This window comes from Callospermophilus lateralis, chromosome 15 (assembly GCF_048772815.1).
Source record: "Callospermophilus lateralis isolate mCalLat2 chromosome 15, mCalLat2.hap1, whole genome shotgun sequence".
Taxonomy (NCBI): domain Eukaryota; kingdom Metazoa; phylum Chordata; class Mammalia; order Rodentia; family Sciuridae; genus Callospermophilus; species Callospermophilus lateralis.
Window position 1 is genome coordinate 35,241,372 of NC_135319.1, and position 288,358 is coordinate 35,529,729.

General features: G+C 38.3%; 1 protein-coding gene across 2 annotated transcripts; it reads left to right on the top strand.

Annotated features, from left to right (window-relative positions):
* Positions 1–50,581: 50,581 nt before the first annotated feature.
* Arid5b (AT-rich interaction domain 5B) lies at positions 50,582–226,464 on the top strand. 2 transcript variants are annotated; one of them, XM_076834529.1, is made up of 10 exons: positions 50,582–50,602; positions 51,053–51,307; positions 84,879–85,104; positions 139,559–139,789; positions 186,217–186,329; positions 192,353–192,557; positions 194,544–194,596; positions 204,179–204,276; positions 219,659–219,857; positions 223,640–226,464. In XM_076834529.1, exons 1-10 carry the CDS (start codon positions 50,582–50,584, stop codon positions 225,824–225,826), a joined length of 3,588 nt encoding a protein of 1,195 aa, XP_076690644.1. In that variant the 3' UTR covers positions 225,827–226,464. The 2 variants fall into 2 exon arrangements, with proteins under 2 accessions (XP_076690644.1, XP_076690645.1); XM_076834530.1 differs by lacking the exons at positions 50,582–50,602; positions 51,053–51,307; positions 84,879–85,104; positions 139,559–139,789 and adding an exon at positions 184,509–184,736 and having other exon boundaries at positions 223,640–226,458.
* The last annotated feature ends 61,894 nt before the right edge of the window (positions 226,465–288,358 follow it).

A 288,358-nucleotide genomic window follows, 5' to 3' on the forward strand; every position in this document is an offset into this window, starting at 1 on the left:
TTTTCATACTCCAAGCTGTGAGTTCTTTGTTCTCAACACTCTCCATTTTACAGATCATTTATGTTGGCACCCATACATGTATCTATGACAAGTTTATTTACTGAGATATTAACTTATAGTTTGTCCTTGACTTTATATTAGGCAAGAAGAAAATTACTTTCTCCTCCCTAGATGGAAACTTTGGAGAAGTGTGCCCATCAGAAACCAAGGAGGCCTAGGATGAAGGTGATTATGAGGGGAGAAGCCATGGGTTTATATGGGTGGGCTGGTATACTGGATCCCCAGACAGCTGCCTAGCAAGCCCCAAGCCTAGGTGTTTTAACCAAATATCCTACTGCTTGAGCTTAACACATGGTGACGGAGCCTGCCACCTTTGATATACAAAATGCTAAGCTTTTCAGAACACAACTTGAAAACCTCCCATCTGAAGAATTAAAATAATCAAAAATTTTTCCCCTTTGATCAGTTCAAGTCTCAGACTTAGCAATAAGGACCTTGCTTGACCACAAACACCATTCCCACTTCATCAAGGCCTCTGAAACATTGAAACCACTGAATTTTGGTCCCATGCTAGAAAATTCATCCCAGCTAGCAGAAAAAGAATGAGATGCCAAATGTAGTGAGGACTCCAACAGAACACTGTGGTGCTTCTTTCCAAACGTCTCCTGGGGCAATATGGCTGTCCTTCTGAATGGCAAGAGTTGACCACCAACCAGAAAGAAGCCCAGATTCCACAGAGCAGCATGGCCCATGTCAGATGTTCTCATTCTAACAGGAGCCATTTTTGAGTCCTATCGGGTACCTCTCCTCCAGCTGTGGCCTTTGTCATGGGCGCCACTTCAGTCATCAGCAATAAATAACAGATGCATGAAAGCCCCCCAAAAGTCTCCTTTTCATTTAAAACATTCAGTTTTCATTGCTTGTACTGTGGCTAATATCAAGCCACAAAGTGGCAAGGCAGTTCCCCAAGCCTATTCTGCTTCCAAACTCGTTAAACTTTGGAATGGGGTTTGTCCTTTGTGTGTGCATGTGTTTTAAAGCTGTTTTATGACACATTGTCAGGAACTCAGGTACTGGGTCTCTTTAAAGCCAGCTTTCAGCAGCTGCTTTTGCACTTCCCTTTCACATAATTAAACACCCTATGGTACTTAACAGAGTAATAAGTAGCACATCAATAAAGCAATAAATAATTGTATTCAGGCAAACTCCAGAGCCATCACCCATTAACCAGCAGCTGTGAGCAATAGTTTTGATTAATCAATAAGGTTATATAATAGGAAAGCAAAAGTTGGTGAAGGCCTTGAGAAGAACCAGCCAATCTTCCAAGCCATGAAGGAATCTTATCTCTGAGGTTACTTGCAGGGAGAATATCAATTGGATGCACTAGCCCAGAGAGTAACTGTAGCAGCAGGAAGCCCCACCTTCAGAAACTAGTTTAAAAATGCTAGTTAAAAACAAAGAAATGGGACAATTCAGCTCTGAGGCAAGACGACTGCCTACTGAGAATATGGAGTAAAGACCCCATAAAAGTAAAATGTTTCAACTTCAGAAAATAAATATTCACTGCTGAGCTGAGGAGCAGAGTTGAATCAGGATGAACCTGGATCCCATCTATGTGTCCCAGGTAAACTTCCACATATGGGGTCTAGGAGAAGGTGATTATTGAGCTTCCCCATCAAGAAGACTGTATAGGAATGTTGATGAGGGAGCATAGTTTTGTAGGCCAAGGCCAACACAGGGTGAGGAAATAATTTGGGAACTACTGATAGCCCTCAGAATCACCTATGGAACTTTCTCTTCTTTTTAACAACAGTTGCCTAGATCTTGTAAACCCAAATCTCTGGAGGCAGTACCGAGGAATCTTTAATGCATACCCAGGTGGTTCTGTTGCAAAGACCACATGATCCTCTGCTTTGGAGACCATATGATAGGACCTCTATAGACCTGGGCTTGGCTAGCTTTGCCACATGAGGCCACAATGCTGCTGTCAAGGTCCTCAGCCTGCAGTATGATAAGCCCTGAGTTTGTTTATACCAATAGTCACCAGATTGTGAAGAGGTCTTTGGTACACATAGTCTCAGGGGCTTATATCCAGGTCTCTGTGGAATCACGAGTCCCTGAGTGATTTTGATGAAGCCAACCCAACGCCAATCACATTGAGAAGCATTCATTCATTCTAAACACTGGGCACCCATCAGGGATGAAAATGAATAAAATTCCCTGCTATATAAGAACTTCATTCAGTGGCACCCCAGAGATTTTACTGGGTGTCTTGGGGCATGAGAGGATGAGTCACAGGAGCCTTGTACTCCGCTCCACTTTAACAACACAGACATGGTTTCATTATGGAAAAGCTAAAGCTTACATAATAGTAAAGTGAGAAGTATAACCACCTTGTATCTTTCACCTAGCTTCCACAGTTATCAACTCATGGTCAATATTCTTTCAGACGGGTTTTCATTATTTTGGAGCAAATCCCAACATCATGTCATTTTTACCTGTGAATATTGTCAGCATGTATCTCTAAGTCACAGATAATCTTTTAAATAATAATAACCACAGACTGTTAGCCTACTTAAAATGTTAACTTTAATTTTGTAATATCATTACAAAATTACTTAGTGTTAACATTTCCCCAACTGTCTCATATTTTTTAAGTGTATGTGCTCAAATTAGGATCAAAGTAATGTTCATACATTAAAATTAGCTGATACGTTTCTTCAATGTTCTTTAATCTAAAGGTCTCCTGTCTCTCTTTCTCCCCCATCTCTCCCTTTCCTTTCCCTCTAAATCATGTTCTTCATTCTGTAGATTCTGAATTTTGTGGATTACAACCCTATGGTATAATTTCACATGTTTCTCTCTAACCCATGTATTTCCTGTAATATGGTAGTTACAGTAAGAGGTTTGCTCAGTGTTGGTTTTGATTATTATTATTATTTTTTTTTTGGCAAAAGTATTGAAAAGACCTATGAGGAGGCTTTTAATGTTTAGTGGGTATTGATCTCTCTGTGATGCTGGTAGCCATGTAAGATCATTACCTGGATGCTTTATATCATTAGGGGCTCATAAAATAATTTATGAACCACTAGGATGGTTCATCAGGATCATTGCATGTGATCCCTTATTGTAATTGATATTCTAATTTTAATAACTTTATTGAGTAGAATACTCATATGATGAAAACTTCTCATCATCTGCTCTCTGGTTACCCTGAGGTATAAGACAATCAGGGCCAATGACTTATTTAACTTTTTCAAAATGAGTTATTTTCTTACCATGATACAAAGACTTTTTAGATGTTATTATGGACCCATGAACTTAAATAATTTAAAGTGTTTTAATTATTTGCACTTAATGTCCTTTTGATTCTCTCACATATATCCCAGCTTTGTCTAGTGGGAGGTGATTCTAATTGAATCTTGTGGCCCTTGAGAGAGAGAGAGAGAGAGAGAGAGAGAGAGAGAGAGTGTGTGTTTCTACCAGGGATTGAACTCAGGAGTGCTTAACTACTAAACCACATCCCCAGACCTTTTTATTTATTTATTTATTTATTTTTTAATTTTGAGACAAAGTCTTACTAAGTTGCTGAGGTTGGCTTTTAACTCTTGATCCTCCTGTTTCAGCCTCCGGAGCCACTGGCATTACAGGTGTGCACCACCATGCCTAGCGCATGATCCTTGTGATCTTTGATAGGTTTTTTTTTCTAATCTGTCTGGATGGTCTCAGTGTCTTTGTACATTTCCTGCCCCAGATCTGGAATTAGCCATTTTTCCAAGGAGTCTTGGCTTGTTTTGACTGAGCAATGAAATTTCAACACCACATTCTGCAGCCCCCTTTTTCTCTACTGCATTTATTGTGTTTTGGCATGAGAGTCCCATTGAGTGAAAGGTTTTGTTACTTAAGCATTTCTTAGAAAATAACACATCTTTGAAATAAAAGGTTAATAAATAGTTAATGTTAAATATATAATGAGTTCCTACAAATTTATTTAAAAATACAAATAACTCCATAGAAATGTAGGCAAGATATCTGAATAGGCAATTGAAAGAAAAGAAAATACAAATGTGCAGTAAACATAGAAAAATGTAAAACCTTCTAGCTGTCAGGGAATTACAAATGAAACTACTAATGAGATACCAGCTTTCAGCCTTCATTGTGGCAAAAATTTAAATTTGAGAATTACACTCTAAGTAGTGCCAGAGGTAAAAGAAATAGGCAATCTCATACCCTGATGTTGGGAATGTTAATTGGCCCAACTTTTTGAAAAATAAATATTTTAATGTGTTTACCCTTTGTCCTTATAATCCTACTTCTAGGGATCCAGACTACAGAAATGCAAGCAAAAATATCATATTATTTGAATTTTGCTACAGCATTGTTTATGACAAAATTAGAAAAAAACCAAACATGTAAATGTCCATTAGTAGAGTGTTGATTGAATAAAGTCTGATAAAGGTTAAAGAATGTGATGCAGCTATCTTTTAAATATTGTAAATATATATTCATCATATGTAAAAATACCCACAACATATTCGTAGTTTCAGATTAACATATATAGAGAGTTCCCATCTACATGTGTATTTTCAGGATGGATGGATGGATGACAGATGGATGGACAGAAGGATGGATGGATAGACAGACAGACAATGAACTTATAAATAACCCAGAAAAGTTGCACAGAAAAATGTTCAGAGTGGGTTATCTTAGTAGGTCAGAGAGGATCCTCACATTTAACTTTAATGTTTAATATAATTGTTAATAAAAAGTGACAATAAGTAGTTTCAACACTTTTTTCAATATAACATCACCCCAAAAAGAAATAGAAGGAAACAAGAAACCCTACAACATCAATATGGATTGAGACAGTATCATTTATCAAAGAGCCTGACATGTATCAATCAAATTCCTCCTTCCTAAATTCCTCCTTCCCATCACAAGCACTTAAGAGGGAGCACTGTACTGAAGTAGCAAGTCATTTCAGCCTTGGTGTTGGCCCCACTATTACTTAGCTTCTAGCCCCTCAAAGCCTCTGTGATCACAGTAAGATGTTCCTCTTGCTATGCTATTGCTTCTTTCTGTTCAGGTCTCTTAAACAACGAAAAGCTTCAGAGAGTGTTACACTGAGTACTGTTGCTAAACAGTATATCTGTTAATCATTACTGGCCTCCTGGGACCCTCCCATGACACATAGTCACTGATCCCCATGGACAAGTCAAATGAAGTCTTTACCAAGATGTTGAGGAAATTGTTAAGAAGAATATAAAATGCAATCAGAAGCATTACAATGGCTAGTCAGTGGCATTAAGTTTAATGCTCCCCATTAGTTGCATAATAGCCTATCCTCTAAGGCTTCCCCTTAAAGTTCCATAAATTTTCTGAGGACATGTATATATGTGGCTCATGAACCTCCACGAACATTTACAGAGCCCTCTATCATTGCATATGAGGTTCATCAAGCCTAGCACCCTCGAGACTTGGTTCAGCAAGCTAACCTCAGTTTAGGGACCGTAATTGCAGGCTAAGCCACATCTTTGAGTGCCACAAGACATTTCTAGATGTGGACATTCCTATCAATATTTGATCTTTTCCCTCTTGCCATTCTCAGAACTGTAACTTTTCTGGTATTTTCCTTTTGATTTAGGATTAGCATCACCACTTCATCACCAGATATCTCTCTTTCAAGTCCCAGTGCATCTACAAAAGACAGAATCATTCATTTGGCCTATGCCACTCAGTTCCTTTCTCAAGGCCCCATAAGTTGTTTCCAGCTCTTAAGGAAATGTCCTTGAATTCATTCAGTTGAACTTATGGGGCATCTACTATGTTATAGACCCCATCTCTGTCCAACTTCCTATTTCCAGTCTTGTAAAATATTCAGGAATTTTTAATCTAGAAGGAAATTGTAGATTACAAGTTGATTCAAATCCTTATTAAACACTTATTAAACATGGTGTCCATGAATTACAAATATCCTAGTGTAGTAAGGGCTAGAAACCCACTAGTAGGTGGTTCTTCAGTCATGGTCTTAACACATCTTTTACTCATCCCATAAAGGAAACTCTAGTTTTTGTTCAAATGCTTTTAAGTTTTCTCCACCATTTTTGCTTAGTTCCAGTTTCATGGGCCTCCAGTCCACCTCCAAGTTGCTTCTTACAACTGAGGCAAGTTTCCGACTCACCTCCAATGTTTCCTTCTACCTACCAGCATTCTCAAAATCCTCCACCACCCCAGCTTGTTTTAGGCTCCTCCTCCCGTTTATTATGATGTAAGTGAGGGAATATCTAAAGAATAGGAAAATGGGTGACTTTTAGAATGCCTTTCCTTCAGTTATCTGGAGAATAGCAGAGTCCTGCTTTTCCTTCAGTACCCTTTGCAAGTCTGACATCTCCTCTTGGTTATCCCTCCCACAATTTTATCCTTCATCTACAAGAATTATTTTCCTTCATTTGTCAACAGTTATTTTTAACATGTTGGTCTCTTCTGCTAGAACATGAACTCCCTCAACCAGAGACTTCATCCTTTAGTGCTCCTAATATACAATGTCTGGAATATTATAAGTGCTTGATAATAAGTGCTTTTATAAATTAAATAAAATGAATATGTACTATGTCTCCTAACAAACTCTTACTTTTCCTTAATGTTTATTTTCTATTTTATTTATAATTTCTGCATAGCATCAAATAATTTCTGCTTTAAATTTCACAGGCGACCTCAATGTGGTTGGGATTAAAAACATTGAAAAGTATGAAATATCATCAGTGAATGGGGGTATGCTACATAATGAAATTTTTAGAGTTTTCTTTTCAGCAATATTTCCTAATTTTAATTAATAGCTGATGACCTTTACAAAGAGCATTATAAACTTCCCTGGTTTCTTAAACAGAGTACAATGATTATAATGTATTGTTTTCTTGATGAGTTAGGCAATTTTGTGCACACCAATTATTGTACTCTGATATCATATAATGAAGCCCTTGGGGGCTATTAAGGCAAGTCGAGTTGTTGGCCTCAACACCAAAAGACTCTTAAGATTTCTGTGTTTTTAGTGTTTGGGTCTCATTTTGAAGCTTTATATTTCCTTATTCAAAATTTAATTGTCACTCTGTTAGCATCATAAAGTGAGACCTGCCTCTCCTTATTCATATTGTGCTTTCAATAAGTCATTGTTGAATTTGATGAATTGGTTAAAAAGCAGGGGCTTTTTGACAGCTGCTCAGTGCTTATTCCTGCTCTCCATGTAAGAGGGGCATTATTGATGTGAGAACAGCCAGTCAGCCACAGAACAGGAAAAATATTAAATAAGTATTGGCTGCAGGGCTCATAAGATGAGAAGAATTGGGAGGACTTGAGGGAACAGGCACATTCTCTAGCATCCCAGGGGAAAGTGAGGCAGGACTAGTAAATAACTTCACAGATGGTTTCATTTAGTACCTTTTGCTCTATCTCTTCCCCATTCTTCAATTATTGGAACAGACATCACTGGTCATTTTTTATTTACCTCCACTGGCGAAGGCCTCACAATCTTTCTGAATAAGAGCCTCCAGAAAGCCACCACCAGTTGACTAAAAGTGACATTAGTGAGTACCACTGTATGACCTTCCAGAGCAAGGCCTGAATTTCAGGAAGACAATCTTCAACTGTCGATGGGGGATTTTTCTAATAGTCAACTAATAAGTAGTTCTGCCTTAAAGGCCAAAAGAATGTCCATGTATCGGAAGTTCACTATGTGCTAGGCAATATTACAACCATTTTATATCTTATTTAAGGCTCACAATCACCCTATGGCATTAGCAACTTTATTTTCCCTATTTTATAGATGACAGAACCAAGGCTCAGAGATGTCACATAACTTCCAAAGGGCACAAAGAAAGTAATTAGTGACACTTGGATTTGAACCTACCCACAAGGCTATGGTCTCCAAACTTATGCCATTCCTCTTTTCCAGGGAGGTGTGTTTCACACCACTGAAGTTGCTCAAATACATCCACTTGGCAGGGATATTATAGAAAGGACTGAAGTATCTTATGGAGTTAAAACCAAATGATCATTAAATCCTTTGCAATTCTGAGGGCCTTAGAGTTCCATTTATTCCTTAGGAAATCAAATTACTTATATGAGACAAGTCTCATGAATCTCAAATGTCAGTAGATAATTTGGAAGGTTTTTGTGTGTTTATAGTTTTAGGATAATACACAAGAGGACATTGTTAATGACATTTATGTAAGAGAAGTCATATTTATTGAATTCTTTTACCAGAGATATATGATGAGTTAAAACAGGCAATTAACTGAGAGCTAGAGAGCTAAATATTCTCGAAAGCTGGCAGGTTGGGTGAAAAATGCCTGTTATGATGGGACTTAATGCCAGCCCTAGGGGACGCAGTAGAGGTCCAAATAAACTTGACCCTGACTTAGAAAACTGCAGTCTGCAGCAGGCAGTCTATTCTGTATCAGGACAGCCCATTTGTGTCAGGACCAAAGAGGAGAAAATTCTCCCTCAGGTAAGTAATGAACCTCCCAATTTAAAGAGCCTCAGGGCATATCACCCCATGGCATTAGCAACATTATTTTCCCCACCATCATATCTACATGTCGTCACACATCATCTACTGAAAATCATCTCTTCTAGCTCCTTGAGGTCTTATTTTTCAGTCTAAACACCTCAAACATTCTCTCACGTAACAAGGTATCAGGACTGCTTGCCATTCAAGAAGCCTTACTGTGGACACCTTCATGATCCATGTTAACAAATGGATTTAGGACTACCGTAGTCCACTTGCGTTTTGACCAGTATTGAGTACTCTAGGCCTTCCTTCATGAATCAGCCTTCCTGCTTTTTTATTGACCCACGGGGAGAATAGGTAAGACAGTAGCTACTATCCTTCTCCCCATCAATTAGCACTGACAATGTATCAGGCCCTATTTTAAAAAAAATTTTTACATTAATTCAATCGCTCACAATTTCTTTTTACACTTTAAATATAAAGAACCTGAGGTTCTAAGAGGTGTATGCTTCCTGAAAACACATGACAATGCAGGTAAGCACAGAAACTGGGATTCAAATTATTAAATCAAATTTTTCTATCTCTTGAGTTAAAGAACTTCATTCCTGCCTCACATGCTGTCAGTCAGAGATCACGCCTTCTCACACACAGAGAACAGCACACACCAGAGCCTAAGGGAGAACAAGCAGGGGTCTTTCAGAGTAGCAAAAAGGTCAATGTGGGCAGAGTAGATCAAGCTATGGGGAGGAGGTGGGAGCCACACCATGCAGAACTCTGGAGGCCATGCTAGAAAGATAGGTATTCTGAAGTCATTGGAAGGAAATTTTGGTTGGTTGGTTTGCAAGTTTACTTATCATAGAAAATCTCAGATGTAAAAATCCTCATTCTTTTATCACCCAACTGCAACAATTGTGAACTCAGACAACCTAATTATATCTAAACTCCAATCTTCAAACCCTGGGTTATTTAGAAACAAATCCTAGGCATCATGTCATTTTAAATATAAACACGTCAGCTTATATCTCTAGGAAATAAGAACACTAAAAGAAAAAATTCCTAAGACCTTAATCATATCTAAAAGATAAATAATTTCTTAATATTACCAAACATTCAGTCATTACCCCCACACACTTTTTAAAAAAAATTTAATTAGGATATAAATAAACTCCATATGTCTCTTTAAGGCTCTTTTAATCCATAGAATCCTCCTTTCCATCCCCCAACAGTGAGCAACAATCCCTGTTTAGGTGTAAGTGGGTTGGTTTTCAGGATGCTGAATTTGCAGTGCTAAAACCAGAAATGTCCTGGAAAAACAAGTGCAAGTTGACTCTCCTTCTTTCTCATCTCTTGCTATTTATTGTTTGAAGTATCCAAGTTATTGGTCCTGTAGCATTTCCCACAGTCTGTGCATTTCCATTGTGCCATTTATTATGTACCTCTATCCCTTTCACTTGTTATTAATTGATATCTTGTCCAAAGGCAAGATCACATTCAGGTTTAATATTTTGGCAAACAAAAAAAGAAAGAAAGAAAGAAAAGACAATACCCTCTGTGGATGGTAATATATACATCTGTGCATTATGTCAGGTTGTCTTTGTATGTGTGTGATTTTAGCATCCATTAAGATTGGTGCCTAGATACATTTTCTACCCTAAATGATGGGGGAGGTTTAAATAGTGATTTCATAATTCTGTCACTGATTCTTTATGTATTAACAGAAATACTTTTATAAAGAGAAAGTTTTTCTCATCCACTCTTGTTCACCCTGAAATACAATCCTTGGAAGTCTCAAACTATATCTGTTACCATGAAATACAGTTTGTCAGTCTTTGGAGGGGATAACAATGTCTCTGGATGTTTTTCTAAGCATCGCTTTCTGTAATGTGAACAGTAAGATGTCAGAGAAAATAGAACTGAGAGGGCTGTAAGTAGGATAACCCAGGGTTTTAGGAAAGAGACAATTACAACTTAAACCAGGGTGGGACCAGTGGAAGGGAGAAAAAGTATTCAGAGTAGAAATGGAGAGTACATGCTTATGGGATGAATATGGGTGTTAAAAGAAAAAGAGGTGACAAGAAGTTCTCCATGTTTATGAGTAACTTAGTAAATGATGATAACACCTGCAGAGATGGGGAGAACTTGTGGAGGAACTATTTGGGGCTTAGATAATAACATAGTGAAACAAAATCCCCTAAACTGCATCCATCAGAAGATTTGAAACAGTTGTAAAGGACTTAATAATCTCAAACTCAAAGAAATTACTCAGCCACTAAAAATGAGTCTTTTTTATTTTTAAATTTATATTTCCTAGCCAGACATGGTGGCACACAGTATAATCCCAGAGACTTAGGAGGCTGAGGCAAGAGAATTACAAGTTCAAGGCCAGCCTTAGCAATTGAGTGAGACCCTAAATAATTTAGTGAGAACCTATCTCAAAATAAAAGGGGGGACAGTGTGCTGGGAATGTGGCTTAGCACCCCCTGGGTTCAATCCCCAGTACTCCCTCCCCAGCAAAAAAAAAAAATCACATTTTCTGCATCTAATTAGTTGAGTCTTCTAAATATTTGGGTATAATGAATTTTCAGCCTATTACCAAGTCCACATAACTAACATTTGATGAAATTCAAGAGCAGCCACTCTTCTCCTTATTGATGTGGTCTCCTTTCCAGGGCCCCCTTGGAAGTTTACACAGTGCCATTCACACTATGGTCTATTCTTCCCAGAGAAAACTCATTTCCTCAGAAGAACCCTTTAAGACAAGGGAAAGGCAACCCAGGTGTAGGCATATATGGTGGCTTTAGTCTACACAGCCAAGCAAGCCCACAGCACCTCCTCTTCCTGCAAATGAGTCTCCTGAAACACCTGCCTTAATTGTACTTCTGTGGTATGCTTTGCAAGCATGAAATATCATTACTCATCTATCTGTACCCTTAAGAAATGCCTTTCACCCAGATCATCTGAAGGTGACCTCCTTCCCCCCATATTGTTCAATGTCACATGACCTTTTGATTTTACAATCTCTGGTGCATAGGAACAAATGAGAAATGTGAGCAACAGATATCACTGGGGGAAAGGAGAAAGGGCAAACACACTTCTCCATGCTTCTTAGTCAGAAAATATAATACACTATATTTGGTGTGGGTAGTGAGAGAGTGATGTGGGTAAGGACACTTACAAATCTACTGGTAAACTTATTTGCACTGAACGACCATCATGGGTGAGGCAGTCTTGGGGAGAGGTCCCAAGCTATAAAATATCACAAGAGAAAGGTGATGGAGTTCAGAGGCAGGTGACATGCTATTCACAATGAAGACCTTTTCCTCCTTTCTAGAATTCTGCAGCATCCTTGTGAGTTAGGCCACACAGGTAATATTAACCCCATTTCAGAAATGAGAAAACTGAAATTTGAAGAAAAAAAGGTGACTTCCTCACAATCCTGTGGCTTATAAATCACAAAGTGAAACTTCATATTCATGTCTTCTGACTCCAGGGCTTGGGGTATGAGCGAGTCTCTTGCTCAATGAATGGTAAGTAGTGAACTTCAGGTTTCGATGGGGAAGTTGAAACTTAGCTTTCTTGTGCTGCTGTAACAAAATACTTGAGAACAGATAATTTTTAAAGAACAGAAATTTAGTTCTCACCATTATGGAAGCTGGAAAGTTCAAGGACAAGGCTCTGGCATTTGGTGAGGGCCTTTGTTATTGCATTCTGATTGACAAAAAGCAGAACAACAAAGGGGGATGAACTCTGTGTTCTCACATGACTAAAGAGCAGAAGAAGAAGTTAGTGATCTAGTTTCATGCTGTGTGAAGTCCTTTTTGTAAGCTCTTTAATCCGACTAGAAAGGAAGAAGCCTTCATGGCCCAACCACTGAACCACATCCCCAACCCTATTTTTGTATTTTATTTAGAGAATGGGTCTCACTGAGTTGCTTAGCACTTCACTGTTGCTGAGGCTGGCTTTGAACTCACGATCCTCCCATCTCAGCCTCCCTAGCTGCTGGGATTACAGGGGTGTGCCACTGTGCTCAGCCCTAATGGCCTCTTAAAGACCTTGCCTCTTAATACCATCACGTGGACAACATCTGAATTTTGGAAAGAACATATTCAAACTACAGCATGTAGATACTTCAAACATAATCTATCCAGTACCTTTCTTCAAAAGCCACGATGTGAGCCATGAGTATCACTACCAATACATTAGGCTAAATGTAAGACCACAACCCATGTCTATCTTCCCTCAGAATCTCTCTTGGAAGATTGAAATCTCTCAGAAACGGCCATTTTGGTTTTCTTTACTAAGGTAGGATTTATTTTTTTCTAATTTTTTAGAGGTATTAAAAGTATATTGTTATTAAAAATGGAAATACAGAAATGCTCCCCCATTTCAGTGATAAAAGTTACTAACCCTGTGGCTTAACTCACCTGGAATTACAGAGTACAAATGTTTCTATAACTAATCCCACATACATTGGGATCATTCCATTCTGTTGCCCACTTTTTTTCCACTTTACATACAATGAGTGTATTTTATGTTAAACATTTGATAAAAATATTATTTTTTACTTCTGAAAAGCAATTTTAGCCTACTCTACAAAAGCATATCATGCATCCAAACATTTATTTACTAGTGGACCTATTCAAGTTCAGTTGTTTGTTTTTACATTTTACAAGAAAAGAATGGGTTCATCCATACCCCAATATATGGCATATGCCTGACTTAACTCTTCTCCCTAAATCCACCCACTGACCATCACCAATCCCACTACCTTAAATCCTCCCTTCCTACTACATATCTCTTCCCCTCCATACCTACTACCATTACCTCAGTCCAGCCCTCTCCCGTCTCTCTCCTGGACCAGTGCAATAGCATCTTCCTGGGATCCCAAAGTCCAGCTGGACCCACCCCCATCCATTTGCCAACTCCAGTCAGAATAATCTTCAAAGCCTCCAACTGCACATGTCACTCCCCTGCTTTTAAGCCATTAAGTCTCCCACAACCTACATCCAGCTTAAATAGAGCCGTGGATGATGGAGGGTCTATGAACATGTCTTCAGCCTCTTTCCTTGGCACTCTCAGCCTCCAACTTTGCACAACAAAGATTGTAAATAGTCACCAGCTCTTGTCCCTGCCATCACCTGTCACACCATGGATTCTCTAGCTCTCCCATCTCTACTCAAGCTGTGCTGATACCCAGAAAAGACCTTTCCCCTCCACACTTCTTCAACAGGCTAGCTCTCATTAATTGTTCAGAATTCTGATCAGGAGTTTCACCTGGAAGAAACTTTCCCTTCATGCCTCCCCTACACCCAAGGCCGTGATAAGAGCCAATCCTTGGTGCTACACAGACCCCTGAGCACACATTCATCAACACACTGTGTTGAGATGACACACACACCTGCACACTTTGCTATATTATAAGAGTGCCCAATGCAGAGAGCAACTCTTTATCTTGGTACAAAACATCTGGCACATCATAGATGCTGAAGAAATGTTCAATGAACTTAATTAACTTATTCCAAATAATAAGATTATTTGAGTACTTAATGTCAAAACTTGTCCTAAATTACCTCTCAGTCTCAATTCTTGAGACTTACTTAATCTCATCAATTTGTTATCATTTACTGATCATCTATGTGCTGTGCACTTCCACACAGATGACCTCCTTTCATCTTACCACAACCTGTGATCAATTTTGTTTCTTTCCCTTATCTCATAACCTTGCTCCAATTTTTCCCTGCAGAGTCATCTATGCCCTACTCTATGACCAAGGGATTTAGGTGGAGGGATGGGGACATATTCAGTAGTAGGGTCAGCATATGACCAAGACTAAAGTCAAATAGCTTGTCACAGTCCTTGGTCACAGTCATTGCTTCCAGAAGGAGCATATGACCCAATGAGCCAATGAGAGACAGAAAGACCTGTGGTTAGGCAGTTAAGAAAGAAAATGTACTGCTGGAACTGCTACAGCCATCTTGCCCCACCTGAGCATCAGAATGAGACCAAATCAGGGGTAGACAGACCCAAGAGAGAAAAAGATGGTGAGTGGGGATGACGTTGGATAAGAAGCCATGCATACAGCCACTGCTACAATCTGGATTTGTCATTTATATGAGCAGATCAACTTCTTTTTTTTTTTTTTTAACTCAGTTGGATTTAGGTTTTATATAACTTATAAACCAAGAGTCCTAATCTATATGCCTATAATTGGAAATTTCACTGAAAATAATTATTTTAAATTAAAGCTCCAAAACATTACTTTAGACAAATTATAGCTAATAAATAAGCTTGCAGCTAAGTTTTAAATTTGAGATTTCCTAACTCTGTTATTTTCAATCATGAAATTAAAAACTCGGCACAGTGTGGATAAGGAAAGAAACACACACACATACATATGTACACAATACCTCTGTTATCTTTCTGTGAGGGTTTAAAAGAACTCTGTGGGTCATTCTGCTCTTCTCCCCAGGCAAAATATACTATTATGAGGCGACTCTGAAAGTCTGCCTCACATAGTACAGAAGACTACAGCAGTCTCTTCTTATCTGTGGGGATACCTTCCAAGACACAGATGCCTAACACCGTGAGCAGTACTAAACCCTACCTATAAACACACTATGCTTTTCCTTTGCACACATACCTATGATTAAGTTTAATTTATAAATCAGACACAGTATGAAACTGACAAAAATAACCAACAATAAAATAGAACAATTATAACAACATACTATAAAAATACGACTCGTTTATTTCTGGAAATTTCCATTTTATATTTCAGACTACAGTTGACTGTGGGTAACTGAAACTGTGGGAAACAAAGCCATAAATAAGGGGGGATCATTGTATTCCTAAAAATAAAAATACAGTTCTAATTTCTTTTAATTGGTTAAACTTTATACCGTGGGAATATTCTTTATTTAAAGAGATGCTCTGGTGACCACTCTGCCAAGTGAAGAATCTTAATTCTTAATGTTGAAAAACAAATTGATGCCCTAACTTAAATCTGAACACTCATCAATCAAAATTGCTTAAAATATGTCTGGTTTAAATTTTAAAGGACAGGAATCCTGTCAGACTGTGAGGCAGATGTAAAAGCAGTAGACTTCCTACCCTGTTTCAAATGTTTGGATAAATGATTCATCCAAAATGTCCAAAATACATCTGAAGACCTCACAAAGTGGAAATCCTCAATTTTGTAAGGAAAACTTGTAAAATCTTCTATTGGAACAATTGATTTATCCAGCACCCGTTCATTTAAAAAAAAAAAATTAAGTACTTACTAAATTCCATAGACTGTGCTAGGTACTTGGGATATGACTTTACACAAACAAAAAAAAAATTGTCTTTTCTCTTGGAGTTTTTAGTAGAAAATATGCCTTCTGTGTGCCATGCTAGCAACTGGGCATACAGAAATAAATAAAACTATCATCACTGTCCTCACAAACTTGGACCAAGTACAACATGTCCAAACTTTTTGATTGTTGCACTACATTATTAGAAAAATATTTGAGCACACATCCATGATAAATATTTACTAACTTATTTATAAATGTTATACTTTCACTATTTTCAAACACATATAATATAAAGAGTTCTAATATTTTTTTCCACCTCTGTGGATAACACCAGTCTAGTAGACTGATTTTCCAATGTCCAAGCATTGACCTAATTTAATCCCTTCGGCCATAGTCAAAAATCAACCTAGACTCTGAGGGTAGGGCAGAGCTGATTATCTCATATTCCTGCCCAGGGTTCCATCTATCAATGACTGTCCATCATCATCAATCCTATGATCAGTGGATTTGTGGATACTTAATACCATTCTTGAATTCAGGGTAACCCTGTTCAAACCAGTTATTCAACCTGTTGAGTTTTTACTTTTCAACTGTTTACTTTGGCGCTGGTTAGACAGGCTACTTGAGTGAATATTCTTCACAAAATATATTATTTACACACCAAGAATAGCTGGTTCATTGACCAGTACTGAAAAACCCAGGACTAAGAAAAATCTCCAATGGCTTCTCTCCAGAAACACATTACCTGGACAAGCCTGGCTGCACGCTCCAACCAGGCCCTCAATTAGAAAGCATCAGTATTCTTGTCATTCTCTATTTTCAAGGCTAAATTGTGCAGCCCGCAAACTATAAAAGGATGGTGTTCCCTTAAATCAATTTCCACTCATATTCCTGCAAATTAATGTAACCAACATTTATCAAGTGCCTACTATGAAGAAGACATAACAAATAGAAATTTATTTTGCCAATTTATTTATTTTGCCAATCCTATGATCCAGTTTGACCTGTGTGTGTGTGCGTGTGTGTGTGCGTGTGTGTGTGTGTGTGTGTGTGTGTATGTGTGTGTGTGTTTGGGGGGTCAGTTATATACAGAGCTTCCACTTTAAGAAAATTATTTCCCAGAAAATGATTGCTAAGTGAAGTTTTCATGCCCATACCCTGGCATCCTTGTATGTACATATTAACAAGCAACAGCGTGCTTCATTCCCCCATACACTAATGAAAAATGATTGCTTGTCTTTCAAAAACTAAACCAATTATTCTTGTTTTTGTTGAATGGAAATTTAGCTTGTGTTTAGTGACAGAATAACTAAATCAGTCTTATTTGGAACCCAAGCATCAACGTGGATTCTGTCTCTTTGCTGACAGGAAATGTAACCCAGATAGGTTATTTGATAAAACAGGGCTATTTTGACTTTGAAGGGGGGAAAAAAAAACTTCACTCTTGTGACTTCATAGAGAATGAACCATGTGCCCTCACCTCCATTTCTCTCTCTCCTGGCATCTGTCCTAACGCAGCACATAATGAAGCAACATTTTACATAAGCAGCAGTATCTACTCTGAGCTGGTATACAGACACCTACCTGATTGAATATCGCCATTTCAGAACTGCTGCCTAATCACATTTTTTCAGGCTGTGTGAACAAAATAATGTTTCTTTAATTACGTGAACTCTTTATTTTTGATATTTTAATGACATTTTAGAAGATAGAACGGCTGCTTCTCTTAGATCGGGTGGTATTAATCAGGTGTGACAGCTAGTTATTTGATACATTTTTAAATCCCACTTGTATTTGCACATGAGTAAGCTGGGACTTGATTTCTCAGTCCTGGGTCTGTAATGTCACTTGTGTTTCTGCCCATAATGAGCAAAATAATTGAACCAAATTAGGACTATCTATAATTCAGTGCTAGCTTAAAGGCATTATTTTATTTTTTAAAACAATGAAATAAAAAAACATTCTCCCCTAGGATAAATGTTAATAAACAAAGGTCTGTGAGATCTAAATTCTTTACCATGTGTAGGTCCAACCTGTTTTCCCCTGGGGCTGCACCCTGCTGCCATGCTATAAATAAGGCATGTCCATTTCTTCACTAGAGCCATATTTTGTGTTGGGAAATACCTCAGACACAAGTATGGACTCTTTTACCCGAGTCAGGACACTGGGGATCATTTAGAGCATCTAAGGTGCTATTTGGGGATCATAGAGTGTAAGCACTGCGTACAATCTAGGCACATGTTTGTCATAAATGCATAACTGTTAATTTGTGGGTCTCTCTGGCATATTGAACAGAGAGACCCCAGGGGACTGGTATGAACGGCCTGTACTCAGACTCTGTAGCCTTAGCACTTAGCATAAAGTAGAATATCTTAACTCAGAAGTAACTTGACTATTAAGTGTTTTCGTGGAATGCAAAGTATAACTATTGCTCAGTTCTTTGATTTGACAGAGAAAGATATTAAGGCCCAGAGTAGAATTGACCAAAGACACAAAGTAAATATATTTGAATTTCACTCTCAGTTCCCATGTCAATCTTCCATCTTCTGAGCAGGCCTTTATCTGTATAGCTGAAGGTCCAAATGTCAATTAATAGTAGCAGCTGTAGAGAGGTGCCTCAAATTTTAATGGGCACATGAATCACCTAAGGAGACTTAAAATGCAGATTCTGATTCAGTAAGTCTGGATGGGGACTGAGATTCTGCATGTGTAATAGGCACCAGGAGATGCTGGGGATGCTGGTCTGCAGACCAGACTTTGAGTAGTGAGGCCAGAGAGTAGAGTGATGCATCCTATAACTCTGGAGTCAGACTGAGACAGTTCAAATCCTGATTCTGCTACTTTTCTGCATGTCACCATATGCCAAGGACAGCACTGTGGAGTGTAAAGGACCACATGAAGACAGCAGACAGTAAGGGGACTGGGATAGACTGCAGCACACATGCACTCACTCTCTAAGGCAGTGAATGCTCTTTATCTTTATTTGATTATTATCTTACAGGGACAAGATCCTATGAGAATCTTGCCAGATTTTCTGAATATTCAACAGAAAATCTTCACCTGGTGTATTTTAATTTTGAGAAAGAGAAAAAGATAAGAAGATTGATGATTGATTGTGGTGATCTCATAATCTTTAAAAGTTAGGAACTTCTTAAATATTTTAGAACACCTTGTAGGCAACCCAGAGGCTATATCTTCCCCCAAGTTTTCTGCTTCTTTACAACATATTCTCTTGAAATTCAAAACAACTCCATGAAGTACTTGTTGTTATGATTAGCCTTTTACCATAAAGGAAACCCGCTTAGAACCATTCAATAAATCACCCCTGTAAATAGCTAGATAGAGAGCTAGAATTCAATCAGGAATGATGGATTCCAAAATTCCACTCAGCAGAAGTGGTGGCTACCCAAGTCCTGCCCAACTCTCTTCAGTCCCTCAAGTGTCCCTGGGTCTATGGCTGCCATAGCATGTTTCTATGAAAGGGAGAAAATGCCAGTAACCAATGAAAGGAGTTTCCCTCTAAGGAAAGAACAAACTTATGGCATCTTATGGCATGGGCCTCCTGGGGTCTGGGCCATCTCCTTCTCACTACAGCCTCCACCCTGAGAATGTTGGGAGATGATGGAGGAAAGTGACTAAAAACTCCAGCTTCGGACTCCTAAACATTATTTCCATTTTTCGGGAATTCAATGAGATGATGTAAGTAAAATGCCTGATACACAGTAGACACTCAGTAAATTTAAGTTCCTGAAGACCTGGTTTGATAACAAAACCATGTCTGGCCAATCTGGTCCCAGAATGCCACTGGGTGAAAAGTGAGCAGATGATTCTAAGCCCACAAGCATTCTTGCTCCAAGTTTTTAGGAAGAAAGTAAGAAGTATCACTTTGTAAAGAAGACAAAAATATATCACTGAATGTGGTATAAGAGAAAGCACCCTGTAACTGGAACCAAGAACTTAAACATTTAGAAGCAAACATGAAAAGCACAAACTATCATTAATCCCATGAGGTTTAAAGAGGCTAAATCACTCGTTCACGATCATTCTCAAACAGAACTCCTCTTTCTCCATGGTTTTCACACCACTACAAGTCACTTTACTTCCCAGGATCTTAGTTTCTTCATCCATCAAATAAGGATATCTGAAATATTTTGCCATATGAGAAATTCATATTTCTGTGCTGACCCTTGAGGGTCTTTCTCATCAAAAAATCTTCACTGAGACTAGACCCGGATGCAGCACCATTGAAAAGGATAAAGACAGCAGCTTGCTCTCAAACACGCTTATCTTAGGTAATTGCAATAAAGACGGGCCCTATTTGGTGATGTGCCCCTTTTCTCCTTTCAAGCTGGTCTGTGTGGACAGTTGGGTAGTCTCCCTCTTGGATCTAAACTATTTTCAAGTGGCTCAGATTTCCAGGATGGAAAGGATTCCTTTGATAGAGATCAAGTTCAGCTCTGATCATGAAACCATTCCCCACTCCCCTGTGAATTTTCACCAAAGCAGGGAAACTGAGCCAACGCTTGCCCATCAACTCAGAGGGTGGTTGCTGTGGATCAAGGCAGGAGAGAGGCAGGGGAGGCAGCAGTCTCCTCTACGCCACATGAAGACACCCTGTTAGGACCAAAACCCAGGGTGAAGAGAGGTACTTTAAATAGAAATCAAATGCTGCTCCCCTCTCTCTCCCTCTGCACTCCCTTGCAGATAAACACATAAGGTTTATGATTGGATAAAGGTTTGGTTTCATTCCAAGCATAAAAATGGGTTTAGAAGACTTCAGTTTCCTGTCTCCTAACTTTCCTGACCACAAATATTTTTTTATTGTAAGCCTTGAAAGTAAAGGGTTATTTAATAAATTAACACTTCAAATGCTTTTTGGTTCAACTCTAGGTTTGTTCTACCCACAATTATTAGTCGCCAATTCATTTTGTTCAGACAGTACCAACTCACGTCTGCTCACCTAGAAAGCTATAGTTCCTATCCTTGCTATATTTTATGGCTTTACAATACTTTATTAAATTGCTATATTATAATATTTCTGCCCTACCTCTAGCCCCTAATAATCCTTTATGAGGAAGCATAGACCAAGTTTGGAATGCAGTGAAGTAAGCATAGCAGTCTTTATAGCATTTTACAAATTTCTCCTTGGCCTCAGAAATCACAAAATAATCACACAAAGAAACCAAGCCTTTGCCTGCAGGACAATGCACGGTTTTTTATTAAAAGAGGAATTTAAATTCCTTCTGTGCACAGACTGTTTTAACTATAAAGACTTAGAAAATTAATTTTTGCCTATAATCTCTTATAGATAATACTATAAAAATAGTTCCTTTTTAAGAAGCATATTTCATGCAAATATCAAAAAGCCTTTTATCTGTGTTCAAGATTTCTTGTTCTATTTCTGTCCCTTGTTTCCTTCTCTTAGCTGAGGATCAGACTTTGGGAACCCTGGATCCACAAAGCTTGGTGCTGAAAAGCAGAGCCCTGAGGCAGGTGGCAGGTTGGCCTCTTCTCCATTTTGTAAGCAGAGAAGCTGAGGATCCAGCTAAACTTCCTACTATGTGCTAGGCCCAGCACCAAGTGCTGGGTGAAGAAGTAGTGCATTCAAAGGGCAAGTGAGGCAGGGCTCCAGTCAGAAAGATTATGAACGCATGGGCTGAAGGAAGAGCTCGGGTTGGCAGGAGGAGAGGAAAGAGGAAGAGATACATCTTCAGGATTTTTGCATGTCACAGTACCACCTATATTATTATATACTTAATATTCTTCTTTAGATAATTCATGTGTTTGTGTGTCTGTGAGTGCGTGTGTGTGTATGTGTGTGTGTGTGTGTGTGTGTATGGGTGTGTTACTAGGAATTTAACCCAGGGGCTCTCTCACAGTGAGCTATACCCCTAGCTTCACACCCCCCCTTCTTGCGGGGCACAGGATCTCACTAAATTGCAGATGCTGGTCTTGAACTTGAGATCATTCTGCCTCAGCCTCCTGAGTAGCTGGGATTGTGGGCTGGGCGTGCACCACCACACCTGGCTTCATTCACTTTTTAACTTTGATTTATATTCATCCTAAGCAATGATATGGGTGAAAGTTACTGTTGAATACACCAGCTATGTGTTTTTCTTTAATACATATTAAACTAAGTACATAACTGCTACAATAGGGAAATGTGCACTGGTAGCCCTAAAAATGAGTTCAGGTATCTCCCCACTTGTTCCCACAACACACTTCGAGAAATGCTGCCTTAAGATATAGAAGGAACTAGAAGGCAGAAGGGAACAGAAAAAAAAATATCCAGGAACCAGTACTTGTGGGAAAAGAGTTTCCAATCTCTGTTATTGGTAAGGGAGGAACCATCTGATAATTTTCCTGTTCCCAGAGCAGATGCATCCTCCCTCAGGAGACCTAAGATTCAGACTCTGCAAATTCATACTGTTTGTTAATAGGTTGCTAGGTCTGAGTCCGTCCTTCCTTCCTTCCTTTCCTCCTTTCTTCCTTTCTTTTATCTTACTCCTTCTTTGCTTCTTACTCCCTCCCTCCCTTCCTTCCTTTCATTCTTTCTTGTTCTTTGCAATACTGGGGATCAAACCCAAGGACTAGTGCTTACTAAACAAATGCCATTCACTGAGATACATCCCCATCTCAGATGGCTAGGTCTGAATAAATCTGCCCAAAGTCATCATGATCACTGGACACCCATGCAAACATACATTTTATTCATTTTCCATATGAAAAGCTTCCACTGGAAGGAAAAATCAGTGCTCACTGATACATTCAATTAGTATCTACATAATAAACGTATTGCCTATGTTTTTGGTCCACTTGGGCTGCTGTAACAAAATAGATTAGATTGCATAGCTTGCAAATAACAGAAATTTACCTCTCATAGTTATGAAGGCTGCAAAGTTCAAGGTCAAGGTGCCTTTCAGTGAAAGCCTGCTTTCTGGTTCATCAGTGGTGCCTTCTCCTTGCATCATCTCATGGTAGAAGGGATGTCAATCTCCCATGGGTTTATTTATAAAGGGCCTATTCACACATGGGGGCACACATCTGTAACACCAGCTCCTCGGGAGGCTGAGAAAGGAGGATCACAAGTTTGCAGCCAGCCTAGAAAACTTAGTGAGACCTGTTTCAAAAAAAATAAAGGGGAGGGGCCTGGGGGTATGGCTCAGTAATAGAGTACAGAAAAATAAATAAATAAATACCCTAATTGCACTCCTGGGGCCCTAACACTCTGCTGTCCTCCCCCATATTCTGATATCTCATTGAATTTTGAGCAACACAACATTGAGATCATAATATCCACAAAGTATACAATATTTGTCTGTACCCCAAGTATTACATTTTGGATTGCAAACTTGCAAATTTTCTGAAGATGCTGCATGGCAATATAGCCCATGAAGTATAGTCAAAAAGTCTGTCTTGGCCTAGCTCAGTGGTTCGTGCCTACAATGCCAATGACTTGGGAAAGTGAGGCAGGAAAACCACAAGTTTGAGCCCAGACTTGGAAACTTAGCAGGATCCTGTCTCAAAATAAAACATACAAAGGGTTAGAACGTAGTTTAGTGTGCTTTCTCCCCAGTACCATCCCTAGTACCATATATGTATATATCTTGACATTTCTGTCTACTGATTTTAGGTATTCAATTTTTCATTAAGTTATTGAAGTCCTAAAACTCTCAACTTTTGTATTTTTAAAATGGAAATATCATCTTATAAAATTTTTCTTTTAGTTGGGGGGCGGTAAACAAAATGCTTTCTACAATTTTGAAAGCATAATATCTAGCACATAATTTGAAGCCACACAGTAAATGTATTTTTAATATGAATGATGCAGCCATTAGAAATGACAGTCATTGTAATGAAAACTATGAAAATAATGTCCAAATATCCTTCAGATAATTTTTAAATATTCCAATATCTATTTTCACTTTCTGCTTATGTATATATTTACACTGATCTCAAATAAGAAAAAATAAGCATATTTGTGGATAAACATGAAAAAGTAAACTTTTTAGTGTGTTAGGACTGAGAGGTAGTTTTGGAGTACAAGTTAAGAGCATTAATTCTTGAGTTCTAGCTAGCTTTAATCCTAGCTAGACCACTTCTTAACCATATTACCACAACTAAATTACATCATCTCTCTAAGCCTCAGTTTCCTTTTCAAAAACATGGGAATATTAAAAATGATGTTCTCCTTTGCTGTCTCTGGCATTTCGCAAATTTTCAATAAGTGGTACTAATATTAAGAGGGTCATAGGGGTAGAAGTAATACTTTTACCTTTTAGTATCTTTCCATGTTCACTAAAAGAACTGTGAGGAACAAAATTAAATCTACATTCACTGAATATCTGTTGTTTAACCCCCAAATTATACTGTGGGAAAGAGATTAAAAAGCAAAGGAACCACCACTGCTGGACTGCCCCATCAATGCCCAACCACACCTGGGCAGCTTGTGACCCAAGCCGGACAAAGGTTCACCTCCCATCTGGCACAGTCGAATAGGACCTAATGATCCAAGTGCTTTTTTTCTCACACAGAACAAATGCATCTTAAATATCCCTGGGCTATGTGTCTACTACTGCCACTTCCAATTTTACTTCACAGCTACATTGGAAAATTTTAAACCCTCTTCAATTTAGGCTGCTTTTATTTGTATTCAGACTAAGATAGAGTGTGCGCCAGGGGACAACTTGACCATTAAAAAAAATTCTATTTGACTACATATATTTTTATCAATTTGGGAACGCAATCAAAGCAGGCATTTTCACTTAAAAGCTTGGAAATAAAGCTGATATTATCTGGTTGGGGGAGGGCTGGGGAAATCACTAGAGGAAAAAAAAACCCTTTTGTGTATCCAATTTCACATCGCTGTTGTCATGTACAGGATGTATATTCAAATGTGTTTGCATATTTCTAAACTGATCATACATCAAAATTAGAGCCATATTGTTCCTTTTACAGTGAAACTGTTTATATAGGAAATATTGTACCAAACATTCCCTGCCTCCACCCTGGGTTGTGACTGATTGCAGAGCAAGATAAAAGCACTTATGTCCACAAACACGACAAAAGTCTATATGCATGCAAGAAATCAAAAGAGGTGTGATTTTAACACAAACACTGTTATCAACAGAAAAAGAAGAAGGAGAAAAGAAGAAAGATCACTGGAGTTTATGCAAATTCAGAGAAAGCAAAAAGCATATACTTACATACTGATAGATTGAAAATTAGGGGTTGGGTTAGATAACAGAATTCCGTTTGGTGCTGTTCAAAACAGCCCTTGGATGCTGTTTTATACCCATGTGACCAACTGAATTAGAGTCATTTACAAGAGATAGATATGGCCCACTAAAGGGAATCCATTTCCTAATTCACTATGGGAAACAGTAATTTAAAACTGGCCACTTGGTTCTTTAGTGTATTTCTGGAAGGGTTGAGTTGATTTCAATAAATTCAGTCGAATTTTCCCTCCTCCACACTCAGACTTTTTTTTTTTTTTTTTAACTTCTTGCTCAAAAGCCTGGTCCTAGTACAAAGTGAAGCAGGAAGTTGGCAATTATCTTATAAATCTGGATCATGTTGTTAGATCAACAGAATTGTAGATCTGTTGGAGCTCAAAGGAATTTTAGAGATGATCCTATCCCACAACTTTCAAACTTCAAATATTTTGTTAAGGAAATCATATGTAGAAGTTCACCACGTGAACGAGATTATACCAGGATCTCACTAGTATCAACTGGTCAAAGGAAAGGGAGGGAAGAAACACAAAGGAAAGGCAGGGAAGAGATGGAAGGTAAGAAGCTAAAGCTGAAGAGATGCAAGGTAAGAAGGTGAAGAAATACGGGAATCGAAAAGAGGAAACGATTACTTCTGGCTGAATTAATCCAGAAAAACTTCATGATCCTGCTAGTAAAGGATGAGCATAGTTTAAATATTCTTTCCTGCGTTTCTTCACCCTTTCTCATTAAAACCATGGGTTGGAATCATGATCTTTGATGAACTCCAACTGAGGAGCATGCACCGGGGAACCTTCTCAACCTGAGGAAATTCCCACTTCCCCCAAAAGTCCATTCTGCCCTTGGAAACCGTGGCAGAGACCGCTGACCAGCTGTCAAATCTCTTTCCTCTTCTTCTAAATATAACCCCATTTCCCAGCCTCCTTTATATCAGAGACAACCATGTGACTGAATTCTAACAATGACCAAATGGAAGGAAATTATGTATTCCAGGCCCCACCCCAAAACTAAACTCCTCCTTGTATTTCCCTCATTCTTCTCTCTTTTCCTATACTCTGATGCCCAGCATGGTGAGGACTGAGAAGTGACATGTCTATGGTGACAGAGGCTCCATTAACCTGGATACCTTAATGACTGTATGAATAGCCCCCGACTATTACTAATAAGAAACACCTGTATTGGACTTTATATGAGTAAGAAATAAAAATATATGGTGTTAAGCCTCTGATAATTTAGGATTTGTTAGAGAAGCTGTTAAATTCTAGCTAATATAGATCTCATTCTGTAATAGAGACATCTCACTTTTCCATTTCTTGAAAGACTTTCATTTTTCTTTGTACTTTTTGTACATCTTTAATCTTTGTACATTGCAAATTGTATAATCTCAGGAGAACAGCTGTTAATAAGATATAATCCAAGTCTCTTTGGAGGAAGAGCTCGTACTTCCATGTAGGTGTCTGACTGAAACTCCTCTGGGTCCCGTTTTCTTTACAGATAAAGAAGAGCATGAAATAGATATGGGCCAAGTCCCTTTGTAGCATGAAGAGTGTGTCCTGTGGTGCATGACCAAGGTGTCAGTGCAAGTAGCCATTGGTTATGAAAAGGTTACCAGCTTCAGAGTCAGATGACCTATTGCAGTGCATGACCATGGGGAGAAACACCTAAACTCCCAGTCTTCTCATTTGTAAAATAAGGAACCTATTTATAGATACCTACTTTGCATTTATTTATTCACTCAACCAACATTAATGGGACACCAATTAGGTTGCAATGCTATAATGAAATGAGCATTTATATCTTGAGGTGCTTTGTGAAACAATATGGGTTGATGATGTTTATGTATCTGGCTGGCTGGCTAGGTTCCTGCTAGTGTGTACCTGTGTTTGAAACCACTCAGAGAGGTGTGCACATACAGTATCATTTTATTCAAAGGACTCCACTCTATCTTGGAAACTGCAAGAAATTGCTCCCCTGTCCCATTAGTTCCACGGCCAATTCCTCAACATAGATGCCAAGTTTTATTCCTTACACTCCCCTTCATGTGTACCAACATCACTAACAGTTGGTTAGTGTCTTCTACAGACTCAGCCCACCACAGATACATCAAATAGGCAAGATTCAGAATTTCCAACAATGGTGGGCAGGAAGCAGAGCTTCCAGATTACAGTGCTATAGCAAATCACCTTTGAAGTCAGTGTTTCAGTCACCAAAAAAACTTCATCAGTATTAAGTGGGCAGAGCCTCATCTCTCTAACTCTTTCTAGCTTTCAACATCATTGAGAAACCTGAAGGTAAAGGGCTTCACTCTGTCATGACCACCTGCCAATGCTATCACAGTCATTATCAAAGATAGCCACCACCCTATCCCACCTCAGACTGGGGATCAGTGAGTAGCAGGACAGGATAGGAGGAGGGTGAGGCTGGAAGGCTGTTTTCTGATTCATTCTTTTCTCTTCCAGAAGATATTTCAGTGTCAGGAACAGTTCCACAACTAAATGATAACATACAGATTTGTAAACCTTCGAAATAAGTATCATGAGGAAAATGACAAACCTCAATTTTCTCTACTGTAAAATGTGAATAATAATATGGTTTTTTTCCTGCCATATGGAGATTGAACTTCCACCATGGGTGGATGCAGAAGGTATATTATTATTATTATTGTTATTATTATTATCATCATCATCGTCATCATCATCTTCATAACTTTATTACTGAAGACAATCACCAAAAACTATAAGTCAAAATCATATCATCAATAGAATGTATTCTAGGTCATTCAAATTAGATGTTAAGACTACATTATTTCAGATTTAAAATATTAAGGATCTCTTTGAAATGAAGGCCTTGAATAATAGTAAAGTCTCAGTAACCTAGACCCTGCAAATTCAAAATTTATCACTCCTTAGAGGGAGCTAAACTGAAATGTACCTTTGTATCAATTATGAAAGAAGGACTTGATATATAAACAAAGCTTCAAGGGGAGCATTGACCCTACTTTTGAATAAGTCTTCAAAGCATTTTGCTCAGAACTTTAAAAAAGATTTTCAAAGCAATTCTTCTCCTATAAATAAGTGATAATACAGCAATTCTGAAATATTCTTACCTCTTTGTTATGCAAGTCCCAAAAGGGCCTATTCATGAAGATTTTAACTGAGTTTTCTTAATTAAAAATGCATTTGCTTAAAATACTGTATAACTTTATATTATGAATAAAAAAGACCTTTCATTGAGTGTTCACGGGTATCAGGCCACTGTTTTAAACGTGTTCAAATACATCATATGACAACTCCATGATGTATTATAGAGGCAAGTATTTCTTTGTACCCACAGGAAAGCCAGGTATAGAGACTTTAAGTAACTTATCCAGGGACCTAAAGCTAAAAAGTGATTGGCAAGAATATGGAACAAAAAATATCTAATTTTAAAGCCCTTTCTCCTAATCATTTTTCTACTTCATCTGTTTTAAGATATCCTTTTATCTTGCTAGCACAACTTAGTGGAGATTTTGCTGCCATGAACTACACTAAAAAAAGTGGCTCTCCACACCATCATCTGGCATGTTCCTAAAAGGGCAGTAGCCACCTGTAACTCAACCTTTATCACAAGTCCATTCAGTCTGGCTGGGTACCATCATCTGTAGATGCCACAGGGAGTTTGCTATTCATTATGACTTCCAAGCTCCCTTCAATGTCAGAGAACTATAAGTTTAGTAAATGACCTGTATGACCTGAGTAAGTTCACAAAATCACCTAGCAAATGGGAAGTGGGCTTCAGAAGGTTAACTCAGAGAGCCATTAGGCGTCTACCATCTTCCTTTTGACTCACCATTGACATCATTCCATGCAGCAGCCCTGGTATTTAGAGGAATGATAAAGACAAGAAGCATTAGTCCTTCTTAATCCCTCCCAAGAAAGAAAAGGGAGCCAGCTGGAAAGAGCAGTGCAGTTGTTTCACGGTAATGCAGGCGTTAGACAGAGTTGGCCCCAATGTCAAGAATGTGCAACTCTATCCGTGGCTGATTTTCTCCCTAACAGAGACCCTTCAGAACATAAACTTCAACCAAGAATTGGATTTTTCTTACAACGTCAACAATTACTTTGTTATTAAAGAAAAAAAAAATCTGGGTGGGAGATGGCAGATGGGCGCATCTGACAAGGAGCTGGGAGGAGGGAGGAGTGTTTCAGGTAATGGAGAAATTGTTCAAGACAATTTGTGTGTGAAAATATGAACCCTATAAATCTGCCAGAGCCAACAGGGTTGAAGACGAATCGTTTACAGAAATGTGTCTCTCCCTAGCAAAGCTAACCACGGGCTTAATTTAGGTACATGCCTTGTTTGTGCTGGGTCTCAGATATTTTTTTAAGGAAAGCCTGGGCAACAAAGAAGTAAATTAATATCAGTCCCCCTTTCTTGTCCTGTTAATAGCCTATAAATATACTTTCTGGCATAGAATATTGGAGGAGGAGTAAGAGAGTCAACTTTCTCTTCCCGGTACCACCATCGACTTTCTTGTTCTTATTGGCATGACTGAAAGAAATGGAAGAGCTGACACATTATTTAGTCAATTGAGAATGGCCTAACAAGTTCATGCAAATCACTAAGATATAAGTCACATTAGGGTAGGAATTTTTTTTTTCTTGTTCATACTCAATCCCAAATGCCTGAACTATGACTAGTTTGTAGGAAGAGGTCAATCATTATTTGTGGCATGAATGAATGAATGAACCATCCATCCATCCATTCATTCATCCTGGAAGATTACTGATAATATGCTTGGGTCTTTCTTCCATGGAATTACAAATGGTAATTTCATTATCTCATTCAACTGTATCTCTGGGATCTTGGCTAAATCACTGACATCTTTTCATATTACATTATGTGCTGGTCTTGATCTTGGACCAGGAGTTAATTAATCTCAGAGAATATTTTGCACCAATGAACACTTCCACTCAATTTTCAAACCCTTCCCTACCAATTTAGGATTGCAGTGGTCCACTTTCTTAACTTTTTGTTTTCAGCAACTTGGATAATATAGGTTATAGACAATTAAACAAAGAGCTCTGCTCAGAATTATTGCTCTCTAAATTATCCAGATTCCAGATTTATTCCATCATACTTTTCTAAAAATGAATGATCTCTTAGTTTTTCATAGGAGGTATCAGAAGAGAGACTTCAATATGACCTTGGCTAAGTCATTTCTTTTTTTCTGAGTCTACAATGGATAGAGGCACCAGTATGGTAAAAGAGAGTGGATAGAAACCAATAACATGTTTTATTTAATCTGCATAGAGGATTCTGATTTCCTTTGTGGGTATACAGAGGGTTGATTTGAGGGGCAGGGGCAAAGGAGTTTTCATACCCAACATATAAAGACATCTTCAGCAACAACAACAAAAAAGCCTGTATAGTTCATTTTACTACTATAACAAAATACCTGACATAGGCTAACTTTATAAACAAAAGAAGTTATTTAGTTCATAGTTTGGGAGGCTGAAAGTCAAAAAAGCATGTGATAGGCTCTGGTGAGGGACCATATTGACTGTACTACCTCATGGAGAATGGCCATGGTGAGAGTGTAAAGGGGAAAGTGTCACATCAGTAAATAGAAAGCCAAGGAGATATTGGGGTCCCACAATCCCTTCTGAGGGTTCACCCCCAATGTCTTAAGGACATTCATGAAGTCCCACTTCTTAAAGTTTCTACCCCCTCTCAATACTGCCACCCTGGGGACTAAATTTCCAACACATCAACTTTGGGTGGTAAACCACATCCAAACCATGGTAAATCCGAAAATCCAAATTTCTATTTTTTTTTTTTTTTTTTTTTAGAAGCCAGATCTGTTAACACTGAGTCTAAAGTCATGGATGGGAATAATAAGGGGTGCCAGCTTTCCAGATAGCTTCATCTTCCCTGATTCTGCCAATGCACCCAGACCCACATCACTCCTTACAACTACCTGACCCTGCATTTCCTTCTGAACAGAACATGCTGTTATCCTAAATTTCTATGAAATAGTGCCAATTGATATTGGTTAACTAATAATAAGCATTTAGCGGAGGTGTATACTGGGTAAACCTCTGTGTTGTCACTATACACGATTTTTTCTAATGTCATGGGAATACTTGACACTCTGTGTCTGTTTCCTCCCAGTGAGGAAAGCAATGAGCTGTTAAATGAGGGAAGACTGAGGCCCAGAGGTCCCAGCATTTCACTGGCCTCACTTTGAATTTAAGGCAAAAGAATTAGAACGCTACTTCTGTTACTGCTTCTCAAATATACCCAGATATTAACACTGAATGACTATAAGCTGTGAAAATTTTATCATTGACATTCTTCTAGTCAATGAAGTAGATAATGTAAGTTGTAAGATGGTACATTTTTCCCAAGGGACTCAATAAAGCTGTTTTTACTTTGAATGGCAAATAAATGCAGCCCATAAATGTTGTTTATTTTTTCTGAGCAATGCCTTCTATTTCTTCAAATTCTGTAATGCTATGTTCTGTTATGCCTTTCTCTACCCAAGACAAAAATACACCCAAACTGGAGATATTCTACAAATACCATATTGGTAGAAAAGAATAAAACTGAAATTACCTAAGTATGTCCTAAATGCTTTCCAATACAATTACAGTTTGGCCTCACAGCAGCCCTATGAAGTAGACAGTATCTACCTACTTTTACTGTAAGAGACCAGTTATAACTGGAACTAGAAATCAAAATCAGTATAGTCTGACTGGAAATTCCAAGCTTTTCCTATCACACTTCATTGCCTCTGTGAAAAAGTCTGTTTCCCAAACTATAGACTATGAAATGATTTTAGGTGAAAACAAGCTATGATAAGTTTAAATATCCTGCCATTACTGACTAGGAACATGTGGCTCTATCTCCTATTTTTTTCTCATTTCTCAGGAATTTATTGTGGTTATAGACATTTGTTAAATTATCATGCTTCTTATTAATTGATTCTCACTTTTTATTTTGAAATAAAGTTTAATAATGTTTTGGTTCCATCGTACTTACTTTTGTGATTACCTCTATTTATGGCAAGTGAATACTGATTTTAACTCATTCATAAATACTTTCAAAAATGAGTCATATAAATAAATAATATAAGGAGACAATGCAAATAGCAAATTAATCAGGTGAAAATCAGAAAAAAAAAAAAAAAAAAAAAAAACCATACCAAAGTTTGAGGTCAAGAGATACCAGTCTAAAGGAGAAGGGACTTAGGTTTCGAGGGAGGGGCTTATTCACTTGCATGTTAATTAAATCCCACCCCAGGTAGCAGCCATTTATTGGTTGAATATGGGAAAGGGCCAAAAATTATAAAGGGTCAACAAGGAAATATGGTAATCAAAAGCTCTTCTCTTCATCTTCCCAATGTTTTCTCCTCAATACACCCTATCTTACTCCTATTCCCTATTTTTCTACTATGCAGCTCCTTCATTTTTAAATCCAGCTTAATTGGACAATGTCATATCTGGCTCCGTTCTTTAGCACCAAAGTCACCCAATCAAATAAAAAAAAATGATTGTCTCCTCAGTACTGCAAATGGAAAGTATCTGCATGCAAAATTTAAAATAAATAAGATTTTATTTAAGAAAGAACATCAAAAAGAACACAAGTAGAAAATGCCAAGTGTTTAGAAAGACAAAAATTAGTTTTGTTTTATTTAAATGCTCCAGTGTTTATAGTAAATTCTTAATAGCTTGAAAATATGATTTTTTCCATTACTAATTTTATTCTTGGCTACTTGGCAAAAATTGACTTTTTGTTCTTCTTTTTCTTCTTCTTTTCTGCCTCTGTTAACTCATTGCAAACACTAAAGATTTGGATACACGAGTTCTTAATTATGATCCATTACAATAAAAATATCAGCTCTGTACTGGGAATAGCACCAAAAGGTATAAAGACCTAGACTGTTATGAATTATTTGGGAGCAGACTAACTCTCCACCCTGCTATAGAAGAGAGACTCAGAACACTCAGAAAATAGAGACAGAAAGTCTGTGAGGCTAGTTTGTTTGTACTGAAACCCTTTTATAATTTAGAAGACACAATTGCACTTAACTTTTATACTAATCGCATCTTACTCATTGCATAATTATTGCAAGATTGAAAATGTATGACAAATGTGCCTTAAGCCTCAACCCCCTCACCCATTGAAGACATTACTAATCAACCATGGAACTCTTTTCTACTAAAGGTTCTAGGCAGACACTCCCTTTGGGATGGGAGGGGCAGCAGAAGGGGCCTGAATCTCTTCTATTCCTGATGCTTCCTTCCTGTGGAAGGAACACTCTTGGTGTTTCCTTGTGTCCCTCCTTCTTCTCATTTATTCTTTCTGAGGGAAGGAAAAGAGTAATATAATCTGATTGGTGAGCTTTGAAAGGAATGCTAGCTGTAGGTTGCTGGGCCCTCTCCCTGGGCAAGTGTGCGCTGTCCTGCATGTGCTCTTGATTCTTCTCAAACAGCTGTTCCTTGACCATTTCTCCTTGGCCTACAGGGAGATCTGCAGTAGTCTATTGCTGCCTGAGACTGGCTATGCTTCCTATAATGTCAGGTGACAAATGAGAAAGTTCACTTTGGAGCAGATATAACTCACGTTCTTCAATATTCACTTTTAACAATAAAAAAGAAAGTTATATATTGATCTCTCTGTCTTACTCTCTTGCCTGGTTCTAACTGATTCAGATCTTGGGTTACAAAGGAGGAGATGTTTTGAGGTCTTTAATTCCCCTCCCCATGGCAATTAATAAGAGTTTTCAAAGGAAATTGATGTGCAATGTAATACACTTTGAGAGCCAGTTTCAGTTAAAGAGAGATGTGAGGTCACTGTTGTTTAGGGTGACCTGTGGACCACCTAGACCAGATTCTCCATGGGAGCAGCTCTTTCATCATCAACATTCTGAGCCTTTGCAGTGCAGATCAATAATTTTGTCACCTCTGCAGACATGATCTGTCTCTAGCAACTGGTCAAACTCATAAGCAACTCTCATATATTCCTGTTGGAAGTATAAATTGGTACCATCTTTTCTGGGCTAATTTGGCAGTACATAGCCAAATTGTAAATTTACTTACATGTTGTCATGGCAATTTCACTTCTATGTATCTATCTCACAGAAAGTACTTGCACAAAAATAAATGTCCAAGTTGATTGTAACACCTATTATAAAGATGGAAAATTGAAACTACCTAAATGTCCAGCCATGGAGCACTGGTTAAATACCTACAGATATTACAAACTGGCTTCTTTCAAATGCAGTATGTCTGTGCTATATTCCAGTAAATGGCTTGAGAATAGGTGGAGAAGAAAGACCCACTTTCTTCTACTCTGTATTTCTTCCATTTGAAAGTAAATGTATTGATTTTGGAATTATTTATTTTATCAATTAAATAAAAATGAACACTGCTATAAGCATTTTTAATTTGTAGGGATTTTTTTCCCTGGATGCTATTGCCCATCATTTAGACTCCTCCCCAGGACAGGTAATCAGAAGGGCACTGACTGTACCTAGAATTGGGGCAAAGGTAGCAGTTGTCTGAAGGGGAATTTCTCCCAGACCTAAAAGTACCTGATTAATCTCCTCCCTCATAACAAAGTCCTAATTTCCTAGAACCAAAGTTCCCAAGACTACCCAAATCAAAGTCCCCTTTGTTTTTATAATGCTGGATAAATATCACTCAAATCTCCCTCTTTGGGTTCTCATTTCAGAAACTCCAATCTGATATCATGAGCACCTACTCTATTCAGTCTGATATAATACAGTGGGTTGAGTTTCAGCTTTGGCCTGGCTGCTGCCCCTTGAGATAATTAAGACTTCCTGCCTCTCTCACTTTTGAAGAATCCTGTTAGCATTCTAAAGGCTGGGAGTGAAAAATCCTATTTTATTTTGTCTAACCTAAGTATATTTGACCCATTTTTCTTCCTAAGAAACCTGTTTCAGGTAGCAAACTTCAGGTAGCACTTTAGAAAGAACTACCAGAGTTCCATTAGCCAACAATATGAATATTCTTCCTTGATTAAATATCAGTTGTCTTCATCTCCCTGTGACCCCCTCCGCCCCTCAGGCTTTTCCTTAGTGGATGTCATTTCCACAGACAGTTGGTCTCATCGATCACATGTGAATCCTCAGTATTGACCACCCATCCTTACCATTGCAGTCTCTTCTGCAACACAGGATTGGGTTTGAGTTTTACAACAATGTCACATAATGCCTTGGTTTTGCCTAGAGCCTTTATCTATTAAAGACTTTTTGTATCTCTTAATTAATTTTGTTCTCACAATAGTTTTATCAGATATGAGTGGCTTTGTATCATTTCCTATTGACAGATGAGGCAACTGAGCTCTGAATATAACTTTGTTCCTAGTGATGATTGAACTAAGCCTACAACCAATATCTTTTGCCTTTTGGACTTGAACTAGAAGCCAATTCAACTGCATGAACAGAATAGGTTCTTGATGCACTGGACTTTTCAAACCACTTAAATCATCATGTACTGAAGGTTTTGTAGGTGAAGTCTTGTAAGTGAAGTCTACCTCAAACCACTAGGCTTGAAAGAAAGAGGCTTAAGCAAGGCTAGTGATTACTATTATTTTGTCATTGTCATTATTTAATAGAATTCCTGTCCATCAAAGGAAGAGGAATATAATGATAAATTTATTTCAAATATCACAGCCAAAAAAAAAAAAAAAAAAGACAGACAAGCTTTCTATGAAGTTCCAGGCATATTGAGATCATTCTCAGTTGGTATCACCACAGACTTCTTCATAGAAAAGGGGATCCTTGAGTTGGGTCTCCATAATGGGAGTGGGAAGGAGAAGCAGAAGCATTCCAGGAACATAAAAGTTATGAACAGAAGAGTGACAGTCATAATCCTGATTGCTGCCATCTGTAATAGAGTGATCATCAAGCACAAAAGCAAAGCAGCTCCTTGGTGTCTAGAAGTGTCCTGAGGTTAGGCAGAGATCCAGGTGTTAGGGCACCAGGCACATTTTCTTTGTAGCCTAGTCACTGAATCTTTACTCTGTCCTTGGGGCTAAGTCACTTATCTGGCCCATTCTTTGATTTATACAATTGATGTTTTCTCATTCTTATGTTAAGTGCTATGCAAACATAACTTAAAGAGAGTGCCTAGCCACCTCCCCAAGAAGCAAAATCCCTAAACTACCAAAAGTGAATTGCATAGAATTGACTTACTTTCAGGTTTTTCCTCAGATAGTTAGATAGGATACCTTCTGCAGTCCCACCCAATTTAAAAAAAAAAAAAAAAAAATCTTGCAGTAAAGTTCTTTCTATTTGGCAGAAAAGTTAACTGTCCTGTCAAAAATCAAATAATGTAGTCATTTACCCATCCCAGTTCCCTCAGGGCTCAATCTCTATAATGGATGGTTTTATTTTTAACCAGAAAAACTGATCTTCTGTGTTGAGTTAGCTACTTAATGTTCCTACCCCCAAGAGTAGTACCTTAACACCCAAGGGGCAAGTTTATTCCTTATTTCTGAATCTTACAAATTATTCACATCCTCTTAGAAGTTGCCACCTCAGTGAATGTGGGCAAGTTATTCAATCTCTTTTGTGTTTCAGTTTCTTCAGCTGTGAATGGGGTGACTGAGAGTGCTCACATCATTAAGAGTTGTAAGAATGAAAAGAAATTGTTCAAAATATTTAGCAGTTCTACTAGCACATAATGAGTGTCTCATAAATGTTAACTATTAATTTAATTTTAAACTTGCTTTGGTTAGAGTTGGTGATTATTCATACCATGCATAAATTCTCCAATGGCTAAAGTAAGGAAGTTCTAGCATTTTTCTTCTTCTTTTTATGTAAATCATGAGTAACATATTATAGGAAAATTGGAAACTACCAAAAAGTATGAAGAAATTTGTAACTGCCTCCATTCTACTGTTGACATTAATTTATATTTTAAGTACAAAAATATTTCCTTTTTAATCTTAACACTTTTTTGACCATCTTTTTATGTCAATAAACATGATTCTATTACATTCTTAATATCTGCCTATTTTCCTTATTAGAGTTGTGCCATGATTTATTTATCTAATCCCCCTATAGTCAATTATTTAGGCTGTTTCCAACTTATGATATTTTAAACAATATTCTGGTATAAATTTTATACATCTTGTTTTGTGTGTATATGTAGTGAACCAAAATTTTCCTTAGGATTAATTCATTAAAAAAAATTCTGAGCCTGTCCAGGTCCAATGTATCAAAGGACTTATTATATTCTGTACTGCCAAATTGTCTTTCAGAGGGACTGCACGAATTGGCTCTTTCACCAGCTGGGCAAATTCCATTTTCTCACATCCACCCCAACACTAACTACTATTTAAAATTCTTGCCAAGTTGGTAAGTCAAAATAAAATTTTATTTCTGGTATAATTTTTATCAGAAGTAATCATGAAAATTTATAATACATTCATTCAACAAATATTTAAATTTTTCTTCTGTAACATCCCTGACAAGAGGTCAAAGAGATGGGAAAAGGTGTTAAGAGCTCAGACTCTAAGACTGACTGCCTGTCTGAATCTAGGCTCTGCCTCTGGATTCAGGCTCATCCTTTCTGTGCCTCAGCATCTTCATTAAAATGGGGACAATAGTTATGTTTATTGTTAGATGAGCACTTAGGAGAGTGAACTACTGTTTCTGATTGTCCATTTTTCACTTGGTGCATTAGACATCTTTACATGGATGCAGTGAAAGAACAAGACAGATATCCAGAAAAAAATATTGGCATAAACAAAACACAGAAGGGTATGAAATGTCGTGGAAGCACCCGTATTTGAACCTTTCCAATATTTTCGTGTGTTCTGAAGACTGAGAAACAGGCATGGTCTCATGCTTTGCTTCCATTACATGAAACTCATTTAAACCTTGACAAGGCATCAATGTAATGTTTTCTTGGTCCACTACTGACAATGTTCCCTTGGATCCAGCAGCTCCCATATTCTGCTGTTCTTTCACCTATAATAATCCATGTTGAGCAGGCATGGTAAAGTATGTCTACATTTTCCCCAGAGTTCAGTGGGTCCAAACTCTATTCTTAAATGCAAATTATGCAAGAATACTTCTCCCCTCCATTATGCCACACAGCGGGAAATTATTAGAACCCAATTTTGTGCTCTGATGGTGTCCTTGGGTTTGGATGACACTACCTAGAAATACACCCCTCCCCAGAAGTTTCATAGAGGACCAAAAAGAACTTCAGAGCTGATCTATTTCAACTTCCCCATTTACAAAGAAGATTCTGGATCACAGGTTCAAGACTGTGAAGCACAGAGTTCAGGAGGCTTTCTAGTTTAGTGAATTTGGAAATCTCTATGTAGTCTGTTTAAAGATGTTCAAACCCAGCGCTGTGTTTATTCAATCAGCTAAAGATAGAAAAGCCACCACTATTCTACCCTAGTCTGCCCATATAACCTGTCCAACAATGGCCTGAGGCATTTATTAAGATGAATTCCATAGCATATGTTTAAGAACCATTTATCTAATGACAATCAACATTCTCTTCCTCTACCAACTGGGATCACAAACCTTTCTTCTCAGAACTTTGTCCTATATAATATCTAGCTCCATTTAGGATCAATGGGTCTCAGTTTCCTCGTATATAAGGTGAGGATGCTATTCTAAAAGATGTCTACCAAAATATTTCATGATTCCCTTTGTGGGCCATTGGACAAACCTAACAGGCACGGTCCCTAGCCACATTGCTTGTTGCTTAATTAAACAGAAGGGGGGAGATGCTAAGAGCCACAGTCAAGTAATATGATACATGGCATTTTTGGTTGAAAGGTGACCAACAAGCCATTGAGATGATATGATTATGTTAAGATTTGCATTCATATGGATATTGGACTCCTGCTGTCCACCTCGGCCTGCTGCGGGACTCCTGGAGAGTTCCCATTGGTTGGGGAAGTGAGGTAGGAGGGAATTCCGGAGGAGGAACCGCCTCTTGGGTTCCGGGAGAACGCAGCGTGGGAAGATAACGTGATCGGTTATCTTCCCGGGGCTCCTATGGGGCATTGGCGGGAGTTTCAAAAAATAAAGTTTGTTCCTGCTTGAGTGGCTCGTGATTTTGTGCCCAGCCAGACTGCGGCATGTATTGACTCCAAGAATATACTTTTCTGAAACAAAAGATTTTGTGACTAACGAAAATCCCCACCTCCATGATTACCATTACCCAAAGACAGCAAAAGTCCTCAGCCAGGAACAGACTACAACTCAGGGCTTCTCATCCCCAGACTTTGTCAAGCCAGGCATATCCAAAATGGGCACTGCTTCAAAACATCAAAATACAGCATGGACTTAGATGAGGGGGAATGCTAAAAATAAGCTCGCCCAACTTCACAAGCAAAACTTTTCAACATTTCTACATAAAAATATCAAAGCAACCTTTAATATCAGCTTTTCTGGTTGTAGCCCACCAATCCCCTTGAATGGAGCCACAGTCCTTAGCTAGACTGGTGATGGGTGGAATTCTGGCAAAAGATCTTAAAAACTCCTTAGATGAGCTAATTTTCAGCCCAAATTGTGCACCACTCATCAAGATGAATTTTTTCTAAAGTGGGATTCATAATTCACCAGCATTCTGAAAAAACTTATAATACACACACACACACACACACACACACACACACACACACACGACCTCATTCTATTCAATTCCTTTATAATTATTATCTTTAAGTATATTAAGACACTTGTAACAGTGCAATAGTAAATCTATAACTTGTAAATACATACATATTTGTTTGGTATGCATTCTAAAACAAGGGTTTTCTCAGAGATACATATTCTCCAAAAGTTTAAATCTAAATAATCCCCTGGGTAAGTAGCCATTTCTACTAAGTAGGCACTGCTTTAATTATGATCTTCATAGTCTACTATTAACTAACTTTCATATGTTTACTTGCCTTTTATCTGTACAGTACGTTTTGTCTCCCAAAGTAGATTATAAATGTCTTTAAGACAAAGACTCTGCTTCTTAATTTTTATTGTCTCCTATATTATTAGCATGGTGCATGGTGTTAGACCCATCATGGTCTGTCACATGTTAGTCATTGAACCTTAGGCAAGTCTTAGTTTCTTCATGCAAAAAATATGAAAATAAGCCGGGCACAAGTAGTACATGCCTATAATCCTAGCAATTCAGGAGGCAGAGGCAGGAGGGTTACAAATTTGAGCCTCAGCAATTTAGTGAGACCCTGTCTCAAATAAAAAATAAAAAGGGTTGGGGATGTTGCTCAGTGGTTAACCAACCCTGGTTTTAACCCTCGGTACCAAAAAATATATACATTTTAATTGAAAATAACAGTGCCAACTTCATGGCATTATTTATCACAGGATTAAATTTGAAACAGTTATACACAGTTCCTAACATATTAAGGACTCAACAAATGGGAGTTATGCTTATTACTCATTGAATTGAGTTCTTACTTTCTATACATATAAAATGCCAGGTGCCTTGTTAGGAAATTAGAAAAAAAAAAGGTATAAGAAATAATTCCCCTTTAGAAAACACATAATCTAATAACAGCAGACATTTAAACATACAATCATAATGCCACATAATAGTCTAATTGGCGTATGTATAAAGTACTATAAGAACACAGGTAAGGAAGCAATTAATTCTTCCTAGTGCCTTGAGCATGGATAGGAGTTTTCCTGTAGATGAGGTAAAAACATATGCTTGGAATAATAACATGAGCAATACATCAACACTAGTTCTCAAAGTGTGGTCTGGGGACCTGTGGGAATCCCTGAGATAATTTTAGGTGGTCCTTAGTTTCAAAACAATGATCACAATAATACCAAGACATTATTTGCTTTTCAAATTCTTATTCTCTCACAAAAGTATAGTGGAGTTTCTCAGAAATCTTGTGGCCTGCAATACACAACAGATTGAATTTAGAAGTAGCTATGAGAATTTAGCTATCTTCCATTAAAAAGATTTGTAAAAATGTAAAATTGTATCTCTTCTCGTGAAGTTTGATTATTTTGGAAAAGACAGATTTTTTTTCCATAAAAATTTTCTCAACACGTAATGGGTTTGTTATTGTTATTTTAAAGTGAGTTAATGAAAAAATAATTTTAAATACTTCAATTTTAAATTCTAACATGGAGAGATCTATACCTATGTATTGGTATTCATAGGTACAGGCATCCCCACCATAAACAAAAGCTGAGGTCCTTCGTAATTTTTAAAAGTGAAAAGGGGTTCTGAGACCATTTGTGTAAAGACATTAAATTGCATGGTGTGTTCAAGGAATAAATGAATAAATGAATCCGTGTGGTTTAACTATCTCGAGTTCTTTTTTGGAAGTAGACAGAGTATAAATTATAAATATATACATTACACATTCGTATACAATGAATGTGATTATCGTATTCTCTCAGCCTATGAATAACAGATAAAATACACCAGAATGCTGTGAGGGTTAATTTGAATTTATTGGTGATTTTGAGAAAGGACAAGAGAGTAAATTTAGTTAATCCAGGCAAAGTCATTGCATATAAATTTGCAAACTAAAATACTCCCTGGACTGAGGTCATGTGTTTAATTTTAGCAAGTAGGGTGAATATGTTTGGGTAGGTATTTATACTAAGCAGAGGACTGAGCTGGAGATGGGTTTGACAGTGGAAACAGTGATACAACCTTTATTATTTTCAATGCAAAAAAATGAACTATTAATGTGATGTTCTGGTTGAGAATTTAAACTCTCAAAAAAATCTGAAAATTCAAAGTCGTGGTACCCATAGCAACCATAACTCTGCCCCCTTGCATGCCCAGTGTGGAGTATTTTGTATTGCAGTACATGCTGTGAAATCTATGCCTAAATGTGCTATATAGCAGAGTTACAGTTGCTGTGGGAACTGTAACTTTGAATTGCCTGCCTTTTGTGTCATTAAACTTTCAGCTGAAGTATTGCATTAAAGGAGTTTTTTTTTTTTTTTTCTCCACTGTTTTTCCTCATTTGAAAAATTTTTTGATTGGGCATTTAAAAAAACATAAATGATTTTAGATTCAAATAGCAAGATAATGCAGTCTAGTTTCCTATACCTATGCACAGATAAAGCATTAGTGAATTACCACATTTACATATTTCAACCTGCGATAACAAGTCATAAAATAATCTTCTATTTATATAGCACCTTTAATCCTGAAGGGTCCCATCACACACATAGACATGCAGTAAATGAACCACATTGGACAAGAAAACTCGATAAATATTTAACAACACCCAACAAAATTATACAGTGCTTTAGGACAAGCAGCACGAAAGAAAGGCACTGTTGTCCAGTGGTTGGGACACAAACCAACCTGACGCTTCATTCTGGCTTTTGTGATGGCATGGTCTCTCTCCTTGACATTGAGTAAAAAAATTGAATCCCATATAACTCTGAGTATTGCATTTTCTCTGCTCCAGAAGATCATTTGGTCTAGCCTACTACTACTAGCCAAGGAATGTACCTATGTATTCTTGAACAGGAAGCAGCAAATTTCTATTGAAAAAGGCAAGATAGTAAATATTTTAGGCTTTCAGAGCCATTGTGTTTCTGTCACAACTACTCAACTATTGCCATTTTAGTGCAAAAACAGATATAGAGAATACATAAATGAATGAGCAGGGCTGCATTTCCAATAAAATGTATTTATGGACACTGAAATTAGAATTTCATATAATTTTACATGTCACAAAATAGTATTCTTCTAGTGAATCTTTAACCATTTAAAAATGTGAGACATGTTCCCAGCCTGTGAGTTATATAAAAGCAGGTAGTGGGAAGTAGTTTGCTGATTGCTGCTGTAGAAGTTGGTATTGCAGATCATGCTCAAGGATACCTCTAGCCAGTGATGGACTTCTAAACATTAAATAAGTAGTTCCTCACACCTTAAAAAAATATGAATGTATTTATTTGATTATGTACATAAATCTGGATCTAGATATTTAGAATTATGTGTGTATCTATCTAGATCTAGTTAAATACTTATATATAGTGTGTTCACACAGTTACTATACATTTTATTGTTACACAGGAAGTATAGCATAAATGTACAAATAGTGATAAAATATACAGCACTCTCATTGAGTTCCATATAGCCAATTTGCTCTTATAAAATGCTTTCAATGATATTTGCTGAACTTTTGTATTCATGACTAACCTATGACCACAATTCATAGCTGAGTGTGGTCCCAGCTTGAATGTTGGCTTATATTTTTATTTCTAATAAGGAGTAGGATGAAAGTGAAAAATTGTCCGAGAGTTTCGCTCTTTCATCGATATCATGAGCAACTTCTTCGCTAATATTAGATAACAGCTGTCAAATATTTCCTCAATTTTTTTGTGATCTTCACAAAAAATTTGGCAACAGACTTTGACATACTTTTATGTTTAATCTGTGTATCAGTCAGGATTCTACAGAGAAACAGAACCAGTAAAATAATCATATACATACACATGTCTTTGTGTGTATGTGTGTGCATGGGGAAACTGATCTATTATAAATAATCTACTCACATGATCGATCATGGAGGCTGAGGCATCTCAACATAGTCACTTGCCCATCTGGAGACTGAGGAGAGCTGATGTATGCTTCCAGTACAAATTCAAAGGCCTGAGAATGAGGAAAGCCAAGGTTTCAGTTTGAGTCTAAAGGCCAAAAAGGACCAATGTCCCAGCTCAAGTTGGGACAGAACTTCAACAGTTTGGGTGGGGCCCACCTACATTAGGAAGAAGAATCTGCTTCACTCAGTCTGCTAATTACATGTTAGTCTCATTCAGAAGTACCCTTATAGACACACCCAACATTGCTTAATTAAATACGAATGCCTCCCAAGCCCCGTCAAATCAGGATTTAAAAATCCATGAAGATCTATTATTAACATTTTTCTATCACTTAAGTCTAAACTATCAAAGCCATACATCCCTCATTTAATATCTGTTGATTCCACAGTGAAATGGTGTCACCACGGCCAATTTTAAAGATGCCTATGTGATATCAATGAACACAGAGGAAATATGCAGTAGTGTTAGCATGTTATTTTATGATATTGTGAACACAAAAATACAAAAGATAAAAAATAACCTTAAGATTGTATAATAGTAAAATAATTAGACATTGATGAGTTTTTAGTATGTTACTTTTTCTTTTTAACATAATTTATTTAATTGTGAGTTTATATAATTTAATATTTAATAATGGATGTATTCAATAACTGGCTTAAAAAGTTCTAAAAATATAATAATCAGCTATGGGGAGTCCAAAGAACTAATCCCCACACATCCTTAGAATTGTCTTGTGTAATCCCTGCAGAGATTCGTCTGGTCCCTGACCTTCTTTGTGGAAATCCCACCCAATTTTATTTTGGTCAAAGCTTATAAAAAATGAGTACTGAATTAATCTCATTATTCTTCTTAGTATTATTTTTTTCTGAAGTACACTGATCTCTTTACATCATTAGTGAATTGCCACATGTATATATTTCAACCTGCAATAATAAGTCATAAAATGATCAGTTTGTGGCATGGCAAAATGTAGGTGGAGTCAGCTAAGGGACTGGCTCGTGCTCCCATGTGTTTGGTTGACGAAACAGTATAAGGGACTGCCACAATATAGATGACCAGTCTGGGTAATTTTGCCACAATTATCTGAGAAATTCCAACAAAGCCAGAATTAGGGTTTAAGTCTTGTAGATAATTATAGCTAGGGACACAGAGACATAGAAAATCAGTGAAGAATGGCTCCCTTGACTTTCAGTCTGGTGATTTACCCACCATACCCACTCTGCTCCTAAATAATGAGTTACTTAATGTTTGTCAAGCAATTTTACGTTGTAAATCACCAAATACAAGGCATCATTAACGTCTATTTGAAACTGTACAGAGAAAATTTTAATAGGCAATATACAGTCCCCCAATGCAGCCAAGACTGTATGTCTGTACATTTTCTTGTCTTTTTTTTTTTTTAAATCAGGTATGGCAAGATGTTTTAATAATCTCTGATGGCTGGAACCTCTGTTTTGAGTATGACTTAAGATAGTTGTTACCAGCAATTTCTTTAATACAGAGGCTGGAACCTCTGTTTTGAGTATGACTTAAGATAGTTGTTACCAGCAATTTCTTTAATACCATGCTGGGGGTTAGTTTGATGGAATTATTTATTAATATGAGGATCACAAATGAGTCTGAAGAACAAGGAGACTGTGAGTCACCACTACCCTTTCTGCCAGCACCCTGCCATTTGATATGCAATGGTACAATATTCCAGAAGGAGGGACAAGTTTACAATTTAGCAAAAGTCATATATGTACCCCTGCAGTGTACCCCTGTCGTGCACACAATTTTTTTTAAAAAGAAGCTTAGTTAGTTCTAAACTAAATAACTCATAAATGTCAAGGGCATTCAAAGGCAATGAATTGTTGAAAGTAAGGGGTGTTCAAGTATGTTTGTGATTGAGGTGAGAGAGTGGGACTTGGCTTTAATTTACAAATAAATTAGAAAAAAAAAAACAAACAGACTCAGCATTACTATTGTAACTGGAAATAACTTGGGCAAATTTAATCCAACTTCCCTGAATACTTGATTAATCTCAGACCAAGAGGAAAATCAAGGTAACATAGGAAGTTTCCATCTGTACTGTGGGCAGAGGAAGTTGGGGCTTCCAGGACCCACAAAAGGCCACACATGACCCCTTCCCCTGGGATCCCTTTCTTTAAGTTCCCTGTGACAGTTTTGGGTCTGGCTTCAAGTCCAAGAGAAGTCTGTCGCCATCCTTGTCCTTGTGAAGCTACCAACCTTTACTGTCAGGATCTGAGTTAGAGTCCCACCCCCAAGACAATCCTGGAGCTTGAGGACAAATTTGAGCCCCAAACTTAAGATGTAGCTCAACCTTTGACCACTAGATGTCTCCTGGAAAGCAATGACCCATATAACCTGGTTTATCCTCCTTCAAACCAATAGACTTGTTGCTCTAAGACTTGATGAGCCTGCTCTGCTGGAGGCCACCTTATTAATATCGCCACCCACCCCACTGCTTACGATGGCGCCATGCTTAGAGGGGGATGGGACCAGGTGGTTGACCCTCAGACAGTGCTCGCTGTTTAATCCACGCAACAATCTGCACAATCTAGGGCTATCCCCTCGAACCCCATTTCTTGACCAAGGAAGAGGGGAAAGTGACCCAGAGACCCAAGGTTCCCAGGTATGCAGCCCGGAGACCCTCAGATTTGAACCAGCTACGAACCTCCTAAGGGACCAGTGTTCAGAATCACCTAGCATAAGGTCCCCCAACAGTCCATGTCTCCTATTTCTTCCCACTCATTCCCGCTGCCCCCACCCTGCCCTCCCTTTTGCCTAGGGATCACCAAAAGTGGCTCGTTGGAGGGACATTAGGGAACCATTCAACGTCCCTGTTTTGATCCGCGTGGTGTTTTCTGGAAAAATTAGCGGCTTCTAGCTGGAAGAGGAAAGAAAAAAGGGGGGAGGATGCGGGGAGGGGGAGCAAGAAAGGAAACAGCCAGGTTGAATTCCCAGTCTTTATCAAGCAATTCGCTCACCAATGAAAGAAAGCTGCAGTGGCAGATTCGAGCCACATGCGGTAGTGTGTAGCAATTAGTAGATAAAATGCTGACTAAAGTGCTAAAACATGAAGTATTATTGTAGCCAAGGTCAAAAATGCTTCAGTTGTCTTTTGCAATTTGGGGGAGGGGAGGCCCAGGGGTTCGAAGAGAGATTTGCATTTTCGAAATGGTCGCCTTCTTTCTTCAAACTGTACTTTTTTTTTTTTTTTATGATCCTGTTTATTATAGTCCAAGCTGCCTAATTATGTCACTGCTGGTTTTTGGAACTAACTTAATCCTCCTGATCTTTTATGAAACGATTCACAGACACTGAATAATGTGTCCCTGCTCCCTCACCCCCGTGAGGGCTGAGAATGATTTTTAATTTTTTATCTTTTAAATATATCAGATAACTTAAAACAGAGTTGAATTTCTGGCTAATAAGATAGTAGGAATATAGATGTGTGGCTATGGATAGGCTCCTGTGTTTCAGTACAAGAAAGATCCCAGAAATAGTGAGTCATATAAAATATATACTGTTCCCCTCCCCACCTCCTCTTTTATACACAGCAAGTCCCAGCTACAAGCTTTTTTTATAGATAAATAAAGCAGTTGCTTTCATGATTATAACTGTCCTGAATGGATTGTCTTCTTACAACATTCAATCTGTTTATGAGTATTTACTTTACATTAGCCCAGGGACCCTGCACTGCAGGAGTTTGCCTCTATTCCCCTGGGTGTCGGTGTCTCAAGTCTTACATCTGCTCTGTGATTGATGGAGCCTTGAATCCACGTTATTACTCTCTCACAAGCAGAAATCAAACAGGCTATTAACTACATTACTTCAAAGAACTGTTTCAATACAATCTCCTTATCTTAATTGAAACTTTCTTTGTATGGATATTTGCTACACAGATAATTTACAGGTGCCTATCAAGCATCGAATTAAAGAAGAGGTAAAATAGAGGAGGCATTTTTTGGGGGGAGGGGGGAGGGTTACCACTATTGTGATCTGTAATTTTAAAAACCATTCACAGTATTGGAACCAGGTTTGATTTATTAGATTTTTTATGTTCATGGGAGTGCTCATAGTGCTGTAAAAAACAGGGGAAAGAAAACCCTGTGATTCAGTTTTGAAATTTAGCATTCTTCTGATTACAAGAATGCAGATATTCAAAAACATTCAGACCCAGGTCCCTGCAATTGTTAACATCTCAGAAACCTTATCAGAGAGATTAGGCAGCATGCAGCTAGTTCACTGCCTACCTTGAAGAGATATGGCAACAGGGTTTCTAATTAGACCAAGTTGGTTACAGACACTTAAAGACTTACAGCACTAGTGACAGCAGAAGTTGCTTAGATGCTGTAAAGAGCTGTGTATTTTTTAAGAGAGAGATCTAATATACAATCGAGGGATACCCTCAGGCATTCTGTTGAGGTTTCCTGCATAAATGCTGCTGCATTGGTCATACAGGAAACTGACTCAGAGTCGATCTCAAATAAGATCTTGTCAAAATACTGCAACTCAAGTTTTTTAATATAGTATTTCTTGAACTGGATGTATATATTTATGCTAACAGGACAGAGATTAACAGAAGCCTGAGGCATATGTCATGTATTTAAAAAAAAAAAAAGTAAAATGCCTTTCAGTCATGTCCACTCATAGGTTAAAAATGAACAAAATGGGTTATTCTAATCAAATGTCTGCAGTATGCATCATAAAGTTAAAGAGGGAGAGAGAGAGGGCTAGAGAGCTGTAATTTCTCTTTGTAACCCATGTTTATAAAATAGGAAGATCAGATGGAATTTAAAGGGAGATAATTAAAGAGTGATGTGCAAGTCATAATTTGGCTAATGCAAAAGATGGGAGACTGAATTGTTACATTGTCGTCCTCCATGGTGCAGAGTTGTGATATTACTTTAAATTATTAAAATAGTTTTCAACAGCTTTCAGAATACTGGCTCTTTGGCATGGGCTTTTATTACTTATTGTAATTGGAGGATCTGCCATTTTCTTTCGTTTATCTCTGTGTGTATAGAAACGAGATAGATCTTGCCTTTTATTACTTCCCCATGTTCTGAATCAAAAATGTGGTTTAGATAATGTTAAGTGCCCTAATTCTTACTGCAGAGGACGCAGACATTATGAAAAGGCATAAAATACACACAGAGGGTCTTTCCACCTCAAGTCACTGAATATGAGGCATTTGTGCTCTACTGGGTATATTAACTTCAGCCATGTGAATATAATTTTCATTAAAGTAATCCTGTTTCAACTAGATGCTGTGACTAGAGGTGAAACGTTGCGAAAGCGTTAAAAATAGCTTACTAGTAATTTCAACATCCTGTAATTTTATCACAGATCAAGTTTCAACTGTCATACTATACAGACCTTATTCCCCATATAGTACATGTTTACTTTTTTAGCATGCCAGACCCACTTTGGGAAGATTGGTGCCAATATAATAAAATCGCGGAGGGGGGGTGGTGCTGGAAGAGTGGGAGGAGAGCGGAGAAGGGGTGGGGGAACGTGGGGGAACGTGGGGGAAGCGAGTACACCATTTTACATCAACACTGCGAAAATGCAATCTAGCCTGGCGGAGGACCGGCAGCTGGGTCGGAGCGAGCGAGGGCTTTGCAGTCTCTGCCTGTTCCTTGTTCTGTCGCTCTTAAGTTTCTCTGTGTTTGCATAATAGCCGTGCATGCAAACCTCGCAATGCTCCAGGGCTCCAGAACAATAAATATACACATTTAAAGCCTTTATTGTCTTACGGTTCGTGCCCCCGGTTTTCAACAGCTTAATTTCTGGTTGTATTTAACTAGTTTGCAAATGGATTTTTTCAGTTTCAAACTATTATTGAGGAAGCTCCCCTCCCTTTTTTGGCGGGGGAGGGGATGGGGGTGGGGTAGGAGTCGGTATATTATTCCTGTAGCGCTGGGTTATATAAACACATTATCATTTGAGAGCGCCCTTGGCGTCCATCAGCATTGTAAACACGTACTAGTGTATATACTTCAAAATTAAAGAATGCACACGCAGAACCGGGAGCCTGAATTCATATTCCGAGCAGACTCACTGCTTGCATTTATTGATTTATCATGCATCGTTTATTGTTCCAGTCCCTAAATGCAGTTGCTGTCCGTTCAATATTGTTTGCAAAATCCCGAGATATGTGTGCACTGCTCACTTGTCTTTCTGTTCTTCTTCTGTTTTTTTTTTTTTTTTTGGCTGAGTATTTTTTTTTGCGAAGCGAACAAATGCATTAATATTTATATGTTTATATAATCGATAACCCACTTTTCCCTTCCATGTAAATAGGCATCAAAAGATAATTTAACAGATTAGTTCTCGAAAACATGGCAGTGAGGAAGCGTAATTTAACTATCAAACAAATCTACATGTCTAATAACAGCAAATCTGCTAAGGAGCATTAGAAAGAGGAGCAGCGCCCCGGAATCTCTGCAGGAAATGTTCTTTATATTAGACATATACAAGCAGGTCCTGTCAGATACACAGCAGAGCTCTCGAGCCCTGACCTCCTCCAAAAATTTCATCAGACGATTCACTTAGACAGTGACGGTCAGAAAGAGAAAGATCTCGTCTTCACACAGTTTAAGCGTGGATTTTATTTTTACAAATCTTCCCATCTGGTTTTTTGCCTTGATCACTTCTCTTCCCGCCGAGATCGGACAGAGCCTTTCTCCCGATTATGAATTTGATCAACCCATATTTGGAAGGAAACCCACATAGTTTTGACAGGAGCTGAAAATTGAGTCGTCAGAGAAATATTAGGACATATTTTAAATTATTTTGGTGCTCAAGGGGAGGCAAGAGCTCAATTTTATATTGAGACATTACGCCGGCTGAAGGCAGAGAATGTTTTTCCCTGCCAGGACCTGATGCAATCCATTCACGCCAACAAGTTTGGAGAGAATGTTGAGTTCAATCAATTCAGAACGTCGAGATGGAGCCCAACTCACTCCAGGTATTTCGCTCTCCTCCGCTCCTCCGATCCCGGTACCCCCCGGCACCCCCCAGCCCTCCAGCTCACCCACACCTCTGCACCCACCCACACCCCCCACAAACTTTTCACCAAACTTTTACCCTCTGCATCCCCCCAAATCATTTTTATTGTTTAAAAAAAAAAATCCCTGCACTGATCATACATACATAATGTGATTTTACCGCCTCTGATGGGGAGGTGGGAAGGGGTGGCGGGCGGGAGGGGGGTGGCGGAGGGTTTTTTTTTTTTTTTTTTTTTCTTAAGGGAGGCAGAAAATTTGTGGGCTCTATGATTTTTTTTTCCACCCAGCGTTATATCTGTGGGCTCGTCTGTATTAAGAGTGGGGATGTCTGTGTGTAAATGTGTCTGGGAATAGATGTTTGTGTTCTGATGGCTACATTATTTATTTGGTGCTTTTTTTCCCCCCTGCAGTGGGTCGGCTCACCGTGTGGTTTGCACGGACCTTACATTTTCTACAAGGCTTTTCAATTCCACCTTGAAGGCAAACCAAGAATTTTGTCCCTTGGCGACTTTTTCTTTGTAAGATGTACGCCAAAGGATCCGATTTGCATAGCGGAGCTCCAGCTGTTGTGGGAAGAAAGGACCAGCCGGCAACTTTTATCCAGCTCTAAACTTTATTTCCTCCCCGAAGACACACCCCAGGGCAGAAATAGCGACCACGGCGAGGTGGTAAACCTATCTCTCCCTCTCTTCTTTCTTTATTATTTTTTCCCCTAGTAATGCTTATTACAGGGCAAGCTTGAAAATACTGTATTCACTTCTGCAGGCGAGCAGGATCCACTCCTTTTTTAAAGGGGTAGCGCCACTAGCTGGGGCTCGAGTATTTTGCCATTGTCAGAGTTTGACTGTCAGCTTTACAAAGAGGATCCAACTGCTGATTTTAGTCAAGATCAAATAACTTGTTCGAGAAGGGTTTTGTTCAAGGATGTGTGTGTGTGTGTGTGTGTGTGTGAGAGAGAGAGAGAGAGAGAGAGAGAGAGAGAGAGAGAGAGAGATCGCTCTTCTGCTAACTGCCGCTTGAACATCACATGCTTTTTATATTTTTTGCCTTTTGAAAATTTACCTTCGTGTCTAGCTTGGTCGGGGCTGGGTGGATTTCTTTCGGTGGGTTTCGATATTGTTCACGTTTTTTTTTTTTTTTTAAGTAAGTATTTGATATGTTTAAGAGGGCGGAAATTACGAAATGGAGGCAGAATGAGATCAAAAGCTATTGAGTTGGCAAAGACGTGTTGAATAAAGTGATAAATGACAGGTACTGGAATAATACATTCAAATAACTTGCAGATCTGCCCGGGCGGATTTCAAAGCGGTCGTGTAACCGGCACAAACACGTTAAGCATTAACAACTATCTCTCGCCCACTCCCCCCGCCGCCCCCCCGCCCCGACAAGCCATTTGATGTTCTAGTTTTCAATTACTCCACGCAAAGTGGACGTCTTCCAGCGCGATCTTTGGGGGTGTGTGGAACCGGGCGGGGGACAGGAGGGAGGGCAGAGGGGTGTGAACTCGCCCACTGGCCCTGCGGGTCCAGCGCCCTCCGTGCCCAGACAGCGCTCCCAGGGAGGGACCGAGCCTTCCCGGCACGTTTCTGGGCGGCCGCGGGGGCGCTCGCCGCGCTCCCGGGAGGACGCCGGAGGTGAGCCCGCAGTCACCGGGCGCCGGGGCGGCCGCCTCCCTTCGGCTCTGTCATTTATGTGTGAGCGCAGTTCTGCGGACTCCCCTAGTCAGCTGGCCGACCTTAGCGCCGTAGTACCTACCGGGGAACTATTTTGGGGAGTCTGTGCCCACGGCGCGGCGGGGAGGGAGGGCGCCCGGCCACTTGGCAAGGCTTTGTGTTGCCAAAGCGAGAGGAGGGCAATCAAACTGAGACTTTTGAGGGCAGCTAGCTCTGTGCCAGGCTGTGGAGCTTTCGAGGTAGGTCTAAGGATCTTTTTGTTAAATGAATGATGCCCCGTTTAACTCATCCCGGGTCTCCAAGATGCCAATCCTTCCAGAATTTCTTGATCTGATAGAGTTGATTGTACTTTTGGCGTCGCCAGCTCACACCCTCTCCTCAGGATCGAATTACCCAACAGTGGTCTATGTCGGTTAATTACTTGAGTTAGTCAAAACGTTTGCACTCAAATCTGCTTTTCCGAAGTAAGCCCCTCCCTCCTCCCCCGCATACACTCCTCCCCCGCCCTCCCCCCGCAGCTTTGGGTTTTAACGTTCATATTTCCCTACGTCCGCCTGCAATTTTACAAAGGTGTTGTTTGGAAATACTGTGAAAAATCCTGCAACCTACCAACAGGTTGAGCTCTTTCCCCCTCCCAAGGTCTCGCTCGGCCCCTCCCCCGACCCAACTTTGCTGCGCAGCTGTCTTCCTCCCCCTCCCCCTCCTGATTTCTTATTATTTGCTTTTCAAATTTATTACTTCAACATGGCCTGTGATCTGGAAAAGGGAAGGATTAAATATCCAGAAAAGAGCTGGTGCCTAATAGACTTCTGACTAAACCCAGGAGGAAATTATTCAGTGTTTTATGGGATATTTTGTGGGCACTCTTTTTTGGGGGAGGGGGGCGTGAAATTAGAATATTTTTAAAGACCCCAAATTGACCCCACTTGGTACATTTTAAATTTCTGTTGGTATAATTAGATACGAATTCTGATTTAAGAATAAAAGCCAGAGTGCATCTGCTGGAACTCTTGTCGGTGAATAGATATATTTTTAAATACACGATTTATTTTTAATTGTTTATTATGGGGAATTGAAAGCGAACCATTGTAATGATCTGTGCATTTCGTCTCTGTTATATGAGCCATACCTGAGAAAATTAATCTTACCATTTAAAAGTAAACTCTAGGGGGTTTGTGGAGGGAGATGGCTCTATTTATAATTCTCAGCTGCATATACATCCTCTAATATTATGCATGATTTGTTTTTTTAATGCTAACACGGCTGGTAATTAGCTGTATGATTATACTTGTATATTTCATTAGGACTTTGGCTGATGTCATTGTGAATTATTCAGCCATATTAAAACAATTTTCAATTGAGATAATGACACGCCTCAAAATTATGCAAATGCCGACTGCATTGTGCAAAATAATTATGACAAATGTAAAGCAGGTAGAAAGTTTCCCAATGCAGATTGGTTTTCCACCCTGGTGATGTCATTTCCCCCCTGGCCTAAGTTAGTCATTCATTAGGAGAATAGCAGCAGCAGTCTCCTCTGGAGGAGAGTCAAAGAAACCAGCATTTACTGCTGGCACCTAGAGGGGGCAACAGGGCCCTCTCATTAAGAAATTTGCTTTGTTTTCACTTACTCCATTTACTTGTTTATATACATTGAAGTGATTTTTATTATTGATTTTAAATAGTTTTGAATGATGCATTTGCCATTTGCAGCCTGTAACTAAAAGAAAAAGGTTTCTTGGTGATAGGCACTCTTACTTGGAGAAAATGTTCAGCACATTTAATCAGCTAGTACAGTTTATTTTAAGTAACCAAATGGAGGTTAATAATTTCTTGATTGAGCTGACATCAGCATCCATCTCAAAAGGACGTCCAGAACTCAGCATGCTTTTTTGGTTTAAGAGAATCATTCTGCCTTTATGTGATTTCTTGAAATGTAAAGACGTCAGTTCTAAAAGCAGGAAAATGATCATTGTGCAAGTTTAGAAATAGCGTCCCTGTGTGATTTGCTATGATTTGCAGAGGGCTTTTTTTGGAATATTTTCTCATTGATCCTTGCAATCATTGTATGAGGCTGAGGAAGACAGGACTTTGTATACCCATTTTATAGATGGGGGCTTAAACTTGGAAAGATTATATGGTTTGTCAAAGGTTGCTAGTCTCGAGCCCAACTTTATGGTTGCTTTACCCCAATGAAACCTATGTGTGCAGTTCCTTGTACCTTTTAGAACTATGACAACTCAATTAACTTTGCCAGAGGTCGCCAGATATTTAGATAGTAAAACCATTCTTATTCTATAATGTTTAGCAAATTCTAGCCAGCATTTTATAACAGGAACAGTTATATTTTAATAATTATTATAAGCATTAATAATTGGTTATTTGTTTTAATAATGATAGTGATGATCTGTATGCTTATATACACTGCTGCCTTGATACATTTCCATTGCTAGCAACTGGTCTGGGGGGGGGGGGAAGTGTTCCAAAAAGAAACACTTTGATTCTGCAACTTACTATTTGTTTGACCTTGAATAATCATAAGTACTTTGAGCCTTTATTTTTCAGCTACAAAATGGGAACATATAGTAAGGATGACTGTGGATTATTGTGAGGACCAAGAGGTATTATATGGGTAGAAATACTTTACATATTGAAAAGTGCTTACATAAATAGAAGGGAGTTCTAATTATAGTGGCCTTTGTTCTAGATATTCTTGCCTTTAAAAACAATAGCAAAGCATAATAACTTGAGTCTGTGGAGGTCCTTGGACCTAATCATGATACTGTCTTAAATTACCATGAAAGTGAATAGCAGGGCCATGTGCAAGGAGTTAAGTGTCTTTAGTAATTACCCACAATTGCCACATTCAGCCAGTAGCTCTTCAGAGGAGGAAAATGGCAAAGTAGGCGGGTAATTGGTTCTGTTACTGGGTAACTTCTGATTACATTCATTTTCAAATTGCCAAGTGCTTAATCTATTGGCAATGTACCCTCTTAAAATAGGTGATGTGCAGGCTTGGATTTGAGCCTGACCATCTAAGACATGGGTTTTGCATGCAGGTCTGCTAATCACTTGCAACAGTGAATATGGATGCCTGAAGTCTCTATGTCAAACAGTTAAGATCAAGCAGACCTGGGTGTTTTGAATTCCAACATGCATTCAGGATTTGTAACAGTATTTAGCTGTCATTAGACTCATCATCCAGTTAAAAAATGTCAAAAGTACATATTCTGGGGCCCCTATTGCAATTAATTCAATTAGAATATTTGAAGTTAGGTTCCTATTCAAACTTTTAAACATGTTAAACAGCTCCTCTTAGCTGTATTATCTTGGGCAAGTTCTGAACTCTCTGTGCCTTAGTTTTTTCATCTGTAAAATGGAAATACAGTACTTATTTCTTAGGAATATTTAAAGGATTAAATGAATTAATACATGTGAAGTGTGTACAATTAAAGTTGACCCATGGTAGATACTTTGATAATGATTGACTGCTATCATTACCATTAATATTAGTATTTTTGTTCTCATGGAAGTTTGAGACCACTAAAGTGGATCTTACTGAAGAAATCTTTTCTGTATGAGAGGTTGGTACCTGGGTTAGTTTGCTAGAACATGTAGCCATCCAGGTCCCTTCAGCTCAGATTTTCATCTTTTTATTGCATTTAGTTGTGTCCTCAAAATAAAAGGTTTCTTAAGGATTTACATTTTGCTATTGAAGTATGCTGTCAACTGGATTGGCAAGATTTTTTTTTAAAGATTGCATAATTTGATCATGTATGGGGTTAGGCAGACACATTTTGGAATCCAGAAAGTGATGGCTTGGTCTTGATCTTTTTGGATAGTCCCTAAGCTTTGGTCTATATGTATAAATTTTTTTTTTTTTTTTTTTTAGAGATTTCTGATACTCCTGATGTCACTGGCCTTGGACAATGCTTTTAACTTTTCTGAGCCTCAGTTTCTTTATCTGTACAATGTACTTAATGATCTCTACTTTGCTTTGGAGAATTAGAGATAATAATGAAAAGGGCCTGGAATCTAGCATAGTTCCTATGAGAGCTCAACAAGTGATAGTTGTAGATATAATCATTATTATTTATTTGTGGTAATCATTTAAATTTTGAGAAGGAACATCTTTACTCTCTACCTGGCAGGTCTTGTACAACTGAGATTAGAACTAAAGAATTAGATGGAGAGAATTTACTGGACTGTACTGAGGGTCAGCCAACTAAGGTCTAAAGACTAAATCTGGCCCACTGCCTGTTTTTGTAAATAAAGTTTTATTGGAATGTAGCCACACTCATTTGTTTATGTATTGTTTATAGCTCTTCGGCTACAACAGCAGAATTGAGTAGCTTTGATGGTTACCATATGGCCAACAAAATGGAAATATTTACTATCTGGCTTGGTCCTTTATGGAAAAAGTTTGCTGATCCCTGGCCTGTAGGGTTGATATGAAAGAAAGTACCTGATAACGTAGTCATTTCTTTTTTTTCCCCTCTTTCCTTTCTTCTTCTCCTTCCCTCTTCCCCATCCCCCCCAACCCCTTTTGTGCTTTAGATTTAATCCAGGGTCTTATATATGTTAAGTTTGTGCTTTACAACTGAGCTATATCTCACTTTGTTTTGGAGCAAATCCAGTAGTATAAGAAATAATTTAACATTAATATTTCATCAAAATAACATTTAAACATGCAAACTTCCATCTCATCATTGAGTCAAGCATGTTAAAAATTTAAGAATGAGTAAAATATTAAACTATATTTTGTATCACTAAGATCCAAACTCCAGTCAATATTTCATTACCCACAATGAAACTGATCAAATTATACTGTTATTGTACAAATGCATAACAACAAATCCCACTATTATATATAATCGTAATTATAATGCACCAATAAAAAAAGGAAAAAAATAAACACTCTCTGAAAAAAGAAAACTACCTGTTGAGCGTTAATCATGTGCTCAGCACTCTGCCAGGTGAAGACATGGAGGTAAAACCATTGGTGATTTGGGCCTTTTCTAAAGATGTTTATCAGTCTTAAATAGATAAGATCAGCACATGCTATAGATGCAGTGTAACACAGGAGTAAATGTTGCTTTCAGTACATGTGACATAGGTCAGAGGAAGGCTCATGGGCAGCATGTTTCTGGGGGAAAATCTACCTAATTCCTCAGATATTGATTAAAGACCTACTGTGTGCTGAACACTTGACTATAGAGATGAAGTAGAAGGTCCCTGTTCTAAAGGAGCTCACAAACAAGCCCTATAGCCAGACACCAGTCCTGGAAAAGCCACCAGGCTTTCCATCTGTATCCCTTAAAACTGAGATTAAGATCACTATTTGTAAATTTGCATGATCTTTCTGGAAACTAGAAGTACTGTCTTCAACTCTGAATTCTCATTCACTAGACACACATTTATAGAGCACCTACTGTGTGCCAGAGCCTGCTGTAGGTCCTGGGGATATAGCACGGCCATGATAGACCATAATGCTTGCTCTGAGCAAGGATTGCTCTGAGAGAGCCTATGGTCCAGTGGTTGGTTTTCACTTTTCATGTGCTTAATACATCCTGCTTTATATCCGAGTTCTTTTCCTTTGCCTTTTTCTGTTCACCTCTGGGTCAGGCCCCAGTCCCACTCCACTCCCAGTATTCATTGCTATTCAGTAGGTACCAAATAACTGAATGTCATAATATTAAAATACCTTTTTACCCACAGTCTACCTTCTTTAAGCTTGGCCAAATTTCTTTCCGTCAGAGGGCCAAGGTCAGTCACTCATATGTGGACCAGCTCCCCAACCCCATCTTAAACTTTTTCTTTCCCTTTTAAAAACTCCACATAATCATTTTATACCAGAGGGTGTGAAAAAAAATGTGATTTTTTTCTTTTTTGTGGGGGAGCATTCACCAAATAAATGGGCATATGTTTAGGACTGAATGATGAGGCTGGGGCTAAAGCCTCTTTATCTCTTTGGGTACTTTTCCAATCTTCTGCAATCGGCTCATTAATATTCAGGGCTTTGAGGTGGCAACGGGTGAAACCTAGACTTCTAGAAAGAAGAATCGCCCCTCACCTGAGGGTTGGTTAGCAGTTCACAGGAGCCAATGTGTGTTTTTCAAGTTGATGGTCTTAACTAGGCCATATATTTAAGAGACTCAAAATTGTAAGCAATTAAAACCTCTCTTGACATTTAGACTGTCAGGCACATTCTGAGGATATGTTATTTTTATGAAGTACCAGAGTCCACACATGTAAATACTTTGTTATTAATTATTAATAAAGCATACCATTGTTCCTAGTGGCACTTAGAGATATATGATAGAAATGACTCAAGATCATTTATCAAAGTCTAGTTTTAACCAATATCCAGAATATAATTGCTCAAATCAAATGCATTCACTTGTCATTTTTTATAGCCAGCATGGTTGGATATTTGCCATCTTTTACTCAGAATAATATTGTAGCTAGTGATCACTTGTTGGCTTGGCTTTTAAAGAAATTTAAAATAAATTTATGGATTGTTGGCTTAAGGATTCATTTGCCTCTCAGAATTGTGGTCATGGATTCCCGAGTTTCTTGAAGAGAAAGTGTCCTTGCAGGAAGATGGTTTTTCTGGCCACCTTGTGAGCCTTACTGTCTTGCTGGAGATTAGAACCCAGGCCTTGGCTCTCAAGAGAATGTCACTCACTTCCTGGACTGTGAGCATCAGTATTGACAACACATTCGCAACCTGCAGATGATGATGATTATTGAAAGGGTGCTTTAGAATCATGCTAATGGCATCAGTCTCCGGCACATACTTGCATAAATTAATTCTGCTTTTAAAATCAGATGCACTGTTAGCAGCATGAAAGATGGATATTTGACATTTATCACACAGACTAGGATGGGTGGTTTAATTATGTGAATTTTCTCTAGGATCTTTATGGCTGTGTGTAGACACAGTGGCATGTGTCCTTGTATACATGACCATCAAGTTCATGGTCCCATCTCCGTCCTTGTGCCCTAGTAAGAAAAGCAGGCAGTAGAGGCCACATATTGTTAGTCCATCTAGGGACCCCGTAAACATCCCCCCTCTTCCTTTTTCATGATGCCCTGAACATCCGGGATATGAAACACCTCCTTCTCCCCACAGTTGAGTTCCAGGCCTGATCAGTGGCACTAAACATTAAACTCTTGTCTTTGAGAATAATAGGCTTTGCTTTCTACACCCTCAAGCATGTTGAGCTACTGTGCAAGCTGGAAAATAAAAATGTTCTAATTGTGTCTTTTAAATAAGCATAGGAGTGAATTAATTAGACCATATTTTGTCTTTAGTTGCTTAGTTACACAATAGTATTCCTGAGCACGAGTAAGATAAATTGGCTCTTTTTGTGCTGCTTGTCCCTTAATCATAATTACTGTATTGCTTAGGAGAGTAAAGCATACATAGATTTTGAATTTTTTATTAATAGTCAAAAATATGCATATGATATATAAAGTATATGCTGTTCAACCTGTTTTATATGCTTTTATGTGGGAAGAAGTTTTATTGTGGTGGTAACATTTGCATTAGTTGCTCAAAGATGTAGTTCTGGGAAATACATAATTGAAATGTTTTTGAATTGCTTTTTCTGGCCTTTTCAATCTTATTCAAAATAATAGTGCCTCCAGTCCTGGAGCAGTCATTCTCATTTGATTTAACATCTTTCTTTGCACTGCATGCGCGCGCCCAGTTTTAACCCTGCAGAGCCTAGATGAGGTTCTGTGATTCATTGCCCTCAGACATTGCATCTTATGTTTTTTGGCTTGTGCCGTTGAGGTGTCAGGGTTGGGGAGCAAGGGGTCAGAAGAGTGCCTGTGTCTAGCAGCCATTTCTCCACTGCCTTCACCCTTGACACACTTCCTTATTCCTTAAAGAAGGTTCCAGGGTTAGAGATTATGAGAGTTTGTTCAGCTTGGGCTGCACAGTCCTGTGTACTTGCCTTGGGGGTCTCACAAAACGGATGTTGTCACTGGAACTTGGGTTTCCAGGCCCATACCCCCCAACCTCCACCAAGAAGGGCAGCAAGAATGTGACAGCTTGATATAGTTATTGAACAATGGGAGAGTCTGGCTTAAGATCCAGGATACATGCTTGGTAAATGTATGAAAACTGACCCCATTGTTCTGTTATATTTGAAAAGCAAGTAAATTATTTACAGATATTTGCTAATTAAAGTACATGTTGTTTCACCAGCACAAAAGAACACAGTATAACTGGAGACAAAGAACTCAGTGCAGATAATTTAAACTTACTAATTCTGTCTATTCTTTTTAAGGGAGAAGTATGTTTAAAAAAATATGTTTGTATAGAGTGGGGGAAATAGGAGATGTTAGTCAAAGGGTGCAAACTTTCAGACTGGGAATTTTATGTGACTATAGTTATAATACTGTATTTTGTGTATTTCAAAATCGTTAAAAGAGTAGATCTTAAGTGTTCTCACCACTCCAAAAAAGGTAACTGAAAGATGATGGATGTTAGTTAATTTGATTGTGGTAAGCATTTCACAGTGTATGCATAATAGCAATTCATCATACTGTACAATTAAAATATATATAATTTCTGTCTATTTTACCTCAAAGCTGAAAAGCAATAAAAATTAAAAATTAAGTTTGGGTGTGTACACATACACACACACACACATATACACACACACATAGGTGTGTGTCTCTGTGTGTGTTGCTTCTTTACTCCTTGTAGGGAGCTCTTGCTTGCCTCAGAGATAATAGTTCAAGTTACCATATAGTGACTTGACCTAAGCTCCCTCTGGAATATTAGATGGAAGCAGTTTTGACAGAACAGTCTTTGCTTGCTATTATGCAGTGGGAATTCAGCTCAGAGTACCCTTGGAAATAAAGCAAATTAGCTACATATTATATCAAATAATGAGACATTCTTACTCATTGCCTTATCTCCAAGTTTTTTTTAAATGATAGGCAAAGGTTTAGTTTTGTTTTTCCACCTTGTATGTCTACCCAACTTTGGCAATATTGGCAAAGTTGAAATTAGGAATTTGTATTGTGGGGGAAAAAAAGGCTGCTAATAAGAAACAAAGGTCAGTCCAATGAAGGTCATGAAGAGAAGTTGCCTATAGTGTTTCTGTCCTGCCCAGAATGTTGGCTTATCCAGTGGTAAAGATGGTCCCTCTTCCTCTGCCCTTGGTAGACATTTGTGTTTTGGGTTGTGACTAGCCCAAAGTCCCTAAGTATTGTTGATAAAGATGATCAAGAAGGGGGCTGGGGATGTGGCTCAAGTGGTAGCGCGCTCACCTGGCATGCATGCGGCCCGGGTTCGATCCTCAGCACCACATACAAACAAAGATGTTGTGTCTGCCGATAACTAAAAAATAAATATTAAAATTCTTTTTCTCTCTCTCTCCCTCTTTCACTCTCTCTTTTAAAAAAAAAAAGATGATCAAGAAGAAGTGCCGGTTCTTTATTTAAGAATAAATAATTTGCCATGGACATTTTAACAGAGTCACAGGATGTACAAAATTGAAGACAATGAGTCCAGCTCCCTTTCTCTAATAGTTGAATAATCCAAGGCTCATAAAAATCCTAGGCACAGACTCAGAACTAGTAAGTGACAAGTAGAGCTAGAACCCAGTGCCTTCCAGAATGGCAGTCTTGTCTGCTGGTTTGGGGAAGGGCTGCTGTCTTGCAGTGATGCTCTGAGGAAGTAAACAAGCGGTTCCCATAATGGTATTGGGGGCAGGTCAGTCCTGCACTCTGTCTTACCCCATTGGAAGTTGTCCCATGAGGACATCATGTTTTATAAAATCACTAATGGAGAGTATAGACTTTATTGGAAGGACGAGATACTTAGTTAGCAGAGGGCCAGTGATAAAACAGAAATTGGGTTTGATATTCAGATTCCAAGCTGGACCTCACTTTTATTTCCATCATCTCTCAAAGCCAGGGGTCCCTCTGAAAGGGATATTGATTTTGGCTTACAAAAATTTTTGCTAGAAGGTAGGAATCTTAGTGATAGATGGAATTGGTATCCCTGCCAACATCTGATACTCGTGGGTGATTTCATTAATTCAGAAATGTTTGGGTGTCAGTTCTCTGTGCTGGGGTTGTATTGGTGAACAAATTTGCTAATATGTGAAGATGTCCTATTATCATAGGGCTTATTTACTCTCCTATTGTAAGAGAAGCAACTTGACTGGTTTTTCCAAAATGAAGGGAAATCTGTCTCTGTACATCTAACTCTTAGACCCATACTCAGGTTTTCTTCTTCTAGAATACTTCCCTTTCTGTTCTCTGTGTACTCACAAGCCAGAGAAGATGGCCCAGCTTTCTCTATTCCAAAACCACCTGTGAAAGTTTCACTCAGTGTTTTCAGTGAAGTCCAAGTCATAACATGTTCCATTTATTAGCTAATTATTATGTGTCAGGCATTGCATGTGTATTAATATATAAATTAAACTTAAATAAAATAGCTCATTTAATTCTCACAGATTTCCCTGTAAGGTTGGTAGCATTTTGACATTCCATACTTACAGATGATGGGACTCAGCCCAAGAGAAGTGAAGTTACTAGCCTAAGGTCACGCATAGGAAAGACTCAGAGCCAGATTTGAAACCTGGGTTCTCCCTGATTCTCTGTAACTCCCTATAACTTCAGAATATATTGAGAATTCTGGACTTTGGGACTTTTATTCTATACTGACCTATTCCTCTAGGAACTTGCTGTCAGTTTGGCAGTTGACTGATAATACAGACAAGTCATGAGTAGTACCATGCATTTGTGTTATACAAATTAAAGGGCTCCTTAGACTCTACATATTTCTCAGAAGAGAAGTCTGTCTCAGTACCTTGGAGAACATTTTGTGACCAGCCTAGCGCTGGGTCCTGAAGTGACAGAGGTGGGAAGCTGTCCTCATGGACGTTACAGTCATGGGGAGCATATATATGGTTAATCAAAGTATCATCAACCAAGGAGTGATTTTGTGGTGTGATGAGAATGATGAAGAAACATTCAGGAACCTGTGACAGTTGTGCCTGACCATGTCAGGAAGGTCTGAGGAGGCATTTTGGAAGAAATCCCATTTGAGTTGAGGTCTACAGAGGTGAAAATGGGGGAGAGATTTCTAGGCAAGACATGGTGGAGGGAGCATCCCCCCTGCAGGATGATTTCTGGGCTGCACCTGGCCTTGTGAATCCAGTCACCACTTTAGAAATACCCACCAAGGCCCACTGGAGACACCAATTTTTGCAGATATCATTTAGACCCCTTTGTAACATCTTCAGAGCTAATTTATATTATTTTTCCTGTGGATATGGTAGAAAATAAGGGAGACCCATAGACCCATAGACCAAATCTGAGCTGCTACTTGTTTTTTTAAATAAAGTTTTATTGGCACCCAGCCACACCCAATTGTTGACAAAAGTCTCTTGCAGCTTTCATACAATAGTGGCAGAGTAGTTGTGCAGAGACTGGCTGATGCATAGAGACTATAATATCTGGCCCTTTACAGACAATGTTTGCTGACTCCTGGTCTAAAATAATCTTATTAAAGTTAGTAGTAAAACTAGGTGTTAGCAACTTTATTTATGACCTTTTATTTACTCCTCACAACAATAATACTATGAGGTAGGTTCAAGGGTCATCTCCATGTTGCAGAAGGGTAATCTCAGCAGTTGACTAACTTGTTCAGGTTTCCAACTTTATTCATCAGGTAAATGATAGACACTGAGTGGTAACCCAAGCTGTACAGATGAGGGAGATGGCAGAAGGCTTGTGCTGTCCTGTATACAAGTGGAGGAAACAGGTAGTATCAGAAAGCGGGTGGTCAGATTACCTGAGGAATTGCTCCATGAGGTGAAGCTACACCACAGCAGTGTCTGCCTTTCAAGGGCCCATTCAGAAGCCACTTCCTCTGGGAGGCCTTCCAAGGACTCCAGGGGAAAAGAAGCTGTGGAAGATGAAGATGCCCACTAGGCCTGGAAGGCAAAATGAGTAGGGAGAAGATCTGGGATGTGATGTGGAGTCGGGGGGGCATTGGGGACTGCATGCCTTATGTGAAGCATGTCTCTAAAATGTTGTCCTTCAGGCCCTGCCTATCACTGCATGCGGGGATGTGCTCCAACATTGTTACATCTCTCCATTTTACAAGAAAAGCCATAAATTTAGATTTTTGTGTAACTTGAGTTGGCCATTCAGTCTGATTTTTAAAACACTCTCTGTGGGGCAAGCAAAACGTGTCTTCAGTCCATATAGGGCCCACATCCTGCCACCTTGCAATCTCCAGAGCAAAGCTCTGAACTGTTACAAGTTTTGAAACCTGTCTCACATTTGGCCCATTTTCTGTAATTAAAGCAGAAGCAACCTGTTGGTCCTATAGGGACATAAAAGAAAAGGGTAGAAATAGGCTGAGTTTGGTCAGAGAGCATGGGTTTAGTGGGAAAGAAGGTAGACTAAGGCCAGAGCTCCTGTCATTTGGACTTGAATATGAAGACAGTGCTGATTAATAATTTCACATCTGGGTTTTCTCATTCTGGTTATAAACCCTTTGTCTTGAAGCCTGGTAGAACAAAGTGTGAATATTTACTCTGCCAGTTAGTAGCTGTGTGTCGTTTTGGCTAACCTGTTTTGTTTCTCTGGCTTCTTAGTTTCTTATTTGTGAAATGGGTTAAGGTTGCTAGACCAAAAATATTGAATGAGATATATACAGCTGTTGGGAACCAAATCATGACCTGGCTTATCCCAGGCCTCTGGCAGACGCTAGTTATCCACTTTGCTCTTCTTGGTCAAAGACCAAATCCTAACTTTTGAAGTCTATCATGATGCTAGACCACATGTTAATAGTCTCTAATAAGTAATTTATTGGCTGAGTCATTGGACTATTATTTGGAAAATAATAACTAAAAAAAAATCGATCATTTTAAATAGTGTTAAGCTTCCTGGTTCTTCATCTATCCCCAGAAACTTTTCTTGAGTGAGGTTTAAAGTTTTTATGTTTGGGGTTTTCCAGTGACAGTGGAGGGAACTTACTCGAATCCATTCTTTTCTGCTCCTTTTAGGTGTTAAAGGAGCATTATGGGGCATGTCTTCCATCAGCCATAGTAAAATAAAGTGGGATGGGAGGACAATGAAGTCAAGAAACAAAACCCAAATTCCAGATGTCCCCTCTCTGTCTGCCAAACAAAGTTCAGACCTGGTGCTTCCCAGGTCTCCTAGACCCTGCCCTTTCATGATGCAACCACCAGAAAATCTGGTGCTGATCTGCTGAATGTGCAAAACATGGAATTTATTTTAAATATACCCATTTCTGCTTCATTTACACAGGTCTCTCTAATTTCCCATTCTTAAAAAAAAAAAAAAAAAAACGCCCCGAGTTTGGAAATCTGTTTCCTTACCTTGCTGTCTCCTTTTCCACCCCCTCCTCCTCCCCTTCTCTTTTGGTGGTGGTGGTAGGGGGTATATTCCAGTCCAACTCTTAAAGATGCCAAAAGCATCAGCAAAAGGATGTAAAGGGAAGGGTCCCTGCCAAAATGGTTGAGGGATCCTAGAAGAAGGATCTTCAAAATAGAGACTGCCTGCTGGGCCATTAAAATCCTTTTGCTTTGGGTTAATCCCACAGTGTGTATCAGATTACTAGAATTCAGATGAAAACACTGCTGCAGTACTCAGTCTCCTCAGTGAATTATTCCAAAATACATGGGTTATAAATACAGAAAATAATTGAATTTTCTATGTCCTAAGTGAAGTAATCGGTTCCATTCTTATGAATATTCTCCATAATAGTCTAATTGTGTTTTGTGCTCCAAGGGGTGGAATATGTATCCAGAAACAATGCATTGAGTTGTTGTAAAAATTGCATCCTTGACTATCTGGGCAGGCAAAAAAGAAGGTTCTGGTAAAAAGACTAAAGATGTTTTTCTGATGCAAATTCTATGAGTCACATAAATGGTAGTGTCTTTTTAAAATTATCAAAAGACTCTGCTCTTTTGTGTGTGTGTGTCTTTACAGTATAGGTCCTATTTCTCACTCCACATTTTTGATGTTGGTAGATCAGTAATTCAATAGACAGCCAAGCAGGTGTTCAAATCACTCCTGACACCCAGAATTCCTTAAATGACCCCTCGAAGCAGTGGAGTGAAAACATTCTCAGCATGTCAGAATATTGAGATATCTCAGTTGCCTTAATTTTTTTTTTTCCGCTTCATTTTTAAAGGCTCTTTGTGCCTCTTCTTAGCACAGAAAAGCCTCACCTCAGTTTTGGTACCAAGTGTTATAGAGTTGTGTATACACAGGCTTGTGCTTATAGGCAACACAATTCTAGCTGGTCAGCTGTGCCAAGGGTCCTTAAAATATGAATTTTGAAAGGGTAGGAAGAGGAAAAAGAGAGATGAGGCTTGGAATTTTTCTTTTGTAGCTAAGGGCATAAAATAATACTGCTCTTGAAAAACTTAATATTTCTATTTTTAGGGGCTGGGGTTGTGGCTCAGTGGTAGAGCGCTCGCCTGGCACATGCGAGGCGCTGCATTTGATCCTTAGTACCACATAAAAATAAATAAATAAAATAAAAGTATTGTGTCTAACTATAAAAACTAAAAAATATTTTAAAAAATTCTATTTTAAAATATAGGCCTCTTGACTATAACCTTTCATTCAATTAAATTCAATATTTTTTGATATGTACCAGGGTACTGTGGGGTGGATAAAGAGAAAAGTAAGATTAGCCTCTTTCTCTCTAGTATTTTAGAGGAAATAAAATACAAGTTAATGCAAGTTAGGCAAAATTAAATTTTACTTGGCCCCTTCCATCCTGAAAAGTGTGCTCACATTGTTAGGTAGTTCTTGGAAATGCCTATGGATATCCCCAGAATAAAAACTCTCTTGTACAGGCAATTCAAGATCTAGACGGGTGCATGAAGCATTTTTCCATTGGCTTGTCATTCTCTAAGCAGAACATAATCTATTTCCCCAGTGTAATTGAAACTGGTGTTTAGCATCTTTATTTTGCAAAATTTGTTTCATTGCCACAGAACAGTTGTACAATGTGTCTGGTGTTGAAGATCGGTATTTTTGTTATCTATTGTCACATGACAAATTATTTCAAATTTGGCATCTTATTCCTTACAGTTTCTAAGGGTCAAGGGTCTGAGTGTGGTTTAACAAGGTCCTTCTGTCTGAGGCCTCTTAAAGCTGTGAATTCAAGTGTCAGCCTGGGACATTGTCAATGCAAATCTCTGTTGGGGCAAAATCTACTTCCAAGCCTACCTGCTTGCCAATCAGAGATGTCAGGTCTTTTATGCTGTTGTCCTGGCCTCCCTCAGTTCCTCGCCAGGCCACATGGGCACCTTCATGGGACAGCTCATGAGTGGCAGCTGACATGATTAAAGCCACAGTCCTTTTGTAACCCAATCTCAGAGGTATTCCATCACTTTGCCTAATTCTGTTTGTTAGAAGTGAGACATCATATCTAGGCACATACTCAAGAGTGGGAGATCACATAAAAGTGTGAATACAGGAAGGTAGGGATCTTTGGGGGCCATCTTAGAGGCCCCCTACTGTGATCAGCAACAGAACTAATCACTTCAGTGGACACTTAATCTAATGAGTGTTGAAAGATATTCTTACTCCATCTTGCTCTTTTCTCTCTCCTTTTATTGTTATTATGCAGTCTCCTTGGGCAGTGCCTCCCAAACACCTCCTCCCTCTTCTGGGCATATAATTATAGATGACATGCACAGTAGACAGCAGATTGCTTTAATCTTTTAAGGATTTGTTAGTCTTACAGCATGTCAACAAGCCATATTGAGTCTTTTTTAAACCTAATGTCTTGATCAATGAATTTGGAGAGTTTTTCTGGAAAAGGCATTGTGTCTGGTATGATGATAAATCTGCAGAGAGAAGGGGAAGGAGGAGCCTGTTGCTCATACAGACAGACTTCTTAATGCATAAGAAATTAGGAATGTTTCATGCACGGTAGTTGAGGTGGGGCATTAAATCAAGTTGGTTTTTAAAGAAAACCTAAAACTCCAGATGAGAGGAATTACTATTTCAATTTGTGTTTCTAATGAGTATATCTACAGAATAGATATCTCCTAGCTGCCCTTCAATCTTGTGCATATGTCAAGAGAGCAGCTGACCTGCATCTTTTAAATTCTGTGAAAATTAGTTGTTTACAGGAAAACTGCTCTATTTCTCTTCTAGGAAAGGTGTATCTTGGTTTTCAACATAGTTCTCAAAACATACATATGTAGGCATTGAAGGTATGAGGAAAAGATGAAACTAGATAGATTCTGGTGGATTTTTAATAATGGAAATTGATTCAGGAGTAGTGTCCATGCTAAACCTAGTGAGAATTCAGTAAAAAGGGGCCTGCATTCACTGAGGAGATGCCACAACTATAAAACATGCATTTGTGTGGTTTTTTCTTTTTGTCCTTGAATTTGGCAATGCACCACATGTCTTTGTGTATTTTGTTCCCTCTGCAAAGACCTTCCCAAACCTTCCCTGACCACTCAACTTAAAACATTTCTGGTTCTGTCCCTTGCCTCCCATTATTGTTCTCTTAACAGTTTTGTTTCAGATTCTGTTTACTTTCTGGCTTTTCTGCCCCACTCCTTCTACCTACATATGCACATGACTGTAAGTTCCAGAAGGGGCAGGGAATTTCATCTCTTTTATTCCTGGTTGTAACCCCAATGTCTGGCAAACAGTTGGTACTCAGTATTTACTGGATACATAAAATCATGTGTGGCCATTTCTCTTTATATAAATCACATTCAGCTGACAGCTTACTGTTTACTGTCCATCCCCCGACCCATATTCCATGAATCAAAACCTTATTCCCAAGCCCTTCCCCTTACCTGGCAGAGCTCAGGGTAGATACTCAGAAAAGTGAGGATGGAAGAGTGAAGGAACCTTCTGACATAGGACAAGAAAAACAATAACATTCACTTTCTAGGTGAGGAGTAGGAGGTCCTGGGCACCCTGTGCTTCTGAAGGATGACACTCATCTCTTATTCATCTTTATCTCTCATTGGTTGGATGTGTGGCCCAGTGCCTGGCACAAAGCAGAGTCCCCACAAGTTAATTGGATCAGATTGAATGGAGTTGGGAAAAAGCTAGAGCAAAATCTCTTCTGACAACATTAGACGAAGTTCAACTTGTGAATGCTTCCTTAAAGGTGGAGGAATGGCAACTTCTGGATTCCCTTCTGCTTTTTTTTTTTTCCAGAATGCCTGGTAGCATGCATGCATGCATGCATTCGTTCCCAAGCTCCCCTTGGAATGTACAGAGAGCATTGTACATGGGCCATGGGAAACAATCCAAGTTTTCATTCCCAACTCTAGGAGTCTTACTTTGAGGAAACCTCCCTCCAAAGAGTTAGAATCAGTTGGCTGTAGTTGCTTAATCTGTCCTCAGTGTTGGCCTCTATGCCACACTCTTTGAACAGGAGTAGAAAGGTCCCCAACGTGGTTGCAAATTGGCTCTTGTGTTCATCTTGGCTAATTCAAAAACACTCAATATTTTTCCAAACTGAATTTAGGGCTTTTGATTGAAGCCTGAGTCGTTTACTGTGGCAGAACATATCACTACTATAGGAAAAACTAGAACTTAGAAATACAAAGCCCCTTGAAGTAATCCAATGTAGGATAATTACATTATTAAATAAAGCTGTGGGTCTCAAATTATTCTACTGCTGTTGTACATGTGAGGATAATAATGTGAACTGTGCTGAGCAAAAAATGTGTGACAAGAGGGAGCATGTCTGAATAATATGTTTACGTTTAAACAGAGGCTACACAAAACAGGAAGATTGACTTGGTTTCTACATTATAGTGTTCTAAATGGGCACAAAGCTTTTGGTGATTCTCTGTGACGACTATTCTCATTAATGGCAATGGGATATCCAGACTCCATGCCAGATGACGAATAAGTTTTAATAATGCAGACAGCTTCCACTGTGATTTTCATATACCAACAGGGCAAAGTATTTTCTTTCTTCCTTTGAGAGTCTTTATGGCCTATAGGCCTTGCAGAACAGCATACCTGAGTGGAGGGTCATGTGCTTTCAAAACTGGGTTAAAAGAAAAAAACAGGAGATGTAAAAAAGTAATGGTTTAGAGTCCTTCAGTACAATAGAAGAGCTAGTTTGGGTGGTGGTTGGATTTGGGTTTTATTTTTATTGTCTTTAATAAGAGTGTTCTAGGTAATTCATCTGAGCTTTAACATTGGAATTGGGCTCATTTATCTTCTTTTGTTAATGTTTTAATGGCCAGAGCTAAGTATTTGGGTGTCAAGCTAGTTTTCATTATGGCAACCTGAAAGTGGTTAAAAAATAGACTGTGGAGTTAACACCCTATTAATTTGGTCAAAGGAACTGTGGGAAAGCCTAACCACCAACTTAAGGCATCTTCTGTACATTATAAAGTGCTTGCTGCTTAAAGAGGAAACATCTAGGACACTAGAATGCAATTTCTTGCTCTCTGTGTAAATTGTCTTTTAAGTTTAGGGAGGACAAAAATGGTCTAGGCATGATAAATCGAAGCGGAAAGAAGTAGAACTGGGAATTAACAAAAGGATATTTCTGGAACTTTCTTTGGAAATGGTCTCCTGGTCAGGGAAGCAGGCTGCAACCTAACATGTTTTAGATTAGTGTGTATTAAAAATGTATTTAGGAACATAAAATATTTAGGATTCTTGAATTACTTGTTTGATACCAAATGCCGTTGGCTGTACCATGAAGGATAGTCACATTACCTCTGACAAATCGTGCCTCAGAGCAGTCTTCTGTTTGCTTACTCCCTCTAATTGTGCCAAGTTAGGTTTCCAAAATTCATTGAGCTACCAGCTTCACTCCAATGAGGGGGGATGGGGGATGGCAAAGGTTGGAAGAGGAAAGGCGGCTTGGGAAATGGGAATCCAATATGCTAAGGAGCCTCCATGGCAAATCCATTCCATCGTGTTAAGGGAGTCAAATTAAATCTTAGCATGTACTTGAGACATTATCTTCACTGTTCAGTCAACAGAAAATTCTTCACATTTTTAACTAGCACGTAAATAGCAAGATCTGTAGTCTTACTTTTGGGGGCAAAAGCACTCTAAGAATTAAAACCCGTTTTTACTGTGAAGTGACTTTAAATGCCATGCACGCTGTGGAATTGGCTAGAAATGGAGAAATCTTTAGTCATCCCAGGATGGGAGCAGGGTGGGAGATGACTATAGAAAAGGCTTAAATGACCAATTTTACAGAAGGAAGAGGATATTACCAAGCTGGTTTCTGGTTCTACTTCAGTTTTCTCATCTTTGAAATGGGCCTAATAATTGTTAACTCAGGGAATCTTTATTTATAGGTATTAGATGAGATAATGTCATTAAATTCACGGGTTACTATCTGGATCAAGTAATAAATCTCAGGGTTCTCTCCTGCTATCTACTTTAGAGTGGAGGAGAAAGAGTAATTCCGGTCTTCTTAATGGTCTTCTGGCCAAACTTTTCCTTGAAGTTATCCAGCAGGAGCTGTAGGGCATTATTATTCGTAGACAAAGAATTAAGAAGAGTTAGGAATGTACGCAGGTACTCAGAAGGGACTGTAGAATACATTTGTGCCTCATTCTCTAATTTTTTATTCCAGTGTTATGTAATAATAGGAATAGCCATCAGTTTTTTGGATGCCTTCTCTGCTTTGACCGTTGAACTCTAATACCTGCAGCATCCTAACTACGCTGCGAGGTGGATTCTTTTTTTTTTTTTTAAAGAGAGAGAGAGAATTTTAATATTTATTTTTTAGTTTTCGGCAGACACAACATCTTTGTTTGTATGTGGAGCTAAGGATCCAACCTGGGCCGCACGCATGCCAGGCGAGCGGGTTACCGCTTGAGCCACATCCCCAGCCCTGAGGTGGATTCTTTTGTTCCATTTGACTCATTTTTTTTTAGACCAAGATTAACATGCACAATAATGCAGTGCAACTGCATTTGAACCTTGGTCATTAAGACTCTAAGGCTGTTGCTTGCTGGGCACAGCAGCACACATCTGTAATGTCAGCAGCTCAGGAGGCTGAGGTAGAAGGATAACTAGTTCAAAGCCAGCCTTAGAACTTAGCAAGGCCCTAAACAATTTATTGAGACCCTGTCTCTAAATAAAATATAAAAAAATGGTTGGGGATGTAGCTCAAGTAGTTAAGCACCCTGGGGCTTAATTCCTGGTACCCCCTCAAAAAAAGTTGGTGCTTTCTTAGTTCTCCTTTAGTTTCTCCCAACATGGAACCTCCAGAGATGGTGTACCATTAAAAATCATTTGTTTTAGGCCCAACACAATCCTTGGTTCTCTTATAAGAGAAACAGAAGTTAAGCAAGTGTATCTGCCTCTAAAGTGTTGGCAATCCTGGTGTTTATTGTATAAGATAAGAATTATGCAATTCAGCATCAAATACTGATGCCCAATAAAGATTTAACATTATGTCACAGGTAGTAAGTTTAATAATCTTTAGTTCAGAGAATTAGAGTTAGCCTATTAAAGACATTACAGAAAACTACCATTTAAAAATTGCCATCCTCATTTCAGAAAAAAACAAAACAAAAAAGGATATTATGATGCCAGATGAAATGAGGAAGAATAAAGTCTTCAACAGAAAGTTGGAGTTTTCATCCATGTCAGTGTTCTCATTTCTTCTTTCTGCTATGGAAGGCTGATATGTGGGAACCCAGGGCCCTCTGGTTTTCAGTGGGGTTCAGCCATACAGGTTCTCTGCCAGGAGAGGGTAAGAGAGGAGAGTAGGGCAGGTGTTCATTCTCTGCTCCTTCATGGGAGATCCCTCCAGGCTGGTGGTTGTCACTTCCAAGGAAGGGTTGCTTCTGCTCTGATCCTGGTAACTACTGCCACCTCCTCTTTGGCCCATTAGCCTGGGGTGGTGCTGGCTGAGCAGCTGTTGGCCTAGGTTCCTGTACTGTCTATCCCTTATGCCTCTTTACATCCCATCAACACCTTTCTCATCAGTTTCTTTATAAATCCTCCCCTCAGATTATCATTATACAAGTATCCCATCTGTCTCCTGCTAGTATCCTGACGGATACAAAGATAGTTCTTGAAATCTAGTAAATCTGGTTTCATAAAACCTTGCTGCACTGTCCTCATTTTTTTGTTTTGTTTTGTTTCACAACTGACCAATGAAAGCTTCATCTTTACCATCCTGTTTGTCCTGACATTCTTGGATCTTTGAGTGGCAACCACTTACCTGTAGAGTGAAACCTTTTTACTTGCCCTGGGGCTGTACCATTAACAAAGCAAAATAATGTGTAATGGAGCACAGTTGAACAAACTGGTCAGTTCCTCCCATCGCAGCCTGTCTGAGTGAGGTTTCAAATAAAGGGAGTGGCCAGCAAAGCCCGTCTCAAAGGTGGCATGTTCCCTCGCTTACCTGAGTTCCCCAGTGCACCTCATAGGCACACATGCCTTCCTAGGGCATGATCTAAAGTGGCTATAGTTGGTCTTTCTAAAAATTGACATAACAGTTTTTTTCATTATTAGTTTCCATCTTGATGAAAATTTTCCACTCTCGTGGAACCATCTGGTATTTTAGTTTCACAATTTCTTCAGCTATCATCATTTATTGTGGTTTTGTGTTCCCAATATGTTATGGTTTAGATATGAGGTGTCCCCCGAAAAGCTCCTATGTTAATACAGGACTGTTCAGAGGTGAAATAGACTATGAGAGCTGTAACCTAATCAGTCCATCCTAGTTTGAATGGGCTAGTGGTAACTGTAAGCAGGTTGGGAGTGACTAGAGGAGATGGGTCACTGGGGGTGTGGCCCCTTCCCCAGGCTGGCTTCCTGGTTGCCATGAACAGAGCAGCAAACCTCTACCACATAATGTGGTGCCTCACCCTAGACCCAGAGCAGTGGACCCTGCCAACCAAGGACTAAATCTCTGAAACCATGAGCCAAAATAAACTCCCTCCTCTAAGTTGTTCTTGCCAGGTATTTTGGTCACAGTGACACAAAGCTGACTAACACACAACATTTATCAGGTTTCAAATGCTACAAGGCACATTCTAAAAATCTGAGCATTGAGGGAAGATTGAGGTAAATAAGCCATGCTTTTCTTTTCTTATTTCTTCCCTCCTTTGCCAGCCTTCTGATATTACCAGTCATGTGTTTATTGTCCTTGGAATTTAGCTTATTATACCTCTTCTCAGCAATACTGTTGTGTATCATGTAGTATGATAGGAAAGGTTCCGTTCGTGTCCTGTCTCCTGAGGGATGATATATTAGTAAAGATAGAGGTTCAGCTGTGAGTACAGAGACTATAATTACAGATGTTCAAATAAGTTGGAAGTTCAAAATCTGTCTTCTGTCATAGCCTACAGGTGGATGGTTCAGGGCTGGAATGGTGGTTAGGTATCGGGTTTCTTCTGTGTCTCATTTGTCTGATCCAAAGTTATAAATTTAGTCCCTTTGAGTGCATGACCTGGAACATGCAATTTCACTAATGCATAGCATGGGTCATAATTTGGTCACATGGCTGCACCTGGATGTAAAAAAAAAGCAGAAACATGGTGTCTTACTCTATACAAATTTTCAACTTATCATTAAGGAAATGTAGATATTGGGGGAAAGCTAGGCAGAGTTGGGAAGTGTTAAATTCCCCCTATGTCAGGTAAGACATTTTCTTACAAATAAGCCAAAGGGGATGTACAGTTCCACTGAACTCAAGTTACTCTGAGACATCTAAATTGATAACAAGTAACTAGAGTCTCAATAAATTTTTGAAATCAAACTAGAATATAGTCATGAACTTTAGAGGCGAGTACAGAAATTCCAGTGGAGAATGGTACATTCAAGGAGTGATATGCAGAGAAAGAAGACCTGAACTTAGACTCCATCTATGCATAGTTGTTTTCTACATTTTTCCAATTGGGAGATGGAATGAGGAAGAAGAGAAATTGAACAAAACAAAGTAGAGGTGGTAGACATTGGGTAGATGTTCTCCATGAATCTCTTACATATCTGTGCATCTTGTAACCAAAGTCACTGACTGTCTTTGTCCTAGACTATCTTTTAAAGTTGTTTATATAGTGAACAACTTGGGAAGACAAAGATAGTATCTTGTTCTAGAACAAAGAACTAGTATGCTAATTTTTCAGTATTAAAGATTTAGGTTCTCCCTTCTCCAAAGTAGACGATATTTTAGGACGAAGAGCAGGTTTTAGCAAATGCAAAAACAACAACAACAACACAAAAACAAACAACAACAAGAAAAAAACATGGTAACTAACTTGCGCTTTATCAGATCCTAATGAAATGAAATAAGAAATCAATAACAATATAAAAAAGAGAAACTACTTTAACACATAGTGCTTTTGAATATAAAGAAAGGGTCACAGAATAGATCAGGGGAGAAATTTAAAAATTCTTAGAAACCAGTTAGAACAGAGATACAACATATCAAAATCTCTGAGACACTATGAAGGCAGTTTTAAAAAGAAAGATCATACGTTGAAAAAACAGATTCCAAATAAATGATCTAATGTAACATCTTAAGGTCTAGAAAAGAAAGAACAAATTAATTCCAAAACCAGGAGAAGATAGAAAGTAATATCAGAACTGAAATTAATGAAATTAAGAATTAAAAAAAATACAAATAATCAAAGCAACAAAAGTTGGTTCTTTCAAAAGATAAAGATTGATAAACACATAGCTAAACTAACGAAAGTTTGAGAAGACCCAAATCAACAAAATTAAAAAACGAAAAAGGAGATATCACCACAGATTTTGGAAATCCAGAGAATCATTAGAAACTGTAATGAAAACGTATACTCTAATAATAAACTGGAAAATCTAGGAATTTCTAAACATATATTACCTACTCAAATTGAACTATAAGGATATAAAAAACCTAAATAGACCAATATCAATTAACCAATATCAACAGAGAAAAGCCCTACATCTGATGAATTCTCATTTGAGTTCTACCAGACCTTTAAAGAGAACTAATGCCAATCTTAAAATTATTCTATGAGAGAGAACACTCCCAAATTCATTCTTTGAAAGCAGTATCACCCTGACACCAAAATCAGATAAGGACACATCAAGGAAAGAAAACTACATGCCAATATCCCTGGTGAACATAGATGCAAAAATTCTTAATAAAATATTAGCAATCTTTATTCAAAAGCACGTTAAGAAGATTATTCACTGTGATCAAATTGGTTTCATCCCACAGATGCAAGATTGTTTCAGCATGCTCAAATCAATAAATGTATTCATCACATAGATAGAATTAAGGATAAAAAAGATCACACAATCATCTCAATAGATGCAGAAAAAAGCCTTTGAGAAAATCCAGCACCCTTTCATGTTAAAAACACTGAAGAAACTAGGCAAGAGAAAGAAATTAAAGGAAATAGGAAAGGAAGAAGTCAAACTATCTCTGTTTACTGATGACATGAACCTATTCTTAGAACACCCCAAAATTTCCACCAGCAGATTCTAGAGCTTATAAAAAATTGAGCAAAGTTGCAAAATACAAGGTCAACATACAAAAATCAATACCTTTCCTATACTCTGATAATGAATTTTCTGGGAACAATATCAGGAAAACAATTGAATTCACAATAGCCTCAAATAAAAATTCACTGAAGAAAGAAATTGAAAAAGATATCAGGAGGGCTGGGGTTGTGGCTCAGTGGTAGAGTGCTAGCCTAGCATGTGCTAGGCCCTGGTTCAATCCTCAGCACCACATAAAAATAAATAAGTAAATAAAATAAAGGTATTTTGTCTAACTACAACTAAAAAATAATAATAAATATTAAAAAAATATATATCAGGAAATGGGAGGACCTCCCATATTCTTGGATAGGCAGTGTTAATATTGGCAAAATGGCCATATTACCAAAAGTGATCACAAATTCAGTGTGACCCCAACCAAAATACCAGTGACAGTCTTCCCAGAACTAGGAAGAAAAATGTCCTAAATTTCCATTGGAAGAATAATAGACTCAAAGCAGTCAAAATAATACTAAGCAGTAAGAGTGAGGTCGGAGGCATCCTGACCTCAAATTATGCTGCTGAGCTATGGTCACAAAAACAGCATGGTATTGGTATAAAAATAGACACGAAGGCCAAGGGAATGAAATAGAAGAAATAAATTCATATTGTATAGTCATTTGATCCTTAACAAAGTGCCAGAAGCACACATTGGAGGAAAGATAGCCTTTTTAACAAAAGATGCTGGGAAAACTACATGTCCATATGTAGAAGAATGAAACTGGATCCCTATCTCACTCTACACAAAAACCAACTCAAAGCAGATCAAAGAGGTAGGAGTTAGACCAGGAACACTGCAACTGCTAGAAGAAAACAGGGTTAACATCCCAACATATTGGTACAGGCACCAACTTCCTTAATAAGACTCATAAAAATATAAAATCAAGAATCAAGTAGGATGCTTTAAAAACTTCTGCACAGCAAAGACAACAATTAAAAGTGTGAAAGGAGAGCCTAAACACTGGGAAAAATGTCTTTGCCAACAACTCTTAGAGGATTAATATATGAAATATATAAAGAACTCAACACACAAACACACACACACACACACACACACACACACACACACACACCAGTGAATACATGGGCAATGATCTAAACAGACATATCTCAAAAGAAGAAATACAGACATCCATCAAATATATGAAAAATTTTCATCATTATTAGCAATCAGAGAAATGCTAATCAAAACTATACTGAGATTTCATCTAACTCCAGTTATAATAGCAATCATCAAGAATACAAATAACAATAATTGCTGGTGAGGATGTTGGGGGAAAGGTACATTGTTGGTGGGACTGAAAATTAGTACAACCAATTTGAAAAGCAGTATGGAGATTTCTCAAAATGCTGGGAATGGAACCAACATATCTCACGTATCTCTCCAAAAGAATTTTAGCTCATTATAGTACTAATGCATATCAATTTTATAGCAGTGCAATTCACAATATCCAAGTTATGGAAGGAGCCTACGTGTCCATCATTAGATGAATGAATAAAGAAAATGTGGCATTCACAGTGGAATTTTATTCAGCCATAGAGAAGAATAAAATTATGATGTTTGCCAGTAAATGGACAGAACTGGAGAACATCATTCTAAATAAGCAAGAATCAGAAAGTCAAAGGTCAAATGTTTTCTCTTGTCTGCAGAAGCTAGAGAGAAATGAAGAATTTTTAAAAAAATGTAAATGTCATGAAAATAGAAAGAACAGTAGAGTACAGGAAGAGGATCAAGGAGTACAGAGGAGGAATGGGAAAGGGAGGAACTGCAGAATGGAACTGACATGAATATATCACAACGAATTCCACTTTCATGTATAACAATAATGTACCCATTAAAAACATACACAAATTGAATAAAGTCCAGAAGAAGGTCAGAGGGAGGGAGGAGGAGAGGAAAGAGATCACTGCTGAGGATTGAAATTGAGCAAATTATGTTATCTGCATCTATGACTATGTCAAAATGAAGTCCACTATTATGTATAATATAATGCACTAATAGAAACATATAAACAAGTGAAGATTTAGATTCACTAAACTCAAGACTCATCCCAACGTGTGAGCAGCTTTCATCTATTGCTCCTTGTGTCTTTTTGGGGGGAATTGGATATTATAAGGCCCACACAAATGCTAGAACATTGATTACTGCTAGCACCATGAACAATAAACCATCCTTTGTGTCCAGGAGTCTCTTAGGCACTGTCTGCATCCATGAAATTTGTGATAGGCAAATTTGAGTAAAATTTGGTCACAAAACAGCATGGTATTGGTATAAAAATAGACACGAAGGCCAATGGAATGAAATAGAAGAGAAAAATTCATATTGTATAGTAAAATCACAGACCCTTCTTAGTTCTTAACACGAGGGAAAGTTCAATTCAGAAGTAGCATTGTTTATTATCAAATGATACAAAGGGGTCAAGGAAAATTAAGCATAAGAAAATGCCTTGAGTTAGTGACTAATACAATGGTTCTCAAACTTTTTTTGGATTCAGGAATTTTTACACACAAATTACTGAGGACCCCAATAAGTTTTGTGTATGTGAGTGATACATATCAATATTTATGGTTTTGGAATTTAAAACTGAGAAATAATTTAAAATGCTAAATTGACTTAAAAATAATAATATGACATTCATATGAAAAAAAAATGTCAAACTAAACTGTATAGCTTACACCAAATTAAGTCAAAATTGGTCAGAATCCTAAATGTAAACCATTAAAGTATAAAATTTTTGATGCTTTTGTTGTTGTTTTGCATGGTGCTGGGAATTGAACCCAGGTCCTCAAGCATGGTAGGCAAATGCTCTACCACTGAGATACTTTCTCAGCCCATCAAAGTAAAAAACTTTTGGATGAAAACATAAAAATTCTTTGTGACCTCAGATTAGGCAAACAGTTCATAGATATAAAAAGCAAAACCACAATCCATAAAACAAAAAACTGACCAGTGGAACTTAATCAGATTTAAAACTTTTGTTTTATTAAAGAAACTGTTAGAAGAATGCGACAAAGCGGAAGATCATATTTTCAAGCCACATATTTGTCAAAAGACTTGAATCTAGAAGTTTCAAGAACTCTCAAAACTCAATAGTAAGAAAGCAAACATCACAACTTTTTAAGTGGGCAAAAGATTTAACATCAACTTCTTTGAAAAAAGATATACAGGTAGCAAAGTAGCACCTGAAAAGATGTATGATATCATTAGTCATTAGGGAAAGGAAAACTAAAAAGATGATGAGAAATTACTATGTACATATTAGGATGGCAGTAATTAATTTATAGGGTCAGTATCAAGTACTGGCAAGCATGAGTAACAACTGGAACTTTCATATGGTGCTGGTGAGAATGCAAAATGGCACAGCCTCTCCAGAAAATGGTTGGGCAGTTTCTCAAACATTGCGTAGCAATCCCTCTTTTAGGTGTTTACTCTGGTGAATTGAAAATGTGTGTTCACACAGAAACCTGTGCATGCAAGTTTATAGTAGTTGTGTTTGTAATCACCAAAATTGAACCTGCCCAGATGTCGCTCAGTCAGTGAATGGATAAACAAAGTTTGGTGGCCATCCACACCATTAAATTTTGTTCAGCAATAAAAGGTAATAAGCTGTTGACTCATGCAGCAACATGGGTGGATCCCAAAAGTATTATGCTGAGTGAAAGAAGCAATCTAAAAGGTTTTTATACCATATGATTCAATTTACATGACATTTTAAGAAAGAAAACCAAAGCAAGAGCTGATCAGTGGTTGCCAAAAGTTGGTGTGGAGTGGGGGGAATGTAACAAATACAACATAATACAAAGGGCTTTCGAGGGTAATGGACTGGTCTATATCTAGTGATTGTGGTGATACTGGTTTTATGATTCTGTCCTTGTGTTAAAATTCACAGCACTGTATACCAAAAAAAAGGAAATTTTACTCTAAACTAATTACAATAATAAATTAAAATACCAATATAATCCCACTATGAAAATGTAACACATTTTAATGAAAATTCACTATATTCTCAAAAACAAAAAGATCAGTGGAAACAGTGGCATGGTTTTATGTTTTTTGTAAATCCCTTTACTGTCTGGCTTAATAGAGAGCTGGATTCACGTGTGTGTTTCTGCATTCAGACAGTTGTGATATCACATGTCACAGGTCTGGAAAACCCCACTGCACACTTGAAAGAGAATGAGAGTGAGAAAAAAAGCCTATGTCTTGATATGATTAGAATTGCTGTTTTCACCCACTGGACCACCTGAAGGGGTCTCAGGGATTTCCAAGGCTTCCTGGACTTTACTTTAAGAACCACTAATAAAACATGTCATCCGAAATTTGACTCATTTTTTTCAAAAACTTGTCCTCCCCATATCCACATATCCCCATTGTTTCTGTAATGGCTTTGTAAAAATGATCCACTTATTGGCTTAAATTTATTTAAAGAGGAAACTTTCTACATCTCCTATAAGTGGAAAACCAGTACCACTTTTCCATAAGTACAGCAACCACAAAAATAAATAAACAATGAATAACTTTATGTAAAGTTTCCCTGTGAAAGACCTGAATTCATCTAGGCATGCTACACTTTGGAAAACATCAATGTAGAGAAGTAATGACACATAGCTAAATCTGGCATTACTTCATTTGTGCCAACCCATTGAATCCAGGCAATTAATGTAAGAGTAGACAGTGTAATCCTTTTTTTTTTTTCTTTTCATCAATGAAAAAAAAAAAAAAATTGAAACACAGGGAGTGTAAAGAAATTGTCCTATGTTTCATTGGAAGTAAATTCCGGGGCTGAGATTTGAACCCAGGCATTCTGGCTGCAGTCTAAGGTGCTGTGTTGGTGGAGAAGAAACCCAGGTTCTCATCTAAATCTTGCCATAAGTTGACACCAGGACCTGCCACTGAAGCTCATTGTCTTCATCAATAACATGAGATGGACTGAATCTGTGGGTATAAGTGAAAATGTACCTTTGATGGTACCAGGCAGGACAGTGAAGAGTGGACTAACTATAATGTGATAATGAGTGGTGGGGATTTTACGTCTTGTCTAAAGAAGGCATCTGCTGCAGCTTAGTTTCAAGTGGTTTTTTTGTTGTTGGTTTTGGTTTTGTTTTATTTTTTTTCTTTTTCTTTGTTTTATTTTATAAGAGAAGGTTGAAGTCTGGACATTTTTGTGTAAAATTTCCAATTCTTTAAACAGTTGGTGGGACCAGGCATACACACCGCCTGGCTGGTCTGTGATTTCTTGACTAGATTATCTCCTCTGACTTAGAGGATTCATGATTAAATGGGCTGTTTTTGTACAGTGGTAGAAACAAAATCCGAATTACAGAAATAATTTTAAACAACGATGAAGGGGGATAAGGACTTAAAAAGTGTCTTAACACAGCCTACATAAATATTGATTAAGAGCTGGGTTAATTGAAAAGTCAAGGTATATTAATAGAATAACAAAGTGTATTTCTTTGTGTTCCTTTTGTGTTGTATTAGAGCAAATCAGCAATATTTATCCAGTGCTAATTCTCAGTTTGCAGAGAGCTAATGTAATCATGAGATGAGCTTATTGAAATTCTTTTCTTAGACATAGAGACTTGCCCAAGAATGGTACATATTAGGAACTTTAGTCAGCACTTGCTCAGAATAGTAAATATGAGCATGTGATTTATGCCACTGTGTGTTCAAAGCAATGTTTCCTGAGACATTTTCTACTTGTGTGTTGACTGTTTTGTTTTTTGGAGATTGGTTTGCTGTTTCGCCCTCCTCCACTTATCAGATTTCCTTTTAAATTCTGGCATTTAACAATGTTGCAGGGCCAGTTTCTCTGTGAATCCACAGTAAAACATACTGGTTGTTTCACAATTAATACAAACTGGGGTTTATGGTTTGCATGTTTATGTGAATTCCTGCATTTGTTTTTTTTTTATGTGTGTGTTAGAGAAAAGGAACAAGCACAGAATCTATAGACTGAATCTTGAAAGATGAGTTGATTCATCAGTGACATCAGAAGGATTGTATTTTCTCTTGGTTAATAAACTATTTGTTTGGCGGGTGTTGTAAGCCTGCCAGAGCTAGTCATGCCATTTCTTGGAAAAGATCTGAAGCAACTGGTAATTGAAATGATAATCATTTGATCATAGTCAGAGCTATTTGAAAATAACACTCATCTCCAAACTTGTCTATTCTAGGAAACCTTATTTGGTCAGAATGTTGCCAAATTCCATTTTTACTAACGTTGAGACTGATATATCATGCAACTTAATTATTTTCCAGTACATTCTAGATTTGATTGCTGGTATGTCCTGTCCAGAAGCTGTTCCCATATGCTTTGAAACAATACCCAGTCTGAGTTTTTATTCTGACATTTAATAATCACCATGTAATAGCTATAAAATGCATGACAACTACAGATCTTTTATTTCAAGAGGATAGTGTGGTGAGTCTGGATGAAATCACCCGTTGAAATGGTACTTTGTAATGTGCCCCATTGTTGATAAAGTATTGAAATTTTTTTCTTGAGCAGAAGATGAAAACACATTTTCCACTTAGTTTCTCCTTTAGTGGAAGTTCATATTTGATCATGATAAGGGAAAAGATTCCATTACCAAAGTTTTACTTTTCATTTTTGATAGAGTATTTGTTACTTTCTGCAGCCTAGTAAACTTTCTTCTCAAGAGCAACTTGGGACTGGGTGAGGAAAAGTGAAATTTTAGATCCTACCTTAAAACTTTTTAGAAACTAAATTCAGAGCTTCTTATTATGTGAAGCTTATCTTAATAAACCCCTTTTGGTTTGAATCGAAGTAGTGTTTGCAGTGGTGTGTGTGTGTGTGTGTGTGTGTGTGTGTGTGTGTGTGTGTTGGGGGTATGGGGGTGTGTGCATATGTGTAGGTGGGGGAAGGAGGAAAGAGTTATGTTTAACAGTAAAATTAGCCAAAATCAGTTGTGAATTCCTTGTCTTTAATAGCTTAGAGACATCTTCCTGTTGTTGTTTTGTCTAAAATATTTCGAAGGTTTTGTAAGCTTAGGGGTTTTCACAGCTAAGCCTTCTTCAGAAATGTGAAGTAAAAGAAATAAAAGGAGTCAGTGCAAGTTGAAATGTCAAATGCTTCAAATAATTTAACTTAAAACCCAGTGAGACAATCTTTATAAGCCTTTTTCAAAGAATTGTTGGGCAAGGGAGCCTTCCCTTTGTTCCATGTATGGATATCTATTAAATATCTTGCTGGATTAATTCTGAAGCAGAAAAGTTGGTTGTTTCCTGGAAGCAATTAGAGATGCTTAAAATTCAAATTTATGATCCATAGGAGGAACTTAAGTTTCAACTTCTTCTCTTAGATTCAAAGACTTTCTCCTCACTCCACCCTCTCACCCCCTACCCCATATGTATTAAAAGAAAAAATCAGTTCATTTCTCAACTTACAAAGTTTTCAAGAAACATGAGAATGTGTAAGTTTCTTTCAGTGGGAAGCACATAACATTTATGAAGTATTTCTTTTGGGATTACATCACAGTTTTATTTAATTTTTAGGACAAAAGTTAAATTCAATATTTGTGTATAAGCCAAGGGAAAATGTACCATAAACATAGGAATTTTGGGGTGAGTCAGAGTTCCAAGAATCCTAGATTTACTTAGACCATTTATATGGAGACAGGCTAACGATTAGTCATCTAGCCCTTGCTTTTTACATTTGCAATTAATTGCACCTAAAAATCAGCTTTTGCCCAAGTGGTGAGATTAAGGTAGAGTGAGCTTTGCAAACAGCATTCAAAATGGCTATTAGGATTACTGCCCTATTTTTTTTTTTTGGATACTTTCTAATTGTGTAACAAATATATCATTTAAATTATTGTTTAAATAACTTGCAGTGAAAAAACAATAAATCTCTAGTGAGTTATTGGAGATCTTCTGATATTGAAAAACACACTGCCTGCTTGCCTAAGGTTAAACATTCACATGGCATTTAAGGTGGGCTGTGTGGGAGAGTGTATCATTTATCTTTAACCCATAAATAATATTTTTTGCCCATCTCACCTCTTGCAGGATGAAGTCATTGCTGTTTCCGAAAAGGTGATTGTGAAGCTTGAAGACCTGGTCAAGTGGGTCCATTCTGATTTCTCCAAGTGGAGATGTGGCCTACGAGCTGGGCCAGTGAAAGCAGAGGCATTGGGAAGAAATGGACAGCGGGAAGCTCTGCTGAAGTACAGGCAGTCAACCCTCAACAGCGGACTCAATTTCAAAGATGTTCTCAAGGAAAAGGCCGACCTTGGTAAATATGATTCTTGCTTCTAAATCCAATGCGTGGGCATAGATCGTAACCTACCTTTTTGGTTGTAGATTTTTTTTTCTAGTGAAGTGTGTCTCCATTTATGTGTAGTCACACTTTATGCTCAAAAGGGACTGAGAATATGGATGGAGAGATGATAGTGGGGTGGGTGAGGAATGGTTGAATCAGGGTGTTCCCTGTCAGTTCACAGAGCCCTGTGCTGAGTGATGTCCTTAAACAACTTATAGGGCACCATCAAGACATGACACTTAAATTCAGGCACCTAAAATTGAATTGATGAAGAGTTTAAATATTTGCTATTAAGTAGATAGTGCCACGTCTATTAATGCCATGTCAGAATTTTGTGTTTTACAATGGGTAGAGGGCAAAGTGAGGAAAAGAGATGAGTTACTTAATGTAAAATGAGAGAACTACTGGAGGCAGGGGATCCATGGATTTGGCAGTTTATGGAGTGGATTTCCTTGAGCTCTAAGCATTCAACTGTGTTCTTTTCTTTTTTTCCTCTCCCTCTTCTACTATAAGTTTAAAGGAGGAAAGGAGCTTTGGAGTGTGACTAGTGCTTGAACACTAACTCTGACACCTACTTAGCTGTGTGGCTTTAGGCAAATAATTTAACCCCAAAGCCTCAGTTTCCCCTTGTGAAAAAATAGCGTCATTGTGAGAAGAGAGGTGTAAAGAGTCCAGCACAGTGATGACAGACACAAGGGACTGCATAATTGATTCTGTTGCTGTAACACTTTCTTCTCCCTCCGTGATTTCTTTCTTTGTTCTTTTCCTTTTGTTTATATCCTCCTGTCGCCTTCACTGACTTATTCTCTTAGTATTGCTCAAGACCAAAAAGTTGTTGACCTCTGATTTAGCCTAGTTATTTCCTCTTTAGGCAAAGAGGAACTTCACTTTTAACATATTAAGGGATCTTTTTCTTTCATTCTAACACAATGCTGATTTTCGCAGCCCTATTTTATGCCTTAATGTGGCAACTTCCTGTTTTTTTTTTTTTTAAACCTAGAACTTAACTATTACAAGAAACCTTGATGATTTATTTTAACTGGCATAAAGAAACTGAATAACACCAGTAACTGACTGGGTCTTTCATGTGATTCTGGTTTGTGACGAGCTGTGCTGTGTTTGGGGAACAGCATTAATATTGACTTACAGTTTGCCAGTCAACAGTTTACTGATGTCAGAGAGTAATATTTGGGACATGGCAGCCTGATTGTCATGTGCACAATTAAAGAAAAGTATGAAGCCAGGGTTTTTTTTCCTAAAGCCAAAGACTTTTTTGATAGTCTTCTTATATATACTGTCACATGCCCCAATTTTGTGAACGCACAATGACTACCCTCATGACGTGTGAAAATGCTGAATAATACATCCGTTCTGTTGCTTTCCTAATGTAGGATCTAAGATGTCTTGCCATTGTCTTATGTTTTCCTTAACATTAAAATCTTTCTTTGTTTGATTTTTTTTTTTTTAGTTGTGGAATATACTGTTACTAATAAAAAAAATTAAACAGGAAACCCACGGGGGACAAAAGGATGTGTAGATGGTTAAGCTTGATGTCACACATATAAACAAGAGTATTTATAGCAGGGTTGTTTTGTGTTTCAAGTGGATAGTTTATTAATGAGCATGAAAAGAAAACCAATTTCTTAATTCCATCAAAAAGATTTAGAGACTTTGATCTCTTGGATTCTAAAAAATATCCATAATCTACCTTTTTTACAAATTGATTCCAGAAGAAGTGGGTTTATAGACAATATTCAAAATACTTGCAGGTGGTTTGGCCTGGAAAACCAAGATTAGTGGTTTTTAAATCTAGTTACTCTTCAGATTCACTAGGGGAATTTAAAAAGCAATACTGATTACTGGGTTCAGCTTCCTCAGATTCTTCCAGGTTGGACTGAGGCAAGGCCCAAGAATGTGTGCTGATAAAAGTCTTGCTAGGTGATTCAGAATTTTTTTTTTCCTAGTCTTGAGAGACAACTCCAAGATTAGTGCTGAGGACAGGAAAATAATCAACAGGAGATTTGGTGGGCAAGAAACACCATGTACCTTTTCTTTTTTTAATGTAAACTACCCCTTTAAGGATAGAATTTAGGGCCTTGAAATTCTACTCAGTCGGTATGAACTGTGGGGAATTTGAGACAAATAGCTTTTGTAATTGGAATGCACACTGTGTTGTAATAATGTGGAAAGAGAAACAAAAACTTTCCTTAATGTAATGAGTTTCCATTATCTGCCTGATCTAAGGTTTGTAAGTCGACATTGTCGGGAATTATACTGGGGAGAGAGGGGGTGTCATTTGCTGTATGTACACAATCCTGTCCCACCAACTCTCTCTTTAGCCTCTTCCTTTCTCTATGTGCAACATCAAAATATTTGTTGTCTCTACTTTTCTTTCTACACAGTGGTTTTCTTATCTCTCTTTTCTCTTGGCCACACTGAAACCATCTCCAATACCACATTGTTAATGGAAGTTCACACACTTATTAGGTTTTTCCTTCTGTAGAACCCTTCCAACTTCTCATTGTTCTTACCAAAGAAAGATGAACTTTGAGATTACCTAAGACCCTCCTCTTTTTTTTTTTTTTTTTTTTTTTCCTGGTGAAAGTAAACAAAGAATGCAAAGATCTCACCTTTCTATGGATAAAGTAGAACTCTTAACATGTTATTTTTTTTTAACTGAGTGATTTCATCCTGTTACAAAATTAATAATAAAGAAAGAAATTAGGTTGATTTTTAAAGAAGGGACTTTAAAATATCCAGGGTAATTAAAGAACTCTTCTTGCTCTGTGTTTAGGTAGAATAAGTTCCCTTTAATCCCAGTTTGTGTCACTTCCTGTCTCTGAATAGTAAAAAAAACCAAGAATGTTCTCACAAATGCGCGTCTGCCAACAAATTAATACTCCACAAAGAGAAACTCTGCCTCAAACGGCAGCTTCCAATAATTGCTGTGATTCAAATCACAAGTCTTTCACTTTTATACCCCTTCCTTCTTGAAGGGGCACATTTGGACAATATTTGAGGATGACCCATTTGTTTCTTAAAAATCTCTGGAGTTTTTATTTAAGACTCTAAATGACTGTTGACTAAAATTACAGAGAAGTGTAGTGGAAAAACTAGTCATCTTTAAAAAACACTTGTGAGATATGGTAAAGTGGCTTCACGTCTTCCCTTTTCTTTGTCCTTTTCAAAGAAAATTCCATATGAAACCAGTACAAATTGTGACTTTACTGGGTAAGATGTTTTACCTTCTTTCAGTCTATTTCATGCTGAAGTTTATTTTTAAAAATGAAGAAAAATAACTATGTTAAAATAGAAGGGTTAAGGAATGTATTATTCATAAGCATAACGAACACAAGAACCTGTTTTTCCAGAAGAATCGGGTTGATTAAATCATTCACTACACAAGCCTCTAGTTATTTATTTTTGTCTTTAGAATTACAGTACTTAGCTTTTGTAATAAAGTGGACTTGATATCCATATTTGGTATGGCAGTTGGAAGTAGTCAAATGAAGAATTGCTTCATTTTACAAAATTTTTAGCAACTGAGGAATATAAATACTATCAGTTAAACATAGCAAACTTGCATTTTTTTTATTTCTTGGGCTATAGTTTGAAAAAAAATCAAATTATTTTATATAACACTGCTTCTTACAGAGTTCCTTTAAGTGAAGTATGAAAGCTGCAGTGTAAGCTTTATTGGCCTATAAATATGTCATTATAGTTGGACTACATTTATATGCTTTGGATTGTTGTTTAAGCCAAGAAAATATGTCTCTACAGGTTGACTTTTTATTGAAACCCTTTGAGGCATACAACAAAATGTATTTTAGGCCGAGGTTATTAAAACAGCATTTTCATTTTTTTTGCAGCAGACTCATTGTCAATTATGCTGCCACAAACTGTCTGTGGATGGGCAGTTATGAATGGTTTCATCTCCAAATGTGCCTTTAGAAAAAGAAATATAAGATAGAGAAGTCTGAACTGAAATTGAGAAAAGAGACCCAGTGTGTGTGTGGTTGTGTGTGTGTGTGTGTGTGTGTGTGTGTCTGCATGAATTTAATGATGGAGGTTCCCTCAGCCCAATTTCTGTTTCTAAGGTCCCATCAAATTGAGAAAGATTAGCTTCCCTCTCCCTTCTGTGGCTGGGGCTTCCCCCGTACTTGTGCATGGTGGTGTTGAAAGGGCAGTGGACAGGATGTCAGGAGAAGCTTGTCACTCCCTGGAAAAAAGGCGCTGTATGTTTATAACTTTGAGTCCTTTGTGTGTGAAATGAGTGGTAATATGTACCTGGTTTTATCTCATTGGATTTGGAGGAGATTAGCTGAGAACAAATTAATTAGTATCTATGAGTTTTTTTGTGATACTGAAGTCAAAGGCAGTATTTTCATTATATTATTTTTAGAGGGAAATTATATGATAGAGAGCTGTGTGGTGCAGTGATAGCTCATTTGTTCATTCTAAAGGTCTCTAATCATACCCCCATTCTAGTTATTTAAATCAGGGTTTACTCTCAATACTGTCTGCCTCAGTGGAAGTCCTTCAGGTTCTTATATACATATATATCTGTATTTTTATCTCTATAGTTTATCTATAAACTATACCTATATAGTTTATAAACTATGCATAAATATATATATATATATAGCTGTAGATATACAGTTATATAGATATATAATATACTTATATTATTTATATATTTTATAATGTTCTAAAATTGTTTAACTATATATACTAAATATAATAAATAGGCAACTTATATATTTTAAAATGTTATATACATTATATATAATACATAATGTTTTATATATTTATATAGGTAAGTATATATGTATATTCTAAAACTTTGCATCTTCTGAAAATTCTGTCAAAATAAGCTGGATTGTAAGTGGTCTGTTATTTAAGTGGCTTCTCAAGTACTCTTTTTAAAAAAAATTGAATATAGTCTTTGCTTAGAAGTTCTTGAGACCTTGTGTTTCAAATGATGGTTTCAGATTCCTTCTGAGTTTGATACATCAAGAGGCTTCCTTGGATGTAGCCATGGGAAGAATTCTTACTCTTCCTGGAAGAAATAAATGTTTCTTATAAGAATCATGTTAAGATGATGACAATTTGTTATAATAAGGATTTTTTTTTTAACCTGAGATATCTGAATTTATTAGGATTGAAAACATCCTTCATACCAGGACAATCCTTCCTTCCTTGGTCAATGGAAATTTTGTATGTGTGTTAAAGAGTCTTTTGAAGTATTGTTGTTTATGTTTCACTTTCAATTGCTGGGCCAGGTAAACCCATTTTCTTTAACACTGAAACTTGAGATGTTTTTTAGATGATTTACATTTTTATTATTCTATTCATGAATATTTTAAGAAAGACCTGCAGAACAGACTCCTCACTAAAACAAATTTGGCCTTTATAATATCCTTAAGTTCAAAATAGAAATCAATTACATGTAGGATTCATCAATAATTTAGAAAGATACTTTCCAAAGGATCTTTTCACAAGGTCCTCTGATAATATTGTTATGTTTACCATGATTCTTTAAAGAATCTACTCATAGCATAATTATCCTGGGTGAGGCATGCTGTCCCAATACCACCATGGCTCTTCCTTCAAGAGATTGCTTTATGCTATTATAAAGTGACAACCCAGAGGACTGGTAAAAGGAGTAAGTTCACACTTCCAGGAATCTGCATCCAAAACATTCAAAATAGTTTATTTTCTTTTGATGACGTTTTGTTTTATTTTGGTACTGAGGATGGAACCTAAGGGTTCTCTTACCTCTCAGCTACATCCCTAACCCTTTTTATTTTTTATTTTGAGACAGAGTCTTGCTATGTTGACCAGCCTGGCCTTAAACTTACGGTCCTCCTGCTTCAGCTTCCTGACAAAATATTCAAAGTTTGAGAACTGTTTAGTAGCAGGATGTTTTCTAAGAACCTGGGAACCCATAATCTTGTAACACTTAAGGAATAAAATGACTCTCTTCATTTGAAAGTTAAAATTCAGCCTGACTACCTAATCTAATCATAATGCTTTTAGAATTCCAGGTTCATTTCTCCATTTGATGATGGACTACAGATTGACAATCAACTGAAGAACATTTTGTAGAATTTAGGAATTTATTCTTACTCTTAGACTTGGAAATGTCAGGGCAGATGTTGGCGCGGGGTGGGGTGGGGGATTAGAACTTCTAGTACTATGTTCAGTATCTAGGTTACCAGTATTCACCTATAGAATACAATGCATGAAAAAGTAAGAAATTCAGGCTTTGGGGGAGCTCTTCAAACTATTGTCAGGCTGGAAGGGACCACCAGGGACATGGGTCCAGTTTTCTCCATGTTTTTCTATAAATAGTCTTCAGTCCCCTTGTTACCTGGCTAAACTACTCCAGTGTTTTCAGTTCTTCTCCAGGACATGTTTTCAAAATTCCTCACCATTCTGGCAACTCATCTCAGGATACATTTGGGATTTTTTTTAATACTAGTTTATTCATTTATATTGTAGGAGTGCAGTTTTGCTAAGAATCCTAGAACCATAGTAGGAGGCTTATAGGGAAATAAAGGCCATGGTACATCCATCATTCATGGCCAGTAGAGCTCTAAGGAACTGACTTGGTACACCCTCCAGATTATGTCCTGACAATAGCAAAACTACTAGGTTCTTCCTTACAGCTGTATGGCCTTACCTTTACTAGACCATCAAGCTATTTCACCTTTAAACCCTCTGAAGTTTAGTGACAGTATTATTAAGTACAGATATTCTCTAATGAGTATCATTGTTAATATGGTAGCCACTGTGACTCAATAAGGGCTGTTGGTTCCTTTTAAACTCCTGTAGTTCCTTTAGTTGTATACTATAGCATTGAAGGTATGACTTACCCCCAAATGGGTTTTGCCCCAATAAAGATCCAGAGTGGAAGACCAGCTTGGTGTCCAATTTCTTCAAGGTGCTTCAGCCAAACAAGATGAAGATTGACAAGTAATTCCCTACCCTAGCAAATGTTGTAGTTTAATTCAGACCCTCCTCCTGAACTTCATCTGTTCTTGTATTTGTTTTTCTGTTTGTTTTCTTTGATGGTTGTTGTTTTGGTTTTGGGGATCTGGTTTGGTTTGGTTTTTTTCCTGGTGCTTTGTCCTTCATCAGGTCCTTTAGGGCCGTTTCTATGATAAGACTATGTTGGAGAAGGCACCCAAGTCATGCTTTTCTTTTAGCTTCATTAGTGATAAATGTTAATTTCACAATGATCATGGTCACGATCACTGTGTGATGGGAAGATAATCAGAGAAGAAAGGATGAATTCAGCTGTGGTGGAGTTCTCCTCCCCTGGGTGATAGTCTCTTGCTATGTCCCTTGGATCTCCTGTAAAAAACACCTGGGCTTCCTCCATACATTGCCAGAATTGGAGCAATGATTCTATTTGCCCTAGGTAGGAAGAATGGGTCTACTGTGAAGAACAAATCCAGTTGGCCTACCATGGTCTGTTAACTATTTCTTGAAAAGGGCAACATTGACTATTTCTCTGATGTGCATTTAAAATGAGATTTGATTCAACAGTTCCCCTTGAGGTTGGAGTACATGAAGCTTTTCCATTTTATTATAACTCTAAAATGTTTTTGTTCACCTCCTACCTGCATAATGACTGACCATAGATCATTATTGTGCCCATTGTCGTGATAACATTACCTTGGAATACAAAGCACATACATCCTGCATGTGAATTTATATAGCTTTTCCAGAGGGTTTCAGGAACAGGTATTTGATTTGGACATTTAGTCTTAATACTCTTTAGTATTGACACCAATTCTTTTGAACAGCTCATTTATCTTTTAGAGTGCTTTAAATGTGAGGTTTTATTGCAAAACATTAATTTCCCTAAATGTCAAAGATTCACTCCCCTGCTTTCCTCCAACATTATGTGTTTAAGTCTGTAGTTTGTACAGGTCACTGCAGAGGAAAGGTGAGGTTTGGACTTTTAGCCCATTTTAGTAAATATATTTATTTAGGAAAGACTGGAATAATAGTGGGTTTTCAAAGGCTTTACAAAGTGCTTCATGCACAGTAGGGGCTGAGCAAATAGTGCTACTGATTTGGGGTTTTCCTGGTTGCCTAACTCAGTATGTTTTGCTTTAGTGTGCTGGGACGAAGGTATGTTGCTTATTTCTTCCCTAAAATCCCAGAGCTGTGCCTTGCCTAGAACATTCTCCCTTTGGACTTCCTCAATTGCTTTTAAAATTTTTAATCATTTCTACACTTTTTTACACTTCTGACCTACTCTGAATATTAGCTTTCAGCTTAGGGTGCCCTGCTTCTTTCTTCAATAATTCTGTGTTTACTGAATAAAACACAAACAGGCAAACATCTAGTGAGCAGTTTCATGAGTCTTAAATTCCTTATTAATAACTTTCATTGTGGTTACTTTGTGTGTGTGTGTGTGTGTTTGATTACTGGGGATTGAATCCAGGGGCACTTAACCACTGAGCCACATCCCAACCCCTTTTATTTTTTATTTTGAGACAGGGTCTTGCTAAGTTGCTTAGGGCCTTGCTAACTTGCTGAGGCTGGCTTTGAACTTGCAGTCCTCCTGCTTTAGTCTCCCAAGCTGCTGGGATTCAAGCATGCACCACCATTCCCAGCTACTTGTGGTTACTTTTTTTCCCTACCAATATCATTCATGTTCACTTTGGAAAGTGCTGGCAATATAGATAAACACAAAGCAAAAGAATATAAGTTAAGTATTTTCCTCCCACACAGATGTAAGTGCTGTTGGCATTTACACATGTGCCAATGTGTATGACTGGTATATAGGCAAGAATTCATATACATACTTTTTCCCCATAAAAATAAAATCTACTCTTTGGGAACCTGCCCTTCATACGTATTTTGCATACACATATTCTGATGACTGTGCCTCTCTATTGTGAAACACTTTTTCTGGCTCCAGAATGTTTCATTACTGAGGTGTTTCATACTTTGACTAATTATTGCTGGACTTTTCAGTTGCTTCTGATTCCCACATACTGTGAAACCCTTGCTGCTATGCACATATCCATGACTGTTTCTTCACATATCCAAGCAGGGGAGACATTGCTAACTCTTAATGTGCTTAGAATTTTAAGACCATCCGTCCATCCTTCCTCCTTACCTCCTGTCTGTCCTGTGAACCTTCTGTCTTAGTCTTATTAGTTTCCTCACCTGGTCTTCTTCCTCTGTAACCACATGCATCTGCTCCCCTGCCGTCCAAACTCTCTGATATACTTTAAGTGGCTCATGCCTTTCTGCACTTGGTTATCTCTTCTAGTATTCTTAACCTTTGGGAATTCTTTCTTTCCTTTAAGGCTCAGTTTAGGCTGCTGAACCATTCTTAGCCATCCTGCTCATGGGATTTGTCCAGCTTTATTGAGCTCTTATCTTATCACATTCAGTGTTTCTACCACCTTATTGAGCACCTTACTCTATAACTACCAATATAATGCCGTACCTTTTTTGATCATGTGTTTGTCTTATCTTCCCAGTAACAGTCTTAGTTCTATGGTGTAGGCTCTCTAACTTCAAAGCTATACCAGTAGGTTAAGTAAACACACAGCTTTTATGATCAGCCTTCTCTGGAATCTCTCACATTCTCTGTTCTTAATCTACTGGAGACACTTATGTGTATTTGAAGGTTGATCTGACTGCTTTTACAATACTTTCTAGGACACCCTCTAGTGGAAGGGGATGTCTTGTTAGTACCTGGTAGAGGAAGCAACATACTTGGGGCATTTGACTGCTAACTATTCTTAGTCTAATTAGTATAAAAGCATCTGTCATTCATTCTAAAAATCTTTATGGACGAGATTTTTGAATGTGCTTGAAGCTAGCCTGCCAGCCTGAGGATTGGGGGGTGGTGGTATGGGGGTATGTGTTTGTACATTTTACATATTAATACTGGCACATACTAATGTCTCCCTTCCTCAAGGGAATCTTTTTTTCATGTTTTAGGATTATAGCAGAGACAAAAATGTGCAGGGAAGTAAACAAATCCAGACTGGACTTGTTCCGCCTTATCTTTTTTATTATCGCTTGTTTGTAATCTGTCTTTTTTTTAGGTGACAGGTTATTAAGGAGATGGTTTTAGCTCGACATCTAATGCTTCTTTTTTTCTAGGCAATTGTACTGTTGTAATCCTCACCTCCCTTAAAAATGGTGCCTTGCTAATCATGGTAGAAGATTTTCTGCACCTTCCAACTACCCATTTGACTCCTTTGGTTTACAAAGAAAGTATTCTGTTAGGCCCTGCAAAAACAAAACTTCGTGCCTGGCCTATTCTCTCAATAAGAAATAAAACATTGTTTTCATAGCAGTGCTGATAATAAGGCAGAGTTCAAAGCATGATGAAACGTATACTTTTCTACCAGAGAAAAACCTATAGTTACCTGGCTAATTACCCATCACGTGACGGCTATGTGTATAAATATAGGCTTTCACATGTGCAGCCTCTGTGTGGGTTTCTTTTCTTGTCTGTCTTCTTTCTTTCTTTCTTTTGAATGTTCATTTCGTTTCCATTGTTTTGTATGAATGTTTTCAATCAAAGATTTAGAAGAATGAGCAACCATGGAAGCTGCCATTTTAGGGTAGCTTCTGTTTGACAATGGCACTAAGCGGTAGTAGTCATTATACTGTAGTAGAAAGTCCATGGACTTTAAAACAAAACAGATCTGGATCAGATCCTTGCTCCATAAGCTGTATGATCTTCAAGTTTTATCTGTGCTTTGATCACTTATCTGGAAAACAGGGTTAACAATACTTGTCTCACAGGACTGGGGAGATGTGATTAAATCATGTGTAGGGGGCACCAGGCTCAGTGGGGGCACTGAGTCAACAGCATCAGTTTTCTTCTGTCTTCCCCTTAGAAAATCAAACCTTCTGAAATGCTCTTTTCTTCCCCCAAGAAAGTAAAGTGGACAGTTGCAACATAAAAAGAATACCAAGATACAGATAACAGTAGCATGTGATCTCATTCAATTTGCTTCACAAACATTCAAGTTATCTACTGTAAGGCATTGAAATGGATTCAGGGTTAAATAAGCCATGATCTCAGTCCCCTAGGGGTCCAGGAAAAACTCTGAGGGTTATTTTGATGTGTTTTAAGTGTGATTTTAAATTTTCTATGCTGAAATCTACCTAAATATGTATTGTTCCGCAAACCATCTGTTTTTACTTCCTTTGATCACTCATAGAGCGCAATTAATAGCTGATCCTAGTTGGTTAGTAATTCTGATGCCAGGAATTCAGAATGTTCTTTGGAGGGTCCCACATAAAACATGTGTATTACTGGTCTCCTCTGATGTTTCTCTGACAGTGAACTGGCTGTTCTTGCAGTTTATCAATCATGTATGGGTAAGTGTATGAATATGCTTGTGTGTTTGTGTAATGATCCAAACTGGAAATCTCTTTTGTCCTAAAGGTGCTTAATTATTCCAAAAGAAACCAAAACACACTGTAATGGCCATGGTTTTATGTGTTGTTTTCTCTCGGAGGTTATGAGCAAGAATACTCAATGTATGTTAGCATAGCTTATGTTACGCTACAGTAAAAAAAATCTTCAAAATCTTAATGGCTTAATACCACAAAGGCTTATTTCTTGTTTAGATACAGTTAACTCTGCTATACAGAACTCTGCCCAGAGTTTTTCCTCCATGGTAACTGCATTGGACCTCTATGTCAACATGTTTCCATGCTCATACAGGAAGAAAAAAACAAGTGAAGGGTTGAGGACCAGCAATTAAATATTTACACTCATTAATAGCACATGGTAACATGTATCATTTCTACTTACACTATTCAATTATTAGTTTACTAGTTTCATGGCTTTGTTTTACTTCAAGGAGTTTGGGACATATACTGCATTCTTTGAAGGAGAGAGGAATTGAATGTTAATATATATGTATATATATATGCTATATATATAATATTTCATACATGCATTCAGGATACTGGTGAATATCATAGGGTCATAAAGTCTCAGAGTTAAAATGAACTACAGATCATCTAGTTACAAGATTACAATTGTGACATTCTTTCCTGCATCTACTACATCTTAAATGCCCTGTGCAGAAATCTCAGTTGACTTTTTAATATTTTTAATGATTGGGGGCTCATTACTTTATGAGAGCCCCCATTCTATCTTTGATATGTCGGGTTGTTAGAAATTCTTACTTTGGATAAATTAAATCTGAATGCATGGTTTACAGTATGAACAATGTTTTCACTGTCTACTATTGTTTCTCGTTCTATTCTTAAAACAATATAGGCCAAATCAAATTTTTCTTGTTTTTGATAATATTCATGAGGACTTTTCACTCCATGAGGACTTGTTTCCATTCCCAGTTTTCCCATCTCTAGGGCAAACACCAATGGCCTGATTCCACATTCCTTATATAAAGTGATTTCTATTTCCTTTACCTTCTTGGTGGCCTTAATCCAAAAGAAAACCTAAGTTGACCCTATCACCCTTAAAATATAACTATATTTGCCTCTATTTAAAGAAAATGTGATACTAAAGTTTTTTACCCTTGATTTTACTTTTTATTAGTACATGTAAAAATTTAAGCCATATAGAAGTAAAAATCCTTCTTTACCTCCTTCCAGGAAGTCAGTTCAATGGTTCTTCTCAGAAGTAAACATCTTGTTAACAATTGGTGGTTATTTCTCCATTTATCTGAATGTGTATCTGTGGGTGTGTATGTGTTTGTGTGTAAATTATTTTGCTAAGACATCAGTATTCAACTGTGTGCATATTTTGCAGCTTGCTTTTATCAGTGTTTAACAGTAGCCTACCACTCTCCTATCCAGGATAGTAGCCACTAGCCACAAATAACTGTTGAGCACTTGAAATGTAGCTACTGTGACTGAGAGTCTGAGTTTTAAATTTATTTAATTTTAATTAATTCTAATTTAAATTAAAAAATGAAGCACTGTAAAAAAATTTTATTAAAACTTTTATCTTGGTAGGACTATATCACTTTAACTATTGAATATTTAGTATGCAAATTGGACCTATGGCCAGTACAAAATTTAACCCTACTGTCAAAAACACAACTTTAAAAAAAATCTATATCTCACTACTAACTTTATATTGATCACATGTTGGAATAATATTTTTCACTTAATGGATTAAATAGAATATATTATTATAATTAGTGTGACCTTTCCTTTTAAAATTTTTCTCATGGTTATGATAAAACTTCAAATTATATAGGTAGCCCACTTTATATTTATATTGGACAATGCTGATCTTTAGAGATTCATATGGGGCTTGATGTTTAGCCCAATCTTTTATGTTAAAGTGGAATCACTGTGTTATGCACTGAGACTTAATGAGGCTAGGTCATTATATTTGCTGTGGGATGAGTCCAGTCCTTGTCCTCAAGAGGTCATGATATTGTAGGGTAAACAGAATCATATAAGGCAGAATTCTGTCAGTACATGGATAAAGGTATAAGCAATGTGCACTGGAACATGGAGGAAGGTTCTGGAGAACTTGTCATGCCTGTGAACAAACTCAGAACTATTTGAAGAGCAGGAACTGTGACCCATTTCTCTGGCAGTTGTCATATACATGATTGTTGAATAAATGGAGCATCTCACGCTCATCTCTCTCTTAGATCTATTCATTCCACCAGGTACTTGAACTTAACTCAAACTTGACTTTTTAGCTAGAAATGCTGTGCTCAGTGTTCAATACTGACCTTTCATTGTCTCTGATAAATATAACTAGTTCATATCAAGGCTATCAGTCTATCAGAAGAAAACATACATTGTGTATGCCTTGTTGAAATTCCTATTATTCTACCGAAGCTTTAGCACTTCTATCCAGAAAGTGTTTTGAGATGTTGAAGGGATGATAATGAAGCTTCAGGTTCTTTCTTGATTTATCTGGGCGTATTGAGTTTCACGTGTCTCAAAACAATGAAGACTTCATGCCAGCCAATACGCACACTGGCAATGAAAGGCTATCAGTTGAATTTCAAAACATTGAGTATTTTATCTTCTCATTGTGTGTCCTTGATTCATCACAGCGACATTTTCATATCATATTCAAAGGGTATAACTTACTAAGAAAAAAAGTTAGCAATTGTAGATCACAAATGATAGAACTTTTCCATGAAAATGTCAACTTTCTGCCTAGTTACATTATTCATGGTTGCAAATGGGACTAGTATGGTTAATCAAATCAATTCATATAAAACAATTTCTCCCCAAGGCAGTGTTAGTGGTGGATCTCATCAAATCATAGAATTCACCCTGGGCGGAACTTTCTGGCTGAATAAAATTTCTGTCACATTTCTGTTCTGGGACTGAAGGTAGGGATGGTATATAATCTCTAGCATAGATAGTGAGGTCAGGGTTTGGCAGGTGGCATACTGATTGTTGTCATCTTTCCTGCACCTCCCCCAAATGTATAACTTTGTCCAGGCACATGTAGGCGGAAGAACAGACAGCTGGATTTCCTATCCTGGCAGGATTCACCTTTAGAGAGTGATATGGAGGCTTTCAGGAGCTAGAAAACCCTATAAACTCCATACCCAGAAGCCATTTATACCCACAAAATTTAAATGACATTTGGGGACATTCATGAGCACCCTTCTGTAATTGGTCCATGTACTCTTGGTTGAGGACTACTAGTTGATTCCCTATAATAGTACAAAACCATCATGCTATGAAGAACAACAAGGATCATGTAATGTCCGCCCACAAGGCTGGTGGGAGTCCACTTTCAGACAGGAGAACTTCTGGTCCCCCACACATGGGAGGGAAGGAAGGCATGCCTCTCTCATCTTGAATATTTTTCTTTTCTATTTTCAAATTATAAAATTTAACAAAAGGATGGGCAGTGGGTAATACTTGTTCTGAACTGTCTGGCTGGTGTGAAGATGCTGTGTAGATGTTAGATCTTCCTTAGTTACTTCCTCTTTGGAATGTGCAAATAAGGCTTATAGTTGTGGAAAGCCTATGAAAATGCCTTTTGGTAAAGTAGAGCACCTTTTGTAATGGAAATAAATTTTCTACAGCTTAATTTTTATATATCAGGTTTCACGAAATGAGGCCTGCTTAAGGATTCTTTGAAAGCCTTTTGTCTCTTCTAACAGCAATATGTTTATTGTGTGAATCAATCTCACACTCAATATTCTAAATATTTATAAAACAATGCGTTTTGTCTTTTATGTGGGGAGCTCTGCATATTGTTTTAGATCTAAATTTGGCCTATTCCCTAGGAACATGATTTGAAGCCTGACATGAGAAACTTTTCCTTTTTTTCCCCTGATCAGGACCCATACTAGATTAAAGTACTTGAGGGGAAGGGAATCTTTTAATCCAAGTCATTGTCTGGCATGCATAGGTTCTCACTGTGTGTGCTGGATGTATGATGGATGAGTAGACCTTAAATCTTATACTTGGGGCAATATAATGTAATGGTAATGGCCCGGAAGTCTGGTAGACCTGGACATAAAACATGGAACCCCAATTTCTAGTTTTATAACCTTGGGTAAGTTGCAGAGTCTGTTTTATCAACTATAAAATGGGTATAATAATTGCTCCTTCACAAGAATATTGTAGGATTTATAACGTATTGAATTCCAGGTACTTGGGACAGTGTCAGATAAAATACAGCATTTGATAAATGATAACATTATTAAAGTCTGAGGACTTAAGTTAGGATATCCTAGACTTCAGTCATTTATAAACCAACTGTGCAATTTTTACCATGTTGATAACTGACAATTTTATTATTTTCTTAATTTTTTTCTTAAATTAACTGCTGTTTTTGCTTAAATAACTTTATTTTGAATAGGAAATTTCATAGCACTTCTGTAAATGGAAAACCTATATGATTTGTAATAAATAATGGTAAAGGTAAGTACATAATTCTTAAAATTAGAAAAAATGTTTATCCACGCACCACCTAACATTGACGTGGGTGCCACCAGTATATACCACACTTAAGTCATTTCCTTTGAGGTTTTTATCTTGGGCAAAAGCCCAAACCAGATTATTGCCAGCAGTGAGACATTCTCAGGCCATGCAAGCCTCTGTCAGCAACAGGCTAAGTTGGACCCGGCTGCACTGAATGAATCTGTAGGCTCAGAAGTATAACTGCCACACAATTGTGAATTCTGAAAATAATAGCCCCATGCACCTCCCCTTTGTGGGCCAGTCACTATTCATGGAGAACCAGTAGGTTTCATGCTGTAGAAACAGTAGAATAAAAACATGAACCTTACTTTCACCATGCCTGGACTCTTAGACATGATTAAACACTCAGCTCCTAATTGGGGTTGGAGACCTCTAAGAATTTCAATTCTGGGAAGTTTATGAATACGGGTCTCCTTAGAGTGAGGAAAAGAAAATTGTTATTACTACTTGGAATGATAATTGTATAATCTTGCAAAACTGAGTCCTGGATAAAACTAGTTTCTTTAGAAACTTGCCTAGGTAAGGGTGACTTGCTGAGTTTGAATCTTTCAGACTGGCTAGATTGGAACAACTTTTGCTTATGCACTGGGCTTAAGGTGAGCAAAAGGAAATAAATACTGCTGTCAGAGAGTGTACTTTAGCTGCACACGAAAAACAATGGTGAAGGCTTGCATCTGTGTTGTGTTGCATAATTGACAGAAGCTGAAGCCCCACTTGAAGCAGCCTCACCATCCATACTACTCTCCTCATCATTTCAATATATATTACATGTTTTAGGATGCTTGTTAATGACTTGATGGGCACACTCGTAGTCAGAATATTACATGTGGTTCTAGAAATGGGTCTGGATGCATTTGCCTGATGATCTGATTCCAACGGTGTTCTGAAGGCCATCTTCAATTTGACTGTGCTCTACTTTGTCACACTGTGAAAGAAAAAATTAATTCAACCAAACGTTCCACTGTTGGCTAGAAACATCACAGTTCTGAATACAAATATTATAAAGATAACCGAATCATTAAAAAGAATGGTAACATAACATACTGGTCAAATGAACTTCTGAAATTTGTACTAGAGTAATTTTTCCCATTCACGATCAGTACCTGAATTCATTGACTAATAGTACTAGTTGTCCATTTAAGTCGCCAAAAATGATTTATGGTCTTAAGAGTAAATGATTGGTAATTATGACTTACAAGGCTATAAATACATGAAAGGGATTTGGTTGGTGATACCATAATAAACCACGAGAGAAGCTGAGTGGTTTCTAATGTTGGTAGAACTTTAAGAAATATTTAAAACCATGTTTGTAGAACCACAGTTGGTTTTTGGATAAGGGTGGTGGTGGTGTGTGACTGATGTTTTATCAAAAAAAAAAAAAGTGCAATTTTTTTTCCACTGGGGCCAACAGAAGCATTCTAAGACCAGGCCCTCAGTTTGTATAATGCGTGACTCTTAGAACAAATAGAAAACACACTTAAGCAAATAAAGTATTTCTTCCTGTCTCACTCTTAATTTCCTTATTCTTGTTTTTTTCCCTTGAATGAATTTTCTGTAGTTGGAAAAAAACAACATGTAAGAGCCTGGGCCTCTTGGGTTCTTACCCTTAGTTTTCCTGGTTTGTCTCCTGTTTCTGATTCTTAAAAGAAAAGCATTAAAGATTGTAGGCTGGCACTGTGTTTCCCCTCCTGTTACCTGCTGGTGGGTTCATGGAGGAGACAGAAAGGGGTACCACCCCACTCTGGCCGGCTGCTTGATTCAGTCACAGGAAGGGCGGCCAATCAGAGAGGCAGCAAGAGCAAGACAAGGCCCAGAACATAGTCTCAGGACGTCACAGCCCTGTCTCTGATGAAGACCAGACAGACAGCTGATCTCCAGGCCAGTGTCCCACTAGATTGGTAGAGCATCCTATGTGTGAGTAAGGAGCAAGATCAGTCTTTGTAAAGCTAATTATTCCTGTAGAAAATGATCCCAGGCAAGTATTAGAGGAATGTCGGGAACTACTTGCTGTGTCTTTGCTTCACTCTTGATTTTTGCGCATGGAGACTTCCATCACCTTTGACTATTGGCATTTCTTGGGTCCCTTCTGTGTGCACTTACTATATTGTACCTAGGATAGGAAAGAAAGCACCCATGCAGCAAGCACACCTATAGTCTTGGCGGCATTAGCAACAGTCACTTAAAGGAGCTTACACACAGGGAGCCATGTGTCTGGTATGAAAAATATTGCCAGCATCTGCCTGAGAGTAATTTTATTTTTGCACACTTCTGTGGTCTTCAAATCCCTTTTAGATTTGCACCTTTCCTGATTTTAAAATCTGGAGTCAAATACATAATCCAACCTACTGAATAATCAGATGGGAGTATGTGTGTGGAATCAGCACATTAGCAACTGGCGGTTACAGGCAGGTACAGGTCAGAATGGACACAGACCTCTGGGCTAGAACAGCAACTAGGGACCCCTGGTGTACTCCAGGAGTTAACCCTTCAGTGCCTAGACTGTGAGATGCTCCTGGGCTCTCAAGGGAAGATCTAGGGAGATCTAGCAAGAGACAAGGGAGAGAGCATTGGGCAGAAGGGATGGGGGCCGTGGCTATTCACTTTCCTACACAGAAGGTAAATACCTGGTGGAGCCCTGCTCCCTGCAGCGCTCCCTGCAGGCCTGGTATCAGTGTGTTAACACAGGGGTTGGTTCCCTGGATTCTGCTTGAAGCTTAGTGAAATCCCACCCTACAATACTTAACTGAATAGTCCTCTTCAAAACGCTACCACTAAAAATAGTTTCATCAGCAGCGTGAACATAGTTTCATATTTACACTAGCATCTGGCCTAAGGAATTGAATACTCCATTCTTTAAATAGCTTCACTCCAGCTCTGGAATACTATGAGATGAAAATCTCCCCCAGTCAAACACCTTGTTTACATAGCCATGTTTAAATACAAACAAGCTCCCTTTATAAAATGCAGAAGACTATTGATTTGGGAGTTAGTAGTGCTTTGGGGTAGTCTTTGGGTGGGGGTGGGAGAAGGGAAGTTGAGTAGAGAATGAATTTAAAATCCGTCCATTTAGTAAAGTATTTCCAAGACATCCACTGTTTAAAATGTTGTATTTTCCTAAATTTGATTCACAAACATGTAACTCTCGTGCGAGTGGATTTGGAGTGCCGTCTTAAGTGAAGTCAGTTAGAATTAAGTTCTTGGGCCGAAAAATTTATGCTGCTGCTAATGCCCAACAATAATAGAAATATAAGCCTAGATATACTTTAACTTTTTCTACCAGCGAATGCTTTGGGGCCGGAAATCATTTGCCAGCAGGCAATGAATGTACTTTTGTTAGTCTTAGGGGGGTACTAATGGTTAGTCCCCATGAAGAAAAATGTGAAAATAACACACTAAAAGGTAAACATTACGAATGGATGGCTAATGATTAGCTGTTACAGTCCAAAGGGGCAGGGTATTTTTTTTTTTTTTTTTTTTTTTACAGTTTTATGACCCTTGCCCAGCCTTTATTGAAGGAGCCTTGTATATTCAGAGTTGTATATTTCAAACCTATACCTCCTTTGAACACAGTTCTTTAAAGATAATAGGAAATATTCTCCATGTTCCTTTTTATATTGAAGAGGAAAACTTTGAAATATATACCGGTTTTAACACTATATTAAAGAAGAGGTGAAGAAATTTTTTTTATAAAATCCAATTTGCAAATCCTCAAAGTGGGATATAATAATACACCTTTAACCTCCAGCTCCAATCATCCTGAAAATTAGTAAATGTTAGGGAAGCAGGATTACTGTCAGGTAGGTGGATTGGTGTTTATTACATTACTGCTACACAGCTTAGTCAAGGGATATCCCTCTCTGAAGTGAATGGTTTTTGTGCATGCTGGCAGTTCACAAAAACCACACCACCAACAACAACCACCACCCCCCCACACACAAAAAAACACCTTTTTTGTATTTAAAACAAAAATTTGGGGGGAGGGTCCCTAGGGGCTCTAGTTTTACAATTTAGACTAACTACTTAAGTTAATAAAAGAATGTCAGTGGATCATTGGTCACTAAAATGTGAACATATGGGTGTATTTGAGGAGCAGAAATATAAAGACAACTTTTTAGGCAATGATGTTAAAATTAGATTTGAAGCCATCATCTCAAAGAGGTAAGCGATGAGTTTTCCACCATCCACTGAAGTAAATGCTTTGGCTGAACTAAGGTTATGTGACCTCTCCGGGAAACATTGAAATGTCTTAATTTGAACATCACTTTCATTTTTCACCAGTGGGGCTTTTCTAGATAAAGATCTAATCGCGTTCTAAATCATCCTTTTAAAATGTTTTTCCCCATTACGAATATAATTTTTTTTATTGTGGAAAGTAAAGATATACAAGAAGAAGAAATAAAAATAATTAATAGTCCCACTTCCCAGGGGCTACCAATAATAACAATTTCATTCCAACTTATTTTTTGTTTTGTTTTTATACCGACGTGTCTGTGGTTGTAAAGAGACATCATTGATTTCACAACAGCTTTTGAGGTACAGGAAACTATTCCATTCTAATAATATGGATCATTTTAAGATATTGATTTCAGAGAATTATAAAGTTATAAAAGGGACAGGGAATGCATTTTAAAATCTATTTTATTTATTGGTGTAGAAAGTTGAACCCAGGGTGGTGCATGTGCCAGGCAAGTGCTCTACCATTGAGTCACATCTTCAGCCCTTGGGACCTGTTTTAAAAGGCCACCTCTGGCCTTCCTTCCTCAAAGGGCCTAGTTCTTCCTGGGTACCCACATTCCCTAATCTGACTCTTGGGATGGTAAGGAAATGTAACAATTCAGCCTGATTCCATCTTATATCCATATCAGTATCTTTCCATTGTTCTAGTATCATTGAGCTTCCTTACCTTATGCAACTAGGGATTTTTTTTTTCCCACATGCTCTGAATTTTAGATTTTTTTTTTTTTTTTTTTTGTATTGTGACTTTGCCACATCTTCCTACTGGTACCAATTTCCTTATGGCACCTGGGTACAAACTTCTTTTCCCACATGAAAGTCTTTCAGATATTTTAAAGGCAGTTCTCTGTTGCTTTCCAGAGTTCTGGAAATCTTTCTGGTTCTTCTGATGTCTTCTGATTTCTAGGTTAAATGTCCCTGATGCTTTCAAGTGTAATACTCCTTATACTTCCTTTCTGTCAGTGTTTCAGTTAATCAATGCCCACTTTAAAATTCTGTCTACAGACAACATATGTTGTCTAACCAATGTGGCAAATGATAAGAGCTGTCACATTCTTTATCTAGGACCTGTATTTCCACAAATTCTGTCTACATTTTATTGTTACTTGCTAGCAGTACTTCCTATTGGCTCTTATAGAAATTATGATTAGTTAAGAATCAGGCATTTTTTCCCCAAAAAAATAAATGTAGGACTCCATTTACCCTTATTAGATATTATTAGCTTTGGGCCATTTTTCAGCCTTTCAGCCTTTTAAGAGCTTTTTGCTCTTGACTCACATACATTTGGGTTTATCTTCTGTGTTGTTTGCAAGATGGAGAAGTGTTCTGTATCTTTACTTAAGTAAACTTGATGAAAGCAAGTAACTACCAGAGAAACACAAACCACTCTTCTCATTTGGATGTTACCATATTACCATTCAAATTTCTTTTTAGGGTATGTCTCCCGACTTGATTCCAATGTCTTATGGGAAGAAGCTTATCTTACCAGTCAATATTTATATTATTCTGAGCCCTGAGTTGAGAGTAAATTTTTAATTGATCCATTGGCCATTAGTGAATCATGTATCTACCTTACCTTTTGCCATCACCACAATTTCTTTGTAAATGCCCAAAGAGGAATTGTAAATGCACAGTGAACCTTAAAGCAAAAAAAAAAAAAAAAAGTCCTTTTCTTGCATCCATGTGTTTTGTTACAGAAAGACAGCAGAGCTGGTTGATGGATAAATGCTCATCTTTCAAGCTAGATGATTTATACTGTGTAGCCAAACTACCCAAACATTTAGCTCAATTTTTCCTTTTCCAAGCAGATGTTTTGCTATAATATAGACACAGCCTCAACAGATACATTTCTGGCCTGAAAATGTTAATGCCTTTGTTAATGTGTGCGCTATTTACAACAGAAAGAATAGTGCTGGCGTTTTATTCCAATGGAATGTTGGTAGTGTAGCTGGATGTTATAAAGGTGGGTTGTCCAGGCCCATGGTAGTTCATGTAATCTTTGGGTTTGGATATGCTTGGTGCATTCACATAGCCCATCTGTACCTTATCTTTATTTATTTGTTCATTGGTTTATTCAGTAAAAACTTAAGGACCTATTATGTCCAGGCTCCACTAGTCTAGCTTTTTAGAAAGATTCTTTAAAATGCTCACATTTTTATTGTATGGCGGTATTGAGGCTGGCTCATTTTGTGAAAATTACCTGGGTAAGAATTTGTAAGTACATAAATATACCTAATATAATGTTCCACAGAAGATAATATATTTAACATGGTAAGCCAGGGCACGCACACACTTGCACGCATACCTATTAGTGGATATATGTGTGCATATGAATACGTGTGTGTATATCTATATCCAAATAGCACTTATCCATTACAGTTAATGCACCCTGACATTTTCTATTCTTTTTCTTTAAAAAAAAATTCTAGTTGCAACTCACCTAATTGGTTTTATAATCCTACTAATGGGCTGCCAACCTCAGTTTGGAAAACACTGATCTAGAAGTAATCATTTTTCATGATGCCTTCTTTCTGGTTACATACACTGTTTCCAAACTTAACTAAGTGTTTATAGATCTGAATTTGGCTAATTTTACTTAGATTCTCCCAACCCTTCAACAACCCCTGAAGAATTTGCATTTCTTTTCCAAAGTCTAACAGTGAACCCTTTGCAGGTATCCTATTTCTAAAGCACCATAACTGGTGCTGTTCCATGCTCTTTTTGGTAATCTAATGTAAAATATTGTCATATACAATTAAATTGCCATTGTCTAAAATAGAAGGAAAACCCTAAAACACAAATCCATTTATAATATAGTGCTCTTGATTTTTCAAAATATATAGACAGATTTGCTGCCGTTCTCACCATGTTTTTAAGGAATCCATCTTTCAGGCATTGTCTGAATCAGTGTTTTACTCCTCAGTGGAGAAAGAGCAATAATTTCCTGCCTCTTCGCCCTGGACCTAAGAGAAACTGCTTTCAACACCCCAAAGACAAAGAAAAGCTTCTATTTATAGGCTTCATGTGGTTTCTAAAGTTTTAACCAAAGTGAATAGAACAATAATAAATTGCTTTCACATTTCTGCCCATAGAATTGTTTATTTAGCATTTTCTGTAAAACAGGAGACCTTCCATCGCATGGAAAGACTGTATTTTGATTGCCTAGGAGATTCGAAATGATTTCTAATCTTGCCACAACTGTCTTCTGCTGTATAAATGAAATCTTTCATTTTCAAAGAGACTGTCAGGATTTTCTGAAGACAGCTCCTTCAATGCTCTGCAGTCCCCCCCCCACCCTTTAAAAATAAAGTGCTTTGCTTTGTATTTTCCAAGAGAACAATGGCATTACTTCTTATATTGGAAGATATGATTTTCAGCAAGTCTTAAAATGCTTACTTGCCAGCAGTTTCTTTGTTTCATGAAGTTGCTTGCAGGAATATCTTTTTTGATTCACTTTCCAACAAGAGTTGCCAGTTTTGTGGGAAGACCAAGAAGGATAGTAGCTCTCTGCATATGGAGAAAGAATTGAACCTAAAATATGCACACCATTATATTTCTTTAGGGTCATGAGTGTCTGCAACAAAACTCCTTTTCTTTGTTGAAATAGTTCTTTTTGACAGCTAGGCAGACCATATCAAGGGACCTGCCATTTCGTCAGTGTTGAGGGAGGACTGAGTTGAGTTTACCAATCAGCCTTTCTTGACCTTGGCCTTAGCATTTCCAAATTATTTATATTTTCATACACCTGCATTGCCGATCTCTAGACCTGCCATGAGTAGGAAAGAGGCTCAGTTTTTACTGTGGCTGTTTTTTCAATACTGGGGATCAAACCCAGAGCCTTGCACATTCTAGGCAAGTGCTTTACCCCTGAGTTGTACCCTGAACTGTTCTTTTTAAAGGACACTTGACCAAACTAATTTGCACTCAAGAGTGATCAGAATAAATTAGTATTTCCCCCACTCAGTTTGCTAGGTACTTTAATTTTGTTTAGGAATGGATTTATTTATTTTTTATTTTTTTGGAATTTTATTTTTCCCCCCAGAGGTCTTGACTGCCATGTTAAATAACCTGACAAGATTCTCTCTTTAACCAATAAATTCAACAAAGATATTTTTGTTTTCATACTTACGCTTTAAAGCACAGGATAGAATCAAGTTTTTAAGCATATTTAAGCTACCAGGAAAGTGACCAACATCGAAACAGAGAAAGATAGTTTAGTCAGTCCATTAATTATGTTCATATGATCAGGTCTGCAAGATGCATTTAATCAATATATTCTGCCTTGATTAGCCTTATTGAAATACTTGAAACACGGACTTATAATGTGAAATTCAGACATGCTTATAAATGCCAATAGCTTTTATTTAGAATCCACAATAGATGAAAAAGCTCTTACTTAAACAAATTGATTTTGAGAACAAGGATGCAAAAAGAAACATAATTCATTCATTTTATAATTGTTCCTCCCTACTGTGGACATTGGCCATTGGCATCTGGTCTTTAACGGTAATCTATGGCTAGATAGAGTCAAGGTCCCAGAGGAATGCTAAGGTGAATTCAAATTGGATAACACTTGAGAATTCCAGTGAAAACAAAGTTGACTGCAATCTAAAACACGCTCTTAGACAAAGGAATTGTTATTATAGATTAAATGTATGTCGAAGATAGAGAAGGATTATTGTGTCTGTTTCAGATGTAATTTCATGCCTGAGAATTTACATTGAAGGAAATATGGTCTGGATCCCATTAGCAAAGGCCCTGTTTTGCTGTCAGTTTAATTAAATGGAAACTGCTGGCAAGAGCACTGAGGAGGTTGATAGAAGCAAACTATTTTGTATGTTGGAACAGGAAACTGTTAGGTCTTCCAGTTTGAAAAGGATACAAAAATGAAACCTGTGATTCATTTTTGTTTACAAACTCCCTCCTAGTTTACAATGACCTTAGTGATAAATTAACTGCAATAAGTTATACATAGTGTTCAGGACAATGGCTTGATCCCAAGATATGAAATGCTAATCTCTATGAAGAAGGTAGAACTTATTTTTATGTGACTTTTCCCCTAAACAATGGATTCTTCAACAAAAGTAATTGTTTCCTTTGGTTTATTTTTCTGCAAGGAGATTGAGAAGAGGGGGGAGGAATGTTGGTTTACTTTTAAAGTGTGTGTGTGTGTGTGTTTATGTGTGTAAGTAAAACAAAAGAAAAGAGGAAAAAGTAAAATAGAGACCCTGGAACAGTGATTTATCTGTTAAGTGTGTTTGGCATCCTGCCTTTTGGCTGGAATTTTGGAGAGAGAAACATATTTGGTTTACTTTAATGGGCAAAAGCTCTGAACTTCATTTGTAGGAAAAAAAAAAAAGCATGTTTTCTTTTCCCTTTTTCAGTTCAGTTTATTATATCTTGACATTCTGTCTTGTAATTGAATAGTAATTCTGGATTTAGAGTGGAGAAGAAGGAAATTTGAGTCTGTCCTCCTCCTCCTCCTCATGTTTCAGAGAAAAGAACTAGCTGATCTCAAAGTTTTATCTCTTTTCACAACCACCCTTTGAACTGGCACCAAAAATATAGTGATTGTTTAATTTTGCTGAAACTTTGTAGCTGTTTTTGTACCTTGAACTGTACTAAGGGTGGTTGTTATATATGTGTGACTATTCTAATAATGGAAAATCAGTATGTGTTATTAGAAGGAAATTTTCAATTTCAGTTTAAAAAATTGGTATGTAGTGAAAGTATTCTATATAATACTGTCATGATGAATACATGACATTGTACATTTGGTAAAACCCATAAAACTGTAGAACGTAGAACGTGGGCCCTAATGAAAACCTTGGGCATTATTAGTAATGAAGCATATTATTTTACCAGTTATAACAAATGTACCACATGAAAATAAGAGGTTATTTTTAAAAATGTTTTGAAAAAGATACCAGCACCCCCATTCCCCCACAAAGTCAGTGGCATGTAAACCTAAATCCAATTTTCCTCCTTAACTTGATGCAACTATTTTATCAATAATATTAATTGAAAATATTTATTTGATTGTCATCCCCTTGAGAGGTGTGTTGAGGGATTTAATCAATAACAAAAACACACAAAAAAATTATTGCAGATAGGTAAAGATATTTGACCCATCTAACACTGAGGAGGTTATGTGGAGTTGTTTTCTATCTTTCTTTCCACATTTTTTTCCTTAATCTTTTTTCATTGTGCTTATGTGTTATAATAAAAGTAATGTGTGCTTATCACAGTAAGACACATACAAAGAAACAAAAAATTTAATTTTTCCATAATGCCATCAATCTGAAGTAACTAGTGTTGATATTATTCCCTATCATTCCTGTTTTTTCCCCTGCTTCTATATAAGTTATATTTTATTTATTATATACTTTTATATCATGCTGAAAAAATATGCTCTTTTACACAGTAGATATTAGTCTGTGGTTTTACCTTTATAGATGAACTTTACTGTATTCCATTATGTAGAAGTGACATAATTTAAGTTTTCCTTATTGTTAAGCTTTGGGTTTTTTCCCAGCTTTTGATTATATAAACCTCAGAAACATCTTTGAAGTTATATCATTGTTTGTGTTCTTGATTATTTCCTTAGGATAAATTCCTAGAAGTGGAACTTTTGAAGTCAAAGGTCAAAGCAGAATTCTGAGGTCTTTGCTAGTTGTTGGTCAGATTGTAAAGAACATTTTCAGTACAATTAGCATATGGTGTATTCTGAAATTCCCTCGGTGATTGACATTTCTAAAGCCCATGTAAAATGGGTAAATTTGTCATTGAGTTTCAAAAGGAGTTGAGAAAGCTTATTTATAGCCTATCTTGAGCAGCCTTGTACGGTGTGTGGAGAACACAAAGATATTCAGATACCCAGGATTTTGTCTCCAGTCTTCAAACTATGATGAGGAAGGACAGCCCACCTTCAGGAGAGTTCCTAGGCATTCCCTTCTCCACCTTCCAGAACCTTCCACGGTGCGCTTTAGAGGGCCTATATTTGTATGAAGACTTCCAGAAGAAGAGATCATCCCTGCCCTATAGAATGTTCTAGCAGCATTTTATGTGTATGTGTAGGGATTGGGTGTCCTGTGCATTCACAGGTAAATATAGGGCTCCCACATTGGAGAGCTAGCAAAGTAATAGGCTGGGACATCTCTGAATGTGTTAACCAGAAAGGCTGTTGCAGCCAATGAGCATGGATCTCAGTGATGTCACAATGATGACTTGTAAGGCTCCTGGGTCTTCCTGAAAAAACCACTCAGAACTGGAAGCGTCCATTCCCTCTTAGTGGCTTTTCTAAGTGTAACAAAGGCAAGGTTAAGAAAATGAAGTTTTAATAAAAACAGGGCTATATTTTGTTTGCTCTAGATTCCTGAATATCATTATTTTTAGTCACAGTTAAATTAACACACAGACACACACACACACATGTACATGCATACTCCAGATGCCAGTGTGAAAAATGCAGGGGGCAGGAGGATGCTTTTAATCTTTGCTATTGATTTTCTGTGTATATGGTTTTATCTAAAAAGTGTGGTTTATCAGCCATTGTGGGGCTGGGCTTTAAGTCCAATAAAAAGCTTTGGTTGGTCTTTAGAAAATAAAATGAGATATTCAGACAGCTAGTTTATTTTAATTTCTTTTCTTTTCCACTTCATGACAGTATTTCAAATAATTAGGTTGATTTATGATCACAGATAGTCTTAAGATGTAGGATGCTTTAACAGAGCAGTGCCGGTTTATTGTATCTGGCCTTATCCAATTATAAAATTGAGTTTAGTCATGTAATGATTCTCTAACTAAAATATCAATCATGGTGAATAGACTTTTGCGATGTATATACTGTGAGGTTATTTCAAGCTTCTCTCTTCCAGGCACCCTCACATCTGAATATGCTTACTTGGCTTTCCTCCTTAGCATGTAAGAACACATGAAACTTTGGCTAAATTTAGCCTCCTGAGTCTAATGCACATGCTTGGTGACAGCAAAAAGGGAGGTTTTGATGACGAGCAGGATATGATAGACTAGAGTAATTATTTCCGCAAGAAAATGAGCATCCTACATTATTTGTACAAATAGCACAAAGTGATTATTTGGCTGTGCTATTGTAATGAAACAATAAAGATCATATTTAATTTAAAACAGTATCCCCAGGGTCTTCCTTTTATTCAGAGCATTTTTGGCTACTAAAACAAACTTGATTTGCTGCTACAGTTAACAACAGCATTTTAAAGGAGAGAGAGAGAGAGAGAGAGAGAGAGGGAGGGAGGGAGGGAGGAAGGTTGGGAGGGGGGTGTGAATAGCAAATCTTTTCCTCCATTTCCATTAACTCCAGCATTCCAGAAATCACGATAAGGACATGTGGGACAGAAATGTTGAAATGAGTCGCTTTTGAAATAAGTCGTGTATTTCACTATTCTTTCCATATTGTTCACATAACCGTTTATTTACAATAATTTGAGTAATCTCAGAGTTCCTCTTAAAGGCTTTTTTTGGCCTGGATAAAAAGTGCAGCTTTAAGATATTTCTCCTAAAATAAATTTGAGACGGTCTCATTTATAGTCAGCAGTGCCTTGATTACTTGCAGACACACTGGAAATTTACATGCGCTTTTCTCCTTTATAAAACACTGATCTGTTCATATCATTAGTTCCCTCATGACTAGTGCTTGGCTGCTTGCCAAGAGGTCTAAATCTGTAGTTGTAAATCGTGAGTTGAAATAGCAGAAAGTGGATTTGTAACTTAAAAAGTGTAAACAGTTTGGAAAATGAAGTAATTTTGGAGTATGATTGATTGCCTTGTGATTGTACTTTAAATTAGCCTGGGGTCTCAGGGGCAGATATGTGCTCTAACTGCTTATTATACATTTTCAGTTTTCGAAGGAATAATAGCATTGTTGGTAGGCTTTTAAACAATGTATGCATCTCCTGGAGTGACCTTTTAGGAAATGAATAGTTTTATTGTGTGTCCATTACTTTGCCTGAAACAACATTTTTGAGTTATTAATTTGACTTGTTCTATAAATAAAGAATTCAAAATGCAAAGCAGCTGTGCAACCCAAAGCACAGTATATCACGCTTGGGCTTCACAACCACCGTTTGAGATGGGTAATCCACAGAACAAATGGTTTCTTCAGTGATAAATTAATAATGTTTCTGGAGCCTACGGTTACCAAAGATTAGCCTCGCAGTATTGCAGAAACCAAAAATTATTATTAAAAAGGACAACTGATTAGTTGGCCTTCCAAGGCATTGCAAGTATAGTTGCGCTTTTGCTAAAGGATGTCAATTTCACTGAAGGGCTCAGATAGGTAGGAATAGCACAATGGGGAAGTTTCTGGGCAAAATGTAGCAGCTATGATAGAGCAGAAAGACTTGGAATTGAAAAACCGGAAACCAGAAGTCTCTCTGCCTTTGACTTATCAGCTGATTCATCCTAGGCAGAGCACTGAATCTCTAAACCTCTTTTTTCCCCATCAATAAAATGGGTATAAGAATTCCAACTTCATAAAATTGTTTTGAGATTGTGAAACAAGATGTGGAAGGGTTCTCTAAGTATAAAATGCTCCATATTTCATACATAGCCCCTTCATCATTAACCTCATCGTTATTACTGTGGATCTTGTGTTATAATACTGGCTTTGGTAACTTTGCTGAGCTATTGGCTTTCTGAACGGCTCATGGATGCGTATTTTAGGCAACTGTCTCCTTCAGTCACTCTTTGTTTTCATAGAGAGCCATCTAGAAATAATTTTTGTGTACTAACACTAGAATTCTAGTTTGCTTAATGGAAACAATTTGCCCAACATAGCCCCTTCTTTGTCGTTGTTACTCTTCCTTATCTAACTCAACATTTCTAGGGGATCATATTTTGTTTCCATATTTAGAGATGGAAATTTTCAGTTCCTTAAGCATTTATTGGAGCTTTTATTACATGTTAGTCACCAGGAATATAGTGGTGAAAGGTATGTAGCCTTTGTTTTGCAAATGTCCAGGACTTTAGTTTTCTCAATTATGGAAATGTCTGTATTTGTGTTTTCCAGTAAGGTACAACTATATGTGGCTATTGACCACTGAAATATAGTTAGTATGACTGAGAAACTGAATTTTTATATATTTAGATTTTTGTTTTCTTTTAATTAATATAACTTTAAATAGCCAGATGCAGCTAACAGTTATTGTTTTGGTCATCAGCTCCAGAGTAAAGATTTGCTACCACAATTGCTAGATTGGAAGGTGAAGCTGAGTATTTTGTGAACACACGGAAACTAAATTACCCATGTCTCTGTTCTCCTTAATGTAGCACAATGCCAAAGCTCAAAAAATTAGTGTGAAGAAGGTCAATGGTGGAAAGAAGAATGGGTTGCTTTTTAGTGTGTATGTTATTGAAACAGAACTGGTACACACTGATAGGGACAATGAATAAAACACTTAAACAATGCCTGAATCCTGGTGAGCAGGCAAGATGGCGCCCTGATTAAACAGCATGGCAGACTGGGAGGAAGGCCCAAGCAAGCAATCTGGAGTATTTTCATTTGGTGAGTGGGAAGCAATTTGGGGGCATCAGTGCCCAGTTGATATACTTGCAGGATAAAGATTGAACTACAGATTAAATAACTTCTTGTCTCAAAGGATCGTAAATTAGATAGCACTTTACATTTTCATTTTGAGTTATCTAAATTCAGTTGTAACGATGGGACAGAGACTTCCAAATGTACCAGGTGTGAAGTACAGCCAACCAAGACTTGGACATACAGACCATCAGGAGATGCTCTATCCAGAGATCTGCAGCACTTGGCAGTGATGCGTCTCTGTAAGCCATCAGGTTCCTCAAAGGCCTTTCTTACTTCCTACATTAGTGAGTTTCCTCTGGGAGAGGAAGCAGCTTTTGGCATTATGGAACAGTTATTTAAATACTTGTGGTGAAAAGTCTAATATTAGAGTGGGAAGAGAGGGACTTTAGACATCATGGGATTCAGCCTCCTTATTTTGTTTTTATTTTTTAAATTCCACATTCCTGATGAGCAATGTAGATCTTACAGAGAGAATTTCTCAAGAGTAGACAGGAGAGATGGAGAGAAGGTTGATTTGCATCCTATTCTCCATACATAGTTGAATGTTATCACTTCTCTCCTTCCCCATCTCTTCAACTGACTCCCCAGTAGAGGTCTCCCCTGCAGTCTTCTCCCTCATAAAGTTCCTCTTTTGCAGAGCTGGGGGCTCAGCTCCTCCAAACTTGCTTTTCCAGATCCAGGCCCCCAGCAAACAAAGGGCCCGCCCATTATCCAGGAGCCATGTAGGCATAATTCCTAGGGCCCACAATACTTTAGGGACCTACAAAAAGACTTTTATGTATATTAAAATCAGAAGAAAGTATACAATGATTTTTCAAAGAAAATATTATACTATATACTATTTAGACATTTGCTTATTGTTGCTAGTTTGTGTCTTTCATTAATTCCTACACTACTACTTGTCCTCTGATTTGTTGAAGCAGGAAGTCAAGACAACTTGCCACAATAATGTCTGTCAAAGTGGCTGGTTATAAAAACTCCAGTACCACATTCATCAGAAGGGCACTCACAGGGGAAGCCACCAATTTTGACATTCTCATCCTCCTTACACTGCATGGCGACAGCCAGCATGATCTCCTTTCTCTTATGCGTGTTCTTTCTAGGATGGTGTAATTCTCCCTTTTCTTTGCACCACCATGGGGGTCTCAATATAAGGTGAAGCATGGGCTCCTTTTGAATGTTGTCGTCAAAATGCATCTGTCTTCCAATCTTTGCTGATCAGGAAGAATTCCTTCATTTCCTGGATCTTGGCCTTTGCATTTTCTGTTGTATCTGAGGATTCAACCTATAGAGTAGTGGTCCTCCCCCTGAAAGTTTACATAAAAATATGCATTTTGGTGGCCTCTGTGCATAAGGGATGGCAGATGGGAAAAGAAGAGCCCTGTGCCCTCCATGGATTTCCCAGCACCTCTGCCAAAGGTCCCACATGAAATACCTGAGTCGGTGTATTTATTTGACTTTCTACGAAGGCAGCCCTAAAAGTAATTTTCAATATCTTTCTATTGAAGAAGGGGCCCAGGAGGTGGCAGAGGTGCTTAGAGGCTCATGCAAGTCACAATATGACCATATTTACCTGATTCCACCTTCCCTAAAGGCAGGGCCCCCCATCAATCACTTTACAGGTCAGGAGACTGAAACCCACAGCCACAAACCCAGTGCTGCTCAGAGTTCCTTTTCATTGGCTGCTGCTTCATAGGATGTCACCACAATTTCTTCTTAAAAACGATTTATTCCAGGGCCAATTTTTCCCAACCATAATGTAATTGTACTTTAATCAATACAAAATTTCCTGTGGAAGAACTGGGAGGGGTGGAGAGGAGAGAAGCCCAGAGAATGTGAATTGTTGTTTATTTGTCTCTCTTAAACAATGTTTCAGGTTAAACCAGCTGCAAATGAAATGAATTGTATTATAACCATCTTGGAAAAATAGCTGCTGATCTCATAAATTCATGGAGCTTCCTGGTTCCAAAGGCCTCTCTTAAGATAATAAGTGTTCCCAGGCTTAGAAGATACCTGCCTTCACTTAGAGAGCAGAGAGGGAATTAAAATTGCAAAACTAGAATGGGCCCTCTCCTGCTTCCTCCCAGGTCAAAGGTTTTTTGCTGACCCTGGACAAAATGGGGAGGCTCATGGCTTCCCAGGATAGTGACTCTGGATCCCCATTGAATATGATGCCTGGACCCCCAGTGTCATCACTCAGCCAACAGGTTGCTCATCTGGGGATCTCGGCTCAGCATGCAGCTCCACTCTTAGCCTGCATCAGTGAATTCTGCCACTCTGCCATTAGTCTGTCTTGGTGTAGGCTTCTCTAAGAACTTGTAAGCAGTGACCCTGAATCATGGTCTTTGGACTGACACACAGCTGGGTTCCAGAGTGACTTTGAGCTGGTGTATCATCTCTCTAAGCCTCAGTTTTCTCATCTATGAAATGGAAGTAGTAAAAGTATCCCTCATTGGGTTGCTTTGGTGTTTAAATACACATTAAAGGCTTAGTGCTTGCTGGTCTATAGTATGTTCAATAACAGATACTATATTCTGGCAGTGTTCGATAACTGAATACTGACTAGTAGCCTGAGAAATTCCGTTTGTTGTTTTTGTTGTTGTTGTTGGTTTGGCATTAAGCATTGTGATGCATGCAGTGTTAATAAACATCAGGAAGTATGTTTGACGTTTTGCAAACTGGTCCACATCTTACCTGTCCTGTGAGATCTGTTTCCATTGTGACTTGCACTGCAGTGTTGTCAGAGATGAAGCAAGTTCATCAAGTTTAAGATCTCAAAACCTATAATGTGTATCCCTCAATACAGGTCTCTTAACACCTGTCTGTTACATTATGGTGGGCATACGAGGAGGCATTAAGCAGAACAGAAACACCTGACCTGGGTGTTACTAAATTCCATTATCCTTCTGTCAGATGTCCACAGCAGAAGAGACTTTGGTCCTCACCCGCCTGAATTTATGAAGGGTTTCACTACCTGTCTTTTTATAGAGTCTTGTTCAAAACAAGTGGCATTTTAAACTGCTTTTCTTTTTGCAGGTTTAGAAATCTTATTTAAATCAATGTAATGAGACACTTTGAACAAAATGTAATCATTCTCACTTCTCCATGTGTTGGAAGAAGCAGTATCACAGTTGGAGAGTTGGGGTTACATTGGCTGGTTATTTTCACACAAACGTGCATCCTGGCTGTGTTCTCCAACTTGTCACAGTGTACCATGTATGTGGGATGTTTTTGTGTCTGTACTAGGTAAATTATACTTAGAAGAGTTAAGAAGAGTGTTATTTCAAGGTGATTTTTGAAAGCGGTAGAAACCTCAGACCAAGGGACTGATTCTGTCCCTTTGAGAACAACTGTTCTTAGTCTCCTATCAAGAAAGACTATTCATGAGTTGTGAAGAAGGCTCCTGTTGAGATGGAAATGTAAATCTCCCTTAAATTATGAGGGGTTACAGGTCAAGGGCATCATCATTTTATCCTTTACAACAGGGATGTGTTTACAAATTAGTTCTGAATTGTTTTTCTAAAATATGGGTTTAAAAAATATGTGAGCAAAGATAGAGGAATATATCTCATGTCTTCTAGCAGAAGAAACATGGCCTCTTCATGGTTACTCACAGAGGAGTAACAGGGATACTTACAAAGAGCATTTTAACCCAAGATACCACATAGAGGGGAGTTTTATTGGAAAAGTCTCTTCTAGTGTGAGAACATTTGTCTCAGCTCGGAAGTTCCGCTCCACTAGAGGAGTGTGAGAGGTGCTGTGACCTCCAGAAAGGACAGCTCAGAGGCTCCTGCTTTTGTTCTCCAATTGCACACGAGAGGATAAGATTTTATTTCCAGATTTCAAACATGAACACAGTTATAATAAGAAAGAACCACCCAAGGTGGCAAATTATATTGCTTATTAAGTTAGAAACTGGCCCTTTAGACAGAAAGAGCAAAGGTAACTTTAAATAGTCGGACTGTTGGGCTGAGGATGTGGCTCAGTGGTAAAACCCTTGCCTAGCATGCGTGAGGCCCTGGGTTCAATCCACAGCACCAAAACCAACCAAATAAACAATATGCAGATGACAATGAATAATGAGACTGATTAGAAGGTGGAGGGACATGGTAGATCTCAGAGCTTCTTTCCTGGCTGCCTCAGATCATGTATTGAGGCTCCTTCCTACACTGCCCATGCGTGTCTCTGACTGAATCCCTGGAATAACTCCTGTTGAAAGTCCTCTGAGTTTCAAGATTTGTGACTGGAGGAAGAAATGGTGTTTTGGGTATCCCACTTGGCTTGAAATAAGGACCTGAAAGCTTAACAGTCAATAAAAAGAAAGGTGGGGAAAATGAATGCTAATTTTTGGAAAGCTCAGAGCTCAGTCTCTTAGTCCCAGCCCTTTCTTTCCTTCTCCATTTAGAAAAGAAGAATTGCAATGGCTTTGCCTTACAAGGATGAGAGAGAAGGCTGATTTTCTTAAGTCAGAGAAAGAGACAAACATGGAATTTTTATAACATGTAATATTTGCTGGTATTTAAGTACACTTTGGAGGTATCTTGGCTGGTGTTCAGAGACTGTTGAAATCATCTTGATTGTGAAGAGTCGCTAAATGGAGCTGTTAAATTGTGCTTTACGAATTACATTTAGCTACAAAGTATCAGTTCAGCCTCAGCCTTGTGAATGATCACACCTATTATCTACATGTTCTCTGTCCACATCTCACCTGAGGGAGAAAATCAAATTGGGTTTGAATTTCAGTTGAGGCAAAATATATTAGTAATATCCTTCATCATTAAAAGAGACCTGAGCTGCTTACATGCGCTGGATATGAAGTGTTTGCCCCACTGAAGATGTGGCAAGCCAAGTGCCAGAAATAAGAATGAAAAAGGATGCATTTAAATTGTAGGCGACACAATTGATGGATCCAGCCTCGTTCTGCATGAACCTGGTCATAGTCAGATGGCAGTTTTTTAAAAAATCCCTTTTGTTCTAACTATTGCAGTAACCACAGCTTTCAAAATTTCAAACTCAAAGATGAATTTTTTTGAAGCACTTTTTTTTTTTTCAAAGCTACGCATAAAGCACTGAGCTCGGTGGTATGTGTGGCATTTTAATTCATCATCCTATGGACCCTGTCATTCCCTTTAGAGCCACCAGTGTTCCCATCACCTGGAAGCTACTTTACTCTCTTCTCTCTCAATGGTCTATAAGCCAGAGCTTCTTGAAGGCAGGCCCTGCTACGTTTACCAGTGTGGACCCACGGCTGAACGCAGTGTGCAGCCCTAAGTGGGAACGAAGTTTGTTGTATGAACAACTGAAGAATAAGACATTATTCTCGTATGTCTAGTTAATTAGATTTGCATTGCCTTCCTGGGATCCTGACTTCAAATGCTGGCTGAAATGGCCTCATTCTCCTGGAAGAGACCTGATCAGGACAGTGACCATGATCTCACTCATGCTGTTAAGGGAGGCAGGAGGACCTCTGTCAACTAGACAGAAGGAAGACGGTGAAGACCCGGGTCAGGATCCAGTTCTCCTCTGTCCTCCACTCTGTGAAAGGATGTAATGGAAACCCTACCCAATGGCATGGCCCCTGAGATCCCCTGTTGCCTCAGGGAGTGCCATGTACTGCAGCTACAGCACTTTAATTCCAGCCTTCTCACTGGACCCCGCCACTTACAGTATTGGGATCTGGAGGCCCTCTGCTCTACTTTGAGACAGCAGCAGCCAACAGACACAGGTTCTTGGCTCAGATCTTTTCTGAGTGACGGTTGGGAAGTCATTAATCTCTATTTGGCATCAGTTTTTCTATCTGAAAAATGGTGCTAGTGGTAGTAACCTCCTATAGCATTGTCCTCCTTCTCTCTCCTCCTGACAGATATTGGGTGTCTAGTGAATGCTGGTATTTTCCTTTGCCTTGGGAGTTTTTATGTGTCTTTCAAAATTTAGCTTGAGTTTATCTTCACAATGAAGAGAAAGGACCAAGATTCGGCCACTTTTGTTCGACTTTTTTCAGGACACTTATTTATCTATTTGTTCCAATGCCCATCCTCTGGGGACTTGGGTCTTTGTTCTCCTCTGGGATCTGAGTAGTCACTGGATGGTGGGCCATTTTGACCTTGAATGCTGTTCGTTTGATGATACACAGGTTTCAGTTTTCTGAGCTGGGTGTCTGGGATAAGAAGTGGTTGATGGGTGTTCATCCCAGGACCCAAAGGGAAAACAATAGAAATGACACCACAGGCTTCACTGAACCTGAAAAGTGCTACCAAAGAGGTCAAAGGTGCACAGTTCTAGTGGCGAAGGGTCTTTATGCAGTGATCATCTCTATTTGAAATTATCTTCCACAGAATTTAAAACAAGTTTTCCTCAGGGGATTGTTTTAAATATGAGACTGGAAGGGTTCCTGAAACTAGAAGTTTGCTTATCATTAGTAAAATCACAAGGATTCTCAAAGCCATGTCTGTTGGAAGGTCTGTACGAGTTAACTGGGAATATGGTGAATCAGCCAGAATGCTTCTCAGAGATTTGGATCCATGCAGAATGCAGCTGGAACGTAAGGAGAATGGTGTGAGATTTAGTGCCAGATGACCTGTTCGCAGGGTGACCTTGGGCAAGTCATTTATTGTGTTGCAATAAAACTTTATTTATAGAAACCAATGAGCTTTCTGTGTCCTTAGTGTTAAAGATGGGCAGCATTCTTGACAGATCTCAAGGGAGATTCTGGAAGGATTAAGTAAATCTAAGCATGTGAAGGGGCTTTATAGATTCTGAAGTGTTTAATAGATGAGTAACGATACTACACATAGTAAACTATTTGTAGTTATAAACTGTTAAGCAGAGTGTGTATTGAGGGAAGGGCGTGGAAGGAGTCGGGCAGTTGATGCAGTCAATTGATGCAGTCAACATAGTTGGTACGCATTTTGTCCCCAAAATGCGAGGAGAGAAATACTAGCTAGTGGAGGTGAGACATGAATTACAAAGGCTAGGGGGCCAGGATCAGGGAGGGGAAGGAGAGGATTTCATGGTCAAGTTCAGAAAGGGCAGCAATTCATCTCCTATAGATTAAAATGTCTGTTAGCATGTTAAAATTTCCAAGAACTCCATCTGAGTGACCTTTTGTGAAACTCAGTGCTTTCCCTACTATGACACCCTTCTTCCACATGATGCTTGGAAACATGGTCCCCACTCCCACCAGGAGCTTTGAGTGTTCTTGACATATTTGGGGGAAGAGCCTGCAAAGTAATTATAACACAGGATATCTCCTGAGTGGTTAGTATGCCACACCTAACTAGTTTTCATTTTTTAACTCAGGTATCTTCTTAGGAAGTCACTTTTTGGCCATTTTACAGATTGGAAATCCAAGACTCTCTAAGGTGGTCTTTCCCCATATTACAGTTGGTAGTTGGCCAACACCAGGCCCTGGCCCTCTGTCATTCACATGTGCTACCTTCTGCACATGCCTGGGCTGTGTGACTCATGCCGTTCCATCTGTCAGTGCAATTGATTTTCGTTCTCATCATTATACTGGTACTGATGTGTAGCTAGACCATGGAAGGCAATGTTGTGGACTGTGTGATTTTTAAGTGTACAGTCTACTTTAACGGATTTCACCCTATGTCCAAGAAAAATGGGTAATTTCTGATTTTAGCTTCAGCACTTCCTGTGGCCTTCTTCCAGGTAGTTCTGGCCTCCTTTTCCATTAAATTCATGATTAACCCATCTTACTACAGGATCTTAAAGACACTGCAGTTGCTTCAAACTGGTTTTCGGTCTTTTATTTCACCTTGCTCCCCAAAACTGAAATTCACCATCTGTTCTGATTAGGTGGGGTTGGAAACACCTGGGGGTGGGTTTTGTCATGAAGTATCCAGAGACCCAGATCAGACATCCTTATTCACAGCAGGATGGGGACCCAGGATTCTCTATTTAAAACAGGCCCCTCTGTGATTCTGATGCTAATGGTCCACAGAACACAAATTGTTGAGCCTCTGAGGTGGGGACATCCACTGAGTTACCACTTGCTAGATGGGAACCATAGAGGAGTATTAGTCAAGATGGAGGCATGAAAGAGATTTCCTCTTGGAGCGTTCAACCAACAGGACATTGACAAAGGGAAGACTTATAGGGTTAGAGTGAAAAGAATGAAGGACAGCAGCTGAGGCAAGCGGGGACTCATGAGGTCAGGAAGCAGGTGGAGGAGATGGTGCTACCTGGTGAAGACCGGCATCATGGAGGAACTGCCCTTGGGTGTGGCCATGACCTGGGGAGCTGTAAGCAAGTTGGAAAGAGATAACTGTACCACAACTTCTTTCTTCCCACATCTGATCTCCTGCTGGGTATTTTGTTGGCTGAACTAAGAAGAAGCCAGGCTGTGAAGGAGCCCATTGACATAAACTTCAGAGGTCACAGAGCAAGATAAAGAAAATAGATAATAGATCATGGGATACTATGAGGAAAGGAGAACACCAAAGAGTGAATATCAAGAAAAAGAGAACGACATAAATTGAAAGTCTATCACATGCTTCAGTTGTTTATAGGGCATTAGGGATTCAGACCCACTAAAGATCTACCTCCTGCCCTTCAAAGAACCCATCGCCTACAAAGAAAAGTCCAACATGAATAAATAAGTACAGTCAGGTGTTAGCAGAGTAGCTGTATCTTAGAAATTAAGCTGATGCCAATGATCCAAATAGCAGCTTTCTGGAAGCAAAAAATATAATCTCTAGAGCAAGAACCAGCCAAATCAGACAGTAAACATTTTAGACTTGTAGGTCATGATATATCTGCCACAGCTACACAACTGTGTGGTTGGAGTACAAAAGTAGTCATTGATAATATGTAAATGAATGAGCACGGCTATGTTGCAATAAAACTTTATTGATAGAAACCAGCGACAGGCCAGAGTTGGCTCATAGTTTGCCAACCCTTATGAATGTACACCTTCTCCCAGAAATCTAAACAACACCCAGGGAACTCATGGTATAAAATCACAAAATTATGACTGGAATTAATATATTAGTCACCAGCAATTTGTTTAGTGTGTCTTTTATGAGAAAAGAGGAGTGAGTAGATATGGATATTAGAGATTGAGTCAAGGAGGACATTTGTAGTGGAACTCATTTTCAGAGGATGATGGGAAATGTGAATAAACCAGACTCATCCTCCTCCTGTCTTACATCAGCTTACTCAGTACTGACACTGTACAAAAAGGAAGTAAAACAGAGCATATCCATATCGTTCGCTTTCAATGATGTTCTTCCACGGTGCCCTGTGAGAGCACATTAGAAGGTGCTGGAGTTTTTATATGACTGCATAGCCGTGAGATTGAAGAGTGGTTTCGGTTTCCAGTAGGTTTTATAAGTATCTCTTTCAGATGTTAAACTAATTTTAGTATTGCACACACCAGAAAAAAAAGAAAGAAAGAAAGAAAATACCCCTTCTGAAAGACTGATGTTCTCCTGGCATCATGACAGAAAGCAGAGCAGATGGTTTGTGGAAATGGCACCAGGTGAACTTGCAGCTAGTTAGCACAGAAGAAAAGGTATAACCCAGAAGAGAGAACTCCAGCCAGCCCACTATAAAGTGGGAAGCTTTTTGGCTTTGTTTTTTGTTATATCATTCATCAAAAACAAAAGGTACCGAGCAGGATCTCTACTAAAATAGTAACACACTTTCTCCATCTTGGCCTTTGTTGGAGTCTTAGGTATCAAATTCCACTGGAGTCTTTTTTTCCTCCTGTTTTGGTTTCTTCTCCATATTCTGTTTCTTCTCCTATTGTGCTTCTGATTTTTTTTTTTTATTAGAATCTAAAACGGAAAGTCCCCTTGGGGACCATGCTCTGTGTCCAAAACAGCCCCATTTATCCTAGGTTGTCTTCAAATTTCTTTTCTGGTGGACTCTTCTTAAGCTTCCCTGTCCAATATGGTACCCACCAATCACATGCGGGTAAGCCCTTGCAGTGTGGCTTGCCCAAATCAACAGATGCTATCTATGTAAAATGCCAGATTTTTAAAAATAGTATGTAAAAATAATATAAGCTATATCATTAACAATTCTTTTTGGTGGTCACATGTTGAAATGATATTTTGATCAGTCCCCAGTCTGAAAAAAACAAAAGGAACAATATTTTAGATATTTGGGGCCAAATAAAATAGATAATAACATTCATTTCACCTGTTTTCTCTTTACCTTTTTAATATTAATTACATACTTGACTCACATTTTATTGAATAGTGTTGCTCTAAAAGATTTTGGGGAAAAATCTATATACTCCTTTGCCAAATTTTAAGTGGACATCTAAAATTTTTTTTTTACTATGAGTTTGAATAAGTTTTTGTTAAATAGTATAAAATGTTAAACATGCTAGAGAATAAAATAAGATGGTGATTAACTATAATTAGAAGAAGCTTTATATATGATTTGATAAGATTTTACATGTTAAAATTTGTAGTTAATAAAGCATAGCAGTTCGAAATAAATCATGTAAAATTGTTATCCTTGGGTTTATCCAATTTATGTCAAAAAATCTGGTTGCCTTGCAAATCATTATAGCTACATTTTGAGGGTTCAGCATCATTAACTTTACTACTTGGCTTTTCTCAATTCAGAGTAGACAAGCCTTTGTGGGGTTTTGTTTTTGTTGTTGTTTGTTTGTTTTGTGTAACAGGGATAGAACCCAGGGGCATTTAACAACTGAGCTACATTCCCAGCCCTTTTTATTTTATTTTTTAAATTTTAAGACAGGGTCTCACTAAGTTGCTTAGAGCCTCACTAAATTGCTGAGGCTGACTTTGAACTCATGATCTTCCTGGCTTAGCCTCCCAAGCCACTGGGATTACAGGCGTGCATCACCATGCCAGGCCAAGCCTTTGTTTTAACTGAAATATAGGCAAGAAGGGAAAAATCAAGAATATATGGTTTGAGGTGTCTTGATATATACATAAAGGAAGCTTCTCCAAAACCAGTATTTTGATTTGACTCCTTATTGGTCATAATAAAACCAGGGATGGGTGATGGGTGAAGGTGTTGCCTGTACCAGATGCTGGCTCCTTCTTGGGCAAATGAATGGAGGTGTGAGATAGAAGTTGAGGATCTACGCCATCTGAATGTAGTTTCCCCTCAGAAAGCCTCCTGAGCACTCAGTAGGGATTCTCCAATTCAAATACAGATTTAAGATGAGGCCCAAAGGACTTAAAAACAGCATACTACAGGGACACAGCCACATCAATGTTTACAGCAGCACAGTTCACAATAGCTGAACTGTAGAGCCAACCTAGATGCCCTTCAGTGAATGAATGGATAAAAAAAATGTGGCATATATACACAATGGAATTTTACTCAGCAATAAAAGAGTAAAATCATGGCATTTGCAGGTAAATGGATGGAATTAGAGAAGATAATGCTAAGTGAAGTTAATCAATCCCCAAAAAACAAATACCAAATGTTTTCTCTGATCTAAGGAGGCTGATTCCTAGTGGGGTAGGGAGGGGGAGCATGGGAGGATTAGATGAACTCTAGATAGGACAGAGGGGTGGGAGGAGAAGGGAGGGGGCAGGGGGTTAGAAAAGACAGTGGAATGTGATGGACACCATTATCCAAAGTACATGTATGAAGACAGGAATTGGTGTGAATATACTTTCTATACAACCAGAAAAAAATAAAAATAAAAGCCTGATTAAAACTAAATTTTTTTTAAAAAGGTGAGACACTGACAGAATAAAATGCCTTTGCCCTTCCTTCTGTGCTGAGTCACTCCAGGATCCCTATGATAAGATGCAAGAAAGCAAAGCAATCATCCAACTCTCTTGATGCCTTCGGGCATGAGCTTCCAGAAGTTGGTTCAGCTTTGTGGACAGGGCTCAGAGCTTGGGGGTGAAATTCAGAATCTCCAGTGATAGAGAGAGAGATTTCATAAAATGGGAGGACTGCCTAAGTTCCTAACCCTTCATCTAAGAAGGTTTGCCAACCGATGCCTCCGGGGCTGTTGGGCAGATATCTTTCTCCAGAGTCATTCAGTCTTGTAGGAAGAGCGGTAGATCCAGAGCCTGGGGGGAAATCCTGATGAAAGGGTCAGATGTTTGTTGTGACACTGTCTGTAGGCAGTTACATTTGCTAACACTCTCAAAGGTCTAGGAAAGATACCAAGAAATTAGAACACTGACTCCATGTCCGCCAGGAGTTTATGCTCTAGCATATAACCCTTGCCAGTCGTACCCCTCTTCTTTGGTTGTATAACATATACATAACATTTTTAAGTATACAATTCAGTGGCATTAAGTGCATTCCCAATATTGCGTAACTGTCACTCTTATCTGTTTACAGAACTTTTCATCACACCAAACAGAAACTCTGAACCCATTAAGCAAGAATTCTCTATTCCTTCCAGTACCCTTCTACCACCCAACCAACACCGGGCAACCTCTAGTCTACTTTCAATCTCCATGAATCAGCCTGTTTTAAATACCTCACATAAGTAGGTTCATACAATATTTGCCCTTTTGTGTTTGCCATATTTCATTTACCATGATATTTTCAAGGTTCATCTATATTGTATCATATATCAAAGCTTTATTCTTTTTAGTGGCTGAATAGTATTCCATTGTATGGATATACCACATTTATCTGTTCATCTGTTGATGGACACTTAGGTTTTTTCCATTTTTTGACAATTGTGATAATGCTCCTATCAACATTGGTGTAGAAGTATATGAGTATTTGTTCTCAAATCCTTTGGGTTTGTATCTAGGAATGGTATTACTGGTTTATATAGTAATTTTAGATTTAACTTTTTAAGGAACTTACTGACTTTTTTGCTATGGCTGCACCATTTCACATTTGCACCAGCAATGAGAGAGGATCCCAATTTCTCCACATCCTCACCAGCACTTGGTATTTTTGTTTTTGTTTCATAATAGCTATCTAAGAGGGTATGAAGTGGTTTCTCATTATAGTTTTGTTTTGCATTTTTCTAATGATTAATCATGTTGTACATATTCTTTAGAGAAATACCTGTTTAAGTCCTTCATCATTTTTAAATGGATCATTTATCTGTTACTGAGTTGTAGGTCCTCATTATAGATTCTGTATATGAATCCCTTATCAGGTATATGATTTGCAGATTTTCTCCCATTTTGTGTCTGTCTGTCTACTTTCTTGATAGTATTATTTGGTGCAAAAAATTAATTTTTATGAAGCCCAATTATCTATTTTTATTGCTACCTGCATTTTTATCGTCATTGGGAAATCCAAGGTCACAAAAATGTTTACCAGTGGTTTCTTCCAAGAATTTTAGTTTTAGCTCTTAAATTTGGATTGTTGATCAAGTTTTAGTTGATTTCTATGAATTATTTGAGAGAAGGGTCTAATTGTATTCTCTTGCCTGAGGATATTTAATCTTCTTACTACCATTTATTGAAAAAACTGTCCTTTCCTTATTGAATGATCTGGGCACCCTTGTCAAAATCATTGACTGTAGCTATTAGGGTTTATTTCTGGACTCTTCTTTCCCATTAGTATATACGTCGATCCAGATGCCAGCCCCGCAACCTCTTGATACTGTAACTTCATAGGAAGTTTTGAAATCTAGAATTGCAAGTCCTCCAATGTTTTTCTTTATTCAAGATTTTTTTAGTGGCCCCTCAAAAATGCATATTGATTTGGCAGATGTTTCCTTCTTTTTAAAAACTACATTTGAAAATGCAGAAAACCAAAGGAAGAAATAGAATTATAGGTAATATCACACCCTAGAATCAGCCACTGTCCTATTTTTAAATATTAAGACAATACGGTATACCACTTCACACCCAGTAATATAGCTATCAAAAACACAAATAAGCCAGGCACAGTGGCCATGCCTCTAATCTCAGCAGTTTGGGAGGCTGAGGCAGGAGGATAGTGAGTTGAAAGCCAGCCTTAGCAAAAATAAGACACTAAGCAACTCGGTGAGACCCTGTGTCTAAATAAAATACAGAATAAGGCTGGGGATGTGGCTCAGTGGTCAAGTGCCCCTGAGTTCAATCCCTAGTACCTTCTCCACCAAAAAAAGACAAATAATCAGAAGTGCTGGTGAGGATGTAGAGGTATTCGAACTCTCATATACTACCAGTGGAAATGTAAAATGGTGTAGTCACCTCAGAAAATAGTAGTATGGCAGTTCCTCAAAAAGGTAAAACTAGAATTACCATACCACCCAACAATTCTACTCTTAAGTGTATACACAAGAGTAAAGACAAATATCCACGCAAAAATATTTGCACAAATGGTGATAGCAGTACTATTCAAAACAAGATAAATAAAATATGATTTATGCATACAATGGAATATTATTCAGCCATAAAAAAGAATGGAGTTTTGATGTGTGCTACAACATGGATGGACCTTGAAAACATGATGTCAAGTGAATGAAACCAGCCACCAAATACCATATAAATGTACAATTTCATTTACAATAAATGTCCAGAATAGGAAATCTATAGAGATTGAAAGAAAGTTGCTGGTTATTTAAGATTGGTGAGAGCAAGAGAGTTCAGGATTTCTTTTTGGGTAATGAAAATATTCTAAATTTGATTGTTTTGAGGGATGCACAACACAAATAAGCTAAAATCTTGTACACTTAAAATGAATGAATTGTATCTTCAGTAAAGCAATTAACAAAACACACTTTATTTCATACCGTCCCTTTTTTTTAATACCTTTATTTTATTTATTTATTTTTATGTGGTGCTGAGGACCCAACCCAGGACCTCGCATGTGCTAGGTGAGCGCTGTATTGCTGAGCCACAACCGCAGCCCATACCTTCTCTTTTTTTAAAAAAAATCTTAATATAACAGAAACTTCTTTGCAGGATCTGAAATGTTATTTAGCCTAATTATTTTTCATGGCTGTACAGTTTTAATACCAGTAGAATATCATTATATCTACACACAAACACACACACACACACACACACACATATGGACACAGGTGTATGTGTATACATATCTGTGTATGAAATGCCTTTGAAGTGCTAGGCATTAGATCATCAATATTAGTCACTCCTACATGGGTATTTGGTTCTCTCCATGCAGTTTTTTTTCTGATATAAATTATGTTGGCAATTATTAGATTTAGTCTAATTAGTGTTGACTATTTGTGAAATGATCATGTCCATGAAAGTCATGACAAATAGTGATTTGTCATTTTGTTAATGCACAAATTTGTATCTCACATGCTGAGAGACTGATGTGTGGAAGTTAATCATTTAGCTATTGATCTGTCCAGTACTGCACCTTAATTAGGTTTATTCATGAGTTGGGGTTCAGGAGAGTATCTCAAATGTCAAGGGTTTGTGCAGCTGCTGCACTAACAGAATTGCGATTCTTTACAATGACGGCAGATGTAAAATACAACTTGAAAAATAAAAAGCCATGTAGATAATCCCTGGGGAAAGATTCCAGAAGTTGTTTTAATTTTTAAGGCCCGTTCTGCTAATGATGGTTCAGTTTCTTCCTCTTATAACAACTTAGTCATGGTAACCATAGGGGCTGATGGAGTCAGCCAAGACAGGGTTGAGTTTAATGGAATTCAAATCCGGTAGAATATTTATGTAATACATAAATTAATCTCTGAGAAAACTTTTCATTTGACTTTGGAGCATGAAAAAATTTTGTCTAGGCCCTGGCTCCTGATGTCCCATGGATTTCTTACATTTTCTTCTTCAGGTGCTCAAATTCATTTATACTAAAAATGAATGACTGATTATAGCTTAAAGGTTAAATCTTGTAAAGAGGAGGAAGCTAAGGTAGTTCAGGACCCTACAATTATACCTCGTGTGTGGTCACAACTCTACCTACAAATGCATCAGTCAGATCATGAGGTCTCACCAGTAGGTGTTTTTATTGCATAATCCCTGTCTTGTGTGACATTTAAATTTTGGCTGAGATGAGCCATATGGAAATAAGATGCAAAATTCTCAAGATGAAATCCAGAGTGGCTTCTGAATGTGGCTGGTAATTCAGAGGCCATGGGGAGAATGGTGGAGGTGGCTCTGGCTCCCTTCCCAGTGGGTTCATTGGTTACTCAGAGTGATAGCAGTGTTTGGTTTTATGTTTTCTCTTTTGAGTGATGAAGCAACAGTAAGGGCAAACGCCAATGTTAACATGTTAATACATATTTTATATTTGTGTATCCCTCTTTTTTAAGTGCCTGGCTTCTGGACACAATTGACTAAAACCCCCTGGTTTTGTATTTGAAATATTCTTTGTTCCATTTGTAACCATGCACTGATATATTTTCCCACATTTTTTTGTTTGTTTGTTTTTTAAGTTCTCCTGTGATATTTTTGTTGCCTGTCCTGGGAAGATCTGTGTTTCCATTTATCAAAACAAATGGCAAGCTAGGGACCATTTAAAGGAGGGTTTTTTTAGTTAATAAAGCCAATCTCCTTGTTCTGTTATGTTAAAAGTACATTATCTTTTTATTGCCAGTTCTGTCTGGCTAGGTCTGTTTTCTGTCTTAGCAATCTCAGGGCTGCCTCACTTGCTTACTGTGTAGAGAATTACAAAATTATTAAGGGTGGGGCAGCACCAGCTGACTTACAGTACAAGCCATTTCTCAAAATAACCACAACAGTGCAATACTGATGTGTCATTTACGTCACAGTATGTTTTTATGAAATAGTTTGTGGCATTTTCATTTCTATTCCGGATGGAATCTTGTTCTCTCTCCCTTTTAATCAGGCATTTAATTTATTTTTATTATTAATATTTTCCACTCCATGTCTTGGCAAGTCTCCAATTTAACAGCTTTGATGGGGGGAGGACACACACACACATACACACACACACACACACACACACACACACACAAAAACCCAACTGAACTTCCCTCACCCAACTCTCTAACATCAGTTTAACTGCAAATGTATTTTCCCCTTTGATGTGTACTAACTTTGAGTACAAAGTTGACTGTCTTAAGAGAGATTCGGAAATACAGTGGGGGCACATTACGCATTTACACAGAACTGTTACCACGAACTGATAAAGTTGATGTACAACTTTGGAATTTTAAACACTTTCAACCAATTCAAGCTATTTAGTCATATACCCTGCTGCATTTTCCTTTTACAAATGTCTCTCTGTATAATGTCCTGTAATTAGAACAGGAAATCATTGAGTAACTGTAAGATGAATAAGAGCACTTAGACTGAAAGGAAAATTACCTTCCGAGAAATTATATTCTTTTTTTTTTTTTCTGAATGTTACAATGTTGGTAATGATAGTAACAGCTGTAGCTACTCTTATCTGTAGAATTTTCATGCTCAGGTTTTCTGAAATTAAAAAAAAAATCATTTTCAGTAATAATCAAAGAGAAATGGACAGAAAATAGGAAATGCCTAATTATGACGAATATGCAGTGTCACAACAGAGCAGCAATTAAATAGAAACTTCAATATAATTGTCAATAGCAGTAAGTATTGGAACAGTGCCAGGTATATAAAGTTGATGCTTTGCCTTTGGTTGGTTGCTAGGAGCACAGAGAAAAGTATAAAGCTTTGAGAAAGGAATGTCTAATGTAATAAAGTAACAGAAGGAAGCATAAATCATTGTGAGAACCTCTCGTATTGACATTATTTTACTTAAATTGTTTCAAAACTAGACATCAAGTTTTATAACATGAGCAAATTCATATTTGCTTGAGGGAAAAAAAAAAGAAAAAGAAAACTGTTGTCTCAGAAGCACGAGGGACATTGTGTTTCAAACTTAGCCTTCATACATATTTGGAATCTTTTAAGTGAAAATCTTTAAATGTTTGTTTCTGTTGGCATCCAAATGCATTTGCCCTAATACGATTAAGGGAACTAAAGGGCAAAATACTTGGCAGATTTTTCAGTTGAGGTAATTAGGTGCAGGAAGGAACATGCATATTTTTTCCACCAGGCTCTATAAAATCCTGGTGTGCAGGGTTTTTTTTTTTTTTTTTTTTTAAGATTTTTTTTTTTTAAGCTTACTGATGTTAGAAGTAGATTATAGTGGTTTTTCAGTAAGCATAATAGTGTGATGTTTCCGAAACAAGTCTCCCTTCCTCCCCGTAGAATCAAAAAGAAAGTTACATTTCTAAATTGTGTAAGAGATAAAAGCAAATTTCTCCTCCGGAATTTATGATGTTTTCAGCCGTCTGTGCATTTGGCCACCATTAACTATTTTTAAAAAATAGCATTATGGATATTTGAAAGTCAATGCTCCATTAATTCATTGTGTTTGCCATTTCATGCATCTCTTTTTGTACAAAGACAACTTGAGCAACATGCTATTCAGAATGAATGCCTGCTCTTACCCTCTCCCCCTACCTCTTCCCCACCCCCAGCCCCACTTTGAGGATTAAAGCAATGGTATACAGTTACTGTTTGAAAAGCCTGGGTGGAGTCTCATGTTATAATTACAGTTTCTCTGTGGAATTCTGTTTTGGACTTTGAAAATATATAAATAAGTGAAAAATTGACATTGAGAGAGGTTAACAAAACGTGTAATTATGATATAAGCACAGGATTAGAGTAATTTTGGTTGAGCATTACAAGCAGTGTACTTTAGGTATTAACTTTTAATAGGCAAAGTTCTTTTTATTGAAGTTGAAATGAGGTTTAGTAATTTTGGGTCTCTTATTCCCTTTGAGTACTTCATTTTAAAATGGGCATGTTCGCATTTTTTAGGGGGGTGGGGAGGGGGAATTGAGGAATAGGATGATATTTTAATAGAATATGATAATTGTGGTTTTTTAATTTCAGTCTTGGCTACCAGCAATTTATTGCTGATCATTTTCTATTGACTAGAATCAAGTAATATACATAAACATACATACATATATGTATGTATGTGTGTGTGTGTGTGTGTATATATATATATATATATAAATCCAACTAAATACAACCAACTAGAGTGTTAGAAGGATACTCCTTAGGGTAGTACTTTGATTTTTTTTTTCTTATGTGGGTGTGGTTGAAAGAAAATCTTTGTTCCAGGAATACTTTGTCTTTTGCCAAACAAATGTGTAATTTATCCATTCTTTATTCATTCTTAGTTTTATCTACTCTGCCTCTTATGAATTAGAAAGGGAGAACTGTCTTACATAGCATTTATTGGCAGCCCTATTTCATGGGTAACTTTGCATAGGAGTATTTGTTTTTATGTGTGTATGAAATGCATAAGGAGGAAAGGAGAATCTGAAGAATTTAAATAAGAATTCTTGAAAGGGTCTTTTGACTTTGTTTCACAGTGTACTAGGGCAAAATAAAACATGCCAGCCATTGAACAATTTAATATTTTTGTAGCTGTATCAGGATGAAGTTAATTTAATGCAGAGGCTTAGGAGGCCGTTATAGGATCATAGAATTTTAGATCTGGAAAGCTCTCCCAAACTCATACTTTTATACTCTGTTATACACCCTTTTAAAAAATATATTATTAAACTGACCACACTTTGTCTCTAGGAAGAAAAAAATATCTCTCCAGTAAAACAAACATGTCTGCCTAAACTACAAAGAGGGGTCTTGGGGTGTCTTTGCTTAGTGAAAACTTGACCCAGCTGACTCATTCTTCCAAGTCTCACTTCACCTCTGCATCTTCTCTTTCGTCTCACCTTAGTTTGCTTTGTTAGCATCCATAGAGTTCTGAGGGTCTCATGGGCTTTCTCTGGTTTTGTAAATATGAAAGTCAGTTCCCTGGGGATGTCTAATTATGAGGTTGGAAATTTGCCTCTGTCCAAACAATGCCAGAATTCTGGTCCAAATGGGTGGTTCTGTTCATAAGCAACAAAGTTATCATAATTTTTGTTTTGGCATCAATCAAGCTTTGCCACACTAGGCCAGATCCCAGCTGTACCTCTAGGCTCTTTGTGTGGAGAGAGTTTAATGAGGCACAGGAGCAATAGGCTTGCAAAACATAGGGTTGGTGTGATTTCCTATCACCTGAAGAGAGAGCTGATGTCCCTGAAGGGTTTATCAATAACATTAAATCACTACAGTAAGAATTGCAATGCTCTGAAATAATAATAAGCTAATTTAGTCAAAGTAGAATGATTCTGACTTATAACTAGCTAAACTCTCCATGAAACAGAAATCTCCTATTTTACTTGATCATAGGTCACTATCCTCATTCCTAATATTGTAAATTAGTTCAATCGATATTATTATTCCTACTGCTATTATTATCTGAGGCATTTTGTCATAATAAAAAGTTCATCACCCTTGGAGTGAGAAGACTGGATTATACCCTCACCTCCTTCATTTTCTAGCTCTTTTAGATTCTGGACTAGTCACATAGATGTCTTAACCTCTTCTCTCACCTCTAAATTGGGTAATATTAACAGGTAATAATGCTGTGCATAGGGCTGCTGTGAGAAACAAAAGAAATACGTTATGTTAAGGACCTTTGCAAATTTTAGTGTTTTATTACCAGTACCGGAAATAGCATTAATATTTGCTCTGCTTTCTAAACAGGAAAATAGTCCCTCAGGACCTCATATATTTAGTTAAGAAGACGGTTTTTTTTTTTTCATTTTCTATCTTTCATGATATCTGCAATAATCCTGAAAAAAATGTGGCAGGGAGAAGGGAACTTTTTACCTGTATTTTGTTCTAAGTATTAGAAGACTTAGAAGAGAAATCAAAATATGTATGTGTGCATATAATGTATATATATGTGTGTGCGTGTGTGTGTGTGTGTGTATCTGGCAACTATGTATGTATGCATGTGTATAGATAGATATACATATGCATATACATATACATGACAGATTTATCTGAAGTGTGTGTGTGTGTGTGTGCGTGTGTGTGTGTGTGTAAACCCAAGCTAAATAAGTTACTATAATTCTATGCAAAAAAAAAAAAAAAGAACTACACTCAGATTCAGAATTACAGATTTCAAAGTCGAGTGTGCAAGAGTTATGTGAGATGTCTGTTAAAAATGTAAGGTCCTGGGCCCCAACCTTGGAGATTCTGAATCAGTCATCCTTGATGGCACATGGAGTCGGCTCTTTTGCAGGCATCCTGTGTACTTCTGAGGTAAGCAGTCCCAGGACCTCTCTTAGAAACATTGACTTCAGAATGAATAGATGGTTGTGAGATTATTTTCCATGAGTTGGGGGTGGAGGGAAGTTGCTATTTCTCATCCAACTGAAAGGAAGGATTCATGACTTGGCTAGTGAGTTAGCAACTGCGTGAAGGAAAGAAGACATGTTTTGACTAGGATGAGGTAGAAAGAACAAAAGAAGCAGCAGCCATGCCTAGGTGCAGAATATTGCCAGGGAGGTGATTCTGTATAGAACAGAGAATAAGGGAGACATTAGAGATGGCTTCATCATGAAAAAATGGCTAGAGAAAAGCAGAACAAAATGATAGGAAGGAAGTCATGAGGATCGTAGTGTCCAGGTAACGCCATCTTCCATGAAACTAATTCTGAAGCGACTGTTCTTTCTCTGTCATTCAACTTGAAAAGTGCAACTTTCTCCATTTTATTTCAAGAGCACCTAAAGAAACTGGTGCAACTTTCTCCTTCACAGAAAGCCAATGGCATGACCAAAACAGAATTTTGGATCATTAGGTGTTTGCACAATATTTGCTACATACAAAAATTTGTATTAGATACTGAGGATGCTAAGAGGAGTAAATTGTGGGCAGTTCCTGGTTGTCTTCCTCTCATATTCACAATGTGCTGGACTAATAGAGTATAGTCATGTACAGAGGGTATACTGATATCATGACACATTTGAGAGCTACTTCTTGAATAGCACTTAGATCCTGGACTTCTGGTCGTGTTTGGTGAATGGTTCCATGAAAAGCTGTTGGGCACAGATTTGATCCTAGGTCTGCTAAAAAAATCTCAGATTAGCATATCAAGGGATATATATCAGCATTTCAAAACTAGTTTTCCTTTATGGGTTTGCCTTCAATGTAAACATATTTCCTCTTAATTAAGTGTGCCAGCTGATAAAGTGGCTGCCCAGAGAATCCAGGCAGGAGTCTAAGGAATGTAAGCCATTAAAAGATGTCATCTTGCAAGCAGCTGAACATCTCCATTCATGGAGAAGCCTCCAGCCTGAGGAACTAAGTGAACATAATTAGAAATACATCTGGGGATTGGCCTCCTATCTGAAAGGTCATATGCACACCTTCCGTTGGTACTGGTTACGTTCCATCATTATGTGCTGTCCTTACTCACTCGTCTCCTACTGGTTACCAGATGGCCATGATAATGTCAGAATCCTTAACAACTGTCTTGTGAAATTCCCTGCAGCATGGCAAGGGCTCAAAATATTGAGTGTTTTCCCTCTGGATAAGCAAATGACAAGTCTTAGAATTGCTTACAGTTGCCCCGATGGTGCAATTGTAGAGAGTGATGGCAAAATGGGTCATGGAACCTAAATTCCACTTGAGGTTGTTCAGGTGACAGGTCACCAAAGGGGGGGGGGGTGTTTGCCACATCTCAAGCATAAAATGAAGGAAGGATTCATCCATGCCAAATCTGGTTTCTGTAAATGAGCACAGGCATGTAAATAAGCAAGCATTAGGATCAGTGTAAGAGGAAGATTCATTAAATGTGCTGAAATGTTCTCCTGACTTGAGTTGGTTCTGATGGAACTCTCTCATAAGAATGCTTGGGGAGACCTCTCAGCATGATTCTCTGAAATATGCCAAGTTACCAGATGGATTTGAGGAACATTACAAGATAGGGGGTATGTGTAGGCAGGGTGGAGAAGAAGGATATATCAGTCAAGTTGGGATAGATCATGCTGCAATAACAAATGATTCCAAATCATAGTAGCTTAAAAGAACAAGGGTTTATTTTCTGCTTATGTTATGCATCTATTTTGAATCAACCAGGGGCTCTGCTCCATGTTATTTTTACTCCAAGACCCAGACTGGCAGAGTAGCTGCTATCTGAAGCATTACAGATGGCCAGAACAAAGACACAGGGAGACTCTGGTTGGTGCACACTGGCTCTTAGCACAGCCACCACTTCTGTCATATATCATTGGCCAAAACAAGTCACAGGGCCGCTGGATTCCCTAGAGGGTAGAAAGCACAGCCTTTCCTCAGGCCCATAAAGAGAAAAGGAAATATTGGCTGTATAGCAATAATGACCCCCAGAGCAGGTAACAATGCTATTTGGACCCATGAACATTTCTCCCATGCCAGATGACCTTTTTGGAGGCCACAAACACTGAAAAAAAAGGATATATATATATATCTCCAGTATAAAAGCAATATTAAACCGTGGGAGTCAGTGTGTAAAGAAGCTCAACATATTTCTGCTCTTTTATTTCCATGATGACTTTGATGATTAAAATGTCAAATACTCTCAAAAGAGTTTTTTGGTTCTCCTGCTCACTGGTGACACCAACATTGTTTAATATGTCCTCAGAGCCACCCTGCTCCTCTTTTCCTTGCAAGAGGTTACACTCCATAGGGAGCCTGAGGTGGGGGTGGGGGGTGGAGGGATGGATTATGAGGAGGAGCCAGAAGATTCTGGCACTGTCACCCTAGATGAGGAGAACTGGTTTGAGAGCCTTGCTGAAGATGACATCTTTACAGAAAACCAGACGTGATTATTGAAGTCATGCCACAGCCACGGAAGTTTTTTGTTTTATTTTCGTTGTTGGGGGAAAAAAAGGGAGGTAATGCAAGTGTTTTCTCATTTGTCTAGGGGAGGACGAGGAAGAAACCAATGTGATCGTTCTCAGCTACCCTCAGTACTGCCGCTACCGCTCCATGCTGAAGCGCATTCAGGATAAGCCATCTTCCATTCTAACCGACCAGTTCGCCCTAGCCCTGGGTGGCATCGCAGTGGTCAGCAGGAACCCTCAGATCCTGTACTGCCGGGACACCTTTGACCACCCCACTCTCATAGAAAATGAGAGTATATGTGATGAATTTGGTGAGTCTGTGTTTTTTTGTTTTTCTATCTGAAACTCAACATGTGTCAATAGTTGTTCTTGTGAGGGGTGGTGAGGGGGAACAGGCCTGTGTGCCATCCCACTCCTCTCATTCCCCACAGCGTCATTCCCTTCTTGGCAGCCTTCGTTTACTACCGTTTAAAGATTATTATTTAATATTTGTTGTTCAATATAGAGTGAAGTTGGTGGTTGACCTTGAAATTGGACTTCAGGACAGGGAGCTTTCATGCTCTTTCATAAAAGGCTTTGACTATTCAAATGCTGTCTTTTTAGATTTGTTTAATCATTCCCTTTTGTAAGGTACTGTAAAATGCACAAATTATAGGTACTTCAGTACTATAAAGTGAATAGGTAGATGGATGGATGGATATATAGAGTAGATTCCATGTTCCCCAATTTTTTCTTCATACACACACATACACAGTGCCCACCCCAGATGGGCATGTGCACATACATTTGTCTGCTTCTCTGCCTAGCTAAGTGTCCACGAGTCTCTGTAGACATAGGGATTTGAGGGAAAAGACACCACATCATCAGTTTGGGAAGTCTTGAATGGTGTAGAGACTGGAGGATGCAGACAGTTTTTCTCTCACATCTTTACTCTCTCATCTGTTTGTCAAACAGATTGGATCACATTAGAGGTTCTCTGCAGACAGAATTCCTATACTTACAGAGGCATGACCACCTCCACCCTCACCCTCCACCTTCTCTGGGAATCACCCCCATAGATGGGATGATGAAGCCCTGCTGAATCCCTCGTGGGCCCCTCGGTGGAAAAGAAGTTGAGACCCCCTGATCTAGAAAGAGCATAGCATCCCTTTGATCTGGAACATTCCTTGATGCTGTTGGTTTATGTTTCCCCCCAAAGAATCCTGGTTTACAGGTTATTCAATTTCAGGTTATCCTGCTTAACCATTACAGACATCAGCATGCTTTGGGGAGTCCTTTCAAAATGGATTCTTTGTGACTCCAGCAGCCCTGTTGCTCCTGCTTAGAGGGATTTTGTAAAGCAGATGTGGGGGCGAGGGGATGGGAATGATGACTCAGGAAGGAAGGGACAAGAGAAAAAAGAGAACAGAAAGATCTAACTTCATTGGAGTCTAAAGGCCATTACTTTTTTTTTTTTTTTTCCCCTTATAAATTGTTTTCTCAGATGTCTTTTACAACTCTGGCTTATAAGATGACTCAATCTATGAGAGTGTAATAGTGTCTGTACAAATTCTATTTTCTTTCTTTAAAGAAGGATTTATTGTCATATTTTTAATATTCAAAAAATCTTGTTTAAGCAGATAAATGTGCATTTTTTTCAGTATCCTCTTTTTATCCATGTAATCATCAGATTAGCAGGTACAGACCTCCCCTTTTCAGTATTGGTGAACTTTTCTTCCATATCCCCTGCTCCAAAACCCTGTATCCTACTTGTTACTCAAGTGGTCTCTAAATTCCTGGCACCCACTGAAACTGTAAGAGTGCTTTCTCTCATTTGAGATGATTCAAAATTAGAGTTTCACAATGTAATATAATGAAAACAATGTTTTAACCTTTTTGGCTAATTTAAGAGTTATTAGTCATTGCCTTTCAAAGCTGTTACATCTAGAATTGGTAATAGAAAGAAGTTCCAATTCAACAGCGATCACAATGGCTGTTAAGAGTTCCTAAATTAGTTTTAAATGTTCTCACAAACACAAGCGTCTGACTTTTGAATGTTTTCCTGAACTTTCTTCTGGTATAGCTAATGTCAATGCTGTTTTTCTTCTCTAGCCTCTTAAAGGGGAAGTTTTCTTTTGGAATAAAGGTATCTTTAAAGAGCTTCTAGATGGTTCTCTCAATAATTGGAGTATTAGATTTTTTTTTTTAGTTAAGCTTGTACTTCAAATAGTTTCTACTTTTGAAAGTAGTCTGTGTGAACAAGTCAACAAAAAAAAGCTTGTTTTGACCCAATTTGAACACCTTAACTAACACGTCTCCCCCACCTCCGCCTTTCCGTCACAAATCTTAATTTCCAGAGAACACCCTTTTAAATCTCCCAACTGGTTGTATTTGAAATCGGCATGGGCTAACGTGTTTGTTAAAACATGGCGTTAGGTTTCTCCAACCAACTAACAGTTGGTGGAAGAACATAAATTTAATTAGTGACTAGCATTAAACAAATGTTCCTAATATTAAACACTGCCAGATGACTGAAACACTTCTGTCAGATTACTGAGAGTGCCAAGGGGCCCACAGATGAATTTTCTACACAGTATATATTCTGTACCACACGTTTGGTGACTTCAGTAATTGGTCAAATGTAATTTAGGTAACAGTATGCCTAGGCTGTAAAAATCAAATTTTATTAGCCATATCACCAGGTGGATGAATGGTAGAGCTGATGGCAAAGAGTTTATAGCATTTAGCAGCTACACCTTTGACACATGAAATTCATAAATTGCCCTAAAATGCCTCCAAAGTCCTTCTCAAAAGGACAGTATCTGCTTTCCTATGATTGGATAATGTTTATTTTATTAACTAATATACTTTTTGCTTTCTTCTGTTAAGTGGGGTTATGGAATGGGAGTGGGAGGGGCTTGACCAAAAAATAAATACAACACGGTCCTTGCTTGTCTTGAGGATTTAAAATCTAATTGGAAAAGACAGGATTACCGTGCCCAACAGGTTAACTAATGTTATGAGAAAGTCAATGATTAAGTATTTCTCGGGTGCCACAGAAAACAAGTGCAGAAGGAACTTGGCAGTGGTCGGGGGCAGCTGTAGATGGCAGTCAGGGAAGGCCTTATGGAAAAGGTAGGATTTGATGTGGTTTTAAAAGAGAGGAATCAGGTTATTCGAAAACTGCTAGCAAGTGTACATTGCTTAAAATTTATGTCCTTGACTCTCCATATTAGAAACCGGCTGCCCTTGACCTGGGTCCGATGTTGGTCTTTCTCAGATTAGTTCTGTTCTGAGCCCCTGATCTTTGGGTGGGTTGTAAGAGTGGCCTGATGCCCTCTTTACCAGGGCACATGGATATGAGCCCTGAAAGATCCCAGAGCATCTCTGGAACTGGAACAGCTTTTTTTTTTTTTTTTCTTGGATACAGATGTCCCCACATTTTCTCTGGGTGCTCTCTAGATGGCTTACCTGCATTCTCTGTATTCATCTCTGAAAAGAGATACCCTTGCCCAACTGCCTAAGACAGCACCTCCTCCCTGCTTCTTTAATGTTGTCCACTGAATAACAAGTTTAATTGAACAATAAAAGTAAAGCTTTTAAATCTGCAATGAGTCCCTGTAAATAAATTCTCCGTGGAATTTTATGAAGCTGTTTAATGAAAAGTTTGATTAGAAACTATTAAAGAAAAATAGAATAGATGAAATTTCATCATTTAATCCAACATCACAGTAGTGTCATTTTGATTTTTATTTACATTGAGATATTCAGAAAAGAGTAAATATATCCTGGTTTTAATTAACTACCCTCCTTACTTGGGAAAGGTTATTTTAGGCTTGAAGGGTTTTGATAGCATACCATCTGCTTTCTTCACTGTATTTTATTCAAGTCCCTTCTTTGCTTACAGCACTGTGCAATGTCTAAACCTATGACATAAGCATAAATTGAATCATATTAATGGTAGGTGATTGAAACGCTTCAGCCTCAACATCCTGTCCGCATTCTTCCATCTTGTCAGTTAACGCTGTTCTACAGGCAATGTGCATGAGAGACTTGACTATTTTTAAAACTAAAGCAACAACGGACTGCCCATTAAGACGTTATGAAAACTCATTGTATTGCACATGCAATTAGGAAATGAGATTATAATAACAATGAGGGGAAAGTGACATGAATGGTAATTTTTTTTCTTCATGAAAATCTTCACGCTATGCATAATTTCTGCCCCCTCGGTCCTATTAGAATCTCCTGACATAATGCATTCCCCACCAGCCCCCTACCTTCCTTTTACCTCCTTTTTGGTGATGATTCCTCTTTTGTAAAATGCATCCTGTCATTTATATTGTATTATTGTGTATACTACAGAGAAAACTCACACAGGCAAACATTTTGTCTATTTTTGCTGTTAGAACAATAAAATGTCCACCACTTTGTAATGCACAGTGTTTACATTAATATCACACAGATTAATTTCACATGTGTGAAGTGTTGACAGCTAAGTCCAAACAGAGGCACATGCAGTATAGTAGATAAATGGATAAGTTTAAGATGCTGGCTCCCATCAGGGAGATGTAAGGCAACCCAATAGACATAAGTGAGATGAAGTCAGTTCTTAGAGGTGAGTGGGACTAAATGGTTTAAGGTATGATTGACTTAAATAAATAGTCTGTTTTGGTCTGGGTTTTGAATTGCAAAGAAACGTTAAGAAGTCAAAGTTGTGCTTCTAAGTTCTTTGACATCAGGGAGTGTTTGTGTATGCTTATGGACCAGGGAATGGGGTGGGGGTCATAAGATGGCTGTGGTCTCTCGCCTGGAAAGAAAAGAGATGAATCGTTGTTAGGTGTTTGACCCATGTGTAGATACCATGAGCTCTGATCTTCAGGGAGAAGTTGGCTATATCATTATTAAGACATGTATGTTGCTGTGGGGTCATGGCAGAGGACAGCAGGTTAGAGAAAAGAGTTCTAAGCTCATGGGCAAATGGCCCAGGTTTAAATCAGGGCTCAAACATCTGATTTTTTCTGTGTCTGGGCAGGTGACATGAAGTCCCTAACTTGCCTCCCGTGTAAAATCAGGTAATCACAGTCAACTTGCGGAGCTCAGAGTAAGTCTGTGTTCATATAATTTAAAAAAAAAAATTTTTGTATAAATGAAACTTCTCTACTGTTTCTATTCGAGTCTTAGGTCTTAGACAACTTGTATTCATCAGAAATGATCTTGTTCTTTGAATAATAAAGGAGCCCAATCCCCTGAGGCTCCTGGGGTCTTACTAGAATCTTAATGGAAAAGAAGAGTTTTGTACTTTTTATGGTATGTTTCAAAGGTTTTCTGACTCTGCATTGAACTTTCCCTTGCTGTTTTTCCTGTTGGTTGAAATAATGATATTTTAGACAAAAGAAGAAAAAGCAAAGGTTAGAAAGCAAAACAGATGAGGGGACAAAACCCTGAAATTTTATGAAAGAAAACTCAGGACATATAAAATTATTTTGAATATGATATGTCAAGAGATTTGTAAGGTTTTGAACAACCAATTAAAAAAAATAAATAAACAACATAACAAAAAAAATTATTTTGAAGCATAAAGGATGAGCTGGACTCTGCCTCTTCCCTCTAAACATCACATGTTTTGCTGGAAATGAGAGGAAATACAGTTGTTTTGTTAAGGATCCTGGGAATTTGTAAGTGAGTAAACATTTTTTTTTTCCTTGCCAAAGTAGGTTTCATGGTCACAGTGGATTTCGATGATCAAATGGCTTTGTTCCTGGCCCCTGTCCATATTCAGGCTTTCACTGCCTGCCTGCGGTGCCCACCGATCTCCCCAATGATAACACAGCAGACATTTTTCTGTAATTGAAAGCCAGTGGGAAAGGAGTGTGCTTCTTGTACACTGCTGTAGATGCAGAAGACCTTAACCTTCAGAGATCTCACTGCTCTGTCCTAGATGTTTTTAGAGGTTTTATCACTAGAGAAACATCTATGCAAGTCACCCTCTGTGTTTCTTGTTGCCTCTGCTGACAAAGTAGGGACAAAGAGAAGGTTGAGGTGGTCAAACAACATAGTGAGTCAAATCTAAATAAATCTGCTGGTAGAGGTGTGTCAGATGTGCTCCAGGGTCATATCATGATTAACCTACGGACTCAGCTTCCAAGACAGTAAGATGCAAGGAAAGCTCGAGAGCAGAACTCCTTGGACAGAGGCGTTGAAAGTGGGGAGATCACCTCTCTTGGAGATCAATGAAAAGAATTTTATGTTGCAACCGTAAATTAATTTACAGTCATGATATATGGAATGGGTAAGATTAGTAGATTCCTTTTCTATTTTGGGAACTTGAAAGGAGATTTAAAAATAGCTCTGGACTCCTTTTGTAGCTTCGTGGACTGGATGGGTGATTAAACACTATTTGGACTCACAGGTACAATAAACTCTTATTCATCCCAGAAGAAAGGATTTGTGTCTATTGGCCAATATTCCACTTAGCATTTCATTTATAAAAGCAAGAAAGTTATATCCAAGTATATTAGCAAGATCAACATATTCCTCTCTACAGTGAAACAGACATTTTTGTCAATTTAAAAACATATATACTGTACAGGAAAGAACCAGGTCATTGAAAAATCACAGGCAAATATTCCAGGGTCAGGAATATCAGAATGAGGTTCAAAATAAGTCTATATTTGCTCAATTTTTAAAATTCTCTTGATGTATGATAATGCTCTCTAATCCCCTTCATTCTATCTTGTCAAGGGAACTAGACTAATTCAAGTTCCTTGGACTGTAGGTGAGGTTGACTGGGTGGCTTAAAGCCTAGTAGAGTGGCTGATACACAGTACACCTTCATTCATTCATTTATTTATTCATTTGTTGATCTAATCAGTATCTTATTTGGCACCTGTTATTGTTTGCCAAGTGGTATTCTGGTCCCTATGTACAACAGATGTGAACAAGACAGAAATTTCCTCTCTGTTAAAGCAGTTACATGATAGTATCTAGAAAGGAGAGTGACAACATGTAAGATCACCGTGGACCACACACCACAGGAGTAGACCTCGCAAGATTGTTGTGAAGATGAAAAGGGTAAAAGCGCTGAGATGGTACCTTGTGTGTACTGTGGAAGTCTCATTGCTAACTGCATCTTCCTGTACCTCTGACCCCACCCAACACAACATGGATCACATATGGGCCCATAGTGGTTCATCAAAAAAATCACACCTAAAAAATTGTTTCATGCCTACATTGACCGCTGAAGAAGATGGGTTTGTTGATACTAAAACTTATAATGCATCTGTTCAGCCCAGACATTCTTGTTTGTTTGTCCCTCAGCATGGACTGTGTTTCCCCAGATACCATGGATCCAACTCTTTCTCATTATTCAGGCCTCAACCCAACATCTCCCCAGAGAAATCTTTGACCATTCCTCCTCGACAAGTCCAGCCCTCTCCCTTCACTCAGTGTGTTATTATCTTCCTTTAACTCATCATTATCTGAAATTAACTCCCATAATTGTTTATATGTTTATAGTCTGTCTGCCCACATTCTTCATTGTAAGCTCTTGGTAATGTGAGCGGTGACTTTTCTGTCTTGTTCACAATCATGTGCCCTGGGACCAGAACTGTCCTTGGCACATAATAGATGTGTAATAAATACTGGTTAAGTGAACAAGTGGATACATTTGTACCGTGGCTCAGGATCATTGCTGTCTCCTGTGTTATGGATAAAGACATTGCAACTCAGTAATGTGACACAGCTAGCAAGTTGTCAAGTTGGGGTGTTAATGGAGGAAGCTCACCTTATCATCCGTGATTTCCACTCCCACCCTCCTTCCCCAGAAGGCCTGTGGCTCATACCTGCTCAGAAAGAGCAATTGGGCTGCCTGATATCAGGTTAACTAGAAACTGGTAACTGATCAGCTTTCCAAGACAATGCATAGCTTAGTAGGTTCTATAGCAATTAAATGGACAGATTGGTTTATGTGGGAAAGAAATAATTCTAAAGATTATTATGTGAAAACCACCAGGTTGGAATCAGGAAACCTTGGAGCTGGCATGATGGAAACTCTGTCTCATCTCTGTTATCCCACTCATTCTGCTCCGGCCCTCTGTCCTGGATCTCTTTTCAGCACCCCCCCACACCCCAGCCAGAGTAATCCCAAACCTGCTCAGATCTCCTGTGACTCCCTCTCATCAAAGAAACAGACATGGGGAACAGGCTCTTTAAGACCAGGAACTAGTGAGAAGTTGAAGGGGGCAGATAGTAAACAGCTTGTGTTCTCATGGACTCTGTAAGACATAGAGCTTCATTGCTGACAGGACTTTCATTATACACCTCTCTGTAATTTTCTGCTTAGAACACATTGGCTTTCCCAACTTGGCATCCTTCTTTAATGAAAAAATTATAGGCCTAATTTCAAAAAATGAAATGTATGCAAGCTTTCCTGCTTCTGTCACTTCTTTATTCCTGTAGCACATAAATCATTTCCCTTTTTAAAATTAAATTTCACTTGCCATGATTTGGTAATGGGTTTTCAAAGGAGGCAGAGTAGCCAAGCTCTTGGCACAAGAGCCGGCTCTGCTGCCTGATCAGGAAGTCTTCTCGTTGCCGGCTGGCGTGGGCCTTGATTCCATCATCTGGGGTTCATTCTCCCTTTGGAAGTTGCCGAGGAATTCTCTCCCTAACAATCCCTTCTCTCAGTGTCCTTTTTGACTCTCTAGAGGCCACCTTGGAGGACTAAAGAACCCACTGGATTTGGGCAGAAAAGATCTAGTGCATTCTAATGCTCCTTGGGTGTTCATTTATTCATTTTTTTGAGCACCGACTGTTTCAGACAGAACTCCAGGCATTGTCGGGGGGATCCTTGTCTCTGTTCTTAAAACACTTAAATATCGAGTTTTCTGAGGTAAGACAAGGAACAATGGTCCACGATGAATATTTTTTGTCGTTCTCTTAATGGTCCTGCATTTTACCCATTGGTGACCTTAGGTTAAGGCAGTTTTCACTGGATCACAGACAGACCTAGCATGCTGGTGAAATAGCTTTGTTGACTGCCCTACCCCTGCCTCCGCGTCCGCCCCCCACACACTCAGGTATGCTCACCCCACAAAAATGAGAAGAGCGTGGAGCTGAGTCCATTAAAGCTGAGGTTGAAAGGAGATAGCATCTCTCAAAGTTTTGTCAAGGAAAACCAGCTTTATCATATAATGGCCCTTCCAAGGGAGGGTCCACTGAAGAGGAGGGCGCATTGAAGTTAAAAGGTGCATGAAAGATGGCCCCAGTGTCAAGGGAACCCTCTTAGAGGAAGTGGATCTCCAGGTGGACCTTGAAGGACTCAAGAAGAGGAAGTTGTTTCAGGTGAGGAGGTGGAAACTTTTCTAGACTTTGAAGCTCAAAATAAGAGGTTGTTTTCTCTGTCATTTTTAGCTTGAAGTATAGACGACAAGCAGTCTCCACAAAGCAAAACTCGTTTCCTTCTTAGAAGATGTTAAATTCCCCCGAGAGAGCATGTGCTCCTGGGTCCTTCTCTCATAGACCCCGTTATGGTTGGGACCCAAGGGAAACCTTTGGAAGAAAAAAAAAAATCAACTTGTCTTTTATTAAATTGGATCTTTCCCTTGGGCTGTTAAGAAAGCAAAAAGGGATCCTCCATCATTGCAGTGGGAAGTAAAGAGTTGAGGGGCTTCCTTGGTTTCTTTAATGGGAAGATTCTAGTTGAGAAATGGGTTTAGAATGACCATCTTTAACACTTTGCTCTGTCTCCTTTCTGTTACTCAGTACTTTTCCAAGTTGAGGGGTTTGGTTTTGTTTTGTTTTATATTTTCACCTTCTGCCTTGTATTAAAATTAACGGCTTCACTTGAACTTTTCTTCACTTATTTCTAGCTCCTTGAGGAGGTAAATCATGATTCACCCATGTTAGTGATAATCTATGTTTGTTGAAATGATATAAAAACTTTGCTAGATTCCAGAGGGCTTCAAACCTCCATCACTTTATGTCCTTTCTTAGATAAGTCAAGTATTTCTTGACCTCAATCTTTCAGCTGTAGTTCATTGTGAATTTAATTCTCAAAGGGAAGTGTCTACCTCAAAGGGATCAGGTTTTTCTCAGCGTTTATATAGCTTTTCAAACCCCAGGAGCATTCTTCATGAATTGATCAATGTCTTTTGTTAAAGTTTGTTCATTTGTTCTGATGCTTTAAAAACCTTATGATCTGCACAACATAGAAGGGTGTTCTTTCTAAGGAAGTTGAGGGGTATTCTTAAGTTAGGACTAATGGTAACCTGTATCTAGAGGTCACCACACTGACCTTACCTGTCTCTACCACACATATAATCGGAATTCACTCTGAAAATCAAGCAACGGTGGCTGATCTGTTAGCATCAGGGAATTTTCAGGTTCTAATTGAAGTGTGGGCTCTATGGGTCAGAAACATAATAGACGTCAATTCATGTTGGAATAGTATCAAAAAGTATTAAGAAAGGAAAGGCTTGGCTGATATAATATTTCTTGTCCACTTGGTGGATGGCACTGAGACCCCAAAGACACTTTCTGAATCACTGGCTCACTCCATGTTATTTATAGGTAAGGATGAGACCTTCTGTCTCATAGGAGAGTTCTGTAGAAGATTCTGGTTGAGATATATCCACAAAACATATGAGGTTTAGCAGTTCACATTTTCTCCACTCAGTCCCAGGCATGAACATTATGTCTTTGAAATTAGAGATTAAATATGTTACCAAAGGGGTCTCTCCTCTCTCTCTCTCTCTCCCTCTCTCTCTCCCTCTCTCTCTCTCTCTCTCTCTCTCTCTCTCACACACACTCACACACACACACACACACACCACACACACACATACCACACACCACACACCCAGAGTACCATAAACAACATTATATCAGGTAGTTGGTTCCTGTCTCATTCTCAGAACATACCCCTTTAGAAAGAGAGAGGACATTGGACCAGTTGGTTCTTTTGAGACTGGTCTCAAGATGGCAGGTACCATGGCTGAAATCCTTCAGGACCAGAGCAAACTAATAGACTGTGGTGGAAATCCACCCCCCACCCACACACACACAATTAAGTTAAATCTTGTCCCTCAGTTGAAGGGTCATCTTCCTGAGCTGAGGAGATGGCCTGGAAGAGGCACAGAGGTTGGAAACTGCTCACCTCACCCTCAGCCCAGCCATTCATCATTTATGAGAGGAAGGTCTTGTGGGTGTAAGAGGCTCCTCAGACCGTGCACAGGGCTTTCACTCAGTCTTGTCTCCATGCAACTCTGTTACTGGAAGTGCAGGTATCACTGAGCCCATCGGGCAGTTGGCAAAGCTGATCAGGTGATTCAGCGGTTAGACAGTAGTGCAGTTATGCCCAGACCACAACGGGACACTGGCACCAGCTTCTTAACTTGTCCTTTTACTGCCATCCCCCTGAATGTGGCCAGTGGTGAAGGAGATGGCCGCTCACCTGCAAACCCCATTTAACCAGAATCTTCCATGAACCAAATATGGCCCCCAAACCTTGGTAAATGTTCTGAGGAGGAGAAAAAAATGCACAGTAAAAAAAAATAGCTCAAAAATATTTTTCAAAATATTTTTCTCATTATGAAAATATTTCCATTATGGAAAGTCTAAGTAGAATAGCAATAATAATTGCCAGTCTTCTGTGAGCATGTACCATGTGTCATGCCTCATGCTAAGCTCTTTGAATACATTTGCTTGTTTAATCCTTGCAGCATCACTATCAGGAAGCTCCCATTAACCATCATTTCACAGAGAAAGGTTAAATAGGCCCAAAGTCATACCAGGGGTAAGTAGTCAAACTGGATCCTAGTTCAGGTCTGTCCGGCTTCAAAGTTGGTGTGCTTATCTACTCTGATATTGCCTCACTAAGTAGGAGCAGTAATCTCATCAATGTTATCTATTTCTATCCAGTTTTTTTCCAAGGCATTTTTATTTACTGGAGAGCATTTTCGTATGCCATTTTATACCTTAAATTATTAGTTACTATAAAAGATACACTTTCCCATATTATTATAAGCATTTTATGAACACCATTTTATTGGTTGCCTAATATTGTGTAAAATGACCTTCTCAAAATTTACATAATCCCTTTCTATTAGAAGGTTAGAACTTTACCTTCATGGTTTTGTTTTGTTGCTATTGTAAATAACGACTAGTCAACATTGTTATGAACATCTGTATACATTAAAAGCATCAGCACTTTAATGATTTAATTAGGAGAGATTCTAGGAATCTCTTTTTGCCAGTTATTTTTTCTTCTAAGCAATAGCAGAGGTATCAGATAATCAGAGCTTGCTATGGATTTAGGTATCTACTGAACCTTCTATAGCTATGGTTGAGGACAGTAAGAACCTGTACTCAGAATGAACATCTGTGATCTCCATGGCTCTGAAGCCCAATAGGAAAATACCTTTTTTGGGGTGAAGACTGGGCTTTGGCAAGAAAGTAAGCTTGCCACTAAGCAGAGATTATCCTATTTGCGTCAGTATCTGGAAGATCTCACTACAGATTGGATTCTTCTAGAGTTTGAATATGTAGTGTTTAATTACTAATATCTTAATAGACAAGTATTGTGTGTGTGTATATATATATACACACACACATATTGTTTGGAAATACATGGACATTGTGGAATAACTAACTGAAACTAACATGCATTGCTTCACATACATATTTTTTCACAATAATAACATAAAATCTGCTCTCTTGGTAATTTTCAAAATAATAATACATTGTAAACTATAGTCTATAAACTATACAATTATAAACTATAGTCTGTAAACTATACCATGAGGTATAGTAGATCTCTTGGAATTTATTCCTTCTGACTGAAATTTTGTACACTTTGACCTACCTCTCTCAACTTCCTGTATTCATCCTTGGTAACCATTATTCTACTTTCTATTTCTATAAATTACAATTTTTTCAGATTCCACCTGTAAGGGATATAAAGTGGTACTTGTCTTTCTGCATCAAGTGTATTTCACTTAACATAGTATCCATCAGGTTCATCCATTATTGTTGCAAATGACAGGATTTCTTTCTTTTTTTAAGGCTGGATAGTATGTGGTGTATAAACCACCAGTGCTTTATCCATTCCTCAGTTGATGGACACAGGTTGCTTCCCTATCTTGGATCTCATAAATAATGCAAGAATGAACCTGGGAGTATCAGTATCTCTTCAATGTACTGATTTCAACATCTTTTGATTTATATCTTGTAGTGGGATTGCTGGATCATAGGGTAGTTCTATTTATAATTTCTCTAGGAAACTGCATACTATTTTCCATAATGTCTGTACAAATTTACATTCCCTTGTTACCAATATTTTAATCCCACTCTATGCGCATGTAAGATTGAGAGTGTTATAGGAACACCTAGAGTTGACATCCATTGCAAGGGTAATGAAGAGTGGAAGTTAACAAGGTAAGTACTACCACCAGCCCCCATTCTTTATTGGCTTCTCCTCACGTGTACAGATGAACTATTGAGCTGCAATGGAGGCGGACATCAGTTAGTGTGGTAAGAAGTAGCCACAGAAAGTTAAGAGTCTGTTCCTTGGGCAATTACAGGCTCAGGTAAAAGACTTTGCAAAATGAAAGTGCATAGCCATGATTTTGGAGGGATATACTCAATAGTATTAGTTACCAAAAAAATTAGGAAAAGGTACAATGTATTAGAAAGGACACTTGTCTGGATATCAGGAGAACTGGGTTCTGAATATGACCCTCATACCAAAGAAGAAGCTTTAGCACTCAGTTAATCTTTCTGAATTTCTGTGTTTTATATGCAATATGAAACATTGGACCACATTTTTGAGCATTTTGAGATCTTTGGTTCCTTTGAGAAACTGATGAAAACTGGGAATCTACTCATAAAACTGTGTATGCAAATGCAATTATTATAAAAATGCCTTTGAACAATGTTGTTAGCAAAATTAGCATATCAAGCAAATATAGAGTATTCTGCATATATTTTTCAGGAGTTATAGAGTATATGAGACCTTAGGTTAAGAACCCCTGGACTGGGTGATCTTTAATATACTTTTCTGTTCTCACACACTTGCAGGCTATCAGTGAAACACAAAAAGGCATTTCTAACAATTGACCATGCACTTCACACTTCATTAACTAGGATGGCTCATTTCCTGAGGATTTTGGTTAATTAAAATATAACAATAATGACAGTAGCTCATACCTTTTACTGAGTATTTACCATGCGCTCTCGATGCTATCTTAGGTGCATAAAGACAGTTTTCATCTCTAAGTGAAATCTGTTTTGAATTGTGCATGTTTAATATGATTAATCACTTTGGTGAAAGGCTTCGAAAAGCCAACTTCATCTAACATTTATTGAACACCTACTATATACATTATCCCCATTGATCCTCCCAGTCATAGTTTGAGGGAGATGTCATTATCACTGCTTTGCAGGTGAGAAAATCAAAGCTCAGAGCTATTGGAGAAAGTCACCCAACATGACTCATTAAGTGGGGGAACCTGGGGTTTAAGCTCTGCCCTGTAAACCTCCAAATAATGCTCTTAGAGATTGTGCTGTGCTGCTCTTTTTAGTAGCCAGTTAACTCTTCTTATTCATTTAAATAATGATTACAAGAAACTAATTTGTACTCAAAATATAAAGTAAAGCTTCTGCAGGGGAAGCTAAATACATTCCTCAAATTCACCTGGATAGGCTTTGCTTCTCCAACCCTGAACAGTGTGAGTGTAAAAGTGATCATTCACCTCACCTCGTGGAGCACCTGCTGTGGGTAGGTTGTTAGGTGCGAGAAAGCTGCGAAGATGGAACAGGTTTCTGCCTTTAACGGGTTCAACGTCAGGACTGAGATTCAGTCACTGTGCATTGCTGGGTCTGTTCTCATAGGTCAATTAGCTGTCTGCGATCTGGCTTACGCAAGGCAAACTACAGGTCACATGCAGCCTACTGTCTGCTATGGAGATTCACTGGAACACTGCCCACTTGTGGGCTCATGTCTTATCTGTGGCTGCCTTTGTGCTATGATGGTAGACATGAATGTGGTCCACAGAGCTGAAAATACTTACTCTCTGATATTTAATTTTTTTTCCTTAGGCTGAGGATGTGGTTCATTGCTAGAGCACTTGCCTACATGTTGAGGCCCTGCAATTAATCCCCAACACCATCAAAAATAATAAATTAAAATGTTGTTTCCTGACCCTCATATAGACCAATTAGTCACTATAGCTCATCAGATCTAAAGTATCATTTCTAAGACAAATGGAAAGCCTGTAATTTAGATTTACAAAGAGCCATGAATTGGGAGACCATGGGATTCTAGAGACACTAAAATGTGTGTGTTGGGGGCGTGTCTTTCAATTGAAAATTTTTTTCAGGGTGATGGTTTAGAGGCATTTAAAAAAAAACTGAAAAGTATAGATTGTCTTAAAGACAGTTTTATCCAGCTGGGCCACCGGTCTGTTGACTCACCATGAAACCTATAACAACAGGTCACGTGATGGGACCCAATAAATTAGAAAAGTGCTAGCTTTTTGGCATCTGTCTTCCCAAAGCCTGTTGCTAATAATGTGTGGAAGAAATATTTTGGCATTGTCTTCTGATACTATTTTCAACTCCTGTTAGTATAAATATTTAGGGTGTTTCAATACAGTGGGTTGTGTGGCAGTAAAATTGTTAGTTCTTTTATCTTAGGGCTGGAATATTTGAACTCTCTGCCTGTTCTTAAAATGCATTATAAGACTGCATACAAAAGGCTTTGTAGTAGTTTGGAATGGGAAGCTTCTCAGATGTTGCTTATGGTCAGATTCTCACCAGTCTGAAAAATATGCTAATTATATACAAGTCTCTGAGCAGAAAGAGTGAACTCAATATTATAATTTTAAACTTCCTGAAAACAAAAACAGGACACTACGGTAAGGGGAAGTCATGATTAATGCATAAACAGTATGTGCCTCCTAAGTGTATACAAATTGTCCATTTTGTGTACACATATTTTCCAAATGCTCATAAACTGCCCAGAGAGCATCCATATTTGCAAAAATAAGTCATGGAGTGACAGTTTGTTTTGTTCTCTCATTCTTTTTTCTTCTTCAAAAATAGACATTTAGGAGTTCTGAGTCAGGCCACATATTACTTGCCTAATTCAGCTGCAGAGTAAGTTATTAATGACCCCCAGATGTTGTTTATAGTGATTGGATATTTTCAGTTGTGAAATAATATTTTCTTTTGTGTGTGTGCAAGTGATATTTCTTAATATGCTCTACAGCATCTGAATAAAAGTTTGATGGCAGAACAGTTTGCATGTCCAATGTAATTGCTTCTAAGTGAGCTCTTCATTCTTCACATTTTTAGCTCTAATTGCTTTTTTTCCCATATGTCTAAAAATAAATATTTGCAAGTTTTGTGTTCTGCGACTCATTGTAATACGTAAAATATTTGTACACTGAGCAAAATTCACTGATACTGTTCGCAGTGGGCTATTTAGAGAAAGTAAGTTTTGTGTGGTAAGAGGAGATAAATTACATTTTTATTAGTATAAATGCCAGAGAAAATCATTTGTCTTATTTTGAAAGAATATTTTTAAAGGAGTGGCCAGATATTTGACCTCTGAAATGATTTAAATAGATTCAGTTGGAAGAAAGGATCCAGTGTCAAAAATAGGTTGTTTTGCTGTTTAATGGATATTTTAAGTGATCTTTGGAAGATGGCAATTAATTTTTGATTATCAGATACAGAGGCCCCACTATGTAGATTATTCAAGTCCCTGACTTGCTGGGCAGGCCTCTTCTCCCTTCATTTGAGTTTATTCCAGCTCATTAGCACCTCCACCCGAAGGTTGGCAGAGAAAAGGAGAGAAAGAAAAAATGAAATCACTTCTGCTGCTCTTAATGGCCCTTGGAAAGAATGGATCATGAATGAAATAGAAACCAGTGGGAAAAAATAAGCTATCGGATTTGTGTGTGTGTGTGTTTCTTTTCTCCTGGCCTTCCTTCGTCAGCACAATAATCAATAGCTGGCTTAAAGAGTTTTAAATGAACTCCGCATCAGAAAGCTTTGCCATTATAATAGCAATATCATTTATTCTCTTTACATTCCCAAAGACTGGGTAGATGCTGGAGAAGTAAATATTGCCCAGTCTCCATGTTATCGTGAGATGTGTTTCTGATCTCCCCCACATACACATCTTTCCCCAATCAGCAGTTAAGCAGAGAAGGTAACCATTTTTATGTGCATTCAGATATAAACATCTGCTTGACCACCATATCATGTGATCCTATGTTATGATCCTGACCTGGTGATATTTTGCATTAATGAGAGTTGGCAGGTTTGGCCTTCTTCGTCTTATGGGGTTCTTAGTGCGTTGCTATATTTACAGTTCACCCAGAACAATCTGTGACAAAGGTTTGCTTTCATCAGGACAGCTGCTTGATTTATACCCCATCTCTAGATTCTCTTAGACATGACAATAAAGTAACTCTTGAATGTTTATGTTACTGAGCCATCTTTTTGATATGTATTCTTTAAGGCATCCTGGCTGCATGAGTCTCAAATTTCGGTCCCCCTTTTGGACCACCATGCAGCTCAGAGCTTTGGAGCTTTGTCTTGGAAGCTCCTTCCATCAATCAGAATACCAAATTTACATTGTTAGGGTCCCTGGAGGTGTTGGAGCTCTGGATTCAGCAATTATTGTGAATAAGAACCTTGCAGCTAGGGTGAGTGCCAACATTCCAAGTGTGAGCACAATGGAAAAGAGAAGTGGTTTATGTTAGAATATGGTCACATTCTTCTGATTAAACCCACTCGAAAAAGACAACATTGTAATATTTTCCAATGACTGTTTATCATGAATTACGTCAGCCTTCGTTTAAATTGCTATTATTTCTCCTTAATGTTTCTTGGTGCCTGCATAATTTACAGCACTGGCAGCACCGGGACTATGAAATAACCTTTCACAACCACCATACAATAGTAAAGAACATGGCGTTTTTGTTGTTAATTATTATAGGACTCCTTTAACTTTTACAAAGTGACATAAAATATTGTTGAGGTATTTATGGTTCAAGCTACTTTTACATGGATCTATTTTGCTTCTGGCTAGTTCTTAACTAAAGCAATCATTTGTGGTTATTAGGCTGCCGGAGATATTATGTCAGAACTGGTTTAAGAGTATTATTATGTATCACATGTCACACACTACATGTCAGCACTTGAGGCTGTCTTTCAATAAAAACAAATGTAATTTTAGTTTGTGCTCTTTTAGGGATTGACGATTTGTAAGCTAACCTGAGTTCATTCTAAGGTGTCCCAGCTGTTTGGGAGCCTGTCTCGGTCTTCCGTCACACACTTTTAGTCTCTTTCCTGTGGATTTAAGACCTTTCCAAAACAAACTTTGGCAAAGGTTTAATTCAGAGTGAAGATTTGCTTCTAGGGAGCCACAGAATTAGCATTGACTGGTTAATTGCCCACAGCCCGGCTGTTCTGATTCCCTCATTCTGTGGCTTTTCTTATAGATTTCCTAAATAGCGGGTCCTCTAGTTATGACCCTCTGAAGGGAGGACAGTTCCAGCCCACAGAAGACCCTACCTCATCTATTCAGAGGCTACCCCAACTTTTTGGAGAGAAGTCTTGGGCCAAGGGTGGCAGAAGCAAAAAAAGATGGGAACATGTTTGAGTTTCCACAAAACTACCCTTCCAAGCAAACTTTGAATTAATATGTCACTCCCCTGGGTTCCAAATACTATGCATATTTTCCAGTCCTTGCTTATTTAAAGCAAGAAAGGAAGGGCGTGCCAGAAAGTTTTACAAAGAATGAAAACACATTAATGACTCATGTGAACAATTACTGATTTTCTTAACCTATAATTTCTTAATTACTGTCAACCAAAATAATTTGCATGATAATATTTCCCCCTTCCCTCTCCCATCTGTGTTTAGAAGCCAGATAATAGGGATCAAAGAGCCTGTTTGATCAATAATCGGGAAATTTAACTCCTTCCTTCTTAGTGGATTGATGGGACACTGACATGAGATATTCTTCAGAATAATCACCTTGGACACAATGGGCACAGTGAGCTCTCCAGTAAAACAAACAGCTCTGAAAAGAGCTCAGGGGCATTTTCTTTAGCTTGAATTCAAGGAGGAAATTGTGACTTTTATGAAACTTGCATAAATTTACATGTATCCTGTCAGAGTTTTAAAATTAGACAACATGCCTGAATGCCCTGGAAATGAGTCTGCCATCCAGATTTAGAGTGCTTTTAGCTTTTTTAATTAAAGACATTTCACAAGCCAACACCAGAGAAGAAGAGAATTAAGCATTACATAAGAACACAGCAAAGTTTGAGATTTAATGAGTGAATATTATGAATTTATAAAGGAGATAAAAGGTGTGAAAGGAGCAGTTATTGGGAGTTTTCTACATTTTTTTTTTTTAAGTGTAAAAAATAGAAGAAGTGAAAAGGCCAAGTTGCCATTTGCTGTAGCCCTCGTTCTGGAACTGGTTCAAAGCTCACAGAACTGACTGCGGGACTGTGATGCTTGTTAATGAGCGCTTGTGGCAGTGCACGGGGGATCATGGGTTTGTCACATGGAGATATATATGTATCAGAAGATGGAAGGCAAGAGTTGCTGCTACAGCCTGGTTGTAAGGAACACAAAGCAATCATCCTCAGGACCACATTTATCTAGAGCTTTCTGCCAAACCCCATAGACGCGCGTTCTGGATTCTTTAATAACTGCTGATAGTGAAATGCAGTTATTGAACATTGTTTTTAGCAGCACATGTTATACCATTTAAAAAACTTAGACTAAATACTGTCAGCTCATGTTTGCTTTCCTAGCATGTTATTCATTTATTGAGAAATTTGGAATGTAAAACATCTGGGAATAACTTGGTGCACGCAAAGGCATCTTTAAAATGTGTATATTTCAGAACTTCTTTGGTGTATTTATTTAGAAATATGGGAAAATTCTATAAACATGTTCTGGAATATATGTAGCATTTGAATATGAAAGAGAAAGTTGGCATAATTGAAAGCCCGAATTTCATTTTCTATAAATATTACTCTGTCAGAGGAATGGGTTTCTGAAATTAGAGAACCCAGATTATGGTTTGTGATGATATTTACTGAAAAGTATCTCTCTTTGCCCTGGAACGAATGTCTGAGCCAGAAGAGTCCATTCTGGCCCCTTCTGGGTGCTGTGATGTTTATGTCTAAATAAAGGAGTTAATTTATTTCAGCATTTCAAGGCATTAGTTGGAGTTGTAGAAACCCGATTGCATATATACAATCGAGTGTGACCAGAAGGGCCACACCACTGCAGTGTTAATAGCTCCCTGGTTCTGTTCAACAATTAGTCCATATATTTTATAGCTCGGCCTTTAAGGAACTGGCACCATCAGCACAAACACAGCAAGAGATGACACAACACATAGAGGAATCAGAGAAGGAGAGTTATTAATGATTTGCAAATGTTCTTTTGGGTAAGGGGAGAAGAAATTAGACCTGACATCACGTAGCTCTTTTGGATTCTTCTAAATTTTACGTTTTGTAGCCATTTTAGTAGCTTTAAGCCCCAGAGTCACCCCACCACCACCCCACAACACACTCACACTGTAATACAATTTGTTCTTTGCAATATGGACAGAGTTTATACAATTGAATTTGCCTGTAACCCAGCAGTCTGTACTAAATGAACTCTAAGCTCTATTAGACACTGCTTTGATGAAATACTAAAACTCTTGCTATAGATGGGGCTCTCTAAGGGACACACGGGTTTCGTGTTAGGGGCAGTCCGGTTCTATGTAAACACACTAGGGCCATGGTGTTCTTTGAAAACCTCACCCCTTTAATTTTGCCTCAGAGTTCCTTGATCACTCAGTTGTGACTTTTGCTCTGGACCCCTGCCTAGACTTTCCACACACTGGGGCAAGTCTCCTGCCCCTTTCCCAGTACCTACTAGACATGGCAGAACCACCTAGTGGGCGAGATCAGTCTGAGAAAACTGCCTCATACCCCTTGCTATGGACAGTTCATACCTGTTCACTAAAGTAACCCTTCGTTTTGGACATGCTTTGTTAGAGGATAGTGAAATGTTTGTAAAGTAACCAAATGTTGAATAGAACCTTCAATGCAGACTTTGCACAGGTTTGCTCCTTGAATTTAGTTTAGGGAGCTTTTCCCTATATTGCTTCCTTCAGCCATCATTCTTAATACATAATTGACCAACCCTGAAAGAAGTAGCACTGCCTTCAGAGTTCTATGCATGCATGTAAATATGACATAGAGCCCTTTCCAGTCTCCTAACACCAACTTGACCAGTTGACATGTTTATTCACATATGGCAGGTCATTGCCACACTTTAAGTCACATTCTTATACCAGAGGAATAGAGTACCTCAAAGCTGAAAGTATTGTTGAGTTGAAGGTAGATTTGAAGAGGGAAACAGACTAGGGATTTAGAGCAGGTTGTTAAATCAGAAACAACTTACTACTGGGTCAGATACAGAAAGAAAATGAAGGCTAGATAGCCATGGCCTTGAATAGGAAGACAAGTAGTGACGTGGGATATTAATTCAGTAAAGGGAGGCCTTACTTATAAAATTAATAAGAATGATACTTTTTGGAAAAAAAATTTAGAAAGCTACTTCTCATATTCCAGTCAAACCACAGATTTTTAATGAATTGTGACTATTCTGCTATGCCCTAAACATTAGAGAATGAAGCCTGTTTGGGAGATTTAAGCAAATCTATTTGAAATGATTCAAAAAACAAATTTTGACTAGAAGACTAAGGAGCTAGCTGTGTGATGAAGATTATAGGCAGGTGAATAAAGATAATTCTGGTGTCCTGGGGGGTTAGGACAGCTTCCTGGAGGGTCTTTAACTTTGAGGATGATATAGAAAGTGGAGGTGTGTCCACACTGTTTGGCACACGTTTTTGTCAGTAGCTTTGAACCCGATGAGACTTGAGGGGTCACTGAACCCCTCAGGGAGGGCTGCTAGTGCAGTTGATCTGTAGAGGCTGCTGGGATTAATGGAGCTGTGGGTGAAACGGTCTGCAGAACACAAAGCCACTAATCTGCTGAGGTGAAACCTTTGGTTGGAGATTATGAGGGCCTTATGGGTAATTTTTCACACGAATGCTCCACTTCCCTTTCAAATCACCACAGCAACATTTAGCTGGCAAATGAAATCCTCCTTGTTCCTCCAAGAGTCCTTTGAGTGGCCAGAGGGAAATAATAGGAGCCCATAGGTGCAAAAACTGTTATTGGAACTCATCAAATAAAATGTATCAATGGAAGAGTCTAGAATAAACCAGCCCTTGTTTGAACCCTGCCACTCTCCTTGTTCTAGGGATGGGATGCTGAGATAGGGCCTTCCTATGGCCCTTAGAAATGAAGCCAACATTTTACCAGGGTTTTTGTCTTCTCACCTTCAGAACGAGGTAGTAGGTTTTTAATTTATCATATGTTTTCCTAATGCTTGGTCCCCTTTCTTGCTCACTCCATTGCTGTTACTCTGGAAGTTAGTTAACTTTTCTGAGTCTTCTCACTTTATGTACAAGAATACTAAAACCCGATACCAATGGTAATTGTAAGGATTGGTTGAGATTATGTATGGGAAATGTTTTGCACTGTGTCCCCAATGGAGTAGTTTTGAAATAATAGGAGTTAATGATCAGGGTCACACAGATGAAACTGGTAGTGTTCCTTCTCCTGCTTCTACCCTTTTGAGTGATAAGAGGCTTCTTAGCATCTTCAGCAACATCTGCACAAAGACATGGAAGACACCAATTTAAGCGCCAACTCTGACTGCATAAGTCTCTATTGCCTTAGTTCTAAAATGGGGATGATAATCTCCTTGTACAGAGTATCTTCTTCATTTATCCATTCATCTATTCTTCTTCTGCCCAGGTCATTATTCATCAATGCAACATGTATTTAAGAAGAACTAATTATATACCAGGCACTATATTAGGCCCCAATGATCAGAGATAAATGCCCAGCTTTCATGAATTCTAGAATCTAGGGATGCGACTAGTAAGCATGTAAATATGTATATAGATACGTATATATGAGAAAGTCTCCATTTTGACTAAAGCAATACCTGTGGGTTTGTGGCACCCAGTGGCTATGCACATGCTCAGTGCCACAAGTTTAATGGTAACAGTCCTACTCCTTTTTCCTTGGAGTTTATTTCAGAAAGAGTGGAAGGGAACCTTTCTGTTGAGTTTATAATAGCAATTACAAGCTGATAAGGGCAAAGCATTCATCAAACGCTCATACCTCCGGACTTTTATCTCTTTGGGTCAAATGTTTCCTGATTGATATTGACTACCATATCTTAAGCAGCTTTGAACAGATAAGAAGCTAAGAGAGAAATTCCTTTGAAGGAGATTTGACAAAATTATGTTTTCTGATTCTTTTTTCTTTCAGGAGGGAGATTAACTTCCCATTGTTCTTATTAAAAAGTATAAAAACTACCAAACTATTTAGTTGAAGAAAATCCAGAAAAGTTTTCATGGGTGGACAATGCCTACATTCCCACTGGATACAAATTATCTTCTGTATTGATATTCTTTCCCTGTTCTAACATTGTTTGGAAAGAACTTTCAAAATATTGAAAATGACCCTCTACCAAGATACTTAGGAATAGACAATTATCTAAGAAGAGACATCCACTTGATTACTACATATAAATACCTTCCTGGAAATTGCTGTAAGTGAAAGTCTTATAGATTAAGTATAATTGGTATTCATAGAACATTATTTGTAGAAGCAATGTTTTAAAGGTAGGGAGAGTAGGTTTCTGTCCAAGGAACCAGTATTCAGCTTTCAATTGAAATGACCATAAACATTGTAATTAATCAACTATGTACTCAATTATAAAGTATTTAATTACATTCTGAACAGTAAAAAGCTTCCTAAAGTGTATATAAATCAATTAAACGGGCAATACAGTTACTGATCACATAAAATTATATTTAATGAGATGTGTCATCTATCACAGTGTTTTCCACACACAGTTCTTATCTCACATCTTTGTGATTCATTTCTGCCTTATTTTCACTGTAACAAATCTCACAATAAAGGAACCTCTTTATCTGAGCAATAGAATTCAGTGACATTATTTTGAGCAGATTCACATGGGTATCTTCAAAGAGAATTTGGAGAGGGGGGAGATTTGGGTCATGTCTAATGGCTTTTTGAAAAAGTGATTTGGATTTGTCTGTTTGCCTTTTTTGGCGGTGAGAGGGGCTGTAAACTTTCCTATAACAAGTCTAGTCACTTAAATTTAAGTTACGGTCTTACTCCTACATCTGTAGTTGGCATCTAGTGCCTCAAAATTAGCCATATGACCTGTGTTTGCTTGTGTATTTCCAGCAAACCTGTGTTTGCTGCTGGGTGTTACAACAGAGGTGTAATTAGAAAGACACAGATATAAATCATTCTTGATCAAGTTACTGCACATTGAGAAGTACAGGTATAACTCGTGACCATATTGTGGCTCTGTTTATATAAGTCCTGCAAGTTTTATGTGCATCATCAAGCAAGCCATTCCATGTAGGCTGACCCAAGGCCAGTGGAGCTGAAGCAAATTGTAAGCTCATTTGCATTTTTAATTTTGGTAAAATTAGAAGGATTTCTAAAATATTTTGATAAATATATCCCCAAATGGCTTTCACTGAATGGAAATCCACAAGGTATTTGTATTTGGTAAAGATGCACGAAAGACCCTGCCTTGTACATTCTCACATGTATTTGGGAGTGGATAATAAGAAAATAGCTGAGTAACTCCTCAGAACTGGCTTTCTAATAAGGTGGTAACACCACTCATTTACCTCTTGACCACTTCACCTGGGGGTCACATTCCAAGTGGCATTAGAATCATGCTCATCACCTGTATCCAACCACTGGTGATACCTTTTGGAACAACTGACCAGGGCAGAGCTACCCAACAGAGTGACCAGAAGACCTTCTCCATCATTTCATAGATAGCTTGTATGGTTCTTTTGATCCCTCAGTTTTCTGTGTTACTAGTAGGAGATATATGTGGTGGGGACAATCAGTTTGTTCATTTATTTGTGTGTCCAACTGACATTTATTGATTACCCAACCACACAATGGTGACTAGCTTCACATAAGGAAATAAGACTGGTACAATAGGAAAAACAACCCAGTGCCAGCCTTTCAGGACACGGAAAGCTTTGAATTAAACAACTATAACAGTAAATAAATATGTGATAAGGCTAAATGAATCCTTCATGTCATTTTTAGTAGACAGAGAGAAGATATATATACATACGTATGTACATACACACAGATGTATTTAAAGTTTGATATTCCCTAGAACATTTTGTGAGAACTAATGTAATTGAGGAACTGCAAATTTTGTAAGTGAGTAATATATGAATGCCACTCAACCCTTCTGCCTTGTGGGATTGTCAGTTTGAGTCAGGGTTCAAAAATGGAGCTTGATGAGATTTGCTCTACATGTGTTGACTAATACAAATTAAACCCGTAAACGTCACATGCAGATTCACTGTTTTTTGCACTCTTTTAAAAGACCCAAAGATGCACCTAGTTAATAACCTGCTCTGTGTTCTTAATAAAGAGCAGGCTAATTAAAAATTGTTTGCTGGCTGAAAATGAATAAATGAAGAATCATATATTAAAATAGGCAACTTCGGCCTGCAAAGGAGCTGAACCGGGGCTAGTGGGAATGGAAGGAGTAATTGTGAGCCTTTCATCACCAAGGATGACACATACAAATGAAGAGTCATGTCATGGTGACAAGGTGCTGGGGTAAGGAGGCTCTTGGCAGGCTGGGCAGCCAGGGTGAGTTTCACCCTCTATAATGCAGAAAGAAAACAGGAAAGGAAACAGAAACTGCACTTCTTCTCTTTCTCCTTCCATCTTTTCTAGTCTTATGTATCCATCAAGTGCCATCTTGCTCCAAGTCCTGTGCCAGCCCCCTGGAGTCTGTCTCTGGGAGGCCTACTGTATGGAGGGTCTTTACCATACAGTATCCCCTAAGAGGATATTGGTCCCTTCCTTGGGTTCTGCACAGCCAAGGACTATAGTTAGAAGACTTTAGTTTTTAAACTCGTTTTTCTCTCCTTTGAACATAAACCTTTGTCTATATCTTTCCTGGAGAAGAAAGCCTCTCATCCTTGTATTACCCCTCAGCCTGGCCCACTTACTCCCTCCTGCAGATCTCAGCTTAAACAGCACTTCCTCAGAGACATCTTCCCTGAGGTTCCCATGCCATCCCTGTGGTGCTTCCAGAGCTCCTACACGTGCCCTTTTATCACAGCTACTGTCTCTCTTTGCCACATGCCAGAACCTCAGCTTTGAGACCTTGGAAAACAGCGCAGCCTGCTCATTGTAGGTAACATGTTAAAAAACGCTTTGTCAACTCTAACTCCTAATAGACAAACTCCACATCCCTAAAAAATGGGAACCCTATCTCATGTTTCTTTGGTGACCCAAGAAATATTTAGTCACAAGGCCAATGGATGCCCAAGAATTTTTTTTTTTTTTAATCTTTTTTTCAGAACAGAGGATTGAACCCAGGGTCTGGGCATGCTAGGCCTAGAAGCTCTACCACTGAAAACAGTACCTAACTCTGCTATTACATTTACCTTAGCCAGGAATTGAGACGGGTTTCCTTTAATGATGTGGGGGACAGAGAGAAAAATGAACGAGCTTGGGCTTGTTTTGTTCTTCGTTTGAAGGAGTGATCTAAGTACTAAAATACTAGTTTACGGTGTTGAGTGAGCAATCCTATGTGAAGTGCGTGCCAGTCATGCATCCTGCTTCGTAGCCTCTCTCTCTGGCCCCCTCCTCTCGGGCAACAAAGCCTATTTGCTGGTATGGTATAGAGTGAGGCAGGCTGCTCTGAAGAGGTAGAAAGCACAGAGCCAAGAAAATGAACCGTGAAGACACGTGGGCCTACTCTCTGTGTCCAATCTCTGTTACTCACTACCTGCGTGTTCCGGGCAATTATTCAACTTCCCTGTGTCAGTTTCCTCATTTGTAGGTTGGTAACAATGATGCTACCCATCTCAGGGGGATTTTATATAAGGACAGTGATTGGCCAAAAAAAAACATTGTAAGAGATTTGAAATATATACTACAACTAAGCCAGACCAAGAGATTTGCTAGTCTCCATCCATTCTCCAGAACTGTTTGTGGGACCATTTGGGGTGGCAGTAGGCTGGGGCGGGGGGGAGATGTGCCTAGGATTTATTCAAAGAGAAGATTCCAGAACCTTGATGTTCTCACCTCCATTTTAACTCTCCTCCTCCCCTCTGACACCCTACCTCTCACACATATCCCACAGACTGTACTCAGGTCCAGGCATGCCATGCCCTCTTTGATTTCAATCTCCAAAAGGAAAATAAGCTTGGAAGTTGGAAATTGTATTTAGTTAATGTATTTTTATCTCTGTTAGCAACCTTTTTTTTTTTTTTTACCCCTTTTTTTTGTGGCAGTTTCAGTTATTCCCAGTATTTTTTCAACTTAATTTCATAGGTACATATTCTTTGTACCTATGTATTCAATATGTCTTCAGTATGTATTTCATACATATTCTCTTTTCTTTATTAGGTTTAGAGGAGGTCATGGCCATCAAGGGGGGTTTATGCCCTTATAAAAAGAGGAAGAATCAATACCAAAGGTCACTCTCTTTCTCCACCAAGTGAGGACACAGTGAGAAGGTCACTACTATTACCCAGGAAGATGGCCTTCACCAGGACTCTATTTCATACATATTCTTTGATTAGAATTAACTCAAAATGAGACTGGATAGGGGCTGGGGTTGTGGCTCAGTGGTGGAGCGTTTGCCTTGCACGTGCAAGTTGCTGGGTTCAATCCTCAGCACCACATAAAAATAAATAAATAGAATAAAGATATTGTGTCCAACTACTTATAAAAATAAATTAAAAATAAATAAATACATAAATAAATAAATAAAGGTGTTTTTAAAAATGAGTCTGGATAGCCAGGAAATAATGAGAAGACAAATTTAGGATCTCAGGCCGAGAAGTAATAATAATAGTGACGGTAATAATAATGATGATGACCATTGCTTTATACTATTTACTACATGCCTGGCACTAATCTGAGTCCTGAATCACTTCCTCCAGTTTACAGATGAAGAAACTGGTTGCTGATGTAAACCAGATAGTGGAATGAATATAAGATTAGCCTGGTTTGTTAAGACTTCAGCCTTGTGGAAATTTATTTTTCTCCACTTAATATTCAACAAAAGAGGGAGATCACCTTGCAACAAATTGTGCCCTTGCTTAGTTTAGATGTTTGACTCAATTTATAAAAGCCTTTGTCTTTGTAGCTGATCATGACATTGGAATGTCAAAAAAAAAAAGTGCGGGGAACACACACTATAAAATGAAATGTACATTTACTGGTAAGAAGCACAAAGTATTTGGCATCAGCAGAAAGCTTAGTCTTTGATGTGGAAAATAGAAAAGTTCTTGTTGTTTCCATTTGGGTCAGAGAAAGAGATGATCGCTCTGTGATAAGTTTAGTGGGTTCTGAAGCTCGATGTAATAATTGACGAGCCACAAGCTGTCCTGCCCCGAGGATATGCAAGTATGAAATACACATGTCAGGGAAAATGTGGGTAGTGAGGGACCATACCACAGGAAAAACAGAAACGACTTAATATGATGAGTCTCAGTTACCCTGTGTGTGAGGTTTTGCTATACAATGAGGCTACTTACATATTTGAGTTGGGTGTTGAAGAAGGAAGACAGAAGACAAAGAAGTACAGATGAATAATTTGTGGTGAATCACCTTACCTTGCAACATACAGAAGCCTGTAGTGGCCCTATGCTGGACAGCAGCCTAAGGAAATATTTTAAGTACAGCAAGGTCCTCGATTTTAAACAATTTTTCCCCTGTTTTTGAAAGTGTTCACACAATTAATGCCTATTGCATGTATTCAACAATAGTTGCCTAGCAACCCATCAAGAAGCATTTTTGAAGTGCAAAGGGTCTAAAAATGAATGAAGAGCAAATAGAGTTCGTGCTGCAGCTGAAATGACCGAGTTTCTGATATGAGTTTCAAAACATATCCCCCAGGAACGAGGCCGAGGCCATGCAACTTTAAGAAAGCTGGTCTGGCTTCAGAGGAGACAATCTGAAATATTCTGTTCATCTTTGACATTTGCAAATAGAGAAAATGGAAGATCTATAAGATAGAACTCTCCATGTAGCTTGGTTCACTTTTCCACCTTGGAGTAGGATTACTTCCTGTAAATCCCAAATGGACGTATAGGAAATGGAGTTTTGGTAAACTCTTAAGAAGCAGGATTATCACACCTCCTCTGGTAATCCAGTTTAGGATCTTGCACACTTGAGATACTTAGCCAACTGGGTAAACATGGATTAATCAAAGACTTAGTATCATTCCTGTAGGTAACTGCTTTATATTGGTTGACTCCCATAGGCATATCTTATTTGTAATGAAAAGAATCTAAGAGACCTTTCAGAGCAAAGGTAACAAGCTCAGGTTTGTCCAGACATGTCAGCAGAGAATCTTGAGGGGAAAGGGCAGATGGAGCCTGTAAGAAATCCTATAAGAAATCAAGGAGCAAATGGTCATTCCATTCCAAGTTTTCTGAGGAATCTCCATACTGCTTTCCAGAGTGGTTGCACCAATTTGCAGTCCCACCAGCAGTGTATGAGTGTGCCTTTTCCACTACATCCTCATCAACATTTATTGTTACTTGTGTTCTTGATAATTGCCAATCTGACTGGGGTGAGATGGAATTTCAGTATAGTTTTAACTTGCATTTTTCTAATTGATAGAGATGTTGAACTTTTTAAAATATATTTGTTGACCATTTGTATTTCTTCCTCTGTGAAGCATATCTCGTACAACCACAAGAATGGATCGTAATTAGGATAAATTATACTCCATGTATGTATAATATGTCAAAATACGCTCTACTTTCATGTATAGCTAAAAAGAGCAAATAAAAAAATTTTAAAGGAATAATTCTAACAGGAAAAAAGAAAAGAAAAGAAATCAGGAAGTGAGAAGCCCCCATACGGTTAAAGGAGTAGGGTTTTTTTCCACTCCATTCTTTTCTTGTGCTATAGGAATATAAGCTGAATATTGTCAGATCTCTCAACTGTTTAAGAAAAGACAGACATCCCTTTAAAAAAAAAAAAAAAACTCATGATTTCCCATTGATGACAACTTTAAAAAATTGTGCAAGCTGAATAAACTATTCCACAAGATTGATCCAATGACTGCCAGCTCATGACCTCCTTTCTGGTCTAATGAACTCCTAATTTTACAGATGAGGGAACTGAGGCCCAGTGAGTAAGAATACTTATTCTAAATCAACAAAAATTCCAACTCCTTAATTTTGAGAACCATGTTATTGGTTTCTTTATTTTATCACCAGCTGGAGTAACACAGAGTCAGACATATCATGGCAATTCAATAAATATTTATCTGAATCAATGAATAGTGAAAATTAGAGGCAAAACCAGGTTTGGTTTAGCCAATAGAAATAAGGACCATAAATGCTTCCTCGTAAATTATTCCTTTTTTCTCTTTTCTTCCACATGAACTGTCCTAACTTCTATAGAGGTTGAATTTGCTCTTCTCTTTGCCAGGTAGGGGCTTGTGTAAAGTATGATTTGATTAATAGGAATGTTCTAGTGAAAATCTGAGAAGACCCTTGAATCCTAATTGGAGCTCAACCTTCCTGAAACATCGCTTTGTCTCTCCTGGGGAATTTATAACCAACAGATTGCCTTTCTTCTTGGTCTTCCACATTCCATTCCATTAAATTTGTTGTCTATTTAGTGAATCCATTATCACCAAAACACATTCTCCCCTTTTACCAGCCCATAAGTGCTCAGCATCAGAAGATATGCCAATGTAGACTCCATTTTGGTCTATAAGAAGGCATGCCAGATGCTTGTGTCAAACGATACTATAGTTTTTGTGCACCTATTCTTTCTTCCCAGATTCTCCAAGGTGCTTACCTGTGTGTCGAGGGCTCAGCTGTTTCCAGGGTGTCGATAACTCTCCCACCAGGCAACTGTTGGCTTCTTGAAATGCTTGAAGTGATGTATTACTTCCACGTGTCTGTGCATATAGTAATGGTCATTATTGCATCCACTATTTATTAGCATCTTCAGTGTGAACAGTGTGCCAGGCCTGTCACCTTGTTCGTATTCTTTCTACATCATGATCTTTATAGAAAGCATTATAATCCCCTGTGGATAAATGGGTAAATTCAGCCCCAGAGACAGGATGACTTTCCCAGGATCCTATAGTTGCCTGATCTACATAAAGTGTGTTCAGAGTCACCTGCTCTCTGCTTCCATGTGGAACTTAGGTAGCCAGCATCAGTTTTACCAACTTCACCAGTGTTGCGGAAATGAAAGAAAAGATGTCTTTTTTCAGAAGCAAACTCCAGGGGCCATTTTAAATGAAGTGGATGGTTTTGCATGAGGCTATATTTAATTTCAGGACAGTGTCCTTTGCTAGTGAAAATAATCAGATGTAATGTCGTCTGCAACTCTCTATGTGCGTGATTTCATAAAACTGGTGTAGCAGTTTATTATTATAAAATTAGTATAGCATAGGACAAACCTGGGATGTGAGCCAGATGAAGTAGACAATGAGTAGTTATATAAGGTTTTGGAAGCACATGTAGGAGAACACAAGCTCACTGTATTTTCTTCTCAATTGTCTGCTGTTTGTTACTGTTTCCTTTTCAACATGATTGCATCTCAGTTTAATAGCATTTGCCATCTCAGTCTTTATGGTGCCAGGCCTGACATAGTTACATCCCCTCTGAGCTAAAAATATTGCATGTATATATTCAACCGCAGCCCGACATGTTTAGCTAATGGGTTGCTCAGGAGCTATGTGCTTATATAATTAAGTGATGTATGTAATTTTGTGTTAACACATTTGCAATGTGTGTTTCCCTGGTGATTGCAATGCTTTATTCTGTGTAAAGTGTGACATTTTAATTCCCGCTGAACAATTTCCTACCTTGATTTGCCTTGTTTTTGTGGCAGGGGATTATTTTGCAATCAAGATAAAAGCATTATTTATGAAATTTCTAGACTATCCCATTACTGGGAACTTTTAACTGCAGATCAATCTTCTATTTTATTGATTCTTGTTTAAAAAAATCTTTATTTGGAATTCAAATTTCATCTGTACATTATAGATTCTCCCACTTTCATGTGCACATTTTTCAGGCAGCTTTGCAGAGGTGGGTTCCTTAAAAAACGATTCTCAGCAGGCAGGGTGCCATCCTCCCCAGGGAACTTTTTTCTCTTAGATGTTGCCGACTTTTTTTTTTTTTTTTTTTTTTTGGTATAGGGGCTCTAGGGCAGCCCACATTCCTGTGGGTTTAAAAGGTCTTGAAAAAACAGGTCAGATCTGTATGTCCACAGACAAGACAGATTTCAGTTAAGTAAGTGGTTGGCAATAGCTGGGTCTCTAGAGTTATGTGGTGGAAATTAACATATAGTTGTACACATCTTCCCCTTATTAATGGTAATCCCAACCGAGGGAAGGTGCTATAGGTAAAGATGAACCACGCCAAATCACCTTGCCCTCTTCAGAGGTCTCTGTGAGATCAGCAGTCAGTGTAGTTTAACAAATATTTGCTGTACTCTTATTAAGTGCCAGATACTTATTTCCAAACATGATACAGTCATTTGTTCAGTCACTGTTTCCTGAGCACCTACTATGAACATGCTACTTGGACCAAGGCAGATGTAATCTCTTTAGTATCTGCTGACACAGGGAGACATCATTTGCATGTAGAGTAATAGGTGCTAGGATAGAAGCAAACAGGACGCAGAAGCGACAGACCGAGGTGTCCTCGCTCCACTGGAGATGAGGGACAATAAGGAAGCTTCTCAGGAGATGTATGCCCAATGCCAGTCTAGAACAAGCAGGAGTTGGGACAAGAGGGAATAAATCTGAAAAAGTTTCCACAGGAATCTGGGGAACAAAGGTACACAAGGGGGAAGCCACAGGAGGTGCTCCATGTCGGTAGGCTGGGGGCCTGTTATCCTTACACTCAGAGATCCTGATTTCTCAAAGCCTTTCTTCAACCCCAGGAGGGACTTCATTTTTTCCAGCCTAACAAAAGCAAGCAGGTGGCAGCAGACATTGAAGCCAAATACCCCAGAGCTGTCCTGATGTCTTTGCAAGCGGGTTTTTCTTTTTAGTCCCGCCCACTTGGGGCTGAGTGAACAGCTGGGAGTGTGGTGCGCAGAAGTCCTGCCAGAAGGACCCATGGTCCGTACGCTCCGAGTGAGCGTTCTCAGTTGTGTGTTTTGGCATTTGAACACAGTGGGAATGTCCTTGTCAGCTCCCAGTTGACTTTATTAATTGCAGTTCCTTGGAAAGTGTGTTTCGGTATCATGGTCTTGGGATGAAGGAGCTGGCCCTGCAGATACCCCAGTGGAGGTATTTGGGACCCATGGAAAAGCCATCTGCTGCTAGGGCACTGATGCTGGTCCCAAGCAGCCAGCAGAAACTGGAATCTTATCACAGCTCTGCTGCAGACTGTGTGACTTTGGAGGAGTCAAAAACTCTCTGGACCTGCCTTTTCTTGATGTGTCCAATGAGAGTTTGAACTAGATTGTGCCTGAGGTTCCCTTTAAGCTGTAGAGTACCACCATTCTATAAGTTACTCAAAGGGAGAATCCTGCTGTCATCCCACCTTGGATTCACCAGTTTCTAACAATGGTCTTGGGTTCTAGCCCATCTGAACAGTCAGGAGCCACTTCCTGCAATTCATGTCATGTCTTGACTCTCTGGCTCTATATTTTAGAAAACCATCTACAATAGCTCATAACTTTAGATTCTGATTTTTTGAGATACAAGGGGACTCATTCAGCCTCTGAATGTTCCTAGAATATATGGCAGCGTGGATCAAGTAATCCATATTATTAGCAGTGTGCAAGAGGCTATCACCCAACAGCTCTGTATTATGTTTCCTGGCCCCGCCCCCCACCCGCACTTCCCTGAGCCCTGAGGCTGTGGTTAATCATGTCAAAAGAATGTTTTAAAATTGCTCTTCTGTTGATTCCAAAGAGTCAGGGCCCTCACGTGGTTAGAGTCCTGGGCTAGGAGTCAAATTCTAAATTTAATTCAAGCCTCTATGAACGTCTTAGTTCTGTACTTCCTCACCATTTAGCCATGTTTCAGTTTTCCCATCTGCAAAATAGGCATAAGATAGCTCGCTCCACGGAAATACAGACGGCTTTATTCTACACAGGACTGGCATTTTATTAGGGCAGAATATCATTTTACATTCCATAATAGGAATTAAACAAAAGCCCTTTGAGTTCATACCTTGTGTAAACGCCTGTGCTTAAAGGCAGATGAATTTCAGAGGTCAGCAAATACCATCCCCTTCTTTATTATTTTTTTTTCCTCTTAAGCTAAACAAGACTAACTAGGGAATTCATTTTGGAATAAAAAGACATGAAAGAAAGGGTATTTTAGCTTGCACAATAGTACAAAGAAGAACAAGATCCGTCATGTTTTGCTAAAGAACTCACAGCTGTTTGATTTTATAGTAAAATTACTTTAAGAACTTTGCTAATTCAAAGACAAACCAAACAACTATTGTTGCAAAACTGAACTTCCACGTGTGAGTGGAAAAGTGAAGCTCAGATGACTCTGCCCCAAAAAATCATATTGAAAATACAGAGCAGTTTTGTTCGGGCTGGGTGGGGGAGTGGCTTTTCTTTAAAGGGAAGACACATAAAAGAGAGAACTGGTACATTTACTGGTAATAACATGAAAAATAGTTTATGTTCTTGTGTACTTTGCTGCAAATTCTCCCCCAGCTTCTTCTCAAACTGCTCAGTTTGTTTTAATACCAAGTTTGTTTGCTTTCTGGGGATGGGCCTGTCAGGCAGGAAATTGTCAAAAGGCATACAGCAGAAATTTTAAATAGTGTTTCTAAAAAACGGAATTAAATGCCAATTGGGTATCTGATATTGAATTTTGAGTTCAGAATTTCATAGTTTTTATTTTTAGATGGAAAGATAAATTGTGATACCTATAGTTGGTTTCATAAATTTCAAGTTTCCATATGTTGCCTATTGTCAGAAACAAATAAACTGTTCTAATTTAAAAAATAATAATGGCTTTTCTTCCATATTAGGAAATTATACAGACTTCTTTACTTGGTTCCTATAATTCCAAACCAGTTGGAACATCAGTCTATTTTTGGTTATGAAGGAACTTTAAAAATGTGGGCATGATTTTTTAAAGTTCTCAATCTCGTAAAAATCAGTTTTCCACATACATAACAGCTCTGATTATACATATAGTGAAATCATTGTATTCTAGAAAGACAAAGTTCTAATTTCCATATTACAAGCCCCACCCACCCTCACCCGGACAACATCCATCACCACATAGGAGGGCTGTTCAATGTAAATTTTAAAACATACAAAACAGCATACGGTTGTGATTTGCAGCTATTTCTATCCAAGATGAATGTTCTTACCTGTATTTGATTAAACTCTTGTTGGTTTCTGGGTTTTTATGGTCATCCCACCGTATTTCATAGATTTACCACCAGAGGGCGATGGAGAGTTTGCTTACAGCTAACAAAGCTAGAAATGGTTTTAATATCAGCTAAGTGTTTTAGCTTGCTAAGGATTTATTTCTCCGCCTTTCAATTGCCACACATGCAGCCTCTGAGTTTCCACTAACAGCGAATAATAATCCAAATAAAGTTCTTCTGAGGGAAAATATAGACAGCCGGGTGCAGACAAGAGCTTTTGCCCAAATAAGGTTCCCTTTTGTGGAGACCCCATGTGTTAGATAACCATCAACTGACAGTTGGTCATGAGTTAATAATGTTGGATGCTGAAATATGCATACCATGTGCTATAAAAGAGTCTGGAGGACAAAGACAAATACTTCTATAGTTAGATATCAGAAACATACCAGAGGTGTGCATACTGCTTCATGGGATATAGGTTGAATCTACCAAATAATTTCATAAAAATTATTACCTTATAAACTTTACACAGTAGAATGCATAATATTCATTGCACTTTTTGTTGATGTTGCAGAGGTCTGTGTCTTAATCTGTCTGCATGCTACTGCCTTAAATGCTATAGCAACTTTTGCCTTCTAAGAAAAGAAAATATTTCCTATGCTTATTTCCAGTGCCACATTGCTATTCTTTTATTTTTACAATCAGACACATTTTAAGGGAAGTAAATGGGGGGGGGGGGGTTCCATGAGACAACCCAGGAGGTTGTGTAGGACTTTGATTTTCATATTGTGTTTGGAGGGCTGTTAATGTCTAGTTATGTTTCTGCATTGCTGCTGCCACGGGCATCTAAAGGTGAAGGGGGCGGGAAAAATGGGATCTGATTGATCTGATTTCAACTCCTGTGACCAGTTATTTGGGAGGATGGAACATTGGGTCAGCTGGGCATTCAGCAGCCATCTTCTCAGGGTGATGCTTATGGTATTTCTAGTGCTAGGAATAAAGAGGGCAGGGGGTGGATATGTCTTCTCCTCTGTCCCCAGAGCTCAAACCATTTTGTTTTGTTAATTTTTTCTGAACTCATTGGATTGCCTGTCTTCAATGCCTAATCTCACTTTCTATCCTGTATAACTATGGAACCTAAGGCAGCTTGGCCAAGCCAACTAGGCTATTCCCTTGTCTCTGAGCCTGACTGTATCTGACCTCTCTGCTTACTTTCAAATGAAATCTCCAAAAGGCAACCCAGAAAGACTGTGAACTTATTCAACAATTTGTGGTTAAGAATTAGGACTAGCCAGAACCACTCAAGTTCAAGTTCCATTTATTCGGTTTGCACTGAATGAAAATGGGTCACATTATAATACCCAACTTATGTTGGCAACAGAAGAGAATACGTTGTGAAATAAATAATTGGCCTTTCTCTCTGTCTCTCTCTTTATCATTTATCTCTGTCTCTCCCCCAGTCTGTTGTTAAGGCTTACCATTTGGTTTGACATCTTAGTCAAGGAAGTCATGAAATCACATTCTCCTTAGGGCCATGTCGTAGCCTTGAGTCAGCAATGACCAGATTTGAATCTCACAAAGGAGATACCTCAAGTTTGATAAAATTCTCAGATACTAACATTTCTACAGAACCGTCCTCCATAACACAGAATAAAATGCTAAATTGTATCAAAACTTTGAATCATGATTTTTGCTGGTTATTCTACCTTCAGATGCTAATCTTGTTCTGTCTGCTCTTAAACACATATTTCCAAGGACGTATCTATAATCATAACATTGAATTGTTGACTGAACCAGCATCACCCAAGAGAAAGATAATGCAAACCACATGTAATTTAAAATATTCTAGAAACCACATTTTAAAAGGTAAAAAGAAACATGTGGAATTAATTTTAATAATATATCTTATTTAATCCACTATACCCCAAAATATTATCATTTCAATATGTAATCCATATAAAATGTTATTAATGAGCTATTTGACTTTTTTTTTTTTTTGTACCAAGTTTTGGAAATCCAGTGTGTATTTTACACTTGCAGTATGTCTCAATTTGGACTTGACATATCTCAAGTGCTCAGTGGACACCTGTGGCTGGTGGGAACTCTATTGGACACAGTTTAAATAGTGGGAGAAATGGTCTATATTTTGCAGAGAAGAAGGCCAGAAAGTTCTAACCCCGGTGTTCCTCATGAGATTTACGTGAGGGTTGCTGATAGTATCTGTGACAAACTCTTGATTCCCTTAATGGAGCACCCCAGCTTGCCGGGTGGAGTTGTAATCATCTGTCCATAGTCCATATACCACCAGGTGTCACGGACCTTGTTGCTGGCTCTCCACTCCAACCCCTGCAACCAGGTTCCTTTCTCTTCTGATTTTGGATCCTCACTCTACCCTGCTCCAGTTCACAGCTCTTCCACATGGTCCGTGAGTCCCATGGTGCCACAGAAGAGTTTTAAAATCATTTTTCAGGGTGGTAGCTTCTGTGCCTCCATGAATGGATGAAGCTCAGAGCCCAGGAAGGTGCTCTCTCAGAGGTCCTGCTGGTATCTTTTCAGGAAGGGGGAGAGGATTTACCTGAACAAAGAAAAATGCCTCAGAATCTGAGACACACAAACATTGTCATCTTTTTCCTTTTAAGTAAAACATGTCCCTGCTTCTTACATTAATTTTTTCTTGTAAGGCAGAAAAGCAGAAAGAGGGCGAAAAAAAAAAAAAATCTTTTCAGTACTGGTTACATTTGGATTTTTTTAAACAAATTGGGATCCTATATTTATTTGATGACCTTTTACTTTTTCTTACATGTATGTGTTTTAAAAACTATAATGTCTTTCATAACATATTCTTGCAAGTCTGTAATAAGTTAAATATCTCCATGTTAATCCACATTCACACATACCAAAAAAAAAAAAAAAAAAAAAAAAAAAAAAACTCTCACTTACTTCCAAGTGGGGAATGTTTTCTTTAGAGATGTAGCAAATCAATTATCCTCAATATTGAAAATGGAATATCTCATTTCCAAACCTAGAAAAATTGCTGAACAAGAATGTTCTGTTTATATATGAGTTTAAGAGCTGTTCTGATATTTACTGTTCTTACAAGGCTATTTGAAAAAAAAAATGTAGCTTTCAGTTCTGTGCTGTCATGTTCAATAGTGACACACAGAACATATCAATCATAGACTGGAATGAGAGCATTTATTGATTGTAACAAAAAGAAAAAGGAAGAGAGAAAGATAAGAGGCAAAAAAATTCTCTGTACTTAAGAGGTCCTATCTTTATAACCTTCAGGAATTGTAGAGATTAAAATGTCCTACAAAAGCATTTCCAGAGTGGATCTTTAAACATTCTTAAAAAACAGACAGTTATATTAAGTTAATATTCTATTCTGATTACATAGTAGCATATTAAAACTAAATCTGTATTCATGGCCTAGTTTTCCACAGATGGGAGCAGGAGTGTTTCGAATCCCTTAGAAAAAGCATATAGTGTAGCATTGAAATGACACATTAATTACAATAAGTTGCCTACTTGACTTTCTCCACTGAAAGAGGAGCCTAGGCACAGTGCTGAGACCTGGAAGTGACTCTTGGATACCTGGCATCCGGAGAGATGGACAGGAGGAGAGATGAGCCAGGGGGAAAGTGGAGGTTTGAGTCATTGTGGCTAAAAAGGAACCACATTGGTATTTTCTGGTTTGTGACTTCATTAGAAGACCTTGCAATGAGGGGCTGGGTGATAAGATGAGGATGTAGGAATCAGCGCCTCGGTGTGTAGGTGTGCAGTATGAATAAACACCGGATAGTGCTGCCAGTGTACCCCTAAGGACCCAACTAAATCTGAAGGTGTCTTTCCTGCCCTAATGTCTCTGGACAGAGTAGATGGCATTCATTCTAAGGCAGAGAGGAGTTTGCCCATAGGCTGTGACTCTCAGGTAACCAAGGCCATGTTCCCATCCACGCTGTGGTATGTGGACCCTATTATCACAAAGATGAAAGTATTTTTTTTTTTTTCCCAAAACAGCCAGCAATCACCATCTCCACCCCTTTACAAGTGATAAAGGGGACCCCGCCCCCCATGGTTTCCACTGGTGGATTCTGTGGGTGGCCAGAAGGTGACTGTTTGTGAGGTCTGGAACAGATATCAGTCTCCTTCCTCTCTCCAGGATTCTCCCTTTAGCATCAACCCTGTGAAAACCCGTCATCTCTCTTCACACCACCACAGGCTCTGAGTACCTGGCCTACTTCAAGTAGTCATGAGAAACTGCTAGAATCCCTTTCTTCTTGGCCAGTGTCCTTGTAAACCTCTCTTTTAGACTTCCATAACATTTTGTAATATGTTGGAACCCACTCTATGATTTTGAAATAATGTCTAGATAATATTTGATAATTTCTCTCCTTCCTCAAGACCCAGAGAGAAACAAGGTTAGAAATCTGCCTATCTCTGCTGATAAAAACTGACTACAAAAGAGCTTTGCTTGTCTTTTAATGCAGAAGCTCATGCAGAAAGCTCCTGTTTTCAAACCAATTAGCAATACAGATGAGCTAGCAAGTCCTGTGCCATTTCTGGGGCGGGGGAAGGGCAGAAGTCAAATAATCTGTGTTTTTAAGTGTTTCTGAGAAATGAAGACCTCCAGGGCAGAGAGAGAGGGCGGATCAGGAAATAGCTATGCAAATCACATGCCAATGAAATTACTAAAACTTTGATCAGGGGCATTAACAATGCTCCAGCATTCACAAGAATGAAACAGGAGTGAGTAAGACTGGGCATGTTTTGGAAGAGATTACAAGAGTGTTTACTTACATGGTTTGTTGAGCAGTCAATGAAGTCCATGGCTGTTTTGGACTTAAACTGCCCAAGCAGTCCAGGTATGACAAATGTGGTAATACATTCCACTCTCATTAGTGGCTCTTGGGGATCTCAATGATTTTGACCAAGAGCCAAAATGACTGGACTTTATAAAAAGTCCCCACCACCACCCTCTTTCTAACAACCTAAGTGCTCACCCTTTGGGGAGGTAAAACTGGGACCTAGAATCTGTGACAGCATAGTTCATTGGAAATGCTAAATTGTAGTTAGTGACCCAAGCAGTGTGGGGTAATGGTTTGGGCTAAAGCAAACTTGGAAACTCAAAGCCCAGATTTTCATAGAGCCCATGACATCTAGTGTGATCTACCTGATAAGCTGGAGAATATCCATCTGTGGTTGGTAGTTGTTCTGGACTGTGTGGTCTTGGTGGCATTTGGAAGTGAGGGCATTTAAACCTGTCTCTAGCATCTTGGCTCACAACTCCAGACACATCTTTTCAAAGCCTTTATTTGGGGGTGGGGGGAGGAATAAAGGAAACCGTCAGAACAATTACCAAATAACCACTCTGACTGCATTGTTTTGCTATGTCCATTGCTTGAAATTCATTATTTAAAGTTTGGTTGTCCTACAAGATCAAGTTGTTCTTGTTAATGGCCCTGTATGTTAGTATCTCAAACAATACAACTGCTTCTTAAGTATTTCTGTTGGGTGTGGAAGAGTGTTTATAAGGAAACAGAATAAAAGTAAAACTTGTATTTTATGAATTTGCAGAAAGATTTAACCAATTAAATGGACATTGAGTACTGACAGGCACTACATGGAATAAAACTGTGGATTTGAAATAAAATTTTCAGATATCATTTATGAATTCTTAAGTTAAAGTGTTGGCTTTAGTAAAAGCCAAAATGAAGACTGAGAGTTTTTGGTTTCTGTTTTTTTCCCCCAAGTATTTGAAAACTGAAATTCTGTAAGAGATTATCTGTGAAATGCCTTTCTTTTATTACACCCATAAATTTTAGGAGTGGCTTTGATCAAGCATTCTGCCATTCTTGGTTTCTAAATCTTTTACTCATACGTTAATAACTTTAAAAACATTCATCCTATTTTTGTTGTAGTGAAAGAGGAAGTTTCTAAATAGTCAAAAGGGAAACATTGAAAATAGAACAAAGTAAATGGTAACTAAATTAGGTTTTTTTTTTTTTCTTCTTCCAGAAAGGGCAATGCTCCATGCTGGAACTTGCCAGAGTATTTTAAGATTATTGTCTATAAAGAAAATCTACCAGAGAATTATGATCCTCAACAGAAAGGCATTACAGAAATGCAAAGTATTATCAGGAACACAGACTTTACATAGACCAATGTTTGTCAGAATCTAATACTTCAATCAGTAGAGTTTTTTTTTTCTTTTCTGTATAAAATATACACATAGGTGCACATGCGCAAGCACACACGCACAACTTGCAAATTAAATGAGTTAACGCTCTGTCAACTTCCTGTAGACATTGACCCTGGGGGTCAAACTCTTAGGAAAATTACCCCTGGTTTTCCATTCCCAGTTCCCAGTCCCCGCCAACCCGCAGTCTCACAAAGAATTTCTCGAGAGAATATGTAGCTGCATTGGCAACAAAAATCCTCTCTGCAAAATGGGAAGAGAGAGTTGCTAACTGATGAGTCAATCCAGCTTTTATAGCAGTTTATCTTCATGGTATTTCCAAGAGCATAAATGCTATAAAAAGAGAGGGGGGTGGGGGGAGAAAGAGAGAGATGGCCACGACAGGAAGAACACAGTAGAAAAAAACAGGAACATTTAAGCCAAAAGCAATTTACTTTGCCAGTAACTGGTTACATTTCCTTTGTTTTATTATTATTATTGTTACAAGAGTTGAGGCTGAGATGAAAGTTTCCCACACCTGCACTGCCCGAACACACAACTTGTCTGAACTTGTTTTGCTCTGTTGTTGAGAAAATAACTGTAATCCATTAATATTTGAAAATATTGAAAAAAAAAATAAAGAAGAAGAAAGAAAACAGCACAAAAATGAATTAGATGTCAGAGTAGCCTGGATGGCTGGAGGTGGTTTGGTTCTCTGGGGATTAACACCCCTGACTTCACAAAGGTGAATACTTGTGAATTTCTTATCACTGAGTAAGAGGAAGAGATGAGCAATTGGAGAAAATAATTCTTTTTAAACCACAGAGATCTTTTCACTGATTAAGCAGAAGAGTCACAGGCCCACTGTAAAGGGGTAGTGTGCATGGGACTCTGGCAAAGTTTTAGTGGCTTTCCTGAAGTCCTGTCACCCACTGCTAAGTCTAGACTAGACTGAGGGGACCCTGTTCTCTGTCAAGTCAATGGGATGCAGAGTGCTTGCTGGGATGGGTATTGTGCAGTACTTGAGAGTATTTTTATGCTTACTGGTGACAGCCACCTCAAGTTAATATGAATACCTCATTATGAGACAGAGTGAGTATGTGTGTCTATTAGAATCTGCTTAAAGCAGAGGCTCTGGATAAAGTCCAGTTGCCTGGGTTGTAATTCCACTATCAATAACCATTTGCATGACCCAAGACAAGTAATTTCATCTCTGCCTCAGTTTCTTGATCTGTAAAACAGGGATAAGAATTTGCACCTCCCTCATTGGTTTGTCGTAAATTTTGAATAAGTTATTACACATAAAGCATCCTGAACAGTAACAAGCACACAGCAAGTATGAAGTATTAGCTACTTTGGTTATGGGTATGTAATATTGAAAATATTCATACAAAAAGCACTTACGGAACTCTATCATGAGCCAGGGCAGGGCAGGGGATTATTTATGCATAGAAGCACAAGTAGCTGTGCATTTATTGTTTTGCACTGTTAATTGTTTAAAGAACTGGCAGGAGTGTACCACTGGCTCTGCAGAACTTTGTGAATAGAGATTAGTCCAACCTAAAGCACCAAAGCTGCTACAATTCTGGAATCTTAGACTCTTGGCTCTCTCATATGTATATAGTCCTTGGCTTTCAAGAAGAGGGTAGATATGGGTCCATGCAGGGTGATTGGAAGGAGTGGAGCTGTTTCTTAAGTAAATAAATAAAAATTCAGAGCCCACCCTGCCCCTGGCCACCATCACATCATGGTGTATTTACTTTGAATCACTGGCCTAGCAAATGATTTGTTTTACTGCTTCCAAGGAGAAAAATATGAAGTCTGGAAACCAGAAATTCCTCTATCCTCAAAAGCCAGCCCCTCAATCCCAAAGTTTCAGCTGGGGTCTTTTGAATCCCAAAAGTTTTCTTTTGTATTTTGGGGATCCTTGCCTAATGTTTACTGCTCCTCTGCTCCTAGGACATTGAACATTTGTGGACTTCATTTGTTCATTGCATATAGGACAAGGTTATGACCTTAGCAAGATATCAAACACAGTGGCTCAACAGTTATCAGGAGCCACAGTCCTGAGGCCTCCTATCCCAATTCACAGTGCAACCTCAAGTCATTGGCTTATGTTCTGTGAGCATCAGCACAAGTCATAAAGGTGAATGCAGTTTGACCAGTGTCCAGAATCCCAAGTATACCACATGGTCAGGTTGGCCAGCCCAGTTCATGAGGTTGCAAAGAATATGTGACCATCTTTATTTTCATTAGTCACTTGTTCATTCCATTAATTTGTTACGTAATGCCACCTCCTGAGTGTTGTGCTGGGGCAGATGAGAGCTGAATGGACACGGTCCTGCCCTTAAGGCCAGTCCACTATAATTATAAGCCAAAAAGCACAGTTTGAGCACATGAAATTTAGTGATATGTTCCATAAGAGAAGGATAGCAAAAGAGAGGGGAGGCTTAAAGACAAGAGTTGAGTTCGAGCCTTGAGATACTAGTGAGAATTACTTAATAGTACCTGAGATACACAAGTGCTTGTCCTATTAGGAACCAAGGGTTTTTGCTCTTGATCAAATTCCATTTAGAGTTTCAGTTTATGTGACCAGAATATTTGGTGCTAGTCTGTTCTAAATTTGTAATTCTCAGAATCTGCTGGGGAAGGACTTGTGCTTCTCTGGGTTCTGAAAACAGCTCAAAGAATGGAGAAAATAGACTCAGTTGGGGGATGACTTCTTGTGGGTTCCTGGAACCTTTGCCTTTGGTATTTAAAATGGCATGTTCAATGCAAGTTATCTTTTTCAAAAAGGCCTTTGGGATTTGAAAGCTTTTCTGGAAATAAATGCCTTTTAGGTTTTAAGTGCTTTTCACCAAAATGTTGGGAGGGGAAGATGATAGTAACAAGTCTTAGAACAGAGGCGATATTGTTCTGGGACTTCTGATGAAATGTCTCAGACCTGCTCCCCCCCCCCAACCGACCCCCGCCCCTTTTCCAGTTCTGTTTGTTTCTGTCAAGTTTTTCTGCTGGGCTATTATTTTGATAAGGGACATGAAAGTACATCCTTTCCTGGGGGTCATTAAAGTCTTAACACTTGGGTCACTTGTGGAAACACTTCTGTGCTACACAAAAGTCTTCTAAACAAAATAGCCCCCACCCTGGCTCCAGGCTGTGGACCGTGTCAGATTCATGGAACGTGGCATCACGCTCCAGTCAGAGGAGCAAGAGGTCAGGATCCACAAAACAGGCCGGATGAAATCACCAGCCCCGAGAGCGGGGAGGTGGAGAGAGCAGAGCCCTCCCTGCCAGTCTGGCAGCTCCAGCAAAGTGCTCAGAGCTCATCCCACACACTCGGTGCTAGTCACTGCCGAGTGTTTACATGAGTAATGGAGCTGCCGGGGGAGGGGAGTTGTAAGCAGAGACCAAGCCTCGCGGGGAGCATTCACAGGGAGGCTGACACACACGGAGTAGAGACTTCAGGGATGTGGCCGGGGAGCAGTCACATGCTGTAGCTTTCATGAACACAGACATCAATCAGGCAGATGTTTGTCGACTGGAATGGGTAATCTCTACTTTCTCTTTGCTTGATTTTGTTTGGGAGCTTGTTTACCTTTGATAATTCCGGGCTGGCTTTCTGGGATGGACTTTCAGACCAATGGTTTGAGGAATGAGATGAGAGCGGGACTGGGAAAGGGGACCTGAGCCCCGAAACCACTTTTGGAACTTTTTGTTTTTGTTTTGTTTTTCTCTCTTGATTGACAAGGCAGCTAGCTCTCTCTCTGCCTTGCTGAGCTTCACAGCAAAAACTGATAACCGCAGCAGAAAAATGAAATTAAAGGGATTAATCGTGTCTGTAAAATGAGTACAATGTAAAATATCCTAAAACCACGGGTTAAACTGCTTATCATAAGTGAGATTTAACAACAGTGAAGAGGGTTTCGCGTTGTTCAGATTGGACATTGTCATAATCATCTCTGGAAGTAATAGAAAGTGTGGGGTACCTTGAAAGGTCTGAAAGAAGTTGCCGGGATTGAATTCATGAGTTTGGAATTGTTCAAGGGCAGTTTGGTTAGTTGGTTGGTTTTAATTTTGCTGGACTTGAGTGACTGATGAAATCAAATGTGAAAGCTGCTGCCGGACCGTCATAGCACTCCATAAACAGCAGCCTCCCCCCCGCCCTGCTACTTTTTGTACAGATCTTAAAAGGGACCAAGCTCAACATCAAGGATGAAATAGAACTGATTTATATCTTGTCTATGGCTTTTAAATAGTTTAACCCCAGTGGAATCAAGTTAACCCCAGCATAATCTTTGGGATTTATTTTAAATAACCCTCTAGATCTTCATAAAAAAAATGTATTGAGAAAGGAAAGAGAACATGCTGTTTTAAATGTATCTCCCAGATTTATTGAGATTTGAAACATGCTGGTCATGATGTTATTAGTAAATACACATAAAAATACTTTCCAGTTTGTTATTGTAAAAAGACTCCATAGCTTGTGCTCTCTCCTTCTCTCTCTCTCTCTCTCTCTCTCTCTCTCTCTCTCTCTCTCCCCTTACTCTGTATGATAATTTGAGAAAATGTTCATGTCTCCAAACACTTTCGAAGAGAGATGTTTTCAAGTGTTAGATTACTATGATACATAATGTGCTGGCATTATCACTTAGGTTTCGGAAAACAAGACACAAAACCAAATACACAGAATGATCTTGAAGCCCAGATCAGGGTTATCTTTCAGCCTCAAATGCTTCTTTTCTAACCGTGGGGAAGGGCATTCTTCTTATCATCATCCTTTAGTCTTCATTTTATTTATTTTAATTAGACATAGTCAAGTATAATCACTTAGCTTTGGGAAATGTACAGAGGGGGATAGTCTACCCAACTGCAGCCCTCCAGAGACAGAAGTATCTAATGAGAGTTGGCTGCCACCGATATGTACATTTCTCTGAACAATTAGAGGATATCACTGCCATAAGATTGTCTTTACTGAGGAAAGCCATGCCAATGAAAATGTATATCAATTATTCTCCATTTGTTTTCAGCGCCAAATCTTAAAGGCAGACCACGCAAAAAGAAACCGTGCCCACAAAGAAGAGATTCATTCAGTGGAGCTAAGGATTCCAACAATAATTCCGATGGTAAAGCTGTTGCCAAGGTATGATCATTCACTCCGTGGTATTCACTTTGATGCATTTTTTCATTTTTCTCTTCATCTTTCTGCTCTTGTGCCTTGGTGGCAGTTTTCAATTCAGAATCGGACTTTGGTGTTCAGAGCTTTTGAAAGCACTGTGCATGTCTGTTCCTGCCACCTCCCTTCCCTGGTGTCTGGGGGTGGTGGGAGGCAGGCATTTTGATTTGTCAACAGAAAGGCTTCCCACCTCCCAGTTTGGCCTGTTGGATAAAGGACAGATGATTAAGCACCCACGTCACTGAGGCTGAGATTTCATAGTAGGTGACACAATGACATAGTTTACTCTGCTCGAATCAAAAATAGACCAGCTGAACCATCCTCTTTCTGAAAGTGTTCATCTAAATATGTTTCAGAGATTAGCAGAGGATGAAATTAGAAATGGCTAGAATTAATCTTTTTAGTTATGTACTTTTCAAAGTCACCTCTAAGTCACATTAGAATAAAATTAAAGATACACAGTAAAATATTTATATATATATACATATTCTCATATATCTACTTCTACGTTTTTAAAAATCTCTGTTAACGAAAAAAGTCTCAATTCCAGGCCCCCTGTGGCCCAGACCATTTTGTGTAAGCATTAATTAGAATCTTTATAGTGTGCACCCATAGTATTTAGCACCATGAAAGGTGAAAAGTCACGTCATATTTTTAGACTTATCTTTTTGACTTTTGTGGGATTGGGTCAGATTTCCATGTTCCGGTCATTGGTTTGTGTGTGGGTGTTTTTTATGAACCAAAGACAGCAATAATCCATTTGCGACCTGAATTGAATACCAGATTTGAACTGACAGTACATTTCCAGATGCAAGAACTAAACTTTTGAAAATGGGAGCATTTGGATTATTGGTGAATCTGGAAGAATTTGCTGTAGGAAAAAAAATGAATTCTGTGTTGACATTCTACTATTTATCTCTCATGTACTCCACCCCTTTCTGGGTGTAATGAAGTAAGTCCTAGACATTCACATTCAATAAATCTTATCTTCGCATATGATTGTTTTTGTCAAGAAGTTCTGAAGACTTCTTGGGTAGGATTTCTTCATGCTTTTATGATTCTAAAGGGTTAAAAAGAGCCCAATAAGTAGAAACGTTTCGTTTCCAATTGACCTTCTGTTAGTGAGTGCACAAGGATACCACAAAGGACATTTTCTTGTGAGCTGGACAGGGCCCTAGAGCTCCCTACCTAGGGCTTTGGTTCTCATGGTCTTGAAGGATATCAGCGGGAATAGTTTATCCTTGTGATATGAACATGATGTAGTTTGCAAGTTCCTGCAGATTCTGCATAGTGGAGCAAGAAGGGTTTAGATCTGTCACATTCAGCAGAGTGGGTACTGCCCATGCCTCGTGTTGGTGCCGGTCCACGCCTGAAGAGTGACATCATGTGTTTACTCCAGCATATATTGTGCCTGAGTCTAGCAGGATGAAGCTACTTCCCTAGTCCTTTGGAGTTACTATCAAGTTTGCCTCTGGGGATTTTCTAAAACTCATACAATTGATCTGAAAGAACACTGCTTCCAAAGTTCCTCTCTACAGAAGGCAGCTGGGATTCACATGCAGGCTCACAAAACTGAGGAAGACAGGAGCCTGCTGTCCACTGACTTATTCTCATTAGGAGGCATGGAAGTCAAGCCTGAGTTTTCTAAGTGACCCCTTCAGCCCACCTTGTACCAGTGTTGCCATTCAGAATTTTTACAAGGGACACATAACCCATCTGTTGTTCATGTGCTGGGTGAATATCATGCAGCAGTCAGCTCCTGGGGATTGGTCAAATGGCTTGGCTCCTTTTGGAGTCTTGGATTAGAGTCCTGCCTTGGTCATTTCCAGTGGGTCTGCAAAACCACTTCAATTCGCTGAGGAAGATTGATTGATAGGTATGAAGTGTGGTGAGCTCGTCTGTTAGTACCTGTCTAAAAAACCCTACAGAGTGAACAAGCCACATCTGGGACCAGGACAGCTATTAAAATGGCACTTGTTTCTTAAAGTGGTCTTTTCCCATGAAATGCTATAGTAGAGAATATAAGCTGTGACCATCTCTTCATTTGCTGAACTGGAAGGAATATGTTAGGCGACCATGAGCTGTTTGACTTTAAGGGCTGTGTGACTCTTCTTTATTTTTATTTTTTAAAAGTGCCTCAAACAGACCTTTTCTAACTATGGATAAGTACCAGCTTCCTGCAGCTCCACACAGCAAAGCTCCTAGAGTGGGACCCTCTGGGTTTGTGTTCATGCCTGGTAATTTGCCTGTCACTATCAAAAGGTTGCAGTCTCTTCAAGGAGTACATGATGGCAGCTTTGCAAGACCCTGTTTTCCCAGGGAGAGAGAATTTTATGACTTCTCAAAGACAGCAAAAGTCACATGGGGAGAGAGCTACCAGTTCTCTGAAGACATTGCAGTTTAAATCCTGTCTTTTTTCTGGGATCATTTTAAAGCAGCAGATCTGCAGCCCTGTCTTGTTCATAGAGCAGTCTGCTCTGGATAAAACTTGGCCTAAGTTGCTAATGAAAGATCTATATTGATAGAAGGCAAATATCTCCCTATACCTTTCAAGCATTTTCCAAAGACCAGAAGTGTGTAACATGTGGTTTATATTCAAAAGGGAACACAGAGAAGGACACTATGGTGTGCAATATTTACTTTTATTTAAATCACAAACATACTCTAATATTTCACAAATGCAATACTTCCGTTATTTTCAATACTTTTCAAGTCATTTGCATCTCAGAACTATCCCCAGGGATTATCCTTGCTTCACCAAGGAATAAACTGAGAGTCACCCGGCAAATCAGTGGCCAAACCAAGATTAGAACTCTAGCTTGTTTATTACTAGTTCAGCATATCTTGCTGCCCCAGTTAAAGACTAGATTAGTTATAACTCAATCCCGTGGAAGGATGTGGTTAATATCAAATAGGTGGTGGTTCATTGAAAACATTAAATGTTGATTCTCTAATTAGTACTTCCTCAATCACTTTGGAAACCCCAGAGCGCTTAGTGAACGCAACAGGTGTACAGTGTTCAGGTCAGGAAAAACAAATCTAGTAATTAACTGTCACTATCAAAAGGCTGGGCTTTCTCAAGGTCAAAATGAAGACTAGCTCATGTTTCCATTCCACCTGCACTGCAATAATTCAGTAGATTAAAATACTGAGAATGTGTTGGATAAATGTAGAAAAAAAAGTGTAGAAAAGAACTTGGTCCTACCCAGAAATAGAATAATACCTTAAATTTATATAAACTAAAAAAATAAATAAATAAAAATAAAAAGTATCGAGCTAGTGGCAGCCGGGAAGCCACTGTTTGCTTGTTTGCTTCTTGCTGATAGCTGGTCTCCTTGGGTGCAGCATGCTGGGGCACCCACTGAGATCAGGATGCAGTTCACCAGGCAGCACCCCTGGCTTCACTGGGAGCCTGTGCTGTTGAAGCAAGGGGTGGGAATTATTTTGGACCTGGTTACTGCACCCTGGTGGGTTTTCCTTCTGTTCCTGGGTGTTTCTACAGAGGTGAGGCACAGCGTTAAACAGCTCTCTAGACATTGAAGAGCAAACTTCATAGTCCCTAAGCAGTGGTGCTTCTGACCTAATAATTGAGATAATCTGTTTGTTACCCCTGCAGATTTAAGCCTCAGCCTGTTTTACCCACAGTCCTTGGTTCTACTCTTGCTATACCAGACTCGAGTTTGGAGCTCTCTCTATACCAGAGCTCTAATCCCACTCATCCCACACCAGCCATTTGACAAGACCCATGACCATTCTCAGTCTCAGTTTTCTCCACTGTAAAATGGAGCTAGATATCTCCTTTTTTCAATTCTTATGGACATGAGGGTAGGCTCTCTGAAGCCATAGCCTTGTATCTAGCTCATCGTGGGTTCTCAGTTGATGTAGGGTTTCCTTCTCTTGGCTTTATGTACAGCAGAAGGAATGAAGCTCTTTTATGATTTGAAAATCACCTAGTCTTGTATTTTATGTCTCACTTGAAAAATCGCATTTCTAAGTGGTAAGTTTTGTAATGCCTAGTAATAAGATTTACATTTTTTGTTAAAAGTTCATTTTGACTGCAGATTTTAACATTTTTATTAAGAGTGTCAGTAAAGCATAGTGTATTAAAACCACAAACCCTAGAGTTCGACCCTAAAGGCAGAGTTCAGTTCCAAACTTACCACTTGTGAATTTGTGCATATTCATATAAACTTGTACATGTTTACATGTTACTCATTCTATCTGTACCTCAGTTTCTACTTTCGTAATTTGAGAATAAGAACCTACCTCACCAGTGGCTGTGAGCATGAAATGAAATAATTAACATCTAAACACCTCTTACGATAGACCCTGGCCACCTAATAAACACTCCAAAAGGGCTGAAAGGCAATATAGATTAAAACTAGAGTGATTTTATGAGCCATCAAATAATAAATTTCATCAGAACTTTGTACCCAACAACCTAGAATTTGGCAGTGAAAGATGATGACGGCATAAAGTTTCACAGGATGTTTGCCTTCATATAATACCACAAAGTACCAAAGTATGAGAAGATTGTAAGTAAAACTTCTACATGGAAAAAAAAAAAAAAAACTGTTTTAATCTCATTTCCACCGCCCCTTAAAAATGAAAACCTTATCTAGAGGCCCCGCTGAAAGAGTTGCGCATGAAGTTTTATTTTTCCAGGACCAGTCTAACAACATCAAACTAATGTGTTCACTTGAGAGAACAAGCAATAAAGAAAACCCTCGCAGAAGATGCTCCCCTTTAATACATAAGCTTGGTCTTTTATGTTCTTAGTGCTTGGAAGGAGAATCTGCAGGGAAAGAAAAAGGGTTCAGAAATCTGAAATGGAGAACACTGTAGAATCTGTGGGGCATTTTTATTCATAACATTTCCTCAGCACTTGCCCTCTTCCTGCCCGATGTTAGATATGGAGATGTAAAGAATATTGGAATGTACACATTCCCCATGGGCGCACTTGAACTCCAAATCTGACCCTTTGTACTTCCCCCTTTTACAATTAAAATAGCTCAGCAACTTAGCGTTATATTTAACAACCATCAAAGGCCTCTTGTAGAACATGGCAGCTAGGAGGGAACATTAGGTTAGCAGCTCCACAGGCCGAGCTCCATATCTGCCTGTAGTGTGGAAGGAAGAACATCTGGAGTGCTTACCGCCATTTATTTCTTAATCATGGAGCTTTTCACTCACTCTTCTTGAGTTTTTAGCTGACCTCGACTCTGTCTTTTGTGGCAAGTGAACATCTTCTATTATAGTCTCAGAGCCGACTGAAAAGCAAGAAGTCCTCATTAAAGAGTAGGGTCTTTTGTTTCCTACTGAGGGTGTATTCAGGCGTCACCCTTAGGTGACAGACAGAAGAGACCTGGCTGGCTTTCTTGTTACCAGTATGGGCTGGCATTGGCTTGTTTTTCCAGGTTGCTGGCAGGAATAGCAACAAGATAAGTTTACCAAACTTGTCATTCATTTTGATACAAAGTATAACAAACTGGGACAACTTATTTAAAAAGCAAAGTTTGTTCAAGGACACTGATAATACCGCTTAGGGGGAAAAAAAGATGTGTCAAGAAGCAGACAAAAAGGTTCATACAAACACTATTTCTGGCTTCAGCATACTTGTAAAGAGTCTAAAAGAAACTGGTGTAGTTAGGCAGACTACAGGCCACTGGCCACCTGTTTCTGTCAGTAAAGTTTTATTGGAGCATAGCCACACCCGATCATCTACATGTTGCTCTTAGCCTAGAACAGAGTAATTCCAACAGAGACCACAGGGCCCCAAACTCTAGGATATTTAACATGTGGCCCTTTACAAATTGACCATCCCCTGATCCTAGGATAGTTCACATGTGATGATACTTCTAACAAGCCATTTCAGGGCAAGGGTAATTTACTGGTTCGTCCTTCCCACTCAGGGCAGTGTCACCAGCCATGTCTTTGTAAACCCTCAAGTGCTGTGCCTGATTTGATGTGGTGTATTTTCTGTTTTCCAGGTAAAATGTGAGGCCAGGTCAGCCTTGACCAAGCCGAAGAATAACCATAATAATTGTAAAAAAGTCTCCAATGAAGAAAAACCAAAGCTGGCCATTGGTGAAGAGTGCAGGGCAGATGAACAGGCCTTCTTGGTGGCACTTTATAAGTACATGAAAGAAAGGAAAACGCCAATAGAACGAATACCCTATTTAGGTTTTAAACAGAGTAAGTATATTGGTTTTCATTTCTGAAACATCAAAATTGCTCAAATTCTTTGAAATGGGGAAAAAGAAGTTCTGTTTTTTTGGTTTTTGGGTTTTTTTTTTTTTCTTCTTCTTTACTTGGAATTATGTTGAAATCCAAATCTGGGGATGGTGTTCTCTGTTTATACTAAATCTCCAAATTGTCCCAGCCAAGAATTTTTTTCCCTGCCTCTTTCCGCTACATTGTTCCCTTCTGGGACAGTTGCAGTGAGATATTTATAGGTTTGAATCCACTGATTATGACTGGAAATAGACATGTTGAAAGTTTTCTCATTTTCTGTTTTGTCAATCTTGAGTGCCTGTAACGCCTTTCTTGTGAGATAATAATATGACGTAGCCTTATCAGGCCAGATGTTGCCTGTGAAAAAGACAGCATTTGAAAAGAAGACATTTAAAGATGGACAAAACAACCACAAAGAGAAAACACATTTCCTATGCCCCCAGTTTGTTAAAAGATAATAAAAATAGGACTTCAGGGGAGACAAGAAATATATAGATTTGAACAGAGGTCCCAGTTTTGAATAACTTCGAGATGTACATCTAAGCATTGTTGTGTACAAATAGACCAGGGAACTCAGAGCCTAGCAAAATTCCATATCAAAAGAGAAGAAATCCTGGTGTTGCCCTGAGTTCACCACTGACTATATATTTTGCCTCTGTCTGGATTTAGTGGTGCACAAAGCAATGAGCCTCTGGCTTGAAATAGTATTTTCTCTAAACGCATCTTCCTAGATTAAAACCATGTGTCATTTTGATGAAGAATGTCAAACCTGTATGTTTTACATAACAATTTACATACCTAATAGCAATTGGCACTGATTGCAAGAGAACACTCACAGCCATTATAAACTTATATAACTACGAATGATTACAATGTTTGTCTGAAAACTGGTTGCTTGAAATAGAAGTAAAATTAATGTACTATGAACAGCTTTGTTGCATTATGCATTGGTTCAGATTAAATCAAGGCCGAGGCAGGGCTCTTGATAGCTTTGAAATAGTGCAAGGTTCAATGAGGCTTTGCGAACACGTTGTGTCAAAGAGCCTTTTTTTTTTTTTAAATTTTCATTTTATTCATTTCCCTTACCACAGAATAACTAGAAGTTCAATTTTTTCCCTCTTATAAATAAAAGAATCAAATCTGTAGCAGTCACATTCCATGGTATTTGCTACAAATGAAACAAGGTTGCTGGCAGTTGGGCATAATTGTTTAACAGTACAAATGTATACAAATCCTACAAAGAGAATCTGGAAAAAAAAAACATATTAGCAACATCACACAGGCAAATTAGGGGATTAAGTGAGCTCATGACTCAGTTGTTCTGTGAATGAACATCTTCCTTCCCTTTGACCTATGGTAAGGTGGTTGCCTCCCACATGAATAACTTGTTTTCTTTGTCATTTATTGCAAGGGACCACTACTTATGAAATACATGTGGTCTGAGCCTTTAATATAGTGTTGCCATCAGACAGTCTTAATATTAGGAAGGTAATCATATATTAAAGTGGCTGTAATTTATTGATCCCAGAAAGGTCTTATCTGAGGGAAGCATTACTTATTACTGTTTAGTCAATGGCTTTTTTCTAAAGGCTAAGCAAGACCAACCCCAATTTTGAAATCCTGGCACATTTTTCCCAAGGTCACTCTAATTCAGCTTTTTTTCTGATGGCAACAGAACTAAAATTGTGTTGTTCTTTATCCTGAAACCAGAACCTCTCTGTAGTTTTTTGACTGTTTCTTAAGAAATATTTTAAGTGGTATAATAGATTCTGTTGTTGAATGCCCTTTGGCAAAATATTTCCTAAGAATTTAGCTCTCTGGGGTACATTAGTATTTCTTTTTTTTTTTCTCTTTCTCATTGAAAAACAAAACAAAATGTTTTAATTGACATTTCTTGGAATTATGTTAATGCAATGCTTATCTAAATACTTATTGTCCCTCTAACAGTTAACCTTTGGACTATGTTTCAAGCTGCTCAAAAACTGGGAGGATATGAAACAGTAAGTGTTTAAGCAACTTAAATGAAATAATTTTGCAATCTAACTTTCCCCCTCTCTTTGGCCAAAATGGAGAAAATGCAAAAGCAAACCATCATTGACTGCCTTTTCAAATGGCTCTACACTTTTGGGGGTTTATTGGGCTGCTTTTGGAAACAGTCCCAATTAGTTCCAGGTTTGGCAAAATTGTAAACTTGTCGTAAAAACTACAAGTGGAAAACATATGTAACTCTCCCCTGTCAGGGAAATTAGTTGGGTCTGTAATTTTTTCCCATGTTGAGAAAGGGCTATTATTGTACAACAAGCCAAGATTGCATAAAAGAAATTTCCCTTGGCAACATACCTGACATCTGTTCATGTCTAATATGGGAAATGTATTAAAGGCTTTCAAAAGTAATCAGGATTGGCCATTAAGGAATAGAATGCAGCAGAATCTCCTTTCGTTCTAGGGCAAAGAAGCTTTATTAGACAAGGGTCAGTGCTGCATAAACAGGAAGTTATCAAACTTATTCAGAACAGGCTCTGACACTCTTTATCAGCTAATTCCAACTGACAGGAATGGGTTATTTTTAGCCCACGGGAAAATTTGATGGCCACGGATTTTTACAGCATGTATTCTGAACCAATAAAATGTTAGAGCAACAAACCAAGATTAAGATCTTGAAATAAGAAAAAAGAGCTGCATTAATATAGCACACAGAGATGACATCTGTAATAAAATCAATTGACATAGGAAGATGTCGTCACTGGAAATATTTTCTCCTCCACACAATGATCAGATTAAGTTGTGCCGTTTCTTCTGCAATTGAGTAAGAAATTATTTTTTCTTTCCTTAAGAAGTAATCTGGAATATCTCTGTACCATAGTAAAATGACAGTAAGAGACAGAGTCAAGAAAATGAAATTTATTTTAGCCCAAACACAACAACCAGTGTTTCTTGCCAGATAAAGCATATTGTTCCATAAACTAATATCATGTTTTGATGTTAGAGGCTTGGGATGGGAAAAGATGGCAAACATTATGTGATTCAGATAACCTGGTATTTACTATAGAGATATCTGCTATGAATGCTGACTAGAAATTCTTTGATATGATTATATGTATATATAAAATATTTATTTGATATATGGGGTATATGTGTGGTTTATAAGGAAATACAATACTCACATGAACTATATATAAAATGTGGATTTCATACACTTGAATTTACTTGAAATATTTATTTTACCAAGTACCCTGTGTAAAAATAAATACAATAATTTTCACTTGATTGAGTCTGTTGATAGGACCAGAATATAGATTCCTGGTCACTGTAGCTCATAGTTTTCCAAAATCTTAATTATAGCTTTCATCCATGTGAAAATGATGATAACTTAGTAGTCAACCTCACAGCCTAGACTTTTAAGTCTAAATCTAAATATTAAGAATAAGAGAACACATTTTTATGAACTGTGATTGCACATAGTTACATGATATTGCACAACATTATGAAATGTCTTTAAAAAGAAACCTCAGGAACTTTTTGTTATTCACTGATAGGAAGAGTGCCAGCACATTTCACAGAATCAGTTTTTCCTGCTTTTGTATCTTCTGTATCTTTACAAAGATATTTTTTTTCCCCCCATGAGACAGCAAGTTGGTGTAAAATGTACAGAAGAAACTTCTGATAAGTTTCAGGGCATTTGTGGAATCTTTCAACAAATAATATTTATTCTTTCGTTGAATGAATGAATGACTTTAGGATCAGCAGAGCACTTGATCACATATTTACAGAATACTTGGTGTGTACAAGGCTTGATTTAGACACTGTGGGAAAAGCAAAATATCTAGGCCTATGGTTCTTGTCCTTAAGTTACCATTCATAAGAAACAGTAAATAAAAGAAGAGGTGGAAAAAGATCAGTGCTCTGTAGAGGTAAAGCAGTTCCCCTGTGGGGCTGGGGAAGGAAGGCTTGATGGCTCTGATGACATTTGAGCAGATTGGTGGTGGTGGAGGGGGGATGAAAGAGATTTAGAGATAAATGGTCCTGGCTTTCCAGAAAGTGAGAATGAATTAAATGATGGTGGCAATGGCAACCCCTAGAGTTACTCAGGGGACTGTGGAAAGTGGGGAGCATAGAAGGTTGCCACCTCCCATCTCTGGTGATAAGAGTAGCTCTTCTCTCTGTGGGCGGCAGGGGGTGGGGAGCTCACTTTCACAAGTGGAAATTTATGCTGCTTTTAGTCTGATAAAGGAAGGGCAGAGAGGTCTTCTTGCATCTATTGATTCTCAGTTGCCTTCATCTTAGATGATCCTTATGCCAATTTGCATATTGGGGGATGACATAGTCTGATCCCCTTGATTGAGGTGGGAGAAGATAGAAGTCCAGATTATAGATTGGTATCTTCCCTCTAGCTGGTTATAAACAGTTTTGTTTGTTGGTTTGGTACTGAGCCACATCCACAGCCCCTTTTTAATTTTATATCTTGAGACAGGGTCTCAATAAGTTGCCCAGGGTCTCACTAAATTGCTGGGGCTGTCTTCGAACCTGTGATCCTCCTGCCTCAGCCTCCTGAGCCTCTGGGATTACAGGCAAGCACTGCCATGCCCAGCAATGAACAAAATTTTTAAAGAAATTCCTCCCTATTTCCTTTCCAGTTTCCTTACTTCATTGATGCTTTAAGCTACCTATTAGCCCTATAGGCATGTAAATTCAACACTGCCATCCTACATCTAAGCTTCCATAACTTCTATGTATAGAATATAGTTTTCTCTTGGCATTTTTTGTTTGGTTGGTTGGTTTTTGTTTTGTTTATTTGTTTTGTTATTGCAGATTGAACCCAGAAGTGCTTAACCACTGAGCCACATCTGCTGCCCTTTTTACTTTCTTTTTCATTTTTATTTAATTTATTTATTTATTTATTTATTGACCAGGGTCTCTCTAAGTTGCTTAGGGCCTTGCTAAGTTGATGATGCCGTCTTTGAACTTGAGATCCTCCTGCCTCAGCCTCCCAACCCACCAGGATTACAGACATCTTGGCATATTTTTTTTTAATATTTTATGTTGTATGTGGACACAATAACTTTATTTTGTTTACTTAGTTTTTTTATGTGATGCTGGGGATCAAACCCAGTGCCTCACGCATGCTAGGCAAGAACTGTACCACTGAGCCACAACCAACCTATTGGCATGTTTTTACTAGTAAAAATCTGAGAAAACTTAATTTTGAAGGTCAGTCTAGGAAATGTACAAAAATATACAGAGTCTGAGAATCTTCCACAGCACCTAGCTTCAAAATGGGACCCCAATCTAAGCTAAATATCAAAGATTAGACATTTGACTTTATACATGTAAACGCGCTAGAATATTAACATTTCCACAGCTCAGGAGCAGCACCAAGTTTCAGATGAGTATTTTTCCATTCTGTAAAGTGGTGGTCAAAGTTCAACTTAGAGCCATTGCACTCTGAATAAGGGAAGGTGTAGCACTCTCATGTTATGTATCTTTCTTGAATTGACAATTGTGCAAAAAAGGCTTCTTGCTCTGTTCTAGTTCATATCCTCATTTTACAAATGAGGATACTGGGGCACAGGAAGATGAAATGAATTTTTATGCATGGTGTCATCGAGTCATTCTTCAGTCTCTGACTTGCTGATAATTTTGAGCACAATGGTCTCAACCTCCATAGTATCGCTGAGAGGAAAGACATTCATAAATGACCATTCCTTGTGCCTTCCATTCCTAGCAATTCCTTATGTATCTAAAATGTTTTCTACATGTTTGGGGCCATGTCTTGGAAAGAGGGTCTAATAACTTGCTTTTGTTAACACCATCTTTCAGTCCATTCAAACTTGAGCTTTACCAGATGGATGAGTTACTAGCTGAGATGTTTTTTTGGTCTGATTCTTGGGGAAAGCATATGAATTTAGGAGATGGGTCAAGAAATCTTGATAATGTAAATATTCAGTAATAATCACAAAGTGCAAGTTTAAAATTTGTAGATGTATTACTTCTGCTGTTAACTTGTGATTGGATAAAGACATCTTTCTGGAATTCCTTCTGGTTATAAAAAGAGGCCATCTTAATTGGCTTGTTTTTGTTTGTGGTTATAAACTATTCCAAACCTTCTGGTTTGAATTGTGGATTATGGATTATTTCATTTCAGTCCTTCACAACCCTCAAATTGAATTAAAAAAAAAAAAAGAGGAGCAGAAGTTTTATTTTAAGCCTTTATGGCATTTGACTAATGACTATATACAATCCCCTAGCCTCCTCTGCTTTTGCTGGAAATGTATAAAGTGTCACTTCATTTTTAGGTTTAGAGATCAGAAATGCATTGAACAGATTTGATTTTCTAAAAAACAATATTCTGGCATTTTGATTGGTTGGCAGTGAGGATTCTTCCTCTGCAGTCATCTATTCACCTTTTCCTCCCAAACATTAGAGAATGGATCACCTACAATTGAAGAGGCAGAACTGGCGAGCTACAGAAACCTTCACCTCAGTGTCTGGGGAAGCAGTTAATGCTGGAAGAGTAGCTTGGGATATTACCAGGATACAGCATATGGAGAGTGGTTTGCTAAAGCAATTTCCATTTTGCTAACCATTTGATGGCAAGCCAGACACAATATTTGGAGCGAAGATAGAGTAGGGAAATGGGTATTGAAGAAATCTTACCCTGGAGGCAGGGGGTGACACTTGGTGGTACCTTCTTAGAGTGTTGGTGAACAGCCTCTTCTCTTCCCACCAGTGAGACAGGACCATGATTTTTCATCTGGAAGAAGTCACTTGTCTTCTTGCTGGAAGAATTAGGCTTTGACATCAAATTCTGGCTTTGACATCATTTTCAAGACATCCTCTGAATCTAACCTTAGTTTTCTGGACAGACAAAGCCTCTGGCTTAATTCAGAGTTCTTGAGGCCAAAGATGATGTCATGTAGTTTTGAAAGGCTCCAGTTCCTGGAGTACTACCAGGAAAAAAAGTCATCTTCCTTGAATTCAGTTTGCTCTCAAGGTGTCCTGAGAAAGAGACTGTTTCTCAGAGCAGCCTGGGCAACACTGTGTGCAAGCTCCTTTGACTTCATATTTCCTATGCATTCTCAAGCCATTGGAAGAACTAGAGTCCAAATGATTTCTGATTGCTGTTTCCTCACCAGGCCACAAAAATATCAGCATTATTTCCTTCCTAAATCTTCAAAGAGAGAAATCAAGGCTCCAAGAGTCTTGGGTTAACATAGTAGTTATCTAAAATTTTTTTTTTAAGTGACAGAATATTTTCATCAAATAAAATTGTGGAAGAAACAGCTTCTTCCCATTCATTAGACCTGCTCTTGACCAGGATCAGCAGTGTGGAGAGTTAGTTTCAGGCCACCTTTAAAACACCACCTGGGTTCTAAAGACTAGTATGAAAACCACTACATTTATAAGCAGTGAAAATTTTATGAACATAAGAGTCATGGAGTGCTTTTCATAGAGTTCCCTAGATCCTGCCTACACTAGGGAAAGAAGTAACTTTCAAGTGTCTTCAAAGTGAGATTAGAGTCACGTGAACCCAGATTGGTTTATTTTACCTGGGCGTGGTCTGCTCAGTTTTTCATCCTGCTTGTGGTTAATTGTGTGGAATTATGCTTCTTGCTAAATTATGAACTCTTGAAAGCAGTAACATTCTTTTTTTTTTTTTTTTTTTTTTTTTGGTAGCAGGGATTGAATCCAGAGGCACTTAACCACTGAGCCACATCCCCAGCCCTTTTTTATATTTTATTTAGAGACAGGGTCTCACTTATTCCTTAGGGCCTTGCTGAGTTGCTGAGGCTGGCTTTGAACTTGCAATCCTGCTTCAGCTCTCCAAGCCTCTGGGATTATAGGTGTGTGCCACTGGACCTAGTGAAACATCCCTTTTTTCCATGGTCTCCTCACCCTCTACCTTCCATCCTCCTCCACATCTCTTTGTGATCTCTCTGTAACCCAACAGGGTCCCCTAAAATGGTAAGCAATGGTAGATGGTGATGTCATGAATCCCTGTCATCCAAGTGAAGACCTTGAAAGAGGGATGAGGGAAGCACAATCCAAGAGAAATAACTGGTTGGGTGAATTTGGGCATTTCCTTTTGGAAATAAAAAGCTAGGCATTCTCTTAAGAACTTAATATAATAAAAGATCAGATTGAAACATAAAATAACCAGGAGGCCTGAAGTTTGGTGAGAGACTTGATCAAACTAGCCTCGATCAGATTTCCCAGCTGGCTCAATTTGGGGGCTAGATAGCAGAGACAGACATTGGTTTTACCCCAGGTGGATTTTTAAAGCTAATGCACCCCCAGAGAAGACATTGGACAACAGAATAAAAACCCCAAGCAAATTCATAATTAGGCATAGCTAAAACGTGTTATGGTCGATGGAAGATTTATGGGAGGTTAAGGGATGGGTCAGGAGAGTCTCCTGCCCTTTCCCCTCTCCTTATTGGTTTTTGAGATCCCTGGTGGGTTCGGACAGTGGAAGGAGTTTAGACATTTCTTACTTTAGAGACCATGGTCATTGCTTGAATATAGAGTACACTGGGAGACACAAAAAGGAAAAAAAAAAAAAAGATCGGTGTGCTCAAGAGAACTGTGTGCTTAAAAAGCATTTAGCTGTTGGGAAGGGCACATTTTATGACTTTGCTGTGGAAAGAAAATATCTCAAAATGGTCTGATTCACGTAGGCTGTCCACTGGAATGCAGTGAGCAGAAAGACCACTTTCTCCAAGGTTTAGCCCTGTCTTCACTCCAGATGAAGCCTCCCTCATAAAAACTGTATTGAAACACCAGAACCTGTTAGCCAGGGGGCTAACATAGATTCCGAGCTGGCTCAACATGGCTTATTAACACACAGTGCCACTTCAAGCTGCCATGTTTTCAAACTTAGCGTGAGGTCTCCTTTTCTCCCTTTCAATAATTCATTATTTATTCTTAAAGCAGGCTTTTCATTTTTATGATAGCAAGAGTTTGTTAGGGTAATTCCTTGTCTAAATGGTATATTGTGGGAGGGAGACAAGGCCAGTGTGCACGCATTAAATGTCCCTATTAGGAGTGGGTTCTCTTGTTTGTCATCTTTTTCACGACCTGTGTTATTTTGTTTGTATATTCCTTAGTTTGTTTTGGGTATTCCCAACTAGAATGTAGTCGCCTCCAGTGTCGGATCTGTTTTTCATTATTGCACCCAACTACTAACATAAGACCTAAAAAATGGAAGATATTTGGTAAATTGTCGATGAATGAATGAATGGGCAAGTGGAAAGATTTTCATATAATTGGAACTTCTCTGGGTCTCAGTGATCATAATACAGACCCTCTTATCCTAACTGGAGACATAATTAGTCACAGTAGAAGGAACCATAGTTTGTCTTCATAGTTGACAGTGCACCTTTTGACTCTTGCTGACCTGTTAGCGGTATTTCCCCACAGAGGAAAACCAAAAGCTCTAAATGTTGGGAACCGATAGTGAAAGTTGTGTTTTCCATAGTCATCTGTTGCATTGTATGGAAAAGGCCCCAGAGTCCTGCGTTACCACATTACCACAAGAGTGGGCTGTTCATCAGGTCATTCTGGTGAGGCTTCTTTGATGTTTTAGAAATAAATTTAAGTCTTCTCTTGGGACTATGAGACAAGCAACCATAGGAGTCTGGATTTTGCCACTGTGCTGCTGTGTGTCCTTGGGCAAGTTATGCAAGCCCTGAGTCTCATCTTCTTTATCTGTGAAGGAGATTCCAATAACCTGTCTCATAGGCTAGGAGAAGATTAAATGATAGAAAGCAAGAATCTTTTACACCATATAAAGTTCTGTATACAAGAAATATAAGAATGAAGTGAAGGTTTCTTCTCAGGTGATTGCAGGGACACAGACACACCTAGGCTGCTCTCTGGCCCTGCTGTGCTTTCCTGGCCCTCATACCTCTTGTGAGGGATGGGATGTTGGAGGTGTATTTCAAGGGATCCCAGTATTCTAAGGGCTTTGAGGGATAGTGTAAACACCTGGGAGGAGATCATCTTCTTCCTTGATAGATGACCCTAGAATAGGTCAGCCCAAGATTGTATCATTGAAAGATTGGAGGGAGATTATAATTCAGTATATAATGATTTTCAAAATATGTATATTAGGTGTTTTAAAGGGGATTTGAAACCAATTAACTAAACCATAAATATGGAGGATTTTATTTTCAGTTGTCTGTGCTAATAGATGTCAGATAGGGTTCTATTTAATGAGAACAGTTGGAACAAATTGGGTTTGAGAATGCTTTTTGGGAAATTGAAGAATGCAAAACTAACCTTGTCTTTGAGATCCTGCTTGGATCTGTTGAGAAGAGATTATGGAAATAAAAGGGTTCTTTTTTATTTGAAATGGAAAAGGTATTATTTACCCTGTAACATCTCCCCATTCCTCTCCTTCAACTGCAATTACAGAGTCCCAGTTGCAAATTGAGATTCCTCCAGCCCCACTGCTGCCTTTTGCCCCTTGGTGAACTCTGCTGGTGCTGATAACTCCATGGGTATTTTTCAAAAAAAAAAAAAAAAAAAAAACTCCTGTCCTGATTGTACTAAATGCCACTGGCACCTTTGCATCTGTCCCCTACATAGTCCAGTAGCACAGTTTTCCTGTAATCCTGTTTTGAAATGTTCAACTAGGACCTCAAAACTTGCCCTGTCTTCCTAGTTTCAAGGAAACACTAGACTTGCTTGGATGTAGTAAGTGACGTGGTTTCCCCAAAATAATCATTTGCCAGATCTTGCATCTGTTATTTTGTTAAAATCTTAATTTATGTACAAAAGTAAAATTCAGAGAAAAAAAAGAAGACCACAGTGTGCAGTTCAGTGTATCAGTATATTTCAAGCTGTTTGTTTTATTCACCCAACTCAATAATACACATAGTGAGCATTCTAACTTTGGAATATGTTAGTTTACATAGGATTTGATCAATATCCCATACTCCTGACCTAAGTGAATAAAAATAAACAGCTTGTGACATATACAGTTTCAGATTTTGGTTTTGTTTTGGTGGTTAGAAGAGCTGGCATAAAAAATATAGCCTGAGATGACTGTAAATTCCTCAACCGATTTGATCATTTTATTTAATCTACGTAGTCATTTCATTTATATTTTAAAGTAGGTAGCATATCACATGGTTCAAAAATCAGAAGATACAAAAGCATGTTTAGTAAAAAAAAAAAATCCTTTCTTTTTTTAACCTGTGAACCTGGCCACCCGCCTTCACCAGCCTTAGGCAATCAGTATTAATTTTGATTCATTTAAGCTGATGAACTAAGATAAAGTTTAGTGGAAATGTGACTTTATTTTGATGATTTATCACAGGAGGGGAACAAACAACTACATGAATAGCCAGGGAGATGCCTTAGATGAAAATGCACGTGGGTGGCAAAAATATAGAGCCATTTTTATTGTAAAGTGAGATCTTGCTATAAAACCACAAGTCTCCCCATATATTCACTTGGACTTCTCTGTTTCTGGGTTTCCAGAACAGTCTGTTCTATTCTGACTGTTACATATGTATTGAAGCCTGGCACTGTGACTCGCCGATGGTGCTAGATTGAATTTCTCATTGCCATTTTTTCAGATAACAGCCCGCCGTCAGTGGAAACATATTTATGATGAATTAGGTGGTAATCCTGGGAGCACCAGCGCCGCCACTTGCACCCGCAGACATTATGAAAGGTAAGGAACCATTTCTTGGAAAGTCTTTGCGAAACTAAAAGTGTGTTCATTGGAAGAAGCTCTGGTCAAAGATAAGACAGAGGAAGTCTAAAGGACCTTTTAGGAAACAGTAAATATCCCTACGGCATTTTCTTTGCATCTTGCCCTTTGATTTTTAGAGAACGTGGCTTTCTCTGGAGTTAAAATGAGATATTCTTTTAGTTTGGTTTTATCCTGTGACCACCTGTCTGGCAATGCCTTCTTCTCCCTTTACAAGCATAGATTACTCAAGATGTTTCTGGGGGGTCATTTACCATGAAATATTTGCACTTCTGGAAAAAAAAATCTGCAATGTTACTATGATGTTGCTATGTAACTGAATTAACATTAAAAAGTAAGTGTTCTTAGGATAACTGCACTGGTCTCAGAGAAGGTCTGTTGTTTTTTTCCCATCTTAGCATTTTTTTTTTCTTCTATGGTTTTGCCTTTGACCCAAGAAATCTTCTTGCCAAATTCCATGCAGCTTAGTTTTCTAACAATTTCTGCCTGTTTCAGAAGGGTGGTGATAATGCAACCAGGAAGCAATGCAGGAGTTAGTAGCCTCCTGTAGGTTGTGTCTGCAAGAGTCTTTCCCCTTTGCGTTAGGACTGGGTTACCTACAATGTTGATGGCGGGTTTGCAAATTTGTGCATTATCCTGTTCTGTGCTTCAAGCTTCATTGATTTATTTTGTACCAATTTTCTTAAAATTGGCACTTCCCAGAAGAAGTGCATTGATGGAGTGAACAACCTGGTTTCAAATTCAGACCTTGGGAGATCAAGTAGAAGTGTGTGTGTGTGTGTGTGTGTGTGTGTGTGTGTGTGTGTGTGTTTTAATAGTGGCTATGCATGCAATCTAAATCTGAATAAACAGATCATTTCACTTGCTATTTTGAAAGATAAAGCAGCTACTAAATTTACTGGATGTTCTTCTTAGAGTTGGTTACAATTCCCACTTCAGTCCAGTTTGAATAGAATATCAGCGATATTCACTTTTGGATTATATATGGGCATTCTCAGGCGATGCCATTTAACACACCAGTTCTTAGTCATGTTTCCTTTAAGTTCAGTTGTACTTTCATCTGTACTGAATTTGTCCTAGAGCCTCTTTTAGTATGGCCATTCAACAAAAGTTAGAATGCTTTTGTAGGAATAATCGAAGTAAATTGAGTTGGGTTTAGTACCTCATGAAAATTTTCCACAAAGTATTCCCAAGAGCTTGCCTTGGCAATGTTAGAATCCAGAAGGATTTTAAAAAATTGACAGTAGACTTTAAAATGGCTGCTCTTCATAGTGTTGTTTTTCAATATAATGCATCGATTTTTAAAATATATTATTTCTCTCAGTATTTAATACAAAAGCCCTGCACATCCTCATTGTACATAAAAGGTACACCTCTAATGCACCATATCTCTTCAGGTGTCTGTTCTATAAATAACATCCAAGGATACTATAGTCTACTTGGTTTTGACTTGTGAATCAAAGTTTTAATTATATCATTTTTGTTAGAAATATTGTCTGTGCTTTCAAATATAGCTTCACTTCTGAGAGTGAATGTCCCTTTCCTTCATGTGCAAATGTCCCCAACACCTGAACCATTAAACTTAAAGGACCAAATTACAAATGAAACTAGAAAAAGCTGTAAGCTATCTCAGTGTAGTTGAAGAGTGCACACACTAATCCAATGAATTACAAAACATCACATGGTTGGAAAATTAGTACATAATGTTTGGGATAGAGAGAAGGATTGAATCCAATAGTGGTGTGTGTGTGTGTGTGTGTGTGTGTGTGTGTGTGTGTGTAATTCACTTGAGAAATTATGTCTAAAAATAACCCCAGTCTTAAATGAAATGTCAAGATATTTTCTTTTGAAGGTGATGCACTTTGATTCATGATTTACCTCTTCTTGAAGTAGCAGATTTCCCAAAACCTTCAATCAGTCAAATTAGAAAATTCTAGTAGACATACCACAAACTCTAACCCTTACCAAGCATTATCAGGGTTTTAAAAAAAATTCTTTTCATTATTCTTAGGGTCAGACTGGATAATTTATAAAGGTTTGTTTCCCACTGGATTAAAGTTTTTGAAGAGCCATGTTATTTTTCCAAATCTAGAATTTGTATGGTCAGTGTATCAGTCAGGGTGCAGGAAGAAAAATAGAAACCACTCTAGATTTTCAATAAGGAGAACTTACCATATGGAATTTCTTAAGCTGGTGTTGATGTGAAACACTGTTGGTATGGTGCTAATATGAAAAGCAAGCAAAAAAGAAAGAAAGGGGTCCCTGATCCCTTCCTCATGTATCCCAGAGCCCCCTATTTGCAGAACCATCACAGGAAGACAGCTGACAAAAGGGAGATGGCATTTAAAAGTTCCTCTCCAAATATAACCTAGTAGAGTACAGCACGGTGAACTTATAATTGAGAGACAATAATCCAATTTCCAAGTTGAAACCTCAACAGGGACAGCTCTGCACAGCTCTTCAGGCAATTAGCAAGCTCTTAGTGTTTTTTCTACATTTCTTTTGTGATCTTGTAATCAGATGCAAGGGGGGGGTACTATAAATAATTACTAATTAATAATAGCCAACCGCCAATATTTGAAGATCATTGATTTATTTTTCAAAAATTCAGACTGCATTTGCAGTACCATGCTCATTCTTGAACCAACCAACATCTTTAAGCAATCACCCATAATCCTACATGTTATGGTGGGGCTAAGAAGCTGGGGCATCTTCTATTTATTTTATTCTACCAGAGCAAGGCAGAGGAGACTCAGATCTGTACAGAGACAGATCAAAGAAATGACTATACTCATGGCTAATGCTGCATGATGAGGGTGGATTTCATCATTCTCGCTAGTCACAGGCTGCACAAACACAGATAAAACAGAGATGACTAGATTGGTGAAGGGCCACTGTTTTTATGAAGGCTCCTTGAGAAGGGTCAGGACTTTGCAGGCACATGTCTAATCTGGAGATGCCCTTTGAAATTCTTACAGCCTTCCAAAACCATCTCAGAATGATTGGAATCCCTACCTGCTGGTTTCTCCTTCTTTTCCTTCCTATTATGGAGACTTGCTCCTTTACCTAGTCCCCTCCCACCAGCTTTGCTTTCCTAGAAGATGAGAAAGGAGCGAGTGAACTACTATGCATTATCCACTGATGTATTTTTCATGCAGTGTGGTTCATGATTCCAGTAAATGTTTTCATTTTACTACAAGAAAAAAGTAACCAGTTCCTCAGTAAATGTTACTTGTATATTAGTTGGGCACTTTTGGTTTATTAATGAGTGTAATAATGAAAGTGCGGGCTGTTGAAAAGAATCAATGGGTGTTTTTATTTAAGGCACAGCAGAAATGGTACAATGCCTGTGAATGCATCATTGTCGCTGAAGGCCCGACTCGTCCAAACTTGCCTCTGATTGGTTTAAATCAAATAGGTCCAAGCACTTCATAAAAATGTCTTTGTCAGCCTGGTTTTGCTTCCAAACCTATTCATCTCTGTCAGTTTTTAATATTAGTACCAGGCTCCTGGCCATAGTCCATTAGTACTGTACTTAATTGCTCATGTTACAGATGATTACCAATATAAAAAGCATTAATGTGTTCCCATCGAAAGGCTGTTGCTATGTAGATGTCTCAAACTCAGCAAAGCTTATGAAATGTGGTTATTCTGGACATTTCTTGCTCAGGATTTATAGATAAAGTTACTATAGATTATAGCGCAAAGAAAAATGCCCACATCCTCCTAGGCACAGATCCCTGCTAAGCGGAACATTTTCTTTTTGTCCAACTCTTTACCTAAGATGTCCCAAATCATTTTATCAGTAAAGGAAACCAAAAGGAAAATGGCTACATTTATGGAATTTTAGCTTGATTTTTCTGGAATGGTAATGCACTTTAAAGGCTTTGTTTTCACATGCAGATTTCTTTCTTTCTCTCCCTCTCTCTTTTTCTTTTAAATGTTTTTGAAGCACAAGCAGGGGGAAAAAAATCTTTACACAGAATACCAGATTACTGGTTTTAATTTTCCTGAATAAATTACATGGTCTGTTTCTGTAGAGCACATGAAGTAGTTATTAGGGATTTTAAAAGGAGCATTAAGGCAAAAGTACTCTGTGATGTGCTTTTCTGAGTATTTAGAAAATCAAAATCATAAACAAATGTATTTGTTTGTGAGGGAAATGAGCAATTACGCTTCATCTTCTTGCATACGTAATGCCCAATTTCAAATTCTAACCTTCTGCTTTTCCCATAAGCATTTCTTGGACAAGACTGTCACACTGCATGGCTGACGCAGCTTCCTTCTTAGTGTCTTGGGGTGAGTTGTGCCCTAGCCAGATGCACTTGGGCAGAAACCAAGTGACAGACAGCTGGAGGGTCCGCCTTGTTTTTGCTAAAGGTGGTAGGCAGAGTAGGGGAGGCTTCATGCTCTGAGTAAGATGAGCATGTACTTTAGAATAAAGACCAAAAATCTATCAGTTTCTAAGGAACTCAGCTAATCATGCCATGGCAGTAGGCCAAAGGAAGTCAAGGTGAATTACAGTTCTGTTCATGTTCGGGACACAATTCCATGAGTTCTTGCTCATTTTGACACCCTTGAAGCTAATAAATACAGAATTGAGAAAGTCCCAGTCAGGACCTCAGAATTTTACATTTGAAAGTTCCCTTAGTACCTACCCTGCTAAGACCACTGCTACTCAAATGAGGTTTTCTAGCCCATCCATGAATTGCTTGCTACTAGTCCATAAAGACAATAGTAAGCACAACTGCAAATAAGCTTTGATAACAGTTTTCCCGAAATTTACCAGAATGATTTTATGTCTGTTGAATGTAATTAAAAACCGGGGCTTGTGTTTTGTGTGGCTTTATTTTTGGGAGGGATGGCTATTGGGGATTGAACTTGGGGGCACTCAGACACTGAGCTACATCCCCAGCCCTACTTTGTATTTTATTTAGAGACATGGTCTCACTGAATTGCTTAGTGCCTCACTTTTGCTGAGTCTGGCTTTGAACTTGTGATCCTCCTGTCTCAGCCTCCCGAGCCTTGTATGTCTCTTTTTAAATTTTATTCTTCTAGTAACTCATTTTTATGGTATTTTTTAAAATATCAGATGGGAAATCTAGAAGATCATTCTTCTCTGATCATTGGAGAAGCACTGTTCCACGCCATGGTCGCAAACTCAGATGCTTACCAGGGCAGAGGGCATAGATGTGAGCAGAGGCAAGGTAGAATAGCAGAAGATTATTTGAAAGAAAAGCACCTTCACAGCCTGGGCCAGAGAGGCCCAGTGGGAGAAGCCAACACCATTGCCGTAGTCAGATGTAATCTCTGTACTTCCTGACCGTCCATCTTTTCAGGATCATTTGTAAGTGAAGTCATGTGACTTTACAAATATTGGCTCCAGTATTCCTGAAATTTTTTTTTTTACATAAAATAAACCAACCATTCCCTTGGGCAGAATATAGTCCACAGTTTGCTAAGCTGCATAGGAATGAACTGTGCTTGGCCCTAGGCTCTGCAGACTCTGCTAAGCACCTGATGTGGGAGACTGAGGAGGAAGTGGCACAGTGGAAGGTGCTTTGTTTCCACTCTTCCACACACGGAGCCTACTGTGGCTTCCCATTGACCCTGCCTTGCCTTTTGGGGCCAATCTGTTGTGTGCTCCCTTTTCTCAGTGATGGGCTTCCAGACGCTTGGCAAAGTTCTCTTCTCATTCCAAGTGTTCTTATTCCATTCAGTCAAGTCTCAGAGCACAATTTATGGTACTTCCCCAGCTTGGCTTGCTCTCATATAGATGGCTCCAATTTGTGTCACTCAGAATACCCAAAGCTACTCCAGATGTGACATAATACTTCTTGGGATGGGAACTGTATCAGTCTATCAGCAAAGCCTAAGATTGGATTTGAAATTGGTTAAGAAGCCTCTCCTTTTGGCCTCCTCTTTCTTTTTCTTGAGTAGGATGGATTTTTCCATTTGTTTAACTGCCATTTTTTTCCTTTGCTACTGTCCTCAAGAGCCAGTTGGTGTTTTTTTGAACATCGACCATATGAAAAGCAGAGTCAGGGATAATGAGAATATAAGAACTAGAGAGTTGAGAATGGGACTAGCAAACAATGAGGAGAAGCCCATGCTACCACACTCATGGCAGAGATTGATAAGGGAACATGATGTTGCTTCCCATGAGCCCAGGTTCAGCCTTAGCATCCTCAATATGGCACTCCCAGCTATCCCCACTGCCAGATCATTAGAACTCAAAGTTACTGTGACTCCTGATTTTTCTAACTTATCACAAGATCTGACTTATAGACCATATGTGCATCCAAGAGTTAACTGGTTAAAAAAACCAGTTATGTAATGGATACAAACAACAGGTTCAATAGAGATCCAGGAAGGAAGAAAGAATTTACAACTGAAATAAGAAAAGTCTTCCTGGAGGATCTAGAATCTGAACTGGATCTTGAAAAGATAGAATGAGAAAATAGGATAGATCATCACAGGTTGCCTAAAATAACTCAGTTGCAGATTTCAAGGACCATAAAGAAGCAGCTGGGAAGGGCCTTCCTTGAAATTTCTCTAATGCACCCAGTGAAGCACCATGAACAAACACATCAGGAGAGAGGGATTGAATGAACTAAATTAAATCCAAACCAAAAGGGAGGTTCCCACTAGAAAATATTTGTAAAGAGGTAGGAAATGTGGTAGTGGGAGGGGCACTCAGGAGATTTCTAAGGCTTGAACTTCTAAAGGCAGGCAGTGCGGTCTGTCTTCTTGATGTTCGTTAACTCTCTTGCCCTGTGGGCCAGTGGGGTGGTGTTGACCAGTCTATGGCCTTGTACACCTCCTTCCCAACTGTCTTGTTGAGGGAAGTCCTAGCCAGTGGCTTCTCTCTTGTTCCTCTTCTGCAACACTGCCACCAGGTGCTTGGTTCCTTTTCCTTGAACCAGCAGAAAACCTGCTGGCCCTTATCAATAGACAGCCGCCCAGGAAGTCAAATTCAAGTGGCTCGGAGTTAGGTGGCCCCAGGCTGTGCAGCTGCTGTCCATACCCCAACAAGCTGCTTCTCACAGGGGACCTGAACCAGATCAACATACCCTCCACTGAGTAGCATTTTCTTATCATCTGTAAAGAATTTCTCCCCAAAGGATAGTCAGGTAATTTCATACAGAAGAGCCTCACACTCCATATCACTCAGCATGCCTAAAATGCTCTGATAACTTTCCAATGCCTGGATATTTCAAGAAACTTTGAAAAAGAAAAACAAAACCCCAGCCAGGCCCTGGAGTAGAAAAACTGGTTTCTGTTTTAAAAAAAATAAACAACAGCCTTTGGAAAAAAAAAAAAAATTCTCTATTTAAAAATTCTTAAAATTCGCCTCTAAATGCGAGTTGTAATTAATAGAAGTTGGAGTTTACACTGTTGAGTGTAAAAACACCCTCAGGCACAAACTAATCAAGTGTGTATGTCATGCTGTAAAATTGCAGCAAGTTTCTTTGTTTGACCTAAAAAAAAAAAAAAAAAAATCTTGCCAAACAGCAGTTTTTTCTTTGTCAGGCTCCTTTATTGTCTCATTTTTGTTTTCAACCTACCTCCCTGCTGCCTTTGGACCTAACTATAGTACTTAAGAAACTTTTCAGGTCCTATGTTTTATTGATAGTTTTCATCAAGCATGAATTTAAATTTGAGAATAGATTAGGTGTCTTAGCCCCTTTTCTTTTTGATAAATAACAAGAGGTTTCTACTTATGATTTTCTGTCCTCGGGGCTTTATCATTAAGATTAAATAACTGTACTCTCAAGCATGCCACTGCACAAACATCTTTTCAATTATGTGAGTAACAGATGCCTTCACAAAGGAACTATTGAAAATTCAGAAAGCATGTTTCCAAAAAAAAAAAAAAAAAAAACGGGGGGGGGGGAGTATCAGATGACAGAAGAATGTAATTGTTTACCATTAAAATATATCTTTAACTCATCCACTGAAAACCTCTTGGAACATTTTGTTTTTGTACAAGTTATTACAAAGTTTGGCCAAAATCCTAAGTGTTGTGGGGAATTGGTGAACATTTCAGAAGCTCTGGAACCAGTGGTTTCTTACATGCCTTGGGACTTAAATGTAGTCATCGATTGCCTATTTTTACACATGGACACTGCCTGCCTTTATTTGTGGGATATGCTTGACATTGAAAATATGATAGTTATGTTTATTTATTATTCTTAAAATACTGTTCATCTGCCCTTGGAAAGGATCCATGCAACTCCTTTCTGCATTAGTCATTGTTTTCTCATTGAGAAGAGTAATTGCTGCCATCTTGGCTAGCTGGCACCGTGGAGGGCTGGGTGCTGTTTATGGTTCATTTTCTCTGTTGTAATCATGAATTTTAATCTCTGGGCCATAAAGTCAGCTTCTTTAAGCCCTCCCCTGCTTTCTTCAATGTGGCCTTCATTTGAAAGGCAGAGGGGCAGGGATAACATGCATCTAGGTACCCTTAGAAGTGGCAAAGGAGACCTCAGTGAAACAAATCTCCTGAAGAGCTCTACTGGGGAGATCTTGGGAACTCAGACATGGTAAGATTGAGTCCTAGAGGCCAGAATTCGTGGAGCATATGATTCTTGAGTTTCCCTTACTCAGTATTAAATATGGACCTGATCCAACTAAGTAGTATCTCTTTAGGAGTTATTGTGATACATTATAAGAGACATAGTGTGTCCAGTGTTCTAGCCATGTGCTACTTCTGATGTAGTAGGTTGGCCTTTTTGGAATGGCTACACATGTATTCTGTAGGTCTCTTGCCTCTGAGAAAAAGGAATTGCTTGCTTTCTTAGGCAATCTTTAGGAACTTGAAATTCATTTAACCTGTGCATGGATCATTTAGTACCTCCTGTATGTTGACACTTCTCAGGCAATGTATGAACATGCACATCTCCACTGCTGAGATGAATGCACTAACAGAGGCAGGCAGATCTGTACTTGGAGACTTAAGGGCTGTGTGCCATTGTCTCTGCACTTCACCATTTAGTTTCTGAACCTCAGTTTTGTCACCCATACAATGAAGATAACATACCTGAGGTTATCTCTTTTTGTAAGCATTAATATTAAAGGCACACAAAGTGCCTGGTATTAATAGGAACTTAATATATGGTGGGTGCTATTAATATTATAATGCCAATTAGTATATAAGAATAACCTGAGGTTTCTCTCTCTACCCTCCCACCTTGCCTCTAACCTACTTCCCTAAAGTCATTCCAGTTCATAATTCCAGTTCAGGAGAATGCTCAACCTTGAGCTCTCTCTCCCACACTGTCACACCTTGATAGGAGGCAAGCCACAATATTTCTGGGTCCTAGCATCATGTACCTTTCACTCTTCTCTTCACTTAGGGTCATAGTCACTCCAAGACCATAAAGAGAGTGTCAAAATTTTTAACAGTGAGCTTAAGAAAAAAACTCATCACTTCCAGGGGAAAGTGGAGAGTATTAAAACCTTCCAAAAGTTTTCTTGTTCAATTTCTGCCATAGAGTAGGTAATGAAGCCCCTGGTGAACAGATTATTTTCCCAGGGAAGAGAGTTTTTCTGACAAGTGGCCATGTTTTGTTCTTAGTGATAATGGACCCCCATACCTTTTTGGTGTCTTAGCATAGAATACAAATGATACCATTTATACTTCATTTTTATAAAGCACAGTAAGATTTGCTCTTGGTAGCTTTTGGGCAAGCTAAGTCCTTCCCACAGAATCCATGTTACATTCTCCCACCATTTTCTTGGCTCAGGTGCATCCCGACAAAGGCTCCTTCTTGGCATCCTGCCTGTCAAGATGGCGTCTCATTCCATGGTTTGATGTGCAAAGCTTTCAGTTCACATTCTTGTCTATTGAAAGGTGCAACTGGAGGCCTCTTTCATAGCTCTCTTGATTTCTGATATTGCATTCCTTACACACCACACATAATTTTTATCTTCTCCACCAAAATTCATACCATAAAATAGAGATCTTTATCAGGAGCCCCCACCTTTCTCCAATGGAGCTTACCTTATCAAAAACAGGAACAAAGTGGCACAATTGCTATTGTGTTCCCCTCCACTAGTGTTGTGCCCACTGAGAAAACATTCTTATTCCTGTGGATATCTACGTAGCTCATTTATGTATGTTGGGCTCCCTACTCCCCAAATGTTCTACCATTTTTATAGTCATGGTCTAGCACCTTGAGAGGTGATAGCTATGCTCTTTGGAACCTTAACAAGTGCATGTACTTCATCTTCAGAAAGGAAAAATATACCTTCTATTGGCTCCATATTTGGTGAAAAATTGCTTCCCTCAGTTCACTGTGAAGTTATATTTTCAATTTCTGGCTGCGAAGGGAAACGTCTGGCCAAGCCTTAGAATTTATCAACCCTGAAATCAACTCAGAGGTGTAATGAGTCCATTTGGGATCAGATCAGGTCCGAAGCCCCAGTGGAACCAATATGTCATTTCTTTTCTACTGCCACACACACAAAAAAACACCTAATAGTATAAGAATAGTAGTAACATTTTTGACCTGACATGCACACTAACTATATTTCCTTCTGCCTCTTAAATATTCTGCTCCAAGAATACTAGCAAATATCTAGACCTAGAATTTTTCATTGATTTAATACCATGAAAGTGCCTCTGAAGTAATGGGTGAGTTGAGATTCAAATATAACCCTCAAGATTTCCTACTTCTTTTCCCCCACTCTCTGAATTGAATCAGTTCCAGACATTATTATAATATCATTTTTCAGAGCTCTATAAATAGATGGATTCTCATTTCTTCTCTTAAGCACTGTTTGCTAAATGTTTTGGCCCAAAAGTTCAGTCATTCCATGCAAGCATTAATCAATATGGGAGACATTAGTGGTTACTCGTTCAGATGAGATTTGACATTATTTTTCCTCTGTTTGTGGGGAGGGGAGAGGAATGTTGCCTAATAAAGATGAAGGGTCTTTTCTTCTTTTGTATGAAATGCAAATGATGAGGACATGTGTGATATACATTTCTCTAATGTCAGGCTGCTGCTTTTTGTTGAGAAAGAGAGGCAAGGCCCTGGAGGATTTTAGACTTTGTAAATATAAAATTATCTGCCTTGGTGTTTAAAAAAATAATAAAAGGGAGAAGGAGTTGGCAGGTTGCCAGATTACTTACATTACAGTAATAGATTTGCTGACCCCTGACTTCTGCTGTAGAGAAATGTATTGAATTTTTTATAATATCAGATGAGGCAAATCTAAAACCCTAGTATACCGAGCACCATTATTTAACTTGAGATTTAGCAAAGCCGAAATCTTTTCAAACCAGCAATTTCTTGTATGATGATAATTTACTGGCTCAGACACTAATAAATCAAGGTTATAATGCCATTGATTTGTTAATTTTAACTTGGGTTGATTTTAAGTCTTCTTTATTTAAAATAAAAAAGAAGAGGAGGAGAAAGAATGAGAAGGAGAAAAAAATCTTGCTTTTCACAGTGACTGAATTTAATAAGAATCTCTGTGATAGCAAAAGGCTCCCCTACTGTTTCTGCTTTGGGGTAGAAAATGTTATTCTTGTAATATTCCTAGGGAAAAATAAAATCTCATGCTGCTACAAATCTTATGCCTATGAAAAGATGTTATTTTTTAATACATGATGGCTTACCTATTTCAGATCCATTAATGGCATCATAAATAAGCATTTTACTAATCTGAAATGTGAAATCTGGATAAAAATAAAGACCCATTTATGCGCCCAGCTTTCAATCCCCAGACTAGATGGAGGGAGGGTGTTTCTGATTTACTAATGAGTATATTACTTCTCTTCCCCATTACTGACACCCACCTAAAATCCAGCCCCCGTTTTTAAGAGATGCAGCCCATTGAAAATATTTCTCCTGTATAATGAATTCTTGGGGACTGGGTGCATTTTTGCTTTTATCTGCACAGTTTAGAAACTGATTAAATCTTTGTTGTACTACAAATATTTGAGGAATAATAATCTGCAAGGCGCAGGCAGGTTGCATTATGCCGAATTCTTTATATAATACAAACCTACGCAGCTTCCTGCATTGGGCAATGTTGACCTTATATTGGCAAACCTGTTTTTAATACTACCCCATGTACGTTGAACGTTTAAATGTTCAGAAACCTATAATAGCTTTCGTCCTCTTGTACTGTAAAAACTTCTAATAATCAAATGATAAGATCATATCCTGTGGGGTAATTGTGTTGTACCATGACAGGATAACTGAAAAAACATTCAGTGAAAATCGTACCAAACGGAAATCACTCTCTGAAGCAGCGATTGTTTCTGTGCTATGGGAGAACATGCCCTGCTCCTCAGAGCTTAGCTGGTCATATTTTTACTTGTTTCCTTTTAACTGCTGCCTTTCTTGTTTTATTCTGGGAGCCTTTTTACCCCCCACCTCCCCACCACTATAATTATCTTTCAATGATTTAGAAGGGGAAAAAAATTCAATTGACCTTTGTGTGTGTGTGTGTACACACACACACACACACACACACACACACACACACACTTTCCTTTGGAAGCCTTGAACAGGCAGAGCTTGTGTTTGGATTCAGTTTTACCTTAGTCATGCCTCTTTCCAGATACAAGAAACATTTAATTCCAGATTTCCTGCTTCTGGCTTTAGGCCTTTGACCAGCAAAGTGAAATGTATTTTTTACTGCTGTCGGCCCGCCAGCTGCTGGTTGAGTGAAGGGGAGAGGGGAAAAAAAAAAAAAGACAGGAAAAAAAAAAAAAGAAAAGAGAAATGAAATGAAAATGTTGCCCTGCCTCATGAACTTGCAAAAATTGTAAAAGGAAATTAAAGTCTCCTTAGCACCCATCTAGAGAGCTGAGTTGGCCCAAGACTGTCAGAACTCAGGGCAAGGGGTCCTTTGGGACCCACTGGGTGTCTCCCCCACCCCAGGTCTCTGCTACCCCTCAACCCCCTCCCCACACTCAGAGGTAATGCTGTAATTCTTCTCAGGAAAGAGGGTCCCTCATGGTGTCACCATCTCAATTAGAGAATGAAGCTGGGGGAAGGGTAGTACCAGCAAATGGAATACCCAGGCTTCCAAGCTCCTTGCGTTCCCATGGCAACAAAACAAAAGTAAAACAAACCTATCTGTCCCCACAATAAAATATGTTTTTATTAAAATTAATTTAAAATATTTTTCCAATTTAAAATATTCAGTGCATCTTGTTCCCGGACAATCCCTAACCTGCTGATATTGAAAGGGATAAAGTCCCTGGCAGAATTACTCAGATAAAAGGAATTGTGGGAGGGGGGGGATGTTGAGGACTTTGCAGATGAGACAGAATAAATTCAAGTATGAACAAGATTGCTTTTTTTTCTCGTGTCTGCTTAGTTATGCTTTTTATTATATAAACATTAACTGTAATATTACAGTGGGAAGCAGGTATTTGGCAGCCATATATTATTTTAGTAAGTCCACATAGAGGGAGCAGTTTCCAGTTTTAGCAGCTGTAACATGTTTAAACTCAGTTTGTAATGGGATCTGAAGATAACTATTCCCCATGGGCTGTGTTGATCTTCATGGCTGGCCCACTGCCAGATGGAGGGCTCGGAGGTATTATTCACGCCTCCTTGCACATACCTTGTCCGAGCATGCTCAGTAAATGAATTTGGTTTCAGATATATTATAAATTGGGATTTGATTTTCCCACCATTGACTTGGTTTGCTTTTAAAGAATGATATATTATGTTCCCAAATGTCCACCCCCCCAGCCCCGTTAATTTCAAACCCGAACAGTTGTGTATGTTTAAGTAGCTGAGATCTAAATTATGTAGTTAGAAAGCAGTTTTAGAATAGCAAACAAATATCCAAAGATTTTGCCTGGGTGTCTTAGTGTAAAAATAATTAGGATTCCCAATATTTGAACAGATTTTGGTTGTTTATAAGCCAAGTACATTTTCTTCATTGAGTCAACTTGTCTTATTTAAAACAAATTATGTTTGCTGTATTAAAGTTCATATTTTTAAGGCTGGGTCTTGTATTAATCCCACAGTGAGTCATTAATCATACCAAATACATTATAAAAACTTTAATCACTGAAGTTGAAACTGAGATTGTAATGCAATCCGTGCCTTTTAATTACATCAGCTCTTTTCCCGTTCAGATCAAGAGCTGCGTCGCAAAGGGAAAACAGATTAAAACCAGAGCTGTTTGATGTTTCTCTTTTTAGAGCAATTTTATGCACTTTGTTTAAAAAGTTATATAATTAAAATGCTTGAATTTTTCAGCCCTCTGATTTTTGTGGCTCGAGTGGTTGGTCTGGTTCCTTCTCTCTGGGGCCCTCTTGGACTTGGCACCCCCAAACAGACCTCTTCAGGTTGGCATTACCTGCCTCCCCAGAGCTGCAGGAAAAGGCTGCATCTCAGCCACACTGATCCTGCCTGCCCTTGACCTTTTCATCCTAGGTGTCAGGTCTGCATTTTAAGGTGGATAAAAATAAAAGCTCTGGAGATAGGTATGGCCAGGTTCAAATTCTAGCTCTAACAAGTGTCTTATGCAAATTATTTAGCCATTTTGGATCTCAGTTGTCTCATTTGCTAAGAAGAATAAGACTCCATAGGGATGTGGGGGAGAGTATGTGAAATGATCTGCATAACGTACTTGGCACATACTAGTCCCTTCATGAGGTCAGAGGCTTTGGGTATTTGAATCACTGCTGTATCTCAGCATCTAGAGCACTGCCTGGCATAATAGGTGCTCAATGAACAGTGATGGACTGAAAAATTAACAGAAACTATCATTACTGTTGTGGTGTTGTTGGCATGTAGCCAAGTGCCATGGGCTATAATGAGGATGTTGTCAACCTTGAATGTATCCATTTGGTATCTTGGGTATCTAGACTCACAAAATCCAAGGAGGATGTCTGTCTTGCAGAGGAATATTTAAATGGCCAAGTAGAGACTTTCACCCCTAAGCTCTGGAAGTTTCTAGAATGCATCTGGGTCGCTGGCAATAATTTAACAAGTTGTTTGTACAGTAGTCTTCTCTTATCCGTGGTGCTTTTGCTTTCTGTGGTTGCAGTTGCCCAAGGTCAACCACAGTCCAAAAATAATATTTGTCTTGACTCATTCAAGAGAGAGGGACCATATTCATATAACCTTTATTACAGTAATCATTATAATAATTGTCCTATTGTATTATTAGTTATGATGGGTAATCGCTTACTGAACCTAGTTCATAAATTAGGATGGTTTGCTTCTGTGGGGATTTAGACCAAGTCCTGTGCAAAGGGACTACTGTACTGAGAAAAAGAAAAAAAAAAAACCCACAGCATGGAGACTGCTGGAGTTGGTCAACTGATTTATCATCTCTTCTGCTTTTCTTGTAGATTAATCCTGCCATATGAAAGGTTTATTAAAGGAGAGGAAGATAAGCCCTTGCCTCCAATCAAACCTCGAAAACAGGAGAACAGTGCACAGGAAAATGAAAATAAAACAAAAGTATCAGGAGCCAAGCGCATCAAACATGAAATACCTAAGAGCAAAAAAGAAAAAGAGAATGCCCCAAAGCCCCAGGATGCAGCGGAGGTGAGTCACTGTGCTTCACAAGAGTGCCACCTGTGAGACAATGTCCTGACCCTACATCTTCTGGAACTCTGAATCCATAGCTGTGTTCCTGCAGAGTGCATGGCTAGACTGAGAAGTCTCACACCTAAGCTTCACAGTCCCACTCCCTGCCCACCATAGTTGTCCAGTTCTTGAAGGCTCTTTTGTTTGTTGGGGAGATGAGATGCAGTGCACAGTATGGAATGAGATATGCTAAGTCTAGAATCTAGAAAGATGAGAGCATCCTGCAGAAAACGGAACAAATGCTCAGATTTTGAGATGGAAGGAGTCAGGGCTGCAGCACTTTCTGAAACCCAGGGATTCCATAGTGAAACAATGCTTCCCCCATCTCACAGTCAGTTAATCTGGGTGGTGGGTGCAGCTTTGTTGGGGGGGGGGGTGTTGGGGGGTGTGGTCAGTCTAAGGAGGATGGCAGTGAAATGACTGCTCTGACTCAGCAGGACTCTGCTGAAACTCTAGAAGCTGTGGGTCTCCATTGTAATGGACCTCTATGCAACAGCCCTGGGTGGGGACCACTTTAGCAATATCTTAAGTACCTATTATTTATAGGGGAATTTTTGAAATGGTTCCTCATATTAACAGGTAGTTTCTTAACCTTTTAAAACAAGTCCTGGCTACCCACATGCTGGGAACCACAGCCAATTAATATGATGCATGGCATTTTTGATTGAAAGGTGATGCCAGCTAGCCATTGAGATGATATGATTATGTTAAAAATTACATTCATATGGATACCGGACTCCTGCTGCGGGACTCCTGGAGAGTTCCCATTGGTTGGGAAAGTGCAGTAGGAGGGAATTCCGGGGAGGCGCTTGCGCTAGAGTTCCGGGAAGGAACCGGCAGAACGCCGCGTGGGTGGATCGGGAAGCTTCCCGGGTGGACGTGTTATTGGCGGTTCTTTCAAATAAAGTTTGTTCCTGTTTGAGTGGCTCGTGATCTTGTGCCCAGCCAGAGACTGCGGCACCCACAGACCCCAACCATTGCTCTTTGGTAGAAACCATTACTGTCAAAATACAGCCAGCCATGGAGGCTGGTCTGGGCTCTGTTTCAACATGAATAATAATAATAACAAAAAAAATCCACTGCCCATTAAAAAAAAAATTTAAAAACAAAACTTAGCAGCCACATTTGGAGACAGCATGTTCTAGAATTCAACCCCTGAGGGAATTTTGATGCTGATATTAAACACCCTCTAAAAATCAGGTTTATAATGAACACATAAGAGACTCCCTAATTAAACTCCAGTTTAAAACATGCTCCCTTGCTCTCTCTCTCTCTCTCTCTCTCTCTCAACTTCATATTGATATTAACTTATCCAAATGATTCCTCTGTATGAAGAAACTATTAATACCAAGAGGAGAAATTTTGGTTTTGTTCTTATTTTTTAAGTTTCATAATTATCTTAAGCTCTAGTAAATTTAAAAGGAAGGGGGGAAAAAAGATGATGCAGACTTTTAAACATCTGCAAATTTGCAACACAAATGGCCAAAAGCAAGGAAATTCCAAGTTAAGGCTTACATTCCATTCTTCCTTTATCCTGTTGGCCTGGTGATTTATTATAGGGTTTCGGATCAGTGAATTCTATTAGATACCATATGTACAGTGCTGCCAGAGCACCAGGGGACAAACTGAGGACCAAGGGGCCCGCTGACCTTTGAATGGCTCCATTTGGGGGGTGAAGTTTGAAACAGTTGGTTTGTGAGTTGTGGGAGGATCCTCAGCCCCCGCACTGAGCCTGTCAGCCGGGCAGATGATCATTCCCAAGAGCGCAGCCTTCTCCCCAGAGTCCAAAGAAACCCTGAAAGCTGTTAGGCTCCTTGTTTCCTACAGGCCCCAGCTGTGCTCTTCAGGACTTATCTGTGTCTAGAGTGTCACAGGGTTGTCCTGTGAGGTTCTCTAAACAACACGGAATTTTCCACCCTCTTCAAAATTGGGCTTATAGTCAGAATCACTCCCCACCTCTAACATAAACCCACATTATTGAATTATATTTCTTCTCATTGAATTCAATTGGATTCAATTTTTTTTTCATTTTGGGTTTTTTTTTTCTTTTTCTTTTATGTAAAGCACTACATTCTGTGGAGATGGGAGGGGTGATAAACCTCTTCTAGTGAGATCCCCAATCTTCAGGTAATTGAATTGCAAGCTACTTCAGGGAAGGTATCATTTAGCATTCAACATACTAAAGCAGATCATAAAATCTTAGGAAAAGGGCCTTCTGCTTTTTTCAGCCTAGCTTTCACACATTCTAAACCTCCTTTATAGCCAGAGGGATGAGATTCCAATAGAACTGAAGGCCTAGGTTATAGAAACTTCAGTGTGACTGAGTATTCCCCAGAGCCCCACTTCAAACTATAGTCCCATCAGAAAGTAACAATTAAATGCAATTTGCCTTTTGCATTTGCCTTTACTCATTTTTCTGTATTTTCATGCAATGCATAAGCTCAAGAGACCAATGTTGATTACTAATGTAGAACAAGTAATGATATTTGTACTGAAAAAAAGCAGCTATTAGTGAAAGAAAGGGAGGGGATAAGCAAAGGCACTTAGTTATATAACACAACCCTAGAAAGCAGAAATATTTTTAGGGGGATTTGAGGAGAGATGTCTATGAAATGGGTGTGATCCCTTAAAAGTTTTGTTCCTATGTATCCCTGTACCAGAATTTTCAGTCTTGACTCAAAGATGCTAATGTGGTTGGCATTTCTTCCCTTAAGAAAGGGCAAAGTTCTAGGGATGAGATTGGGGCAGGGGAAGGGGGGAACCAACCAACACAACTGTTTTGTGACTCCTTCATTAAGACATGGAAGGGCAGAATGACAGCAGTTTTGAAAAGATTTGTCAGTCAGCTGGGTCACAGATGAAAAGTTAAAATGATCTTTTAAGGTCAAAGCTTACATAGCTATATAATACAATAAATGGGTTAAATGGTGCCCACAACTTCTGTGAATAGAGACACATAAAAAACATCCATCGGATTGACTTTAATTTATTGTAGTGAACAGAAGAGCTATATGTGTGGTGGCACTCAGCGCATAAATCCTCGCAATTTCGTTTTTTGGCTGTGATAGAAATATTGTTTGCTGAAGCCCAGAAGGACTTAGAACATTCTCTGTCCCTCAGGTGGACAGACTACCTTGGTGTCTGCATACTTCTTCAATATTTTAGCATTATCTGCCTGCCACATGTCACAGAGTGGAAATTATTGACACTCAAGCCCCACTAATTTCCAATGCATCATAGTGAACACATTAGGAAGGGATTCGCTCTCCAAAGAAAGGCGAAGAGTACGTTTGTTGTTGTTGACGTGGAGTTGGTTGGATATTTGAAAGAGAGATGCTTAAAAAATCTTTTCTCAGAAGTGTCATAAAACACAACATGTAATTTAAAACCCATTTGGATAATTGACTGATTTGACAAGAAGACAACCTTAGAATTAAACTATATATTAGAATCAAGGAGTGATGTGATTGTATACCATCAGTACATAACACTTTGCTATTTTGATAGGTGTCTCATGAGGGAATGAAGTGAATATGCATATTTCCCCTAATGTTTCTGTAATTTAGATTTCTTTGTTTAGAGCCATGATTGGGGAGTAATAAAACCTTACCGAAACGCGGTGAGCTGATTGACAAGCCTGTTTTCAAGAAAAACTACTGTGTGTAGCATTTTATTTCGTAGCAAAACGTGTCAGTGTATTTGGTTTTCTTCTGACTTGTCTTTTGAAATATTTTTATCAGGTTTCATCAGAGCAAGAGAAAGAACAAGAGACTTTAAACCAGAAAAGCATCACAGAGCCTCTCCCGGCAGCTGACTTGAAGAAAAAAGCGGAAGGGTACCAGGATTTTACAGCAAGGTCCCTGGCATCCAGAACAGACCCAGAAAACGACAATGAAACGGACCAAGGTTCCAACAGTGAGAAAGAGGCCGAGGAGGTGGGAGAGAAGGGACCGGCAGCTCCGCTCCCGAGCACACCCATGGCTCCTGAAAGGGATCCGGTCCCAATCCCTGGGGCTGGCAAGCAGTCCCTCACCTCTCCTAATGTCCTGGGGGACTCAAAGCAAGAATCCAAACCCTGCTGTTTTACAGAGAGCCCTGACAGTGACCTCCAAGAAGCATCTTTTGCCAGCTTCCCCCCTACTCAGCCACCACTGGCAAACCAGAATGAGATCGAGGATGACAAACTACCCGCCATGGCTGATTACATCGCCAACTGCACTGTGAAGGTGGACCAGCTGGGCAGTGACGATATCCACAATGCACTAAAGCAGACCCCCAAGGTCCTTGTGGTCCAGTCATTTGACATGTTCAAGGACAAAGACCTGACTGGACCCATGAATGAGAACCATGGACTTAATTACACACCCCTGCTCTACTCTAGGGGCAACCCGGGCATCATGTCCCCACTGGCCAAGAAAAAGCTTTTGTCCCAAGTGAGTGGAGCCAGCCTCTCCAGCAGCTACCCCTATGGCTCCCCACCCCCTTTGATCAGCAAAAAGAAATTGATAGCCAGGGATGATTTGTGTTCTGGCTTGTCCCAGGCCCACCACAGTCAGAGCGCCGACCACATGGCGGTCAGCCGGCCATCAGTGATTCAGCACGTCCAGAGTTTCAAAAGCAAGCCCTCGGAGGACAGAAAGAGCATCAATGACATTTTTAAGCATGACAAGCTGAGTCGATCAGATGCCCACCGCTGCAGCTTCTCCAAGCATCACCTGAACTCCTTGGCTGACTCCTATGTCCTGAAGCAAGAAATTCAGGAGGGCAAGGATAAAATCTTAGAGAAGAGGGCACTCCCCCATTCCCACATGCCCAGCTTCCTGGCCGATTTCTACTCATCCCCACATCTCCATAGCCTCTATCGACACACCGAACACCATCTTCATAATGAACAGACATCCAAGTATCCTTCTAGGGACATGTACAGGGAATCGGAAAACAGTTCTTTCCCTTCCCACAAACATCAAGACAAGCTCCATGTGAATTATCTCGCATCTTTGCATCTGCAAGACAAAAAGTTGGCCTCAGAAAAGTTGGCCACCGCCGAAGTCCCTACGGATGATCAACCAACGGATCTAAGCCTTCCCAAGAACCCACATAAACCAACCGGCAAGGTCCTGGGCCTGGCCCACTCAGCCACAGGGCCGCAGGAGAACAAAGGTATCTCCCAGTTCCAGGTCGTCAGCAGCCAGAGTCGAGACTGCCACCCCAAAGCCTGTCGGGTATCGCCCATGACCATGTCTGCCCCTAAAAAGTACCCAGAGTCACTTTCGAGATCGGGGAAACCTCACCACGTGAGACTGGAGAATTTCAGAAAGATGGAAGGCATGGTCCATCCTATCCTGCACCGGAAAATGAGCCCCCAGAACATTGGTGCAGCACGTCCCATAAAGCGCAGCCTGGAGGATTTGGACCTTGTGATTGCTGGGAAAAAGGCCCGGGCAGTGTCTCCCCTGGACCCGTCCAAGGAGGTCTCTGGGAAAGAGAAGGCCTCTGAGCCGGAAAGTGAAGGAGGCAAGGCAGCCTATGGTGGTGGTGGGCATTCCGGGGGCGGATCTGAGGGCCACAAGCTTCCCCTCTCCTCCCCTATCTTCCCAGGTTTGTATTCTGGGAGCCTGTGTAACTCGGGCCTCAACTCCAGGCTCCCAGCTGGGTATTCTCATTCTCTGCAGTACTTGAAAAACCAAACTGTGCTTTCTCCACTCATGCAGCCCCTGGCTTTCCACTCGCTGGTGATGCAGAGGGGAATTTTTACATCACCGACAAATTCTCAGCAGCTGTACAGACACTTGGCTGCGGCCACACCTGTAGGAAGTTCGTACGGGGACCTTTTGCACAACAGCATTTACCCTTTAGCTGCTATAAATCCTCAAGCTGCCTTTCCATCTTCCCAGCTGTCGTCCGTACACCCCAGTACAAAACTGTAAGCCCGGCTCTGCCTAGCATCCCCAAATGGCGTGGCTATCAGAGGTTCACTCCCTACCCAGGGGTGATGGCTTATAGAGTTAGAAGTCAGTATTCCTTCTAATATGGGGGTACGATTCGTCCCAGCCATAGAGGCCGAGAGGGAGGTGAACAGGCCTGATTTTTCTGGGACAACCCCAGCCTTGGCTGGTCGGTCTTGATCCCCTTGCAATGCGCATGCCCCCGGCGCCTCCAGATCATTCACTTTGCTGATGGGTCTTGCGAAGGGATTGATGTATATCCAGGAAGAACTTAGAGGACCCCATCTGAGTTTGGATGATTGGGAAACAATCTGGGCAAAAATGGGGGCAGGCTTTTCAAAGAAAGGGGCAAGAGAGACTGGCACAAATAGCCAAGGAATGCCCCTTTTTTTCAAAAAAACTCTCCAACGTTCAATCAATGCAATGTATAGTGAAACTTCAGTAGATCTTTCATTTTGACACTATTAAACAATCCAGAGAAGTAAACACTGTTAAATTGACTGTATATATTTGCTTCTTAAAACTACCCGTATCACTGTTTGCTCACCTAATTTATATACAGGTAGTTCCATTTTCTCCCGGTTCCTTCTTGTCCCTATATATATATATATATATATATATATATATATATATATTTTTTTTTTTTTTTTTAATTAAACAGTTTTGCTTTTGTTTGCAGGTCTTTTGTTTTTTCGTTTTTGTTTTAAGGCTGACTGACTGTCCTTGTTGTTGATGTGTGTTTGTAATTTTTCCACATCTTATCATTTTGAGCAGCTTTGGGTGGTAAAGTTATTGTTTACATATTGAAGCAACTGATTCTAGTGGAACAAATGAAAAAAGACCCAGTCGAGCACACCACAGTGCAGAGAACGTTCCTTTGCAGATCCACAACTTATGGAGTTTGTTCCTCATAAATGGCATAGTTGAATTTCGAGCTTATACACTGCTTGCCCGGCCAAATGCTTTGCTTTGAAGTATTGGGTGATGTGAAAATATTGAGCATTGTACTTACCTTATCTAGGCTGTGAAACTGTCCTACATACCAGAGGAATCATAAAAAACAAAAACCTCACTGGCAGCAAGCTGCTGAATAACAACAGAATCTAGAGGACATATTTGTGGGCTGCACAGATATTTTAGGAATTTCAAAAATTAAAACAGAAGCCAGAATGACTTATATTGGTGTTGGCACTGCTCCCTTTAAAGGGTCTGGGAAAGGGGGTTGGGGAGAGGGTGGAGCTTGAGCCTTCAGCAGAGGAGCAGCGGAAGGCCTGGCCACCACACAGCTTCTCTGGGCCTTGGCCCATGGAGTTACGGTAGCAACTCACACTGCTTTTCATCAGTTGGTTTCTTGTCATCCCCAAGAAGATTCTCCCAGGGTCTATCTTTGAGGATATTTGCCATGCTGGATTACCTGTTTCAAAAGAAAGTCATCCTCTTTGGATGGATGGGATGTGAGTTTTGTGTGTTTGTGCACACTTAACATGCTCTGTGCCGTGTTTTTTAACTGCCTGGCAACTTGATCATTTATTTTATTGTTGGAAATTAGTGGTTGAGCTGTTCAAGCAGTCAAAAGGTGTGGAGAATGCCTCTTGTCATTCTGGCCACTTTGTTCCATTGGCTCCTGAGATACAACATCAAGGTGGATGCATTTTCGCAGTGTGTGAAGAGTTGATCGGTAGAGAGTGGATCTTCTTTCCCATTCCCATCCAGCCCTGTTGCAGACTGCTTTGATGAACCCCCAGCCCACTGTCCCCTGCCCCCAACACTACCAGTAGACTTTAGGACCATAGTTAACCAAGTCTTTTACCTCTGAGATCATTTAAGTCTATGAAAATTGATGACAATTTTTGACTTCTAAATAGGTAACTCGACTGCAAAATAATCAAAACTGATAACAATGAAACTACGGCTCTTACACAAAGCCATGCATGCCGTGCATCTGTATTGAAATGTCTCCATGATATGAAGCCAAATATTCCATGTAACATACTTAATATCCAAAGGTGGAAACAAAAGAATGTAGAGATCCAGTGTTAAGAGTTCCATTTGCTTCAATTAATTATTTACCTTCCTGTGGAATAATATATATATATATATTTAATAGAACCATAGGTAGACTAGTAGAATTTAGATTATAAATGTGTGAGTGCAGATTATCCTGCTATTGCACAAGAATAAGGGGGAAATAATCTTAATTTCAGCCGGCAAGATGCTGGCCAGGACACATATAAGAAAGTTGCACTAGATTGAATGGTCACAGAATCAAGGACATGGAAGAAAATGAAACTCTGATGATTCTGCAGCAGACGTGGGCTAGACTGTACATGGTTTCTGTGAGTTTGTTTCTCAAAGAAAATGGGGGCCATCTGTCCCCAGTAGAGCTCACCTGTCCATTTGGAATATGGGGCATTTGTTTTCCCCACTGCGATGATTTCAGTCTGGTTTCATCCTGTTGGAATTTGCTCACACCATTTTCAAACAATGTTAACATAGTCCAGCTTTTGTTTTTCTCATCTCTTCCGAGAGGAGACTCACTGTTTCTGTCTGAGGAAGCTCATACCCTCGGCAAAACATCAGGACAGATATAGAGATGGGGGTATACATTCCCAACAGAAGCTGAGTGTTATTTGTTTTAAAACTCCTAACCGAGATCTTGGAAATCTTTCAGGAAGACCATTGAATTCTTCATTGGCTGAGAACTACGTTATAAAAAGTCTTAAATAGGGCTTTGTTTGCATTGTTTGAGTTCAAGGGGCCTTATTATTGAATGGAATTGCACAAGTCTTTCTTTGTGCAATCAAACCATTGTTATTGGTAGTTCTGTAAAGGAAACTGTGGAATCTAATTGGTAATGGAGTTATAAATCTATTTACTGAGTGTGGCTTCCAAGAAATGTTGCAATTCAAAATGCACTAAGCCTGTGATTTATTGGAGATTTGGAGATTCCAAATAATATTTTTTAAAAAACCTTTCCATGTAACTTCTGGTCTAACTTTTGGCAACTCAACATTAAAAAAAAAAAAAAAAGAAAGAAAAAGAAAAGAAAATTTAAAAAAGCCCAGTCCAACTGAGTTTCAGAACTAAGTATTCTCCTAATAAGTGATTCACACTTGTAATATTTGCCACAGGACTGACTTATTTATTTACTAGCTAGAAGCTCTTAAGTTCACTTGTTTATCAGGGCATATACAGGAGGGTTTGTTAAAACTCAATACTGACTTTACAACTTTCTGACCTGGTGCATGAATTCTCAAGTACTGTATTTCACTGTGTTGGTGTGTCTGATGGAAATTTCAAGGTGGTCCCACAAAAATATTTTATGTAGTGTGCCTTCAAAGAGAACCATTTATTTCTCTTCACTTGTTGTCCCACAAAGTCACATTTGGTGGTGGTCAGCCAAGTCCCATTTGGTCTAGTTTTACTCTTGTCCCGATTTTAAAGAGAAATGGGAACGATTTCGCCCTGGTGAGACCCACACCCTTGCCGTGATTACCTTGAGCACTTCAACTCCAGTGTGGGCTGTTGACGTATTTGGTATTCTGCTTGTCTCCCCATGGTTGAAATATGTCTGAAGAATAGCAGCATAATCTCTTGGCTGTTTATACTTTTTTAAACTTTCCTGTGTTGTAAATATTGTATACTTTTGGTGATTCCAGCTATGTAACCTCTATGCTCTGTAAGGTGATTATTTGTATATAGCAACGTGGCCCAGTGATATTATATAGTTTCCCAATGGAGAGGTTATTGAGTAACCTTTGCATTAGTTTAAACACTACCAGAAGAATGCTGAGCCAACTATAAACACTCAATTTTGTATGTTTTCCAAATTGTACTTATTACTGCTTTTGATACTGTATTACGTGCCAATAGTTTCCCAATCACATAGCAGGCAAGAGATATTTTGTACTTTTTGATCCACTGTAATATTTAATAAAAAATGTTACTATCTGTTTCCTTTTTGGTGTCTGTCACTTCTTTCTGAGAAGCCATGTGGCTTCCTTAGAGGACCTTTCACCCCCTGGGCCCTAAGTTAGATAGTGATGATGGTGATATCTGCTCTTGTTGAGAGCCTACTGGATGTTCAATCAGTGTATGTTATCTCTTATCTTCATAATCATGTGAATATGGTATGCTCATGAGAAAACTAAAGCTTAGCCCAGTGCATTGAATTTCCCAAGATAACATGACTGACAAATGGCAGAGTTAAGAATTGAACCCAGGATTCTTAAATCCGTACACTCATTTCCTTGAAGATCACAAAAGTTACTGTTTATTCAGTCAATGGAGGTTGACTCAGGCCTCAATTGCCAGATATACTGTTACCATTATATTGCCGGCTGGTAATATGATGGTAAGTAAAAGATAAATACTGTTTCTGGAACTCATAAATCTTATGAGAGTTAGTCAAAGAATTGCCTTATAAATGCAAATCTTGACCTAGTTCTATGGGAGAGGAGTATGATGACTAAGGGATGATTGGGGATGAGCTGACCCAGTAAGGATGAGGGAAAGGAATTGGGAGAAGAGAGGATTGAGAACCAGGCTGGGGGAACCATACATACAAAGGCCCTGAGGCTTGTGATAGGAATTGGGAGATGGGGGGAAGCCTCTACACCACATAAATAATGTTGAGGTAATGAGGTTGGGTGAGGGTAGAGTAGAGCTGGGACCAGGTCTATCCTAAGCAGAACAGAGGTTTAAGCGAAGAAACGACTGGTTCAGATTTGTTTTTTTCCAACATCACTCTAGAGAGCCACTGTGTGCAGGCAGATTGAGAGCAGCATAACATTAAGACCAAGGTCTTTTCAATTGGAGTGGTAGAATAAGAAAGTAGACCCTTCCACAGGTACAGAAGGAAGATGAACAAACTTGGTGGTGGACTAAATGGGACAATTGATGGCAGTATACCCAGGCAGAATTGAAAATATGGGAAAATATATTCTAATGTCTGTGTCTGTTATTCATACACCTGATGATGATGGACAAAGATTTCTAATCTTTCCTTTGATCCTCTGCTTTCCAGCTCCCCCCTGGCTTTTCTCACCTTAATATTGGTTGAATAGGCATTAACAAAGCCACATGCTGGATGCTCCCTCCTAATGGTCCCCAGAGATAGGGAACAAGGGACAGGGATGGGAACAGGGCTTTGGTGAGAGACTTGGCTTAAGACCATAGCACACATGGTCAGGATGGCTTGGAACAGACAAAAGAAAATAAAGTGTTATTAAATGTGTCAGCACAACTCTGGGAGGAGGAGAAAAACACATTTTGATAAAAGGCACAGGATCCTTTTCTCATTGTGGTTAACTCCCTAAAGGACCCTGCCCAGCCCTCTCAAGTCAGGTCAGCAGGAGCTGCAGAGAGACACAAGAAGCCTTACTCTCTTCTTGCTGGTTGTCATCCCTTTGCTAATCCAGAATCCAACAAGCACAGCAGGAATCCCCAGCCCCAGTTTCCTGGCCCTCACTCTGATTCATGTGTATTTCATCATATCGTGAATATCATCATTATCATGTGAATTGCTCTGAGTACATCAAGAGAATGTCCTTCCATCTCTGACACATTCAGCATTTGTAGATCTGATACTTGATTCATACACAACAGGAAGCATCATGATAAGTTATCTATTTTTATCAGGCTTAGCTGGCAAATATTGTTGAGAAGGGACAGTGCTCTTAGCTAAAGGTGTCACTCATAGGGCAAAAGCAATGAAAATGCCCAAACATATATTCCAGGAAAGAGGCCAAAGTGGACAAATGTTGTAGGGCTGATAGTGACCAGGAAATCAGCAACGGTTTACATCAACAAGTGTACGAGTGGCAGAAGATAGGAATAGAGTTGGAGGTGACCTCTGTTCAGGAATTATGTAAAAGAAAGTACAGCTTTCAAGATGGACCTAGAGCACAGAGTAAATCACATTATGATTTGAATAGACAGCAGGAGGAACAAGGATCACATTATGAGGCCCCGAATAGGTCTCGCCAATTCAGAACTCCTGAATTTTGGAATCTCCAGGAAAATTCCCAAGATAGAGAAAGCATTTGATTAACCTGCTTCAAAGAATAAACGCTTTTAAATCATGCTTGCCATAATCATGGGACTTCAGCCAGCCTGGGACAAACAAAGTAGTCTGTTCCCTGAGCCACCAATAGAAGAGCAGCAATTACTTGACAGGAGTTTTTGGTTTTTATTTTGGCAGTGCTGGGGAGGGAACCCAAGCTTCATGCACACTAGACAAGCACCCTATCTCTGAGCTATACCTCAGGCCCTACCACTACTCTAATTATTGTTAAAATTCTCTCTAACACAGTCTTCCTTCCCGGTGTGGTGGAAATGTTCCAGAATTCAGCTTTCCAATGTTGCAGCTCATAGCCAATGTGGCTATCAGGCCTTTGAAATGTGCCTAGGTAGACAGAGGAATTGACTCTTTAAAAATTCTATTTAATGTTTGGTCATTTAAACTTAAATAGCCACATGTAGCTAATGGTTTCTGAATAAGACAACAGATTTTGAAGGTTGTCCAATATGCACATATGGATAGACTTGATTGCACATGGCCAATATCTGCATATAAAATCTAACATAAACACTAAAGCAGATGACATCATGCCTCTTATTGCCAAAATTTTGCTAATTGGGGGTGACAATGGATACAATATTATTTTTCATTCAAGATTTAAACATCACAGGTGTTTAAATACTTCCTAAATGAGCAAATAAATCATTGAACAAGTGTGAAGAGAAGTCTACAATTTTGACATCTTGTAATCTTGCTCTGCCTTTTGTGCTAAATCTGTGTGAGGCTTGAAGGCAACTTTCGGAAAGTCTGGGAAACATTAGACATGGCCGTATTCAAGCTACACGGCTTCATTGTGGGGCAATTCAACAGTCAGCTATGGGCATTCAGTGTGAGAGTCAGGACCAAGTGGAGAAAGGAGGACCCAGTGTGGGTGAACTTATGATAAATTAATTTGTTGTGCTCTGGTTCTACATTTTCAAGCCTGGTTCTATTTCTCTATTTCTCTTTTACTCATAATGATAATAACTAATGATATTGACTGACAGCTCCATATGTGCTGTTTTAAATGATTTTTTGCTATTAATTCATTTGCTCCCAGATGCTCAAGTCTCATATAAATGGCACAGTATTTGCGTAGAACCTACACACATTCTCCTATATACTTTAAATTATCTCTGGATCACCTCATACAATGAAACGCTCTATAAATGATTGTCATGCTGTATTACATAAGTGATAATGACAACGAAAAATATATTCAGTACAGATGCAACTGATTTTTTTTAATATTGTCAATACATGGTTGATTGAACCTGCAATTGAAAAACCTGCAAGTATGGAGGGCCAACTGTCATCATAAGCAAGAACAAATTTTAGTACACTTCCATTTTGGCAGAATGTTTCCTCATGACACTAAGATTAGTCCACTCTTGACCCAGAAGAAGACAATTGCTGTTTTGATTTCTATCATCAGAGGTTTGTCTTCCTTGTTTTTAATATTCTTTTAAAAACTGGGAACACAAGATATTTTACTATCATATTATTGCTTTTATTTAACAATGTGCTGCAGATTTCTTGCAGTGTTATAATATGACTGTACCAGGTAGTAAAAGGTATAAAGTTTGGAAAAGAAGAAACAAAATTAATATTTTTTATAAACAATATAATTATTCATCAAGGAAACCCAAAAAAGATCACAAGTACATTATTATAATGAATGAGAGAGCTCTCCACATTTGCTCAATATAAGATTAAAATGCCAAAGTCTTTAACATTTTTATTTTCCAGAAACAACTGAAATGATACTTAAAAATTTTTTCCATTTACAATAGCAATAAAATGAAAATGCACCTATGAATTGAATTTAACAAAATAAGTTGGAAAGCAATTTGGCAAAAAGGAGTTAAACTGCAGATATGCTTACTGCTTATTATAAACTCAGTAAGAACACTGTGGGTTAACACAGAGCAAACTCAAGTTAAGAGTATGTATGGGGTGTTCGTTGCCACATTGATTCTGCATCACACACAGAAAACACACAGAAACAAAACAACATAAAAGTTTGTCAATGAAAAATGGGTAGGGCTGGGGCTATAGCTCAGTGGTTGAGCACCTGCCAACATGTGTGAGGCACTGGGTTCGATCCTCAGCACAATACAAAAAATTAAAAAAAAAAGAAAGGTATCGTATCCATCTACCACTAAAAACAAATTTAAAAAGAATAGGTAAATAACTATTGTATATGAAAATAATATGCAATAGTTAAAATATTTAAAATATCTAAGTATCCATGTAAATAAGTATCAAAAACAGTGTTCAGTGAAAAAACACACTGCACATTATCAACACTGTGTAAGAATCAAAAGCATAAACAAGGTAATACTGTTTATGGATATATTTAACAAATATGTAATAACATAAATAGGTCATAATCAAGGAAGGAGGAGCTGATGGAGGAGAAGGTGACCTTTATAGTAGTTTATCTCTTTTATTGTCTAGAGCAAAAAAGCAAAATGTCAATATTTACTGAATTTGGGTGGGAAGAATACGGTGATATATTATGACATATTTTCATATGCATGAAATTACTCATGCTGTATAAAACCAACTAACGGACATATAATGCTGCACAAGGAGTAAAGACGTGAGTTGACACCCTCCAAGCCCCAGTTGACTCAATGGAAATTGGGGATAAATAACCCCTATATGGTCTCTTCTCACTATTGCTGGCAGAAAAATGTGTGAAGTCCAATACAGCTAAGCTCAGTATTCATGCTGATGTTGAGGGACGCTGCAGTGTGTAGCTCCAGGAGACACCATTCACATTCTTTCCATTCATCAGTGCCCTGCTGAGATCCTCAAATGCATTATCCATGCCATCCTTACAACAACCTCAACAGATAGGTGTTGCACTATTATTATCCCCACTTCACAGCTCACTGGGTGCAGGTATAGTAAGAAAGTGCATGACCCAAGGTTCTAGGGAAATAAGCAGAAGGCTTAAAGTTAGACACAGGTGCATCTCATTCTAAAACCTCCACTACGGAACCCTAGATGGCTATTCCCCAGCCCAGGCACCATGAGATGCTTCCAAACACTGACCTGTGTTTTCAGGACTCTCTCCGCCTCATGTCTTCTTCTTATTTACCTCCCACCTACCTTCAAGGCTGGTGGAACTTGTTCCTGGTTGCCTATTGCAGAAAGGCCCAAGATCCAGTTCCTGAATTCAATGAGAAGGGCACAGATCCCTCAGAGCGCACATTATTTGCATCTTTGCTCTATCTGCCACCTCTCACAGCTCATGGTCTTCACAGGCTGGCCCTTTGCCTCAAAACAGGTGCGGGTAGAAGGCAGTTATTATAGCTGTGTCACAGATTGAAGAGGAGTATGTTTCTGGGGGGGGTTTTTTGGTGGTAACATTTTTACATAATTCAAGAACATATCAGAAACAATTTCTAAGATAGGCTTCTAATATCTGTGTGGGCAGGGTGCTGCTTGCATGGTTGTGGGGGACACTGATTTATCTAGAGGAGAGGATCAGGATGGGGAAGTGAGGGGCTTTAGAACTGGGGCTGCAAAGTAATGGGACTGGTTTCCTTGGGCCATGAGGATTCACTTACAGTTCCTTCTCCAAATAAAGATGTGTGCAGGTGCATGTGTTTGTGTATGCATGTATACATACACATGCACAGGTACTGTGCTAAGTGTTCTTATAACAACACCACTCTTGAGGTCAATGTTATTTTTTCTTTACAGATGTGGAGACTGGAGTTTAGAGAAGCTAGAGATAACTTGCAAAATATCATCTGAAGCATTTATGGCAAAGTTGAAATTCAAGTCCAGAATTTCTACCTCTAAGGGCATGTTTTAATCCATCATCTGTATTTCACAGAGTCCCCAATAGGAAGGATGATTTGCTGTATTAAAAAAAAAAAAAAAAAAAAAAAACCTTCTGTTGACTCCTTTGATCCTTAATCAATGGGATCCCCCACCCCTAACACACACACACACACTTTTAACATAATGTCTAATTCTTGGAAGGTGCTCCATTCCTGTGTGTAGACTAAGTTGTATTCAGGAAGTAAATCAAAGGGCAAATTATGCTTGTGGGCAATGGTCTGCAACAGATGGGGTATCTTCTTAAATCAGTAACCAGCTGCCATCTATATTCAATGTCTGTGGATTAAAAAAACAGACTGTTTTGGATGTTCTGCTTTAGTGAACTGTAATAATAATAGTTGTTGACTCTTTATTGCAATGCAAGTAAGGGACTGTTCATACCCAGTACTTCATGTTTTCCTAATAGACAAGGAAACTAGGGCTTAGAAAGAGCAACTTGCCCATAGTCACCTAAACAATGTCAGCTTTGACTATAAACATAGAACATCAGGCTCCAGCATTCTTTCATTGTTTCTACCCTGAACTGAAACAAAAAATTCTCTCCTTGGAATTGTACCTTTCCTGCCAGACTCTAGGTATGAGTGAGAGTGAGCCTTGCCACAGTGCTCTTGGACTTTCTCCATCCCTCTTGGTCTCTGTTCTTTCTCAGCTTCTCTGGATCTATTATCTAAACTTTGGGAGGTTCATCTTTGGGAAGTTCTTTTCTCACTCTCAAACATTTTTGTCATATTGCCAGTCGGTAACCCACCCAGAGATTCCTGGAATCCACAGAAAAATGTGAATGACAGGTTCCTCCAAACTTGGCAAAGTGGGAGGAGCCCATAGCATTTTTTTTAAAAAAATATGTTTATTCATAATCATCTTCATTAATTTGAGATACTATAACAAAAATACCATGGACTGGATGATGTAAATAGCAAACATTTCTCATCGTTCTGGAGGCCGGGAAGTCCAAGATCAAGATGATCTGATCCTGTGTCTGGTAAGCACCCGCTTCCTGGCTCACCATTTTCTTGTTGTATCCTCATGTGGTGGAGAGAGACAGCTTATCTCACTTCTTATAAAGGTATTAACCCATTCATGAGGCTTCTATTTTCATAGTATAATTATGTCCCAAAGAGCCCCTCTAAATACTGTTTAGGAGATTAGATTTTAACACATAAATTTCAGGGGAACACAAACATTTGGTCCATAACAATAATATAATTTCAATGAGAAATTAAGTCAAGATTAATCTTTTTACATTTTTATTTTATTTTTAATTTTTTTTAGCTGTAGATGGACACAATACATCTCTTTATTTATTTATTTTTGTTTGTTTGTTTGTTTATGTGGTGCTGAGGATCAAATCCAGTGCCTCACATATGCTAGGCAAGTGCTTTACCTCTGAGCCACAACCCAATATTAATCTTTTAAGTTAAAGACAGAGAGCTTAAATCTGTAGCAGTTCACAGAGGCATGGAAAAACCATGACCACCTACTGTTGTCTCATTTACTCCACCATCAAAAAAGAAAAAAAAAACATTATTTTTATATTGAAAATAACAAAAATAACAGGTAATAGAAGACAAAATTCTTCTGTGTTTTAAGATAAAATCACAGACATCGAAAAAACATTCTATTTGTGACAGCTGCAAGTTGACAAATATGCATTGGTCACTGCCTGTGTTCTGGGTGGGGAGAAGCTCTGGCTACAGCACTGAGGAGAGCAGCAGTCCTGTTTCTTCTGGAGCCCTGGCTGAGGAGGAGAGCAGTCCTTCTAAGGGTGTGAGTGCTACAGAAGACAAGACCATGTGTACAGAGAGAGGAGCAGTAACGGCAACTGGGGTTCAGGGAGGGCTTTTGAAGGAAGTTATTTTAAGCAAAGATCTGGGAAGTGATAAATAGAGAAATAAGACACATGAAACTTAACAAACAAGAGAGCACACGGGGTGTTCTAGGAACTGAGAGAGAGTAGAGGGGTTGTGGTTGAGATGGGGAAATAGGACTTTGCGGGGAAGTACCTGATTGGGAAAGTATGAACATCACTCACTTACTGGGCTGACTTAGTACTGGACCACAGCCTCACACAAAACAGCACCCGGCCAATACTGGCTGAACAAATGACTTGACAGATATTACTGGCTGTTAATTTGCATTCTAAAAGAGAATGCCAAGCCCAGAGAACCTGAGACTTGGGAGGCAGGGACCAGAAGATGATGAGTTGGAGGCCAGCTGAGCAACTTAACAAGACCCATTCTCAAAAATAAAAAATAAAAAGAGCTGGAGATGAGTTTACTGGTAGAATGGACCTGGGTTCAATCCCTCGGGCCTCAGGAAAAAAGAAAAAAGTAGCAACCAAAAGAATCTAAGGGAAAAATATAATAAATAATTTGCATGGCCTTTATTAAAAACATTTTAATCATCTATGAACAGACCCCAAAATGTCTTAAATTGAAATACAAACTGGTCTTTGATGGGAAAATATCATTTTCTCCTAAATTAATTTATAAATTGAATAAAATCCCAATTGAAATAGGAATTTTAACATATTAGTATAAGCTAAGGGAATATTAAAGTTCATTTATAAAACTAATTATGAAAATTAATCAGAAAAACTCTTGGAATTGAAAAACAGTAAGAACTAGTCCACTCTGATAATAAAACTATTTTGTTTTAATTTTTATTTATTTGTTTTTGCACTACTACATCCACAGTCCCTTTACTTTTTTTTTGAGACAGGATTTAGCAAAGTGTTTAAGGCTGAACTTAAATTTATGGCCCTCCTGCCTTGGCCTCCCAAGTATTTGGGATTACAAGGATATGCCACCACAACCAGCTACAAAAACTACTTTAAAGCTACAATAATTAAAATCATTTGGCATTAGAAAAAATAGATCAATAAATAAAAATGGAGAGTCTAAAAATGAAACTAAATTCATGTGTGAATTTATTATAGGTGAAATAGAGACACTTCTAGTGAGGAAGAGGTGATCAGTCAAGCAATGGTGTTACAAAAATAGCTGATTGGAGGGGAAAAAATAAAGCTGAATACCTACTTCACTTACTACACTAACATCAATTCCAGGTAAGTCAAAGATTTAATGTAAACTAGGAACTATGAAAGTTCTAGGGAAATAAGTGGCTGAGTTTATGCTCCTAGCATAGGGAAGGCCTGAGAAGGACCCAAAGCTCAGAAGCCACAAAGGAAAAGATTGATACATTTGACCATATAAAACTTGTGATTGGGGCTGTAGGAGGGAGGTAAAATTATATACCATTAACCAAGAGAAAAGGGAAGTGACAAGTTGGGAAATTATTTATAACTCATAAGGCAGACAAAGAACTAATTTGTTTCATTTTCCAAATACTTATGCAAATAAAACAGAAATGATGAACAGTCCTATAAGCAAAAAATGGACAAACAATATGGGTAGTCAATTACTAAAAAGTGAAAATAAAAAGTAATATAAAAATATGCTCAATGTTACTCAGAAGGAAAAAATGTAAATTACAAAGCAAGTAGAGACTGTTTTTTTTTTTTTTTTTTTTAACTCAGACTGTGAGAAACTGCAGTGATGAGGACTAATTCTGAGAAGACTATGGAGAGGCAATTGGTATTAAGACACTGAGCAGAATCAGGGGGTGGTGGACCATTTCTCTGCTGTAAGGAAACTTTGTAAAAACTGTCAAATTTTAAAGGTATATATAATTTTATATGATAATGACCCTACCAGGAATTTTCCATTATAACTAAACCTACAGATGTTGGTCAACAGGTATATAGGAGTGTGTGCCTATGGCACTGTTTATAATAGCAGAAAGCAATAAAAACACAAAAAAAGGAGAAGAAACCTGCCAAGAACCTTGCATAAAATGTGGTGCTCTTATCTGAAAGATTATTAGGAAATTTTAAAAAAGAATGAAGTAAAAAAAAAAAAACAGGTAGATGTCTGTGAATACAGAATCATCATTTTGTGTCAATTTTACAAGAATAAGTAGACAGATAGACATTTGCATTGGTATATTTGTAGATAAATTTTCTAAGACAAATTAAAAATATCTTAGCCAGGGGTATGGTGGTACATGCCTGTAACATCAGCAGCTTGGGAGGCTGAAGCAGGAGAATCACAAGTTCAAAGCTAGCCTCAGCAACTTACTGAGGCCCTAAGCAACTTAAGGAGATACTGTCTCAAAATAAAAATAAATAAATAAAAACAGCCTGAAAAATGAGCCAGGGATATGTCTCATTGGTTAAGCACTCCTGGGTTCAATCCCTGGTACCAAAACAAAAGCAAAACCCAAAACCAAAAGCCCAAACAACAAACAAAATGCATGGCTAAGATATATACTTATATCTCTTAGCAGAGGCACAGAGCTGGGGAAGGAAGGCTTTTACATCTCATTTTATACTGTGCCTTACTATTGGAAGTTTTTAAGTATATAGATAAATTACTTTTATTTATTAAAACGTGGAAAAGGATTACATAGATGGTAGAATGATGGACTTTTCTTTCTTTGGTGTCTATATATTTTTTTTAAAAGTGGGAGTAACAAAGATGCCAGGAAGGTTTTGACCAAAAAGAATAAAATTCAAACAGTTACCCTTAGAACATGGCTAGGGTCCCAGGAGACCTTCCAACATCTCAGAAATTTCCCCACTTGCCCTATAGGATGGTTGCCCTATACATAACCAGCAGGGCATCTGGCTTCAGCATCAAGAGAGTTAAAATAAATGAAAGGAAATCAAATTCTAAAAAGAATGTCGTTATGATTTGTGCAAGCATTTCCTCTCTGCAGATAAAATTGAGTGAGATGACAAAAACAGATACAGGCTACCTCCTGCCTTTCTTTCCCCTCTCCTTAGCTGGGCAGACTAAGATGGCTTACACCCATCTGGCGTTCTTAGGGGCCCTGTATGCTCCAGTGGTGCTACCAAGCATCAGCCTTCTGGCTGGAGACCAGGATGCAGGGAATATGTCCTGAGATCCTGCCTAGGTCTTCACCCCTCTACCACCTGCTTCTGACACTCTTGCTCCTCCGTGTCCATCATACAAAGGCAATTTTGTTCATTTATTCCATACTGGTCACTCTGTGTACCATGTGGGGTGCAAAAGACGGAGACTGGACAGACATCAATCAGTTAGCTAACACAACTTCCAACAAACTTCCTCTTCATTCATACAGCAAGGAGCATCCCTGGAACATGGTTCAGGCAAAGAGATAAAAGGAGAAATCTCTAGGTGAGGCTTCTAGGAAAGATTTGCTTTAAAGGACAGATATAGTTGGCATGTTCCTTCAGACTTTTGACCCTTTTTCTTCTTTTGGGGATAAGACTAAGAGACTGTGAGTGAAGTAGCCATCTCATAACTCACATTCTATAGAATGTATGAGGGCAAAGTCGACCCACTGAAGCAGGCAGGGTGAAAAACATGGCAAGAATCTCCACTTAAATGTTTGGGCCACTGCACCAGCCCTGATAGACATGTCCAGATTTTTCATTATGTGAGAAAAACGAGCCTCCCATTTGTTAAAGTGTTAGGAATTGGGTGTTTGGTTAGTTGCAGCCAAATCCATTATTAACCGATTCACCTGGTCTTAAGAGGATGTTGCTCTGATACAGTGAAAAGGGCAACGACCTTGGAATCAAAAGTTTGGGGTTTAAATTCTAGTCATGTGGCTTATCTGCCAGGATAAATTATACTTACCATTTCTGGTTCTCTGTTGACAAAAGTAAAAAATGGGGTCAAAAAAAGCTACTCACATACATGTTTAAGGTCTCCCTAAAAATAGGAAGTGAAAGTAACTGTACATAATAAGTCTCAGCTCAATAAATATTTGATAAATTTCCTGTTGAGAGTGTGGAAGGACATTGATGAAGTAAGTGAGGCTTAAATGGAACACAAACAGAGAGAGAGGTGGGATGTAATCCAGAAGTACATATGGGAAAACCAAGAAATGCCAACGAAAGGGGTCAATAAACAAATCATCTTGCCTCTTGACAGACCTGAAATCTAGCCTTCCAGGGAAAGCTCGGGGTAATTGGAATGCAGGTCTCAGAGAATCTTGGAAGAAGGTATCCCTTAGCTCAGAACCGAAGACTTTCCAGAGAAGTTCCAGAACCAAGAAGAAATTAAAATCTTTGTTAACGTTTTCCTCCTCTCTTGTCTTTTTATTTTTCACTTTCCCTGCTTCTTTTCCTTCCAAAGGACAAAACTCCTTCCAAATTCTGTAGGGCAGGCAGGTCAAAGATGGCAGATTAGAGGAAAGTTGCGTTTTCCGATTGTTCCTAGGCTTGAGAGTCCAGCATCAGGAGTACTGCTTCTCAGTGAGATGGGTGAGCAAGGGAATGCACTGACATTCAACAGTAGAAAGTAAAATAATTATAGAGATACAGAAATTCAGGAGCTTTGAACATAGAACAAGAAATAATAGAGACACACCAGCTTTGCTGCCAGCGGCAGTAGTGGTGTTAGTACTGCCGGTTCACTGCAGAGGGGAGGGGTAAAACAGGCAAAAATACATAAAAATCACTGTAAATACAGTTGGCATGGGAGAACCTGTAGAACAGAGAAGGAGGCAGATCTATCTGATGGACACATAGCATGGCAAGCTGGAGGTTGAAAAGTGCTCCAAATCTTTTAGCTGGTGAGCAGAGAGTTGAGAAGGGACCCATTTGCGGGTGGCTATGCACCAGCTTTCAGTTGCGGGAGCTTGGGAGTTCATAAAGGGCATTGCCAATCTGTCCCAGCAAATGCCTGCCATGGAATCCAGAGAACGAGGCTTGGGATATCAAGGGGAGAAAGGATTGCATTCTACTGGTTGCTGCTGGCCCATGCAAGCAACTGGGAAGAGTCCAGAAACCAGTCAGAGAGGCACATCTGCTCTCCAGGTCTGATATTGGGAAATTCACATTCACAACAGTGGAATATGTGAGATCTCTGGATCTCACCATGCCACCATAGGGATTTTCAGGAGGCCCCTAAGACACAGATATCCAGCAAAGAACATCTTCCTAGCAATAGGGCATTTTTTTCTCTGGAGTAAATACCACCTGAAAAAGTTCCAAAGGATGGTCAGAACTAAGCCCTGGCCACTGGAACATCCCATTTAGAACTCTGCATCAACTCTGCTCTGGGAGTTCACTGACCTAGTCTGTCCAGACGAAACTCCAAATGTCAGGACTCCCCAGTTTATCCTACCTTATACTGTGAAGAGAAGCTGACAGCTATTACAACCAGTTTCCATTCCAGGCCACATCAGCCAGCAACTTGGAGAGAAACACAAAGAGATCAGACTTGATAACCTTAGCTCGTGATCTAAGGGGTTCATATCCCAAGAAGAAATGAAAAGAAGGGCACAACAACATAGGCAGTAAATATCCATCCTTGTCGACAGTTTAGATCACTTCAGTGGCAATAAGCCCTTTGTTTTTCACGAAGAATTTTTTCCTGTTTTTTTTTCTTTTTTGTGTGTGTGTGTGTATGTGTTCTTGCTGTGCTATTTGATCTAAGAAAAAAATATATATATTACATATGTAATTTTTCTTTCATTTTTATCATTTTGTTTTCACCTGTATTTTAGTCTTGTTTTGTCTTTGGAGGGGTAGGGATTTTCGTGGGTTTGTTTTAGTTCGATTTTTTTAAATTCTTATCTTTGTTTTTGTTCCTGTTATTACTCCTTCTTCCCATTCATCACCCTCTAATAGTAAAATTCTCTTGTTTCCTCTAATAGCCAAATTCTTTTGTTCCCTCTTCCTTTCTCTTTATTACTTTTAGTAATCTTTTTACTCCTCCTTGCTTCCTCTCTGTTCACTTTTTAAATATATTAAACATTCTCGTCCCATTCTATCACATTTTCTTTTCACTTAAAGAACTGTAATTTTACTATCTTTTAGAACTACTTGATTTATATAATTCCTGCCCCTCACCATTCATGTTGTTGTGGATGGGGTAGTTGATACCTGCTATTTAATGCTAGATCTACTTTGTGGATCTAGACTGATGTTAAAAGCTGATCCCATCTCTCCTCTTTCTTTGGAAATTAATGTTATATATGTGATAGTAGGCACTGGGTATTTATTTTAAGACTTTATGTTGATTGCTACTATTATTTCTACTGCTCCCCCGCATTCTAAGAGAGACTGAGAAATGATCAGAATAATACATATTCACAGGGTAGAGAATATATTGCTGAGCTACATCCACAACTCAGCCAAGTGACAATGAACCTCACTCCATGCATGAGCTAGTCCTACTCAAGCTCCAACAATTCTTTAGCACATAGAATAGAGGAGACAAAAAACTAACTGAAGATTAGGCCCCAACTAGTATCAGCTAGACAGGAACTTGAGGTCTCATTTCTGGACATAGATATCTATCCACAATGAAAGCAGAAAGAAGTCTCAAGATGAGAACTCAGAGGAACCCAAAGTATTGCAACAGCTCACCAAGAATGAATTAAATCAGCAGTTCTACAACATTAAACTGAGAAGCACTGGTGGTTGAAATTAATACTCAGATTATGCTGAGCTTAGGTGTTGCAGCTGAAATATACCCAAAATACAGGGTTCACTACAAAAAAGATAACTACACACTAAAGGACACACACATAAAAGAGAAGGAGGAATATATCTCAACAGATACACAAGTCCAAGACCTCTGAAAACATGAGGTAACAAGTCTCCCTTGTCAAATTCACAGTCCCCAACAAAGGGACCACATGGAAGTGGATGAAATTCAGAGAAAGACTATATGAATTTGATTATGCAAATGTTCAATGAACTAAAAGATGATCTAAGGAACAAATTAAGAGATCAAATACAGAAGATAAAATAAAAGATATTCCAAGAGACAGAGATTCTGAAAAGATTCTGAAAAGAAATCAGTCAGAACTCCTGGAAATGAAAGACATATTGAGTCAAATAAAAAATTCACTTGAAAGTATCACCAACAGATTAAATTACATATAAAATATAGCTTCATGTCTCAAAGACAGAAATTAAAGCCTTGAAAACAGGGAATGTGAACTTGAAACTCAGTATACAATAAAGGGAAAAAAACCCCTAAAAGGCTATGATCAGAATATACAAGAACTTTGGAACAACATCAAGAGATCAAACTTAAGCATCACTGGGATAGAACTGAGCATGAAGATGCAGAATGCTGGCATTAAGAAACTTTTTAGTAAAATAATAGCAGAAAAAAATGTTCAAACCTTAGAAATGAGATGTACATCCACATATAGGAGGCATATAGGAACCCAAATAGACAACATCAAAGAAGAACCTCTCCAAAATAAATCATAATAAAAATGACTAACAGAGAATAAAGAATATTAAAATCCACAAGAGAAAAATGTAAGGTAAACAAATACGGCTCACTTATGACTTCTCAATTCAGACTCTAAAATCAAGCCTTTAGAGCTTTGAATGATATAATGAGGCTAAAAGACACCACCTATGAGATATTACAAGCTCTATAAGAAAACAAAATAATTTCCAGCCAAGATTGCTATATTCAACAAAGCTTCTTTCAGAATTCAAGAAATATAGACAAATTAAAAGAATTCATGACAACTAAGCCAGTACTACAAGAAATATATAAAGACCTACTGCACACAGAAGAATTTAACAACAAACCCCAGAGCCTTCAAATGGATGAAGCTTTTTAAGAGTGATTAAGTAAATCCAATTTAAGACCAAATTATAGGAAAAAAATCAAAATGGCAAGAAATAACAACCATCTATTAATAATAACTTAATGTAAATAGTCTCAACTTTCCAATTAAAAGACATAGACTGGCAGAATGGGTTAAAAAACAAGATCCAACTACATTCTGCTTGCAAAAGATTCATCTCATAGGCAAAGACATCCACAGGCTGGAAGTAAAAGGATGGGAAAAGATATTCCATGCAAATGGAGTTCAAGATCAAGCAGGGATAGCTATTCTCATATCTTACAAAGCAGATTTCAAGTAAAAACTAGTAAGAGACAAAGAAAATCACAACATATTTGTAAAGGGAATGATCCAACAAGAATATATAGTGATTGAAATTATGTTCCAAATTTCAGTGCACCTAATTCATAAAACAAATATTTCTTGACATTAAATCCTAGATAGACCCCAATACAATAATACTGAGTGATTTTGAAACACCCCTCACCAACAGACATATCATCCAGACATAAATTAATTAGGACTCTTGTGACTTAAAAAATACTATAAATCCAATGGGATTAACAGATATATATAGATATTTTATCCAAAAACAGCAGAATTCATTTTCTTCCCAGAAGCTCATAGAACTGTTTCCCAAATAGACCAGATTCTAGGTCACAAAGTAAGTATTTCGAATACATTAAAAAAAAAGTTAGATATAGTCCCATGCATCTTATCAGATCATAATGGAATTAAATTAGAAATAAGTAGAAAGAAAAATTATATAAACCACATTAACACATGGAGATTGAATAACATGCTTTTAAGAGAGGAATGTACCAGAGAATAACTAAGAAGAGAAATTTAAAAATTCCTATAGTCAAATGAGAATAGTGATACAACATATTAAAATCTCTGGGACACTATGAAGGCAATTCTAAGTGCCTATATTGACAAAACCCAAAAACAAAAATCAGAGAAACTTCAAATAAACAATCTAATGCTACATTCCAAGGCCCTAGAAAAACAAGAACAAACCAATTCAGGAAACATTAAGATTAGAGCCAAAATAAATAAAATATGAAAATAAAAAATGCAAAGGATCAATGCAATGAAGAGTTTGTTCTTTGAAAGAATAAACAGGATTGACAAATTCTTAGCTAAACTAACCAAAGAAAGAATGAGAAGATTCAAATCAACAAAATTAGAGATAAAAAAGCTATCTCTACAGCCATTGCTAAAATCCAAAAGATCATAAAGAACTGTTTTAAAGACTTGTATTCCAATAAGTTGGAAAACCTAAAAGATAATGACAAATTTCTAAACACTTAAGACTTATCCAAATTATACAAAGATGATATAGAAAAACTAAACAGATGAATATGAATCAATGAGATTGAAGTAGTAATAAAAAGCCTTCCAACAAACAAAAGTCCAGGACCAGATGTGTTCTACCAGACCTTTAAAAATAATTAATTCCAATCCTTCTCCAATTATTCTATGAAACAGAAAGTAAGAGAATGCTCTCAAACTCATTCTATGAAGCCAGCATAATTTTGATACCCAAAATAGATAATAACACATCAAGAAAATTACAGATCACTATCTATGAAAAACATTTACAATGCATAAAAAGAAAAACAGTTTGCTTATCAAAAATCCTTAATATTAGTAATCCACATTCAAAAAATAGTAAGAAGATTCTACAACATGTTCAAGTTGGATTCATCCCAGAGATGCAAGGTTAATTCAATATGTAAATCAATAAATATAATTCATCATAAATAGAAGCAAGGACAAAAATCACATGATCATCTCAACAGATACATAAAAAACTTTGACAAAATTCTGCATCCATTCAGGTTCGAAACACTTGAAGAAACTGGGTACATAAGTACCTGAATAAAATAAAAGCTATATATGACAAACCTAAAGCCAACATTAAACTTAATGGAGAAAAGCTGAAAGCATTTCCTATAAAATCTAAAATCATCTGTTTAGTTTTTCTAAGGAACAAGATTGTCTACTCTCAACTCTTCTATTCAATATAGTTCTTGAAATTCTAGACAGAGCAATGAGGCAGGAAAAGGGAATTAAAGGGATATAAACAAGAAAAGAAGAAATCAAACTACCTCTTTTTGCTGATGACATGATCTTATGCTTTGAAAACTCCTCCAGAAGACTTCTAGAGTTGATAAACAAATTCAGTGAATTTGCAGGATACAATATGAATACATAGAAATCAATAGTTCTCCTGTATTCTGATAATGAATCCATTGAGAAAATATCAAGAAACTATTCAATTTACAGTAACCTCACAGACAAAACAAAACTTGGGAAATAAATCTCACTAAGGAGGTGAAAGACCTCTACAATGAAAATTATAAAACACTGAAGAAAGAAATTGAAGAAGACTTAGAAGATAGAAAGATCTACCGTGTTCATAAATAGATAGAATTAATATCATCAAAATGGCCATTAATGTCAAAAAGCAGTCTACAAATTCAAGGCAATGTCGTCCCGATCAAAACACCAATGAAATTCTTCATAGAACTAGAAATCACAGTGTTAAAATTTTTATGAAAGAATAAAAGACACAGACTACCCAAAGCAATCCTGAGCCACAAAAGTGAGACAGAGGAATCAATTACATTATCTGATCTCAAATTATACTACAGAGCTATAGTCACAAAAACAGCATGTTATTGGCATTTAAAAAAAGACATGAAGACCAGTGGAATAGAATAAAAGACCCAGAAACAAATCTACATTTTTTTTTTCGACATTATTGTCAGGCACTAAGATAGCCTGGAAGTTTCACAGGTACTTCCTTCTGCCTTTCTGAGGGCACATGGAGAGGTAGTGGACTCATGAGAAGGGAGTGTGTTGGTTCTTGCATTTTGCTGTTTGAGGGCTTTTGTTTGTGGTGCTAGAGAGACAACTCAAGGCCTCACACATACTTGGCAACTGCTGTACCACTGAGCTACATCCCTAGATAAAAACAGTCATCTGATTCTTGACAAAGGTACCAAAAGCATAAGTAGGAGAAAAAAATAGTCTCTTTAATAAATGATACTGGGAAAACTAGATATCCATGTGTAGAGGAATGAAGCTAGATCCCTACCTCTCACCCTGCACAAAAAGTCAATGCAAAATGGATCAAAGACTTAGGAATGAGACCAGAAACACTGTATCTGCTAGAAGAAAATAGGGGCAACACTCCAAACTGGTGTGGGTACCAAATTTCTTAAAAACACTCCTAAAGCTTGAGAAATAAAATCAACAATCAATAAGTGGGATGGCTTCAAATTATAAAGCTTCTGCACAGCATAGGAAACTTAAGAGTGTGAAGAGAGAACTGACAGAATGTGAGAAAATCTCTAACTGGCTACTCTACTCTTCCAACAGGGATTAATAACCTGAATCTAAAGAACTCAAAAAAACCTCAATATCAAAAAACTAATCTCCTAGTCAATAAATGGACTAAAGATCTAAAGGAACATTTCCTAAAAGAAGATAAACAAATACCAACAAATATATGAAAAAATATTCAACATCCTTAGCACTCAGGGAGACTCAAATCAAAACTACACCGAGATTTCATCTCACCAGTCAGAATGGCAATCATCAAGAAAACAAATAATTATAATTGCTAGCAAGGACATGGGGGGAAAGGTATGCTTATACATTGCTGGTGGGACTGAGAATTAGTACATCCACTCTGGAAAGCAGCATGGAGATTTCTCAAAAAGACTGGAAATGGAATCACCATGTCTCAACTATCTCTCTCTTTGGTATTTATTCAAAAGAACTAAAATTGGCATACTGTAGTGATAAATGCATAATAATGTTTATAGCAGCACAAGGAAACAGTCTAGAAACCCATCAATAGATTTAAAAAAATGTGGTATGTAGAAACAACTGAGTTACTCTCAGTCATAAAGAAAAATAAAATTATGTCTGGTAAATGAAAGAACCAGAGAACATCATGCTAAGCGAAACAAGCCTGACTCAAAAAGTCAAAGGTCAAATGTTTTCTCTCACTTGCAGAAGCTAGTGAGAAAAAAGGAATTGAAAAAGAGGATCTTGGGAAAATAGAAGGGAAGGCAGTAAAGTTGAAGCAGGGGACTGAGTAGGAGGTAAAGGAGAGCTGGGGAATAACATTGACCAAATTATAGTATGTGCATATATCACAGTGCATTCCAATTTTATATATAGGTATAATACACTTATTAAACAAATAAATAAAAAGAAGAAAGACCAATTGAGTAGAGAAAGGGTATCAGGGAAAGGAGGAAGGGAAGAAGGGGATTCTAGGGATAGATATGGGAAAAACTATGTTATATGCATTTCCAAATATGGGAAAAACTATGTTATATGCATTTCCAAATATGTCAAAACGAACCCCACTATTATGTATAACTACAATGCACTAAAAAGAAAAACAGTTTGCTTATCAAACTGTTATCAGTATTTATTATTATAATAGAATTTGTCTGAGCTTGGTTAAGCCTTTTATATATTCACTCTGAAAATCAGTGCAACAAGTTTTTTCTTAGATGGTAATTACTGTTTTCTCATGAGAAATGCAAATAAATTTGTTTATAATAAAATAAAAATTTTAAAAATATATTTTAAAACCCCATGTAAGGCAGATATAATTTGTTCTGACTCATAGTGGGTGATTGATAGAACCTGGTTTTTCAAGCTTCTTATGTACTGAACACACAAAGAAAATTTCTGCATTCTCCCATTCCCTTCCAAAGGGAGAAAATATCAGTGTAAGTCCAAAAGAGGGTTCAAAAATTCAGAAGCCATATTTCTTGCCCTATTGGTTCTCTTGATATTCTCCTACTCTCTCTGAATTTTAATTTTCTTATCTATAAAATGGGAATGTGTGGGGGAAAGTGGGATGCAAGGTAATATTTACTAGAATAAGCTCTTGAGTTCCTTTTCCTTAATTAGATTCTTGCAGTCCCTAAGGCATGGAGGAAATGTTCAAAAATATCTGTGGATCACCTACCCTACACTAGGCATGGGTTTAACCCACTGGAAATATCATAAATGAAATGGATGGCATCTTATATCCTGATGAGGGAGATGGACAATGAATGAGAAAATGAATTGATAATTTTAGAAAATGAGAGGAGTTGTAAAGAAGAAAATCCAACTAGGTAAGAAATACAGTGTGTCTGAGGTGAGGGAGCAAGGGAGAGCCCCAGTGAGATGAACCATTATGCTTGGCCTAAAAGAGAAGCCAGCCACTCTCTTCCTGCAGGGATCCTGTATGATCTTTTGACTGGGTATTTAGACTCACCCTCACTGCCAACATAGTCTCTTGGATCCTGACGAAGTTCATGGTGACATTCTAATGGTCCCACCCTGTGGACCTTCCTGGCTCATCAGAACCATTCAGGCAGGGATATATGCAAGCTTAGCAGTGGCCAAAGGAGAGTATGTAGAAGCTGGGGGGCCATGTAAGCCAATCCAAAAAGGCATGGAGAAAACAATGCACCTCTACTTTGTCTAGTTTTCTAAAATCTCACTTTTTTCACTTTTTTGGGGGGTATTCTTCATAAGAAATGTGATATGATATGTTGTTGGGATAACAATAATAGTGAATACTTAATAGTACTTGATTTTCATGACATGTTGACATTATGCTTGTCCCCTTTTATCGATGGAGGAACAGAGACATGGCCCCACAAGTGATTTTTCCTGTTTGTGAGTGACAGAGATCCAGAAGTACAGTCTAAAACCATAAAGTCACTTCTGTTAACCATTATGCTGTGTACCTTTCGTGTATAGCATTTGTTCATTTTAAAGTGGATTTGTGGTTTTATTGGAGGCTCAAGTTCAACTTTTTACAAATGGATTATGGTAATGGAAGGTGAAAAAGTTTTGGAAATGGATGGTGGTGATGGTTCAGAAAATGTCACTGCACTGTACTTAAAATGATCAACGTGATAAGTTTTATGTTACATATATTTTGCCACATACAAAAAAAAAGATCAAATAAAGAGAAAGTGAATTTGCAGAGAAATGGCTTTTTTTACTGACTATTTTTAATTAATTAATTAATTTTTAAATAGATATGTATCACAGCAGAATGCATTTTGATTCATTGTGCACAATTACAGTACAACTTTTCATTTCTCTGGTTGTATATGATGTAGCTTCACACCAAATATGCAGTCATACATGTACCTAGGGTAGTGATGTCCATCTCATTTTCACTATCTTTCCTGTCCCCATTCCCCCATCCATATTCCTCCCTCCCCTTGTCCAAAGATCTCCATTTTTCCCATTCACCTCCTCCCTCATTATGGATCAGCATCCACTTATCAGAGAGAACATTCAGCCTTTCAGTGAATATTTTTAAAGTTTTTAAAATTTTAATTATTTTTCTGGAGACAGGGTCTTGCTATGTTGGGCCAGGTTGGCCTCATACTTATAGGTTCAAGCTATCTTCCCACCTCAGACCCCTGAGCAGCTAGAACTGTAGGCACTTGCCACTATACCTGGCTCAATGAAGTTTTAAAGAAATGAAACAGAAAATGAGAGGAATTTTCCTCCCAGGCATTGGTTGGGTCTATATGGGCACATCACATGCTTTGGAACCCAAAGATAGAATATCTTTGAAACCTGTGATCCTCATATTCTGAAAGAGACAAAATGTTTACATATGCTTTTTTTCTTTCTTAGTCCAATCAGGGATGACCAATCATGGCCTATACTGATATCTCCTTACTACCATTGCCAAAGCAGACACTGCTCATCAATCAAAAATTTTCCCCATGGAGACCAGATGCAGACGCAGAATCTTTCTTGACACATCTCTGTAATCGTACATAAGTGTATTTGCAAAAATTGAAACACAATTTGCCATCACCAAGGATAAAGGACATTTCTCAGGGATTGCAAGCAGCCAGCACCACATGCAAACCCCAGGCCAGCTTTGCTATCAGGAGCTATGGCCTACAGAAGAGAGAAGTGTGAGTCCTGACTCCATGTGTTTAGTGAGTAAATGATGGTGTGTAGTTTTACAAGAATACAAAACTAGGCTTAGCCTCGAGTCAGGTTTTCAAATGAGTTTCAGGTATCAGGTAAGTGCCAATGAATAAATGAAGATGTAAATAAAAATCAACATGAACCAATTTCTCCTTGCAGTTTGCATAAGATTATATACTGCAGGACTTATAAAAGAAAAACAAAACCAGAAAGTTCCTGTGTATCATGTGAGTCTTCTTAGCTAACATCTTTCTTGAGTTAGTACTTAGAAGGTGGAAGTCGCCTTATGGAACTTCCATCTTCATTGCTACTAAATTCAATCTGTTTCTACAATCCACATCCCTTTGCCCCTTCACGGCCTCTCTCCCAACTTTGACCCTTCTAGAAAGAAGCTCTCTCCTTTTCCCTTTGACAAACTATCTCTGGTTCTGCAGTCTCCCTGGCTTTCATACTTATTGTGGAAGCCTCTCAGGATAAACAGTCCTGTGTAGAAGTAAGCTTAAGTAGATCTGTGTAGCCCTTGACTCCTAGATCACCCACAGCTCCCACTTCTTGTCCCTGAGCCTATCAGGCATAGAACAGGTGAGTGAGTGGGTCTAAAAAACAATTCAAAGTCTCTGTCCTCCCCTGCTAAGTACTTTAAATACATGATCCTATTCATCACCTTACTAATGCTATCAGGTAGATATTGTTATCCCTATTATACAAATGAAGAAACATAACCTCAAAGAAGTTAAGTATCTAACCACATCACACAGCAAGCATGTGGTGAAAGTGTGTTGGCCTCCAAAGCCTGTGTCCCTAACAAGTTGGCTTCTTATCCCTTCATAGGATTCTTGCCTGGATTCCCTCTAGGCCTTGGCCTGATTGACTCCTGAGATCCTTCAAAATTCTCTGAGTTAAAGACACAAAAGTACAATAAAGGAGTTTCTGGCAGTGAGCAGGTATCTGAGGCCATGCGACTCTTCCTAATTAGAAGACTTTTTCCCAGAAGATGCATGGCTTCAGGCTTCCTCAGCTAGGACAGTAGATGCCAGTCTCTTTCAGTAGGAATTAAGGAAAACCTCAGCTGTGGGAGACAGGCAAGGGACTCAGAATGGCTGAAACTGTCTTGAAAAAAAAAAAAAAAGAACACAGTTGGATAACTCACACTTCCCAATTTCAAAACTTACCACAAAATTACACTATCAAGAGTGTGGTACAGGTATAAAGTTAGTCATATCAATCAATGGAAAAGAATTGGGAGTTAAGAAATAAACTCATATCTATAAATAACTCATTTTGACCAGGATACCAGATTTATAAACAGACAAATAAATCAATTCTAAAGTGAGCAGAGGAGTGAAATAGATTCTTCAAAGAAGATAAATGAACAATAAGCACTTGAAAAATGCTTAACATCATCAGTCATTAGGTAAATGTAAATAAAGTTCACAAGATACCACTTCATATACACTAGAAAGGCTATAATTCTAAAAAAAAAACAACAAATAGAATATAATCATTGGTAAGGATATGAAAAACTTGGAACTCTCATACATTGCCAGTGGGAATGACTAAGTATGTAGCCAATTTTAGAAAGAGTCTCTTAGTTCCTCAAAAAGTTAATCAGAGTTATTATTATTGTAATAACCCAACAATTCCACTCCTAGGTATATATGCTCCAGGAAAACAGATGTTTAAACAAAAATGTGTACATATTTATAGCATTATTCATGATATTCACATTATTCAAATAGCCTAAAGGTAGAAGTAGCCCAATGTGTATCAACTGAAGAATGTTATATATAATGTAGTACACAGATATCATGGTCTATTATTTAGCAATATTGAGTAATAAAGTACTGATAACATGCTAACAGCCTTTAAGAATTGAAAACATTACACTAAGTGAAAGAAGCCTGACACAAAAGATCCACATATTTGATTTCATTTCAACAAGATGTGCAGAGTAGGCAAATCCATATAGACAAAAACTAGGTTAGTAGTTGCCAGGGGCTGGGGACAGGAGAAAAGGGGAGCCACTGATAAATGATAGGAGTTTTCTTTTAATGTGATGAAAATATCTGGGAATTATATAGTGGAAAAGGTTGCCCAACTCTGAGAAAAAGACCACTATTATATATGTTAAAATAATGAGGTTTGCAATATGAGAATTATGCCTCAATAAAAAAAGGACAGTTATAAAAATAATTCCTACTCAATATCAAAGAAAATGAAAAAAGTAGAAATTTGTCTAGTGTTTCTTTTCTTTTTTAATTATGCCTTGTGGACAAGAGAAAACCAATATTAAGATCACACCCAGTGACTAAACCAGCAATGGCTATGAGTGCTAGGAAATTCAAGAAACATTGTTTCCATGGAACTCAATTGTCTTAGAGTTCCCTCAGAAACAGACCCTAGGACAAGCATTTCAGTACAAATGGAGACTATTTGGGAGTATAGGAAATACCAGCACGGAGCAGGAAAGTGAGTCAGGGCGGGGAAGGCAGCCAATGAAGTGTGTATTACCAAGCAAGTGACCTTTGAGAGCAATGGAGCTTGATCCATTGGGGAACTCTGTGTGAGCCAGGGGAAAACACACTTCAGAGTTACCCTCACCTCAGGGACCAGAAAATGGGATATTTATACTACAAAACCAGTCTCCTTAGTTGAGAGTTAGCTCCTCCAGTAGCAAGAGGAAGCTCTCAAGCAAAGAGAGGAAAATGCTGGTGAGGTGGGCCAGGCTTGCATTGAAATGGAAAGACCGGAAGAGACAGGAGTAGAATCTTGACATCTGATACCTGTTAAAGACATGGATTAGAGTTTTAGCTTCACTATTCCGGCCAAACTATTCAACTAAGATTCATTTCTTTATATGCAAAAATATGGAAGGGAGAGAGTAAATGTCAAAGTCATTCCAGTGAAACACAGTACCTAAGGGAACTCCTGAATTTGTAGTCAGTTGGTCAGAAGTATGAGCAGCCTAAGAATATTGGAGGTTGTTGTCTGACAAGCAGAGCCTTGTGTACAACTAAGCCGTTAGCCTGTGAAATCTTAGTTAATTCTGGGCAGTTAGCATCAGTTAGCATCACTGCAAGAACATACACGAAGGATTATAAGGTTTTCCTTGAGAATTAGTACCTTTGCCCCCAACAGTTTTTCTTATTTTGAAGCCTGGTTTCTCTGGAACGAATATAGCTACTCTAGCTTTCTTGTGATTAGTGTTAGCATAGTATATCTTTCTCCATTCTTCTTCTTCTTCTTCTTCTTCTTCTTCTTATTATTATTATTAGTAGTAGTAGTAGTAATAGTATTTTATCTATCCATGTTTTTAAATGGCAACTGGGGTTCTTATTGACAATTTATAGTTAGTTAGGTCTTACTTTTTTTATCCACTCTGAGAATCTCTCACTTTTAATTTTGTATTTAGACTAATGGCATTTAAGGCAATTATGATACAGTTGTATTAATATTTACTATATTTGTGTCTGTTTCCTACATTGCCATTATTTCATTTATTTGTTTTCCACTCTTTTTCTGCTTTCTCTGGTTTTAATTCAGCATTTTATATCATTACATTTTCTCTCAGCTTATTGATTGTACATTAAAACATAGGTTTTATATCTGGTGTGATGGTGTGCCCCTGCAGTCCCAGCTACCAGGAAGGCTGGGGCAGGAGGATCACCCCAGCCCATGAGTTTGGTGTTAGCTTGAGCAACATAGCAAGACACATCAGACAGACAGACAGACAGACAGACACACACACACACACACACACACACACACACACACTGAGCCATCATTTGTCTATAAAAGCAGGAAGTATTATGTCTCCATCTTGAAATCCCTGGCTGAATTATCCTAGAACCCAACAACGTATTCAATCTAGTCAGTTATACTTTTAAATATTCTACTGCAAGGGACTACAGAACCTGCTGAGTCCACTAACAGATCTTCCTTTTCATCCCTTGCTGTTTCCATTACCACAATGACTACATTAGACTCTGTTACCATCGAAAGCTGTGGCACTATCAGCCTGATCCATCTTTGCCCACTGCTGCCATAACACCACTCCCTGTTCAGACGGTCAGTTTATGAGGAGGATGCTATTACCTCAGCATCACCTCATCTACGTGTACTCCTCAGGCTCCTGAGCAGGTTATAACTACCCCCTCACACATTCAGTCCATGTCCCAAAGTGAATGCACCAGGCCAGATTGATAAGTTCATAGGGCCATCTACAAACTCAAATTCTTCCATCTTTAGGTGAATTCTCTCTCATTTGGGCTTCCTGCAAGCAGGCCTCACTCCGGGTCACCTCAGGTCATCAGATCTTCAAAATGGGGGGACATCACTAAGGCTAGTTATACAGAAGTTACCCACTTGCTGTCCAGAAACTAGTTCTATGTTCCAAAGACTATAAAGAAGCAACACTGTTAAGATGCCTATGGATCTTCAAAGAACTGCCCTATGGCTGGAGCCACTTTGCTTACATTTAAACAGGGTTAGAAGTGATTTGTGAATTTACATACAGCACCCTACACCATAAATGGCCCTTTCTCAATACAGAAAACCCAGTTCCTTTGCCTTGTGGTAGACAACTATAGGATGCAAATAACCCTCCAAATTTCCTGTGGGACCAGGTGAAGCAACCTCATATTCTTGCTGTTTCTTTGCTTGTTCTGCTTTCTCCAGTCCCTTACCCATCTTTCATGGGAACACTTCTTAACCAATCACTTCCTCCTGATCCTCATTTCAGAGTCTGCTCCTGCAGAACTCAACTTAAAACACCTTCCAAAAGGGACAAGGTGGTGGTTTCCCTCTGGTCTTCCATTTTCATAGACAACTCAGTCTACTCCAAAGAGATTTGATTCATCCAAGTGGAGTGACCAGCACCATTTAAAAGGCAGATGCTCATACAAATAAGTAAAATTTCAATTTCTCTTCAACAAAATTCTGTGCTATGATTATTTGCAATATTTTCACTTAACACTTTTCTTATGACTATCCTTCAGAGGCCTGAAAGTGGCTATGACTTATAGTAGCCAAATAAGTCATCTGATTGGCAATTTAAGGAAATTTACTTGAAATTTTACTGTCAAGTCAAAGACTTTCTGACTCCTCTTTCTCAGCCTCTCTTCTTATTTTTTAATTTGTTTTAATTAGTTATACATGACAGTAGAATGCACTTATATATTTTGATGTATCATACATAGATGGGATATAATTTCTCAGTTTTCCGAGTATACATATTGTAGAATCACATTGGTCATACAGTCACATACATAATACAGTAATAGTATCTGTTTCATTCTACTATTTTTCTTATCCCCACATCCCCTGCCTTCCCATCCTTTCACTTCCCTCTTTTTATACCCAAGTGACTTCTCAGGCAAAAATGACGCACATAATTCTCTCTCTCCTTTTGCACAAAGTCTATTCATAAGAATTTATTAAACCATTTAGTGACTGACATATATTTTCTGTTTCTTCTCAGTAGGAGATGGGGAAGGGAAGACTGGGGTACATAATGAAATGCTTTGGGTATTGTTCAAGGTATTTCAGGGACCATAATTGGAGGTATGAGGAAAATTCTGGAGCTCACAGACCCTTGAAGACATTTTCTAGCATTTGTCCCTGGTAAATGGAAGTTGGTTGTAGCTTCTCCTTTCTTACAACTTGCAGATTAATCATAGTGAAAGGGGCATAGACCTCCCTCTCTCTATCTCTATCTCTGTACCTCACCTAGTGCTGGTGAGAGCTCACCACAAAGATGACCAAGGGAGGTCTACACAATATGGTGGTCAAGGCATCAAGTTCAGTATAAGATATTCTTAGTTCAAATTCTACATTTGCTAGCTGTGTCTCCCTAAGAAAAACAGTTAACCTCTCTGTGGCTCCATTTCCCTGGATATAAAATGAAGATCATAATATTGACCTCTAAGAGCAGTGGTAAAGCAGAGAAATGAGATTAGACATGTATAATAACTGGCACCAAGTAAGTACCTGAGGAATATGAATCCCTTTTTCTCCCCCATACTGTAAGTTTTGGTAAATGATGCTGGGTTTATGTGAGTCATCAATCTACTTCTCTGGTTCAGAAGACTGAGTCCCCACTCAATTAATTCCCCAAATTAACATTCTAGAATATTACAATTAGGAGGCCCTTTTCGTACAAGCTTGTTCAGCCCACCCATTTTGCAGATGATGAAACGAAGATCTAGAACACTGAGGGGCCTTGTTCAAAGCCTGATGTTTCTCCTTTATTGCTCCTTGTCCTATATCTCATTTATTATCTTCTTTTTTGAAGTCAATGTTTACACATTCTGGCTGATGTTTAACTATTTGCACCTCTAGTAATATTTTTTTGGTGTTGCCACATGGGGTTATTTCAGGTCTTTTACAGTGTTCTTTCGAAAGGACAATGCAGTGAATTCCTCAAGCTCCCCAAAGGTGCCACACTGGTGCTTGGAACTGGCCATGGGTTCTAGATCCCTTCTTCCTGAGAGAAGGCCATGCCCTCTAGACACATGTGTCCTCTGGCAGAACTGCATTCTTTTGAGGTTGGAGTCCTCTCTCAGAAGCAGGGGACTCCCACACTCCTTAAAGACAGATTTCCCTCTGTCTCAGACCCAGGGTCTGTCAGAAATCCTGAGACATGGAGTTGGATCTTCCAGTCCAGAAGCCTCAGGCAGTCTGGATGGCTTCTACTTCATCTAAGTTGCCAGTTTCTGCTGGTACTTACCCGTGTGGGAGGGTCCACCAGTGCCCCTTGGGAACAAAAATTATGAAAACAGGCTAATCAGAACACAGAAGAGTCTAGCCACCTCCTAGAGAACTGAGCTCGCAATGTCAAGTGCAGTGAGTTCCACCAGGGAGAACAGGTGGACACACAGGAAGGAAGCTCCCTGACTCCTGACAGACCCCAGCCCACTGTGCTACCCCATTGCAATGCCATCCTCAGCCCTCGGTGTCGGGGATAACTTTGGGAGATTTCAAAGTCTGAATGTTGGCAGGGAGGTGGGTAGACATATCTGAGTCTGATTGGGGCAGGAAGGATATGTTTCAAAAATTCCCCAATGTATCTCATGAGCTGCTCCCCATCTTCTAGGGTTGCTGGATTTCACAAAAACCAAAAAAACAATAAAACCACAATACCTTAGTTAAAAATGAATTTCAAATAATAATGAACACTCTTTAGCAAAAGTATGTCCTAGGTGATACTTGGGGCATGCTTATACTTATACTCAAAAAAATGTTATTTATCTGCAATTCAAATTTAACAGCCACCGTGTATTTTATCTGGCAACTCTTCTACTGTCCCCACCCTCAAACAGGAAAGTGACATTTTAAAATATCATTCTAAAAAAATACACTTACTGTCAAAAATTTAGAGAAGTATGAAAAATAAAAATTAAAACCAGTCATAATTTACCACCCAGAGTTGTTAACCACTGTTAACATTTTGGTCTATTCTTGTCAGTCCGTGTGTGTATGTGTGTGGGGGTTGATTTACTGTGAATCATGTTTATTTATAAAATTATAATTATATGAAATACATGGTTTTATATTATTCTGTATAGTATTACACAGATATATGAAAACATTTTTATATTTGAGGAAATATGTAGCATTAAACATATAATGTTATATCTTTATTTTACTTATCCTTATACATGTTTAATGCTGTATATTTTCTTACATATTTAATATCCTTCATGAGCAGGTCTTTAAAAAAAATTTAAGTTGTAGATGGACACAATGCCTTTATTTTATTTATGTTTTATGTGGTGCTGAGGATGGAACCCAGTGCCTCACATGTGCTAAGCAAGCGCTCTACCACTGAGCCACAACCCCAGCCCATGAGAAGGTCTTTTAATGGCTGAAAATGCTCACTTACTCCAGCTCAGTCATGCTGGGGAGTGAGAGGACAGATCTCTACAGACACCTCCATTTTTGCAGATCATGATTAGCTATCAGATGCCTGATATGGCAAACACCTAGCACCATGCCAGACCCAGAGGAGGAATTTATGAAAGACTTGTTGATTAAGTGAATAAATGAAAGAATAAACCCTACTGAACCTGGGAGCACCTGAGCCCAAACACAATGCCCATTTTGCATCACATAGGTTCCTGTTGAATGGAAGAGTTCCTGTTTGAATTTAAGCAAGAAGTTGATAACACAGCATTCTGGCCTCTGATGTTGAACAAAGGCAGAATCCTTATTTTACTTCAAATTTCATAAGTATTCAGCATCTGTCTGGTAGCAGGCCCTATTGTGGGCACTCTGGACGTAGAAATGAACAGGATAGAGGAACTGAGGAATTACAGACATATGAAACTACATTTGTGTGGGCTGGTGGTAATAACAGATAACAATAGGTAATGACAGATAATAAAGGAGTAAATAAATAAACATCATAATTTCATACAGTGATGAATAAGAACTGAAGCCATTACAGACACACAGCCTACTGTCTATGCTAACATGATTATACTACTCCACAAAATTCTAGCCCTAAAATGACCAAGTTGCAAATAATGTTTGTCTCAGGAACTTTCTGAAAATCCATTTTTCTGAAAAATAGACTCTTTAGCAGGTAGTCATCTGTTTCTCAGAACAATCCAACTGGTCTACACATTCTTCAATGCCCCCTGGGAACCCTCATCTCACTGTTTTCATCCATTCTAAACTATTATCTCACAAATTTGTAATTTGATGCAGACTTTGCAGTTCCCATCTGTCTTCACATTGAAAGACCCACTTTAACATAGACTCTCAAAACCTTATCAATATCCCAATCTTTTATATTTTATTTATTTTTTTAGTTTTAGATGGACAAAATACCTTTACTTTATTTATTTATTTTTATGTGGTGTTGAGGATTGAACCCAGTGCCATACACATGCTAGGCAGGAGTGCTACCGCTGAGCTACAAGCGCAACCCCAGTATCCCACTCTTGATCTCCCCCTTGTAAGAGGCTTCTATGACTCCATCAAAGTAGTTACCACTTATCACACCAAGCAACAAACATGACTTTGTACAGTGTTATGTCAGTAGTCTTATGTGGGATTTAGCAGTCAATATGAGTGCTAGGAAGTGAAAGCAGGGTTGCTGGATCCCACAGTGATGGTGGTGGGGCTGGCAGTGGAGTATTACTGATTGGGTGGAAGCTTCTCAAAAATGAGAGCTGAGACCTGAGTAAAGACCCGAAGCCTCAGCTTTAGCCCTTTCCATATCCTGGGAGCAAAGATTTCCAGGCACTGGGACTAACAAAAGAAGGAAGTTCGGAAGCAAAGAAAAGGAAGTCAGAGAGATGAGGAGTAGGTGAATGCCACAGCCCAACATAAGGAATTTGGATTTTATGCTAAGTATGATTTTTAACAACTGGAAGATTTAAACAGGGAAGTGATATGCCTTCGTCCATTCATCCCGTCAAGAAACATTAATTGAGAACCCTCTCTTACCTGGCATGTGTGTGTTGAACTGTGGCTGGAGATTTAGCATTCTGAAGGAAAGACAGACACAAACAAAGCCAGCCTGCAGAAGGAGAAGCCAATCCCCATGTATCACAGGAAGTGTGGGAAGGAAAGGATGAATAACCTAGAAGTCATACAGCCAGCCCAGCTGCCCTTCCCTGTCACTGTTCTGGCTTCCACATCTTCAGGGCTTCATGTAAATGTGGTTTGCCTAGTGGTGCTCTCATCTTAGGGCTCCCAGGACAGAAAAACAAATCCAGGCTGTGGACACCCCAGGGCAGCCTTCTGCACACAGTATGCAGAATAGCAGGACTGAGATGAATGTTGGTGTGGATGGAGTTGATAGGGGCCCAGTGCTCTCTGAATGTGGTAGAGGCAGGTGCATATATGCATTGCACTCACCTTGGGAAAAAAGTGACTCAGAACACAGGAGGCACCCCCTCCTCACATCCTGCAAGGACCAACTTTAGGCCCTACTGGAGCAAAGTGAGGGGAGCTGGAGGCCTCAACAGAGGAGGGATTTCTTCATGAAAGAAGAAAGATGGGGGGAATCCTCATGAAGTGCTAGAGTAAACACTTCATATTTTACATCTGTGAAGAAAGCATCTCCTGGCAGGCAAGCTTACAAAATGTGTGCAGTTAGTGGTGGGGTCATCCAGGGCTTGTCTGCGGCTCCATCGGGGTGCCCCATTTCCTGGCTCTACAGCAGTGACATAAAAACCTGCTCCTGACTGATGGCTGACATATGAGGTGACAGGCAAGGAAATGGTTTCCTTTGGCTGCATGCGTGTGTCCCAATTTACAGCTCCTCTGGAAGTAGCAAGGGCAGATGATTCTACTGCTATTGCATAATTATGGACTCCCAATGGCTTCTTTATGGAGAACACTTGGTTTGGAAAAGAAAATCATGATGAATTCAATACAAAAAAAGTAACATCTCTTTTTCATTATTGTTATTATTGAATAATTTTGAGCAATGCTTAAATTCCTTGAATTTTCTACCCAGATCTGTGTTTGTGAACATAGCCTGTGCTAGGCTTTAATGATGTTGAATACTTTAGATGAGAGAGCTGTATTTCTTGCCAAGTGCATTGTCTTTTTGGATCCTGACATTGCTTGTAGATTGGGAAATGGAAGCCCATTGAAGGTTCAGTGACTTCACTCCAAGACCACACACGTTTGCTCCTGAATCCCCAATTTCTTAACCCCTACTTGATTGTCCTTTACATGAGATGATGTTGGCTTAGACCTAATGCAGGGCAGTAGCAGCAGGAGCCAAGACATTGACATCCAACACCTCTTAGCTTTATCTTTTCCATTTTGCTACTAATGGGATACTCTTAGATTGGGGGATAAAGATGCAGTTGTTTCCATAGTCTGACCCTCTACTTCTACGTTTCCCAGTATCTGCCTTTCCATGAGTCCTAACTAAAAATGCTCTAAACATGTGCTCTTCATCCAGCATATCAGAAACCACCCAGGATTATGAAAGATTTGCAAGACTGGCATTAGAATTCCCTCTTTGCCTTAAGACTCAGCCTTGTCATTGACTCTGTGGCCTCAGATCTGTTACCATGTCTCTCTTTTACAAGTAGCATTACCAACAATAACAGCGTTTTGTAAAAGCTCATATCTGAACTGAAGGATGAGGAGAAATATCAAATAGGATGAAGCCATGAGCAACCACAAGAATAGCAAGAGGATGGAAGTCGATGAGCAAACCACAGGTTGCACACTCTGGTGAAGGATATGAGGCAAGAAAGAAATTTATAAATTGTTAGACAATAAAATCAAGTAAATTAATTCTTTGAATGGTAATAAGATAGTGGTGGAATTTATGACTACCATTATAGTGCCAGGTTTGCCTTGATTTCAACTTTGACAGGAAAGTCAACAACACGCACCGCTTAATCTATATGATCATGTTCCTTCCATTAGGTATACAATGTTAAAATTATATTTAGGTTTCAACTTCATATGATGCACATATTTGATTTAGGTGCTATTTTGGGGAGAGGAGAAGGAGAATGGGCATAAAGGGAAAAGAAAGAGTAAGATGTTCTGTCTATCAATGCTGATCATAGACTATTCTCTGAGTAAATGCCTTTGGAAGGCCCAATAGCTGAATAAACAGACACAGCTTAGGAAGGGTTATCTGGTGCTACAGAGGACTATGGAAGAAATATTTATAGCCATTTTTCAATTACAGAAAAAATACAAATATCTAAGGGGGACTAAAAGCAAACAGGAAGAGTAAATAAATGCAATTGATCAATATTCCACGTTTAAAAAAAAGAAACCAAGGTACTTTCAAAGGATTTCAGCACCAAACATTGGAACAAAGAAGGTTTTGCCTTCTAGTAACCAGAATCTTCTATGAACTAGGTTGAGCTATTCTCTGACATTTGTTTATATGCAGACTCTGATTCCTATGTTTCCCTTCAGCCTGCAAGTTCCCCAACTATGATTACCTCCAATATATGAGCTCATTTCTCTGCACTTACTCCCAAATGGTCGACATCGATTTGCAACGTTAATGAAGTAAGTACCCAAGTATCCTTGTTCATGAGCTATTACCTCGGTATTGATTGTAGCCTTAATTGACAATTACTTGAATGAGCCGGGCTACACTGAGCTTTTATTAATTTTCCATTGTGATGCTCATTACTAAACTTCATTGCAATTGTGTAACAATGTAAACTCCCCACTGTGGCTAACTGAAGTGGAAAATTCCACTGGCCATTTCCCAAACCTATTTATCCTGGAAAATAAAGAATTTTGGTATTGTTAATTTGATATCAGAATTTTAAGCCTTGATTCTGTGGGAAGAGAATCATGACTTTGGTTGTGAAGATAAATAAATAGAATTTGCTAAATTATTTTTCCTTCACTGCTATTTCAGAGGACATGTGGTACCCAGGGACTTGATTTTCCCCTTTCTGCCTAGAGAAACCGTGAACTACATGCTACTGTGAAATTATATTTATCCCCTCTCCTTTTGTTGGGTTAATTTTAATTAAGGGTGGCAAAGAACCAGGGAGAAGATATTATATGACTTGAGAAATGTTTATTTCCTTCATCTATGCCCTGTGAATATATATATGTATATACATTTTAGTACTTATTTATTAAACATGTATATATATATATATATATATATATATATATATATATATATATATATATACACATTCTTGCCAACAGAAAAATGTTTAATTTTAAACTCTCCTCAAATAATAAGCAAAACATATAAGAAATATCAAGACCCTGTTGGAAATGAAAGTCAGAGCATCATCACAGATACGCTCTTAGGAAAAACAAAATCTTGCTCACCTGTATACCTCTCAGGGACACACTGAGACAACAGTTCTCTCCTTTTTGTAGACCACAAGAATCAAAAACTCTGGCCCTTCCCTCTTCACCAGCCTTATACTAGTATACCTTTATCATCTAATATGCCCCTGTCATTAATCATTTGGGGGTTGTAAACATGCAAGTTGTGCTGAATTATAGCCACACTTGGAAAATGAAGAAATATAATCATAGGGGCCATTCCTTCTGATCTATGGATGGTGTGGACTGAGTTTGAGGCATATGATGGGAAAAGGTGATTTGGAAATTTGACTTAGGCCATCTGAATAAGCCTGAGGAATGGATGTGATATGACATAGAACTGACTTGAGTTGGATTCACTTTGTTAAAACTACTAAAGTGAGGCCACTCCCATGGTCTTCTGAGAAAACAACCATCATAGCAGAATGGAGGGAGTTTAAAAGTTCACCCATCAGGGAACTGTTCAATTCTTGGTCTTGCTGTTCTAGAAATATAATTGGTAAATATCCACAAAAATTTTAGGAAAGATATTGATTTAACACCCAACTAATTCAACTCTTAAATTAATCACATTGGTTTTGTTTTGTTGACTGTTACACACTCAAGGGAAGTCAATGATTCTCCTATGAGAGAAGATGTCTCAAAAGAAAAAGAAAAATGAACATAACCCACTTTGCACACAATCTTGTGTGAAAGGCAATGCATGTGATGGAAAATGTTCTTTCCCGGAAGTTACAATTCTCCTGGCTTAAATTCTCTAAAGCTCATTGTAAAATGATAGGGGTGGTCCATTTAACCTTTGATGGACTTTCTGTGCTCTCAGGTGCTATGATTTTATTCTTGAGACATTGAGTTGCATGATGGTAAGATAATGTGAATAGTTCTGCACTGGGAGACCAGAACATTGCTTCAAGTTTTCTTTCTCTTTCCCATTGTGTGGCCTTCACCTCACTGGACTGCACTTTCCTCTGCTGAACTATGAGGGGCTCTTGAGCCAGGTAGCCTGGATGGTCCCTTCCACTTCACAATTTCTTCAACAACATATCAATGTGGCTGGCTACAGTACCCAGTTATTTAATTAAACACTAATCTAGGTGTTGTGAAGGTTATTTTGAAGATGCAGTTAATGTCTACAATCAGCTGACTTCAAGTAAATAAGATGAATCACTCTAAAAAATGAGGGCAGACCTTGCTTAATCAGTTGAAAGTTCTTAATAGCATAAACTAAAGTTTCCAGGAGAAAAGAAAAATTCTTCCTCAAGGTTGTAGCATTATTCCTGCCAGTTTCTGGCTTGCTAGCCCACCCTACAGATCTGGGACCTGTCAGTCCTCACAACGGTGTGAACCAATTCCTTAAGACAAATGTCCTTATGTACATATTCATGCTGTTGCTTCTTTTTCTCTGGAAAACCCTGACAGACAGCTCTCCAGGTGAGACAGTAAAACTATGGCAATCAAAGGAAGATGCATATCTTCTACTTGCTAACAGGTAAGAGCAAGCATAGAAACATAAAACACAGTTGACTTCAGTGGCTATAATCAGCTCCACAATATTTATTTCTTAGATCTGCATAGTTTGTTTTCAACATTTAAAAACAAGAAGATATAATTTAAAGTTTGAATTTCTAATCCTCTTAGATTACTGGAGATCTAACAAGCTGAGGGTCTGTATTCCTACAAGGAAATAATCAGCTCGAACCATATCCTCAAACTGGGTTACCTGTCACCCTAGGGTACTCTATGGCTTTCCAAAGAATAGCAATTTCCAGACACTCAATTTCTATATGTTCTCATTTCTAAAGTCGATCTTCTTGGCAACCAGCTTGCTTTCTGAGCCTCATAGATGCCCTGTTTTTCCTTCAGCTTGCCTTTACAATCCCTCTTTTCCCACTTTGTAAAATATGGTAGAGAGAGATATGTGGCTCAGCTACCCCTTCAACAAAGGACTTGCTGTCTGTCCGAGTAAATGCTGAGCCCATCCTGCATATATATGTTCACTTGGAATCTTAGAATGTTACTTCAGTGGATTAAGGGTCTTTGTAATTAAGGTCAGGATCTTGAGATGAGATCATCCTGGATTACAGTGGACTCTAAATGCAGTGGTATCCTTATAAGAGATTAAAAAGAAGAGAACAGATATGGAGACAGAGGCAGGGATGGGAGTAATGCATCTACACACCAAAAGCCAAGGGTTTCCAGGAAGCACTTGAATCTGAGAAAAGGCATGAAATAGATTCTCCCTCAGTGCTGCCAGAAGGAACCAACTCTGTCCACACCTTGATTATTGGACTTCTAGCATCCAAAACCATGACAGCATACATTTCTGTTAATTTAAGCTACAAATGTGTAGTAATTGGTTGTGACAGTTCTATGAAGCCCAAACACAGGAGATTATGTTCAGTAGACAGCAAACCAAAGCTCAGTTGCTTCCAGCCCTGTCTGAGGCCACACCCTTCCCAGGATAGCCTGAAGCCTGTTGGCTGGGTGTATGAGGCACAGTGTAGGAGTAGAGCCTGTCACCAGAACTTTAATGGGCAGTACTCACTTCAGATTGCCTCTGGGCTGGCTAAGTCTACAACAATATCTTTTCTACTCAGGCCTGCTACCTCCCCCTTTCTTTCAGATTTTGATGCCTAATAAACATCTTTCCCTATATTCTGCTTCCCAAGAACCCAGCCCTCAATGCAAAGGAAATAGACACTCTTGGCCCAACTCAAATCATACTATGGTGCAATCTTAATATGGGGTTACAACTTTTTGTTGACACTGAGGCTATTCAGAATATTGAAGTTGATGTAACAAAATGGTCCCTTTACTCTTTTTCTTTTAATATTTGTATTTTAGTTGTAGTTGGACACAATATCTTTATTTTATTTATTTTTATGTGGTGCTGAGGATCGAACCCAGAGCCTTGCACATGCTAGGCAAGTGCTCTACTGTTGAGCCACAATTCCAGCCCTCTTTACTCTTTTTTGCAAACCAGTTTTTTTCAGCCTTTACATCTATAAATGCCAAAACCAGAAATGGAGATGTTGCTAAGCTTGTTGATTCTAGTATTAAGATTTATCCATCCATATGTGAACCAAGTGGAAAAAATAAAACCCCATCCATCGTCTACAGGCATGCATTTTTAGGTAAAATTCTAATTTTATATTTAACTATTATTTATAAAAATATTAAAAGTATATGTAGGTTGTTTTGATCGATTTTTCCAGAAGATACATTTTGTGAACACTTGTATGACCTTCTGGTCACAAGAAATAAAATTTCAATTTGTATTTTTATTTATGTCAGTATGAAGTCTATTAAGGCAATGAGAAAATACATGAAAACAAATATTAGAATAAAATTTTGTGGTATAAATTAAAATATGAATTCACAGAGTAAAAGAGTAAAATTTTGTGTATCAAATAAAGAGTTGTGCTTTTTTTTTTAAATGGTTGATGGTGCTATCAAATTACTATGGGTTTACATTTTGTTAAATGATGTAAACTTTTATTTTTAAATGTTACCATTTAATGTGCAATTCTAATTACCCTTTAAGCATTAACCTAAAAATTTGGTAAGAGGTACATAGTTTGTAAAAAAAAAATTTAAGGATGTTCATGAGCAAAAATGTTCAATGACCCTTGATGTGTTTGTCTACTGGCCCTTTTAGGCTTTCACTAAACAGCTGAATACCTCCATCAATCTTGAGTTGCATTTCTTGGAAGCATTATCTTCTCCAGATCTCTGAATGCCATGGCTGAAATACAGAGATAGGTGGCTTTACTTTAATTCCCACAACAGCTCTTTATAGGCAAGGACCATAGCAGAATGCTCTGAGGGACAAGAAAGAGACTTGAGTCACAAATTCCCCCAAAGGTATTTAAGAGGGTGTTCCTTCCCCATCCTCCCCCATGCTCTATCCCCAGATTTCTTCCCTTCTCCAAGGGGGTTCCCTTAGTAGTGGAAAATGATAGATCTGAGGAGGACTATTAGCTGCATGATTGTTGTTCCTTCTGACATAATAATTAAAACTGTAAGACTGACTCCCATTTATTAAGTGCTTACTCTGTGCCAGGTGGAAAAAAAATGAACTCTCTTAACAATTGGCATCAGAAATCTTCACAAGAAGGGAACTATATTGGGGAATCCCTTGATAAGCTCTCTTAGGGACTTTTCATGTAATTCACCCAGAGAATGAGTGAGCAAAGCAAGAAAATGTGGGGGGTGGGGAATTACGACAATGATAGCTGACACCTTTATAAATGCTTACTATGTGCTAGGTATTTTTTTAACTGTTCTGCATATAGAAATCTATTGAATTCTTACAATCACTCTCTTATTATTCCCATTCTAAAGACAGGAAAACCAAGGTGCAGAGTGATTGAGTAACATATCTTAGAGCTGGAAAGTGGTAAAGTGTCACCTGGCTCCCAAGTCTAATGCTCTTATTTACTATACTGCATCTATGTTCTTAACCACAGAACTATGCTACAACAGGACTTTTTGAAATAACAAGTTAGTGATTACAACAACCTTGTGCCTTTTTATCATACGCTAAGGAAACAGAATAGAGACTGAAAATAGACCCGTACATAGAAAATTAACATATGATAATTAGGCATTTCAAATCAGTAGCAAAAATGAAAATAAATTTCTGCTTCACACCTAACTCAAATTAAATTCCAGATGGATCAAATGTATGTATATGTAAATGTATCAAAAATTTTAAGTACTAGGAGAAAATATTGGAATATTTTTATAAGTTTGGCATTTTCTTCTAGGAAGATGAAGCCTGGAATTTAAAAAAAAAAAGATTTGTACCTTTAGCTACATAAGTATAAAAATTTTCTATATGGAAAAAAAACCACTTTAATCCAATTGTAAGACAATATTCTGAAAAAAAAACTGAAAAGATATGATAAAGGGGCAGAATCTATGATATATTAAAAAGTCTATAAATTAACAAAAAAGCCAAACTGCCAATTAGAATAAGGGAGGAAAACGTGCAATTCATAGAAAAAAAAATGCAAATGGACAATGAACTTATAAATATATACATAATCATATCAAAAGTCAAAACCGTGCAAATCAAAAAACAGAGGCTATCATATTTATTTATTTTTATTTTTTTTATTAATTTTTATTGTTGGTTGTTCAAAATATTACATAGTTCTTGATATATCATATTTCACACTTTGATTCAAGTGGGATATGAACTCCCATTTTTACCCCGTATACAGATTGCAGAATCACATCAGTTACACATCCATTGATTTACCTATTGCCATACTAGTGTCTGTTGTATTCTGCTGCCTTTCCTATCCTCTACTATCCCCCCTCCCCCCTCCCCTCCCCTCTTCTCTCTCTACCCCCTCTACTGTAATTCATTTCTCCCCCTTATTTTTTTCCCTTTCCCCTCACTTCCTCTTGTATGTAATTTTGTATACCCCTGAGGGTCTCCTTCCATTTACATGCAATTTCCCTTCTCTCTCCCTTTCCCTCCCACCTCTCATCCCTGTTTAATGTTAATCTTCTTCTCATGCTCTTCGTCCCTACTCTGTTCTTAGTTACTCTCCTTATATCAAAGAAGACATTTGGCATTTGTTTTTAAGGGATTGGATAGCTTCATTTAGCATAATCTGCTCTAATGCCATCCATTTCCCTGCAAATTCTATGATTTTGTCATTTTTTAATGCAGAGTAATACTCCATTGTGTATAAATGCCACATTTTTTTTTTATCCATTCATCTATTGAAGGGCATCTGGATTGGTTCCACAGTCTAGCAATTGTGAATTGTGCTGCTATGAACATCGATGTGGCAGTATCTCTGTAGTACGGTCTTTTAAGGTTTTCAGGGAATACTCCGAGAAGGGCAATGGCTGGGTCAAATAGTGGTTCCATTCCCAGCTTTCCAAGAAATCTCCATACTGCTTTCCAAATTGGCCGCACCAATTTGCAGTCCCACCAGCAATGTACAAGTGAACCCTTTTCCCCACATCTTCGCCAGCACTTGTTGTTGTTTGACTTCCTAATGGCTGAGGCTATCATATTTAAAGAAAAAGTTAGCAAAAAACTAAAATGTTTGCAAATGCAGCAGATACGAAAACTCTTAAAACACTGTTGGTATATTGGTGGTACTGTAAATGTTGAACCTTTTTGGAGAACACTGGCTGTAGCTATTTCAACAGAATATTCATATTCCCTTTGTCCTAGAAATTACAGAGGGGGATTATCATGTTGCCAATGCTCAAGAACCTTAGAGTGAGTTCACACTTTCCTCCTGGGTCAATTGTGCATCTCAGCATGGTATGCAAAATCCTCCATAATCTGGGGACCCCCTACATATTCAGTGCCACACCCCAGCAACTCATCATCCCAAGCCTGTCAGGTCACAAAAAAGAGCACCTCCCCACCTCCTTATGTCTCTGCTCATGCAGTTGCATCTTATGAAGGACACAACCTCCTTGATTCCCTACCTGCTTCAAGGCCCAGAGCCATGTTCCATCTCCTCCATGATACCAGGTTTCTAATAGTCCCTGACACAAGTAAGGGCTCAATAAACACAAGTTTTTGTTACTTTAATATTATTGACACTTCAATATCTACTCTCTCAGGTGACTCCATGTCAAAGCACTACAGTTTACAGAGTCTTAACATCAGACCTAGGGTAAGGCTTGATCTACCATCTTCTGTTTTAAGTTATTTTACTGGCAGGCACTGGCCCATATACATGCTACATCTACTGTTAGCAGAATGATTCCAGCCATTTATCTGCTCTCTCTCTTTTCATGCTTGCCCAAATCCCCATCAATACCAAAAGAGAATCAAACCTGTGGAATCAAATTTTTCTTGCAAGTAGATTAGGTAGATGACAAAACTAACATGTGTTCTATCACATGAAATTTAGTGTGTGCATGTGCATCTGAGTGTTTTCATTCATTCATTCATTCATTCATTCCTCTAAGAGGAGTTCCTCTTTGTTTGCTTTTAAGTGGGCTAGTAACTATTCTCAGTTTAGAACTAGCCAAAGAATCAATCTTGACCCAGTTGCTAGGATACTATGTCTCTGGAGCAGAAGTTAAGAATCAATTTCCCCATTCTTTAAAGAACATGTATTTAAGTAAATCACTTCCTCAGAAATATCAATTCATTCCAAAAGAATTTAAATAATATGGAAAACAAGAGGATTTTTGTGTGGAAGCTGTATCTTGACAGTGAAGTAGATGTACACTTAAGAAAAATATATTTACACAGACAATCTACCTCTTGTTCAAGACAGAAAATAGACTTTAATGTAGTAATAGGACTATTTATGCAATGAGCTCTCATGGGCTGCTGCATAAATAATGACTTTTGAATTGTGTGAATGTTTTTATGTGAAAACTGGTTTTGTGAACTTTCCTAAGAATTTAGTTCTATGATTACATCAAAGGCTGAATTTATATTAGCAAATGAAGTACTGTGAAGACATGGAGGCATTTTCTAATGGAAACATAACTAAAAGCACATTTTCTTAAAAGACATGTTTTGAAAAACTTCAGCATCTTAATGGCCCCAATGTCTTGCAACGGATTCTCTTGGTCAGCAAATGGCTTCCCAGGCATTCTCGGACATCAGCAAGCCCCGCTCCAGGGAGGGATGCCAGCCAGCCTGTGAAATGTTTCTGCAAGAACTTTTGGCTGCCTTAACTGCCTAAAGCAAATGTTTGTTTGCTGCAGTGCGCGAATCAAATGCTTTTGTGTGAAAACACTTGCTAGAGAAACAAATGTTTGTTTTGGTAATCGACATTTGGACTGTTGGAACATTACCACTTAAGATATTGGTTTGAAAAATATACATTTAATTGGGAAAACACCAGTTAGGATCAAGGACCAGGTAGGACAAGAATTGAGGCTGTAAGGTAATGAGGTTGAAACTGGGCCCAAATTTTTCATTTCCCCTTGTCAGAACTGACTAGGAAAATGGCGCCTTGTTTTTACATGTTGCTGTATAATGTGACCGAGCAACACTATAAAAAACGAGTGATTTACTTCCTTCTAGAAGTGTATGACTTATAAATTATCAAAGACGGCAGCAAGAGTGTATTTATCTAGTATTAATATTTAAATGCCATTTTCCTATTGAATGTACCACATGCTCCATATTAATCTTTTAGATTAGACTTAGTACAAATTGATGTTTCCTAAATGGAAGATTTCTTCTTACAGTTCACTTTTGATTACCCATGCTAACTGGCAGGAGGAAAGGTACAGATACTCTAAAACAGCAGGAGATGCAGAAATAAGCTTTGGCTTCTGAGAGCATTAAATTTTTTAGTAGCAGAAGAAACTAATTACATTTTAAGGGAAAGAGATATTTAGAAAGGAGCTTGGGTGGCAAGATGGTCATTTATAAAGTAAATAAATTTGGTCATAGATAGTCCATGAGTAGAAAGCCAAATTTTACTATACTGAGTCCAAGAGGGAAGGTTAAAGGGACAAAAATTAATGTCAACTATTTCTCTGTACATTTTATTTATTTATTTATTTATTTATTTATTTATTTATTTATTTATTTATTTTCTGTACATTTTATTTCTTTCTTTATTTATTTATATTTATACTGGGGACCTCAGGGCCCTAAAATCCTGAAAGAAAAAGTAAAAGAATAAATAACATAATCAGCAACCATATATCTAATACAATTTAGTTGATTTTAAACTATATTTTTTAGTTTGCTGAAATTCATGAGTATACATAAATATATTTGATTTTTTACCATTGAGTTTTTCATTTTTTTCAATTTAAGTTCATCTAAAATTTATGAGCTGAAACCTATAATCTAATCATTATATACTTAATATTATAATAAAATTATGACCCAAATTCTTTGCTTCTAGTCTTAGCTATAGTTGGAGTCTTTGTGTGTTTGTGTGTGTATATATATATATTTTTTATATATATATAAAATGGCATATATTTATATATTATACATATGAAATATTTTTAAATAGAAAAGTAAGCCAGCATCAGTTTGGAATAGCCAAATGGAAGAATTATTCATTAAAACATCAAGAAACATGACTTTGTATCCTAAATCCACCCATTACTAACTATTTCCATTTGTCAACTTCATGAGAAAGATAAGTGATGTAATGCATGTATATTTGAAGCACTTTGAGCTCCCCCAAACCTAATAATTCAGAGTATTACAGTAAATTCCCATTTATTCTAAATCCAAACTACCAGAAAGATGAAATAATGAGAATTTTTTGTGCAATTTACAAAATGATAATGTCCCTGGAGCATTACAAGATGCTAAATTCTTTGAACAGTCAGAGAAAAGATTAAATTTTGTTCAGCATAAAAGATTAAATTTTGTTCAGCATAATTTTGTGGTAAGAATAGAGTTCTAATTCTTTGAAGATAGTAATTAATCCATGTGTACCCTATGGTGATTCTTCTTTTTAACTTCAATATAGAAATAGTATCTTTGCATTTCCAGGAAACTTTGGCTTTGTATTTCTAGTCTAATCAGACCTTAAAATATATAGCACATCATAAACTTTAGTTAAGTTTGATAATGGATCACATGTGTCCTACTTCATTAGCTATAAATGATTCAATGTGGTTGCCAAGTTAAAGGAAAAAAAAGTCCACTCAAGCAGATAAAAGGACAAGATAATATTTAGTACTGGGCTCTCTCAGAGTATACAAGCCCATGCTCAGTCCCACACTGGAACCAAGGATGGGAGATCTGTGGGAATGCTGGGAAATTTTATGCTGCTTTCTGTCTTTTGTGTTACATGTTTTACATTATCTGCTTTATTCTTTTCTCAGTCTGCAAACCAATTTCTTTCCCTGTTCTCTCCAGTAGGTGGAGAGTTGGACCCTTGATAGTAACAGACATATTGTCTTGTGGGGTCAGGTGTTGGAGAAAGACAAAGCTCTTTTAGCCTACTTGAACAGTAAGGGGAGGATAGGAAAGGTTTTGCTGGAGTCAAAGAACAACCCATCGACTCCCCTCTATCCTTCAGCTGACCCAGGGAAGAGAGGAAGGATCATAACCCAGAAAAATCAACAACCATCATGGATAGAGGGAGGGGAATTTATCCGAGAAGAGAACTGGCTCAGTGTCAGCTAGAAGATTTATACTCAGTTCTCAAACTTTTTAGATTCAGAATCCCATTATAGTCTTAAAAAATTACTGAAGATCTCAAGTAGTATTTGTTTACATGGTTTATAGCTATCAAAATTTACCATATTAGATGGGGGCTGATGTAGTTCAGTGGAAGAACACTCATCTTGCACGTGGGAGGTACTGGGTTCGATCCCCAGCATCACATAAAAGTAAAATAAAGGTATTGCATCCATTTACAACTAAATTTTTTTTAAAAATTTACTATATTAGAATCTAAAATTGAGAAATTTAAAATGATTTAATATTTAATTAATTAAAAAACAAAACAAAACAAAAAAAAACAAATCCATTGTATGTTAATATTGATGAAATTTTTAATTAAAATGACAGTGTTTTCCAAAATAAAGAAAAAAGTAGCCTTATTTTGCATTTTTGCAAATCACTGGCTTGATAAAAGGTAGCTGGATTCTCATTATCTCTTTTTGCACTTAATCTGTTATGATATATTACTGGGCTGAAGTATGTGTAGAAAATTCACCTTCCACAGATATGTATCTGGGAAAAGAAGGAGTACTTTAGTAGCCTCTTAATATAGTCATGAATATTATTTTCTGGTACTTCATCAAAATCTGACAAGTGATAATTGCAATGTAGAATAGGAAACTTTATCAATGCACCTCTTGTACTCAGTTACAATTTTATCAGGTCATCTAGTACTTTTACTCATGCACAATTTTGTAACATCAAACAATAGTCATTTGAAAAATACTGACTGATTGAATTACACATGTTTTCCAAATGTTGAGATACTTCCTTATGCAATATAAAAACTACATTTTCTACTATTATCACCAATTAATTCATCAGGAGTTTTTAATTGCTAAGAAGCTGTCACAAAGTTCTAATTTTCTCTGGAAAGCTTAAATTTTAGAGTGTTGTTATTTCTGTATCTTTTAGACACAGTGACCTGGTTTACTTTTGATAAAATCCCTGAAAAATACACAAGCCTAAGTAACCATTATTTGTAAGCAGTTGTTATTTCAAAAAAAAAAAAAAAAAGAAAAAAAAGAAGAAGGCTAGATAAGCTTACAACTGAAGTGCCCACTCAAGAGGTTTTCCTTGAGACAACCCTCATATTCTGGTACTTGTTATCACATGAAACATTAAAATAACATGTCATCAAGGATCAGTGTTTAATGATAATAATAATTAACTGTTCCATTAAATATGCTATAGGAAACTCCCCCATTCCTATTTCATGCACTGTCACAAAGAATACAACGACCAACCACTATTAGCAGGGCCTGGTGTTGCTGTTGAAGCTGCTTTTGGATTTACCCATCAGCTTTTTTACCATCAGGGTAAAGTCAACGTAGTAAAGAAGGCAAACATCATTTTAGTGTTATTATGATAATAGTTTTGCCTTTTCATACTATCAAGTGGTATCAAAGAGAACCTACCACCGCCTCTGCCAGGGATCTGATATATATCAACCTGCTAAACAGATTTGTATAAGCTGAAACCACTGAGCAATTAACTTGTACATCCATATTAAATAGGAAAGTGCTACATTAAATAAAAGCATAAGCAAATTATAACTTTTTTTTCTTTTTTTTTTTAATTGGTTATTCAAAACATTACAAAGATTGCAGAATCACATCGGTTTTTAATAATCAATTCTAGGGGGAATTTAAAAACTCAGACTGATACTAGGCATAGTGGCACATGCCTATAATCTGAGTGACTGGGGAAGCTGAGGCAGGAAGATCCCAAGTTCAAAGCCACCCTCTGCAACTTACTAAGACCCTAAGCAACTCAGCAAGACCCTGTCTCAAAATAAAAAATGAAAAAGGACTGGAGATATGGCTCAGTAGCTAAGTATGTCTGGGTTCAATTCCTAGTACCAACCAACCAACAAACAAATAAAACCCAGGCTGGTAAAGTTGTAAAAGAACCTTGGTTAAAGTTAAACATAGCATCCAGTGGAAGAGTATTTAGAATAATAAATGCTGTGGTTTTTGTTTGATAGATTACCTTGCAGGAACTGAGAAGGCCATGCAATGAGCCATGTGGTATGGCAATTTTCCAAATCACATAAAATTAAAAATGCAAGGAAATCCTTAATGCTTAAACTACCACAAATAGGTTTGTAAGTTAAAACAAGAACAATAAAAATAACACAAAACTAAAATTTCAAAGGAGGAAGTTACAATATAATATTGATTCAAGATCACCACTGTGAATTTACTGACCCACAGAGCCATGACTATAGAAAGAAAGATTTAATCCAGACTTAATCATGCATCAGCTGTATAATCTTAATTAGGCCTCAGTTTTCACATATGCAAAATAGGAGTAATAATCCATATATGACAGTACTATTATATTACATGAGCCAATATATTTAAAGTATTGAAAAGTACCTGACACATAGTGGATATTTAAAGAGTTTTATTGCTATAAAAGTTTTAGGAGGCTATAGTATAGAGAAACCTGGTTGCTTATCTAATAAATTGGCCTTATTATATATCTTAAATAAACCATTAAAATAAAACTATAGCTTAAAAATTCAACAAAGGAGAACAATGGAATAATTTTTAAAACTCAATTAATCTAAAAGATGGCAGAAATAGAAGAAAAGGCAGAGGTTTAAAATTGATTAAAAAGCAAGACCTTAATTCTAGAATGCCTGCAATAAACTTGCTTTAAATATAAAGAACAATGGGGTTAAATGTGAAACAATCAAAAGAGGTAAACCATACAAACACTAATCACAAGAAAGTGTTTTAAGCTGAATAAAAATGAAAACACACATACCAAAATTTTGTAAGATGCTGCTAAAGCTGTATTTAGAGGGGAATTGATGCAGTAAATGCCTATAGGAGATAAGAAGAGTAGTGTCAAATCAGCAACTTTAGCTTCCACTCTAAAAATCAAGAAAATACAGGCTGGAGATGTAGCTCAGCCAAGAGTGCTTGCCTGGCATTTTCAAGGCCTTGGGTTCCTGGGTTTGGTCCTCAGTACAGAGAGAGAGAGAGAGAGAGAGAGAGAGAGAAAAGGAGAGAAAGAGAGAGAGAAGGGGGGAGAGGTAGAGAGAGGGAGAGAAACAAACATACTAGGAAATGAACAAATGAAACTCAAAGTAAGCAGAAGGGAAATAACAGAGACCACGTAGAAATCAGTGAACTTGAAAAAAAGAAGGAATAAAGTAAAAATTTCTTAGATCAATAATATCAATAAACTTCTGGTTTATTAGAAAAATATAAGATCAGGAAAAAATATGAGAAAATTTTACAATATCGGAAATGAAAGAGATAATACAGTATCCATATTAAACATTATAAAAAATAAAGAAATGGTAACCAAGGTTAAACCAATAAATTTGAAAACCTAGATGAAATATATAAATTTTATCAAAGGCATAAACTATCAGATCTCTCAAGAAGAAATAGATAACTGAAATGGCCTTCTACCTATTAAAGAAATTAAAACTTTAAAAAAAAAGATAAATCTGGGTACAGAGGGCTTTTACTGGTAAATTCTACCAAATATTTAAGAAGGACTAACACTAGTTTTACACAAGCTGTTACAGAAAACTGGAGGATGAAATACTACCCAAGTAATCCTTTGAGACCAGCATTAGTCTGATACTAAAATCTAATGAAGATGTACAAGGAAAGAAACTACTGACCCATATGAATGCCTATGCAAAAATCTTGAACAAAATTTTACCAAATCAATTCTACCAACATGTTGAAAGGACAACAATCAAGTGGTCATTTATTCTAGGAATGTGTTTGGTTTAACATTTTGAAAATCACCACATGTAACCACAAATGTAATTTGTCATATTAGCATGACAAAAAAACCCCCATATGATTATCTCAACAGATGCAGAAAAAGTCTTTGATAAAATCCAAAAACATTTCAGATAAAAACTCTGCAAACTAGGCATGTAAGAGAACTTCCTTAATCAAATAAAAAGCATCTATGAAAGATGTATAGATAACTAATGATGAAGTCTTCCTTTTTTTTTTTTTTTTTTTTTGGATTTCTTCTCTTTAAGGTCAGAAGTAATGCAAGGCACCTGCACTCAACCACTTCTGTTCAACACTGCACTGGAGGTGCCAGCCAGTACAATAACGTAAGGGAAACAAATAAAAGAAATCAAGATTGTGAAGGAAACAAGTAAAATTGTCTTCATTCAAAAGACAACATAATTAACTCTGTCAAAATCCAAGAATTAGACCCTTCCACCAGCAGATACCTGCCAGAGCCCAGCCTCTGGCACAAGACCACCTCCTCCAACCAGCAGGCTATCACTGGGAGCCCAGGCCCGGCCCGGATCCACCCACACCAACTTGCACAGGACTCAGGTTCAGGGTAGGTCCGAGCCCTGCCCCCCTGTACCCAACTTTACAACCTGGGAGCCCTGGGAGCTTAAACCTAACCCATTCCATCTTGGGACCCTGCAGTCATCACACTAGCCTTCCCCAAACAGTAGCCCCTAACTTTCTGACAATAGACAGGGCCTAAAAGCAGCTGCATCTCAGAGCAGGCATCCCAAAGAGAATGTGAGGCCCACCCTTTCAACCCCATCTCTGTAAGACATTGCTTCCATCTTAGGGCCCCTCAACTGTATCTTGAGTTACCTTGGCTATTGCCGCCGCCACCACCCTAAGATGCAGTAGCATACATTGAGGGACACCAGCAGGGCCTGGAAGCCCAACATCAAGGTAAGGTACAGACAATTTGCATAGGTACTATAAGAATATAGGGTGGAAACTGTAATATCTCAGATCCACACTGCAAGAAAGGAAGACACATAGATAACATGAAAAAACAAGGGAGGAAAGTGCTCCAAATAAACCAGGATACTACAATAACAGAACCCATGAATAGGAAAGTTGATGAAATGTCAGAGAAGGAATTCAGAAGGTTAATAATTAAAATGATCTGTGAATTAAAGAATGATCTAAATGAGAAAATACAGTCAAAAATTGATCACTCCAACAAAGAGATAAGAGAGCAAATACAGGTAGCAAAAGATTATTTCAAGAAAGAGATAGAGACTTTGAAAAAAAACTAGTCAGAAATCCTTGAAATGAAGGATACAATAAACAAAATAAAAAACTCAATAGAAAGCATAACAAATAGACTAGATCACTTGGAAGAGAATGTCAGATAATGAAGACAAAGTATACAATCTGGAAAATAAAGTTGATTACAGAGTGAAGACAGTAACAAACCATGAACAGAACATCCAAGAATTCTGGGACATCATCAAAAGACCAAATCTAAGAGTTACTGGGATAGAGGAAGACACAGAGTTTCAAACCAAAGGAATACACAATCTCTTCAATGAGATAATATCAGAAAATTTCCCAAGCATAAAGAACAAATTGGAAAACCAAATACAAGAGGCTAACAGGTTACCAAATGTACAAAATTACAACAGATCTACACAAAGGCACATTATAATGAAAATGCCTAGCATACAGAATAATGATAGAATCTTAAAAGTTGCAAGAGAGAGGAATCAGATCTCATATAGGGGGAGACCAATTAGTATCTCAGCAGATTTTTCAACCCAGACCCATAAAGCCAGGAGATCATGGAACAACATTTACCAAGCTCTGAAAGAAAAATGCCAACCAAGAATCTTATAACCAGCAAAACTAAGCTTTAGATTTGATGATGAAATAAAAACCTTCCATGATAAACAAAAGTTAAAAGAATTTACAATTAGTAAGGCTGCACTACAGAACATCCTCAGCAAACCACAAAGAGGAAATAAAAAAAAAACAATGAAAATCAGCAGAGGGAGGTATTATACTAAAGGAAAATCTAATCAGAGGAGAAGCAAGTCACATTAAATACCAAAAGTAAACAAAAATGACTGGGAATACAAATCATGTCTCAAAATAACCCTGAATGTTAATGGCCTAAACTCACCAATCAAAAGACATAGACTAGCAGATTGGATCAAAAAACCCAAAAGGCTCAACAATATGCAGTCTCCAATAGACTCATCTCATAGGAAAAGACATCCACAGACTGAAGGTGAAGGACTGGGAAAAATCATACCACTCACATGCTCACATGGACTGCGGAAGCAAGCAGGGGTTTCCAACCTCATATCAAATAAATTAGACTTTGAGCTAAACTCAATCAAAAAGAATAGAGAATGAAGGGCTGGGGATGTGGCTCAAGCAGTAGCGCGCTCACCTGACATGTGTGCAACCCAGGTTCGATCCTCAGCACCACATACAAACAAAGATGTTGTGTCTGCCGAAAACTAAAATGTAAATAAAATATTAAAAAAAAAGAATAAAGAATGACAATACATACTGCTCAAGGGAACCATATAACAACAAGACTTAACAATTATAAATATATATGCCCCAAACAATGGAGCATTTGCATTCATCAAACAAACTCTTCTCAAGTTCAAGAGTCAAATAGATCACAACACAATAATTTTGGGTGACTTTAACACACATCTTTCATCACTAGATAAATCTCCAAACAAATGCTGAACAACAACAACAAAAACCCCTGTAGAACTCAATAATACAATCAATAACTTAAACTTAACTGACATATACAGAATATTTCATCCTTCAACCAGAGAATACACTTTCTTCTCAGCAGCACATGGATCCTTCTCTAAAAATAGACCATATCTTATGCCACAGAGCAACTCTTAGAAAATATAAAAAAGTAGAAATACTACCTTGCATTCTATCAGATCATAATGGAATGAAATTAGAAATCAATTATAAAATAAGAAATAAAAGCTACTCCAACACCTGGAGACTAAATAATATGATTCTGAATGAACAATGGGTTGCAGAAGACATCAGGAGGAGATTAAAAAATTTTTAGAGGTTAATGAGAACACAGACACAACATTTTGAAATCTCTGGGATACTATGAAAGCAGTTCTAAGAGAAAAATTCATTGCATGGAGTTCATTCCTTAAAAGAAGAAGAAGTTAACAAATAAATGACTTAACATTACATCTCAAAGCCCTAGAAGAAGAAGAACAAATCAACACCAAAAGCAATACAAGGCAGGAAATAATTAAAATCAGAGCTGAAATCAATGAAATTGAAACAAAAGAAAGAATTTAAAAAATTGACAGAACAAAAAGTTGGTTCTTTGACAGAACCTTAGCCATGCTAACAAAGAGATGGAGAGAGAAAACTCAAATTACTAACATATGTGATGAAAAAGGAAATATCACAACAGACACTACAGAAATACAGAAGATAATTAGAAATTATTTTGAAAACTTGAACTCCAATAAAATAGAAAATATTGAAAGCATCAACTGCTAAGAGCCACAGCCAATTAATATGATGCATGGCATTTTTGATTGAAAGGTGATAGCCATTGAGATGATATGATTATGTTAAAAATTACATTCATATGGATACCGGACTCCTGCTGTTCACCTCGGCCTGCTGCGGGACTCCTGGAGAGTTCCCATTGGTTGGGAAAGTGCAGTAGGAGGGAATTCCGGGGGAGGAACTTGCTCTGGGGTTCCGGGAGGAGACTGGGGAAACGCCGCGTGTGTGGATGGGGAATTTTCCCGGGCGTGTACATGGTATTGGTGGCTATTTCAAAAATAAAGTTTGTTCCTGTTTGAGTGGCTCGTGATCTTGTGCCCAGCCAGACTGCAGCAATTGGTGGCCCGTGCGGGGCACGCCTGAAGCTTGGAGGTGAGTAAAATTGCTCGCCCCTGAGGGAAGGTGACAGAATGGGTGACCATTTCAAAAAACAATGTGTTCTTCTTTTGATTTATTTTGTTTTTGTTTCAAGCTGCCTATCCCTAGGATTTTCTCAGGCAAACTGGGAAAAATGGTTGGCTCAAGGTTTGAAGTTGTTCGGCCCTGAGAAAGAGAAAATTGATACAACTATTCTTTGCTCTGTTTTTGTTTCATTCTGTTTCGGTTTTGTTTTATGTTATCCTATTGGGTTGCGTTACCTTTATAGTAGATTAGAAACTAGTAAAAAACAAACCGAAAGACTGTTAAGTAAATTATTAGAGGTCCAGACTGTGGTAGAAAACATGTCAGGTCAAGCAAAAGAGAAGGTCTCTCGAGTTAGTCAGACAGAGGAAAATTTGAAGAAAGAAGGCTTAGAGGAAAAACATCCATCAGGCGGGGAATTACAACAGGAGGCTGCTACTAACTCCGTTCTATCACCAGAGGCCTTAATTCAACCAACAGCTCCACCTACAGCTGAGCGGCCCTCAACCCCCGTAGTTGATGGACAAAATCCTGAGGCAGGACCCCAAAGATTAGCATGCCCTATACTAGAGCAGGCAGGAGGGCAACGAATTCACCGTGCTTTAGATTTCAAAACAGTGAAGCAATTAAAGGAGGCTGTAACAACCTATGGCCCGCAAGCACCCTTCACCATAAGTATGGTTGAATCTATTACCAACTTGGACATGACGCCAGCAGATTGGGCTAACATGTGTCGATCTGTGCTAAATGGAGGACAATATTTGTTATGGAAGGTTGCCGATGAGGAATTTTGCATGGAGACAGCTAGGCAAAATGCAGCAGCCGGTTACCCTCAAAGAAATCTAGAAATGTTGTTAGGAAAGAGACCTTATGAGGGTCAACGGCAACAAATTGAATATGATCCTGGTGTATACGCACAAATTGCTGTAGATGCGGTTAGGGCATGGAAAACTTTACAGGGGCATGGAGATTTACAAGGACAGTTATCTAAGGTAATACAAGGAACTAATGAGCCTTACGCTGAATTTGTAGATAGGCTTATTCAGACAGCTTCTAGAATATTTGGAGATACAGAACAGGCAATGCCATTTATAAAACAACTGGCTTATGACCAAGCAAATTGTTGCTGCAGAGAGGTCATTAGACCATGGAAACATGAAGATTTAAACACATATATTAAATTATGTAGAGACATTAATGAACAAGGGCAAGTCTTAGCAGCAGTACAACAGGCTTTAGATGCCAGGCCAAAAACATGCTACAATTGTGATCAAACAGGACATTTTAAAAGGAGTTGCCCCATAGGAGGAGGGTTTAAGAAAGCTAGGTATCAAAGGAATAGAATACCAGGTATTTGCCCACGATGCTGTAGAGGGAGACATTGGGCTAATGAATGCCATTCTCAAACCACCATAGAGGGCACTCCGTTATAAAAAAACGGACAAGGACCAAGTGTTTACCCACGATATCGTGCAGAAAGGCATCAGGCTCCATTACCAAAAAACGGACTGGAGGGCCCAATGCTCCGGGGCCCAAAACCGCAAATATACGGGGCAATGGAGGAACCCAGCAGCACCATCAAGGTAGTGCCCAGGACACATTATCCATTAAATCCCTCATCAGACAAACTAGTGGGAGCACAGGGTTGGACATCAGCATCTCTGCAAGAGCAGTACTAACCCCAGAGATGGGAGTTCAAATCATTCCCACAAGAGTAAAAGGACCTCTTCCCCAAGGAACAGTAGGCTTATTATTGGGACGCAGTTCTTCTACACTAAAAGGACTTATGATAAGTCCCGGGGTAATTGATCCCGATTATGAAGGTGAAATAAAAATTATAGCTAGTTCTCCAAGAGGTATATCAGTAATTTCACCAGGAGATAGAATAGCACAGTTATTAATAGTACCCAGCTTACATGATAAATTTTCCAGTCGTACTGTAGAAAGAGGTACCAGGGGATTGGGCTCCACAGGTGTAGATTGGGCTATGCTGTCTTTAAATTTAGATTCTCGCCCCATGCTAAAACTAAATATTCAAGGACATGAATTTAATGGGCTGCTGGACACAGGTGCTGACCTCAGCATCATATCTCTTCAAGAATGGCCAAAACATTGGCCATTACAACAAGCCACTCAAACGCTTTGAGGCCTAGGAGTGGCGACTAATCCCCATAGAAGTGCAATGGTATTAGATTGGAAGGATCCTGAAGGATGTGAAGGAACTATACAGCCCTATGTATTGGATCATCTTCCTATAAATTTATGGGGACGAGATGTCCTAGATCAATTAGGTTTGACATTTACAAATAACATCAGTCCTAACGTGCCCACTGCTAGGGCTAGACAGGCTTTAGGAAAGAAAAAAGATTAAGAGAACAAGAACAAGGTATGACAGCACCAATTCAAATAGATCAAGAAATAAACAGACATGGATTGGGTTTTCAAAAAGGGCCACTGAGACAATCAAAATTACTTGGAAATCAGACAGACCAGTGTGGGTTCCTCAGTGGCCCTTGACTAAAGAAAAGATACAAGTAGCCCATGACCTGGTCAAACAACAATTAGCGGAGGGACATATACAACCTTCCGAATCTCCCCATTATACTCCCATTTTTGTCATTAAAAAGAAATCTGGTAAATGGAGATTATTACAAGATTTAAGAGCCATTAATAATGAGATGGTTATTATGGGACCTGCTCAATCAGGGATTCCCCAATTGTCTGCTTTACCAAAAACCTGGTATGTTTTAGCTATAGATATTAAAGATTGTTTTTTTTCAATTCCAATTCATCCTGAGGATAGTCCACATTTTGCATTTACTATCCCTGCACTAAATCATGAAGGTCCTGATCAGAGATATGAATGGAAAGTACTCCCTCAAGGGATGGCTAACAGCTCAACTATGTGTCAAATTTATGTTAACAAAGCAATCCAACCACTTAGAAATCAAAATCCTGAACTACAAATATTTCACTATATGGATGATATGTTATTGGCACATAAAGATAAAAACACATTGCTAGAATGTTATGCCACACTTACAAATTTATTAAAAGGTTATAATCTAGAGATAGCAATAGATAAAGTACAATTAAATCTTCCAATTAATTATTTAGGAGTTCTGTTATCCTCAACCATGGTCCGTCCACCAAAAATTCAAATACGAGTAGATCAACTCAAATCACTTAATGACTTTCAAAAGTTATTGGGAGACATAAATTGGATAAGGCCTTATCTAGGCATACCAACAGGAGAGCTAGGACCTTTATTTGATATCCTAAAAGGTCCATCAGATCCAAATTCACCCCGCATGTTAACGTCTGAAGCAAGAAAGGCATTAAAAATCATTGAAACATATATGGAAAATATGCACTTGGATAGAATTGATATAAGTTTGCCTTTATTATTTATTGTACTACCAACAAAAAATATTCCTACACAAGTATTTTGGCAAGAAGGTTCATTATTGTGGATACATTTATCTTATTCTTCTAATACTATTCTTACTAGATATCCTGAGGCTGTAGGACAATTAATACTCAAAGGAATAAAAGCAGCAAAGGGAGTGTTTGGGATTTCTCCCAATAAAATTATTACTCCATATACTATGAATCAAATTGATGAGTTAGCTAATGAGTTAAATACTTGGGCAATAATCATGTGTAAATCTAATGTTTCATTTGATAATCACTTACCATCTAATCCTTTGTTGTCTTTTTGGTCTAAACATCCTGTAGTTTTTCCAAAAATGACAAAAAAGACCCCTATCATGAATGCTCCAAATATATTCACTGATGAGTCAAATAATGGTACAGCAGCAGTAGTTACCCCTGATCAAACTTTTACATTTTTAGTACCCAAACAATCAGCTCAAAAGGTAGAGCTTAATGCAGTATTACAAGCTTTTATGATGTTTAAAGATTCTGTATTTAATTTATTTTCTGATAGTCAGTATGTAGTTAATGCTATAGTATCCCTTGAAGATGCTGGTAGGATTTCCCCTTCTTCTACTGTTTTCTCTTTGTTTTCCACTATACAAAGTCTAATCTGGGACAGAAAAGATCCATTCTTTATAGGACATATCAGGGCACATACAGGATTGCCTGGAGCCCTTAGTTTGGACAATGAATTAGCAGATAAATCTACACATGACATACATATTTTCTCCACAATAGAAGAAGCTATAAATTTTCATAAAAGGTTCCATGTCAATGCTAATACTTTATAAAAGCATTTTAAAATAACTAAAGAACAAGCCAGACATATAATAAAACAATGCCAAAATTGTGTGACATTTTTACCACAAGTTAATCTTGGAGTCAATCCTAGAGGACTGATACCTAACCATATTTGGCAGATGGACATCACACACTTGCCAGAATTTGGAAAATTAAAATATTTGCATGTTACAGTTGATACTTCTTCCAGATTTTTGATGGGCTCCCTTCATGCCGGAGAAAAAACTAAAGATGTTATAGCTCATTGCTTACAAAATTTTGCCACTGTGGGCGTTCCAAAACAGTTAAAAACAGATAATGGTCCTGGTTATGCTTCTACCTCTTTTAAACAATTTTGCTCATCATTTGGCATTACTCACATAACAGGAATTCCATACAATCCACAGGGACAAGGCATAGTTGAAAGAGCTCATCAAACTATTAAAATGTACTTATTAAAACAAAAGGAGGGAATTGGAAAGGGATATATATCCCCCAAAGATAAACTTAAAATAACTCTTTTTACTCTAAACTTTTTAAATTTGGATTCATCAGGGCTTAGTGCTGCGGAAAGACATTTGAATCCAAAAAATGTACATAAGCCTAAGGTACTTTGGAAGGATATTCTAATAGGACAATGGAAAGGTCCTGACCCAGTGATTGTCTGGAGTCGGGGCTCTGTTTGTGTGTTTCCACAGGGAGAACAGCAGCCGATTTGGATTCCAGAGAGGTTAACTAAAACAATTTCTACAAACCAAAAAGAAGATGATTTGACTGAAATTCATAACAGCTGATATCCAGAGCTCCAGCTTGGCTATTCATACATCTGCGACAGTGATTAACCAGGATGCTTTTTTCAATATCTATTTTATTATTGCTTTTTCCCACATCATAAAGTTCTATTTTATTTTTGAGCTCATACAGACCTAGGTTAATGTTTTTCTGATCAGTTTTATTTTTTGACTGTGGAGTTTTTAACACTGCAATGGAGATTTCACCTAGGTAAAGCTACAAGGCCTTTACTATTGTCTTATGTGTTGTATGTTACATGTGCATACTTC

Coding starts and splice junctions, on each gene's coding strand:
- Arid5b (XM_076834529.1), top strand. CDS start 50,582: ATGGAGCCCAACTCACTCCAG. Junction 85,105..139,558: donor CAAGGAAAAGGCCGACCTTG/GTAAATATGATT, acceptor TCATTTGTCTAG/GGGAGGACGAGGAAGAAACC. Junction 204,277..219,658: donor ACCCGCAGACATTATGAAAG/GTAAGGAACCAT, acceptor CTTTTCTTGTAG/ATTAATCCTGCCATATGAAA.